Source organism: Phalacrocorax aristotelis, chromosome 8, assembly GCF_949628215.1.
Source record: "Phalacrocorax aristotelis chromosome 8, bGulAri2.1, whole genome shotgun sequence".
Lineage (NCBI taxonomy): Eukaryota > Metazoa > Chordata > Aves > Suliformes > Phalacrocoracidae > Phalacrocorax > Phalacrocorax aristotelis.
In genome coordinates, this window is record NC_134283.1 from 43,946,942 (window position 1) to 44,195,779 (window position 248,838).

At 44.8% G+C, this 248,838-nt stretch overlaps 4 protein-coding genes and 1 long non-coding RNA gene across 18 annotated transcripts; 1 reads left to right on the top strand and 4 right to left on the bottom strand.

Moving 5' to 3' along the window:
* Positions 1–885: 885 nt before the first annotated feature.
* LOC142060776 (uncharacterized) lies at positions 886–6,793 on the bottom strand. Of its 3 annotated transcripts, XR_012661915.1 has the most exons (4): positions 6,628–6,793; positions 6,384–6,532; positions 1,708–1,935; positions 886–1,605 (listed from the first exon to the last, which is right to left on the bottom strand). It is a non-coding gene; the product is annotated as an uncharacterized LOC142060776 (long non-coding RNA). The 3 variants fall into 3 exon arrangements; XR_012661913.1 differs by having other exon boundaries at positions 1,708–1,932; positions 6,384–6,793; XR_012661912.1 differs by having other exon boundaries at positions 6,384–6,793.
* Positions 6,794–9,819: 3,026 nt separating this feature from the next.
* RAPGEF6 (Rap guanine nucleotide exchange factor 6) lies at positions 9,820–144,763 on the bottom strand. Of its 7 annotated transcripts, XM_075102936.1 has the most exons (32): positions 144,558–144,763; positions 144,149–144,277; positions 118,241–118,311; positions 117,579–117,635; positions 116,182–116,265; positions 101,775–101,844; positions 95,987–96,130; positions 63,705–63,836; positions 54,260–54,443; positions 53,279–53,415; positions 52,149–52,307; positions 51,489–51,641; positions 50,800–50,964; positions 49,349–49,456; positions 48,783–48,986; positions 47,954–48,062; positions 43,257–43,500; positions 42,772–42,929; positions 41,730–41,744; positions 39,094–39,334; positions 37,598–37,981; positions 35,347–35,558; positions 34,549–34,672; positions 32,186–32,209; positions 29,301–29,521; positions 26,678–26,869; positions 24,739–24,873; positions 23,224–23,337; positions 19,697–19,922; positions 17,160–17,671; positions 13,452–13,763; positions 9,820–11,811 (listed from the first exon to the last, which is right to left on the bottom strand). In XM_075102936.1, the coding sequence occupies exons 2-32, from the start codon at positions 144,215–144,217 to the stop codon at positions 11,786–11,788; spliced, it is 4,986 nt and encodes a 1,661-aa protein (XP_074959037.1). In that variant the 5' UTR covers positions 144,218–144,277; positions 144,558–144,763; the 3' UTR covers positions 9,820–11,785. The 7 variants fall into 7 exon arrangements, with proteins under 7 accessions (XP_074959037.1, XP_074959038.1, XP_074959039.1 ...); XM_075102937.1 differs by lacking the exon at positions 41,730–41,744; XM_075102938.1 differs by lacking the exon at positions 32,186–32,209.
* A 16,231-nt stretch (positions 144,764–160,994) lies between these two features.
* On the bottom strand, positions 160,995–232,928 carry FNIP1 (folliculin interacting protein 1). 4 transcript variants are annotated; one of them, XM_075102944.1, is made up of 18 exons: positions 232,710–232,928; positions 201,766–201,892; positions 192,561–192,704; positions 188,182–188,282; positions 187,854–187,928; positions 187,225–187,316; positions 184,491–184,574; positions 183,424–183,495; positions 182,542–182,677; positions 181,788–181,989; positions 180,880–180,965; positions 174,328–174,474; positions 172,197–172,366; positions 168,319–169,744; positions 167,785–167,953; positions 165,736–165,933; positions 165,242–165,357; positions 160,995–164,230 (listed from the first exon to the last, which is right to left on the bottom strand). In XM_075102944.1, the coding sequence occupies exons 1-18, from the start codon at positions 232,796–232,798 to the stop codon at positions 164,152–164,154; spliced, it is 3,513 nt and encodes a 1,170-aa protein (XP_074959045.1). In that variant the 5' UTR covers positions 232,799–232,928; the 3' UTR covers positions 160,995–164,151. The 4 variants fall into 4 exon arrangements, with proteins under 4 accessions (XP_074959045.1, XP_074959046.1, XP_074959047.1 ...); XM_075102945.1 differs by having other exon boundaries at positions 192,561–192,701; positions 232,710–232,896; XM_075102946.1 differs by lacking the exon at positions 232,710–232,928 and adding an exon at positions 209,456–209,543.
* Positions 209,550–213,061, top strand: LOC142061109 (uncharacterized). The gene is made up of 4 exons (XM_075101711.1): positions 209,550–209,585; positions 209,752–210,616; positions 211,107–211,378; positions 211,935–213,061. Exons 1-3 carry the CDS (start codon positions 209,550–209,552, stop codon positions 211,241–211,243), a joined length of 1,038 nt encoding a protein of 345 aa, XP_074957812.1. The 3' UTR covers positions 211,244–211,378; positions 211,935–213,061.
* Positions 232,929–236,916: 3,988 nt separating the features above from the next.
* MEIKIN (meiotic kinetochore factor) lies at positions 236,917–247,785 on the bottom strand. Of its 3 annotated transcripts, none has more exons than XM_075102948.1 (13): positions 247,493–247,785; positions 246,068–246,155; positions 245,764–245,890; positions 244,716–244,776; positions 243,904–244,047; positions 243,357–243,476; positions 243,077–243,116; positions 241,770–241,831; positions 240,895–240,989; positions 240,386–240,565; positions 239,936–240,016; positions 238,686–238,809; positions 236,917–237,171 (listed from the first exon to the last, which is right to left on the bottom strand). In XM_075102948.1, exons 1-13 carry the CDS (start codon positions 247,662–247,664, stop codon positions 237,125–237,127), a joined length of 1,341 nt encoding a protein of 446 aa, XP_074959049.1. In that variant the 5' UTR covers positions 247,665–247,785; the 3' UTR covers positions 236,917–237,124. The 3 variants fall into 3 exon arrangements, with proteins under 3 accessions (XP_074959049.1, XP_074959050.1, XP_074959051.1); XM_075102949.1 differs by having other exon boundaries at positions 245,764–245,848; positions 247,493–247,784; XM_075102950.1 differs by having other exon boundaries at positions 243,904–243,993; positions 247,493–247,773.
* Positions 247,786–248,838: the final 1,053 nt, after the last annotated feature.

Consider the following 248,838-nt stretch of genomic DNA (forward strand, 5'->3'; position numbering starts at 1 on the left):
AGAGTTTGGCTTTTCCTCTTTGCTTGTCAAAGGCCACGTACACGTATGGCCTCGTTCTCCCACAGCACTTAATATTCACGCTTACGGTACTGACACGGTGATAGAGCTCAGCAATTCAGGCTCCAGTGTTTCTTCGATCCTTTGCAATAAGCAGAACAACTATGTCGGGCTTAATGTTATTTCCAGGCACTTGAGCTGCCTGTCACTGAATTATCGATCTGAAGAATTCAAGCTGGCCACACATCATTTGCCCATTGAAAAAAATCTAGCGCGTTGCTGACACTCACCACATGCAGCCCTGCCTGCCAGAGGCCTTGGCAGCGACGGAGCGGCCACCCCTGCCCGGTACCCGCTGCCTTACAGAGCAGAGCCAACCCAAAACCAAAGGCAGCAGCAGCACCACAGGTAGACCTGGGTTAACACGCACCGCGGGTCTGCTTCCCAGAGTCACTTTTCTTGCTTGGCAAGACCTGATGCAACGTTAAAAAATGCCTGCAAGTCACTTGCTTTTGCATTACTGACCACACACCCCGTGCAAATACCTGGTTATCGAACACCGGCGCACCGACCGCAGCGCTGAACTTATTGAACTGCCAGGTTACCCATCTGTGGAAAAATACTTCAGATTGAAAAAAAAACTAAACGAGAGTATTTCTCAGTCCTCCCAGCCTTTGCTGCAGCTGGGTAGCAGCAAACCTTCTGCGCCAGCACTGCTGTCCACCGCAGACCTGCACAGTTCCCACGCAATGATAAATACTGCCAATGAAACATGCCCTGCAGCTCCTCGTTTTGAAGGCCGGGGCTGTGCTGCATGTTTAATTCCCCACGAAGGGCCAGCTCACACCTTCCAGGGTGACATTCACGAGTTCAAACAACGAAGGGCATTTGACAGTGAGTGCCAGCACCGTCATCCCCGTCCCTGCTGCCAGGGCTCCCACGGGCACAGGTCGGCTCCCTCCGGCCAGAGGTGGCATTTCCATGTGGCAGGAAAGGGCACGGGTAACGGAAGCAGCAGTTACTGAATTTTTTTGGTGCATACTTTCCCCAGGCTTGAGGAGGAGAGCTTTATTTATGCCATATTGAGTCTTTTTAATTGGCTAATTTCTAATAGACCGGGTTCCTGCACTTCTGAAAAACGTACTGTCACCAAAGGTTGGCTTTTTAGTTTTAAACTGTATAATTGGCTGACAATTATGTTATTTTTAATATGTGCTTCAGTCACTGGGGGCTCTTCAAAGCAGCAAAGGTTTCACAGCAAAGTCAGTCGACGGCATACCTCCCCGCCGGTCCCTCTGCAGGGAGACCCGTGCTGGAACAGCCTCCTCCAGACAAAGGGCAGCAGAAATCCAGGAACTTTCTTAGCTTCTGCTGCTGCTAATATTTCTAAAAACATTGTTTTGCTGATGACACACAAGGTACTGTAGCACCAGCGGGTTTCTCCCGCCCGTTACTGGCCGGTAGCATCATTTAATTAAGCTGGGGCAAGGGCACGCTTCCCCTGCGATGGGCACCACCGACCCAGACAGGGTAAAACAACAGCTTCACTCCGCATGCCGCTCCTGCATGTCCTTGGTTATTTGTTTGTTCTTCCTGATGCCAAACGTACTGTTGGAAAAAACACATGGCCTTGTTTAGAAGTCACATCTCCAATTACATTTAATTACCACTGCTGTAAAATCTAGGGTGACTTCTATTAAATTTAATTACCTCCCTCTGCAGATGGCAAAGGCGGGTGGCCGAGGTGTGTCTCCCAGGCACCGTGGCTACTCGGCGAGAAACACTGGGTCACGGCATCGGCACGGTGCCTCTCGTCGAGCCGGGGCGGGGAGCGATGCTGCAGCCCCACAGGATGAGGGAAAGGACCGTGCCCCGGGTAAAAAGTCCTTGCAGAGAGCATGAAAACCTCTGCGGGTGCTGCTGCCCAGCACAAAGCTGCTGAAGCAAGAAGAGTTTTCAGCATCCCACCACGCGACGGCTGAGAAGTAGCACAGGCAAAACAACCTGCACAGCACACGCAGGGTGCCAGGGACATCTAACCATAGGGTACTGCTGCTCCCCAAAACCTCTGTCGTTTGCAGGAGCAGCCTGGAGAGCCAGCGCTGGGATGGGCACCTGCACGGCACCTCCCAGGCTTGGTGCAGGGTGGAGGCACCAGCAGGCACTAGGTCCTGCTGAAATCCCCACCGCCCCTCCGGTCCTCCAAGCAGGAGCCCAGCACGAGACCGAATCAGAGTCCCAGACTGGTGGGGGCTGGAAGGGACCTCTGGAGCTCACCCCGTCCCACCCCTGCTGGAGCAGGCACCCCCAGAGCAGGGGCACAGGGCCGCGTCCAGGCGGGGTGTGAATGTCTCCAGGGAAGGGACCCCACAGCCCCTCTGGGCAGCCTGTGCCCCTGCTCTGGCACCCGCACAGGGAAGGGGTTTGTCCTCACGTTCAGGGGGAACTTCCCGTGTTCCAGCTTGTGCCCGTTGCCCCTTGGCCTGGCGTTGGGCACCGCTGAAAAGAGCCCGGCCCCATCCTCCTGACACCCGCCCTTCAGATATTTATAAGCACTGATGAGATCCCCCCTCAGCCTTCTCTTCTCCAGGCTGAACAAGCCCAGGTCTCTCAGCCTTTCCTCACACGGGAGATGCTCCAGCCCCTGATCCCCTTGGCAGCTCTGCGCTGGCCTTGCTCCAGCGGTTCCCTCTCCTTGAACTGGGGGGCCCAGAACTGGCCGCAGCCCTGCAGGTGTGGCCTCACTGGGGCAGAGCAGAGGGGCAGGATAACCCCCCTCGCCCTGCTGGCCTCGCTCCTTTCCATGCACCCCAGGACACCGCTGGCCCCCTTGGCCCCAAGGGCCCGGTGCTGGCTCAGGGTCACCTCGCTGCCCCCCAGCACCCCCAGGGCCTCTCAGCAGAGCCGCTCTCCAGCAGGTCCCCCCCAGCCTGTGCTGCTGCGGGGGGTTGTTCCTCCCCAGGGGCAGGAGGCCTTCCACTCCATCAGCTTTATGACTAATACAGAAAATAAAATAAGAGAAAGCAAAGGAGGCGTCGCACTGAGCCATGCGCTAGTGCTGTGTGTTCCCAAATAGACGATACATCGAGGTGGAGACAAGGTATGCTCGCAAGCCTGGGCAAGCAGGTCACAAAGGCCTCCATCAGTCGCTGATATCCCAGAAGAGCTTTTCTCAGGTTTGCAGCAGGCTTTCCCGATGCTCATTAGCCAGAATTCCCAGAGGACGGGTAAAACACCGGCACCTTCTCGGGAGGGTCAGCGCTGCGGCTGCCCTCTCCCTCGGGGGGCCGAGAGTTTTGTCGTGTGGCAGCATCCTGCTAAACAGCGAAGAGGACTCCTGCTGCTCCAAGCACACTTACCGTCCCCAGGACTATTGCACTGTGGCTTTGTTCAACCCAAGTCGTGTTTACTAATAAATGAGTTTGAATTTATTATGAACTTGATAGTGCCTAACTGAGAGGTCTGAAAAAAAAGCCAATTATCTGACACTCTCGGCTATGATCCTAAAACAGATGTTTGAGTATATAAAATTATGTTGTGAGGTTTGAAATTGCAGATACAATTACAACCTTCATCTTTATTGCTGCTCGTAAGTGTTAAATGCAACTACATCTACATTTGAAATTCAGTTATTACCAGTTTTCTTCATCTCTCCCAAGCCAAGACTGACTCGCAGCACTGTCACACTGGTAATTACTCTCCCCCTCGGATGAATACAGGGGAACGAACAGAAATGTTTCTGGAGCCCATTTAACATTTGTCTCGTACAAACAACTTGGTTCTTCCTGCGTTTCTGGGAGCTTTGGCTCACCCAGAAAAACAAATGCCTTTGGGGCCATAGCCCAGGGAAAGACATTGTGTTTTGTGGGGAAGCAGAAAGCCAGCGCCGGGAGCCAGCAGCCAGCCCAGCAATGACAAGAGCTGGGGAGGGGGTTAAATAAATGTGGGTCTTCGTTTCCTTCCCACTGTGTTTTTTTTTAAGAATACTTTTTATAGTTTGCATTTTCAAGGTTTTATTCATAGCAACAAGAGCTGTACCCCCAAAAAAGCCATCATCGGTTCATGTCATCACGTGCCTTCAGGGCCTGGATCTTTAAGAATGCTAAAAATACTGCAAATTCTGGTACAAACCACAAGAGCTGATGCCACAGCCTGAAAGCACACAGTGAAAATAGCACGGGTTCTAAGTGCCTCCTGAACTGAGGTCGGATGAGGAGAAACGCTTCTTCTCCAGCCCCAAAAGTGCAGGAATTTGACACAGACGACGACAGCGCTGCGGAAGCGGGTTTTAGCACTCCTGGTGCCCAAACACCGTCTCTCCCTCTTGATAAATGACTAATGGCTGAAAGCGCCCGGCGGACCCAGCCTGCAGAGCCCCGCTGGCGTGCCACGGCCTCGCCGGGCGGTGGGGACATCTCGGGCTGCCGGCCCCGCCGCCGCCAGCGGCTCTCCTTGCTTCTCCCCTTACGCAAACAGCAAGCAGTTTTCTAGCAGGCAGCATCTGCTAAATGAGCAGCCTTTTGTGCTACAAGAGGGCATTAATCTCTCTTTTCATATTTACTTTGGAGGCACAATTCTCGACTCATCTTCGAGCACATAATACATGGCATTACTGCAAGTCTAACAAGCACTTACTAATTCTTCCCAATAAAATCTTGATTGATACTTGCTTTCCAGCAGAAGATTAGAAAATACATTGGTTGAATGCCCTCGGTGAATGAAACCCAAGTTTAGGTCGGCAGCTATCTGATGCACTGACTGCTCTTTCCGGTGACCCGGAGACCTCGAGCGCGCTGAAAGCGAAGCTCTGTTAATGTAGGCAGCTGCCCGCCGCTCCGACAGCGGCAGGGCTAAGCCAAAGCCTTGGAAATGGAAAGGCGAGGATGGGGAGAGACGCCGTACGTTGTACGGTGGGTCCCCACCCCACGGCAGGGGAAGGAGACTTCCCCAGCGGCTCGCGGCGAACGTCGGGGCTGAAAGACCCCGGACCGCGGGGCCCGGTGCCCGGTTCAGCTGGGTGGTTGCCCACAGCTGCCTCCGCCGCCAGGTCTGGGCTTCCCTCGTGCTGAGCCCAGCACACGCTACCGTGAGTTTTGGACTGAAGCCTGTTGGGACAAGGGATTTGCCACACTCTGCCCGCAGGCTGAGCTTGGTAAATCCTCATTTGCGAGGCGCAGGGGTGAAAGCAGGACGGCGTCAGACCCAGGCAAGGCTGAAGCTGCATCAGGAGCAAGGGTGCCGGCTTCCACCTGTTTAAAGTCATTTTAGATAAACAGCAACAAATTGGGCTGTGCCAAATAGGTTTTAAAGCCACTTAAAAAAGAAAAAAAAAAAAAGGGCAGAAGAAAAGCCTGAAATCCAAATAACCCATTAAGCAGGAATGCTCGCTAATGAAACTGCTTCTTCTTAATTTGGTTTTACACAACAAACTGCTCGCTGCAGTACGGCCGTAACGACACTCCGCCTTCCACTAAAACCCGAGCGCTACCTGCTGCCTTCGCAGATTGTCCTACCAGTTTGCTGATGTTTCTGCCGCGCAGACCCGCAGGAGGAAAAGCTTTACAGCCTCCCACGCCGCACAGCGTGCCGAGCGCCTGGGGGCAGATGGAGACGCGGGGAGAAAATGTACCAGCTCCGACAAGGTGGGATAAATATTATGGATGAAAACGGATTGTCCAGACAAGCGAGGAGGAAATCTGGGACGCGGATCGGCCAGCCTTGGGAAGTCCTAAATGCAATGTGACCCGCGGAGCGCCTGCGGCCTCCCTCACGCCTCCTGCTTCACCAGCCATGGCTTTGGGAGCCGCGTTCGGTGTCACCCCACAGCATGACACCACCGAGGGGCCCCGGGCAGCCCGCGGAGCTGGGCAAACCCCGAAATGTCCCCGCTGCCACCCCCGAGGGTGACGGGTGCTGGCTGAGCCTGGCAGGGACCAACCTGCACCAGCCCAGCATCTGCCAAGGGGATTTCACAAAGGCGCCGATAAAAGCACAGGCAATGCTGTCCTCTTGTGGCAGCTCTTCTCATTTTTAAAGAATGGCAATTTTCAGAAGTTAAAAAAAAATTTAAAAAAACCCTTAACAACCTCCCAGAAACTGCCTGAAATCAGAGAGCCCCGAGAACAAACCTGAAACGCCCCATTGGGGGGAAATAAGAAGGTCAACGAGATGAAGCTCCAACCTCGCCTGAGCCGGCAGCACCTGCGCCCCCCGGCACGAGGCAGGGAAAGGGGCTGCACAGGGGGGAGAAGAAAATGCCATTTGGACTGGGGAAGCAAACACGAAGCCGCGGGCTTTGCTCGCCAGCGTGCATCCCTCACAGACGGGCCACGCTCCCTAAAAGAAACAATAAATGTATTTATCCATAAGGTGTCCATGTAGCTTACCTTCTGGACGATCGGTAAATAAATAGGGGGGAAATGAAGTTACAAGCTGGTTCTGCTGGCAGGGCTGGGGGGTCCCGGCACAGCTCCTGCTCCCCTCGCCCGTCCCACCCCCAGCACCACGCCGGGGGCTGCCGGGGCCACGGGCCGGTCTGCAAAAATGAGGGGAGAAAAAAAAAAAAAAAAAAGTATTTTCAGCTCTGTGGTTCCACCCTCACTCCCTGCAACGCCTTCATTCGTGTTTTACCGGGTGCCACGGTCTGCAGGGCACAGCGCGCTGCCGGAGGGCTTCGCCTCGCTCTGGTTTTAGCGGGTTTGATGGGGAGGCAGCTGAGCCGGGACAGGGCCGCAGGACCCGGGGCAAAGTGGGGAAGACGTGAGCCCCCGTCGCTGGGAGCAGGGCCTCCCGGCAGGCCCACGTGGCCTTGCGGTGACTCCCCGTGTCACATCCCAGTGAGGGCTCCAGCAGAGTGCTGGGAGGGATGGAGCTGCAGACTGGTGGGAGGAGATGGCAGCTGGGAACTGGGAGGGCTTGGTGGGGAGGGAAGGGAGGTAAGGGGCTGCCTGCAGAGCACCCACATGGGTGGGGAGGCTGCGGGGGGAAGGTGGACCAGCTGCTCTGGGAGGATGGGAGAGGCAGGGAGGATGGTGAGGGACCACAGAGGGGAGGTACAAAGCACGGAGCGATGGGTGCTGCCTGGGAGAGCGGTGGGGGCACAGGCTCCCAACGCTGCAGCGGTGGCTCCTTCCTCGCTCCCCTTCTGGTGGCCAGGGGCCATTTCCCTGACCTAGGGAGGCTGCCGTGGCCAGCAGCCCCTCTGGCCCCTGCTGCCCCAGCAGCCCAGGCTGCGGTCCCGGCATCCCCGGCGCCGCACAGCGACGGGGACAGACACCCAACTCCGCTGGACCCTGGGCAGCGCCTGCTCCGACACCCCCCGATTTGGATGGGGAGCCAGGATCACCCTCAGCCACCGCTGCCGCCGTGCCCATCGCCTCCTCCCCGCGTGGCGGGGGGCTCCGACGCTACCGGGGGGGCTCACGCACCCCCGTGGGCGTGCAGGGGATGCTTCCAGCTGCTCCCCCCGCGGTGGAAGCTGGGACGGGGGAGCCAAAGCCAAAAGGTGATGGGGGCCATCGCTCACCGCGAGGACAAAAATCACTTGGTGGCTGCTCCTCGCCGAGCCCGGGGCGAGCAACGCTCCCGCCGGGCTCTCGCTGGCTCCACACCAACTCGGCTCCCGTCCTCGGCCGGCTGCCGGAAAAGATCTGCTGAAAACAATTAATTTATGTAGATTGTTTATTGATTCCAACATATTAATAGATTGGATAATAAACAGTACTTTTCAACATTCTCTTAACCAAAAATATAACAAATATTTACAGTCACTCATTGAAATACAAAAAGCATACAGAGGCACTGTCTTTCTAAAAGACATAAGTGTAAGAGGTATCAAAAAATAGGAGACAAACATTGCTTGTTACAGAATACTTTACAATCACTGACTTGTGCAGTACAATTGCTATTGGAATATCGTTACATCTGTGCAGTTTTGCCAATATACTCACATATTTAGAATTAATACCAAGCTAAACTGCAATTCGGGTCTATCAAAAATAAAGATAAAAACAATAAAAAGCACAACATAAGCAAAAGTGGGTTAGGAATTCAAGGTAGATTACCCTCTATACAAGCATTCTAAAATATAATGTGTAAAGCTTTTCTAAAGAGAGAGTATCCCTTTTTTCTTCTGCTTTTGCAAAGGCAGCGGTAACTTTATCCTTTTTAAAAAAAATTCTAATGTTTCATAAAAACTTCAATGGCAGGTTCTTACTTCCACTGTTGCCTGCAATGAAATGACTTGGGAGATGATGGAAGAGAGGTTTTGCCACACCGCTGATACCAGGCAGGCTCCTTCAGCAAGCGGCATCGCCGCCGCCGGGTTCAGCCCGCGGGGAAGAGGGGCAGCCTCCGGCGGGCGCAGGCAGCCCTCAGTGCCGAGCAACGGGCTCGGACCGTCCCCCAGCGAAGCATCGCTCACCTCTGGGAAACTCCTTACGTGCGTAAAGGCAAAGCAAACGAGCCGGGGAAGCCCCGCGCTGCCCGCTGTTGGCGAACGCCCACCCGCTCCCGCACGCGCGCCTTGCGGAAAGAGCCTGCTGCGAGTATCTGCGGTCGTCGCCTTCCCCTTGCCTTGTGCGTCTGGGGGATGAAACCAGCCCTCAGAGGCTCAGTGATCTCATTTTCCCCCTTTCTGGAGCTGCGGAGAGGCCAATTAAAGTTTACAAAACCACGTGACTTTTTCAGGAATTACTTGGAAGGTTAAGATTTATAATAGCATAATGAAACACTGTGTGGTTAAATCAGGAATAGCTGGAACAACCCGCGAATCAGGAGCGAACAAACAGAAAGCGGGCAAACCGAGGTACGGCAGCGGAAGGAGGTGACGTGAGGCATTTTAACCGTTGGGCAAGATCGGACCCCGAGCCAGAGGAACCCGCTGACGTACCAAGTCAGGAATCTGGGATCCAGAAGACACCGTTTCAGCAAAGCGGTGTACAGCAGGCACTAACCACCAGCTTACTTCCACCTAAACTACGGAAAAAAGGGATAATGTCTCTTCAAATCCATACCAGACACACTACATTTGGCTATCGGCCCCGATCAATGTGATCGGTTGATTTAAAAACAAACAAACAAAAACCCCAGCAAGGACCAGCAGAGGCAAGCCACACTGTGCGAGGCAGGAGAAGCAGAAGTAGTAGCTCATTCGTCCATAGTTTATGCATGACTTATTTACACCAGCTCTATTGGATATTAGGAAAATCTGATCAGCAAGACTTTCACTCGCTTGAGGGAAAAATAAAACCAAACCAAACCAACTTTTCAGTGTCCTGAAAAGCCCTGCAGAACAGACGGAGGCTGTTGATGTGCAAACACCACGTTTCAATGGGTGAGTTATGCAATTGCTCTTTCTGGCTGCCAGAGGAGACCCCAACCCCGCTCCCCAGAGGAGCTTTACCGCCCTCAAAGACAAGCGCTACGGGGTTTTGGGGGGAAAGGAAGTCACTTTAGTAAAGAACCCCTCATCCCTTATACTTTTGTTCAACAGGCTGAAGTAAACTACAGCTCAACACCCGAGGCGACGGGATCCGTAGGATTTAATTTACCTGGCACAGCACAGATGATTTTCTGGAAGGCGAAGCCTGTTGCGCGCTCCGCGCAGAAGTTAACAGGCAAGTACTGTTGACGGTGGGATCTCTAGGGCTTGGATTTATATCCCACAGAAGTATAAATTTAACAGTTATATCAGCATTGCATGTGCTGAAAATAATTGCTCTGCCCTGCATTGCTTTGACACTTACATTAATCTTTATTCATTAAGGCCTGTGCAAGTTCATTATATTCATTAAGGCCTCGAAAAAGCAAAATGCATTTGTTACGATAGACCTCAACTGATTTTTATTATTTTTTTTTTCAACCATTTGCTCCTCAAATACTTGTGCCAAAAATTCACGCAGCCAACCAATTAGTTATGAATGAGGTGTCCCTTCCTCAGCGTCGCTGCTCAGTTACGTCTTCCGAAATCCGATCGATACGGGCCAGTTCCAGCCACCGGGTAACGCTGAACCCGGCACCGCTACGAACGCAGATGCAGGCTGGGTCGTGCACGGTCACCCGGTAGCGTCAGTCCCAGGCTGCGATGGGGAAAGCACATCAAAGGCTTTGGGTTGATTTTTTGCACTTGTGTCATTTTCAGAAAACGTTGCATTCGCCTTGCACCCCCCCCTCCCCCCCCCGCACACATACAGGGGGAAAAAAACCCCAAACTTAAAGCTTTTCACAACTATGGATATAGAAATCATTTTTGAGGCACTGTAAAAATGACAAACATCTTTCTAGCTTAGGCTGTAAACATCACAACGAAGATTTACAATTAAATGTTTAAATACATACTACACATTAATGACCAATTTGAACACTAGAATGGGGCATCATGTGCTAGAAGAAAATAAAAAAGAAAGCGCAGGTATTTCCAGTTTTACCCCTCTGCGCTCTGGCTGGCTAGGCAAAAATCAAACAAATTATTTGACCGGAGTCAAACGAGAAGATCACGTGCTAATACTGGCTGGCTGTAAGTCAAAACTGCCACCGACATCAACACCACCAGGATTTTTATCTAGGATTTAAAAGAAAATGTTGTGAGATCATCTGTGTTTTCCAGATGAACGCAACAGGGTTTTCAACCCATCACAAAACGCAGTACGTTTCACAGATTTTACTGTCAAATGAAAGTGATTTTTTTTTTTTTCTTTTATGATAACCTTTGCACCTAAATCCTGTGCAACTCTGGGAAAAGGCCAGAACGCGTGGGATGATCTTAAAACCCACAACACACGGTTTGGTTTTGGTTTCTAGCAACACGCTTTGCACGCTGGAACTCTGCAGAGCAAAACCTGGGTAAAGCTCTTTTGGGAAAGCTTCAAACTCCCCTAAGAGCTCCCTGTGAGCTCCGGCTTCCACATCTCAGGTGATTTCTTAGTAGGGGAGGAGGGCATCAACTATTGCCTTAGTTGGCTGGCAGCTAAAAAGCTTCCAGAAATACTTCGAGGGCGGTGGGTTTTTGCTGTGTCCCTGTAGGAGGGGAGCGGCAGACGGCAGGGCTGCCTCTGCCTCTGCCTGCCGCCCGCCGCTCTGCAGGGCTTTGTGCTCTATTTAATCTAAACCCACTCTAAAATCCATGTATTTCTGCACCTGATAACGTCCCGTTTCTAGTTTTCTGTGTTTATTTTGAGAGCACAACAGTTTATGTGTAGCTAATATACTATTACATCGACTAAACATTTCTATTAGCCAACCAGAGCACTCCCAACACAAATAAAAGAAATTCCCATTTTAAAAAAATTAAATTAATAAATTATTTTCAGATACTACAGCAATATCCTTCGCTTTTGCTGACATTTTGATATATATATATTTTTTTAAAGTTCATAAAATAACACTCTTAGACTTGTAATGGTCACGTTGAAAATAACAACGATGGAAAGCTACCAAAGGATTATATGGTATCATATAGAAGAATGCTTCCGAGTTTCAAGCGGTGGTGACAACTGGTCCTCCCAGCGCGTGAAGCCTGGTCCTTCTCCAGATACCAACAGCGGTACCCAGGTAGTCAGTATGCTCCTTGAAAACGGTTTTCACAGGCAGAACTAGCTTTCTTAGGCGGTGGTAGACTGAAGTAAGGTAGAGAGACGTGATCCAACCCGTTCCATCTCGTCCATGACAGAGGCAAACACGACGTTTGAGGTTAGTAGCAGCAAGTTGTTAGCGTCGGCTAACAGAATCATGGGTCCTTCTCCCCCACATCCCTTGTGTTGTGAAGCGGTTTACATAAATAACCCAACGGTTAGACTGCTGATACTTGTTCATCTTCTGCAAAACAAAACCAAAAAGAAACAAGAAAAAGAGTAAGTTATTCCGACAGTCGCTGCCCTGGACGCAGAGGGTACAGAAAAGTACCCGCTTATTTGATGACAGTGGTTCTGTGAAGACTTCACTACTTCATGGTGATGTTTTCACTGTCTTAGTGATTGACCACAACAGACTCAGTATCACCATTTAACAAACCCTCAAGTGGTCTGAGGTGTTGCGTCATACAATACAGATGTATCGCAAAACAGAAAACCCCAGATGCTCCAAAAATTATTAGCATGCAGCTCCCCAAATCCCAAAAGCTACTGATTTGGGAGAAAAGCCAGTAAAAATTACTTTCCAACATGCAGTAAGCGTTGTGTCCCAAATAAAGTTAACCAGGCACTTTAAAAAGAGTAGAATAGGTGTATCTAAAAGTGTATGGTTAAATTTAGTTTAGAAAAATTCAGATTAAAATGTTTGAAGCAATTACTTCCTTATTTTTACATCAAAACCATTTAATATCACAACTGAATTACATTTTACCATAAGTTGAAATTGCAGCACTTATATATATATGTTAAATACTGTTTACATATTTTCAAGGGCCAAGATAGGATCATTTTGCATCAGAAATTGTTTTAATCTAAATCCACGCTCGTTTTAAGCCAGACTGAAATTGAAGGAAACGACCACAACGTTCTAATAAAAAAACATGAGTTCACTAGCAAAGGGCACAGAGAGATCACGTCAGTGCACAGGTATTGAGAGCAAATCAGCAGATAAACAATTAAGTAGAAACTCCCCTAACTGGTAGTTTTGACACAATGTAAGAGCAGTCTTTTTCAGAAAAATCTCTTGCCTTTTGGTCACCCGAAACATGCCACGCTCGGCAGCATTGGCTGTTGCTTCAAACAAGATCATGAACAATTTAACTGGAAGAGACACTGTCAGGCCAAGGTGGGCTGAGAAGCCAGGCTTTCTTAAACGCACTTCTCAGAAGAACAGAAATTCACTGTTATTTTGGATCAACATTTTTTAAACCCAATCTCCAGAAATCTCTGTGGAGGACCAAGGCAGCTTCATGCTAGCACATGAGAATACAGACGTGGAACGAGTTAAGAGTTGTACCACACCCCACCATATCCAAATTCAGAATACTCGCTTTAGGTCATCGTCCTGACGCCATCCTAGAACAGCGGGACGTCAGCTAATCAACCCAGACAGGCTGGAGTTTTTCTGCACGTAATTTATAGCCTGACAGTGCCCTTTAAAGTCAGCATCACCACTGAGCGGGGACAGATTTTAAAGAAACAAACAAAAAAAAAAGTATCTACATGCTCTTAAGTGTCTCAGTTGTGCTTTGGGAGATCTCATGTATATATATTTTTATATATATTTATTTAGATATAATTTAAAGTCTGTTCGGTGTCAGCATGCTTTTTCTAAAGGGAAGGCATTCTTTTTTTCAAGGTGTATATACATACATATATGCATGTGTATACAGCCAAGCATATTTGTATATTTAGAGATTAATCAAGTTTTAATCTCCAAGAACGACCAAGAGAAAGCCCAAGAACATCGTTGTGAAGTAAGCACTGCACAGACCAGATTCACACAGCAGTTCACTTAACATCTACCGAGTCAGGTGTTGCACATACCATCCTCTTCACTATCTGCGTCAGTCATATCTGCTAGCTTGGGGTTGGACGGCTGCCGACTATGCCACTGAGGCATCTTCGATGAAATACAGGCCACCGGTTCACTACCGAGAGAAGCTGATGAAAGTCTAGAGAGGTCACTGTGCAGCATCTTTGACCTCTGCACTGCCACACTATAGTCTGGAGGTTTTAGGTGTGGGTGGTGGGGCGATCCTTCCTTTATGTCCGCTAAAGAAATCCCCATATATCCCGGAGGGGTGGGCGGTGGCTCCCTATACCTATCGTCCTTCTTAGGTGAGGTGACACAGTACACTGGCACAAGAAATAAGCAATGGAAATGTTAAAGAAGAAAACAAAAGGAAACAAAACGTTAAAAAATCATGAAATGTTACAATGGCAAAACAGAAACTGATAACAAAATGCAAATGCAGAAACACTGGTTATAACGACAGCAGCAGATATTTATGCTTTCATTTATGCTTTCTACTTATTTTAAGGAGTAGCAACAGAACCCAGGAACTCATTAGGCAAGATGCCGATGGAGTGGAAACAGGACTATGCCCTTCTCTACATTCAGCTTGCAATTGCAGCGCTCATTATACTCCCCGCTTGGACGGCACCGCTCCACCGCGGGATGCCAAGGAGCTCTAAGGTCTGGAGGGAGCGCCGGCACGGCGATGCTGCCGCCTGCGGCTGCTCCCACCCTCTGTTACAGGCTGGGAAATTGAAACAAAAGCAATTCAGGCAACCAGCCCAAAGTTACTGTGCACAGCGTGCTAGGGACCGAGAGCAAGAACTGTTGGTTGACTTCAACAACATCCGCTTCATCACCCATCAGCAGCTTAACAGAAAGTCATTATGATAAAATATCACTGTATCAATTCACGCGTCATAAGACAATAAACCATCCAATCAGCTGTGTTATAGGAAAAAGAAAAACACATCATATGAAATTGTTCCTATCAGGCAAACTGTATATAGAGTCTGCATTCATGATTTGGCTTTTTCTGCCAGTAAAGAATGGCTTATCATGTCCATAGTTTCCTTCCCCGCTCATCGGCAGTTCGGGTCACACAGCCTCTCAAACCAAAGCTTAACTTTCTTTAATTTCCCTCCCCTCCCACCCCCAGGTCTGGGGCTCATGTGCATGTTAAATTGGGCTTTTTCCATGTGCGTGTTGCAACAGGAGAGTTTCAAAGCTAGGGTAATTTTTAAAATCTACTAGTTGAGTGAATTTGCATTCTTCTTGTGGAATCATTTTAAACAGTGCATGTTCATTGCAATTTCATTTATTTCAGCAACTCTAATATTTTCTTATCTTACAAGAAAGTGAAAGGGTGAAAATGAAGGAGTATTTCTTATGTTGTGGACTTGTGAGATCCTGGGTGTTGGCACCAGGAAGGAGAGAGCTGGCTCATACCTGATGGCCTCGGTGCATGCTTGGGCTTATAGAAAAAATAAAGAAAACTGAAATCACATGGCCTGGCTTTTAGCAGATACACGTGGGTACAGGCAGAGATTTATACTGCTGGTTTATAGAAATCATTTTAATTTAACTAGCATTTAACTGGTCTCCTACGAGAAAGCAGGGGAAGCGAGGGAGGCTTTCTTCTCCTTGAAGGGCTGGGGAAGGGCTGGGTCCTCCGAGCAAACCCCCACCTTCTGTCTTCGTTGGTTTTGCAGGAGGGCTGATGAGGGTGGGTATATTCTCCTTTAAAGGAGAAAGCTTCGGGCTTCCTAGAGCTAGTATCTAGCCTACTGAAATAACGAAGCAGGAACAGTGTGCCCTTTTGTAAAGTTCCAGTTCATAATAGTTTACAAATTCTATCAAAACAAAACATTCTAAAGACATTTCATGTCCACAGCATTAAGTGTCCATAATTTCTGTCACCCACCCACAGTCTCAGGAGGTTACAAAACCCTTTCACAAGGAAGCCTCCTTCCCAAGCAGCTGATTACTCAAATGTTCACTTGGTAAAGAAAATGGGGTGAAATTCCACACAGTGGTTAAGGGAAATGTAACTAAAAGGCAGCAATATAAATTTCGATGGCTACTATAGGTTAAAGTAATGGGAAAGCTTTTCCCTTTGGATGTACAGCAATGGCACATCACCATTCTACACCTCTCTGCTGTAAAGCAAAGGTTGCAGCAAGAAGCTTCCGATGTTGCAGAGGGCAGAGATGAGCGTGAAGTCATGAAGCCACCACGCTTATGGATTCTGCCAAGACCACATTCTGCCATTAGTACATGGGCAGTGACTTTCCAGCTCCGTTTTAAAGGTTTCAGGCAAGAAAGCTTGTGCCAACCCTTTTGGAGGACTATTCAACACCAGCACTCTCTAAGAGAACGAACTGAAGATTCTTGTTTTGTTTACAATACCCTGAACTCATGCAGTCATCACAGACTCTGGCAACAAGCTGTTTGTAGAGAATAAGGAAATGGTGAAATAAAGCAAGAATACCTTTGCTATATTGTATGATGGTGAACAGTGAACAGATTTGCATTTGCACGCCAGAAATTAGATCCACCTGTATCAGACCTTTGCTTAAGCAGACATATGCATGCTCTACTATAGCACGTTGCTGAGTGTTTCCTACCACTGTGCCATGACTGCATGAAGGAGGTAAGCGATATGCTGCAGTATGTAAACGGAATTAAAAAGAAGGGGAAGAGCTGTGAGCAAAGATAGCACGTAGGGAATAGCTAACATGCCACCTCCTAAACTGGCTCAGAGGCTCATGAGCAGCTTTGAAAGGCTCCAAGGGCAGAGCCCATGCACAGAAGTGAGCTGTGAGCAAGTAATCTGCAAGGCTCCACTGTGCTGCCTTTTTCCTACAAAGCCGAGGAGGAGGAGGAACGCAATCCAAGACCTCCACCCTACGTGTGATGTTTATTCAGGCAATTACTTTTGATAACATAAACGCCTCTAGCAATCTAGTCAGTAATTAAATTGCGTTTCAGCTGCACCCTTGACTTGCAGTCTAGAAAGCTCTGCACTCCATGTTTTATCTTGTTGCCAACCCAGTTCCTTTAGTTTTGGCTGCTAAACTCACTAGGACAGGGAAAGAACATCTCGCTCGGCAGAACTACACATCTTTGAAAATACATTTTATAGGCTTTTCTCCTTTCATCCGTCGCCAAACTGCTGTTGTATAACCACGTAGATGGCAGTTTAACATTGCCTTTGCAGGAAAGGAGTCTGCTTTGCCTTTGAGCTTCCAGAGACAGAAGCCCCACGGATGAAAGGTGTCCCAGCTCCAGAGAAGTGGGAGAGCTCTGCACCACTCAGCAGTCATGCTTTTCCCTCTCGAGTTCATGGCAAGCCTGTATTACACAGACTTCAAGAAGCTGTGCTCGTTGCTCCTTGCCAGAGGAACGTCTACAGCGATGAGTGTTTCCAAAATTATCCAAAAACAATAAAAGGTCATACTACCGAGAGGAACCGCCTGATGTTTTCGTGAAGACAGTTCTCCTGCAGACCCATAAAGTGACTGGGAAGCGTGCTGGTTTATTGTTTCAATTTTCTTAATGCAAAAGAAGGTGACTTGAAAACACACTGCCTGCGTAGTGTTCTGATTAAAACCACATGTAAAGCTGAATTTAACATGCCTTCCAGCCCCCAGACCTGCTGATGTCACTTCTTAACAACTTAGTACCAAAATGAAAACCAGATGTAGACGCTTCCATAAGCTGTTGGCTTGGCTTACCTATCAGGCCTTTTTCTGTACTCGAAGTAACAGTTTTGTAAGTTGTATCAGCACCTGGTTTAGAGTCCAAAACCTCTGTCTGCTCTGCTGTAGAGTTCTCCAGCCCCCTCCGCTTAATCGTCCCATAGTTTGTTTCGTAGGTGTCTGACAGTGAGCTGGAGGAGGCCCAGCTCTGCCGAGACTGATCGAGCTCCACGCTGGCTTTCGACTGCCTGTTGGTTTTGGAAAAGGCTTCAGAATACAAATAAGCCTCCTCAGAGTAACAGTTTGTGGGATCGACTTCAGCTATAGGTCCATCCAGCTGCGTGTGACGGTAAGAATTGAGGAGATCCCAGCTCTTCTGGTTTGGGATATTCTGGAAGTTGTCATGAGAACTACTTGAGCATGAAGTCCAGCTCCCCCGGCCGCTATCTGCTGCCTCGACCGTGATATGTTCATGGGAGATCTCCTCGTTGCTCATGGAGGACGTGAAAGCCACCCCTCTGATGAGAGCAGGCCTTGTGATTGACCACCTGCATTTGAAAACAACAGAAAGCAGGAAAAAAAAACCTCATGAACTTTTAAAATAAGAATGACATACTCAGAGGCAGTTATCTGGTTTCAAAGGCAACTAAGCTCTGGTTTTACAGCAGGTACACAGCAAGGTCAAGGCACACGGAAGCACTGACAAGAGACACCGTTATTCCCAACTCATGACTGCACATGGCAGCTGGGCAGTTATTCCCAAGGGATAACTGCAGACCAGTCTGCAACAGGCATTTACAGGCTTAACCCCAGATCCATAAAAATGTGGTCCACAGCAGCTTTCCTCCATCAACCCCAGCAAGACAGTGCCTGACAGAGAGCAGGGGAGTAACTGCCTCTTAGTTTCAGGCTACCACCACCTTTTTCTTCACATTTCTAAACTAAAACCAAAATAAAGATTTAGAATAAAACCCAACCCCTTCAGTGGCAGCAACACAGAGTTGTTTGGGCAGAGTGGAGGTAGTTGTATTTCAAGAACATTTGGAAATACTGGGCATAAACAACAATTGTGGAAAGGATCTGGCTCGACAGATTCCGAAACCCAAGCACAAAATTTCGTGTTTAAAGAAATGGCTGCTAAAAGCTCTAATTGCTGCCAATACATAGTCAAGGGGAAAAATAAATACAGCATGAATTTAGAATACATGAAGTTACAATTGCTAGACATTATCCAAGTCTCGCAACTATTTCTGGCTATGTTAACAAATGCATGGACAGCACAACATGAAAATTCAGCACTAACCCTCAGCAGTTTACTGACACGTTGTGCAATCAAGGAACATTTCCTAGATATGTGCAAACAACTTTTTTTTTTCTTGCTTTTCTATTTTACAAGTTCTGCCATTAAAACTGCCTTCTTCCCTCCAAAACCCACTGAAACTAAGGCATAAAGTAACAACCATAAACCATAAACAATCTGCTTTTAATTTGCAGAGAGAAGAGTTGAGTTGAGACAGCAGCGGCGGCGGCGCAATGCGCTGTGCTTCAGCCTCCACTGAGGGTGGCTTTTCACAGCCGGTACCAAAGGTTACCCACAGTAGCCTGGCCCGAGGGGGCGTTTCGCTCAGTACGCTGAGCCTGTTCTGACTAAACACGTTCTCTGCATGGGTTAGGCCTTTTAGAAAAGGGAATTGTTTTGGTTTATGAAGCTCACCTTCGCATTCCCATTTTAGCACAACGAAATAAACTGAATCACTAATTTCTTAAGAGCTGCATCACTTCAGCAAAGCCCACACTAAAAAGCTTTTTTTTTTCTTCGCAGGGAAGAGAATACCACAGAATTAAAATCAATTATACAGAAGCAACATATATCACTTCAGAGAGTTCAATCGTTAAAAAAAATTGTATTGCTTTAGAGACGAGCTGTAACAATTAAAAATGTGAGGAGCGTCTCATTGACTTGAACCAACCCACGTCTGAGGACAGAGGATGCTACCCCAAGAAGATTCCCACATATTAAATCTTACGGATCAAAGCTTAACATCTGGTAAGACAAAACAAAAAACTTCCAGTTCAAAGTGTCATCTCAGGACAAGCCCTCATTGTGCTAAGGTAACAAGACCTCTCGTGCGGAAGCTCTCAGGAAGACAGTGGTAGAAAGCTTCCAGTCCGCCTAGGCAACAAATGATAACAAAAATCCTTAAAAATCACATTAGTGTATGTTAAGTGACTGGCACTTCTGACTCAGAGAGAATTGATAATACTCAGCTCTTGTTCGGCTGTCTCTCACTACTGCACTCATCTGTTAGGCATCATCCCAGCTTTTAACACATTTGCAGCCTACCGCAAGTGATGCCCACCTGAACCCCGCTGATGGGAGCAAGCTGTTGTCCACTCAAGCAATACTTTCAGTTTCTTGGGAAAACAGGGTCTTCCCACACAGAGCAGCCAGTACTCCAGCTTCTAGCAAGAGCTTAATTACCGTAAGAGTTCATAACTGTGTCCTGACCAAAGCTTCGTTACCCCTTTTGACACCAGGACACCAAGCCCAACCAAAACCAGGTACACCTTACCCTGGGCACGGCTGGCCGTAATCAGCCAGCGGCTGAGGATGCTCTTTTCTCTCTGCTCCCGCTGAATCCACCACAATGACAGACTGGGACAAAATCCTCTCATCCTGCAGCGCCGCCGACATCGAGTCCACTGAGCAGTTGCTCACAATGCTGGACCGGGATGATATCTCACTGTGACTGGAGTCTGAGAAGTTATCAGATTTAGTGGAAGGTATGAGGGCGTAGCCTGAAGGAGAAGAGAAGAGAATGTCTTGGCCAAAGAGCAATTTGAGTTTACTGGGTAGGACAACAAAATACTGACACGCACATTTCAGCAAGGATATTTAGAATTAAAAAATCCCCAACCAAACCCCATCTGCACACAATCAGTCCACTGAAGTCTATAGGGTACTAAAGCTCTTAGCACCTATCAACATCTAGCACTGATATATTCCTGCAAGTCCAGTGATACCCATAACCTACCCGCAACTCCACTACTCTCCAGACCAGAAGGGTAAACCTACATAACCAGGATCAATAGCTACTATGTGAACAGCTGGTGGACAGATCGGGTCTTTCAGATTCTGCAAGCCCTGGGTCCTCTAGGATAAATGCAGTGCATTTCCCGCTATCCCTCTGCCCTACTGTAGTGCGAGACTCAAAAGATTTTGGCAGTGGATGAGGAGATGCTGACTAAGGTAAAAGCCAGCTATTAGCACTCAGGGATTAGCCATATGGTCCATTTCAGTTTTATTATCTGTTCCAAAATTAACAGAGGAGGAAGCAAAAGTGGGAAATACAACTTTGGAAGGAGCTGGACCAGATGTCAGCATTGCTCCCGCAGAAGAGCAACAGCTGAAGACCTCACCAGATTCAGAGCAAAATGTATAATGAATTTTTTCTGCTCGGTTTACCCTTACCCTCAACTAACTTCTTTCAAATACAAAAAATATATATAGCCCCATATATCCAACACCTCCTCTTTCTAGTACCTGGAGTGAACGTAAAAGGGACTACTATACTGGCCACTTCCATGGGCTCTGGCTACGTATATCCTGTAGACACTTCTGCTGGTACAGCTACAGGGATTCCAGATGGGACACCTGTCCCCAGGCTACACCAGAAGCCCTCAGTGTGGACAACTTGCCTCAATCAATTATTTTGATGACCTTAAGAATTAGGGAAAGAACTGAAATGAACTGAACTCAGCAAAGTGCACCTGGGCTGGTCTGAGGGAAAACCACACTCTGAGGTCCTTCAGGTTTAGTGACTGGTCTCCCTTCACGCAGGGCAACCTAAAAGTTGAACCATGTATCTAAGGGCGTTGTCTGAACGCTTCTTGAACTCTGACAGGCTTGGGGCCATGACCGCTTCCCTGGGAACCTTGTTCCAGTGCTTGACCAGCCCCTCGGTGAAGAACTTTTTCCCTAACATCCAATCTGAACTTCCAACTTTAAGCCATTCCCAGGCGTCCTATCGCCGCACACCAGAGAAGAGAGATCAGCATCTCCCTGACCCAGCATCTCCCTCCCCCAATGTCTACATCCTTCTGAGCTGAACAGACCAAGTGACCTCAGCCACTCCTCCTGTAAGTCATGCCCTCTGGTCCTTTCACCATCTTTGTTGCCCTCCTTCAGACACATTCAAATATTTTTATATCCTCCTCCTATTGTGGAGCCCAAAACTGCACCCAGCACTCGAGGTGAGGCCACATCAGTCCCCAAAATAGCGTGACAATGTCTTCTTTCAGCTCATTCCCTACCCTGTGTTTAATGCACCCCAGGCGGCCCTTTTAGTTGTCAGGGCACGTTGTTGACCCACACTGAGCTTCCCATCAACCAAAACCCCCAGATTTCCCTCCGCAGGGCTGCACACCAGCCTCTTGCCCCCCCCCGGTCTATTCGCATGTCCGGAAGCGATTCTTCCCCCAGAGGGTGGTGGAGCCCTGGCACAGGCTCCCCAGGGAGAGGCATCACGGCACCAGCCTGGCGATGTTCCAGAAGCACTTGGCCAAGGCCCTCAGAGCCACGGTGTGAATTTGGGGTGTCCTGTGCAGGGACAGGAGTTGGGCTCGGTGAGCCTTGCGGGTCCCTTCCAGCTCAGGACATTCTATGATTCTACAATTCTATATTAATATGCTGTTGACACAGTTCTCAGATAAGCATTTTTTCCCAAATTCCTGCCAATCACTTGATTTCTCACTTCATTTCTACCTACATGTGCCTTTGCGCTGGACTACCATACCTTTACATCAATTGGGTGAAAATGTGAAACGACCAGGCTGTGTAAAAGCCATGCCACTGATACACACAACTTCATACAGAAGATTGATGCCATTAAGTCCATCAAAAAAGTACATTTCACTGGCCATATAATATGGCACCTGGAGCCACTGGCATACATGCCACTGAGCCTACAGCTCGTCGTTTGAGAGATTTCACAGCTTAAGCTTGATGATTGCTGTTAGATTTTAAGAGCAAATAGGAGCATTAAGTATCAATATTATCAAACTAAAGAACCGAACCTCATGAATGAAAAAAAAAAAATGTATTTAAGACCAGCATTTTTAAGATTGAATTTCAGTTTCCTTTCCTTTGCAAATAATTAATACTTCTTATTCTTTACTTTGTCTAATGGACTCCTTAAAATTAACACAACTGTACTGCAGTAAGAAATGTTCTCGCAGCGTGTCTTAATTTTAAAGACCCTCTTCTTCAAGAACTTCAAAGATCTGGAGAACAAAAGGACTCCTTCATTAAAGAGATTAACACTATCTGAAAGCTGAGTCATTAAGTAACAGCACATGTCTATAAATAGATTAAATACAAGTGTTCGCTGGCCTGAAAAGGTTAGCAGAAGATGCAACCAGTGCCAGTATACACCAACGCTGGAAGTGAGCAGTCAGTTTGTATCATACGAGGGACTACCTAGAGTCTAATTAAGAGAACGTTGCAGAACTTACTGTTTCACTGGCATTTGCAAAACACTAAGTAACAGAACTGCTGCGGTACCTGTTCCTCGGTTTGCTAAACTTCACATCATTGTCTTCACTGCTCTGTAAGGGTGATTAGCTAAACATAACTGACACAAACATCTGGAAGGGAAGCACATCAAACAGCTTAAACGTGTAAATGAGTAATGTTAAAATAACTTAGCTAAAACCAGCATATTGTTCACTTTGTGTCAATCAGTCTTTCTGCTAAAAATACATCACACAGTCTTCCTTCTCTTTCTAGACTGCACACAAGATGTCCACAGATTGCTGTTGCTATAGATACTTGCTGTGCTCAGAGCATCACTGTCTTTCTCCTGTCGGTTTTCACTCCCTTCTGAGGCTTCAACGTGCTCTGCTTCCCTTTTTGCAGTAAAAGCTGTCCTTTCCCTGACGAAGCTTCTCTCCCTAAGTCTTCTAAACCAGGGGCTCCTCATTTTCCTGTGCTCAGCTTCTGCCTTTTCTCGCTCATCCTCTCTTTCTGCCTTTTCACTTTTGCCAGAACCGTCTCTTGCTTTGAAAATCATCTGAATTTTCTTCTGTAAGTAAGCCCCACCTATTCCGTAGCTGCGTGGTCCACTGTTCTTGTTGCTGGTTTCGCTGGCGAGCGATGAGGAAGAGCCAGAGAGATTCATCTGACTGCAGTTATCCGACCTTTGGATGTTACCAACTACAATAAAGTACACACAGGCAGATCTTGATAAGCGAAGAGACGGGTAACGGCAAAATAACGTCCTAATTTTAAAACATTTTTTTTTCAATCCTAATTGCGTATCGCTTGCTTATAGCTCAAAAGAAAATGAAATCTACGATTATGTGCAATGTGTTCATGCCTGAAACGAAGTCTTTCAGATGACAGTTCAATGAGCTGTTAGCACTACACATACAACAAGGTATGGATCACCTCAATCGAATTAGATCAGTGCTAAAAATAGGCTGAAAGCAAGTTGAATTAATGAAATAACCCCAAAGAAAGAAAATATTATTTTCAAGGAATCAGAAAGGTAACAAAAATAACATGTTTATAAGCAATGCTCAAAAATCTCAGTGGAGCTAGGTTTGGCACCCAAGTAATTAAGCTTCTTATACATATGCTGTGTTTAAGTAAAACAAGTGACATTCTCCTAAATGAAACAGTATCTTGTGAAGGCAGAAGTGGACGGGCCAGCATGATCTCCCACTGAAAAGGGTGAGAAGATGCAGTAAGTCACCATGCCATGCCATGCTAATCCAGTGGCTTTGGGCTGTCAGTGAGTCAAAAGCAGCACAGAAGGGAGGGAAAAACGCCTTACGCCGTTCAACACTGACCACTCTGGCTGACTACAAAGTGGTGCTAGGAGATTTCAAATGAACTCCCATCCAAAGCTGACTAATGGTGAGGTGAGGCAGGTCTTCTAAGACGAAGACATCAAAAATAAAAGGGATTCTCAGGGCATCATGATAGACAGGGATGTATACAAAGCCCTGTGCACAAGAACAAAAAATATGAACAGCGACTCACGGATTTAGATGGATGCACTACTTTTGCTGCTATCAAAACCACCTGTTCTGGAGAGCTATGTCAGCATTTTCTCTCCAGCTCCACCTAGTCACCCGGTATTCCAGCCATCTTGGGCAAAAACATGTCTCCACAGCCGCAGTTTCTGGGTAACACTGTCATCTTTGAGAAATCCCCAGGTTTGCAAATCCCATTCATCTAACCGGCCACCTAAATCTGAACCGATACGCTGGCGGGCAGCAGCATTTAGGATCTTTGGGTATTCCAAGTCCAATGGAAATTGGGAACTCTGTCAGAAGCACCTGAGAGGTTTTTAAGAAAACAGTCGTTCCCCTTCTTAAACAGTAGGTGATTTTTAAGGCTGAAACATTTCACTACCTTGAGAAACTACACCTATTAATAGAAAGACACGATGCTATTCTGACATTAATATTCTAAACTACTATTTCTCCTACAGGTCATCACCAACACATATTCCTGCCACTGCCCACCCTGGCTTTAGTACAACACGGGCACAAGTTCCCCAGACGGATGCTGACATGTGCACTGTGAACATTCATGCAGCGCACGTACCTTTGCGTGGAGAGCCCTGAGGAGAAGCAGGTGGGCTGGAGTGCAAAGAAGATGCCATGGACATAGTGTCATCTGTTTGTTTCTTACTACTTACTTCCTCCGACAAGCTCAATGACTTCTGTGGGGAGCCTGTACCTATGAAAACAATGGAATCACTTACTGCATGTTATTATTCGTTCACGTTAGTGCTGTCTGGCTGAGCTACAAATAAGCACCATGTTGAGCAACCACTGGAGTATCCAGCAAAGAGAGGAGCGGAAGCTCAGATGACTTCTGCACGTGGAGGTGGTCTCCATTTCAAATCTGGATCAGATCAGCAGCAGCCACTGCTACCGCTGGCTGCTCATCTGAGGTGTGTAGGAACACCCAGGTCATAACCAGAACCACTGCAACAGCTACACTAGTCGTGGTTTTGGCAAAGGACTGAAAACCGTACAGCATGTGAGGCTTGGAGGAAACCCTTGCCCATGACGCTGTTGGGACAGTGTTAAAAACAATTTGCATCACAGCCAACAAATTGGTTCAAGATCTTTAGAATCAGGAGTTCTCAGATCAGCGCTCACGGGCACTATACACAGTTCAGGACGTTTCACAAAACCAGCGTACCACGGCACTTTGCAAACGGACACTTTGGGACTTCTTCACTATTAGACCACCGTGCAGAGGACACAGTGCTGAGGAGGTCATTTAAGTTCTCAACAGTTTGTTAGACCAACACTGAACGCATGGGAGCAAAGAAATACCTCTCAGCAAAACTTCTGGAGCGGATAGATTTGCACAGGCTTGTAAGAGGAGACTTGAAATAAATACTAACTGCAACTGCTATTTTATAATGCTGCAATATACTGTTTTCTGAAGCTATTTTAATGGATATTGACGCTCAATCTATCTTAGAATCATATAATATCATCTACTAACTGCAACTAACTTTATTTAATAACCCACAACTGTAACTTTCAGATGATACAACAGTTATGCAAATAGATCAAAAGCATTTTAATACATAATACTGCTTTGCAACTAGCAAATTTAGAAACAGAAAAAATTGATTCTCACTAGAAGCAACTAATAATATGTTGCTCCATTTGACAATAATGATATTATGATGGTGTTCCAGAGGTTAAACTACTAAATGTCTGTTATTTGTTTCAATGATTTCACCTCAATATATTATACTTTATTTTGTCATGAAAAGGAACAAGCAACGCTGGCCTCAGGCAATGGCCTCAAGCGGCGTCAGGGGAGGTTTAGGTTGGATATTAGGAGAAATTTCTTCCCTGCCAGAGCGGTCAGGCCCTGGCACAGGCTGCCCAGAGAGGTGGGGGAGTCACCATCCCTGGGGGGGTTCAAACACAGTGCAGACGTGGCACTTCACGGCACGGTTTAGGAGGCCTGGGGGTGTTGGGTTGGGGGTTGGATTTGATGGTCCTAGAGGTCTTTTCCAACCTTAATGATTCTGTGATTCTATGATTGTTCTACTCTGTGCAAGATCCCTTTAGAATGCAGAAATCCACAGTAAAAGACTTAACGCTGCATATCTGACTTGTTCAAGACAGAGGTACTAAGATCACTTTAGTTAGAAGGCGTTTAGTTCAAGAGAGAAAAAAAAAAGAAAAAAGATGTCTGTACATGTTTCAGGCATACAGAAAACAAGCACTGTCACAGAAAGTGCTAAGTTACAAGTAATGAAACTAAAGCAAGAGCTTATTTGGAGCCAACACCTCATGATTAGCTCTTTTAAGAAAAGAGATTAGAAATTGTGTAAATGCCCAAGTAAACGCCCTCTTAAAACACAATAATATGCTTCAGCTATTTTCAAGTGAATGGAGTAAATGAAGCGTAACAGCATCTCAAACAATCCACCCAGCTCCAAACAGCTCCTCCCTCTTATTTACTTAATTTATAAAACTCTCCAGACAGGTGAACTGAAGATACGCACTGAATGTGACGTGATCCTTTGTCAGTCCCTTTTTCCTACTGGGGTATAAATTCACAGTTGGAACCTGAAGAACTTGACTCATCCTGTTTTGTTGATGCTGATGGGCTTTAGTGGTTTGGCCAATCGATCTCATGGGTACCGGAGACATCTCTGAGGATTTTGCTCCTCTTCTCTCACTTAAATTCTTTGTCACTGTTATGGAAAAACTGCATATAAATATCTTGCACTTGGAATTGCAGGATTATTACAGTCATTCTGAATATAACCATGCAGACAAAGCAACCACGGTATGAAGCAGAGAAAATGTATTTGAAACCACTTCTACTCCAAACACACCCATCTCATTACAGTGAAGAGGCTGTCACGTGAAATGGCATTTCAAAACCTAAACTCATGGAGGAGCTTGATCAGAAGACAAAAAAATGTGATTTATCTACCACAGTTAAAGCCTGTATTTTAGATGTTTGTACATAAGGTGCAAAAGCATAACAGCCTCCTTCAAAATTACGTAATGCCACCGGCGGGAGAAGGAGCGGGTGCTTTGCAATTGGCATCACACCCTTCTCTAGGTGGCACAATTGATTTACATCCCAGGGCACTGATTCAGTTTCTACATCAATCACGCAGCAATCAACGAACTCCGAAGTTAAGGCCATCTGACTTCTCCTTAAATTCCCTTGGAAAAGTCCGGATTGCGGCATTACAGCTGCTCATCCCTTCTGCAAGCAAGGCCAGGAGACTCTTACTCCCGAGATAGGAGCCAGGGAGCTGCACCTCCTGCTTTTCTGGGTATGTGCAAATAAACCTACCTGCACAAAAACAATCTGCAAAACCGTGTACGAGGCTCCCTGATTCAAAGCCACTTGGCCAAAATTTAAAGGTGGGTAAACGCACCAAGCGCGAGGAGCTCCCCCGGGAGCGGTTCAGTGCTCCCGCTCCGCCGGAGCGGCGATCACCAGGGGGCTGGCAGTTCCCTCGTGCTCCGCATCGCTCCCCCACCCTTTCTGCTAGCCCTGAAACTGGGAGTATAATCTCAACCAGATCAATTACCTGTGGGTTTTTTTAGTTTCAGAGTTTTTTTCCCCCCAGTTTTTAAAAATAGGTACTTTAATAATACGCCACTTTACTAGGTATTTATTTCTATGCCCACTTAACCTTCATTTTCCTTTTCTGAAGTTTAAGAAAAGAAGGACTTGATTTGCTGAACTACATGCAGTAAAACAGTCAGCGCATATTCCCTATTTTTCCTTCCAAATATCTGTGGCTCGCACTGTGCAAACAAGATTTTAAATTATTTATTTTAAACAATTGAAAAACAACCTCGTAAGTGTTACGTTTGTCTCCTGGGCATAGTATGGCCACCTGCTACGTTTGCACATAGATCATCTATCAAGAGTTCATGCTGACGTGCTTTAATTTATTGTTTCAGTGGGGACAGGTTAGTAAAGCATAAAACCCACAATGGTGTTACCTCTAAGTAGAAATAATCCGTGCTATTACGTGCCTGGCTGAACACAGCGCAAGCAGGACTCCCCTACTAGCAATGCACGATGCCGTGCGTGTTTCTGTTGAGAGCCACCTGTCATTTCTGGCGACCTTGGGCACAGGCCGGTGTGAATAGGCAGAATTTAACATTTTTATAAAGGGCGCCAAGTATGGCCAATTCCAGGATTCCTACATCAGTGATATTTAAAAGGAAATGTTAAAAAAAAATTGGCATAGGAAGGTACCTTATGAAATAACAAGGATTTGCGTTCTTAATACTGAATAATGGAAAGGGCTTCACATTTTATCTTCAAGATGCCACCTCTTAGTCGTGCTTTTAGCTTACCTCATCAGAGACAAAATGGTATTTGAGGACAAAAAAAAAAAAAGTCTTAAAAAGCCGCATTTGGACAACAGACAAGCGTGAAACTTTGTTTTGATTAGCAAGGTTGCTACTCTTCCATTTTGAAACAAACTTACCTTTCAAGCAAGTGAAAGTTTCTAAGGATCAAAATAAAATGCAATTACCTTTTCTCATTTTTAATAAGAATTTACTGAGCCGTGGAAGACAGCAGGTCAGATAACAGTTGGTTTAGTTAGACAGGTGCACAGGAGTTGAAATTATGAAAACTGTCCTGCTGTAGCCCTCAATTTTTGACTGCCAAGCCACGTCAATCCCATCAGTCAATACTGACCTAACTTCTCCTTCTCAACAATCTTCATTTATTCTAAGCTGTAATCCATTGCAGCTTCTATATTGATTTTGTCTCTCTTCATTTTCTTGCTGTTCATATGGTAAACGTGACTTTTATCCTTCCTAATTCCGCACAAGGACAGGGGGGCAAGAATAGAGCTAACGTACTATTGACTTTCCTCCCAGGCTGACCAAAAGACGCACAGTTTAAGAACTATAGGTCTAAAGAGAAAACTTCACTGATGTTTTCTGAGCTCAACCAAGATCAGAAGATAAATGCTGGCTTGCTGAAACTGTTAGTATATGAATTGACAAACAAGCTTTTCCTAGAGTGTTTTTTTCTTGAAGGGAGAAGAGAAAGATCTAAATGAGTATTTCTAGGGAAAGAAGAAGATTTTTAGGAATTCTGTACATCCCGCCACCATTCCAGATCGCTGTACTTACGAGTGCTATAGGCAGGCTCACACTGAAGCGACAATATTTGGATCTTTTCTTCATCTGTCTCTACATTCAGGTTAGACAAGTACTGCTTCACCTTCCTCGCCATCTGGGCATCCTCGTACAGCTTCTTGGCGTTCAGAAGCGAGCTGCGGCGGGCACGTTTTTTGTGAGCGCCTCCCTGTACATCCAGCATGTTTGAGTTTGTGCTGCCCTGGCTCAGAGATCTATAAAAGAAAAGAGCAAAGCAGTAAATTTTTAGTTCTCGATAACAACAAGGAGCTACAGTAGCACACGCCAAAGCAGATTAATACCAATAATCTTCAGTTAGGGCTAGTGCATGCTGATGCAAATGAGTTAAAAAGATGAACAGCATTAAAACATCACTTGTCTTAAAATATTTTGGTAAAATGATAGCAGCAATTTCAGTCTAGAAAAGGATTGCATACGAAAACGTGGAACTAGCAAGGAGGAGATGCAATGCTGAGTAAAGTACCCATTTAGCTCTGCTAATGAATCGCGGTCTTGCTCTGCAAAACCCACGCTATTTCAGCTGCAGGCTGTAAGAGCGGACAAACTAGGTAACTTTGTTTGTTTAAGGTATTTGGTACCCCCTGTTTGCATCAGGCTTACAACAGAAACTCCTTGCAATTCAGCTGAGTATGGAAGCGAGTGACTAGTGTAATCCTCTTAGAAAACCAAGCTTCTGACAGTGTTTAAATAAGGGGGGAAATTATGTTAAATATGCAAAGTACATTATATTATGCACTTAATTTCTTTCTCCCAGTAAAACATTCACAGAAGAGCAGCTCATTAAAAAAAAATGGATCCCAACAGAGGTCAGGAAGGCAGTGATAATATACATATGCCCAGGCTTGCATCTATGAAAGCGCTCCTCAGCGCTCCTAATTTTGAGCCGCCAACTCTATCAGCAACTGAAGCAAAAATAAATAGCCCCCAAATGACTCAGGTACATCGGTAACTCTCCCTGACAGTCACTCCTATTCACACCTGATCTTGGTACAGTTCAAATATACACATCACCTCTGCTTCAACCGTCGGAAGTCCTACGGCCACACCAGCCCCAATCCATTTTTTTAATGGACGGAGATCACAGTGTGAGTTACATGTAAATTCTAATGGAAAGCGTCAATAAAGTTGCTTGAAGTTGGTTGTTTGTGAGGTTTTTTTTTTATAATAAAGTTATTCCTCTGAGTGTTTAAGAGGCTAAATTATTTGTAAAGATGTTTATCAAGTTCTTGGGTGCGTTTACAGAACCGCAAGTGGCCGAGTAAACAGCCTCCGGCACAGAAGAGCCGTAACGGCTAAAAGAGTCAGAATGAAACATATTGTTTGGGGAACTCTAAGGAATTGAGCACACTGAGCTTAAAAAAATAAGACATGGTGGGAAACAGCTGACTGCAGTACTTTCAAAGATGTTAAATAAATCAACCTAAGAGAAAATATAACCTTAAAAACGGGCAGAAATTTACAGCTTAATTAAATAAAAAAGTAATGCTACTCTAGACAAAGAGCAGCAAAAGGCACGATGGACTGTTCCCACCTATTCAAACCAAGGGAGCACTCCTGCCGCCTACGGATAAGAACAAAGCTAATATCTGTTATATAACGAAACTGGAAACGACATTGTGTTTGGTTTTAATGACATAAACATTTTATTGCTTGTGTACACACTAAGTCTGGACTCGTCTTTTTAAGGCAATTTAAATCGAATTTCCTTTAAAAATTATTTTTCCTTATTCTCTTGTGTTCAGAGTAATCCCAAGGGTCAGAAATGATGGTGGCTCCAGTTGGGTCCTAGGCATTTCTCCCCGTGAGCTGCACTGAGAGCGGTTGATTATCGACCACCTAACGCTGCCAGCCGAGCTCTCCTGCACCGGGGGCATCCGCACGTTGCTGATTTCACACCAGGGACCAGTATCCCCAGTTTGGCTAGCACGAGCCCTGGCACTGTCCCCGTCACTGCTGGCGGGGGTAGATCTGCTCTCTGCACAAAGCGCCTGGATGCTCTTTGCCGACAGATCGCGTTGCCACACCAGGCTTCCTCTGCGACTTGCAAAGCAATTGGAGGGAGGGCAAAGCACCGTCAGCATTTCTGCCTCCGCACTCTACACGAAATGTCGATGTACTAACACGTAGCTGGCTTTAAACCAGGTGTAAACCACAGTACGAAAGGAAGTAGAGTTTCTCAGTGCAAAGGCACATAGGCTCAAGTACACAGATGGCAGTTTATGGGCAAAAATACACGTAAGAACGTGTAAAATACGGCTGCAACGTCATCTTAAAATCACCGCCATGCGTCAGTCAGGAATTTCACTAGCCCATCTTAGTACTCTCATTTGTAATTGTTTTCTTACTCAGTCCTTACACAATCGAGACGCCCAGTGAAATCAGTGAGGATTTTGGTGTATGCAATGTGAGACCCATTTCAAATATAAACTAAAAAGAAACACCTTGAGGCTTGAACTCAAAACTTCAGGGGGGAAACTACCATATCATTATCACAATTCAGAGCGTCCTTAGAGTTTAAAATGAGGAATGGCTTGAACTTTTCTCTTACATGTTAAAAAGCAACTTATTTCTTTCCCAAAATAGTCTGCCTTCCAAGGTAACTGCACAGCAGGAGGTTTTTTTATGCATAAAGCCCAAACTCAAACAACTTATCTAGTACACAAAAGCAACTCAGAATTTTTATAGCTGCAGTATAACGTTGACTGTAACCCCTTATTCCTGTTTTCCAAAAAAATACGTATTGCAGGGTTAATAAAATGCATGCTGTACCTCAGATGCATGCACTAACGAGGAGGATGCAGTATGTTAAGAGTTGCATAATCCTTATTTATCTTAGTTGCATTCATCTCTACACTTACCCCAAACTTCTCCACCTCTTCTTCCTGTAAGCAAGAGCCATATACATTGAAGCATGTATTTGAACAGAAAAGCACAGGAAAAAAATAAAACAGTTGAGAGTCAGGAAGAAAGATGTAGACAGGAAAGAACAGAAAAGAAAAAACTTCTATACAGCAAAATTCTTCTCAAACAATAACACAATGTTTTAATGGAATGCAAGGGCAGGACTGGCTCGAATACTTTAACACGGAAGACCATCTATCAGTTTTTTGTTCAAGTTTAACCTATGAATTTAAAAGCCAAACTAGCATTAAATTTTCTTGTTAACTATTTCCCATAAGTCAAAATCAATTGTGATGGAGTGAGAGAAAACTGATTAACTTCTTCATCTTGCAGAAAGCGTGATTCAATTGATTTATTCTTTGCATTAGGACTGCAGCAAGCGCACGAGGAATCATCATCAGTATTCAAGTTTATGATGTTGTTTTCTCTTGATTGCTTGCTGGAAAACAAGGTAGTTGCCAAATACATGCTGAAGAACTAGATGCTAGTAATGAACTTGCTAGCAAGTCTCATGTTACCGCTAAAAACTTGTTTATTTTTAATCTTCAAAAGCATTTATTGGTGCTTCATAACACAAACTGATAGATCAAACACCAGAGGCAATGAAAATGAATATAAATGACGTGAGAACACGGAATTATTTTCTTTTAATCTTTGGCACTATCTCTAATATTAGATGCCTAAGCATTTTATGTCGGGGTGCATAATTTAAATTATCGTCATTAAAATGTGTTCTGTAATTCTGAAAAACATACTAAATGCAACTATTTATTATTAAATTCATTTAATGATTAGGCTTCGTTAGGCTTAGAAAGTGCACAAGGCATCAGGGGAAGTTATTTATAGGCTGATTTAATCTGTGAATGCCGAAGTTTCTGAAAAGCAATCACAGCTTATCAGTAAGTAGCTTTATAACTTTATGTTAAAAAGGAAATTTTGCTAATTCAAATCCAACAGTATGAAGGCGAGTCTCCACTTTGAAACGAATCCATCTTTAAACAACATTAACAAGGGGTCTGTTATTTTTGTCGCAAACCTCGACTGGACCAATTTTAAACAAAATACTTCTGGTTCCTGATAGTCAGCCTTGGAAACAAGAAGTAGAACAGGATTCACAATCGTCTCCGAATCCTGACCACAGGGAAGCAAATCCCTGTGCTCTTATATACTCTAGGTATCTTTGCACACGCTATTTCCTTCCAGCGCACAGTCGTAACTGAATTCATAAATCGAAGACAGTTACAACTGCAGAGGTGACCTAACAGCTGGAATTTAGGTCGGGCTTGCACAAAGCACGCTTCACCCCATCAACCGTCCATTAAGCTTCCTCTGTGCTCCGCTCACCCCACGGCGCTCAGAGAGCTCGCCGCTGCTGGGGATACAGACGGAACGGACGACTCAAAGGACGGTTCTGTCATTTTTTCAAAGGAGAAACCGTGCAGTGATTCAGCACAGGACATCATCTTGTCACCAACTCCCCTCCTGACCTGCATCCTGAGGGGTTTTTGTCTGGCCCGTTAGTTTGAGAGGCAAACTAACAGCGCGAGGGAAGGACAACAAAACCCTTCCTGGCAGGGATCTACAGGCATCAGGACCCGGCGTGGACACAACGGAGTCGCTGATGCTTTTAGGTCAGCCAGTGGGAAGCAAACTGGTGCAGGAAATTATTTAGTTCCACTAAATAGAATCTGGAGCTAATCAGCACCAGATTAGAAGTCATGGGGCTTTTACCCTGCAGTTTGTTAACACAGAGCCTGGTGATGTTACGCAGGAGAAAAGGGGAAAAAAAAAAACCCAAAGAAAAAAAAAATCAAACAAGAAAAGAGCCTCCACCCTCTTACAGCCTGACCATATCAAACATTATGTAGGTGGAACAAGCTGTTTTCTGAATGAATAAAAAAAACCTATTTTGTTTTTAATACGTTATCAGTGACGTTTTGGTTCAAAGCAACATTTCAGATTTATACATGGGTGATTTAGGTGCTTTTTTTATATATACCTGATTTCCTCCCTAATATGATACCTCTCCCAAAACTCTACTGACACTAACATTTTATTTAGCAAAAATATGGATCATTAATATTAGAACCTATTCTTGTTTGCTTTTTAAAGACAACAAATTGGTTTAGTAGTCATTAAAAGCAGGTCTTGGAAGCATCAACTGTAGTGCCATGATTTGATAGAGACTGCGGTTCTGATGGTAAATGTCAATGGGAAGTCACACAACGAAATATTAACGGACTGATGCACACGCAGACCCAGATAGATCCCTACCCACCCTGAGACACCTTCAATCCTACTGCCTTTCTAAATTGCACACCTTTGTCTGAACATTACAGCCGGATCCATGTTTGCTGAGGTCATTCTGACAACTTGGCGAATTTCTTTGGCAATCATTCTGAGTTTCTCAAAATTTACCAGGCCATCCACCTTCGAATCGTTTCCTGCATAATTGAAACACACACACACACACACGAAAAAAAGAGAGTAAGAAATACTTTTTAATGGGCAATGTGTTTCTAAGTCCCCCACATTACCCTTCCTCCCTCCCTGCCCCTCCATCAACAAAAGTGCTTTAATTAAAATAGCAAGAGAACAGGAAACTCTGTCAAAACACAAGTGACGAGCGGGCCTGCTCAGGCTAGCTAGCATTGCTCTTGTTAATCTATTTCTGAAGTAACAAGTATTAGGAGGAGGAGAAAGGAGTAAGCGAACTATGCCCAAATTCATTGGCACAGATGTTAAAATAATATAAATATAGAACTGACATCAACAGCGTTCACATTCTGCAACTAGTTCACATAGTTCTGAAACATCACAACCAAGAACTGGGTGCATTTGAAAATGCTTAACCCCCAAACCAATTGCAAAGAGAACTTGTGTAAGAGGGAAAAATGGATATGTTTAAACAAAACCCCTTGAAAATGCGGAAAGCAAGAGTAGGAGGTGTTCTACCATGCATTCAGAGTTCTAGTCTATTTTACTCCTACAACGGATGTACCAAAAGCATCCTACTGGAGGCAGCTTCTTTTAGATACCTGTTGAACCACAGAGCACTGAAGAAAGGGCTAAAGCAGATTCAATACTTAGCTTATTATTTCTCTACGTTTGACATTACCTTCGTGCAGAAACGTGATATCCTTCTTGACAACAGGAAACAGTGGGATAATCGGAGGCTGCATGCTCTGGCTGCTAAGGATGTTGCGGTATTTGGCCATGTTTCGAGATGGATCAAAAAGATCTTGAAGGTCTCTGAGGTGCTTTTCGTACTTGCTTGGTAGCTTTTCCCAAGTGCCTCTGAGACGCGCTACTGGTGCTAGATTTAACCCACTGCAAGGCAGATACATTTCATTATTAGCTGTTAGCGGAATCATTTCCTTTCATATGAAAGTAAACTCTCAGGGGTTTTTGTTTTAACGATTAAAAATAGCTTTCACAAGGTTAACTGTAAAGCTGGGTGAATGCCAGGCTGCAAGTTCACCACGATAATCCTCTGCTGTTCGCTCTTGTGAGCAAGTGAAAGAGAACTGCAAAAAGCATGACTGCTTCCTATTCACAAGGTACAAATTTCGAGTCAGCCTGCCAAAACCACCTCTCTGTAACACAGTACTGGTGCCCATTTAATTTAAGAACCACTTCTCTCCTGTAAAAATGTATACCATATATAATAAGGACATATAATAAGGACAAAAAGGGTGAAAAATTGATGAGGTGAATACACGGCTACAGCAGCCAGAGCGAGCAGCTTATCCCAAGTAAAAGGGGCGAGACTTCAGAGGGGTGTGTTTGGAGCATTTGTGAATGAGCACCAACAGACTGACAGTCAGAAGCAGCTACAACTTGCTACTGGGCCCTCATTCTCATTAAGTAAAAATATATCCAGAATTATCTGGATGCAATTAAAATTGAATTTAAAAAATGAAATATATATCCACCCTCGCTATCGCAACTCGGCACCAGCTTTGCTCAAGAAATTTTACAATGACTGCAAAGCCCTTGTAGCTGCAGAACTGGAAAGCGATATTCTCCAGCATTCATTAGTAAATCCAGAGTCACACAAATGACTGAATTTGCTGTTCTAAGAAGATTTTTTTTCTCATTTTGAAAGCTTCAAAAACATATTTTGTATTTTTTTTAATACAGATTTCTCTATGTGCTATTGTCAAACCACAAACAAAGCCTTCTCTCGCGTGAAAAGCCAAACATACGCCTGACATGCTGCGTTAGGATGGTTACCTTCCTATGTCGTGAAGCGTACGGCGTCGTACTGATATGCAACGCAAGGCAAGAAAAAGAACAAAAACGTATTCCTCTGGACATAAGGGTAAAACAAAAGCCAATTTATTTGTCCCCTTATTTTTTTTTTTTCTTTTTGGACCAAAGACCTCTTTAGTCATGGCCTGATTAGACTTAACTGGGAAGCAGGAAGAGTCATTTCTCCACCTACAACAAATCATGAGACATCAGGGAGCAGAATATAGACACTAGATTCAGTGCCCACATGTCTATTCACCATGTAATGAGTAGCCGCAGCCCCAGTGGTTGCCCAGTACCCTCTAAGGAAATTCATGAATTCTTTAACGTGTGACTAAACGGAAGCCAATACCATTTGATCAACTGGTAAGACATGGAAGGAAATATTTTAAAATGGTATTTTCAAAGATAGTGCCGGTGCTAGGATTCAGCATGAATCTAGATCTTTGTCTAATGAATCACAGTGCCTTTTCTGTTTTGGTTTTAAAGTAAAACTTGGGTATAAGATAACTGCAAATAAAGAAAGTGCTGAACATGTGCTGTTAAAGTAGCAGCAATTAGTATAAATCAGAAGAGAAAGTCTAAATGTGTAAACGAAGACAAAAAAAAAAAAAGAGAAGCAAGCAGATGACAGGAAAGAATGAAAAGGAAAATTAAACTAAAACAAGACTGATTTGAGGAAGTCCTTACAATGAGAGGAAGAAAGAAAGTAATCTCATCACCACAGATATGACTCAGTGCACACTGAAAAAGTAACAATGACTGAAAAAAGAAGGGAAATTGGGTGCCAGAATCACGGAAAATGATAGCAATGTTCAGGCAGGTTTCTGAAGTTCATCAAGCAAACAATCCCTGCCAGGTAGCAGTTAAACAAGAGACAGCCGCATCGACCACCGCAATAAGACTGAACTTCTGAGGCCGGGGAAGGAAAAGGCTGCAGCGACAATGCATCACTTTGTACAGTCTGGCTTTCGAAAAGCTTAGTAATTCCCTTAAAACCACCCGGCACCATCGGCAATCTGTTCAGGATATGCCTATTTCTTTTCTTTCCATTCAGATTAACAGAACTGCCTTTGACAGCGCAAATCAGATCTGACAAATGGGAAGTGTTTTACCTTATAACCGCGAACATGGAATTGAAGTTCTTGCATTCTCGACAGTGGAGGGCAATTTTAATGAAATGCTTAATAATCTTCATTCTTTTGAGTTGGTTGGGCTCTCCCAAGATTTCCATGGCAACCCAGAATGTCTCTTGATTTATGACATCTTCAAACTGTTTCAGGTGAGCATTTCCTGTTTTGGAGTCCAGCTTATAGAGGTCATCGATGTATTCCGTAGGCTCAATATTGCGAAACAATTCAAAGTCTCTCATGGAAAGCTGAGTGGCGACCTCAATGGTGCTCAGCTGTAGGAGGGAAATCTGGCTTTCTCTCAGCAGCTCTTGAGCATCCTCATCTGAGCACAAAGTCTCTGTCTCCATATTGTTTTTTAGATAATACCTGAAGAACAATTGAGTTACAATAAAACATCAGAGATGCTTTTCCAAGGGTTTGTAAACACACAGACATTGATCTATACCCATCAACGTGGGCATTACTGGCACCGCAGGGGAGTTTACGTGAGGGTATTCCCGCATCGCAGTTGACAACCCAAGAAGGGACAGTGTGACCTCGTACTTTAGCTAATATAAAATATCATCATTACTGAAGTAAAAAAAAAAATTCAAAAGCTGTTTTAATCTACCGCTCTGCTAATACTTTCTATGCTGCACGCCGTAATATGCTGCAGCTTTCATCTTCAGAAAAAGGTCAGTTACTTTTCCATTTGTAAATTCAGCAGCGAAATAACATTTTCAATACACATTAGTCCTGCAAAATCGCTTGTTAATGTATTTCTCCATTTCTTACACAAGGTTAGTGGGGTTTCTTACATAAATTTAGTGTGGCATATTAATATTTACATGAAACACGCAGTATTCAGGAAATGAAAATGTATCTGGAAAATTCATTTCCATGGTCCCAAGCAGATCACTTTCAGATATACAAAAGTTTACTCCTCATAAATTCCCTCTGTTGCCTAGCAAAGACGACTAAAGAATTTTTTACTTAATAAACTTTCTTCTGGTATGGATCAGCTCATCAGATAAAACTGAAGCACTTAACATTTCAGGAACATTTATAACAGTTTACACAAAAATGGAAGAATTTATCTCAGGTTAGTATCAGTTCACTGCAACATGCCATCACAGCGAGCGACACGAATCGTATGCTTTAATCCCGAAGCACATGTGGAAAGCGTCAGAACAAATATAACTTCTTAAGTGTAAGCCACTATATACGTTATCCCGATCTGCTAAATTCAGCTGCCATCGAGCAAGCTTGCTGTAGATCTGGGGAGGGGGTTTTCTTGGGTGCAGGCGAGGAAGGTGAAACAAGGAAGAAAAGAGGAGAGGGAAGTGTAAGTTACTGACATCTACTCACTTGTTCTTCCGAGAGACACCTATTTTAGGTGTCTATTTAATTAAAACATCCCTCCCCAGTATTTCTTTTGGATGTTTCGATCGTAACAGGCAAACAAATCCAAACCGAAACCGCAGCAAGGGCCCATTTACCGTCCATTGAGTTGAATCCTGTCGGCCAATTTTGAGAACTGATCTGGGAGTCTCCGTTGTTTGATGACTCCCTCGGGGCTGACAGACACCTCGCAGAGGGAGTAGGTCTCCGGGGCTCCCGTCAAGTTGAATTCGTTGACGGCGTGACTCACCACCTCTTTTGCCGTAGTGTCTTTGCTGATGATAATGTAACAACTCTGCTGATCTGCTTTGAAAACTCGTATTACTTGGTCCGGAATATCTAAAATAACAGAATAGCACCTTTAATGTTTAATGTCCCTTGAAAAGACACGCGGTCATTTACTGTCTCATTTGACAGCCAGAAAACAAAAAGCAGCTAAGCAAGAAAAAAAGCCATGCTGGACTTGATAAATATTCATTAAAATATTCAGTTGTTTGCTTCAACTTTGAGGAGAAAAAGAGGACTCTCCTCTCCACATTTCCACAACTCAATGACTTCATCATCCCATGACCACAATCAAAGTACGAGACACGTCGGTGTACTACTAAGCTGTACGCTGTCCTTCTCAGGGTGTCTCAAAAACTTTGGCAGCATCATTCCTTCTTTGGCTCTTTTGCACAAACTTTGTGAGAGCCAGAATCCACGGGCGTGCCAGGGTACCCTTCCGGGGGACAGGAAGCCATCGACCACGTGGGGATGGGCTGCGGGAGGGAGGACGTGAAGAGGAAAGGAGATTTGGTTGCTCCCATAACTAGCTGCAAATTTTTACACTCACCCTGAAGGAACTAAGCTGCTGCCAGCAGTTAATTCTTTGGCTAGTGTATTTATTCATAGCACATTTTATGTATTATAAATGCATTAAGAGAACAGCTTTATCTCAGGCAGCCTACAGCAGGAAATAAATATCTGAAGAAATGCACGTTTCATCTACAGCTTGATGATTGGAAATAATTTGCTCCATTAGTTTTTACAGAAGGCTTGATTTTCAAAATAAAACTCATTGGGAAAAAAAAAATCACGTCCAGAGTCAGAGTGCACACTGATTTAAATCTCAGGGAAGCACAGTTTTATCCCTTCCTAAACCCTGAAGACTAAAACTTCACAAGTTCTCTGCAAACCTGAGAAGGTGGGAGGCTTCAGAGCCTGCAGCTATTCAAAAACCACATCAGAGGCAGATGTGCCATAACTCCTGCATCAGAGATTCCCGGTGAGAGAAGAAGGGCCGTTATTACAGCAACAGCCTCCAAAACAGCCCTTCACTTCTCTCACTGTGATTTCACCAGCCTCTAGTAACCTCAGCGACCTGTGCCACATCGCGGCCACGACCGGCCGCCCAAGGGGAGCCCCCGGATGGCCGGGCAAGGCAGCGAGTGCCGTGGGAGGTAACGGCCAGGCATCCCTCCGCCCAAGAGGAATCGGCACTTCTGCCAGGCGGATCGTCCTGCCGGGCTGTGCACCAAGGGCTCTTGAGCTCTCTGAGCGCTGAGTTTTACGTGCTGCTTACCCCATCGCCTACACGTTATTTTTTCTCTGTCAAAATCCACTGCTTAAGGAAGAAATTAAGATCTCTTAATGGGACGGTGACCTTGGGGTTGCTTTTTCTTGCCTCAGGATTTTATGGTGTTACGAGGGCAAGTAGCAGGAATTTCAAGGCAAAAAGTAAGCAAGTAATTTATGATCTGGCATCAAAAGTTTCCACCCATTGGAAAAAAGGAAGCCTCAACATCAGCTGGAAATCAACTGGAAGATGAGAGGAAACAAGGTGTAAAAAAAAAAAATCTGATTGAAGACTAGTTCAACTAACGGTTTCATTATTAGGACTTTCAACATTAATAGAATAGTCTTGGTTGGGGACTCGCTGAATTTGAAAAGCTCCTTGCATACATGAATGGGGCAATAAAAGAGAAAAGTAAGCATTATGTGCTTATTTCAGAGTGGAAGTGGTGAAAATGACACACTGAATAATTTGGGAAATGCCTGCACTCATAGAAATCATAATAAATCAATGGAAGAGACATCTATACCTTGCTATCAACGTAGCTAAAAATCAGAACACACTCAAGGTAGAAAATCAGAAGCTGAAATGTAATTTGCGTGGGAAAAAATAGACAAAAAAAATCACCATGCAACCAAGCCTTACTGTAACTTGTGACAGGTGGGGGAAACTTATTACAAACACACGCCTGTCTTCAGGGCCTTTGCTTTTAAGCAGGTAAACATTAATAAAAAATATTTTCTTAGGCATTGTTATTCAGCTTGTGTTGCCATCACAAAACACGTTTTGAGTTTACATGCACATAATTTCAGTTATACGGAAGAACAAACTAGATCTCAAACTACGTTATCATCTAAAGCTTCCGTCTCTATAACAGGGATGTAAGCAACTTCAGTTCTTTAAAGCAAGGTCACAGAGAAGCAAAGTAACCTGCCAAAGGTCATTCGGTGTGTCGGTGGCAGAAACGGGAATAAAACGCAGGTCCCTGCCTCGGTACAGCACTGTTCCCGTACAGGGAACCTACGGATCTGTTTTATTTAAGGGAAGATTACAGGGCACAGGACGCTCTAATGCCCTAACAGTAATAGCTACGTCAATGCAACGTATGAAAGTGTTAAGTTTAACAGGCAAGCCATGCAGTATTAAGGTCCAGAGGATGCTATACATCAGGATACTTACAGTAAAACCCAACAGCTGCGGGCAGGAAAAAAAAAAGAAAAAAGAAACCGTGTCAACACGAAATGAAGATGTAGATGTTTACAAAACTTATCAAGAGTATGTTGCAGACTGTCAGAAATATTTGGTTTTCTCTGCCATTCAAAAATGACAGCATATTTGTTAGGGTACACTTAAAGTAAAGGTAAGAAGGACTAGTCAGCAATATTTCATATTATGTGGTAACTCGCATGGTATTAAATGAAGATTCTTAGAGAACATGTGCGTGGCTCCCATGCAGACAGCAAGAACAGATTTGCAGCAAAAAGGGAACTTATTTGCTATGGATATTTAGGCGCTTGATAGGATATACCTGTGTGCACCCCTTTTAAAAGGCAAATCTACAAGTTTACATAAACACAAGTGTACATAAACACTTCACAGAACATGTAATTGTGCACAGAACTTGAAATAGGGAAGCAAGACTCTGACTTCACACGTTTACAGGCAGCTGCATGTAACAGCAAATGCCTCTTCCAGCCACCCCATAAACTGCACTGCTCCAGTAACAGCAATGAAAGCATAGACCACGCATCTCAAAACATTTTTCAGTTTTTCAGACATACAGTTGAATATACATAACGTTTGCAAAACATTAAACATTAGTATCACTGTGTTGGTACCATGGCAGTCCTAGTCATTCCACAATACTGCCTGAAATATATATTCAAAGACGGACAAATCAAATCACCAGGAGTACTGGTATCGGGAAAAGGTGCAGACAAGGACAATCTGCTTCCACCAGAGCTCTGGTAAACTCCAGTAAATCAAAGACTCTCCAAGGTGGCAAAATACATTTCTTTGTAAAAACAAGCTAAGTGTCAGATTACAAAAAGCAGGCGAGAGAGTTCAGGCAGTTTGGGTTTTCATCGAATCTCCAGTTCGGCCCTGCTGGGGCCACAGGATAAACAGGTAACTGCACTCGGCATGCCTGATGCTGGTAAATTCTCCCCGAACCAGCTGCCTTGTAATCATCCTGTACATCAAGTTAATGCTGCTGTTTTACCTGAAGGATTAGAGAAATCCAGAATGCTAGTTGTAGGCTGCAATAGGTCAGGGCTGCTGGATGAGAGCGTTCCCGGAATAGGCATGATGGCCAGGCTGTGTCTGCACTGCCGAGTCCCAACGATGCTGTCATCCTGCGACTGGCTCACGCTACCATCACTGCAAAACAGTTTTGTTTGTTATGTGCATTAAGCTCCTTATATTCACCTTGGGATGAACGAAGCTATGAAAAATAATGGCATTCAGATGTTTTAATTACACGTTGTAGACAGGCTTTCCAAACAAGGACAGAGGAAAAGCGTACTGGAAAGTGTTCGCTGGGAGACAAAACACACTTTGGTCCTGTTCTGCATTTATGGGTCAGATCTCTGTGGGTTTTTTTAAAAACATAAGCAACATGGACATAATGGCTGACGATACGAAGCAACTAAAATATCACAACCCAATAAGGAACAATTACTTTTTGACCAGAAAAGTCTGACAAACCTGAAGAGTTTTGGAGGCAAGATGCTGAATCGGGTCTTGTCTAAAATTTTCCTGATTCTGTTTCTCCCCCCAGATACAGTGTTTGCTTTCATTTTCTTGTTTCCTTTTTCACGGGGAAACATCTGTTCCACATCTCCAGGCATATCTGGGATGGAATAACGGTTGTTTTTCTTTTCTGCAATTTTTGGAATATGTGGAATTCCATTCTTCTCTTGTCCTATCCTGCAGAGCAGCTCCTTAAACACTGTAACGGAAGATACAATCACTGTGATTTACCTTTGCACACTTAAGACTTCACAGTGAATTCTTCTTTCCCCTCAAACCTTTTGCTTTCCCCATCCCTGCAGAAAAAGCGAACCAAAGAGTTACAAACCAGGCAATACTTTGCTTTTTAATTTTGATTCTAAGGATGTGTGTCTTTTCCCATTTCGGTTTTGCTTTTCATTACCTTGACAAAGAGTAACCCCTGAATGTTCAATAAAAACAATGGCACACTCTGCAGAGCAGAGTTCTCCGAACTACTTTCGAAATTAGCACATATCACAGCAAATTTAATAGACCTAGTCTACTGTCACCAGATAGGTAATAAGGAAACATTGCGTTCATGGCAATCAGCTCTAGGTATTTATGGACTTTTTTGTCTGCATCTTGTAGGTAATGGAGTGCAGATGCTTCCTCAAGAATAACTGCAAGACAGCCTGATCTTTTCCAAAACTGCCTTTGTTTGCTTTTAGTAAGACTACTGAATAGAAGCTGCATCAAATTTCCTATTGCATTCATCAAACTCAGCCAGTCTATTACCAAAACTGACATTTCCGAAGATATAATTCCATGGAAAAGATAGCATTTATGTTTTGTGTGTTTCTTCCCACATAAAAAAGGTGAAAAGAAATGGTTCAAATTGGTTTATCAATTAAAAATATTTTTTCAAAAGATCTTTTAAAATCTTTTAAAATCACTCAAGTCAGAAAATCAGTATTTTCTGTCAAAAACACAGTGATAGTGGGAGAATGCAGAACCGTACAGAGCAAATTTTTTAGGCTGTCCCTACGAGCAAGACAACCAGGACTTTATAAAAAGTTCCAACCGAATTGCCTCTTTCTATTAGGTAACAAAATGTAAGGCTACAAGTCTTCACAGTATAGATTCGAATACAAGAATCGCTCATTGTCAGCACCAGGCACTTAGCACTCAATTAAAAAGACAGGATAATAAGTACCACTGTGGAAAAAATGCTTCAAGACATGAATTCATTAAAATGTATAAGGGACATCACCCTGAAATTATATTAGCTAGCGGGAAGAGAAGAGGTTAAGAATCCACTCGTAAATGTACACTGCTTACATTTATAATACAAATGATCAATCTATCACTGCCTCAGTCTCAGTTATGCTTTATTTTATGTCATTTCATGTTAGTCTGGACCACCGTTACCATGGCTATTTTATGCTTTGTTGGAATTACAGAACCATAGAATGGTTTAGGTTAGAAACAACCTTTAAGATCACCAAGTCCAACCACTAACCCAGCGCTGCCAAGCCCACCACTAAACCGTGTCCCCAAGCGCCACATCTACATGTCTTTTCAACACCTCCAGGGATGGTGACTCCACCACTTCCTTGGGCAGCTGGACAACCCTTTCAGTGAACAAATTGTTCCTAATACCCAATCTAAACCTCCCCTGGTGCAACTTGAGGCCATTTTCTCCCAAGTCACTAGTGACAGGAGAGAGGAGAGACCATCACCCACCTCGCTACAACCTCCTTTCAGGTAGTTGAGTAGAGAGTGATAAGGTCTCCCCTCAGCCTCCTCTTCTCCAGGCCAAACTCCCCCAGCTCCCTCAGCCGCCCCCCAGCACACTTGTGCTCCAGACCCTGCCCCAGCACCGCTGCCCTTCTCTGGACACGCTCCAGCCCCTCCAGGCCCTTCTTGTCCTGAAGGGCCCAAAACTGAACCCAGGATTTGAGATGGGGCCTCACCAGTGCCGGGGCACCATCCCTGCCCTAGCCTTGCTGAACCTCATACAGTTGGCCTCAGCCCATCCATCCCACCTGTCCAGATCCCTCTGTAAAGCCTTCCTACCCTCAAGCAGATCAACGGCCCCACCCAACTTGGTGTCATCTGTGAACTTACTGAAGGTGCGCTCGATCCCCTCATCCTGATCACTGATAAAGACATCAAACAGAACTCTCCCCAAAACTGAGCCCTGGGGAACTTGTGACCAGCCACCAGCTGGATTTAACTCCCTTCACCGGAACTCTTTGGGCTGGCCATCCAGCCAGTTTTTTACCCAGCAAAGAGTACACCCATCCAAGCCCTGAGCAGCCACTTCTCCAGGAGGATGCTGTGCAAAATGGTGTCAAAGGCTTTGCTAACGTCTAGGTAGACAACGTCCACAGCCTTCCCCTCATCCACTAAGCAGGTCACCTTGTCATAGAAGGACATCAGGTTAGTGCAGAAGGGCCTGTCTTTCATAAACCTATGCTGGCTGGGCCTGATCCCCTGGTTGTCCTGTACGTGCCACGTGATGGCACCCAAGATGATCTGCTCCACAACCTTCCCCAGCACTGAGGTCAGGCTGACATCCTTGTAGTTCCCTGGACTGTCTTTCCAGCCAGGAAGGCTGACAAAGGATTGAAAGTGGCTTGGTGAGCACCTCTGCCAGCTCCCTCAGTACCCTTGGGTGGATCCCATCCGGCCCCAGAGACTTGTGTGCGTCTAGGTGGTATCGCAGGTCGCTTACCATTTCATCTTGGATTATGGGGGCTTCATTCTGCTCCCCATCCCTGCCATCCAGCTCAGGGGGCTGGGTACCCCGAGACAACTGGTCATGCTAGTAAAGACTGAGGCTAAGAAGGCATAAAGTACCTCAGCCTTTTACTCATCCTCTGTCACTATGTTTCCCTCCACATCCAATAAAGGATGGAGATTATCCTTAGCCTTCCTTTTGTTGCTGATGTATTTATAGAAACATTTTTTATTGTCTTTTACGGCAGTAGCCAGATTTGGGCTAAATCTAGTTGGCCTTTGGCCCTTTAAATTTTCTCCCTGCATAATCTCATGACATTTTTTTAGTCCTCCCGAGTCGCCTGTTCCTTCTTCCAAAGGCCATAAACTCCCCTTTTCTTCCTCAGTTCCAGCCAAAGCTCTGTTCAGCCAGCCCAGTTGTCTTGCCCGCTGGCTCACCTTTCGGCACATGGGGACAGCCCGCTCCTGCGCCTTTCAGATTTCATTCTTGAAGAATGTCCAGCCTTCCTGGACTCCTTTGCCATTCAGGACTGCCTCCCAAGGCACTGTCAGCCAGTTTCCTGAACAGGCTGAAGTCTGACCTCCAGAAGGCCAAGGGAGCAGTTCGGCTGACCCCCCTCCTTACTTCTCCAGGAATCAAAAACTCTTATTTCGTGATCACTATGCACAAGACGGCCTCCAACCGTCACACCACCCACAAGTCCTTCTCTGTTTGCAAACAACAGGTCCAGTGGGCGCCTCCCCTAGCTGGCTCCCTCACCAGCTGTGTCAGGAAGGTCTCTTCCACACTCTCCAGGAACCTCCAAGACACTTTCCTCTCTGCTGGACTGTATTTCCAGCAGACATCTGGTAAGTTGAAGTCCCTCATGAGAACAAGGGCTAGCAATTGTGAGGCTTCCCCCAGCTGCTTACAGAATATTTCAACTGCCTCTTCATCCTGGTTGGGTAGTCTATAGCAGCCTCCCACTATGGTATGTGCCTTGTTGGCCTTCTCCCAGATCCTTACCCATCAACACTCAACCCTATCGTCACCATCATCAAGCTCCAGACAATCAAAGCACTCCCTAACATACAGGGCTACCCCACTGCCTCTCCTGCCTTGCCTACCCCTTCTGAAGAGTTCACAGCCATCCTTTGCAGCACTCCAGTTGTGCGAGTCACCCCACCATGTTTCCATGGTGGCAATTATATCATAGTTTTCCTATTATGCCAATGAGCAACTGCTAGGATCTTGACATTTTTTACCTGCACAGTGATAAACAGAAAATAATAGTTGAAAAGAAAACCAGCAGCGAACAAAGGCAGCTAACTGGAGAAAAAGTAAGAAAAGGAAACCATCGGGTCTCAAACACAGCTACAGAGGAAGGAGATATGTTGTGCACAGTTTCGTCCTTTCTGTAGCTACAGTTATTCTGTTGCCTGAACAGGATTATGGAAAAAGAACAGATGGCTTGACTGAGATTTTAAAAGGGTATTTATGTGTTTATATTCACATTGACAATTAAAAGCCAACATTTATATGCCATACTGCTTTTTATATCCCCTTTTCAATCTTAGATATAAAGGCAATTTATCCTATCATTCTTACAGCCATTATAAGAAGTTTCACAAAAGCCCAGTTTTACGTTTTCGCTGTTTCTTGGCAAAAATATTTTGGCCCAGATCCCTTGGCTCTGGTTCAGCCATATCGCATGAAGGGACACTAAAGCCGCTTAAACAGTCATTCGAGGATTTCTCAGGGAGTAAAGAGCTGGCTATGCTGGCTTTGAGCCACTCAGTGTGCAGCCCTTGGCACACAGGAACTTATCTGAGCAAACGGAGGCACAAGCAGCGGACTTCTGCACAGCTTTTCACTCCTAGAGCAAGTTGGGTGGGGAGTGGAATCTTATTGCACTTCTAGAAACTGGAGTCACATCCACAAAAATACATCGTATATGAAGTCTACTCACCAAAAATGTTTGTTTTTACAGTAATGGAGAGATGAGTGTTGTTCTTCAAGATTTCCAGAGCTTTTACAAAGGTAATGTTCTCAAAATTCTGTCCATTTACTTCCATTATCTTTAAGAAGAAATAAAAACTGAACTATTAGGAAAACAACTGTTTACAACAGTTACAAATACAAAGGTGATGATATAAGCACAGTAAGAACTTTCCAGAAGTTATATCATCTTTACAGCAGCCGTAGAATTAAAACATTCCTTGTAAAATAACCATTTTCATCACATCAGTGAAGTTATAGCCTGTAAACAAGCCAGGACCTTTCTCCCTGATAAATGCTTTGCCCAAATTTATTTTCTGTGATAAGATGTCATTCTCGCAACTAGGAACCGCACCCAAATCAAAAATAGTGAATCAGGAACTGTAGCACTGATATTACATCGAAGGCCAGATCTTCACTTGGCGTGAACTGTCATTGCTCCACCAGCCTCAGGGAAGAGGGATAATTTGCACTAGGTGGGAGTCAATCCAACAAAACAATCTGATAGCTTCAACTTAACCATATGTCTGATCAGAAAGTTTCCTAAAATAACCACAATTTGGTTTCTTTTCTCATCCTGTTTTTGAAATATTTAAATATTTTGAAAACTATTTAATAGAAACCCATTTAACACATGGAAACTGAAGCTGAACCGTGGCATTCACAATAGAATACCAGCCAGTTGTTTGCTTTTAGTAAACAGCATATTCTTTTTGTTGGAATCACTACAGTTGGCTGAACCAGAATTTTCTTTAATAAAGTAAGAGATGGATATTTTAAATGAACTTTATCTTTTTTACCTGATCACCACGCTTGAGTCCGGCTTCTGCTGCTTTACTGCCCATTTCCACAGTCTCTACAAAAATACCAAACCCCTTGTCACTTCCTCCAAGGAGGCTGAAAAACAGCGGCGAATCTCTAGAAGGTTTTTGCAGGGTGATTTGTCTCCATTTTGCTTTGGCAGCACAGGCAATATTCAGCAATCTCAGATGTCCTTTCATCTTCTGTAACAGAGAAGACACAAAATGGAGCGCAACGTTTCTTTTACTGGAAATGGAAAAACAGTTGTGAAAAAAAAACCCCACGTGCCAGAAAAAGGACTTACGAGGCCACGTATCTAAATCTTACTAAATAAACCTTGTCCTCTTTTGCAGTAATGCCAAAACACATAAATGAGTGCCGTATGTACTATTTTGTATGGGCTTTATATCAAAATATATATTTAAGAACAAATATGCCTATATTAAAAGCCATCTATTGACTGTTAGACTTACAGACTGCGAAGGATTAGTCACTGGTAACATGCTGGAAAATTAAAACATTAGAAACATTAGAAAGTATGACAGTCATTCTTTTTTGCTCCTACCGTATCTTCCAAGTTCTTTTCAAATTCTTCCAGAAATCGAGTCATAGCAGGATCTCCTTCAAAGTCATTAAAATGATTGTTCACCCACAGCAGGACCACTCTGGTAACCTGTGGAAAAAAAAAATTAAAAAAAAATGTATCTGCAAAGGTACTTATGATTCTTCTCCTACAGGCTTTAATCTATATGCAAAGAAGAATACAAGGACGTGGCAAAATAACGTATGGCAGGTTACTGCATCTGTTACCAAGCAGAAGACACTTGCACATTAAATTATCTTCTCTTTTCCTTTCATTTGTGGAAACAAATGAACAATAAAAAAACCAAACGTTTTTGTACCTAACTGGCTATGTCACCCGGTACTTGCTGGTGCACAAATCCATCTTCAGGTAACTCTTCCTTATGCTGTTTAAAAACTTACCTTTTTAAAGCATCCTAATGATCTCCTTAAAGAAAGTTCTAGGAAGTACATTGTGCTAATAAAAAGCTTTCTTTTAAGAACTTTCAGTCAAATCTTCAGGTTGCGTTTCTACGTGCTGCAGAGTTACTACCATACGTGCTAAAGTCAGTCTGACAACTAGTTTTTTTAATAACATGGATGGATAAAGCAATCTATAGCAGTTTCTCTTCTAAAAATAAACAATTTCCTCTTTTATTTGCTGAGACAATTTTCTTTTACTTTCCTTTCCTTAAAAACCAGTAGTTGCCAAAAAGAACAGCATGGAAAAAGGCGAGAAGAGAAGCAGTAACCACAGCAAAGGGCCCCAGACAATTTCCTACACCAAAAAAACCACAGCAATTTGATAGCCTGTTGGGTTTCCTTCAGCTCAAAGCTAGAACACATAAAACTGCTGGCTAAGAATTTTACTGCCATAATTTTCAACAAATTGGACATGGATGCAGGTTCCAGACTATGAACACTTTTACCTAACTGCACGCACGCACACATGGGAGTTGAACCTCGTTCTATTTATGGAAGCATTTTTATCAACTGCACCTGTCTTGAGCAGAGTTTAAGTACAGAGCTTGTAATAAGCTGCTCAAACAAAATGTGCTCGATACACTGAAAAGCTCTACGGTAGAAAACTAGGGAGGACAAGCAGAAAGCTGCTGGGAAAAGAAAGATTGTATGTCCAAGAGATCAGGAACACAATTTCCCTGCGTTTCTGGTGAAAAAGGATTTCAGAGACTGGCATTTATATCTTTAAATTAAATAGGAAGCAGTATTTATCATTCTGCAGAAGAGAAGCAGTGCCATATATAATTTAGGACAGGGCACTACACACACACAACACACTGGAGAATCCATTCTTGATACTAGTGAAAAATAATTTGCTTCAAAATAGTCCATATAAATTAGGATTACGTTCTAGCTATTTTATCAGCAAGACAAGACGGAATCAATTTGGAGACGTTTTCACCAGAAACACTAATCTCTCAGACTCAAACCAACCTTATCCCTGAGGCTGTCCACTGTGAACCATTCCAAGAGTTTATTTCCAACTTCCAGGGGGCTTGTTAGAAATGTTCTGTACGTTAAAAGGAAATCTTCGATGTAGGTTGGATCCACAATAGAATGTTCTTCTATTAAGTGCATGATGAGTCGCTCAGGTGTTGCCTTAAAAATTAAAGGCAAAAATAACTGGTATCTCTCATCACTACCTCTCTCTAGAGAGTACTTTAACATAAAACGATGTGAACAGTACATCCCTTTTCAAGTTTCAGTTACGGCAAACTCAGGAGAAAACACACTAATGTGTTTAAATCAAATCTTCATGCTTCTCTCAGCCCAAATGTTTTTGCATAGGACATACCTGGCTATAACAATCAGTAACTTCCCTGCATTTTATTTTTAATAAACAGTGTAAGTTCCTCTTCCAGATTACAGAGAACAGATGAGTACATAAAGGGGCACAGAGGGTGCTCCCGATACAAAACTCAATATATGTGCTGAAGAGGTCTAACTTTATTAAAAGGGAGATGGAAATAAATTTGTAGAATAATATAAATTCCTTCCCATCAATTTTTTCAATCTGAGACAGACAAAACTGAGTATGTGTTCTAGAATCAAATCCAAGTTTTATTAATCTACTAATAAATAATGGTTTACTAGATTAATAGAAAGCATAGAAAGAAATTCACCTTGATAACTATGTGTCCTTTTCTGGTTCCACTGCGATCCAGCTCCCTGTGCTCCTTTACCATAACAATTTCTCCTTCTTCCTCCACTTTATGAGTGTTTTTTTCCACGTGGTTCAGAATCCTCCAGTAGTCTTGCTGGGCTATACACACAAACTGCCCCCAAACAACACAGGACTGTTAACAAACATCTAACACATGAATGCACCCGCATCTCCGGGCTGCTTCGACACGATCACAACAGCGCAGCATTTGAGACCAACCCCACGAGAGAGAAAGTTAGGAGACACATAGAACCTGTTACCTTCTTATATCTCCAAAAGGCTCTTTGAATGGGTGAAACAGATAGAGGACAAAGCCCGTAAGAAGTGGAAATGGACATTTCCTTTTTATCTGTTCTTACCACGTGTCAATCACGAACACAGCGTGACTGGGGCGGACTAAGCTTAGGTTTCAGCACAAAGCTGAAGTTCCTGTTTCTCACACACCGGCAGCGTGAAATAAATCCCAGCTACTAAAAAGTGTACAATTAACTCAACTTGACCAATAAAATACCAACCTCCTTTTTTCTGCTCCTGCAGTAAGGATCATGCCTTAGGATGAAAGTAGTCTGGTTTTTATTAGATGCTTGTACAAGGTAGTTGTATGGAATTGTAATCTTACCTGGCAATCATCTACTTTGGTTCTGACCACTCCGTGCATGTACTGCTTGTCCAGCGAGGGAGTAATCCCAAAGCTATTTCCCATACAGAGACTCTCACTCTTCCCATCAGGATAGCTGATTTCCACTGTGCCGTTTAAAATAACATACCAAGAATCGAGCTAGAGGAAGTGAAAAACAAACTTAAAAAGTGAAGCTAATTCAACAACTGCTACAAGCTGTTCCAGTGCTCTTATCTCAGAAAGGCTTATTCTTTGGAGTCTCCAGTTTGTTGTCACCACAGCTTTGCAACATTTAATTCGCTAAAAATGCGCGCTGTAAGGCAAGCAATAAAGATGACTGAACAAGAACGCTTTTCAGCATTCTTCTTTCATTTCAGAACTAATTCAGTAGGGAGGAATGTCGATGAATAGATTGTTTTTTTCATCAGTGGGCTAATTGCTACAGTATAGTTATACCGTTCAGTGAGGATCAACGTTCTTCCCCGGGGTGCCCATTTGGTCACTGCCAGGGACAAGAGTCCACCCGGTCCTCTTGGAGGGATGACCTGCTACGGCCATTCCAGATGTGTTGATCCAAGGACAGAGGGAGGTTTCAAAATAGTGCTTCAGAGCACCTCTGTCGGGAGCCTAATCACTGAACGCTTTGAACATCTGCCTCCTCCCACTGAATAGGTCTGGAACTGCTCCTAGCTTGGACATTTATGTTATACCACCTGTGTTGTTGAGCAAGGATACCTCTCCATGTCAGTAGTTAAAAAACCTACATTATAAGAAGAGAGTTATTTTACCCATCGAAATGATGCATTCTTCTCTGCCACAAATAATCTTCGAAATAAACTCCTCCAGACGTTAGCACTTACCTGGTAACAACATATCGAATGCTGGTTTATGTCAGTACTGGGCCACGCTGAAGTCTCGAATGAGATAGTCACACACAACAGAATGTCCCGAAGGGATGAGCTAAGGTTTGGGGATTCTGGGCACTGGCCACAGTAAGAGAAGAATTCTCTGACTTTCAGGTGCGAGCGAGGTGCAGAGATGGGAAACAGATTTCCCAGCCCTTTGCCCCCAGATGCCCTTGCTAACCTGCTGCCGATAGCACGCGAATCGTGTTGTGAGCGGTCACTTACTTCTTGGCCGTCTTCAAGTATGATGGCTCCTGCTTGCTCTACTACTTCAAATATCATCACTGAGCAAAGTTCTCTTCTCACAGACATAGTCATGTTTGCAAAGGCAGGGAGTTGATGCATAAATTCCAATAATTGCTCTGTTAGACAAAGGAAACATTTATATGAAGACTGCAAGGCCCAGGGGTTCCTTAGATACCTTACCCTCCACAGATATATTAAATCTCAGTTAAATTCATGGAAAAATGGCTCAGTGGTGTTACAATCCCCATTAGTGCCTGTGGCTAAATGAGCCCAGTGTGCATTTTGTCATCAACCACCGGAACTCGGCTCTACAGCCTTGATCGTGCTCTGATTGACTCTTATAGCAGCAGGCTGGCTGGAGTGTAAAATCACTTCAGCTTCAAACGGTTAGAAAAAATTAAAAATACCCTTACAGTACAGTAATTATAAGCTTGATAGGATCATGAAATGCCTTTCCAGTGTTTAGAGAAACAATCTGAAGTATATAGCATAACACAAATTTTACTGTTAAACTAATGCCAGTTTCTAGTTAAACACTGCAGCAAGTTGTTTTAATCTTAAATGTTTTCCAGTTTACAATTACATAAATCTGTACTGCAGTAGTATTATATTCTCTTTGACACTTAGTAACTAATTGAACAGTTTCAGGCGGTCAAAGTTACCTTGCTACCTATCCCTCCCTCCTATCAGCACTTACAGTGACTGTAATACTTAACATCTTAAGCATCTCAGATTGCTTTTTAAAATACTTAGTTTCTCAGAACAAATACTCTCAGTTAGAGGAGGAGAAATCGTTCATTAACAGTATCACTAGAGCGAAGTGATCTCTGGAAGAAATAATTTCATAATTATGAGAATATACATTTAACATTAACTCACTGAACAGTTGTCAGATACGCTTCTCTTACAGATATCATACGATATAGTTTCACGTAAAGATTCTTCCCCCCCCCTCCTCACCAATATCATCATCAGTTTTATCTGCAGGCTCTTTCTCAAGGCACTCTCGTACAACGTCTCGCCCTAGAAGCGGATCTGAAGTTCTGTCAATATCTTCATCCTCCTCTTCTTCTTCATCTTCAGAGTCTACAGGTGCTTCTGGAAGACCTGTTAAATCAACGTCTCCCATCTCACTTTCTGTAGCCTATAAAGAAAACATCCATCAGACAAAGAGTTCAGTGTCTTCAGTTTAATGGTCTTATCTTAGGTAGCTAATACAACAAAAGAAATTCCACGACCGATAATTCAAACCAGAAATTGTAAGATCTCCCTTTCCGAACACTGGAAAAAAACACATTACACTGAAATCTACAGTTACAGGATGGTACAAATACATACCACTGGCATAAAGCAACCCCACACTACAGGAATTACAATCACAAGTTCTGAAAACAAAATTAACATACTGCGGCATTTGTTCTGTGTCTTTGCTTACATCCCTGCCCACCCCCGATGAACTACAGGCAATATAAAACCCATCAATATTAACCGTGTGACACAGAAAAAAACGACGCAGACTGAGTGGCTAAAACGAAAGGGATTTAATATCTTTTTTTAATTTTGGTATTATGGATTTTAATCCTGGCAGAGAGCAAGTATGTCAGGTGGAGCATATACATTTGGGGGGAAGATAAGGATGACTATTCTTTCCTCTGTTGGCTGATTCTCATTTTACAGCATTTACTCTTTCTTGTGAATTCATGTAAACTAAATATTTTTTCACAATTAATGAGAGCCTGTATTATTAATGAAATAATAATATAACTCAGTACCACCACTGGTTACCCAACGCCTGTAGATACATTTCCACTGTCATCAATAGATGGCAATATAGACATCACAGAGCAGACGCGTGGAGCGGCGGTGGAAGAGAATGCAATACTGGCAACAAAAAGCAGAATCACATAGGAATCATTTGCAATAATTCCTTATGTAAAGTTTAAATGATGTAATTGCATGAAAATAACTTTCCAAACAGATGGAAGGAAAGAAAAAGAAAAAAGTAGTTTAAAATTTTCAATTTCCAATTGCCACAGAGTAGTTGCTCCATCACTTTTTTTTTTTTTAGCTTAAGCCAGCATGCAAATCGCTTTTCTGTTCAAATTCAAAACTTTGAACAACAAGATGTGTCACTGAGAAGTATAAGGCAATTATACTTGCAGAAGATGAAGTTTGGTGGTTTTTTAAGTGAACACATTTACAATATTCACTTTCACTTCAAAAGAAATCCTTGAGGTTTTACAAAAACTCTGATGACCAACTAACGCATCCAATACTCTGCATGTTCACAAAACCTCCAAAATAAAGGACGGAGTCCTGTCCCACCTCACTTTGAACACTTCCAATGACGGGGCAGCCACACGTCTCTGGGCAAACCATGCCAGTGTGTCACCACCCTCATCGTAACAAATGCCTTCCGTACATCCGAGCTAAATCTATCCTTTTTCAGTTTAAAACCATTGCCCCTTTCTTATAAGCCCCCTTAAAGTACTGCAAGGCTGCAGTAAGGTCTCCCCAGAGCACCACTCCCTGTTCTCCAGTCACCGGGGACTTCACCTGACTGCCGCGAGATTTCAAGGAAGACGGAGGGTGCCTTGCAAGGTCTGCAAGGTGCAGCTGTACCAGCAGCACAGAGCGGATACCGTAAAAAGGAAAGACGAGGGCTCGTAGTGGGTGACTCTGGTAAAAGGCACCAAGGCACCTGTCTGCCGACCTGACAGGGAGTCACGAGAGGTTTGCCCCCTTCCAGGAGCTAAGGTCCGAGACATCGCTGAGAGGGTGCCGCAACTTGTCAGGAGCACAGATTACTATCTGCTGTTACTCTTCCATGGGGGCACAAATGATGCTATAAGCCAGAGTCTGGGCAGAACCAAGGAAGACCAGAAAGCCCCTCGGGGAGCAAGTCAAAAATACCAGTGCACAAGTCACCACCCCCTCCATCTTACCAGTTGGAGAATAGTGGGCAGCCAGTAATAGACAAATAATGAAAATCAACTCTTGGCTACATGGCTGGTGCCATCACGAGGGTTTTGGCTTTTATGACAACGGGACTTTCCCAGGCAATAATAGATGTTAGGGAGGGACGGAATCCACCTGTCTAGAAGGGACAAGGGAATCTTTGGCAGCAGGCTGGCCAACTTGGTGAGGCAGGCTAAAACTGAAGGACCTGGGGGGTGGGGGCCAAAGTGGCATCACATCCAATGGGGGAATCAGCCAGGCCAACCAGAGCAGTGACAAAGGTGCCTTAGCTGCTTCAGGAGATGACAATCAGAAGACCAACCACCTCAAGGGTGTGCATGGCTGCAGTGGGTCTCGTGCACCCCTCCAGGGAAACTCGTGTGCCCAAGTACCTCTGAAATGCCTGTACACCGATGCCCACAGCGTGGGGAATAAACAGGAGGAACTAGAGATCTGCATGCGATCACAGTGTGCTGCTGGAACTTATACTAACAAACGGGAAAGATCTGGCTGAGGATGTGAGGGCTGGAGGCAGCCTTGGCTGCAGTGACCATGATATGATGGATATCATATCCAGCAGTTCAAGACCCTGCGTGGAAGAAGCAGGGTGACAAATAGGATTAAAACCCTGGAGTTCAGCAGAGCTAACTTTGGCCTCTTCGAAGATCTGCTTGGAGGAATCCCATGTGCTAGGGCTCTAGAAGGTGGGGGGCGGGTGGGGGTCCAAGAGAGCTGGTCAATATTCAAGTACCACTTCCTACAAGCTCACGATCAGTGTACCCCTATGAGGAAGAAGCCTAGCAAAGGAGCCAGGAGACCCACACCCATGAGCAAAGAGCTTCTAGAACAACTCAAGTGGAAGAAGGCCATTTACAGAATGTGCAAAAAAGGGACTGGCCACTTGGGAGGAACATAGGAACATTGTCAGGGTATGGAGAGATGTGATGAGGAAGGCCAAGGCCCACTTGGAACTAAATCTGGCAAGGGTGCTAAGCCACTTTCCATCATCTTCGAAATATCATGGAGGGCAGGAGAGGTGCCCAAGGGCTGGAGGGTAGCCAATGTCACCCCAGTCTTCAAAAAGGGCAAGAAGGAGGACCTGGGAAAACATAGGCCTGTCAGTCTCACCTCCATCCCAGAAAGGTGATGGAGGTTCATTCTCGAGGACATCTCCAGGCATGTAGAGGAAAAGGTTATCAAAAGTAGTCAGCATGGATTCACCAAGGGGAGATCTCGCTTGACCAACCTGATAGCTTTCTATGATGGTGTGACTGCCTGGGTAGACGAAGGGAGCGCAGTGGGTGTTGTTTACCTCGACTGCAGCAAGGCTTCTGACACTGTCTCCCATAACGCCCTCATAGGTAGGCTCAGGAAGTGTGGGTTGGATGAGCAGAGAGGTGGGTTGAGAACTGGCTGAACGGCAAAGCTCAGAGGGTCGTGATCAAGAGCACAGGGTCTGGTTGGAGGCCTGTAACTCGCGGTGTTCCCCAGGGGTCTGTGCTGGGTCCAGTCCTGTTCAACATATTCATCAATGACATGGACGAAGGGACAGAGCATCCCCTCAGCCAGTTCGCTGGTGACACCAAGCTGGGAGGAGCAGCTGATACACCAGCAGGCCGTGCTGCCACCCAGCGAGCCCTGGCCAGGCTGGAGAGCTGGGCCCAGGGGAACCTCATGGATTTCAACAAGAACAAGTGCAGGGTCCTGCCCCTGGGGAGGAACAACCCCCCGCAGCAGCACAGGCTGGGGGGGACCTGCTGGAGAGCGGCTCTGCTGAGAGGCCCTGGGGGTGCTGGGGGGCAGCGAGGTGACCCTGAGCCAGCACCGGGCCCTTGGGGCCAAGGGGGCCAGCGGTGTCCTGGGGTGCATGGAAAGGAGCGAGGCCAGCAGGGCGAGGGGGGTTATCCTGCCCCTCTGCTCTGCCCCAGTGAGGCCACACCTGCAGGGCTGCGGCCAGTTCTGGGCCCCCCAGTTCAAGGAGAGGGAACCGCTGGAGCAAGGCCAGCGCAGAGCTGCCAAGGGGATCAGGGGCTGGAGCATCTCCCTTGGGAGGAAAGGCTGAGAGACCTGGGCTTGTTCAGCCTGGAGAAGAGAAGGCTGAGGGGGATCTCATCAGTGCTTATAAATATCTGAAGGGTGGGTGTCAGGGGGATGGGACGGGACTCTTCAGCGGTGCCCAACGACAGGGAAAAGGGATAATGGGGACAAGTTGGAACACAGGAGCTTCTGCCTAAAAATCCCCTTTGCTGTGCGGGTGCCAGAGCAGGGGCACAGGCTGCCCAGAGGGGCTGTGGGGTCCCTTCCCTGGAGACATTCATCCCCCGCCTGGACGCGGCCCTGTGCCCCCGCTCTGGGGGTGCCTGCTCCAGCAGGGGGTGGGACGGGGTGAGCTCCAGAGGGCCCTTCCAACCCTCCACCAGTCTTGGATTCTGTGATTTCCTTCTTGTGCTGAAGTTTGACCAGGAGGTCCTTACTCAGCCATGCTGGTCTCCTGCCCTCCCTGCCTCATAAAAAACACTCAGTTTAAGTGATTTAATCACAGCAGACTGCACTGCCTCCATCTTCCTACGTGCTCCACATTGATCGGCTAATGCGAGCCCAAGCATTTGGACAGATGAGCAGCATTTCCTTCTTGCACTAGATAGAAAAATACTAGAGTTTAGATATAGCCTTGGACCTTTGAGCTTGCCCTCATTTTAATAATTAGCCAGCAAGTCTAGTAAATAAGGCTCAAATGATTTAACATAAATATTTCTTTTGGAGGAGGGTAACTATATATATAGGGTTAAGTCTGTTTTACATTACATCACTTTACTGGCTTATGTAGCTCACATTAACAGTTTTGGAATTAAGCCCAAGTGCAAATTGTGCTTGGAGAGTCTCAGCAGCACACGATCAGCACAGCATTTTATTCAAGGACTTTTCTAGCATTTCTTCATCTAAATAACCACAATATATATCAACTTTTCCAGGCAGAGAAAGACAGACTACAGTACTAATTCCCATTTTGATAACCTCAAGCTAAGATAACAAAACTGAGGCTACAGGACCCACAGAAAAGTGATTCTTTAAAATTTTCACTGTACATCTACAGAGGACAATAAACAAATCTTCTTGACAAATAATTATAATTTGATCAAGCTATGAAATAAGAGATGGTCCTCAAACTGTGTTTCAAAGATTATGTGCAGATGGTTGACAAAACGATGGCAGGTGGGGCAGTGCTGGAAGAACAGGAAGGATTTTGCTCATAAAGCTGTCTGCAGAAGTAGCTGCTCTTCCCAAGCACGATGCCCCAGCTGTTTCCATTATCAAATATCAAAATCATTCTTAACGGAAACATTTATGAACTACTAATTTACAAAATGGAACCAGAAGGAGCAATCCTCAAATCTAACACAAATACGGATTTTCAGGACTGGGTTTATAGGGCAAGAACATCTATTGGGAAGGCAGCAGGAACAGAGTCTAACGGTGTGTATCACTCAGATCATCTGGAAAGTTAACACCAGTTTATTGTCAAAACATTTGTTTGCTATTTTAAAACCATACTATTATTACACTATACCCAGCACTGCAAATTTCGCCAATTAGCACGTTCCATCTGTGTTTGCAAAAGCTGATCACGGTGATGTCCTGTACGCTGACCCACGCTTTGGAAGCCAAAGAGTTAAGAACTAGCCCTTGCAAAATGTTCGTGATAATGATACTTATTCCACTACAGTGTGTATCAGAAGCATTCGCTAAAAAAAAAAAAAAAAAGAAGTATTAAATATGCCTTATGTAGGTTTCCTGTGCCCAAATAACTCAATATGATAATGTATTTTGGTACTCATGACTCCTGGCGCAACCTGCTATTAAGACCGAGGGATTTTTTTTCCCCTCCTCTCACATCAATTCTGTGAGGGAAAAAATGTCCAAGTCTTTTTTCAGAACTGATAGAAAAACCTTCAGTAAGGCCACCTCCAAGATGCATATTTTATAGATAATCCATTTTACTATCAACATTTTAACCACAACTGAAATTACTGCAGGGCAATGATGTTGCTGCCCACAAATAGTATATACTGCCAAAGTGATAAATGGAAGATTTTTAAAAAAACGAGAGAGAAAGAGAGGCACACCACTGACAGAACTGAAGAGATAAGAAAAAATAGATGCAAATTTGTTGGTCATTAAGAGACCAGCACTGCAAGCTATTGACACAGGCAACTAATTCCTTATAGCAGAGGTGAGATGCTACCCACCTACATCTAGAGAGATGATGTGGATTACCTAGGTTACCACGGCTGGCCACCTGAAAGCCTGGCCCGTGAAAGGGCAAAGATAAATGTGAAAACATCTGTAATACCTGTTGAATTAGTTTTCCCTGAGGATACCTATTACAGGCCAAAGCAGCTGTTTGCTGAAGTTATAATCCCTCATTTCAACTTCTGCATGCACAGGCACACAGCTTCCCCTACTTCGGTCTGAACACCGTAGCTCTGAAACTAAGCACACTGTCAGAAATGGGTTGAATGCAAAAAAAAAGATCAGAAAAGTTTTTTTAAAAAGTCACTTTGAGCAAGTTAAAAGAAGTTGTTTTAAAAACTGTAGGGAATAACTTCTTTAAAAAAATATTTTTTTTAAAAGAAGTCTACACTCCAACAGAACAACAACAGCTCAGCAGTATACCAAGCAAGCTGGACTTTGCAATGTACACATTTGGACATTTTACCACATAAAGACTGAAAGCTCCAACAGGGAGCAGTAACGGCACAGGAAAAAGTAGAAGAATATCTTCATATATTCATTTTCATGAGTTTCTGCAATTAACTGAGGGTTTCATACAAACTGTTCGCAGCAGAGCTTACAGGCAGGACGCCTTTTCTGCTGATCTCACCTTCAGCTTTATGTTCATCATTTCCTGCTTAACATCCTGGACCGAGAAGCAGCTGGAACAAGTAAAACCTCTTGTCAACACTACCGATGAATACAGTGTACACAGATGAACGGAAAACCTTTCCAAATCTTAATAAAAATTTGTTTCGTTCTTTGGTTCTACTATTGTAACAATATTTTCCTATTCTGGAATTACGTTTGCATTATTTACTGTAAAAATTCATGTTGAGAAACCATTCATTCAGAAGGTCATTTCAAGGCTACATTAATCAAAATTATTCAAACATGCTCTTCCTCTGCTGACATTAATGATACTCCTCAAGAGTCTGGCATGTAACGGACATGAAGCTGACTGCAAATGCAAAGCCGCGTTTTCCAACTACTTCATGAAAAGCTGCATTTTAATGTACCAAAAAAGCTTTCAGCTACCCAGCTGTTATACTCAAAAAGTGGGTTTGTTGTGTATCAAGGAGATTCTCTACCTTCACACTATCATTACGAATATTGGGGGAAGCACTTTTCAGCATCTGTCTGTATTGATGTGCCACTGCAATACAACGCTGTGTTAAATACTGTGCCATGACATTAACAACAGTATCTGTCCATGTGCTTATGTGACAAACAGTAAGAGACTTCTCCAAAACTGGAGGATTCTCTTCTACCTACTGCAATAAAGCCCATAAAACACCCAGCATCTTTTGACAGGTCACTATTTGCACATAATGCATACGAGAACTAGATAGAAAATAAAAATCACTAAAAAGTAAGAAGGGAAAAAACCCCAGTGGGTTGTTGGGTGTTTTTCCCCCTCACGACATGCCTGTTGCACGTCTTATCTTCACCCACAGTTTATCAAACACTTGATTCTGGAATGCTGCCCTTCAGGATTGATGACACCGTAGCTATGTTTGGATATGGCTGTATTATTATCTCTGAAGATCTCACACGAGTCTAACAGTGGTAACCTGACTCAGACGCCCCCCCGGCTGGCCGGAAATTCTCGGCCAGATTTACAGAGGTACGTGTTCCCTGCAGGATGCACAACCAGATGGGCTAATGCCCCTGAAAGGGAGATTCCTACCTGAGAGGTCCTCACTCCTCAAAATTAATAGAAAATCTGCAGCCATTTTCACATTAATAAATGAATAATTCCTTAGGGTACAAAAATATATTTCAGCCCTGTTTATTTGCTACAGTGCATATAAATATGCTACTCCATTATTTCTTTTATTTATATAATTCTTGTTTGTTTAGCAATTATGGTCTTTTGGCATTTCCTGCAGAGTAGACATAAGGCATTTCAAATGCAATTAACCACACACAATAGAGTATTCACTCATTAGTAGAATGATATTTTCATTGTCAATAATATATTTTAAGTGCTTTTCACTTAGAGCGACCTCTCCAAACTACTCGGGGAGACGGGCAGGCAGACGATGGTCAGGAAAACTGTCCATCAGCAGCCTAAAATATGAGATGTTAAGGTACAATACACAGATTAGGTCTGGTGACACTGACTAATTAAATAAATTCTGTTGACTCAAAATTTAAAAAAATAAAAAAATCAAGAAATCAAGATACAGAACAACATCTTCCAGCACGGCCTCTCAGAAATCAGAGGCTCTGCAGAGCACTTTGAAAAGACTCTCAGGGATGCCAGCTACTCCTGACCTAGCTGGCAGCAAGCAAATCTGAAGATGCAGTAAGGTAATAGATCAAATAGGACAAAAATGCAGAGAGACAATGTTCTAAAAAGAGTTTTGCTTTTAATGCCTTATTTTTAAACTTACATAGCAATGCTTTGCTGTAAATAGATATCACTCTCCTCTGTTTCCAGTAGCAAAAGAGTAACTGGACAGTACCCAAGGAAAGGGAACGGGCATCTAAAATCACGCTACACCTCCATCGTGCTCGGCAGTTGCAATATACTCAGCACTGCAGTCAGATTTCAGCTTAGAAGTGGAAAGTCTGGGACATGACTGATCAAGACAAGCGCGAGATGAGCGCCCTCATCAACCAGCACAAAAAACCCCATGCACTGGCTCTGCAATGTGACACAAGGCAGGTAACTTATTCAGTATATTATCTGTAACCAAATGAAAGCTGTCTCCGGAGTTCAGACAACTTCTGTTCTCAGCAAGCAACGCTAGAATTTCCACAGTCAATTAGTGCAGAGAGTTCGTTTATAACATGCTTTTGTTTGCAGAACAGAACATCTGTAATTAACAATAAATACAAATAATCAAGGAAGGTATCTGAAACACAGGAGTGATTTCCACGAAATTTGTTCCGTTTCAGAAAGAACAACGGTCCCATGAACCTTCAAACGTGACTTCTGAAAGCCACAGCGCACTTGTTGGTATACGGAGATGTGAAAAGGAACAAAAAGAGCTTCACAAGAAGTTTGTTTCACTTCTAGGTGGCCGTGGAGGGGGCAAGTCACACAAGCGACACCAGGGTGTGCCGAGGCATCGAGAGGGCAAGTCTTGGATAAAGGGCCACTGGTTTCGTTTATCGAATGTTTAACATCAAGAAAGAAAAAAATAAGACACAAATGCAATTTTACCTGATAAATATCAGATAGGCTGCTGCTCCCAGAATCACTGGCAATGCTACATCCCGACTGGCTTGAAGGGACGTGAGTCACCTGAGGATGAGGATTGTCGGTAAGATGCATCTTGGTAAGATCAGCTGGAAGCTGTAAAACAAAAGGGATTTGGGGAAAGGCAGGAAAAAGAAAGGAAAACAAGATGGGTAAGTCTGATCTGAGGACAAAGTTATTCACAAAACTTTTGTTACACATTTGAATGTCCACCTGCAATTTGATGTACATTTTGAGAAAGAGCCAATTTGGACCAAGCTTGCCCGATGACCTTCAGATTTTATATCACTGGTAGAAAGCGATGCACCTTTCCATAGAACAAAGGTCTAGCCCCTCTACAGCTAACTGATATCCACCAACAGGATTAAGACCCCACAGACTTCAACATAAGCTTATCTTGCAACCCAGTATGAAGCAGGAGTGTTTATAAATTCAGTTCATGTCTTAGTTCAAGAAAAACCTTTAGAAAACATCAGTACAGAACAAAAAGTAATGTAATCTAAACAAAAGTTTGGGTCCATAAAATGCTTTGAGTAACACAGAAAGAATATTATGCATCCTTGGTACGTGTACATGGTACTTCTGTTCTATAAATCGGTCTGTGAATGAACACACGTACATGGAGATATAAAGTTTAGGTCATGATTGAAGCCCACAAACGTGTTCTTTCTATTGAGAAAAGTGAAAGTCAGTAGCAGGCTTTTGAAGAATTAAAGTCACTTGGAATACCATAAAATAACTGGTCCTTTAATGCAGCTGCTCATTTATTTTCTGCCACATGTATTTCTAGTATTTCTTAAATTTCACTCAACTCTATGGAAAGAACATTGTGTCACAGAATCACAGAACCCAGTTCTATGATAAAATGATAAAGCTTATATACTTTTACTGCTTATAAATGATGAAATTCCTTTAAAAAACACGTTCTGATACAGAAAAAAAAGTCCAAAACTACTCCGACAGCTTCATGTAACAAGATCAAAATGAAAAGATTTATTCTGTAGAATACACAAGATTCCACACAGTCATGTCAGCCACTAGATATTCCATCCCAGGAATTAAAAGCCAGTATTGTACAAATGTCATTGATCCAATATCAACTTCATAAATACTGACTAAACTTATGAGAAATGGAAGCCATCTTCATTTGGAATCACGTTTTTATGTCCATTTTTTGCAGAGCACACAAGAAAAGCACTTTACCAAATACTTGTTCACGTGTTTTCTGAAACCACAAGCAGCGCTGTAGGTCTCGCCAAACCTTCCTCACTCCCAGAAAAAAAAAAAGTTGAGAGCATCCCTGACACTGTAACATAATTTTGATTATCAGAGTTGTTATGAGGAATATGGGGGAGGTTGTGTCAGCTGTACTTCCAGGGACGCTCTCGTTGGCAACGGCTACTCAAACCTGTGGGCTCTAAAATCCAGCACAGATCGTTATTCACAAAATAACTCTGAGAAATGAAAGACTTCAAAACTATTTTTCACTCCCCTAATATTTACATTACTCTAGTTCTGTTTATATTTTACTTACAAAAAGAAAGTCTAAAATATCCAACCTGTAAACTAATATCTGCGTTCACATGTATTTGGAAAAGGGGGAAGTTTGCTAAACTCTCACAAACTCCCATAAAAAAAACCCTCCAGGCAGTAGGTATGAAATAGTGAACTTGATCCAAATACAAAGGAAACACAACACTTTGAAGCCTATGTTTAACCACCAAAAAGTTTTACAGGCTGAAAAAAAATCTATTTTCAGGATTCCAGAACAGCAAAAAGGTCAAACCACTCAGCTGACAAAATTCAATCCAGCGGCCAAAACGTACGCTCGCTGTCTGTCAGCGCACATGGCAGGAGCCGACGTACACTGGGATGTGACCTCTTCAACAACAAAAACAACCAAGTATAAAAGTGAAGCAGCAAAGTTGAGATTTCATTCTGGTCTGGAGCACTAACCGGTTACTTTTAAAATCCAAATGAATACCTCCACAGTACTTGTTTCTGTGCATGTACAGAAAAGCACTATCCATCTACTAACGGGTACGAAGCAGGAAGCGTTACATTATCTTCCTTAAAGCCTGCGGCTATCTGGCCATCAGTTAAGCCACCGATACTTCAGCGCTGCCGACCACGGTGGTGACGGAGGCCGTTTCCCTGGCTTTCCCCATCTGCTGCCTCCCCTACAGCGCCCAGCAGCAGCCGGGGCGGCCGGAGCAGCCTGTGCCGCAGGGTGACACCGCTCGTCTGCCCCCCGGAGTTTCACACGTCAGCCGGCTCCTCTGCAAACACGCCGCAGTGCTATCGTCCACGCAAAAAGATAAAGGCACGTACGGGCAAGGTCAGTGCATCATTTGCCAGGGAGAACGACATCCAGCAGCAGCCCAGTATTTGCTAGAAAATTACTAGGCTGGGCTGCTGGCAGTCCCTGATACGCTGGAGGTCAGTGTAGCTGAAAAATGCAGTAGTTTTAGTAAATTTTGGAACAAATCAACCTGTATAGATTCATTTCCCCTAGCTTAACAAGACCGCAGTTTTGCCGCAAACTCCTCAGCCCCTCCCCATCTTTATAATCTCCCTAACTCCAACAACCGGCTCCGAGTTCAGCTTCAGTCAGATTTCTTTCCATCCATGAGCAAGTCCCACGCTGACTGATAACACAAGCACAAGGAAATTAATTCAAGCTCCCTGTTATCCAGATTCATGGCAATTTTCAAACTTTCAAAATGGCTCCAGGAAGAGAATGAGCAGGACCAAGAGCAGAACTGATTCTGCAGGATTTCCCAGGAGAACGAGGGCAGATACTTGCTCTTAACTAAAAACTGGTGCTACTAAAGCCCATCCTGGCTCAAAGACAGTGACACACACACAGATGCACACTGCCACGTACAGTCTTTCTTCCCTAATTTAGTTTACATTTTGAGATTCTTGTGATAGAGGATGTTCTGTATACTCAGGCTGAGAAGCGCTGCTGAAACAAGACACGGCTCACAAAATAAAAACTTGTGTACGTACTTTGCACACCATTTTCACAAATGCACTTCGAAGACCAACTCAGAACACTGCCAGCCTTCCCACAGGAATATTTCTAATCAACTCATTAATCACAACTGATCTTCATCTCCCCTGCCAGCACTCCCATTCATTTCCATCACCTATACAGCACACGGGCACGTACGATACTCCTGCTGGACTCCACAATATGTTCTTGTAAGAGACATTTAATGCAGGTAGATGCACGGAAACACTGCAATATCTCTTTAAATTTGAGAGAGAGATAAGGTTTATTTGAGACAAGTGACCTTTAAAGTGCTGCTTGCCACTCTACTCAATCTCCCAAAATAAATCACAGCTTCTGCCTTTTGTATGTCGTTTTTATTACCCAAAATGATTGTTCTTTCTTTCAGAGATCACTAGGCAGCGATACATGGATAGGGCGTTTCTGTAAAACACGACAACGGACACGGGAAGGACTCTCTGGATGTGGTTGGGAGGTTGCTGAAAGTGCTGTAACGTTGTCTGAACTATTGGTGAATAACGTTCACTTATTATCTATGATCTTTTGGGGGGAGAAACTTAGAAACTGTTGTTACAATGGCATCAATGTCTTGAAAAATTATCTGTTAGAGAAAGAAGTTCAAAATAGCAACGTTTGCCGATGCCCACCTTAGGGGCTTTTAGGCACAGACACACACACACACCTGCACTATCTGGGGCGCACAACTAGCCAGAAGCAGCCACAGACAGAACACCCCAAACATCTTGAAGTCCTGATAAACACTCAACACAGAAATAGACTGCTTCCTTGCCACTTTAAACCATAACAATTACATTTTTTCACAAGAAGGGCTAATCTGGAATTCGAATACGAGTGCATCCGCCATGCCGGCACAGCCAGTCCCGACATCGGTGCCAGCACATCCTTGTGACTGACCTTTCCCAACAAAGAGATATTTAGCACCAAACCCCACCCCGTGGAAATGCCATACTGTGGTTCAGAGCTGTACGTGAAAGGAAGCTAAGAAAATAGAAGTTATGGTCTGCACAGCCACCTACAGCTCTGCCCTCCCACAGAGTCAGGAAAATACAGTCGGTGATTACACCGAATAAACCTGAATCCACAAGACAATTTTTGAAGTGATATCGCAAATTGCAAGAGGAAAAAAGGAAAGAAAAAACGCTAAATCCTTCAGAAGCTCATCCTAATGGTAGCGTCGGTCTATCTTGCTACACAAACCCAGGAGCAACAGCAGCCTGGACTGCTTTTTGTTAAATGTATGTGAGATTTCTGAAGGTGGTGCACAGGGCGCACCCCGTCCCGCTCGCCGAGGCCGGCTCCCACAGCGGCAATGCTGGGGAGAGGGTAGGGGAGGACAGAGGACATGAGGCCATAAAAGCCGGTTCTGAGTAACAGTTAATAAAAAAATGGCACACGCACAAAATACTAAACTCTACCCACAGCAACCTTGAAAACACCCACGAGGTGGAGACTCCACGAGGTCTACCAGGAACTTGGCTTTTGCTATCGATTTCACGGGTGCAGCCATCCAGCACTGAAACAAGGGGCAGCAGCAGCACTGCAGGTGCTAAACCAGAGAAACCCCCAAACCCCGAAACACAACTAAACCAGAGAAACTCCCAAGACCTCTACAAGCCCCAAACCTGCCCTATTACACAATACAGTGCAGAAACTCCCACATTAAAAAAAAAACACACCAAAACCCCATGAAGAGCAGTACATGTAAGGGCTTTTTGTCCTATCCAGACAGAAAGAACACTCAAGTCTTGCACGCGTTGTAGAAGACTAATCGCATTGAGAGACTGATTTATAGGTTTGAACGGAGAGGCAGAGCCGGAGGGGCAGGGCTGGGAGCAGCGCAGCTGCTCTGAACGGCTGGACGGAGCAGAGGGACATAAAAATGCAGCAATGGGATGCTGTAAAAGCAATGAAGCATGGGAGAGAAGAATCTCTGCTCGTATTTGTCCTCGGGCATCCTTGGAAAAAAGGATGGTCCTTGGGAAGGCTGTGGAAAAAACAGTGGATGTCAGGGGTAACCGGTAAAACCCGGGGAGGTTGTGTGGGGGAGACAAAGGATCAAAATCAGGAGGGGGGCAACGAAGACGAGCACAAGGTCCTGCACCTGGGATGGCATAACCAAAGGGTCCAGCAAAGGCTGGGATCTGTGCGACTGAGGAGCAGCCTTGCCAAAAGGCACCTGGGCATCCCGGCGGACAATAAACCACATACAGTCAGTATGCTGCTGCAGCAAGGGAGGCAAATCAAGACCTTGGGCTGCATCTGCACGGGCGCTACTTGTAGAGATGGAGACACGATCACCCCATTCTACTCCACACTTACCAGGCTGCGGCCAGAGTACTGTGTCCAGTCCTGGTCCCTACCATTCAAAAAGCAGGTGGACTGAAGAGGGTCCAAAGGAGGGCCACAAAGACGATCAAAGGGCCGGAGACCCTGCCCGATGAAGAAAGACTAAAGGAGTCGGGTCTCTTCTCCCTGGAGAAGAGAAGGCTCCGGAGGACATCGCAGTATTCCAGTACTTAAAGGGCAGCTACGAAGGAGGGAGGCTCTTTCTTCACAAGGAGCCACAAGGAGAAGACAAGGGGTAACAGGCACAGGTTTCACCAGGAGAGTTTTTCATCTTGAAATAAATTCTTTCTACTGTGAGAACAATCAATCACTGGAACAACTGGACAATCCATCACCAGAAGTTTTCAAGATGTGACTGGACAGGGTGCTAGAAAATCTCATCTAGGCTCCATTTCCAAGAAGGAACACGTTGGTGCCGACACTGACAGCTGACACTGCTGCCCAGTTACCAAAATCTCCTGGGTTATTCAGAGTTTTCTGCATCTGACAAGTATCGGAAGTGAACCAACCAGCCGACGCACAGCTCATTTCGTCTGAGATAACAGGAAGGTAACAGTCTTCAGTTTTATTACTTCACTACACTCTCATCACCAAAACCACCCCAAATTTACAACGGGGCAGTACTTTCTCCTCCATAGCCACAAAACACTTTGCAACAATTACAATTACTCTCAACATTTACACATTACTTCCAAGCTATCCGGTGCAAGAGACTGAACTGCATTTTATTTCATCTCATTTGAAAGTATCTAATTTTCAAGACATCCAGTTTGAGGCGTCCAACAACCATAGATGCAGGGGAGACAAAAATTGCCATGCTACTGGGACACGTCTCTGAACAGAGATTTCCCAGCTAACACTCACTTTCTAAATTAATTTAGCATTGCAGTAGTATTTCTGCCTACACCTATGGCAACAAATGCTAGACAAGAAGTGATTTGGCAATTTTTTCCAAGTGTTATGTCTGTAACTGGAATTAATTGGAGTAAAAAAGCCGATGCACAGTGTATTTCACACACTATCAGACCATTTCTACAGTCCCAAGTAGAGTGCGCCTGAAGTGACATTTATTTCCTACATAAACACCATTTTCTCTCAGCAGTGAAGTCACACAGAATACTTGGAATTAAATTAAAAGCTAATTTTGGTAGAACAGATATTTAAGACTGCGCATGCCCCGTACAACAGAGCAAATTACACGATCTTTGCCAAGATGGCCACCAACCAACTCTTTGAGAAGCACACAAAAAATGACCGTTAGCCTGAGGACAGCTTTCCTTTATGTGCTCCCCAGGAAGGTTTTGCCAAAAAGTAAGGCTATAGAAAGGTCACTGCAGAGTTTACATAGGGAGAAAAGCAACTACAGAAGTCAAAATTGAAGTTATGTCACAGGAGGCCTAAGCTGAGACTTCTGTCTTTCTGTTCCCCGTTCTTTCCAGGAACCTGAAGAACCGCTTCCGGCACAGGGACCATGCTCTTCATGCTGTATTTGCTGCGTGACTTACTTTTGGATTTGCTGGTATCTTTTCTATGGAAAAGCCATATCTGTGATTCTCTGCCACAAGTTTTGAAAACAACTATGTGTATTCCCTGGTACAGTTTGGATATCTGAAAAAACACACGCTGAAAAGGCATCGACAACACAGATTTACAGAATAGTCTTGACAGATGGACACAAGACCTATGAATTACCTTTTTCTACAAGTCAAAGAAGCTTCACCATTGTGTTTCGACCTGCGGCAAATGGCGTGTTTATTAAACACATTCAGAAACATCCTGCAATGAGGGCACTGACCAAAGGACTCATCATCAGAAACCAAATTACTAAAGGAAGTACTGTCCGCATAATTCTCCTGGTGTACAGTGTCCATTGCAAATTCAAATTAATGGAAAGAAAATGGGCACTGAGGAAGCAAAAGTTTCGCCTCAGTCTTTATTTGATACTCCTTGATAGCAAAGTTTTTCATCAGTTTTCCTAGGTCCCTGTATGGATGTTTACCACCGATCGATCTCGTCTGGACACAGCGAAGCATCAGCCTCTGAGGGAACAGTCTGTCCTTTCACAGGCTGCGTAAGCACATTTTCTGTCCTTGGTTTTACAGATTGTCAGTAACCTTATACCTTATCTATTTTTCTGAAGTTCCCTGAAGTGTTGCCAGCAGGGGTAAGATTCAGAAACAACATGGGGTTTATTTCCATGAAACACCCGAGGACAAGCGCGGCGCAGCCCCGCAGCGTCGGCACACACGTACGGCTGCTGCGTCACTGCAAAAACCACCGCGTGCTGCTACACCGACCCAGCCACCTCACCGCTAGAGCCAGCTCTCAAACTCCAAGCCTAACAATCCCAATTTTAAGGCACACACATTTATGATTTCATTTATTGCTTGAGGTTTTCCATTAAGAGGTTTTCACTGTTTTAAGCTGGAACCCATTAACACCCTTGGAGGGTTAACTGTGACTACACTTGGTAACCTCTGAGCTTTAGGAAATGCTCCTGCTCAGCCTCCATCACACCCAAGTGGTTTAAGGGTAGCAATTTTCCTTTCTCAGCTGATGCAGAAAGTTTAGACTGTTATGAACAGCCAGTTTAAAAAAAAAAAAAAAGAAAAGAAGAAAAACAACAACAAAAAACCCCCATGTTTGCCTTCAGTTTTAAGAAATTAAAAGGAAGACTGTCCGTCTAAAACCACTGGCTCATCACACAGCTGAACAGAACCACAGCCCTGTGAACCCTCTGCCAGCTCCCACCTCTCCTTTTCGGTCACTACGCCCTTCCATTCCCTTCAGATGCCTCCTTCTCTTTGATGCCTTGGATTCAAAATCCTTCATACAGTTAATATTAGAATGAAATAGTTCTGCCCAAACTTCTTCCTTTTAATTCCTGTTTGCACTTCCAGTCTGTGGATCCCCCCATTTTTTGGCAGCCCCGTTGGAAGCGTTCCTCTTTGCAAGCCCACGTACACCTCGGATACCTTTGCCATTTCCTATAAACCAAACCCCTGCCTCAGCGGAGGAAAGCTTGCTCCAAGGAGATGGAGGGTGGGATGGGGCTCCTACATGGCTCATTCAAGAACCACTTAACTCCAGACACCACCAAGTGCCCTAATGCATTATATACCCTTAGTGGTCCTGGCCCCTCTCCTTCCTCTGGCATTACAGCCACTGCAATCCATAGCTGATTATCCTAAATACTCTACTTGGAGACACTGCTAGGTTAAAAAGGCTCCATGTAGAAAAAAAACCAAAATTCCTCCAAATGAGCACTTAACTTTCCTTGACCTGTATGAACTTCCGCGACGCCGCGGACCCCACTCCGCTCGGCACCGCAGCACTGCTTTGGATTTCCGTTTAGCAGCGGTACTCCGGGCGTTTCCCTGCCAGACCCCTCGCTACCTCTGCAGTCGGTGCTGTTCCACTCTGCCTCAACTCAAGCAAACTCTGCGTTCCAGCACCTGATTTGCCAGCTGTTTGGATGGCCTGCGATTCCATCGTCAGTTTGCTCATTTTCACAGGTTAGAACTAGATAATGAAAGTAGTTATTTTTTCTTTCTACAACCTACTGAAACAAGAGGAGCGATGCTTACTCCCACTGACACGCAGTCAGTCTGTCACCAAGCAAACCTTTCTGTATCCCACTTCTTGCTCTCATCCATCCCATTCATTCCACCCAAGGAAAAAAAAAAAAAGAAAAAAAAACCCCTCTCATACTTCTTCCCTTAGCATCAGTGAGTTATTTTAATCATCTCATATATCTGCCAGTAAAATAATGAGAAACCATCAACAACAACTGGAGTTCTCTGAAGTTATTTTGCAGAATTTTCATTAGCCTTTTTCCCACAGATTTATATAAATTAACTCTGGTTTGTGTTCACCTTTTATGTACCAGCTACAATTCTGCTCCAGTTTGAAAGATGTTATAAAATACACTTAGAGCTGGGTTTAATGGGAGAGGAGAAAGTTGCTCCTCTGAGATACACCGAGAGGCCACTTCGGTATCCACAGGGAGGGGAAGATGAGCCCCGCCGAATTACCTAGGCTGACATCAGCCCTCGACTAACTTAATGTAAACAGACACATTTCCTCCTTAAAGACCACAGACATTCTGCCAGCAGCACAAACGATTTCTTCAGATTGTTAAAGAGCGGCAATGATGTCTCTTTTTTGTTTGGTTGGTTTTAAAGCCAACTGATGGATCAAATATTTTCCTAACAGGTTCAGATAAAATCCTGTAACCTTCAATAACAGGATGCAAAGAAAAATGGTGCTTATCCAACTACACAAGCTTTCGATTTTTCTCTTTTTTAAAACTTACAAAAGATGGGCTCGCTGACAATATTTCTTCAAAACTTGTTTCAGTTCATTAGCTACACTACAGACTTACTCCAGTTATTGTTAGTACTACGGACATGAATCTCGAAGAAATAAGGACCAAATTGATACCACTCACGACACCTTGCAGTGCCCTGAAAACTACCCTCGTAGCATTCCTAAAATAACCCCAAGCTTACAAACACAACATAAAACAAAAAGAAAACCAACAAAAAAACCCCCCACATCTAAAAGAACTAAAAATCCCGAGAGGCTATTCTATGCCTCTGGCAGCCAAGGGCTTCTTGGTCTTCATGGCTCTTACAGTGCACAGCAAATAAAATCCTCTGAAGTATTACGTTTCCTTAGTTACAATAAGTTGACACGAGGACAGAATTCCAACCTAAATTCTAGTGTTGCCTTAAACCACACATGTAATGCAATTTTAATTTGGTTTTCATATGTCTAAATTATAGATTACTGCTATGCCTTAAGTCATGATAATGCTAAGCATCTGACACGCAAGTCTCTGCTTTGGAGAGGAAATGGGGACTTCAGCTGTGAAAATTCACCTGTGAAAAAATGTGCTGGTCTTGAGAAGAGCTCCATAATATCAGCAGTATTCGACATGAAAACATAAGCTGTATTTATTGGGGTTTTTTTAACAGCCATCAATTAATACAGATCAACGCTTCTCTGGTCTATTCGCAGCATAACATTTTTTAAATGTCACGAATTGTGTTTTGTTATTATGAAAACGTAACAGGTACGTTCAAAGACTTATTTCAGTGCCAGAGTTCAAATTTTACTGTTTGATCTCGCCGCTGAAAACTAATACATTACAAGACTAAAAAGAGCCTTGTCTAAATAATTACAGTAGAAGACAAACTGTGACAGGGGCTAGTGATGCTGGGAGTTCTGCAAGGAGATGAAGTTTCACAAGTCATTAAAACCCCGGCGGCCTCGCAGGCGGCGGCAGCCCGACGTTTGGGGAGCTCTCATGCCGAGACCATACCGCGGGGCCCATGAAATTCCAAATCTACATCGAGTTTCACCTCAGCTGAATAATTTATAAACTCTTATACACACACTGACTGGTAAAATACCGTGGTGATGATGGTCCCTCTTCACACATCCTCAGGCTGCTACAGCCTCACTTCGCTGTAATGACGTGCAAGCGACGACCGGCGCCGGGGACGCACCTTGCAGGGCTACGAGGGTGCACGGAGCGCAGCGCGAGCACGCCGATGCTGCCAGCAACGCATCACCTCAGCTGAGGGCTGCTTAATGAGGCCCTCAGAGCCTGTATATGTAAAAAAAACACCAAAGGAGCACCAATCTTCCAGCTGCATTTTCTTTCTGTATTCAAAAAGAAATGCATTCGTGGAAGCGAAAGGAGCAAAACAGGGTGGTCCCGAACGGGGCTGTAGCTGTAAGCAGAATTGTAACAAAGCAGGTTTAACACAAACGAAGTCTAGAAGGAAATAAGTGAACAGATAGGTGTTTATTTGCATATTAAAAGCCAATTTCCGATAAAAACAATACTCCAGGAAAAGGTTTTTCCTGTTGAAAAGTTGTACGATGTGTCCTTGCATTAACCTCAATGGGCTGTGTACTTGAGTATAAGAACACCCAAGCTTTCTAGAGTAAATGGCCACACAGCTCATATTAGACAAAAAAAACGCAAGCAAAAAGTACATTTTAAAACTTGTACTGAAAGTATCCTGCAAGTTGTTATAAAGAAGAGAGCTAAACGTTTAACTAAGCGTAAGGAAAATCATCCTTCATCGGTCCGAGCACTCACTCTCCCAGGACTCAGGGATCAGCGTACTTGAATAACCAAGAGGCTGCGCTCCTACAAATCAATTAATATGGAGAAACAAGGCAGTCGTCCTGTTGCAGGGGCTGGAGGGGAAAAAGAACAGAAAATATGGAATAGGAGAGACCGTAAGTACTCTTGAGTTGCTGGCTGAAACTCCGGACGCCCAAAAGAGAGCTAAACCATACAAACCAAAGCTTGCAGGAGGGAAGAGAACTGCCAGGAACCAGGAGAGGAGCTCGCCAGGCAGCCAGCCACTGGCTGTGCCTGCACACAAACCCGCACGCTTGGGTGGCAGGGCACCCGCAGGTCCCGCTCTCCGTGCCAACGGGGTGCTCCATGCCGCAGAAAGTTGGGCTGGAAGCTACAGGCATGGACAGAGAAAGACTGGAGGGAGAGGCGAGGCCAAGCAGGAGAGAAAGACGCTGTCAAAATTGACTGAAAAAAGAAAGCGAAGGATCAGTTACTCCATCTGCACCAAAAACGTTTAGAATTCATACTACCAGGGCTATGTTCCATATAAGTGCATTAGCAAAGACAAGGATGACATCGAATCAAATCAAGGACACGCTAGCCAAGGTCTGTTTTTCTTCTGAGGAGCTGAAAATAATCTTTAATTGCATGAAGGTTTCCAACTCAAGATCTGAGAGATCAAACTGATGCCCCTTGGAATCAGAAGATGGTGTTACACTGATTTTAGATACAGATAACTAAAACTTGCATCATGTCCCTGTGAGACAGCAGCAAAAATAGGAATGGGACTGAAAAACACACCCGCCAAGTCTGCTATTCCAGCCCAAACACAAACTTTTACAGAGCCAATGTATCTTGTTATTACGCTTAGCGCTATTAGATTTTTATCTAAAGAGCAGAAAGAAAAGAAGAACACAGAAGCCTACAGAAAACAAATTACTGTCTACTGGCATAAGAAGTTTAACATGCACCTGGGATCTTAAATGAAACTGTTTTCCTTCAGGAACAAACATTTGAGAAGCTTAGATGTTAATTCAAAAGCCCTTATTTTCTATAAAAAGCACATTATCTCAAAAAGCATCCCTTTTTAAATATCCTCTATAGATACATTAGCCAACCACTCCGTATTCTCCCCATCAGACCCTCCTGCTACACAAATGGGGTAACGGCGTACGCGTTCCAGGCTTGGGAAATAGTTAGAATGCGCATAAAATTTCTATTACAGGAGAACCGTATACATCTAAATCGTTAAGTTTAGAGCTCTCTTTCATAGTGACTTCATAATGCATCTATGTTTAAGAGCCTAATCCCACGAAGTGCGTTACAGACAGTTTAACAGACACTGAGAAAGTTATGATCAGAATTAAAAAGGCGATCAGAATCTTGCTGAGCTGCATTTGAAGGATTTATTTTTTCCTTTAAAATACTGCATTAGTATCAGAGGAAGTCAGATTATTTTAAGTTGAATGCCTCTTGCCCTCGCAAATACGTCGTCTGTGGCAGCAGATCTCCATGAGACCGATGCAAAGTCCTCTACCCTCCTTCATCTTCCTCCAGAGTGGCAGTGGCTTGACAGCTGGGACTGCTTTGATCGCCGTTTTCCACACTCCTCGCTGCTTATCATATTCACCATGTTTGCTTAAGGATGCCTGCATCTATTTATCTCATCTTCTACAGTGAATCACTGCAGAAAGCGTACGGTCCCCAGGGCAGAGACCATTTCTTATGATGTGCTTCCGACGCAGGGTTCTGCCCCTGTGCTGGTACCTCCAACACGGCTGACGGAGGAACAGCTACCACCTTCCTGCAAAGGAAATGGTGATCCCTCCTGGACACGCTTCCAGATATCAGTGTAGTCGAGAAATACCGTTGACCTCTACAAGAGCCTGCATGGGAGGGCTGGAAGGCTCGTACAGCTCATCATCACGTGCACTGCAGAAATTCACAACACTCGGGGTTCCCTCTCTCAGCTGATCCTCCTTTTAGCAGCTCTTTATGCAGGAAAATAGATTGCACTGATTACTTTACAGATGTCTACTCCATCCCTTCTACTTTCGGAAGCCAACAGCAACGGAGTTTCTGGGAGACAAGGGGTGCGTGCGACGCTAACCCGAGTGTGCAATGCACCCCCATGCGGACACCCCCGTACTCCGAGAACATCTTCCAGGAGGTGACTGAGCTCCTGAAGCTGGCTCGTCCTGTGGGTCACTCCACAGGCAGGCGAATTAATCTCCTTCGGTTAACGGTAACCTTCAGATGCGTTCTCCTTTACGCACCTTCAAAGCTCACCTTTCTGATTAGTCATACGAAATATGACTTCATTTTGCTCCGCTTAGATGGATGGATCATTACACGGTCACATTCAGAACAGCTATGATTAGAACCGAGTCAACAGCCCGTTTTCAGACTATTGTCCTATACCAGATTAAAAGCAACTAATTAAAAAAAAAATTCTGGGACAGATATTTACCTAAATCTAAGAAATTTTTAATTTAATCCTTGAGAAAGCAAATGAGAAATCAAATGTTAGCTGCTCTATGGCAGGAAGTGGTTCTAGTTTTAAAATACTTAACATTTTCAAGTTAAAAGTTATAACCTGCATATTTAAAATTTTGACATCCATTATTTTGCTGTAATATGTATTATTATAAAACACCTGTCATAGAAACAGATTTGTGGTACAAAGCTCAGATAAAACCAAACTGGAATGAGCTCAGGTATAATTCAGATGATCAGTGGGTGTGACCAGCCTAGAAGTTTGGGGGGGGTTTGCAGGAGCTTTGGGGGGCTTTGTGGGGTTTTGCAGGCAGAGCCTATAGGTGCTTACTCTATTGTAGCTTTAAAGATAAAAAACTTTTAGCTACGGATTAGAATGCAAAGCCAGTCAATAGGTTTGCATCAGCCATTAAAAAAAAAATAAAGAAAAAACAAACCTCCCCCTCCCCAACACTTTACACTACTTCATTTATGAATAGTAAATGAGTGAATAAATAGTTTGACTGGTATGGCAGCGATCTGCTGGCCGTCATCCACAGGGCTGACACAGGGGGCCAAAAGCCTTTACAATATTTTTTTTCCCCCATTTCCACCACCCACCCCCCCATCCTTTCTTTGAGCACAAGATTTCTTTTTTGTGGTTTCTCACTTCGGCCCAAACTCTACGGAAAGAGCAATCTCAGCTGAAGTACCAACGTGACTAAGCATTTCCATTTTTTAAGCAACATTACACGTTCAGACCTCCTTAATAAAGGTGGTACAGGTAAGCCGAGCTTAAGTAAACTGATCCTTTCATATTTAATGCCTACGGAGTAGGAAGGGAAGAAAGCAGAAGCGTCGACACGTATGCTCGGGACACGGATGATGATACAAACAGGCCAACGTTTGCCAGCAGGAACTCTAAGGTGAGGAGCCGCAATTACCTGGCTGAGCGCACGGAGCCCCTCTGCCCTTCAAGGCAAGGAGTACCCGCGGCTCTGCTTCGGCTGGCGACGGGGTGGACTCGGCGCACGCGAAACAGCCCGAATTCGGCCACGCGTACACCCGTGTATTTACACACCGATTCTGGCAACTGAATACAGAAACCCTGAAGCCCGGCATTTTCACCCCCGTACACTGTGAGCTTCCACCTGCATTTTATCAGACGTAGAAACCAAACAGGGAGAACCATCCCGCCCAGGGGCTCCGCACACCCAGCTGTGTTTCTCCCTTCTGCCTCTCCACATCCGCCACGTCACTTAAGACCGAACTTCTTGGGACCAAAGTCAAGAGCAAATTTCTTGCTCCAAAGCCGATGCCGTATCTCGTGTCAAGAGCACAAGGGTTTTGCCCGCTGCCTTCAAACCCTGCCGGCTTTCACATGCAAGAAAGTTGCACAGTCTTTATTCTAGCCTGTATGAGCTGTGATGTAAATACAAAATTGCAATAAATCATAATGAATATATGCCTGGCCTCAGGTTTATGAGGCAATTCCCGTGTCTTGGGCGACTAATTCTTCCAGCAGCATTAATGAAATACCAGCAACTCAGCTAATTTTCTGACCGAGCATACCAAATAGAGTCTGACAAGTATTTTTAAAATTTCTTTAAAGGCTTTTATCTCAATAGGTCGGTTTGCTCGAATGTTCTAGATTTCATTACCTCCTTTAAAAGAAACACCCTTCCCTCCCCAGTTTCACAAAAACACTGCACCTTCAGACACACAAAATAACTGGTGTCCTTTAAAGCTAATTGTAATTACACAGTTCAGCTAAATAATTAACCAATTCCACAAGGCTGCACAAAGGAAACAAGCAGTACGGCTTCACACAGCTTCAAAATGAGAACGTCAGTGGGATCGTATAGCAGTATTTTCAAGTTAGCAGTGTATGCATGCAGTCATAAAAGTGTTACACTTCAATACTACCTGCTTCATACACCAATAGGCTAAAAAGCCAGCTTTACACACTTCATAAGCAAATGGCCTTTTTTTTTTATACTTTCTGTTAATTTGTAAGCTACCCGTATATAAAACAAATTCCAATATTTCAAGGTCCCCCCTTCCCGTTCAGAAACGATTCCACAGGAACAGTCCATGCACAGCCAGGAGTCCGGCATCCCACCCGAGCAGCACTCAGGGTCTGAGAAGTGAACATTCAGAGCATCACGGCTGTCGATACATGTCAGAGAAATGCAGCACAGACAAAATCTTACTTACTTTGGAGGCCCACGGTTGCAGGCAGTTGGCGTAACATCGAACAAGAAAAGCCATTTCTTAGGCTGGGGTGGGGGGGAAGTTTCCTTTCTCAAATAAAAGCCACAGAACTAAAATACAGAGTAAAATCCCTTCTGGATTCTCTTTAAAAATCATAAACCAAAGTAGCAAATGTACGGGTATGCAACTTCTCAGGCTTGAATTTCACACTGAATTCGATTACAGCTTCCACTATATCAGAGTAGTTTTCAGCATTGCAGTGAGTTAGCAGCAGCAATTCCTATAAAAATGTTCCAGTTTTAACAAGCACATAAATTGAAATCAAAATGTTTCCTAGCTTTTCAAATACAAATATCCATACGTTCCCCCAGGCAAGAGGCATGTACCCAAAAAGTGCTGCTAAAATTGAATTAATTCTGAAATGGATTAGAACTGCAGGTTAAAGCAAAAATACATTAAAAGGTGAGATACAAATTTCTTCAAATTCCTTTTTTCCTCTTCACTAAAATGCATTTACGAGTGGCTTATCTTCGGGTCCACTTTTCCGAAACTTCACATTCATATTGTAGAGGGAATTTTGCAAAGCTTCTTCAGCCTCTTGGGCGATTCAGGAATCCCACACCCTGGATATTAAAGTTTCTTCTTTATAGTCTTGTCCATCATAACTAAAAAAATTGAATTCGCGTCCAAGATTGTAGCTCCAGGATATATGCTCTAACAGGTTTGCACCGTGGAATGTATTAAAAGCCTCCGCAATACAAACCCTTTTCTCTTTTGCCCCCCCCCCTCCTTTTTTTTAATGCAGTTTACAACTCTGCAGTGTTGCTCAGTATTCTAATGCATCAGTCAGATGCCACGGTTAATCCACGCCTAGCTTTTCCAATTAAAACATTTCTGTAATGCACAACAAAACAGTACGTCCATGGCTACAGCGAGACTGACTGCTGGAGTCCTAATTCCCACTATCTTTGCTTGCTTCTCAGCAGCTCCCTCAGGAGAAGCTCCCATCGATTGGATGCTCCGCAGCAAGATGAAATATCTAATAAGGAGGAAAGAGAGTGGGAGGGGAACTGAGCTAAAAGGATGACATCACCTGTATAGAAAGCCTTCAGAAACTGCATTAGATCAATTGGCTACTGTATCTGCAGATGCAGCCAACAGAGCATCTTTATTGACCTAATATAAACACACATATCGGTACAACAACTGCTCAGCAAAACACCCCTGCTCCACGTTACATTTTAGATCATTTTATGATCTATTAATGCAGATACTGTAACTTTGAGTATTTTTTTCCTAAATAATTTTTTTTAATGAATCTCACTTATCTAATAACACTTTCAATGGCATTTAGGTGGATTATTTCTCACCTTTGCATCCAAATTTAAAAGTAAAATAAATACCTGCAGACATCCACATGCACGCACCCAGAAGTACACCCACAATCGGTTCACAATCAAATCATTTCTGCTTTTACATATGTCTGTCACACAAGAGCCTCAGCATTTTTATCTCATCCTATGCACTCCTTAGGAGATTTCTGTCTAGAATGAGAGGTGGATTTCTCATTGAAAGGCGATGTTTATAATTCTCCTAATTTTCATGGTTGTGAAACCATGTTAAAAGTTTCAGTGGGTAGGGGTGTCGCCCGCCCCCCCAGTTAAGACCAATTCTGTTTCTAGCCAAAATTGCCTTCATTCTGCAGTAGTCAATTTAGTTTTGTAGTTTCTTTTTGCAACTAAAAACTGAAATATTTGCAAGCAGCTCAGCATCTTGGATGGCATCCCAGCCTGCTGGAGAGTCGCTCTGAGGAAGCACCTACAAGATCCCACACCTTTGAGCTGGGACTGCCACGATGCTTTCAATTCCTAGAAGGCGAATGACTTCTGCTGCTGTGCAAGAAGAGAGGAAAGCACGGCAGAGAACGGGAGGGGGACAGAGGGTGCTGGCTCTGTTAAAGCCATTATTTAGTACTCCGGATCATTTACTTCATCTGCAAGAAGGGGCACTCACTGTTTCCGTTCTCCTCTCTTTGGAAAGAATTTTCATTGCCATGTACCTCATTATTCCCAGTTTGCATCAGACTCGAGGGTAATTCTCCAAAACAAAACCAGCCCTTGATGGACATACCTCGTGTACAGAAGAAGCGCTTCCAAGAGTGGCCTGGTGGCAGCGAGGGCCAAAAATCCTTTTTTGTTTGTTTGTTTGCTTATTCTTGAATACGGCATCAGGCGGTTTGAGGCGATCTACAGAAAGCTCTTTTGCATCCACTGTGCCAAGGGGCGTGTGGAAGAAGATTCTCACATATTGGAAGCCAAGTTACACCAACGGGACACCCCACCCCATCTCAAACCAACGGCTCCTCGCCGCAGCTGTCCAGAAGCCGAATTCTTCCCGGCATATAGCCCAAGTTACGATGGAAGTTGCGCCTTAACTAAGAAAAAGCCTACCCCTAGCACCTTCCAAAACTGTCTTAAAAAGACAAAAGAATTGGCATTGATACCCAAATTTACTTAACCTCTGTCCGACAATGAAAATAATAATAGATGCAACTAGGCTTCAAGAATATTACAGGGTTTAATTTGCATTTAAACATAAAGGAAACACTGAACTTCATTCCTGCACTTGCAAAATTTGCAAACCCAAAGTCTATTTGATTTTTAAAAGCTGAAAGCATTTCAGATAATTACTTCAGATTTTTAAAATGCATTACACCAGCTATATAAATAGCTGTTTCTTTTACTGTTCCTTCAATATTGAACAATAGGCTTCACCTTACATATAACTGCGATGCATCTTTTCTAATAATTCACAAAATTGGATTCAGAAGCACCTTAAACATCAAATACAGTGCCCCACTGACAGATCTTCAGCAGCAACGAACACCCAAATACTTTCAGGCGGTGTTACCTGTATTATAATTATCGCCATCACAATTTATATCAAGGAGAAAAGAAAACCCACCCAGCTAAAGGAAACCTCTCCCTGCCTGCACGCACACCGATAGCGCACAAACTCCATCCCCCGGCTACGCGGGCAGATATTCATCTCCCAACCGCATTTTAAACCCGCTGCATTGTGCATGAAATCCAATCCACTAAAGGTTTTGGCGCGGATGCCATATTTTACAACTACTGTAAACACCAGCTCAATAATGGGAACAAAATTCTATTTCCTTCTAGTTTTGCCTTTAAGTGAAGATGACATCATCCCTCTGCCCGTCCCGCCAATGAGCGCGGCGGCGGTGGTCCCAGGGGGCTGCAGCCAGCTCGGCACAGCCCTGCCTGCCCGCGCAGCCCCGAGCAGGGGGAAAACCTGACCTACTTCCACACCCCAGCTTTTCAGGCATCCCCCCACTCAGCTCTGCCTTGGCTTTGGGGGGTGGGGGGGGCAGTGTTGTTTTGTTTGGGGTTTTTTTTTTTAAACAGCATGCATTTCTGCAGCCCCAGCTGCCTGCTGCACAACGCTGTAAGTTTTTATAAATCGTCTGTTTAACGACAAATCTCAAAACTAAAGCAACTCGGAGATGAACAAAACAATCCGATACACAGGCTGCTCTACAGTGGTCAGGATCAAAATACTTGTGAAGACCTGCAGCATCGGGCAGAATCACAAGCAGTAAATGGCTCATCTTAAGCCAGATTCTAAGTTTTCAGAGAATCTTAAGGAAAAAACCCTTCAGTCTACAATCTCTGAATTAAAGGTGGTCTTTGTTTCTTAACACTGATTTCTTCCCACGACAGAAATATTACTCTGTCTGTTTCTATGCATCATACTCCCTTTATCCTCCCATAAAGCTACCTGAATCCTCCCTACTGTTAAATGAATCTGTGTGTTCTAAATGTCTAACAAGACAAAGTCACTGAAAAATGGGATGTTTTTAAAAGGATAGTAAGGCCTTTCATAATTTAAATGCACGCTCAGTTAAGCAGGATTACAGACCTCTCCTATTTAAGGCCACCGCAAATGGAAGTTCTGCAAAAGCAGAGAGCACTCGCAGCCGACAGCAGAAGGAACCCGTCAAGCAGCACTACTTTTTCCTGATCAATCAGAGAAAGCCAAGCCCATTGTGCCGCGCCGGCGGGGAGGACGAGTGCTGATCTCAGAGCAATCATGGCACTGGCTGAAAAGGCAGAAGCCGCCGGCGTGCCAGCGAGCCGAGGGGCCTGGGTCCGAGGGCTGGGCTTGTGGACTTCTGTCCTTTTGTCCTCCGAGCCAGCCGACCGCTGGCACGCTGTCCCCTGCCGCGTCCCCCTGCAGCAGCGCTCCGCTATGAGCCGGTACCTTAATTTGCTCCCCCCCCTTTTGAGCAGAGCACCTAAGGTAGCATCCTGACTCCAAGCTCACGGTGGGGGCTGGGGAAGGAGACCAGCTGCTTGGAAAGCAATCTGTCATTTCACACACTCGGGCAAAGATGTTTCAGGCTAAAATAATTCATCTTAATACAGTTTTGCGAGCAGGAATTGCCAAATGCAGCCGCATAACGCAGAAATATTTTAACATTAAAGGCACCTGCATCAAGAGGTTATTTCACTGTATTTGAGTACTTTAAAGCTTTTTGGAAAGGCAGGCGATGGGGAGCGTGGGGTGCAGTACACAGAGCCAGCTGCAGCGCGAGCTGGATGCAGCCCCTGCTACGCTGGCACAGCTTGCTCGATTCAGTGTCACTGGCATGCTCCTCCGGTTTCTCCCTGCCATTTAACTTAAGCATCTTAAATGAATCATTGTACTTTCGTGGCAAGGTTAGACCCTCATTAGGGCTTCTCACGAACTCCTGATTAAAGGAAAAAAAAAAATACAACAACTCTCCACCCTGTTCCTGACCCTTTTAGGAAGCGGAGGCAGGGAAAGCAGCACCGCGAGCTCCTGTTCCCCTTCAGGGTGACATTACATGGTGCAACCGCGTCCTTAAATACGTCGCTTTCCATGGTAGCACTTACTAACAGGCTGTAGAAAAATCCTACCGAAAGATCTGTAGGACTCCTAAGTAGTATGAAAACATGATCCATCCTAAGGGAAGGAGCGAGGGAGAGCGGGAGGGAGCGGGAGAGGGAGGGCAGAGACTGTCATCATCCCTGAAGTGATGTAAGCTTCTAAATATAGCACCAGCAATACAGAAGGAACAATAAAAAGGCACCATGGATTCAATTTCTCCATTGCTTTCGCACTACCCCAACCATCTTTTTTCAGCTGTTGTGTTAAGCACGGAAAGGTCATCTATTTGCAGCGATTCAGATTTACATGGTTTATTATACTTTCTTAAATATGTTTATAAATCACAGCTCTCTCCGGCAGATCTCTGGCTGCCAGCACACACGCTCCCTGCAGCGTCGGGCAGCGGCATGATCAGCATCGCAAACAGGGACAACGCCAGCATGGGGGGAAAGGGGAAGCCCCCTCGGCTACAGACTCAAACAAAAAGTTCATTTCTACGGTTCGAACCAAGATGATTCATATGACGCTCCTCCCTTCCTTCCTGACATCTCATTTCAGCATGGGGCGGGGAAGTTTGGGAAGGTACACAACCCAAAAATCCCTGGTGATGAGAAGGAGAAGATACCAACCCCAGAAGGGTCAGTCTGTGGGACTGAATCCACCCAGAGATACTGAAAGGATGAAATCTCTAATATCCCACAGCAAAATTTCCCAAACACATTCAGAATTTTGATCACTAAAACGTTACCTTGATCTTGGCTTAAAACTGAGATCACAGCCCAAACCTAACATGGACCTGGCCATAATTCCCTCAGCTGCCACCTACATGCGAAGCCAGTCGGAGTTTCACGTTAAGCCCACCAATGTATATGTTCGTTATCATCGCCCAAAGGTTGATATGAAAGCCAATACAAAATACAGTTTTTATAAATGAGGGAAGAAAAAGTGCTATCTCAGGTTAAAATGAGCAGATTAAGGCTATTTAGAACATAAGGTACCAGGACACCTCTCACAAGCAAAAGGCCTCTGATTAAATGACCTTGAGAATAATACATTAAGTCCACAGATTAGGTTAAAAATCATTACAATGCCACTTCCAATATTTCTTCTGTCATTGCTCTTGAGGATTAACACCAAACTGGAAGTCTGGAAGCAGGACGGGGGGAGAGATCTAACTCCTTCTACCAGATTTCAAAGTTCCTCTCTAAGCAAGGTTGATTTTGAACAGTCAACTTTCATTTACTAGTGGCCAGGGCACCCAGCTTGAGGAGCATGTGCGACATGAGTATCATCTTGGGCATAAATAACATCTCATGTGTGTTTTTTTTTTGCCAGAACATAGACCCATGTCTGGAAACACCACACTGCTTTTCTATGGGCAGAGCCTATACCAACAGACTTGCTTGGGCTCAGGCCTAACTCCACGCGCAGGCACCTCAGCTGGCCCTGGACCCAGGCTGGGACCAGCCAGGCGTAGCTCAGCCATAAGCTGAGCTCAGTACCAGCATCAACATGGGAGAGAGGGGTGGGTAAGGCACCGGCAGAACTGCTCCCGAGGGGTTTACTAGGAGAGTGACCACAGCATCATGTACAGACCCCCAAATCTGCCGTGCTGGGGAGGCGCAGCACAGACCCTAGGGCAGCTCTGCAGGGCTTCCCTCATCAGATGAAGCATCGTAGCGTAGGGATTTCCAAACTCTCATTTTCTTGTATGATCCAGCCCTTATTGCCTTTAAAAATGGAAGGCTGTGTATGCTCTTGGAAATTTTCCCCCAGCATCATTTGGGGTCCTTGCCTCCACTGTGAGCAAAACAGCAGCAAAAGCCCAGTTATCCTCACCCAATCTGAAAAACTGATCTTAACAGACAAAGCACAGGCTGGGCCAGATGCCATACCTACACTCAAGGTTTACAAACCACAACCGTTAACCAAACTTTAAAGCAAACAAAATCAAAATCACACAGGCAAAACAAGCATCTAGTTTATTGCGGCTACATTACCTCAAACTAAAACTTAATCCTAGAAGAACAAAAAAAAAACTTTAATTCCCAGCAATAGAAAGCAACTCTGACTTGCAAGAACAAATTAAGTATCAACAAGGAATTAAGCTAAAATAATGGTCCCATTTAGCCAGAGACTTCATTTTATCCACCATTTCAAGTATTTCATCTGTCAAATATATCCCCCATTAAGAAGTTTCCACATATCAAATGTAAAATTACAAATGCTGTTAAATGCCATTAGATAGCAATCAGTTCTATGCCAAAACCAAAGATATTCTTCTAGCTATTCTCTCGTACAGATAGTGCTTCTCATGCCAAGTTTTTCAAGGAAAACAGGGCATCCAAATGCTTGCGTTATGCACTGACATTTTCTGATGGTGATTTTAACTGAAAAGTGCTCAGGATATTCTCAGTCCCTGACTTGGTCCAGAAGGCTTCTGAACAACATGACTGAGTTGATGCAGATTTCCATATTCTAAATTAGAAAACCCTTTTAACTTGAATACAAAAGTTGAAGACAACACCGTCACAGTCCTTTGAAGAAGTCCTTCAGTGTTACGTGCCATTCAACCCAACAACTCCAACTTACAACTCTTCCGGCTAAACCACAAAGTGACCTTTCACACGACTGCTTCTCTCTGAGGCACGATGAACCTAAACCTAAGTGAAAGGTTGAGTTGGCTACAAATGAGAATACAACCAGGCTGCTACATTTCAGTACAGCATATTGAACAGAAACAGCCCAGATGGAAGACAGGAAATAAAAAACAGATCCACGCACGCTCCCGTCTCCCTGCATGCGGGCGGCCAGCTTGCTGGCTACTACCCTGTCGGTTTTCTACAAGAAGCCACTCAATATGTCATTTCAAAAGACTGAAACAATAATGTTAAAAAGAAGGATCTGACAAAGAACTGCAACTCATACACAAAAGGTTTTTAGGTCCCCCAAAAGACTGAAATGCCTTTCTCGGGTGCAGAACACTGTTTTTTGCCATCAACCACCCGAGTGACCTGATACAATTGAGCAGTGGGCACAACCCTCACACATCATTCTCATTCTCATTTGCATAAGAAGCTGCTTATAAAGAATTCATGACTTTGGAACTGCCACCCAACCCCTTAGGGTCCATCAAAACAAAGATTAACTCTCTGAACATGCTACATAAAATATTTTCTCAGGCATTTTCCAAGGAACTGAGTTAATTTCTACCATGGTGTAAATTTGTCTACGCAGTGAAAGGAGGTGGAAGAAACAGATAACCAATTATTTTGTGCAGAGCACATTAATAGCGACCCGAATTTTACTTCTTGTCCATGTTACTTTGTGAAATATCTAAAATTTTTGAAAGGTTGTTGCTCCGCGACAGCATGTGGCAGAAAAATCCCAGGATGGTGGGGGCTGGCAGGGACCTCTGGAGCTCATCCCGTCCCACCCCTGCATGAGCAGGCACACCCAGAGCAGGGGACACAGGGCCGCGTCCAGGCGGGGGGTGAATGTCTCCAGGGAAGGGACCCCACAGCCCCTCCGGGCAGCCTGTGCCCCTGCTCTGGCACCCTCAAGAACAGGCACAGCAGTACGTCCCTCCCACAGCACTGCCAAAACCAGCTTAGGTCAAGGTCTGCGCAACTCCCCAGTTCAATCCCAGTTAACAGTATGAGGAGGTTTCCCTGCAAAGGGCAGACTGTGCTCAGGTTCTGTTTCCAAACAGTTCCAGGCTTCCTGGTGAAAGTGCTCTGTTGTAAAAACACCGATGTGTTTGGACTGCAAGTAAGAAACCACAAGTTTTTCTTGAATTATCACACAGAGAGGTGCAGCTCTGCTCAGCAAGGGGAGGGGGGGCAACACACAAACCTGCTGCAGGGATGACACTGGGGTCACAGGGCCCAACATCACCCAAGCTTTCACCAAACAGCTTGTACGTGTCCATGTGGCAAAAAAATAGCTGCTTCTTCAGCTGTATGAAAGGTGAAAGATAAAGCCCTGAAGAAAGGTAGGTGAGTCACCCCTGGTTAGCAACCTCGAAGTGTAGCTCCCCCTAACAGCAACTCCATGCCTTGTTCTGGGACCAAAGCTTGAAGAGCAGGAAGGCGTCTGTCTGTCCTGCTGCGGAACGATGCCACATCCCACCGCCACGGGCTCCCCCACGGGCAACGACGTGGGCTGTACGCTACCGCCAGCAGCCAGAGTTGAGTAAATACAGGTGCTCACTTAAAATAAATCCTCCCTAGTTTCAGTTCGATGTAGTATCATCTGTGCATTGTCCTTAAACGCTGCTAAACAGCTGCACGCGACACCTCCAAATTGAGGTGATTTCTGTAACTCGTAGTTTAGGTATAAACTGCTTGTCAAGTCTGTAAAATCGTCGGGGAAACTCCTGAATATAAGCTTTGAGTAATGACAACAACTTTCATTATGGATAAATTGGGGTTTACATGTTGCATATGTATTTTAATCTGAAACACCAGGATTTTCGGTGAGGCAGTATTTCCACTAAGTATTTTCTTATTTGGTGCTCAGCCTATCCAATTCACTACTCTCTGGAAACTGCAGACGCTCATTCATTGGTTTGGGAAGCACCAGTAGCCTATGGAAATTCCTAGGAAGGTCTTTAACGCACAGCACACTTTGAGGATTGGTGTTTTGTTAACGACCATCATAACCAGCGACAGAATTTCAAGGAGTCCTTGACAGTAACACTGCTGACGAAACGAGCAGACAAAAAAAATCAATATGTAAAATAAAAATATGCGCAAACATCATTTGGCAATTTTGCCCTTGCTTACAGAAGCGAAGGGAAGCGGCCCAGGGCAGCCGCCTCAGCAGACCAGGGCGAGCTTGCGATGCCGAGCAGGGGTTCCCACGCTGGACACCAGCAGGACCCGGAGGTTGTTCCCACCTCCACCAGTGAAGAGGCATTTGGCCAGGGAAGCCAACACTTCTGAGCTGCTTAACTACTATGTCATTCACAGCCTCTTCCCCAAACCCTAAAGACCAGTCTGGCAGTCCGACAGGAATTTTTGTTTCCAGAAGGCCGGGGGGGCTCTGGCCACATGCGCTGCCCCTCTCTCCTCCGCCTGTCGGCGCCGGGAGCTGCGGCTGCACCTAGGCGCGGAGCGGCCAGCTTCCCTTAGGTGCGGGCCACAACAAACCTGGAGTCGTCTGCTCAGGAAGTGAACGCACTGCAGACGCAGCTTCTTTTTGATCACAGAAGCAAGAAAAACACTTGAAATGGCAGGAGTTCAGCAGAGCTCTGCAAACAAGTGACTGCATACGTGGGCTTTCACAGAGGTCCCGTCCTGCCCAGGCAGCCCGGCTAATGGAGGTTCCTGAATGTGCTGCTGCTCCTGAGCACGTACGACCTGCAAGCTGGGATCCGACCTAGGCCACACGAGGTTTAAAATGGAGATTAGAACTGAGAAAATCCTCATGCTATAAAACACAGCATTAGGAAAAAGGAACTCGCATCATCTCTTTGCATCACATGACACCTCCAGAAAGCTACCGACGACATTAACTTCTGTCCCCACCAAGTACACAAGACTCATGGATTTCAGCAAGAGCCAAATTTTCTTCTGATCCGTTAGTTAATGATGCTAAAATTCTGTCAAGCATTTTTTAAAAGTGTCAAAAAGAGGAAGTGTGGACATAAATACATTAAAAATCAATGAGCTGCAAAGAGAATCATGCCCCCACTCAAGTGATTTTAGCCACTCACACTCAGCCACAGCCTCATCAAAATTAACCGACATTCCAAATAAACAGATGCCAGCTGATGCTGCATCCAAGTTTAACAAAAGGCAGCTGGAAGCATGCTGTAAGTCGGTCTTAGTTCTTTTAGATCAATAAAAGGTACCATTTTAGCAAATTTACCTGGTAGTTAAAAATAGATTATAAAAGACCCATCGTGTTTTATAGCATTTAAAAGGAAAATGATTAGTGATGGTAAAGAACCTAATGGGCTTGATCCAGTATACTGAAATGTGACTTCACTTCCTAAATTGTGAGATACCCTAAGCTAACTCCAGCCTCTGACAGGATTACATTAAGTAATGATCAAAGAACAAGAAACTTGCCAATCAAGCAGTCTTCAGTGACAGACTTCTCTGAAGATAAATGCTTCTACATGGCTCCAGGAAAATTTTTACATGATGCAAGTATTAAAATACTGTCCGTAAAACTTAGTATTATAATAAATCTTTTAAACCTCATCATCCTCTTACAAGAGTTTTTTAAAAAAAAGTAAATTTGCATCTCTGAGAAAGGGGATTACTGCTAAATGGTTGGTACCAATTCCTTTATTCTGTTCTACAATGAACTAACAACTAAAATGAATTCAAAATATTGTCACAACTCCATGGAAATATGCATTACATGCACTACTTTTAGACATACAAATAGTCGTCTTTTCAAAAAAAAAAATCAGAGAGAACCATCAAAAAATGTATGTAGGTAATAAATTAATTTTAATTTATTGAAACGAAAAAAGATTTGAGCTTACAGGTATGATGATCATGTAGAGCTTTGTATCAAATTGTTAAACCCCATTTGGTTTTGATCACTGCAAGAAATATACATGCAAAACTTACTATGTAAGGTTTTATTTTTTAATTGTGAAGACAAATACTTGAAAAATGTATTTTCCAATTGCTTGATCCGAGATCAAAACAGCAATTTAACTTTTAGAAAGCACCAGAACTACCATTAAGCATTTTTTCCCACGTCTGTCTAGTCTAGTTCTGTAAGCACCTGCTGTGTGGTCGCAAAAGTTTGGGACGCAGATGAACAGAGATCACCATGATTACTTTTTTCTTTTGTAATTAAAAAAAAAAATACAGTTGCATTACTCATTGGTCTGAGAACTAGACTAAGAACTAAAAATGACTCAGTATTTATCTCAGCTGTGAAAGCTGCTGCATGACCCTGGTTCCTGTCTGGATTCTTATCTATGCTACAGACAGTAACATGCACAGAGTGCACATCTCCAAAAAGATATGCAATCATGCTAACACATAAGATTTGAAGCAAGAGCAGGCATAATTAATGCCAATGGCACATCTCTTTCTAATGAATTAAGTCTGAGCAAGAGCTTTCTCCACGCGACTCCAGCCTCACCCTTCCCTCTCAGTCAGGATGTCACTCTGGTGCTGACGCGCAAGCTGCAAAGACTTAAGTGACAAAACCGAACAAGGCCAAGGCCAGAAATGCCCAGGGATAAAGAGATCACGCAATTATGGGGATGCTCAGACCCGCCCCAGGCAGGCAGCCAGCCACACGTGCTCGGGCTGTCACCGTGGCCTTAGCCTTGCACGTGACCCACTGCGACGGAGCCGCCACCTCCATCACGGTGGGAGGCCGTGCTATTTTGCACCCTGGGGAAGGGGGGGAACCCCCCCACCAAAACCCCAAACCGTTTGAGAAGTGTTTCACCAAGCACGCTTTCATCCCCAGCACCCCGCTGGCTAGCTGCGCTGTAGGTGGGAAAAAGCCACCGCCAGCAGAACCTCGAGAGGGCTGCTGGGCAGCCGGCAAGTGGAGCCAGACCCGAGGCAGTTCACCTACCTAACGAGAGCGAGGCTAACGTCGTTTCTTGCATATGTATGGCGAGAACAAATTCATGTCATTTTGCACTTTGATGGTATAAGCAGAAATACAAACCTGTACAGTTTGAGTGAGAAGAAATAACGCTGTCGGCATACGTTCACCCCCAAAATCACCAAACAAAAAAAAAAACAAACGAGCAAATAAAAAAACAAACAAAAAACAAACAAAAAAACCCACAAAAAAAAAAAACGACAAAAAAACACAAACAACAAGAAGAAAAGAGGCCAACACAAAACCAAACAAACCAACCACCACACCCAACTTTAAGTACTTATTCTGCAGGAGACCAGTGCTCTTGTGAAACAATATTGCTCTATGAACCACAAAAACATAGTAAAGGAATCTAATGTTAACTCCTTCAAAGGAACCCACCCAGATGAACCACTTTTAACGTTAGTTCATTGGGGGGGGGGGGGGAGGAATTCAGATACAGTAATTTGTCAACTATCCCAAAGTTATGCAGTTCAATGAAGTGCTAGGGATCTTTTACTTAAGGAAGAGGCATCAGGGAAAGGAATAGCTTCAAAGACGGTAACATTCATTTAAAATATTACACTTAAAGTATCTGCATACAAATCTCTTCTGTGGCCAGTCACAGGTACTTCTACAGAATGAGTTCAGCAATAAGAAGCAGGGAGCTCCAAGTAAGAAGTAGATGCAAGCTCATGTCACAACCTAATGGGTAATGTCTTATAAAAACAAAGATTAACCTTAATCGTAAATACTAATCACAGTATATTTAATGCACAGAGATTTACATTTTAAGGAGTTCATAGAGACTGCAACACTAATTCCCCTGAAAAGCAAACGCAAGAGAGCTTCTGTTTAATCATGAAAGGAAAAATTCTGAGCTGGGATAAAGCAACACCAAGTTTCAATACCTAGAGGCTCTAAATTTCCTTTAGAAAGCAGAAAACAACTTGTGCTTAAGAGATTAATCATTTAAAAACTTCAGCAGTGTCAAGTTGAGTGCTGCAGCATCATACCGCTGGAGCCTGCCGAAGTCCTAGCAGGCTGGCTGGAAAGCGCCGAGCCCTCCCGAGCAAGCATGGCTCACAAAAGGTCCATCAGGCCACATTCAGCATCTGTCAAAGAGCATTTAGCAACAGGCTGGAGAGTGAAATACAACACTGCGTTTATTCATTCGCATTATGCCAGAGAGGAAATCTGCCGGCGAGTTTGTAAACAGTTTTCCCACTTTGGCAGTAAACCTCATTGCAAGTTCTTGTCAAATAAAAGTTTCATTGAAAAACCCTCCTCCTTATCCTGCCTGTTCTCACATGGCCCGACACAAAGGGTTACATTATAAAGCCTGTTTTTCAAGACGGTTGTGAACCAATGGCCATGTATGAGCAGACTCACGCAGGTAAGAGTCAAACCTAGGCACAGAACAAACCATACCTCAGAAAAAAACTCATTATTTTACCAGATTAGAGTGGAATACAGAAAAATAAGCACCCAATTTTCATTTACTTGTCAAAGAGGCAGCTGGTTATCGTCTTTTGATTTCTTAGTCATCTGTTGAGTTACAAATTACTTTTTGCTACACCGAGTACTGCGAGTGTGACACTTCCCAATTAGGAGCTTACAGTCTACAAAGCAAAGCAAGGACTGGTATTTCAATTCAGGCTGCTGAAAACCCAACAGCTTGCAGGTTTTCTGTCAGAGAGGTGGTTGTTTACTCCTTGCCACTTAGCACTCACTCATCCAGGAAAACACCTAGCAGTGTTAACAGGACTCTCTTTCTATATTCCTAATTAACTGTCATAAAAGCAGATTTAGGAATGTGCTGTTGATTGATGAAGTTTATACCATTTCCCATCAAATGCTGATCAAAATATATATATTCATAAATCTGAGGAAGCCACCAGGTTTGCAACAAGAAACTCTACGTGCAGAGACACGCGTGCGCTCCATGTGGTTGGCAACATAACAAAATAGAGCAACATGAAGAAAAATCCTAATGAGGACATAATTCGTTGACTAACCACAATCCTGCGAGGGCAGCACACTGACTCCTGACACCAGTAACTGACCATCTCTGACACCGTTCAAGAGGCCACCGCGTAACTTGGTCTTTCTTAGACCAAAGATGCCGAGTCCCTTCCCACACGCCCCTCCGGGCAAGCTGCATGGGTAGCATCAGCATCGCCTGTTCCTGGGATTCTCTTCTTATCACTGAAGTCTGAAAATTATTTTCCGTGTGCTTATTCATGGTCACAAACACCAAAGAGACAGATTTGGTCTTACACAGATTGGAATTTAATTCCTAAACAAAGCCTTAATCACGACTGCCCAGAGCACGAGGATCCAACATCTCATTTCATCAATAACTAATTGAGATGACTTACTAACAATGAAATCCAGCACATGTGACAGCTCTTGAAATGAGATGGCAGAGGACGTTAAACTTCAAGAAGCAGATTCTCTTCCTGTCACAGCAACAAGAGCTTTTCTGCTTATAAGACAAATGCCAAAGTAACCTCTACTCACAGACATGCTAATGCTGCGGAAAGCCTAAAATCACCACCTGCGATACAACAGCTACCAACACGCAAAAAACCCCAGCAGTTTATTCTGCAACAGAGGAAATATTAAGTTTTTATCTAACTGCACACATCAGATATTTTGAAGTGTATCAACTAAGAGAGGCTTTGTTCCTTTTGGGGAGATGAAAAGGAAGATGGGGAAAAAGGGAACAACTTAAATACTTGAATTTGGTTTTTTTCTTCTTTTCTGTGCATGAAGACTACTCGAGGTTTGTATACTTCAATGCTAGTACTGTTTCTTAACCTTTGATTTTCAAAGCAAATCAAAGTATCCAGAGCAATTATTTTCAATGAAATAGTTTGCCTAGATCGCATGTATATCCTGCTACCAAGCAGGAAGTTTGTATGTGAAAAATAATGGTAAAGAGAAACCTTTATAAAAGCATTGTGGCCTTGAAACCACAGCTGTACATGCCTTCACACAGCACAGATTATATAGTCTGTGATGTTCTTTAAGACTAGCAAATGAGTTGCCGTTACTCTTTTTGATGCTTGAATTACCACCATGCTATTTTTAAGCAAGTAAACATGACCAAGTACAAGGGCAGTGTTGATACTGTATTGAACTGCATTCGTGATCGACTCAATTCCAAACCATAGCTCAAATTTATTAAGGGAAAAAAGAAAAAAAATCACCAATTCCTACATCTTGCCAGAAGGGCTCCAAGTAAAACCAACAAAACCCAAGAATGAGCACTTCTCCATCCAGCAAACATGTTAAGATTTATTTGTAGTGCTCAGCTGAAACCCCCTAACCCAAAAATACTCTTTTCTAACTCGTGCCTGAATCTTCCTCCTATCCTGTTCAAATCCAAAGCACCCTTGCGCTCCCCAACAAGAAAAAAGCGTTCTCAAAAGTGACACACATGGACTGTTTCATCTCACCTTCTCAACATCAATTATATTCTCAATAAAACGGAACGCCAGCCGCCGCGCACATGGCGCGATGCAAAGGGGACCCGACCGCGGAGAGCAGACTCACCGACAGGTAACTGCTGGAATCCACGTTGTCAGTGATGGTCTGACGCTCGCCCCTCTGGTTGATCTTCCTAAACCTCCGACGGGACTGCCTGAGCGGGACTTCTCTTTGCAAGATGTTTTCCTCATTGTCCTTAGAGTTCTCCACCTGAAACACATGTTCAGGCTCCTGGTTAAACATCCAGTTCTTCCATATCACCGAAAGTCGATGGAGCCGTATGAAGCTCATGAGGAAGGAACAGACATAAGTTCAGAGCAGTTAAATTTTTCTTGAGAAAACGACTGCGGACATTTTGGAGAACCACGGCTGCGTGTCTCAGAACTACGTTATTACAATGAGCCGGAGGCCGCAGTTTCCTTCCAGGAAACAGATTTAAAAAAAAAAAGGTTTAAAAAAAAAAAAAGGCGCACGTATCCTCTAAACAATGTCACTCACTAGCAGAAACCCTTTGCACCCACACATACCAGATACAACATGAGTTACAGACGCTGCTCGTTTCTCATGTATTTTGCCACAGAAGTTACCATTTCTTTGACTATTTAAAAATCTGGTAAAGGCGCTGAATTATATCCTATTTTACCGGTGTAATTTTTAAAAACATAACTTACTTGTAGTACCACTCACAGCTAAACAACTTTAAATATTCCAGCTTCTTATAAATAGCTGCTTCACCTATGTCATACTAGCTTCTAATCGCTTCCAGCAGATTACATAGAAAGAACTGAAACTTGATGTTAAATATTATTTGCAAGTGAACATTAAAAATTAGGGAAATTTATCTTGTTAGTAAAAGCCAACATGAAACCTTTTTATCTCACTAGTTACAATTCCTTTTTTCTATAAAAAGCAGTCCCATCCTTTCCCATTTCCTTTTGATGTTTTGGAAAAATATCTCCTAGCAGGAAGCAGAGCAGACATGCAAACAGGCTGCAGCCGGGCAAGAAGCTCCTCTACATTTACTGTATAGGAGTTTCTGCTGTCCTCAATGATTCTCCCTGCTCAGATTTCACTTGAAAATCCTAAACATAAGACTTTAGTGCCAGAACAGGCGAAGAACCTCTGTGTGGTCTCACGCAGCCCTCACTTCACCTACTGGAGTAAATTATCTCAAAATCACGATTCAAAAGGAATAAAGAAATGAAACCCAGAAAGAGTTAACAGACAGGAACAAGAAAATAACCAGAACATCTGAACCATCACAAAAGCAAGGTCACATCTACTTTCCATATCGCTCTTTCCAAGCGGCGAAGTCTACCTCAGGTCAGAGGAAGGTGCAAGCACCTGGGCTCGCCTTCTGCCTTAATTTTGATTTCCTAAAGAATAATATACATTGGCAACATAGGTTAAAGACAGCGTAGTTAAAAGAGAAGAGTGAACCTTGCACCAGGGTGCTACCGATAAAGAAAGCAGAAGAGCAGAGTTCTCCCAGCACTGGACAACCACACTTTTCACTAGAATTTGACTCCCTGTCTGCAAAGGCACGGGACAACGAGCAAAGAGGTCTTGTGGCAGCGTTGCTGTATGCACAGCGGTGTAAGGATGTAAAAAAAATACAAGACACGCAGGCAGACAAAAAAATCCCTTTAAACAGGCCATTTGTTATCACCAGAAGTGTAGTAAGTAGTAAGTCACTGGATAGAGAAGCCCTTCTTGACCTAGCATGAAATATGGAATTCCAGCTAGCAGTAATGTTGCTCAAGTGTTACAGAGGCTTCCAGAAGTAAGGAAGTTTAGTTTCATACAGAGTTACTCTATTCAATAACCAAAATTGCGTTGATTTCATTCTTGATTTTTTTTTTTTGTACGTGTGCTGCAGTACATGAGCTCCTTCAGTAAATGCATTATTTCCTTTTTTCTCTGTGTTCAATCTTACAGGCTGATAGAAACCAAAACAAGTGGAGAGCTGCTCCAGTATAACAGGCTGACCTGGATGCCGAGGGCCCGCTGAAGTGGCCTGACAATGACCCTTATTAAGCAGCCCCGAACTGAATAGGTTTAATTAACTTACTTTTTAAGACTAAAGTAAAACAAACATCACGAAGGTAGAATTGTGGAAGAAAAAGAATTTCAACTGAAAACTAAGTCAGCGTAAATGTATTATTTGGTAGCACAAAGGCAAAACAACCAACTGCTAGTGGAAACTCAGAAACTGAGACCACCTGCTTCCTTCAGTTAATGCCACTGCTGCTGACAAAAACAAAACAAAAGTCAGAAACCCAGGGAAGACCGCCACCCCACACAGCTTCCAGTTTAGTACCACCAGCACAAATCAGTATTTTGAGTCCAGCTGGCCATCAGACGATGATGTACAAGAACGTATATGAATGGTTCTTGATACGCTGCACGTTATCAGGAGAGGCAGGTCAGGGCTCCCTCGTGCTGCTCATCACTCAGACGAGCTTTCACCTGGTTAAAACTAAAAATTTCTGTTGGCAGAGGGCATATTCAACCTCCCCACGACCCCCCGAGCAGGATGAACGCTCCATAGGAGGAATCCAGCATCTCTGCGGATGCTGTGCGCCAGGCCCTGGAGCGGGAGCGGAGGGAGGACCGCGTCCCTGTCCATCGCCGGGCAGGGGGGACCAGGCTGACCAACACGCCACGGGGTCAGATGGAGACTGCTGCTCCGTACACTTCTTCGTATTATTTCATTTTCGATATGGCGCAAGAAGACCGGAATAGTGTTGTTAACTGGCTAGTTCGTAATCAAGGGTGTTGTTTTTATTAACCTTGAATACTGGCAGCAGCAGAATGCTTCCATACAACCAGCTTCACCCGCGGCACTTGCTGCCACGTAAAAATCGAGGAGGATCATAGGACTCTCCTCACTCTCACTCTGCAGTCTGTGCCAGCAGTGAAATATTTTCCACCTCTAAATATCATGCTGCTCTTCTGAAATCTCACACTTAGATCTGAAGAAGAAAATTAAAGCACCGAGGAACAACAGAAAGAACTCTTCAGTTCACTGAGATATGCTGCAATTCTGGGCCATTTTCTTAAGTGATAAATGGAGCTATTATAAATTCAATAGATTGCTCAGCCTCCAAAAATATAAGCTACGATGCCCATTCACACACTGTTATCCTCATTAACTTAAGCTGACCACATTTTATGGCCTTTAAAGTGGGTCAGTTCCCAGAGGATTCCCGCTACAACACTGATTTACATCCTAAAAAGAAGGGGGTGGGGAAGCAGACTCTGTCAGCAGCGGAAAAAGATGGTGTTCTTTAACTACATTAAAGTAGCTAATTCTTTTGCTTGAAGATAAATATTCATTATGTATTAAACCTCATTAGAATGTTGCAAATTAAAAAAAAGTGAGAGAAAATAAAAGAATTAGGATAAATTAATCAAGGAAATGAAACTCAAGTGCACCTTGTGTCGGTGTAGATCATTAGCAAGGTGCATGCCACCACACTGATGCTTTTCTCTCACCGCACTTCAAGTCCTACCCAGAAGACTGACAGTTAATAGTATCTTTAGCTACATTTATCTGTAAAAAATGAACATAGAAATAATGAACAACTTTCCACTTTTAGTTCTCTGATTTTCCTACAGAAAAATACAGTGAAGTTCCAACACAGGATTTAAGGTACTTTCAGGTATCCCTATAATCTCTATATTCTCAGTGGGATTTAACTACAATTACAGAAAGTTCGTGAGGTTTGAAATAGAGAGGACAGTTGTCCAGGGCACGCATTTGGCTGCAGGAGCAACCAGCAGCATTTGACGTTGCTGACGCGGCCAACGCTGGCTTCTCCAAAGACTGTGCCAGTGCGCTCCTCTGAAAAAACACTCCCCAGTTTTAGCTACTCAAGCTATCCACACACAAAACACTCCAGTTTCTTCACAAAATATTTTAATAAGGTCATTTTCCCCCCTGCGTAGCACACACTGCACAGAAGCTACTCTTTTGTTTGCATCATCTTGTATTTTCTTTTTTTCTTTTTTTTTAACAACAAAGGTGATAAGGCCAAACAAGGATGTTGGTATTGCCTAAGAATATTGTATTATCACATATTTTGCCCGTGGCATGTATTTCCTATAAACTCGCAGCTGCACTTGCCGTGACTAACCAGCCAGCCCTGGAAGGAAAGTCGCACGCTTCCCACGCACGCTGCAGGCCGCTCCCGCTGCAAACGGCAGCTGCATCGCCGTCTATTAGGGTTTTGTAGGAAGCAGCACACCAAGTCTGGTAATGTCTGTGGCACCAGTTACAGAAGCTGAGAGTTGTGTAACTGGTTTGTTAGTGAAAGTGGTCCAAACAGACCAAATTCTTCTCTCCGGTACATCAGCTTGAAGGATAACAGAGATACAAGAAGTCTATATACGATCGGATACGTGAGTGTTTGTCATTCCATGCTACAAGATGCTGGGAGCGTTGAGGTGCAAGGTTCAGCTCACCCCAGGCAGTATAGGGGTACTCAACTCAGAGACATAGGCGTACTCAACTCAGCACACCAAATCTTCAGCAGCAGCAGTTAACAGGCAAAAACGAGAAGCAGAAGTGGCAAACCAGACTGCCTGGGGCATTCACGTGACACGGCTTGCATGTGTCCTCACCCAAGCAGTCCTGTGGCATCCCTCAAAGGCATAAATCTCTACTCCAAAGCTCCAGCTTTGAGAAGAGACTGGATAACTGGGAATACACAAGTGAACTATTTCACTCCAGAGGACTGTCAGGCTTCCTGCGCTCCTACCTGCACTTACTTCAGGACATGGCAGACTGTAGCTTAACACACCTGCTGCAGCGAAGAGCGTATTAGTGATGCTATCAAAGCCCACGAGCAGAATCAAGACTGAGGCTGCACAAAGACTGGCACAAAGGACAGCAGGTGTGCTCAGCACGGGACATCTCTGACATCCAGGGCTGTCAGTGTACTGTGAGAACCAAATTTCTCATAGAAGCTGAATATTCACATACTCAAGGAGTAAGAGACATCAGTGTTACTGTATCTAGATAGAAGGAAGCCAAATCAATCGCAGCTTGGAGATCTAAGCCCGCTTAACTGACATGTCTTCTCAGAACAACAAACATTTTTGTTCCAGCTCCATTAGCAGCATCTCGTAAGATCAAAGTTGAGAGAGCTCCTCCTGAGTCCCCAGCCACACTACTAGGGTACATCGTCGGTCTGCACTATGGAAAAGCCATCGTAATATTCCAGCTGCTGACAGAATGCGTGCACCAACCTGGGAGGGACCGAGTTACAACCTGCGAGTACACAAGAACTCGGTAATAGCAGTAAGTGTTCTGAAGAAGCAGAAGGAAAGCTGGACAAGGAAAAGGTCAGTGACAACTAAGCTGAAAGCCTTTTCCTTCAAGCTTAGCTAAGCACTCTCATGTTCCTTCTCCTCTTACCTAAAAGCCTTCACTCTGTGGAACTGCGGAGGCTAGGGGTAGGAGGGCCTTTTGTGCCAGACCCAGCACGGCTGGCGTGTGGTAAGAAGCAATTGAAATGGGGGGTAAGGAGGTAAATCAAATATTCCAGAGAGCAGTCCATCGTTGCCTGACTCAGGAATGCTCAACTCAGCCGTTAACTGGTAGGCTTTTGAAACTCAAGTAAGCATAATTTTAGAAAGAATGACCTAATCATCATCATCATTTACCCATCTAGATTAAATTTACATAGCTATTGCCATTACGATAGCAGCCATAGGTATAATTGAAATCAAGGCAATTTTGCTGCAATTTTATAGAATACTTTACAATAAGCTTTCTGCTATAAAACAGAAAGAATTTGCTGAAACCAGCAATAGATTTAAATGCATTTGAGAAAAAAATCTGTCTTACCACAATCATTTCTGAAGGCTCCAATATGATACATTCGCATCCTCGTTTCCCTCCAGACTGCTTGCCAAAACTAGAGTGGGATGGAAAAAAAAGCAAACAAAAAAGTATGAGATGAACAGCCTATTTTACCTTTTCAGTAATAAAAATAATTGGCAATAGTGCATGTTACAATATCCTTAATAACAACAAAGGACAAAGAAAAATTGCGTGAAAAATTCTAATCAGATGGTACTCTTATAATTTTTTCAATTTACTCAGCACCTCCCATCACGGCCCGCTATGTAAAGCCTAAATATCAAGAAGAGTCTTTTGTAAAATAGTTATTACTTGCAGATACCCAAAAGCACTCACAATGCATTTCAGTGTTGACAAGAAAACATTAGTAGACGTTAATTAAACATTAAACAGGCTTTGTAAAAACAGACATAAATTCCAAAAACTCAGAAGTACTCTGTGCAGACAGCGGTTTCAGTGAGAGTTCCCTCAACTCCACGTCACCCCTTCATCCTCCCAGCAAACAGGACAGAGAACCTCTTCTCTAAAACTGAGCCTTAACTTGCGACCTCTGTCTTTACGTTGCTTCTTGTACCATCACAAGGAGCATATCATCTTAATGGGCGCTCTTTGAGAGAGATGAAAAACACAGCTGCAACAAAATATGATGAGCAGCGTAACGCAGCGGCTAAGGAAAGAGGCTTAAGGCAATCCAATGCGATTCAGCTGATCGACTCTAAAAGGCGGCTACCTTCAGGACACCTAAGAACAGAGGCGACTTCAGGGCAAGCAGCTCTGGAGAAGGAACCACGCAAGCAGAGCCGAGGGTGCTGGAACTACCAGCAAAAAAGAGCTGAGCTAGATACTCCTGGGGCAGGAGGGGGCGTGGGGGGTGTTACAGGTCACTGACTCCTAAGTCACTTCATTTGTGACCGTAGTAGTACATGGAATTGAAAATATCTGGCTTCACATATGAAGTAAATTTGTCTTCACTACAGACCTGGTAGCTTGAGTTAGGTATGCCCGACCTACCCCACTCGACCGAGCTCAAGCGAAAGCGACCCCATACAGACATTGAATTAGAGAAAAACCCTACTCGATTAAGAGCATCGTGGCAGATTAGCAGTTCAGTAGTTGGAGCTGCTGCGTTGCAAACTCAGACTGTCAACAGCCATCACGTTTAAACACGTATTAGCAGGTGAAATAACTTAAGAGCCGGTTAACGCAAAGAGGAGACTAACGTGTGAATTAAAAGGAGGCTAAGACAAGTGAGGAGACGAATCCTAAAAAAGTGGGTCAGCTCCATCTGTTTTCACTGAAGTTATGGTTGGAAAGTACGTCTGAAACTTCAGCTACGTGGAACACTGGAGTTACATACACGGTGATCCCTACAGCAAATACCCACTGAGGCACGGCCACGGTATAGAAAACGTTTAAAAGGTTCGTGCTTATAAGCTACCTCTTAGGGGAGAATACAAAACCTTTGTAGGGCACGTGCAGTTTTCAGGAAAGGAACTTAACTAAGCCGTGAAGTTATTCAAGCGAAGCTTCAGATTATTCCAACAAAGAAGTTAGCAGCGTGATCTGATAAGGCTAAAATATTACAATTAACAGGAGCACCGCAGTTTAAAGTGTCAAGTTCTGATTTTGCTAATGGTCTACTGGAAAAGCAACCAAAAAAAACCCCACTTTTAATTACAGGATTATCATGGAGTCATAAACGACAACTGAAATTTTCTCACCCCATGCTATAGCAGGCCAGAGAAGCACAAGTTTCACACAGAAAACTGGCATTTTCACACATCTATAGTAAGCAAGTGATAGCTGAGATTTTCATGCCTTCTCTCATGCTTCTTCCACACAGCATGTGATCCAGGCATGGCAGTCTTGTGTATTTGCAGTACATCAGAAAGAATGGCCAAACTGCTCCCACTGTTACAACAAAGTTAATTTACTTCAGAAAACACAGAAATGTCCTTTTTCGTGTAAGCTCAACGTAAGCTTTAACTTCGAGGCCAAATGAAATTCCAAGTTATGATTTCTCCACAAACCAAAAACCAGCTTTAATTCCATTCCATACAATGGAAGACTAAAGAGGATAGATTTATTTTTCCCCAAACAAAATTCTAAAGGAATTACGTGCAACTGGAAGTTTCGGGGGTTTGCACCTTTTTAAAAAGAGATGATCATTATCGGTTTTATCACAAAATATTGCTATATCCCCAGCAGTTAGGAAAAAGCTGCAGAAAGCAGCACAGTGGTTTTATTGTATAACAACAATTTATCAAGCTACCGGAGGTTAAGGGAGGGCTGTTTTGTTTCACGTAAACACATCCATGAAATTCAGCTACTGTCAAGCTTCCCTCTGCTTATGTTGCAACTTTTGCTAATTAAGTAATGGCAGTAAACAGCAACGCCAGGAAAAAGAGCACCGCTTCTAACAAAGGTCAAGCTCTTGGTGCTATCATTTCTGGTCCATCGAGCACTTTACAACAACCAAACACTCGGAAAAGGATTATGTTCCAAAGACAAAACCCACCCTTCTAATCCTAAAGAATAAACTACTCATATTTACAAGGCAATAGGTCAAGTTTAATTATTGCCTGGGGTGCATCATGGGATGTTTCATCGATTATACCACAACAGGGCTCCTTCAAAAAAGAGGTGTCATATGATTTTCCCAGCCAGAGCTGTTTGAAAAATACTGATTTTTAACATTCTTCCTAATTAACATACTCAACATCTTTTTGAAACATGCATTTTAACTTTCTTATTGACTTATTCCGTATTTTTCTCTAGAATACCAACGCGTAGCTTCTCCAGCATTTAAGAGGTTTGCTGACACCAGTATATTTCATTAACCTGCCAATTTTAATCTCAGCTTCCGAACGACATTCATTCCTAATTGTCTTGTAAAATTACACAGTGGATTGTTTAGAACAAACAAAAAGACTCAGCCCTGAAAGCACTCACCAGGGAAGACTTTCTCCAGCAGTAACATCCACTAACATTATTAGCAGGCAACAAGGAAATACCATTAGCAAACATGTAAGCAAAGATGCACACGTATTTGTCTGACTGATGGAAGGTGGTGACGGACCACGCGTGTCACGATTTTTTTTTGTTTGTTTTTAAAGACCATTAATCAACGTTGAAGTCCAACTATTTGCTTTATTGGTTTATTGTCACAGAATTAAGAGTCTGAACTAGTTCAGGCAAATACATTAGGAAAAATTTGAAATAGCCGAAGCAGAGGGCGCACACATCCAAGGGAAGGGGAGAGAGAGAGGAGGCATGGGGAGGAGCAAGCTGCAGCGCAACAGTCCCAGAGTCACCTAGATCTGCTTTGAAGTGATGGCTAGAGTCTTTGTGGGAATTTTAGGTAATCGGTAGTTATTCACTGTTCTTTTTTAAGAAATTCTTTCAAGCATTAAATTCATTAGCAACAAGCATTGTGGCAGTAAAAGAACAGAATTACTACGTTTTGGAGTCACCTAGCCACATCTAGTATTAAACCGGCCATCTTCTAGTTAATAAGTATTTACAATAGAAAAATTAACAGTACAGGTGTTTTCATACCTTTGTAAGTACTAAGAGATTATTTTTTCCGTATCAAAATGGAAGAGGACAGGAAAGGTTGAGCAAAGCTTTGGCAATGGAGGAGACAAAATCCTGCTTGGCAAGACAAGGGCAAGCTTTTGTGCAGAGTGTTCTTCCAAAGGAGAAGGAACATTTCTGTGACAACAAATTACTTTGAGAACTCTTCAGCTGGCTGTTAAGCCCCCACCCAAACCTAAAGCACGCTGCTTCTCAAAGAGAGCTCTGAGAAGGTGTACATCTAGTTCTGGAAGAAATAGGGCAACCTTTTCTTTCGGCACTAACTCATCCTTTGCTGTGGTGCCAAGAACACGCGGCGCTGCCTGCAAGACCTGTCGTTCCTTCACCTTTCAGCACGGGTCACCCAACTCAGCGCTTCAGACCACCTCACCCCCACGAGACCATGGCCGTGGAAGTCCCATCCCGGGGCCAGGTTCGCTCCCTGGGGAGGCCCGCTCCGATAAGCCATCGGCACCTCCGCTTACAGACCATCGCAGCAGCTCCTCCAAGCCGCAACGCGCCCCTGAACGCCGAGTCCTCTTGGTGTCATGCGCGGTGAGATACGGAAGACAAGCAGGAAAGCCTCAGTAAGGTACAGCAAGTTACCTGCGCTTTAGTGCTTTCAAGCCAAGAGTGCAAAAAATAATCCTATTAATCATTTAAACTAATATAAACACTGAAAGTCTGAGAAAACATGAACCTAATGTAAATTAAGGTCTACTTACAATACAGTAAAAACTATGTCAAAGGACATACTACCAAAGATAGCCATTAAATTTAAACGATTCAACAATTTAAATCTTTCTTGATCTGCATATTTAATCACACATATTTTAACAGGGTCTTAAATTTAACATCATTATTCTATAGCTTCCCACTGTTGGAAGCCCAAGAAAGTCAGTACTATAAACTACATCACGTTTTTTTTATTTATAATTTTATTGTACACTCCTGTCACTTGAATATTCATCTTTTACATCTGCACCATTCATTTTCAGACACTCACTGGCTTGCGACACCGTCATGGGAAAAAGATGTCTTCCACATACCAAAGGCAGCTTTGTTTATCCTTAATTTATGGATGCCTCATTTGCAAGAAACCTTGCTTTCCTCCTGATTCACTGCTATTCATAATTAAAAATGCTTAAGCAATTGCATCATGTGAGAAAGGAATGTAAGTTAAACTGTCACGGTATCATATACCAACCACTAATGGGTGCTCACAGGCCACGGATCAGACTACAGATACAGACATAAAAAAATCCCAGAACTGCAAATAACAGGGTTCTCAGTATCGGCCGTTTCACTCTTTTCATCCGTCCCTTTTCCACGGCATGATTCGCTTATACAGAGAAAACCCTCCAACTGCAGAGCCAACTCTAAAACCTTAACCATGAGAGCACCGGAGCATATCCTTGACTTCACTGACACAGGGGACGGATCAAAACCGTGCACTGGAGAGAGCCTTTGACGTTTGAGAATACTGCAGTTTTCAAACTCATGCCCGCGCCCAAAATACCAGCATTTTAACACAACTTAACAATATATAAGAAGCAAAGGCTTCAAAACTTCTTTAAGGTGCTGGAGCTGTTATACCAAAGCCTGCTTTAACAAGGCAAACTACCTACAAGAGACCCCCAACATATTTTGAGCATAATAAAGTAGTTATTTAAATAGGATCTACACAAACACATAAAGCTTTCTAAACACAAATGTTTTTAAATGCTTAATATCCAGCTGTAAAGCGACCTGAGTATTTGGTGTCGAAGTACATCTGGAATGTCAAGACCGACAAATTTCAAGGAATGGCCGTTGCATTTAAATTGAGAATTTCTTGTTATCAATAAGCTGAAGTTATTCATTACTGATGGTTTCTCATTATGCAATACTCAAAAAACAGTCCATAAAGGTAAAACCGCAGCCTGTCCTGAAGAGCTTTCAGCCAACAAACAGATCGAGATGCCTTATTATTTGTTTGAACATGAATTAGCAGGCATCTTCAAATTTACAGTACGCTGCTACATCCTGAAACAGCATTTTTGGATACTTCACACACCAAAGCCTTCAATGGCGAGACGACAGGCACTTTAAGATTTGTTCTGTGTTTTCCAGGACCTACAAGATCGTAAAATTATGCTGGCTGTATAAATTGGTATCAATAATGCGCACAGTTATCTGATTGTCGATAAGGCTATCTGCAGCAATACTTGGTACTGTATGACATGTAGGACTGGGCTAGGACACTGATGCACCAGTTTCACAGTAGAATAAACAAAGGCTTTGCAATTTTTTGCAGGTATCTTGTTCTTATTAATATACTTGTCTCTCAAACTGTCTGTCAGGCTGCTTTTAGGAACATAAAGATGAAAACAAATGGTACTTTTTGTCACTGCAAAGAGAACCCCGTGACCCCGCGCATCCAGTAACCTGGCTGGATTTCTCTGATGCAAAAAGATTTTACATGCAAGTGCACAGCTTGGCCTGGAAGAGTCAAGTTGCATAAGAAATGGACATGTGGTTTGGTCGGTTGGTTTAACAGATGAAAATTTGTTTGTTTTGGGGTGTTTTTTTGTTGTGTGTTTTTTTTTCCCCCACAAGTCAGGGCTTACCCTTCATGTGAAAAGCATTTCATTTCTCCTCTCCTCAAAGAGGAGCCCCTTGTGCAAAATGGTCACTCCAGCAAATACCCGGGACATCGACGGCGACGTAGCTACTGCTCAGATCCGAGATAAAACCCATTCAGTTACCACCAGCTGTACTGTACAAGTATATTATGAATGGCTTAGAACAGCCATTAGTAGCATTAAACCCCAATCTAAACACTCCAAAAATGTAATTTTACACTTAAATTCCTTATCATTGGCTGGGAAGTAACAAAGAGGGGAAAACCTGCATAGCCACATAACGGGCCGTAACACTGCCCGCGCTGACCGCGGAGAGCAACAGCAGGATCTGCCCTTCTTTCACTGCAGTCGTGGCAGATGAGTGTAATTGACACTGAAATCCTCACGGGAATAACTCATTTTTCTGGCCATCTGCATAGAGGTCTTAATTTCTCTAGATTTCTCTCATATCGACCATCATCTAAAAAAATCTGGGCCACTGGGGCGTCTCTGGGCCCCCCTCCCGGAGTGCACAGAGGGACAGCCAGCACGGACTGGCCGGAGCCCTTGCAGCAGTTTGCGGCGTTTCCCACGGCCGAGCAGCCCCAGATGCGCTCTGTTTGCAAAACAGAGTAAGGAGATGGGGAAAAAACGTTATGTTACGTGAGCGCAGACCAAATGTTTCAGCAAATGCAGGTGGCGGGGTTTTCAAGACACTACGTGGTGTGCAAGTCCTGAGCGTTTCAAAGTAACTTAACTATAAAGATATTCAAACACATAACTTCAGCAGAAAATGGTTGAAAGGAAACCTGAAACCACAAGATACACAGCTGAATGCAAAATACCAATTTCAATTAATGCTCAGTCATCAAAAAACACTTTTGTGTTAGCGCTCGACACCACCACCAACATTCAGCAGGTTTATCTTTTAAGCTTGCTGGAAGTTTTAATTGGGAATGACTTTGGAGGGTGCATAACATGCTACATGAATTGCAGGCTGCAAGCTCGAGATGTCTATCCTCATTACTTCATTCCCTGACCATGATGATGCCTTGAGGCAGCCTGTATCTGACCTACCACTTTCTGTGAAGCTCTGCAGCTATTCCAGGCTATGTGACTACATAGTCTTAATAATTTTGTAGTTTAGATATAAAACCACACATTATCCTTCGTGTCCGATTTCACATCTCTTGGACTTTTAGTTTAGCCAATAAATGCCTATTTCTGTGGGGCGATCAGCATCCCTCACGCTCTCTAAAACCTCTGTAGGGCAGCTGTTGTAAGAAACGATGAACAGACCAAAAGGAATTTACTGGGGAAGAGCGAACTGTGGACAAGGTTATTTGGTCGCTTTATTGTGGCAGATCTGAATACAGTCTTTCTTCATTATGTACTCTTTTGGCTTTCTTAGAAGATTGTTCCCTGTCAAAAAGGATGCACCATGTGCTCTTAGTTTGCAAGACCTTCCCAAGCCCTCACTCAACAACAGCACGTCCACGACGAGGAACTGCACTCTGGGAGCCCAGGACACGCTGCCTCTTATCACACACACTCCCTTCTTCCTCAGAGTACTTTCATCGCAGCACGAGCGCTGCCAGAAGAATTTCAATACAAACAACCATATCTGAATTCATTAGCTTTACAAAATTCATTTATTGGTAGCATTCCCATTGTATTACAGTGCCAGTTTACTTAGTGGCTGTCAGGCAATGCTACAAGTTACAGCCGACGCGTGCAGAAACACCCTGGGAAAAGAGCACCTCACCTACAGCCCAGGCGCACTGAATAACCACTGCTTTTTATCCAGTGGCAAGGATAAAATCTATCTGGTCTTGATAAGCACAGGGACACAAGCTTGAAGCTGTCGTCTTGACAGCAGAAAACCAGTCTGCAACAGTTAGTTGCAAAGAGCTTTGAAGTCTGAAGCAAACACATTGACCGAGTACCATCCTAAAACCTCTGCAACTTCTACAGTCACGCAAACAGTAAGAGATTTACATTATAATTGTTTCAACGAGCATCACAATTCAGAGCCTTCCTGGCGACCGCGAGTTTACCAGAAATTCTATTTGCCGCATGCCAGCAGCGACCGGCACACGGATGTATCTAGACCTTGGCAGCCGACGGAGGAAAAGCCGCACGCCACACTACGGCCATCGGGACTCAAATGGCAGAGAGCGGGATGGAGGCGAGGAAGAAGAGGAAGAACAGAGGCTAAGGGGCACTGGGACACAGCTCGGATACAGCAGGTACGCTCTAAGCGGAAAGCGGTATTTAAGAAAGTTAAAGCTGGAAGGGAGGATCAGTGGAAAGAAAATGCCAGTCTACCTTGTACTGGCAGGAGCTGGGAATGCGAGAGCTGAGCCGCTCATTTACTCTTCCAGTGAATGGCACAAATTCACGAGAGTTTGAAGAAACAGTGCTACAGGTTTTCAAAGTAAAATTCATCTGGTTTTAGATGATGCATTCGAGGTATAAATATATTTGAAAACAAAGTTACATACATCAAAATCTAAAGATTTCTAAAATACAAGAAATTTAAGTTGTGCAAATTGCAAGCCTTTAATCCTGCATTCTTATTTACCAACGCTGTCGCTCCTGTAACAGCACAGAATCTTCTGTGCTTCTGGTACTTCACAGAGAATAGACTGAAACACCATTAACAGTCACAGAAAGTTTCAAAATATATTAAAACATTATTAATCATAAATATTAACTAAAAACAAAACAAGCTAAACTAATTTCAACCCAAGCCACCGTTCATAATGCAGAACTGGAGTTTCTCTTTCAGTATGACAATTTTTCTTGATCCAAGCGTTTGTGTCTTCCCCTTTTACTCAGCAAGAGAAAGAAAAATGGCTTGTTGAGTCATGGACATGTCTACAACTCTTGTGAAAAGATACCACAATATGACCATGAGCCCATTTTGTGTTTTTAGCCGGGAAACACCCTACCTGAAGAGGATAATGATTCCAGTTTTCTCCACTTGTGAGATTTTGGAAGGGCTGTTCATGAATTTCTTGGAAGGGCTCAGAAAGAGAAGTGTTGGTTTTAAAAAGACTACATCTTGAATGTTTCAAGACTTTGTGTTTTTCCCTTCGAGGTTCAATTCTCACAGCTGTAGGAGGCTGTCATCCACGTAATTGGCTTCAAAAGTTCCTCCAGACCCTTGATGTATTTCCTATGGCTAATCTTGCTGTGAGTAATCTCCTTCAAATATCCTGTTCACATGAATTATCTTGATTAACAAGCGAGGTTAACACAGAAACTCTAAGTTGCTGACATGATTTTCCTTCCACAAAATCCGTCAATCCTGTTCTTTTGTTCCAGCCATCACTTTCATGTCAGATGCAAATTCTTTCCCTACTCTGCCACATCTATTGACAAACCCATTCCCCAGGCAATAGGGTAATCAAGGTTATGCCATCTTTGTACCCGATATTACTGACTGACCTGCTTCTTCCCTTAAAAAAATCTTACAGGGCTTTTCTCATTGTGATCATCAGTGTCAGAACATTGACTAGATTTACCGTACCTGCATGCAAGTTTTACTCCTCCAATTTTTAAGCCACTTTCTGAAGTACAGCCTGTGTGCAAATTCATCCAAGTTGAACAAAAAGCCCTTCTCAAGCAGAGTGAGCCACCGCTTACACCATTACTCATTCGAATACTTACAGAAAGTCAGTAAAGCAGTGACTGCCCACCTTCTTATGCTTCTGTAGGGCTATGCCTCTTTCAGGTTTGAATCTACAGAATATTTTATTTCAAAAAAATCCACAGAAAAAAAATTAAGGTTTCCCTGAAGCTCTGTTGACTCTGAAATTACCCAATGGTAGACAGTGGATGAAACAAGGCATGCAAAAGGAGGAGAGCTTAACCAACATCTTAAGCAGGCTAAGTTTACAGCTGTCTACTAAAGTATCCTGCTATCTGCCAAGGGAATCACGGGGCAGATGAGAGAAAAAGGACAAGTATTGTTAGCAGTAAATATCATCAACTTCCAGTCTTACTTTATGGAGACTGGAAGTATCTCACTAACAATCAACTCAGTTATTAAAAAAAAGTTGCTAGGTGGTTAGCTTATAATACAATCCTGAATATGAAGAAGGATTGCCAAATGTAATGCATTAAAGCCCAACAAACTTACAAGGAAAGGGGGCCTTAAAACCCCCTATTGCCCAGGAAACCAGCTTCCTCTAACTGAAAAACACCGATCACAGACTCCCAGACTGGTGGGGGTTGGCAGGGACCTCTGGAGACCATCCTGTCCCACCCCTGCTGGAGCAGGCACCCCCAGAGCAGGGGCACAGGGCCGCGTCCAGGCGGGGGGTGAATGTCCCCAGGGAAGGGACCCCACAGCCTCTCTGGGCAGCCTGTGACACTGCTCTGGCACCCGCACAGGGAAGGGGTTTGTCCTCATGTTCAGGTGGAACCTCCCGTGTCCCAGCTTGTGCCCGTTGCCCCTTGGCCTGGCGTTGGGCACCGCTGAAAAGAGCCCGGCCCCATCCTCCTGACACCCGCCCTTCAGATATTTATAAGCACTGATGAGATCCCCCCTCAGCCTTCTCTTCTCCAGGCTGAACAAGCCCAGGTCTCTCAGCCTTTCCTCACAAGGGAGGTGCTCCAGCCTCTGATCACCCTGGCAGCTCTCCACTGGACTGGCTTCTCACATTTTATAAAAAACAGTTCCAGTATTCCCAGCAAAAGAACCCTAAAAAGTACACACATTTTTAAAATATGAAGTGTTTGTCAAATGCTCCAATATAAAATTGAAATTACCATGTCAACATTACAAAGGGATAACTGGGGAGTGGGGGGGATGTTACAAGGGATACACAAGGATTGAGTTTCAAACTGGAATCCACTTGCTATTATCTGTTTTACAGAATGCCGCTGTCTACACAGTTCTTCCAGAACGACTATTATTCAAACCTGGCTCTTGACCTTTTCAAAGCACTAGGAGGTCTCCAGATTAAAGCCTAAATTCTCATCCTTGGTAGTAATGGCCTTTCTCACATTAAGGCTTCTATTTTGGTCCTCATCCATTTTCCCTCAGGACATCTCAAAGCCGTCATCAGTCTCCTGCATCATTTTTGTGCAGATGACACCTGTCTCTAACCCCGCTCACCTCTGCTTATGTGTTGACACATTTATACCTTATCCAGCAAATCAAACAGCTAGGCTTTATCTGATGGCGTCCCTGAGCAGCAGTAAGCCTACCAAAAACCTAACCGACTGGAATGATGCCTCCGTTTCCTTCAGCAATCTCAGAACACTTCAGGTGTGGTTTTCTTTTAATTCCCTACACTTGCCCACCATTTTCCTGTTGTAGAAATACAAAAAGCACAGATAAATCGGTATCTCGAGCAATGTATTCTTCCATAAAGTTTATTTCACTAATATCTTACAGGTATAGGAAAATACGCTCATTAGGCACAGAGAGCATGGCATCAAGTTCTTCATCACACAAAGATGAATTCTTTGCATGGTCAGATGTCCTTCATACCCTCTTTTAACCTCATACGATTTTTTTCTTACTAGAGTAAATAATATTGCCAAAGGTGGTCAGGCATTATTTTCTAAAAATCAAAGCCCAGAGCACCACCAAACTCCAGCAAGACATTTTAAAAACACCAAAAAAAACCTCCACAAAACACCACATCAATTCAGGTAATTATTTTTACTACATTATCATCGTTGAATAGAAAATTTTCAAAAATAAAACCCTTGTACTTCAAAGATGATTTACACCTAATGGTACTGTGGGTCATGTCCACCGTTACAGCTCAAGCTAAAGTTAAAAACCAGAAACGAACAACTTATTTTTGTCTCCTATCAAAAAGCAGAGCTCTGGAATACCTGAGGCAATGGGAATGAAGGCAATGTTGTGTTTCCTTACAGACATGTATTTAAGCCTCCTTTCAGAATGACTCACAGAATCGGGAACTTGGTTGGGGACAAGGAATAATGCATAACATTAAATATTACTTTAAATGCAATTAAAGTGGTGCTAATTACAATTAGAAAATACTACTACTAAATTATCCGAGGCACTGTTCCATATGAAAATAATCTGTGAACGATTGGCGACTGTGCAGCTCCCTCAACTAGAAATGTTTCATGAGGTATTCAGACTAGCAAAAGTAGCTTAAGTTTATCCCACTGTTAGAGGGCACTTTAGAAAAAGTAAATTAAAAAATCTCAAGAAAGCATTATATTTTAAATTAGAAATTGAGGCTGGACAACGCGTGTGTTTAATCTGAATGAAACAGAAAGCAAACTGTGTTCTTCCTCCCCGTTCCCATGTCCCAGCGGTGACTCTCCTTCCCCACCCACGCGTGGCCCCAGAGTCCCAGGGGAGAGAAGGAGTTTACAGGCTGCCCCAGAGTCAAAAGCATTGGGGGGAAAAAAAAAAAAAAAGAGGTTCAAAGATTTTCAGCATCCTTTTGCCTTCCTTAACTCCTTAACTAATTAACAATAATTATAATTTATCTAATTGCACGTGTGCGCGTTTCTCCTCCAAACCTTTAGCGCATCAGAGCTCCTCTGGCATCTCAACTCTTCACTACTTTCCCCCAGTGCGATGAAGACGTGGACAGGGAACAACCTGGTGACCCAGCAGAGGAGTGTGTTCTCTTCCTTTGCGGGTGATCTCACTACGTCAGAGAACAACACGCCCCAGGAACCACACCACGGATACTGTAACCTGCCAGCAGTTTCATCTAACAGAACTCTGGGACCCTTTCACCATCTAGTAGCTATTTTTCTTCATGATCCATAATAAAACTGGCTGTAATCTTGTGAACTAGAAACAATCTGGTTTGCCTTTTTTTTAAAAAAAAAAAAAAAACAAAAACAGCACAAAAAAATTTAAGTGACTTATCCCTCAAGTTTAGCAAAACAATTTCATCTAGATTTTATGCAAATATCAACTTGCCATGTCCTCACTTCTGGCACTGTTGAATTTCAATCACTCAAGGAGCATTAGAAGTTTAACAGCCAGCCTATAGCTTAGCTAACCACGAACAGGGTTGGAAAATTCAGTCCTATATGTTCTTACTAGTACTTACCATGAAATTCTAGTATACGGAAATGTATTTGAGCTAGAGTTGACATTTTTAATTCTACCAACTCATGGTCAACTCACGCCGAGTAAAGCGCCACTGATTAACCCGAGTTTCATGAACACCTCGATATAGGTGCATTTGCAAAGAGAGACATTTACATTAAGTTGGTATCCACTCCTTATTAACCCCACCGCGCAAGGGAAGGAGTCTTACTCCAGGCCAGCAGCGACAGCGCACCGCAGGAGTGGGAGAGGAGACCGCGCCGGCGAGCACAAAGGCAGCAGTCGCTGCAGGGGAGAGCCAGAGCCCCCCTGCCCGCGGGAGACAGAACCACCAAGCAGGGGAAAGCCTTTATTTCATCTGATGAGGGGCAGCAGCACTTTTGTTAACCTCACCAAAACCTATCCAAACTGGGTACCAAGGCAGGTGTACCTTTGGGTTTGGTTTTGTTCTGTTTTCTTAAAACCACTCCTGCCTAGCCTAGAAGTGCAACTGGAATACAAATAAGTAACAAGCAGCTTCAAGACAGTGAAGTCAAATTTCTGAGTGACGTACAAGGTCAGAGTATTACAGCGCAGCCAGGTCCAACTCAAGTCAAACAGAACGCCCTGCTGAAAGCATGTCACGATGTTCACTGTGCTCCGACTACGAGATGCAGTCGGACTCCTCTCATACGCTCTCTGAAATTGATGCTGCTGGGCTCAATTCTCTTGCTTCGCATAAAAATCATATATGCCATATTAAAGACAGCCTCCAACCAAATGGTAGAAGCTGTGTGATCTACAGTCATAGTTTTTTGAGACAGGGAACTCCACACAAAACGGTTACACAACAGGAATTATTCAAAGGGCCCTCAGGTTCACAAGTCAACTATAAATTCTCTTATAGAGTTAAAAATCCAGCCAAATGAGATTTAAAAATTATCAAATGCAGTATTTCAGAAATTTCAACACATAGGAGAAGTGAAAGGAAATTTAAGCAAAATTAGCAGAACATTTCTTCCACTATCCAACTTCAGAACAACAAAATAATGAAATTATTTTGAAATTGGGAAAAATTTACAGTAACATCAACATATAAGAAAGCATTTATTTAAAAAAAAAAATCTTGCCTTACCTTAAATAACACAACAACAACTTTACCTACCTGCAAGGTGGTAAAAACATGGAATCCTTCATGAGCACAGATCCAGAAAGCAGTATATACCAGCATCTTGCAATTGTTTCTGAGCTGTAAGAAAAGAAAAAACATCGATATCCACTTTCTTCTTTCAGCAACCGAAAATTATACTACCCAAAATGCTACTGTAGTAAAATAATGATCTACCACCCTACCAATTTGATATGTGGGCAAGAAACCTGAGCATCTTATCAAGAATTAACTTTTTTTAAAAAGTCTACATGCAGAGTGTATCTTGTACCTTACAATTTCACTTTTAATTCAACTTCAAAATGTCTTTTGTTAATATGAAATGATTAATTTTCAGTAAAAACACCTCATTTCCAATGAAAGTGTACATAAAACTACAAATACAGGAAAGTTTTTAGGCCGTGCTAAAGTTGATTAGCATTTCAACACAGACAGTAATATTACACGGACCTGTCAAGCCTTACAGATAAAAACGAGACTCAAACATTAGAGTCCTGCTTTGCATTCCTCCACCTCTGCGCCTGCACCACATCAACACGCGGCATCGTCTCCCATCGCGCCACCGCCCCCCAGACAGACCAACAGGGGATGCGCCAACCTACAGCCCGTAGGTCTGCACGGCAGTTACCCCGTTTTACTGCAGCAGGCTTTGCCTCTTCCTAGAGCGCTGCAGTGACACTTCCCAGCTGCAGCCTGACACCCCTTCCCCTTCCAGCACGGACATCAGCCTGGTACTGGGACAGGTCCGAGGCGCGCACACCCACCACGCGAACTCACCGGTGGCACCTCACTGATTTAGACTCACATGTACTAGAAGGTGTGCCTAGTATTAGCTGTGAGAGGATAAACACACCATAACCAATGCTAAATTATGAGGAGGGAAAAAAATTATATTCCCCTCCTAGCAGGAGCCTAAAAAAAGCCTAAAAAAGCAGGACCTCTATGCTAAAATACTAATTGTGGTAATTTAAAAGAAAAGAGAGCGTTTGAGCTCCATCCCTCCTCAGAATACTCCTACAAAGCAGTGAGGCTCCTGCCAGTGCAGCCAGTGCCAGCTCCAGGGGAAGAGTGCCACCTACCGAGGCGTCACCACGGCTCCCACGAACCGCTGAGGTGACACTACCTGCTTTTCGAGTGATCTTGCGTGTGCACAGACACACCTCTGCTGTCCGTGGGAGCCGTGCTGGTAATTCACGGGCACCTCACAAATGTCAACACTGTGCTACTGTCACAGCCACCTCCTGTCAACACTTTTAACCAGCCTGGCCAAGCTTAGATGTCGTAAAGCCTTCTATTTACAATGCCTGCCACAGCAAGCGATATATTACGACATGCGGAACAGTGGTTTTGTTTACACTTCTGCTGAAGAAGTCCAAGAAGTGATATGTACTTACCAAAAGAGAACTTGGTTGCCCTTGTACCTCTCATAACGGGCACTTGATGACATTATTCTGAGGGAGGAGGAGAAGTTTAATTTCAATTTAATCCCCAAAGATCATAAGCCATTAATCACTACATTTCAGCAGAATTGCTTTAAGGCTTTAAGACCTCAAATTCAACTCTTTTTTTGTTCTAAACAAAGGATGTGCTTAACCATAAAATTCCAGTTATTACGGTGTTCTTCATTATCCAAACAGATAATATACAGCATGTTCTCTAAGTGTTTAAATCCCTCCCACACACTGGAATTACCCATAGCAACAGAACTGAAGGAACTAAAATACTTCCAACGCGCTTTTTGTGCCTTCCATTTTATGTATTCTGAGATCATCCGAATGTCTGAAGCATTAAAAAGCTTTTGTAATCTCAAATTAACACAGGGCATTGTCTACACAGTCCTTTGTAGACAAATAGGAGTAAGCTCTGCCTTCATTCTTAGCAGAGCTAATTAGTTGAGATTCCATGCCGCGTTATTGCGGTGACTTAACTCGGCAATGGACTTGGCCAACGCTCTGCCACCTAAGCGCAGGCAGACAAAAGCTTTGCTCATCTCCACAAAAATAGCCATAAATACCAGTTGTGCTAAGCAACGCTAACTAGCTCCGAAGTACTTTACCTTAGCTGGTGTTCCCTGAAATGTGAGAGTATGTCCAGTCCATGAAGGAAAGAATAGATAGTATTTAAGTCCTAAAAAGAAAAAGAAAGAAAAACCAGACATGAGCAACTTGATTCACAGCATCGCATCACTTCAGCATTACCTTCTCAGAGTCTGCAATAAGTTACCCAGACTTACAAGGCGTAATTCTAGAGACAAAGCCCAAATTAGCAGATGGTCAGGACACAGGCAGAACCTTGCCCACACTTAAGCTGTGGAAGTGAAGAGAGTGGAGTCCAACTGATGCATAAACACTTACCTGAAAAAGATCTATTAGACATATCTCTGAAAGTATTATTTACATAAATGGATACAGCAAAAGGCAGCTTGTGGAATAAGCCAAATAGGACCGTCCTAGTCATCCAAGGTCAAAATTTGTTGAAATCTTGTAATGCCTCTTCCAAGAGGGAATTTTGCAAAATTAGTTTGTTAAGAGCAAAGAATCCTAGCAAAAACCTAAACAAGGTAGTCGAGCCGCTATATATGGTGCGGAGAACCACAGTAAAAGTGTTATGTTTAGAGTGAAAAAGTTCTTTCACATCCACCTCGGATCTAGCTGGCAGCCCTACTACACACTCCAACCTACTGCCTCTCTAACTCAGTCCAGTCCTTGACTGGAGGGGAACATTAGAACTTAGTCCAAAACACTCTTTGGCAAAGATGAAGACAATGAAGTTTTAGATTCATCCCCCACCTCCTGCTACCAAGACTCATCAGCATCACATTAGCAACCGCAGAAGCAAACAACTTTTTTGATGCAACAATATTAGAACATGATTATTATTTCACTTCAAAAATTGGACTTTACATGGAAGCTGTAATTAGGAAATACAGCTGTTCAAACTTCTCACTACACAGAATCCTCTTCAGTCACAAAAATATCTGTGCTGATGGTGCAGACCACATGCTGGGGAAAAGCTCACTAGGGCTATTCATCATTTAATTTACTATCCTGAACAGGTGGGCTGATAGCATTGAGTACACGCACAACAAAATCATTATCTACCACACAGTCTCTCCAGCTTGGCCTTGGAAACTGTGTTCTGAATTTTCAAGTGCTGCATTTATTCAGTGTTGACAAAAGATGAATCAATATGAAAGCCAGCCTGAGAGTTTACAATGGATTTACTCTAGAAAAGTTCTTTGGCTTAATAGTCCATGTTTAGAAATAACGGATATAGACTTATATCAAAGGAAAGGTCATACGTAATTGCAGGCCATGTAAAACCAATAAAACTGATTCTTTTTTTAAAAATGTTATTAATAAAATCCATGAAAATTAAACAGAAGGCCTGAATGCTTATTTATAAAGCACCCATTTCACACAGTCCAATCTTATTTTAATCCTCTGGCTCTGAATTGCCACAAACTCGACATTCTCAGTGAAACACCCAAGAGCACTCGCTACGAATCAGGCTCCAAACACACCGCTTGCTTGGGGTGATCAAGGTCAAACACCAAAGCCTGCAAGAGATGGCTCCCTGGCAGCCAAAGGGTCGCTCGAGGTATCGCACCGGCTGTTCCTGAGCTCTCCTCCTTTCTGAGCAGGGAACTGCCTCGACTTCACCCCCAGAAAACGTTAGGCACAGGAACGCGGCAACAACATCCCACGACCGTATAGTGTCTCAGCAGTTAATAGTTTCTTGGTAGTTACCGAATTTACAGAACAACTGAAATAAAACCCCTCTTCCTCCTCCACCTGGAGGTCACCTCTCCCAGTCCAAAAGAGCGCTTGGGCAGGCAGGTAAAGCACGGGTGAGTAGTGGATGCTCTTGACTCCTATTGAAGCCACGCTATCAGGCACCCAGGGGGAAGTCAGTATTTGGTGTTACAATTAAAGCTAAAATCTTTCAGTCTTCATACCTCATTGCGTCTATATATGCTTTCCTACATTTTTCAATATTTTTTCTCATAATTGAGACTAAGATGTAACAGAGTATCTTCAAAATACGTTTTAGAGTAGCAGTTCTACTGTCACGAGTGACAGAAAATTGTAAGCAGAACAAAAGCCTATGGTCATGTTTAATCACAAAGCTTTTAAGTTGTACATATGAAAAATGACCACATCCTTACTTGAGAATTATCCTCTACAACTCCAGAGCGCACAGCCCCTTAGCAGGTTAACTCAGCGTGGGCCGTCTCCCACGCTCCACCTGCAGCCAGATTGACCAAACAGGACTCCTGCACCGACCCGCCGTGCTTATTTAGGAGCTCAATGAATAAGCAGTTGGTAAACTAAAGAGGTAAACATTTGATTAAAAGAATTCACTCCTGGAAAGCCTCCCTCAGCTCAGAGTTCGGCTGTTGAGATGCACGGCAGCAGAGAGAACGGCTGAGGCAGGGCACAGCGCAGGGAAGGCAAAGCTTCCCGTTCCCCTGTCGCAGCAGAAGGCATTTCACTTAAAGCCGGACAGTATTACTGCTTTAACGCTGATAAATGAAATAAGAATCATCGTATTGGTCACTGCCCAGACGGGGGACTTTTCAACAAGCTATACGTATCAGCTACCCGTGCATCGGCTCCTACAGGCATTTTTAAATCTGTAACACTCTCCCTAAAAATAGCTGACTTTTAAAGCAATCACCTCTCCCAGTTAAGCAGAGAGGGTGATTTTTTCAGGTGCTACCAAGCACAAGAGCTAACTCAGAGATCATGTCTCCCGGGAAGGCCTGCGGGCTGCCTTTTTCCTCTGGTGCCCTGATTCAATGGATTTTACATGTCTTGTTGAAATAATGCTTTTTCTGTGTTGTTTAAATAGGTTGTTTAAAGGCAGCTAGGTGAAATTCCTCCTCTCCCTCACGTGATACTCCAAAGTCTACCAAGGAGGTTATGTGCAGCTGATCCAGCCGGGCTTTTCCTGATAACATGAAAATTTCTTATCTGTCGTAATTTGCAAAGTTTTCTCCATTACTCCCATCTCATTTAAGTATAAGTGCTTAAAATAACACTAGAATTATATTTGAAAGACTACATTTAAGGGCTTGTTTTGCATTTTTTTGCAAGCGAGGACCATGGTATTAATCCCACCGCAGCTGGAGGCGGTGGGTGGGCGGTGACCGGCGGATGCTGTGGCCACCTCGTGGAGAGACGCTGCCAGCCCAGCTCCCCCGCGCACCCAAAGCATCCTCCATCAGAGACGAAAGCCTTCACTTCTCTAGCGCGAGGTTTATAAAACCGAAAACAGGATTAGAAGGTGTTATTTTTAAAAGCAGATTTCTGTTGCTGCACCGGTTATAAACAGACAAATACAAAGTACAAAGGGCAGAGATTATTTCTACCATGAAAAGAAAGGGCTATAAAAGGATGATGCCAAAGGGCAGCAACCAGCGCTACAACAGCGGTACACTAAGTATTTGCTCAAAAGTTACAGACCTTTTCCATAACCTTCCCTAAAACCCCTTTACATACTTCTTCCTGCCAAAACCCAACTGAAACACGATTATTGGTGAAAAACAATTTCTCCATGTGCTCTAAACTAGGGGGCAAGGCCAAAATTATTTTATTTTGTAATGTTTATCTTCAAAGCTTTTCATCAGCTGATTATAATAGCTGACATTACAGCACAGTATCTACCTTCAAACAGTACAGCCACACATATTTTTCAATCTTAGATGAAGAACTACTTTGCCTAGAAGAAATTAACTCACATTTTCTATCCAACTAGCAAAAAACACAGCTCTAGTGAGCCAAGGGAAGGAGGGGAACCGGGCAAAGAGCGGAGGGAAGCAGGCAGGAGTTGTTAATCATGCTAGGAAGCAGGTTTTCTAAACTACAGAGAGCCAAAACACGAACACTGACTACGGTGATCCTGCACAAAGCTGCCCGGGATGGCTTATTTTCTTAGCCTCCAGCTCTCACAGCACCAAGTTCACAAGCAGAAGTCTTCTCAGCTGCCACCTCTGCTTAAAAAGGAGAGGACATATCTGTTTCTTCATATTCTTCCCATGGAATAACATGCTGTATACTGAGGCATGCGTTTAAGCAGAAGGGCAGAAATCAAGGGATTGCTCTGCGGATGGCACCGTTATCGCCAACCCAGCCGCAAGGGAGCCGCAGCAGCACCGGTCCACCGGCAGCCCTCAGCTCCATTCAGCAGCAGCTTTTATCACCCCTGACACACCTTCCAACAAAAATCTTAACCAGATGCTAAAGGCAGCATTAAAATATGGAGATTTTAATAACAATGTTATATAAATCAGCTTTCTTTTATAAGAACATCCTCAACCCAATGCACTATGAAGTGAGCCGCTTCAATAACTAGCCCAATTCTCATTTTCCCTGCCAGATGCTAGCTCAGGTAGTTACCACAAGATGCCACAATTGTAGAATAAGGGGAAACAAAAGAAGCACCAGTAGCATCAACTGAAAACTCATCACATGAAAGCAAACCAGGTAACTACCACCATCACCCATTTACCCCAAAACACTTTTACTTGGAAGTAATTTGCTACTTGTTTTTACAAGGATGGTGAAACATTAAATCTCCGAGTTCCTAAGATGTAATTTCTAAAAATAAAGAAATAAAGCCAGCCAAACAGTTCACCATGAGAATATAATCAAACCTCAAAACTGCTGAGGAAGTAGTGATCATCCTTAGTTTCATTGTCAGCACCTTTTTTAAAACACGACCAAGACCTGGATGCTTCCAAAGGAGCACAGCAGCATGGAAGCGGCAAGCGCTGCCAGAAGCGATCCTCTCCCCTACGGCCACCTCTCCTTCAGCAGCACGCCGAGCAAAACAACAGCCTGCATACCCTTGTGTTAATCCAGGTAACTTGTGGAAGCACAGATTACTAGTGTCCTAAGGCTAAAGTGATTTACGGAGCCACCTTTGAAGTTTGAGTTAACTTTCAACAATTTCCACCATCAAGATGGGGTTTATCCCTGCCTCTCTGTCACCTGAGCTGATAAGCAAAGCTTCTGAGTTTCTTTCATTTCCTCCTGCTTCACTCTTTTCTCTACCCATCTTTTTGCCTTTAATCCAGGAAGCTACTTTACAAAGCTTGGAATTAAGGATTCAACAGAACAACGGGGGTCTCGAGTATGGAGTTCTGAACACAAAGTTTTCCAACCAACAACAGCAAATCCAGCCAGTACAGCTGTAATTCACATGTAAAGCTGCAATAAGGTCCAAGACAAATTCCCCAGCAGTGTTAAAAGCGGGGAAAAAAACAGTGTGATGCTCTGGAATGTGGATTAAATGATTGCATCAAGAGCAACTTTGCTCTTGGTAAACACAAAATGAAGACCTAATGCTTTATTTGACATGACTCCAGCCAGGTGTTCGAGCAACACAGGATTATTTTAGGACACTAAGCAGGAAATCTCTCCTATTTCTAAGGAAAAGGGTAAATTGTTCTGAAATAACCTCATCGTTGCAAATTCTGATAAATCTCAAAGAGCTGCAGTGGCGCTGGGACTCAGTCCAGTAGACTCCTTCCAGCTCCAGGATCTCGATGGGCTTGGACTTCATAAATGCCCATAGATCCACACTGAACAGTAAGTGAGGGGTCTCAAAGAACACAGACTAGCAGGTATTACACTGGCAGTCCAGGGCTTTGCACAGGGAACGAGAAAAGAACAGAAACTTGCACAGCGGTACCAGCACTTCAAAGACGCTCATAAGAAACAGCTGTGTCAGCAAGTTCCAGACAGATTGCTCTCACATGCAAACCTGTCCCAAGGAGCTGCGCAAAACCTGTCTCTCAATTCCACCCCAAACACATTAAATTCCTGCTGCAAGAACATACGCTTGGCTCACTCGAGGCTCCCCACACCCAACCCACGTGGGCTGCCAAGCCACCCAGGATTCCCTGGTTCGCACACAAGAACCGGCTTCTTACGGAAGCACGCAGGATAGCCGACGGGATTCTGCATTCATGCTTTTTCCAAGGTAAGAGAAGACAGCTGCCAGGATGCGTATTTTATGTGCTTCAGAGCTAACAAAACTGCTAATATCTTCTAAAGATCTGTTACAGATTCAGCTGTATTACAGATAATATACTTGAGAAGAAACAGACACACATTTCTGCCTTTGAAGCAACAGTTAAGCCATATGGTTACAGCTTCCCAAGCTCCACTGACGTTCAGAAAGACCAACCATCAGGTGCAAAATCTTCCAGGGAAGGACCCTGCGTGGTTGAAAGCTGTCGCAGCCTCCCTGTTTATTTGTTACAGAGAGCTGCTTCCTTCTCTTCAGTCCTCTGACCAGAAAGCACCAAGCAGGAAACAAGGCTGGAAACAAACTTCAGCAAAATCAAGCACTCACTTGGTATCAGGACAAAGATTTTAACACGCTCTTGAACAGTGGCTGAATTTCTCTGTATTAAATTTGTTATTTCAAGTACCTAGATTTCAGTACAGCAAACAGTAGTTCTTGGAGCACGGAAAGCAGGTTGTGTAAGCTGTAAATAGGCAGCTTTCCTCCAGCCCGCTGCCATTTACTTGCTTCACGGTGATTCAGCAGGCTCCTAATACAGATTGAATGCATCTTTTATTAGGAATCCTGTCAGGCTCGATGAAGACTTTGTCACCCTTAGGAGGGTGTAGCTGAAGAGAGGAAATGTTACTCAGCACCGTTTAGTTTTCATTGCTTCCCTTCCTGTTACTTCATCGAAGGCTGGAATCCACGCTGGTTCCTTTATGCCCTGTTTAAGGCCAATTGTAAAAATAGTACTCCCAAATTCTTTCCTGATAACGTAATACCAGAAATAAAAATACAGAAACATGCTTCAGCTCTCTGATCCACGCTGCGCATATTCAGCTATCCATACAGCAAATTCACCAGCCTCAGCAATGCTGGTTCAAGGAGCCCAACCTACGCACCCCGACCAGATGGATGCACACCTGAAGTTTGCGGGACGAGCAGTCGACGACGTTTAAATGTGCGTAGCAGAGAACACAGTCCCTTGACTAAAAGGAAGCTGACGAGATGAACCAGAAAGCAACTCCTCCACCTTAATAATTTACACTCTCCGTTCAGTGGCATAAACATTTGACTTCAAGTTCAAGCGGCTCAAAAGAACATCAGCTCAGGACTCATCACTTAGAGTAATGATTCCCTTTCAAACGTCCTCCTATTTAGCTGGGGGCCATTTAAAATTAAAAAAAAAAAAGAAAAGAAAAGATCAACATACAAGCACTGAGGCACTATTAGGGAGGAGAATGGATGGATTAGTCAGATGAATGAAAATGTTCTCAAAAAACTTAAACCATGTCATTCTCTGCCAGATATTTTGTTAAAGTAGTACTCGTAAGGAATGAAGCATCACCGTGCCGTGTGAGAAATGCCACCAATGCAAAAAGCCCAATTAAAAGCCCTCCTCATAAAACACACTAGCTGCAAACTCCCGCATGACCTTAAATCACTGCCTGAGACTGCACCAAGTAACATTTGTATAAAATAAACTGGTTCAGCTGCTTCAGAGCCGTATTCTATTATTCAGAAAAAATACCATATATTCCATAAAGAAGTTCCCCATCCATGGTAACAGGTGACTGTTTTCTGGCCTCAATTACCAGTCTACTCACTACAGGCATTTTGAGCCATGCTGGGTGTTCCTAGGACCTTGCTAAAGTCATTTATTATGATTTTATAACACAGGATTGCTACACTTGATCCACTGAACAGCTTCAAATGACCAAGAGCTTAATTTGTTAGAACTCTAGTCTTTCATACGTCCACGACCCCCTGGTGCACAGGGCCATCAGGCAGCTGGGGACCGTACTATGACCATGACAAGACTCCTGCCTAAACTCTAACTTTACGTTTACCCATACGGACGACAGATACCAGTTTTTCCAAATTAAGAAATGTCAGTCTCGTTATTATAGTGTCTTTATACAGGAGAAAAGACATTAAGGGGGACTTCATTTCACTCTTTTGTAAATCCAGGAATCAATTACGATTTACACCATCAGTTAATAACAGTATACCCACAAACAGACAGCTAAAATCTGCGTTTTGGTTTTGCAGGCTGTCAGAAGTAACATTTGCACACTTTGATTTTTATCCTTTTTTTTTTCCCCCTGCAGAAGTAGCAAGTCTCTCAATGAAGCTAATACAATTTCCGTACATATTATTTCCTTATAACGTGCACACAGGGCTACAGGCACGACTTAAAATATTACATTCCATTCCTAGCAATAAAAGTATCCTCAATAAAATTTGAAAAAGCCGGATTTTGCTTAAGAACAGAGGCCCTAGAACCACTATTACAGTTTATTTATGGAGTGAAAGTACCTCCATTCAACAGAATACTTCTGAAATTAAAAAAAAAGCAAAGCATTTCTACATAAAATAAAAAGTTTCTCTACTCATCAATAGCTCCCCACACCCAATACAGATAAACACCTTCCACCTAAGAACCCTGGACCACGTTGATATAAGGCTTTGGTAGAAAGAAAAACATTTAAAGGAATGAGGGAGGGGAAATTTTTCACTATTATTTTTACTGCTGTCTCATCACACTGAGTCAGCGTTTCTGGAACCCTGACTTCGCCAGAGAAAAAAAACTTATTTTGGAAATGCTGATTTTGCAGAGTGAAATACTAAGGGCCCTGAACTAAAGAGATGGGAACATCAAATGTCATTGCTTCAAAGTGAGCAACTTATGGAGAGTTTTGAATGTCTGAAGCACAGTTCAGAACAAAAGTACAGCTATGAAAAAGTATCTTCAAGTAAAACATTACCATAAAGTTCCCAGACGCTCATTACTTAGTTTTAAAATACCTTTCAGACTTATATGCTGATAATAGAAAACCAAAAGCAAGCTGCCTTGAAAACGCTGGGCTCTTAGAGTGCAACAGGATGGAAAGCTCAGAGTAGCCAAAATTAATCTCAACGCTTACATCTATCAAAGAGCTGGATTTTATACCAAACATTTGTTAATAAGAAATCAAAGACCGTAAACCAGCCTCCTTACGCAGGCTCTTGAGCAGTCACCCAAAATCAACAAGCAAAACAAGCAATTTCAGGTTTCCAGTCCAATTAACACTTTTCTAGTTGAGCAGCTGACTACTTGTCGAGATTAACAATCACCCTTCCAGAGGGCAAGCATCCATCAAATAGCAATATTTCAGTTAAATCTTTTTTGTCATAAATCCAAAAACGCCAGCTTGCCAGATTCTCAAAGAAACTCCCTGCTCTATAAGAGAGGCAGGCAAGAAAGTACCGACACCTGAAATTCCCTTTTAAGGAAAGAAAAGAAAAGAAAAAGGAACAGTGGTAGGAAAGTTCAGAACACTGCAACGTTAAGAAAAAAAAGGTAGATTCTTATCTAATAAGGAATTTGGTGCAGAAACCCAGGGATGAGGAGGAAGGAGGTGGAGGATGAAATCCAAAGGTCAATTCTGTGCTTATCAGTAATGACAACCTGGAGTATGTCTGTATACATCTTAGTCCTGTTGAATGTCCGAGTTCGTTACCTATTTATGACTTTCCTTTTATCGCAGGGAATGCTGTAGTTTTTGTTCTCTTTCCTCTCCCTTAGACTAGAGCTCCACACTACTAATGGAGATGCAAAGTACTTTTACCAAAACATAACCCCGTTAACTCTAACCGAGCCCCTATTCTAGATCAGCTCCAGGAGAGGCGCTGCAGGAAGGCACAGAGGCAACGCTGCCTACCCAAACGCAAACTCATCCCACCGACACGGCAAGGAAGAACAAGCTGTGTACGACGATGAAACAGGTAGACAGATAAGCAGGCAGACAGACAGCTAATAATACAAAGGCAGGAAGGTGTGCTATTCTGAAAGCCATTGCTGCCTGCTTCCCGTCTCAAAGCACTAAGCCGCCACTGCTTTCTTTTAACACACACACACACACACACACTACATCATAAGGATTTTCCTCGCTCATTTTCATCTTGCTTTGCCCAATGTTACTTTGCAGCCAGCAAACGTTACCACCAAGGTCCCATAACTACAGCTCCTTTTCAACAGGTATCTCAAGCAGAGAAAGACTAACAGGCAGAACACTTTACTGCCATTTGTTTCCACTGTATTAATAGTCAGATTTTTACACAAATGGATAAGAATATTGTTATTTTTATAATGGCACATTTATGATTTTGCAGTATACAATTTCATATTTCTTTGTGAATCCAAGCAAGCAAAGGTCATGCCTGTCAGGAAATTAAGTCCTGCTTAATAAATAACAGTGAGGGCAAAATGAGGTCTCTTATCAATGTTGTAACTTAAGTCACCCACTCAGTAGCTAGGTAATGGAGACGAATACAGCTCTACAAACTCTCTCAAAACATATTGCTGCATCAGTAAAATATTACAGTCACCACGCTGCTTCCAACTAAAATATTCTGTCTTGATTCAACATTGATGACGATGCACCAGTACATTATAATATTTTCATTCTCCTGTTTTTTCTAATTGGAGCACAAAATATCACACAGAAGTAAAGCTCTCCTACAACCTTTTTCAGTAAAACCACTGGAGGAAATAAGAAAGCTCCAGCTATTTTATTCCCATAATAATGCAGTTACAGACTACAAAGGAATTCCCGACGAGGACACAATAGTAATACGGTTACCAGTAATTCCTCCTGCAGCCTGGTATTAGGGTACCCAAGCACTACCAAACAGAGCAATCCAGGAAAGTTGCTGTCATTAATGTAGGCTGTATCCCTGGAGAAGTTGTAAGTTAGCTCAAGGCAGATTCCCACAATTAAATTCTACTACTGCCACAACTACTACAATATCCTCTCACGTGCAGAGGACTGCTAATGTGCCTGTGTACGTGTGTATCCATATATTGGCAAACACACCTATACCCCTCACCAGAGAAGTGTAATCAGTAGCTCTTAGTACTTTCACTTACAGTAAAAAAATGAGCCAGACTTACCCTACTGCTATATTTGAATGCAAACCACCACAGCATAACTGTAAAAACTGACGCTCTGCCACCGCTTTAAAAATCAACTTTAGTATTTCTCAACAAAACCTGTGCCATAAACCATAAAGAAGCTTACGGATCCAGACTGAGGAGTTACAGCCTCTGTATACATATTCATATATCTAACAGATTTCAAGTTGGAAATCAGATCAACGTAAATATCAGAGGTACAGATACCTGTGTACTTCCCTAGTAATTACAAGTGATCATTGATGCATAATGTTACAAAGGAAATAATTGTAATTAAGAAAATTAACAGCTTCAACATTAGGAGAAACAACAAACAAGTGTTCTGTCAGGGACTGAATCAGCCACGAGATAATAGTGTTACTCAGGAATTTCTAGCTCCCAATCCTGCAGCCTACCCACCAGGCACCCAGCTTCCCAAAGCACAACAAACTCCATGACTAACGTGCCCAGAACTACAGGCACGGTGCAGAGGCACTGCCTTCTCCACCTCCATACTAAATCAAACGGGCACTAATTGATTACACATGAGACGGGCTACTTCGGTTGGGTTGTAGTCTGCGAGATAACATGGAAACCTCTTCTCCTCCAACCAGCCATTCCATCTTTAAGGGAGACCAAAAGCTTCTGAAGCTACAATTACCTTTGAATACAAACCCAAAACAAGCCAATCTCAACTTTCTCATTCCTGTAAAACCATGGTCAACACTAACTTGTAATGCTGCACACCAGACTCCTCCAACAGCTCGCTCTTCCAGTGTCATTCAACCACAGCCTCTCTGGAGTTATAATAAACCCGCTTTTAAACAAATCAGTGTTTCATCTAAAAAGAGGACTTCTGCATTCAGAGAACCAGACTACAATTATTCATTAAAGACTGAAAAAAAACAACCCAAAACAAATACTAAACTTAATCTGAGTATCAAACTCAGGTTTATAAGCAGCAATGCCAAGCATTAATTCAAGACTCAGACTTTTGACTCGTCAGCTCCCAGTAAAGGAGAAGATTCGTACAGGATGATGAAAGGCAGAGTCTGGACACAGCAGCAGAATGCCGCAATCAACGATTACACCACCACGATCTCTGGTCAGTCATGCACGTGACTACAGACATGGAGGACGTTCACTCCACGTCCCAGCCCGCCCCCCCCCCAGGAGAAACCGAAGGATCCGGTATTGCAATTCAGACATTTTACACAATAACTGTGAGAATTAAGACACCTCCGCCGTATGTTTTCTTGAAAAGCGGTGCAATTAGAGTGTATTAGCCTCTCATTCAAGCAGCTAGTCCATTGCAGTCCTCACTAGGTGCATCCTGTACGAGTATCAGGACGGGAAGACCTGTTAGCTAAAGCTTCTCACTTTATTGCATCAGCATTCAAGCCTATGAGCGCTATTTGAGTATTTCAGATAAAAATACTTGAAATAAATGTTCGATTGGACCTTGGGAAAAACCAAAGCAACATTACTGTTTGCAATATTAAACACTAAACTCCATGACCTCCCAAATACTACGTAGCCAGATTTACTGGATTTGAGAGACCTAAACTAAGCACAATGGAAATTCTCAGATTTTCTTAAAAACATGGCTGTGATCAACTCTGACTGGTTACGCAGCATCTGCTAACTAACTATAGGTCTGCTATACTCCATAATCCCCTTCTTTTAGCTAATGTGTACAGGTGGGGAACAAAACAAAGCACAGCTCCTTTCTTGAGCTGTCAGCTCCACCCAACGGCACAGGAGTCAGGCTGACATGGGAGGCTAGCACAGACACGCAAGCGAAGAGATCTTTCCTAACAGTCACACCAGCCAGATTATGCCCCTTAACTTCTGTACTAAGACTGCCCATCAGTTAGGGGGTACCGGCACATTTTGAAGACTCCACCAAGCATCTTCTAAGTCACAAACAACAGCATCTATGGGAGAGTTTGCTGGAGAAAGCATTACCACCTCACACAAATGGAAGCGACAAATGTATTTGACAGGAGGTCAGCAGTCCAACACAGGACTGCCAGTTTCCTTCCTACTTCAAATGGGAAACAGGAACAGAAACTCCTTCTGCAACAGTTGGAAAGACCACTTCTACTTAGCCAAACCAACGCAGCCTACTGTAAGCTGGGTGTTACACAGAACCCTGAGAACACAGGGTGAAGTAAATCAGCTTTAAGTAGAATGTCCTCCCCACATAACCCACAACATCTAGTGGCCATTGGCAAGCACGACCCTTCGGGACAAGAGCATAAAAACACCTCCCAGAATCACCCTTCAACAGCAGAAGCTATCCCATTACCTTTTAATGCTCAATCCACAACACGGTTTACAAAGGCAGACCTCACTCTCCAACTCTTTCAAATGCAAATTGTCAAGGTGAAAAACATTACAACAGCTCTGGAACCCTTTGTAGGAATTCGTATTTGGCCAAAAGGCCAAACTGGGTTGGTTGCAGGCAAGTACAACATAACACCATACCACAAGAATTCTTTCCCTCCAGACCAAGAGGGCCAACATTTGAGGCTCATTTTTAATCAGTCTATGGGGGACGGAGGGCTTAAATGTCTTTGCTTTAATCAGGCACAAAAAGATTACAAAGAAAGAATCCCTTAAGGCAGTTATTTCTGTTCTATTCGGCAAGAATTTGCTAGACTCCCTCAGCAAACTAAAAGATAACCAATAATTAGCAGAGCTAAGGAACCTAGAGAAACCAGATGCAGAATGCTAAATAATCTGCGCGTGCTTCCCTGAACAAAGGGTATTTCCAAAATACTGCACTGAAATCATCAAAAGAGGAAGAAGGGTGTATCACAGTTTCATCGAACAAAGGAAAATCCTCTATATTTTAAGCCTGAGGTCATTGGAACAAGATCTCCTAGTTTTAGAAGTAGCTTCTCTGGCAATATTAGCATGAGCAAAAACTATTTTATGGCAACAGCAGGCCTCTTACAAGAAAGGACATCAGAGCTCCGGGCATCCTTTATAGACCTGTTCTCCAATACACTTCTCAATGAAAACTAATTTTTGCACGTGCTTGGGGGAGGGGGCAGAAACCCTGCAAACTGGAAGTTTACGCAGGATGGACACACAGCTTCTTTGCCATGGGCAAGACCACCACAAGCCACCTTTTAACGCCCGCAGACTCATTTCCACCTGAAGACTGCCAGCTCTCTGCACTCTTGCAATGGGTGTATAAGCACAACCATGGGGCAAACACCGCCAGCGTGTCATCTGTGCTTGAAACAGCAGCATGTCCGGGATGCTCAGACAACTGCTTAAAGGTACCTGGCTTCCTTCCTTCCCTCCCCACCTCAGAAGCCGGGCCTGGGCACAAATGAGCAATACCTGGGCACTTTTGCCCCAATTTCTCCCCCAACACCATACACGCAAGTTTGTTAAGGCTGAGTATTATTTTCTTATTCTTATCTGCGCTGTAACTGATACCCAGTTCTCCTTACACAAAGTGGCGCAAGAATCGCTTTTGACAAACATTACAAGAAAACTCCTCCGTAGAGCTTAAACAAAGTGAGTTTTGGCATACTACTAAGATGTTTTCTTTTAAAAATTATTAAATGTTGTATGACTGCTTCTATTCTGTATGGTATTTTGGGGCTTTAATACTGCTTCTGTGAGGAATTTAACACCTACGTATCTTGACTGCTTGCCCTCTACCCTTTGCCGTTTTGGAGAACAAAAGCAGAAAAGAAATGTATTTTTCTTCCATTTGTCAACTTTTCTGAATGCCAAGTGTGCTCGCAGTTCTCTCCCACCTCCTTCCACACCCCTTTCTCGCCCTTCTTCGCTATTCTAGTACCTCCAAGGAGTTCTTATTGTAAGGTCAGTAACAAGGCACTGGGCTTGCCTTTTAGCTCAGATTAAGAGTTTTGTAAAACACACCCTTACTACCTAAAAAGTCCCTGAAATTCACTGTTTAAATTCAGACAGTAAAACAGAAAATAGGTTTTTTTAAAAAAATGTTACACTACATACTTGAATTTAATTAATCAGCGAAAACTTTTAGTTAAATCATCACTCGGCAAATGAAACTCTGCATGACCCCACTGCATGAGGAAAGGTATATACTGCAGGAAATAAGTTCCAGTAAAGAATTCCAGGACTCCATCGTAATTTCTGGTTTCACTCTCAGAGCTGTCACAGCTGCCATTAACCAGTTTTTCAGGAAGAGTGATTGGAAGCAAGGACGGGAAAAGTAATCTTCAAGCAACAACACTTCACACGCTGCCTGGAAGATCACTGGGAAACAGCCACCCTGATCTCCAACTTCATTTGCTCCTTTAACAAGGTTTAAGGTTCATATGAAGCAGAGGTCTGAAAAGAACCAAACAGAGCTTGATACTGCAAAGTTAGAGGTACTAAATCGCCTGGTCACCAGCTTGACCTTAGCAGACGAGAGTACAAATGAGGAGACACTGCAGCCACTATCTGCTTGCTGACGACCCCTGCGGCACGCTCACCGGCATGCAAGATCTCCACAGCTGTTCTGCAGCATTAAGAGTCTTCCATGACAGCAATGTTCACAAAATAGGAGTAATTTTTCAACCTCCTACAAGCTAAATCTACCACCACCCTATCACAGTTTAGAGAACGAGGCCTTACAATATTTGATCAATAATAACGTATTACCTAGTCTGCAAAACACATCTGTTGAGCCCTAAATCCTGCATTTACTGTGAAGTTTATCAGGAAGCAAACTGCTGTGATCTCTGTTCTTTAGTTACAGTTACTTTGGCCAACAGCTTGAAAAAGATCTGTAAATACTATCTGTGTAAGCTTCTAGCATGCTCTGAGAGCCACGTAGTGAAAACAGCGAGTTTCTGTTTTACAGTAACCTCCCAGATACAAAAGCCCTGTTGACAACTATATCATCAGGCCAGAAACCCCTAGAACCACTGAGTGCATCTTCTAAAGCCAGCTTCTTGGAACAAAAAATAAATAAAAAGAATGGGGAGGATGTGCATCCCTTTCAGGACATCCTGATACCCCCTGAAAGCTTGCTGCTACATAGAGAGGGACTGCACACCGAGGCATCCGGAGACAGATACACGACAGCGCTGCCACTGCCCAAGTCATAGCAGAGGCCACCAGAAAGACCAGCCTGAGACAAGAGGTCCCCCGCTGACCTGCAGAACCCCCTGCCGAGGCGTGCCATGGCGTGGGAGCTCCTCCTGGACAGATCGCGGCGGTGTGAGCTGTCCGCACGCCGTGCCTCGTGGGCAGCAGCACCAGAATCCTTCTCCAAATACAATCAGCCCTTGTCAGAGATCAGAGTGCAACACCAAACCTCCCGGTTGCGCTTTCTGAACAGAGGTGAAGGGAAGAGGAGCAAAGAGTGAGAGATTTAGAGATGACTTTGTGCTCTGAGAATAATTTCACAGGAAGACCAGGAACTCAATATATTCCAGAGATGTTTGTTTGAATATTCTTACCTATATCCATACCAGATCCTCAAGTTCCTTTAACCAACAACCAGCACTGAACCAACAGGCACAATGCTAATGAAATCTGATCTAGAGTATCTCTCTGTACTGGTATGTAACAGAATCAGAACCTTAAAAACCAAACCAAAGGAAAAAGCAATACAAAGAGATCAAACCACACCTGGTACCAAGGGGTTCAGACAAAGCTATTCCTACACATACCAGACTCTGGACACATGAAAGCACAAAATACTCAAGGGCATTACTTTTAGGCGAGCACAGCTCTTCCAGAGGGAAGGCGAGTGACCGCATCGCCGCCTGCCATCACTGACCCAGGGAGGTTCCTGCCCCAGACCTGGGGGCAGAGGTCCCGCCAGCACCCTGCTCTAGCGAGCTCCACAGCAGAACCAGCAACACGGGCAGACCACGATCATCCTCCTTCCTCCCATACAAGATTCATACATATAAGAGTGTGTCAGAATATAATTTCCTTTAAAATCCTTATTTTGTACATACCTTCCAGAAAAGATACCTAAAAACCACACACATCAGGTGTGCAGTGGACACTCACACATACGCACATGCAGGCAGAGAACACAAGCAACACTGACACGCCAATTAAAAGCCAAAACGTTTTGTTACCGCTTTTGTCGTGGCCCTACTTCCTTCAAACGAATCCCAACAAGCAGGAGCAAGTAAGATTAGGCAATAGCCTCTGACTTTTTTGTGTAACTACACACAAGAGAGACACTATATGTTCATTACGCTTGATTAGGATGTTCAGATTCAACAGTTCCACCAGGTTTTAGACAGAAGAAGTGCTCAAAGCCACAGGACGAGGCAGCACGCAACTGTGCTCGCCAGCTTCATTAATACCATTCCTCAAGCTCCCTGAGGCTCAGACTTGTAGCTCTGTCTCAGCTAGACCTAACTGCACGCCCTTTTCTCCAGGTAAGCTGGACCAGCACTTTGAGATAGGAGCACTACACGTTTCAAAAGGCCAAGACAACGCTGGAAGATACCCACTCGCTTGCATCCCATCACAGAACCACATTCCTACTCACCGCTTCATTTTCATGAATGAGAATTAGAAATTACATCCAGTAGACAAACAGGGATGGTGGAACGGCTTTTCACCTTGTCATGTGTAACTTAGTGACTCACTAAGCACAAACCCTGAACTTTCTGCAAACAATGCCAATACACATGAGCCATTGTCCACAGAGTTATTAGCGCACTGTAATTTGACCTCCTCTTTAATACATCCATGCTCTGTATAGCAGACTTTACACTACACGAAGGAATTTGCATTAGTCATGACCCAAGAGCAGCAGTTGGGAATAGAAAATTAAGCATCACACGCAGCTGGTTCTGGCTGGCTCCTAAGCAGAGCAAAACAGGTCGGAGGAAAGCACTAGGGCAGCTAATTTATAATAATCCTTCCAATTCTGTACACAAAAACAAAAAGCATCACTTGTCACAGAAGCAACATCTGTACGGTTCCACTCTTACAAGGCCAAAGAGGCAAAGATCAGCATCAGGACAGGTGAAGGTTAAAGTCTGCCGAGATTCATGCCAGCAGGGACAGAGATGTTTAGGTCAGAAGCAGGTCCGCGTGGCCACTGCGGACGAAAACCCCAGGCTCTGTCCAGGCCGGGGAAAGCAGCAGCAGCAGCACGGTCCCAACCACCCTTCGCAGACCTGTATTTGAATGAGATGCTTTAGAAACCAGTGTGAGCTTAATCAGTTTTAACACATCGCACAAAGCCCCTCACCGGGACGCTTCCAGGAGTAATGCTGATGACTTCACACCGTAAGGACGTAATCATCAGGTGTCTATTTAAGCAACGAAGAAGCCTTGACTGGAGCTCAGCTGCCAGGGAGATCAGAAACCATAAAGTCACAGCCATCAGAGGGAAGACCTGCAAGCGTTTTCCCAGGCTACCAGCACTGCCTGAGGTGACAAATAACAAACGTTCAGTCTAACTTACTTCCCTGAGTTTTTATTACAAGTTTACTTTCTTTGGTATTTCAGCCAACCTGAAAGGCGAAAGAGAAAATGGTTTGGGGGAGGGGTTTTTTGTGCATTTGGTTTTGACTTTTTTTTGTTTGTTTTCATTTTTCAGCTTTGGTTCATAATGTTCTTGCAAAAATAATTCACCAGGAGAATTCATACACCTACTTCAGGGCACCTTAAGGCCACAATGTTTCCCTGTTTCCATCTGAGGTTTTTAACTCCTTTCACTCCTGCCTGAATTTTCCTTTCCAGGACAGCCTTCAACATCCTTACCCACGACACGGGTTAATATGGACACAGCCAAACCTGTCCAGCGACATTCATGCTATTTTCTCTACTTGTTTAATATTAAATTTTTTTAACAAGGAAACTTTGTTAAACAGACTCTACATTTGAAAAAAAAAAATCTATTTGCCAATGACACTTCAGTAAAGCCAGTATATGTACTTGGAGCTAAAACAGTGCCCTGAAGCCTGCTTTATTTGGTTGGAACCATGAATCTATATTTGACTGAACTCAACAGGCCTTAACTGTTAAGAAAGCTGGAAAAAATATTTATTTATTTCTGCGAACCACTAGCAAAGTTTCCTTGCAGGTATTCCAGACAGACAACAGCTGCAGAACAGCCAAACCAGAAGCCCTCCTCTGTGAACACAGTACCTTGTCCAAGGCTCAACATAACGTTGTGTCTCTGAGACATAAATAATCAAAAGACTAATATGAGCAACACATTCAGCCTTGCTGCTGAAAGCACAACAGAAACAAGCTCACAAAGCTGGTCAAAAAAAAACCAATCAAAAACCACCCTCTTAAGACAGACATTGACACTCTTATAGCTGAATATTTACATGTATTAACATTTGGTTAAAAACTGGTAAACGCTCCAATATTGTACTTTGGTTCATTTGAAACAACAGATGGATTTTATTTTTTTAAGTGCAACTAATTTAGGACTGATTTCAGCTTCAGAAAGTGTGTTGCACTTAAGGTTCCAACTAGCGATCATCTGAATTATCTGGGTACTGAAACGTGCACCAGGTTGTCGAGTACTTCTGCCCAAGAAACAGGCAACCCGACCGCGCGCACAAGCGCGGAGCTGTGACCACATGGCAATGGAAACAACTGTAGGAAAATAACCAAATATCACTGATTTTAAGTAAGGCCTTGTGAATTTAAAGTCGATCCTACGATTGGCCACAGATTAATTATGCAAAAGGAAGTTCATTTTAATTATTCACAAGAGAGATTTGACCCCGTCCCCCTCGGGGAGGGGGACACCACATTTTACCTGCACTGGTTTCCCAGGGATGCTCAGTAAGACCGATCCAAGTACCAGCAAACATGCATCGATTGGTCTCTCTTTGAATTTTTTTTTACAAAGTGATCGAGGCGTCAAAGAACATAATTCTTGATCATCTCAGAAAACCAGGCGCAAATACAGAGTTTATGAAAACGAATTATTAAGAAGCATTTTAGTGAAGTAGTACAGCAGTTTGCATGCTTGGCTTTTTTTATTACAGGAAAACCACAGGTCTAATTGAGGTAAAGACTCACGATACTACACTCTAAGAACCAGAATAATGAGAGACAACTACGCACCCAAAGCACTCTTACAGGACAAAATAGGGGAAAATATAAGCACTAAAAACTCCCTAACTCATCAAGCTGGCAGCTGAAGAGACGCAGCTCTCCCAAAGCTCCGAGGCTTGTCGGACAATCCTGGAGGATTGTCAACGCTGTATTTATCATGAGCTTAAATACACTAATGAGCAGCTTGGGGGAAAAAAACGTGGTTTTGTTTTACCTTCATCTGAAAGCTACGTGGCAGGGAAGCACAGGAGGAGGACAGAAAGTTTATTACTGTTTCATTAAAGTAATAAAGAATTTCAGGACCTGCTTCATTAACAAAGAAACTATATTCTGCTTGTGAATAAGACTCAATCAATCTCAAGAGCAGTCAGCCACCAGAACGACATCCACTCCTCAGGTACTACTGTTCCAAACTTTAATTTCGCTAGATGGCTATAAAAAGAGGAAAAAGAGGGCTTTACAACACAATTTAAGGAGACTAAGCTAATATTTAAGGTAACCTTACAATTCTAGGTCTTTCCTAGCCTTAGAAAGATGCTGATAGAGTACAGCGTCAACGAGGCAGCGCGCAGGACCGGAGCGCATGCACTCTCAAGCCTTTCTCTAAAGCTGCAGTTACTCAACATTTTTGCTAATAAAACAACTGCTTCTTTCTGCATTTGATTTTTCAGTTATACAGAACAAAAATAAAACTCTGTCTCCTTCACCGGACTGTTTATAAAGTATTCATAATTATATTATAAGGTTTTATGTTCTTCTAACTGTATACGATAATTGTTGCCATGTGAGTACAGAAAGGCAATCGCATAAGGAACAACGATCCAGCCAGGAATTTATTAGTAGTAAGTGGCAGGCACGTCAGTACGTGTCCACGACCACTTTGGTTATCACTCAGTGATAACCAATACATCAACTTTAAAGGTCTCTTCCAACTTCCAAGCACAGTCACGTGCAAAGACGGAACCCCTGCAGCGGAAGGGACAGGAGTTAGGTAGCACCGGTCAGCTCACCTCTGGTGCACAGTCTGTGGAGGCCCTTTGGCAGCAACACTGAAGCACAGAACAATCTCGAGTATTTTACACCCGGTGACTGCTGGTCGGCGTCAGTTTGAGCTCCAGAACTGTTACTCACATGACAAAGTCTTAGGAAGCATCAGCTATAAACGAATATATCGCCAACAAAAAAATGGGAATGAAAACGTAAGACAGAGGTTAGGTAGCAGAAAATTATGGCAGGGATCAGTTTTCCATCACTCCTCTCTCCCTCTTTTGGAGGCCAACATACTAACAGTAAGGAATTTTTATTAAATACAAACCAGCATCCACAGCTTCATTTAATACAAATATCCTTTCGGCTTCAAGATAACTGCAAGCATCTAGGTTTTTGTAGTGATTCTACAATTCTGATTACATTAAATGGCTGTCCAAAAACAACACCATTGTTACATTACCGCTGCTAAAAGCTCACTGCGAACTACCGAAACAATGGATTTTAACAAAGGCTAATCCCCTGTTTCACCTACTGAGTTTACAGAAAATTACTAAAAGCATGAAAAAAAAACCCACTTCAAAATACCAGTTATTTCTGGAAACAAGAAGCAGATGTTCTCCTCTGTTTGGCTCAGCTGTGCTACAGTACAAGACTGCCTTTGTTATGCTGTCAGCAATAATTTATTTTATTTATTACAGCCATTTTATAATGCCCATCAATGTACTATTTGTGCATGATTTGGATTCATGCAGATCTATATATATAAGCCATCAAGAAGCATCACACTCACACTCCAGACAGCAGACACTGTTATGACACAATTGTGCAAATTAGGTTTTTTTCTCTTTCTACTGTATTCATAAAAAGGGAACAGGAAGAGAAGAAGGACTTAGGGTTGCCAAATAAAGTTGAATTAACATTAATCAAAGAATTACTGAAACAAGATGAAGTTAGGAAAATACAAGAGCTTAAAGTATAAAAATAAACTCTAACTCTTCGAAGACCAATAAAGGCAGAGCTTTCTGAACCATGCAAAGGTAACACTGTCCAGAACAAAGTAATGAAGAATTAAAAGGAGACTATGTTGGGAAAAGGATCCATCAAAAATGGAAGAGAGCACTCTCACAGTAGGCAGTGGGGGAGAAGGAAAAAAAGAAAATGAGCGTAATCATTTGCTATTCTGCCCTATCAGCCACCAAGACCTTATCTGGGGTAGACATTAAACCACTCCCCAAAAGACTAACATCACCACCTTTGTATGGATCTGATAAGGAATTCTGGGCCTCAAAAAATTAAACCTTTAACGAGAAAGCATACACAGTGGCATAAACATTGGTCTTTCCCTCCTACAAACTATTTCCTTCTATTAAAATATTCCCAAATTACTAATTTAATATCCCCGTCTGTGACACAAGAAACAGGCAGGATGATGAGCAAGACAAAGCTAAAACGCTGCACGGAAGTACGTAAATCCCACATTCCCAACCTGCAGGAACTGGACGATCTGCATGTATGAACACTCACACATTAAACACCACACAGACACCAACATAACCCTGGAAGACAAATGCAGATATTAAAATACTAAACCAGTGTATGAAAACCTACAGTTTACACATGGGTATGCTTTGGGATTATTTTTTGTTTTAAAGTAATTAAGTGCCCAATTTCTGCAAAGGTTTCCTCAATCTGACAAGGCAGCGCGCACAGAAAAGATGATTTGTTGGGATAATCTGTTACCGAAACTAACATCTGACAAAACCCTCGCAAATTCTGCACTTTCGGGCTGAGCCCGAGACACACAGACTGCAGAGGGAAGAAAGAAAATAGAAGGAAAAAAAAAAATTCAAAAGATTTCCCAGACTTGGGTAGTACGAAAGAAAGTTTCTAAGTGGAGTAACAGAACAGCAATTACATAAAAATGTATACATAAATTAGACGTTAGCTACAATCTCCAAGAGTTCATCAAAATAATTCCCCCGCCGAATAAATTAAAGATTATAACACATGAAATATCTGAGCAACAACCACCAAAAAAAAAATCAAGTGTGTACATGTCTAATATGCATAACTTGTACACTTTAACAATTAGCAAACATTGGAATGTTACCACAACACTGAAAACTTGCCCTAACATAGATTTTTCCAAACAAAAATATTTGTAGCATCAAGAATTAAAATATTTTTATAATTTACTTATTTTGGGGAATTATCTCCATGGCTTGCTCAAGTAAAAATTGTAATATCTCCCCGCTTAGTTCCTTAGATCTTTCCAACAGAAACATTTTTGTCAAGAAGTCATCCTAAAAATCAAAATCCTACGGATAATCAATCGTACCACTCATAAGCAAGATTTCACCTGTGGATTATTTATCTGTATTTTTCCAGAGACAGCTGTACAGATGATAGTTATGAAGCACCAGACCACGCTACTAATCAGCGCAGCCCCAACCCTGTAATTTGTAATGCCCAGGTAAACTCCTCACATAAACTGCAGCACCAGAGAGGGGGGCAGAAAAGGACTGAAAGCAACTGAAACTCATGTGGTCAAACAGCTTTGGCTCACCATCAAATACCAACCACGGTTTGGGGAATTTGGGGGGTTGGGGGGGGTGCGGTTCCTGTATAAAAAGGCACTCAAAGTGCACAGGCAGCCCCATGCAGCTGATTTCATGTGGGAGGAGCTGATGATACCTTCCTAGGAGAGTAGGAGGGGAGAAACGAAGCCACACTTTGTCTGAACAACTGGATACCTTAAGACAGGAGTCGCCAGCTGGTACACCCTGTGCAGGGACACCCAGAACTGGGGTCCGACCCCAACGGCTGCTCCAAGCAGGTTTCGACTCCCCTGACCGAAGTCTTGCTGCCGATAGAAAGCTGACAAGTCAGGGTGCCTAGTACGACTTTAAAAAGAGAATTGAAATTACAATTGTTTCCTCCAGTCCCTTTATCTATATCCTTCTGTTTCACATCTCAGATCGTATGCTTGGGAAATCTGGCAGAGCGCGGCCGCGCCGTGACGGTTCAGTTTTTCACAGGTAGCACAGATCCAGTGAGGGCACCCCCAGGTCCACCGTGCTACTGGAGTAGGGAAGTGCTTTTCTTGAAATCAGGTTAGTTTCTAAATGTACATAAACAAAAGTACCCCCAGAAAACAAAAGTGATTTGACTGTAATTATCCACTCAGCAACAGGCAACAAGAACAGAGGCCCCAATCCTGCCAAGTTTTAAGTACGTGTTTAACTTTAATCACGAGTAGTCTCACTGCGCACTGTCTAAATGCCTGCCAAAAAAGGGCCAGATTAACAAGGGAATTAAGCCTTTTTTCTTTTTTTTTTTAATAATTTTAGAGGTGCTATTAGTTAGATTAACAAAGATTAGGGTTTGGTGTCTCCCCCCCAATTGAGATACCTTGGCAAATTCAAACCTGCACACAACCCTGTCGGTCTCAATGGGAATCTACATAGATCCACAGGAACTCACAAGCACAGTCCAGTGCAGTTGGAAATCTCGATATCTGACAATTTAACATTACAAGGTTAAGTGAAATATTTATTTTAAGGCAGTTTTAGCCAAAATAAGGTGACAGTTACTGGAGGCAGGGAAATTGGGGATGCCTTAAAAAAAAAGGGAACAAAAAGCCCTACACAGCTGCGAGACGTCGGTATTGCAAGAAGCGGCAGCGGGCAGATGTTTCGGGCCAGGCCAGATTACCTGTTCCCCAAAGTCAAACCCATGACGAGCCAGCACGGCATGCCAGCTCATGAATGACACTTGTGTGATGAACCCAGCTGCCCAGCACTGCAAACCACATTAGCAAAGGAATTTTCCTAACTGAAGACTCCAGCTGAGGAGAAAGAAAGGTCTGAAGTGAGAGGGGAGTGATAAAAATAAGAAAATAGAAAGACCCGAGAGACTGCCTCATTGTTAATTTAGGGAGGAGAGACACAAGGAGGAATGTTTCAGGTATCTTAAGGTCAGTAAACGCTGGGCTGAACACAGGTATTCCACTCTCAAGTCCAACTCGAAGGGGAACTGGGTTCTGTGCCCTGCTGGGAGGTACTCGGAAGCAGTCTCTGCAGCAGCTCTCTCTGAGAAGCCTTTAGATAATTAACTTATAAGGAAGACCAGGCAGGACATTCTGCTCTCCGTGAAGTATCAAGGGAGAACAGATGTTTCCCAGTCTCAAAGGGACAAACTCAAGAGCGTATCATTTCATACCACTGATTCTCAAGCACATTAGAACAACAAAAAAATCGTAGTAAGGGAAACAAAAAAAAAAAAAGCTGGGGTGAGCAAACAAACTCCAATCAGCCTTTCAGTGAAATGCAAACGGCTATCAAACACACTTCGTTACTGAATTAATACTCCATGACATTGCCATTCCCAAAAATACATGGCTGATGACAGACTAGCTTGTGGGGAAGGGACGGAGCAGGCAGTTAATTGGAAAACGCGTTTTATTGCAGCTAACCAGCCTCGCACATTTCTACACTCCCACTCACCGGAGAAACATCCCTTTATGAAGTCTGTGGAGCATAATTAGTTTGATTTTGTTTAAATCTGCATCACCATACAGGTAAGCAAAGCCTTTCAGCTCACTAACTCTTCCCAGAAGTTTTGCATCGCTGAAGCATGCAAAATTGTGCTTTTCAGTGATCTATCTCTTCTTCTTCTTCCTCCAGCTTACCCGAAGCAGTTAATAAAGTGCCTTATGCCTATACCCGGCGCCCTACTGGATGTTTAAAACACTGTTGGTCTCGAGAGGTCCAACTTTAGAAAGGAGAAATGAATAAATAACCAATCTCTACCAAGAAGTTTACGAGTGCCAGTCTGGTCATGAGCAAACACCCCACACCGAGCAGGAAGCCTGTCGGAACACAGATTTAGGCAAAGGAAAAATAATAATAATAAAAAAATAAAGCCGAAGACCCAGCGGGGAAGGAGCTGGGGTTCCCTTACCTCCGGGGTCCTTTCCGATGGTTTCTTTCGCAAAGCCTGTTTAATCTTGGGGTCCACAGGAGAGGTCATTCTATTACTCTGCTCCTCCGGCTCCGTAACTCCGCGGGAACAGCTGCCGGGGGGCGATGCCTCCAGCCGGGCAGGGAACACAACAACACAGCGCGATCAGCCGCGGCTCCCGCCCGGGGCCCCGCCGCCGCCGCCCTCCCGCTCGGCCCCGCTGCCCCGTGGCGGGGCGGGGACGCGCCCCGAAACTTCCCGGGCGCCGGGGGAGGCCGCGCCGCGGCGGGGCGGGCGGCGGGCCGGGGAGCGGAGGAGGCCGAGGGGGACCGGGGTGGGGGGTAGCTGCGGGGAGCGCAGGCCCCGGGCCCGGCCGGGCGCGGTGCCCGCCGCCGGGCTGGCTGCTCACCAGGCGGGCGGCTCCTCCGCGGCGCTCGGTTCAGCAGCGAGGCGCGGTGCAGGTGGCGCCGGCTCCCGCCGCCGCGTTTCCCCGGCGGCCGGCGCCGCTCCCCATCGCGCGGGCCCAGGCGGCGGCGGCGGCGGCGGCGGCCCCGCCGTGAGGAGAAGTTACCAGCCGGAGCGGGACTCCTCCGCGCCCGCCCGCTCGGCCCCCGCGCCGAGCGGCTCCGCCCTCCGCAACCACGCAAAACAGCGCGGGCGGGTGAGGAGTTTCGCGACGCGGCTCCACAGGCTCCTCCGCCACTCCCCGCGCCCGGAGCCCGGCCCGCTCCTCCCCTCAGGCCGCCGGCAGCCGCCGGCCCGGCCCCCGGCCCCCCTCACCGGCCGCACACCCCCCCGCCGACCCCAAGCAGAAAACCACGAGAACGGGCTCTTTAACCCAGAGAATCAGCAAGACGGGCGAGAGGCGGGGCGGAGGGGAGGGCGGGGCGAGGGAGAGCACCGCCTCCCGCCTGAGTAGGGCGGGGAGAGGGCGGGGCCAAAGAAGGCTCGCGAGGGTTGGGAGGGGCCCGGCGCACGCGCGCTGAGGGGCGGCAGCTGGCGGGTCCCGGGGCGGGCGGCCATGGCGCGGGGCGGGGAGGGCACGGCGGCGGGGCAGCTGCTTGTCCCGGCGGGGCCGCTCTACCGTTGCCCCCGGCGCCTCCCGCCCCCTCCGGGGGCCGGGGCGCGGGCTGCCGCCCGGCGAGAACGCACCACCACTGCCAGCCGTCCTGGAGCGCCGCCCGGCCAGCGCCGGGCGGGTGTCCCCGCGGCCGCCTCCCCCTCACCAGTTGCTGCCCCGGGGCCCCCCCGAGTTCCTTCTAAAAACACCTTCTGTGCCACCTTTACACCCGAAATAACTCATTTTCTGTGCTAGTTGCATTTTGCTATCAGATGGGACACACTTCAATTAGCGTTACCATGGGCAGGGATAACTTTCCTGTCACGATACCATATATCGCCGTGTCGTTTCCTCACTGTTACTCCCATGTCTTGTGCACATTCCCACCTTTTCTTCAAAATTCTGGTTATTCACCTTGATTCTGAAAGCCTTTGGCCTCAGGCCCAGAGCTGCGGGGTCCAGATTCCCCAGACGGCACCCCTTTGTCCACTGAGGCCGGGTCTTTTTCCTGAGTCTTTTCACACAAAGGCAAAACGACAGCCCTACCGAATTTGGGTCTCGGCCTTCATAGCAGTTGCCCGGCTCTGAAGCCTGGAGGGGTTTTCACCTGGGCTGGTCCCCGAGTCCTCCCGGGACCTGCATTTGCAGTGGCGGCGGCCCCTCGGGGACCGCAGGAAGGAGCCGTGCATCCAACGTGCCTCGGAAGGTTTCCTTCCTTACGCCAAGTCCGACTTTATGAATGTATGAGATCAAGGCTATGCAGGCACACAACTTGTGTTTGTCCTTTTTCTTGCTTCTCTTCCTAATAAACAAGAGTGGTTTTGTTTCTTCCCTCTCTCCAGCTATTCCTTCCCTTTACCACTTGCCCTTTATGGCACAATTGCCTTTGTTGCACTGGAGGATGTTATTGGCCATTCCAAGCTGTTTTATAATATATCTAGTGTTTCCTTCAAAATAAAATCTGAGGAAATTTGACATTTCCTCAACTGTAGATTTTTTTGATGCTGCGCCTAGTATCATTGCAGCCACAACAACAGTGCAATGGGCAGCCCAGATCCTAAAAGCAACTATTCTCACCATCACAACGTCATTACGCTGCTACAAAAGACGACAGAAGATGCTCTCAAAAATGACAACCAGGTAGAGACACCGTTTCAGTCCCATAAAGTCTATCAAGACTAATTTCTGGGTTTTTTTTTTTTCATTTCATTCTGAACTCCCGTGGTAAAATTAACATTTCCAAATATCATGTCTATTATTGTTCCAAAGGTCAGAAGTTTGTACTAGTTATTTGGCAGAACATCTTATCCTTTTTCAACTTTAGTACATAAAATATTATTTCCAGTAGTGTGGGAATCTTCGGAGGTTCCCTGCCAGGAACGCAAATGAAAAAGCTGGGGATAAAAAGTTCTCCTGAATAAGTGAGGAGAAAAAGTAGGAAAGAACTGAAGCATGAATCCTTCTTTATTAAGAGATATGTTTTTCTTATTTTTTCCTTCATGTTTTCTTTTTTCTTTACCAGAGATGTAATAGCAAATCAAGTAATTTTTCTTTATCTGCTCAGTTTATAGCTAAAGATCATGTAAATGATCGGTCGATACTCCCCAAGTGTGGGTGGCTGGGAAAAAAACTAATGGAAGACTAAAATTTAAAAAATGTTACTGAAACCTGCGCCATGACAGTTCTCATGTAGAAGGTAACTCATTCTACCACCTATTCCAGCTGTTCAGCATTCCTGCAATCAAAATAACGCCAGAGTGGGCTCCCAACATGGGAATAAAATTAGTAGCCTGAGAATTCCTTTTTCTTCTGCACACAGATTATCTTTCTTACTGTACATCAGCCGAGAGACAGGCATCGCGCAGTAAGGTGGACAGAGGTGCTCGGTGGGAACAAAAGCTGCTATTCCAATTGAATTGCTTGGCTCAACTGACCCGTGAAACAAGACTTACCTCACTCCAAAAATACCTGAATTTGGGTAGGTGGTGGCTCTAATAGCGGCAGTTATTCCAGGGGCTATTTTAGCTGTCAGGTTTATTTTCCCAAGTATCTGGAGAACAATGGAAGCGAGTGTCATGATCCTAACTGCTTACTGGTGTTACAGCCTATGTCTCCACACGGTAAAGCCTACGTAGTTAAACGCAATTAAGACGCTTTCACAAGGGAGTAATTTCAGGGCTGGGATTAAAGGATGTGGCCGAGCAGGATGCCTATTGTCTCTGTGGAGGGGAAAATTTGCTTCCCTTTTGTCTGGACTCTATCACTCTGCCCGAATAAAGCATCATCACTTACCGCATAGGTTTTCATTTATTGCAAAATAAGAATGTCTGTAGTCTTACATGTAAGCATCGAAGGTGTCTTGCTATTTATACAGATTAGTTGCAATCTCAGGAGATTCAATGTTTCTGCTTCAAACATCCGTGAATTTGAGAAGACCAGCTAAATTACGAAGTACATCTCCTGGTATGTTCCTTCAATTGTTTGGGTCCACCGACACTCCCAAAGATGTCTTTTAATCTCACGCCTTTCACCGCCATGAGCACATCCCAGATTCTTCAGGGTAAAACGCAACTTCCTCACCTCTCCCAGTGGGAAAGATACATAATTGTCATACACCGTAATATTTCTTAATTATATTTTTATATATTCTATATACTTCTTGTTCCCGTGAGTTTTATTACAGGCTGGCAATTTCCTTCCTCTCATTCTCCAGTACGGCTGTTAGGCTATTGTTTTTGATTTCGTAGCTTTGGAGAAAAATTCCCTTTCAGAGATTCATCCCATCATTGGCAACGACTACTAGAGAAGTATGTGGTTAACCCGCCACAAGGAAGACGTACAAACTAATTCTCTGCCTGACCAGAGGAAAACAAAATGTTCTGGGAGTCCCCAGTGGGAAGAATCTCTTCGGGCTGTTTTACCTTATATGCTTATTCTGATGCTTAACTTCCCGACTAGAACATGTTTGCAACGGTTCAGTAAAAGTATGTGAAATTGGGGAGGCAAAGGGATAATTAGTAATTTTGTGCAAGTGCACCTTTTGCAGGAAAGTTCCATTTTTGCAAATGGTACAATGCTGGTCAGGTACCCAGATACGAACATTGATGTCCTGTCTAAAACAGCATTTGGCAGCTCAAAATATCAATTTCTGAAATTATGGCCCAGAAAATGTGAAATACCAAATTATTTTTGGAAAATCAAAAGCGAGAATGAAATGGTCATTTCGTATTGCACCACTAATTTTGCTCCTTCTGAGGTAAAGTTCCCCACTGCGCGTATTCCTAGAGCTTCAGTGCAAAGGGGAACGGTGAAACGTCGAAATGAAGCATGAGAATTGTCAGATCTTCATCTTTCTGCTGTATCATAACAACATTTTTAAGACTAAAAAGCCATCTTTGTTCTATTTAACTCAAGACTAGCGCGGCTTTCCTTCCCCCTACAGATTTTTCCTGAAGGGTAAGACTAGAAAGCCGTGTACACATAAGCAATTACGGAGGTCATTGTGACAGTCAAACCCCTATTTTTCAGCCTTAATCAAGGAGACTGAAACAAATGGGATGCCTAACAACTCTTAAATGCGGGGATACAACCGCTTTCTCTACTTACGCTTTACCTTCAGCGGCAATTTTCCTTGCTTTACTGTTCCCTGTCACGCATCTTTGATGGTCTCTAATGTGCTGAGTGCTGGTGTGAAAGTACTGTGAATACAGTGAGCCTCGAGATTGAAAGGTCTTAAGACTATATTAACATGCAAAGGGAGGGGGATGACAAGCCCCAGCTGCTCCCTGGAGCGGACTGAGCCACAGCTCCAGCGTGGTGGAGAGATTAACCATTTCCTACACCTTAGCTCCTGACTGAAGGGAACACCTCCTCTCGACTGAGGCCGCTTTATGGGATGCCCACGGGAAGGGCTTCACGGAGGACAGGTGGAAATTCTGAAATAACAGATTATTTCACGCTCGAGGATGCATAGCGGGTTAGGAACATCGTACCCTGGCCATCATGTCCGGTAATGCCCAGCCAGTCGCACACCGGACCGCTTCTGGAGTCCCAGTTCCCAAGTGAGGAGCAATCTGCTAAAGCGCACAGTGAATTAGGTTATTTGACATTCATTTACAAAGGTTTCTCTGAAAACAAAGACGTGCATTGATACCGAGTCTCTGAAAGTTGCCAGTGAGGACAGTGAAAGCTATTTATTTTGAAACAGCACTGGCTGTCCCGTGATGCTTACATGTATGTTCTCGTCTACCTCATTTCCCCTCCACATCCAAATGTGAAGAGACACGTATCCAGAAGGGCATTCCTCGCCCTTGCCGGCTGCTGAGTGACTTGAAAGGTGCAACTGAAGAGAGGAATGGCTGCCTGCCCGCCCTGTGCCTGCCGCCACCCCGCCGCTGAATTACCAAGCTCTGCTGAACGTGAGTGAGCGGGATCGGGAGTGAAAGGACTCCTGCCAAGTCACCGGGGCATCCAGCCTGCCCCAGGCATAGTATAGTGCACCACGTTATCAAAAGTGTCCGATAAAGCAGAAGAACAACTGACAAAAACATTCCAAATTGTTCTAAAATGCCACCTGAAATAAAACCAGCTGGTTTGGTTAAAGCCAGTTCTTGCCCCAAACAGACATATGCTCCGCAACAGAACAGCTCTGTCCTGTCTGAACCACGATCTTTTATCAAACGGTTTGTCTGTCTTCTGCCATTTACTCTTTCTACGCACAACCTACAGATATTTGATTCCAGCCCCAGCGCTTTGTTGGCAAAAGCTAAAAGAGCATATGGACCTGTCTAGATATCGGAGGTACCCAGCAACAGTATACAGATGTCCAAGCCCTAGCCTGAAAAAATTAAAGAAGGGGGCGGCGGGGGGGGGAAACCTGCCCTGCCAGGAGGCAATCTGGAGTCTAGTGGCTGCCCCATTTGCATTTGCTTTGTTGTTATAATCAGGTTAAAACTTCAGCTGAAGGATTTTCTTCATCTGTCTGTAGGAAACCTCGTGCCAAAAACCATTAGAAAGGAGAGGGTGGGTAAGAGAATGGGCTGGGCACAGATAAAGATGAAGGCTTCCAAAAAAAACCCCCAAAACCAAAAGAAAGAACACTCCTGCCATGGTAAACTCCCCACCAGTTATCTGGCATGGGTAGCCAATTGAACATATCTTATTCCAAAAATTTAATGCCTCTCATTAATTCTTGGGGGCCGCTTAAAGCTGTACAACTGTAAGTTGCAAGAAGATTTCACAAACAGTGGGGATTTTGCGACGCTGACCTGTTATAACCCAGAGAGAGCATGTAATACATGTAATGGTATTTGTATTTTTCTACTGAGTAGTTATTTTCAGAGGCAAAAAGCCAAACACTTGCATAATTCAGTGTTACCATTCTGTGTATCCATGACATTTGGAAGTGGACAACACTTTGGCTGATGATGTTGAGCTAGTAAAAGAACAGGGCATGTCTACGGAGAAGAGCCAGTTTAAATATGATAAAGAGTAGAGTAAATAGGATTTCAGTCCTCCCCCCTTTTTAAGTAAATGGAGTAATTCCCTGAGCATGTGGAAAAATAATAAACAACCTCTCTGCTGCCAAATAACAGGCCAACAGTCTAGACTTTTTCTTAACTGGCAATCAACTAGATTAAGAAATAGTGAATAAACGCCTGACATTTCTATTTCTCTGCTTTATGCAATCGAATACGTGCTACTTATTTGTGAAATCCTGCGAGGACTATTACAGCATTCGACTCAAGACCAAGGCTTGGGAAGACTTGCAGTTCTTACCATTTTCTTGCTGCTGGTGTCAGTGTCGGGGGACTTTGCAACCATGGGCGTTGCTATCGTAGCTGAGACCGGTGCAGCGATTCAGCCAGCATCACATCAGCTTTCCACTGTGTGCGGATATTTCATATGTTTGTAGGAGGATAAGTGTCCGTGTGTTTGTGTTTCTCCGTGTGTGTATAAACTATAATTTAATTACGAAGAAATGTTGCACAGTTTAGTGGAATCAGTTCAGGCCTGAGAGCCAGGAATGTTCGGTGAACTCACTGCAAAGTTATGTAGGCCAAAATTCCTTGTATCATCCTCTGGTTTTAGTCACATTTCGGTGCTGCCGGTCTGATTTTTCTGATGAAGAGAGTATAAACAGCTCGCGCTGACGCTGGTGCGTTAGCAAGCGCTCAGCTCCTCCACGCTGGTAGATTGGGTCCCCTCGCATCACAGCACCGTGGCAGAGGCGGTTGCTTTTATCATCTGTCTTCGCACGATGACATACATCCTTGTTATTCCTTATGATCTGTTCTCCGGCTTTTAATGACCCTACAGAGCTAATGAGATGTTTAGATCCCCCACCCAAGCACAAGCATATGGATGAGATGATATCAGGCGGCTCGCTGAAGCCATTCAATCTCAGGCATGCAGAATATCCAGAAAGTTCCTTTTTCAGCGTGTCAGTTTTAGTCCTCAAATGCAGAAGCGTACGGCATGCTTACATGATGTCAGCAGCATAACAGAACAAACTGTCTTCTGCAGACAAAACCCTGTCTATTTTTAACTTTAAAAAAGATCTGCAGATGACTCTTCTTCCACTCGGTGTGGTTTTCCTCCCTTCCTCCCCTACTTCCAGAGGCCCCGGCCTTGGTAAAGTCACACAGTAATCGTGTCTCGTGGCGGGCGTGATGATGTGACGGCAGGGGATATCGATCCGCAGTGTCCCAGAGCCTGCGGTGGCCTCTTCCCACAGCCCAGCAGCTCTCCCGCAGCAGGCAGCTGAGCTGCTCCTGCTGAGAGACCACCAGACTCGCTTTTACCTTCACGCATCAAAAAGCCAAGACATCCAGGGATGCCGTCCGTCCCTCCTCAGCTGGAGGGGAGGCACACAAGTGCAGACCCAGGAGGAAACAGCCTCGCTAGGCACAGAGCGGGGGCTGAAGGTACAGCGCCAGCAAGAGCCACGGTGTAGAGTTAGTCTCCTCCAGGAAGACCTGCTCGTTTCTCCTTCGGGGACAGGAGTGGGGAGGGACCCTCGCTGCAAACCCTGTCATCCCACCCCAGGGGTCCGCAGCGTCTCCTAGCAGGGATTTTGCCCGGGAGGGGAGGCTGTGACTAACCTACAGCAACTCCTGGAGTGCATCTGGTGTGTGTGTGTGGGGCTAATGCGAGGGGAGAGGGAAGCGTTACTCTGTCCTGTGCTTTTCAAGTAGATGACCCTACTGGTTGGGTTTTTAAATGCTAAAAGTGCAAGCATTCGCCATCTTCCTTGAATGAAAGGAAGCATTGTGCATGAAACACAGGAAGAGTTTCCTTTACTGTAACTTGTAGGGAGCAAAGGAAATAAAAGCAGAACAGCAGCGAGGTGAAGGTCAGATGATCGTATGAATCATACGGTGATGCAAGTTATCAAGTGCGCCGCTCAGTGCACCGCCCAATGAAACCCGCTGCCACCTAAGCACACAAATATCACTTACCTACAATCACTTACCCCACATGGAAGTAATTTCTCTTGCTCAGAGCGGAATGGGCTGCTATTTTTTTGGTTTCTTACTATGAGACTGTGAATTTTAAAAATCAGGAAAAGATCGATCAGGTAGGACAACAGCGCTGATAGCGAGGCAGAAGCAATTTCTGTAGGTTTTTAGGCATGTCATTGCACCTAGGTGAAAGCTGAGCTGCAAGCATTCCCCAGTCTGAAATACTGCGGAGGCGATGGAGGCTGCTGCCGGAGTATCGGCAGAGCTGTGTCTGGAAATCCGTTTGCATCAGAAGGGGGAACACACGAAGTCATGCAGAGAGCACGCCGACTTCCAGAAGCACCGTGACACCAAGAACAATCTCGTCAAGATTAATCAATAATTTTTAATAACTGCGCATGAAATGACCGCGCAACTTTGACTCTTCTGGAAAGCTGAATGGGGCTCGCTGTATTTTGACACGTCGCAGATAAGCTGCCCTCCAAGTGCCCTTGCTCCCCTCGACGCCGTTAGGAACACGCTGAGCGCCGCACCAGCACGCTAAAAGCCATGGATGGTACCAGCAGATATCTCAGCATCGGAATTTTTCAAACTGTTTTAGTGACTAATATTTTTCTCAGAGCTTTGGCCAGTGGGCAGGTTCTTTCCAGAGACGTCTGCGTTGCATTTGAGCAGTCGGGTTTCATTGCTGTCTTTACCTAAGGCAAAGCTGTCTTTGCAGTAGGAGGGTTTTCTTTTATATAAACAATCGCTGCAGCAGTTGCTCTTTTGTGAACTACTAATTGAGCCTGTCTCCAGGAGGGCATTACAAATGTGCTGCACTTTTTAAAGAAGGTACCAAGAGAAAGGGAAACAGTTTGTGGACTCACAGTTAAGGAGACCTTGAGGTAGCAGGAGCCACCCCAGAGTCATGCTCTAAAAGAAGGATGCGCACACAAATGCTAAAGAATCTGCAACCAGAAATGGCAGTAAGGGTGTTACAAGAAGAAACTACAAGAGCAGAGCTCAGAAGCCCGCGACCAGGAAGGGGATCACCAGCAGCTGCAGGTATCTCCACGGATCTGGCCCGTAGCTGGCCCTGGTTGACTGTACGTGAAGACCAGAGACACCCCAAACGTGGCGGCGTGGTGACTGTTGCGCATCCCACCAGCGACCGTGGTCCCGCAGATGGAACTGTTGGCAACGCCATGGGCAAGGAGGGGGTTACAGTTCTGGTGGTAAAAGTATTTTCCTCGCTGAGGTAGCGAGACCGCCACATGCTCCAGTAACGATGCTCAGCTGCCTCTTCAGTTGACAGTCTGAACAGGAAATAGCCGACTCACAAATTAATTAGGACTGCTTAATGAGCTCTCATGCTTTGACTGTAAGAGGCGAAGGCGGAGGACAGACACTGCTGATGGAAGATGCTTCCTCTAAAACTGCCTCTGTTGGAGGCGTTCTGAAAAAGAGGGAATTCACCCCGTGTTTCTGAGACTGATGGCTTGCCCTGGACAAATCCCGCCTGGGCTCCGGCCGAGCGCTGCCCGAGCCGATCCTTCCGCGGACCAAAGGGTGACCTGCCGCAGGCACCCGCGATCCAACGGGGTCACAGCAGCGTGCGAGCCTGGGAAACCACGATGAGGATGTGACAGTGAACTACAACATATTTGAGAAGTTGTATTTAGGTTAAGGATTACTTTCCCCCTAAAAACAGGAGCCTGAATTTGTAGCTGTGAAGAGCTGCAACTGCCAGGAGGAGCGGGACTTCTTACTAGCCCAGGACAGGGCCCTCGATTTTAATACGAAATCAGTTCAAGCCTCTGCTTCTTAAAAAACTGTATCTGTTTCCATGGGGAGAGCCTGCTTTTCACTAACCTATAATTTAAGAAATGGTTTGCAGATTTAAACTGTATTTTGAAAAATAAATTTGCCTCCAGGCTGATGGCTTTTACAGCCTAACCAGCCTCAGAACAATGTCATGTGAAATGACAGAGATCAAGACCTTTAGTTAAACTGTTGGAGCTGTATAAGAAAAACAAGCCTGGAGAATAAAGCACACTATCATTAATTATTCTGGCACAAGCAGCACAGCTGCAATTATCTTGTTCGCCGAGAATGTCTCCTGCAAATTTTATCAGTCATATTGTTAATACATGGAAACAGGAGCCCTTATTCTTTCTGCTCTTTCGGTAGTGATCAAAATTAGACAAGATTTCTAGTTACAGCTGCTATTAATAAATCCACTCCTTGAAAATTTGGTAGTTCATTTCTGAGGATTCAGCGCGCTCAATAAGCTATTGAAAAATATAATTGCTCGTGGCTGTAATTTTGAAGTAATTATAGAAGAATTGCTGAACGTAGTCTTTTCGAATGCATCAAAGTTCTCCAAAGTGAAAAGCATCTCTGGCAGGAAAAACCAAGCGCACAAACCCATTGGTACCCTCTTCCCAAAAGTCACTGTTTATAAACGCCTTTGTAGCGCAATGACCTTCCGCAATCCCCACGCCAGGGCTTCAAACGAGGGTGTTCGCTCAGGAGACGTCCCGTGCCTTCGAAGCACCGGTTCCAGCGGTCCAGTATCAGTGCCGGGAGCCACTGAGCGACTCACCGTGATCGCCCCTGTACGGCATCAGGCTTCGCCTCCGTGCGCTCTCACCGCTGCTTTCTGCGCTGGCTCTGGGCCGTTTATAAACCGCTTTTCTTTTGGTGACAGTGGATCAGTGGAAACATTCAAGAAAATTCCATTGGCCAAGAAAAGTAAAATAATTTGCCTTTAGGCAGTAGAGATGCTCATGTCTCAAGGAGACACTCTCGCCCATCTTTTCCAGCCTGACTACAGGCACTTCCATAAGAAACGTCGGTTTCATTCTCTATGCCACTCAAGGAAAACATTTGTTTTCCATTAACAGGCTGGGACAAACTCCACCTTCAGCTCTCCCGCCCGGCCCCAGCGACGCCACAAGCGACGCCACAAGCGACGCACACGTGTCTCTCAGAGCTGCGACTTCAGCCCATCCCACTCGAGAAGGAAATAACGGCAGGAGCAGCCCCGCAGCTCGCGTACCGCAACTGCTCCAACGCAGCAGAGCTGCGTGGGACGTCGCTGCAGCGTCCCGCACCTCCTCAGTGGTTTTCCTTAAGAAAAAAAGCTGAGTCTGTCCAACCAGCGGCACAAAAGCTCAGGCTAAGGAGTTAATGAAGAAGAAAAAGCAAGTTCCAGATTAAATAGACCGTCTAGTTACGGCGGTTAGAAACTGAATAACGGGAGCAGCCAAAGGCATGGCGGTCGGAGAAAGTTCCTCTCAGCAATTTAGAAAACACAGGAGATGAAATCTTGAAATAGTAAAATACCAGCACTGAACAATGTCTCTACAGAACCCGTTGGGCTCAGGCACAGCCCCGACCTGCGCCAGGCAGCGCTCTCCAGGGCCTGAGCCGTGACCTGTGTCGGAGGAAGCGGCTCCCTCTTGTTCACAGAGGGTTCTGATTTTGTAATGAGGAAAAGATGAGCGAGGGCAGGATGTTTCCCTCCTGCCACCCCTACCCTGAGATAATAAATGCCAAAGAATTTTCATGGTCTATAACTTCATCTCTGAGAAGACAGATCTACATAAAAAGCGTTACCAACAGAGCCAGGTCCCTAAGGAAAACACCAGCAAGCAGAAAGCCTGAAGGCATTTGGGGAGCGAGGGGTGGATCACCCCAGGACCCCACACCAGCACTCGGACTGAGGCTCTTCTCCCTGCCCAGGGCCTGGCTGGAGATGGGGCGGAGGCAGAACGGCCGAGTCACAAGGAATGGGCACCTCCTTTTCTCCTGCGCTGCTTTTGGAATCCGGGACAAACCTACAGCCCAAATACTTCCCTTGGGATGATGCAGGAAGGACATGCCGGCTGGCCCAGGGTGCCTCATCAGTGCTGACCGGCAGCGGAGCTCCACCGTGCTTCCCAGCTCTGCCCAGGCGTCGCAGAGTCCCAGACTGGTGGGGGTTGGAAGGGCCCTCTGGAGCTCACCCCACCCACCCCGTGCGTGAGCAGGCACCCCCAGAGCAGGGGCACAGGGCCGCATCCAGGCGGGGGGTGAATGTCCCCAGGGAAGGGACCCCACAGCCCCTCTGGGCAGCCTGTGCCCCTGCTCTGGCACCCGCACAGGGAAGGGGTTTGTCCTCATGTTCGGGTGGAACTTCCCGTGTTCCAGATGGTGCCCTCAGTGCACAAATTTGGCATTTGTGCCGTTGCTCTCCCTCGGTGGTGTTTGAGCCCCCAAAGAGCTGGCTAGAGCGCACTGCGAGGCTCCAGTACAGAGCTTTGGTGGAAACTTGGCCTTGAAACAACGACGAGTGTCTGCGGCGGGACTGGAGCACCCAAGCCCCAGCGGGAGGAACCCGCATGGCCGGGCTCACCCCGCAAACCACCGGGGCCCGTTGTTCAGCCCCGTGCCCGCCACGGCCCAGCTCGGGGCTCCTGCGGTGCCGATGGGACGGACCTGTGCGCGCCAGCTGCCCTGCCCACGGACCGGCCACGACAGGCATTGCTCAATCCCACAGGGACTTTGAGCAACAGGTACCCGGCAGAGGAAGCCACCCCGTGCTGGCGTTGAGCTGACGGGCGTTAACGTCACAGCTTGGGGAAGGGGCCCGTGTTGCCGTATCTTGTTCCGGAGATCAGATCTTGTGGCAGAGTCAGCCGCACAGGGCCCCCCTCCGCCAGCAGCGCAGGAGGTGCTGCCGGGTGCCTCACCGCAGAACGCTTCTGATGTTTTTCAGGTAGCCTTTCCTTCACCAGTAACGCCTCAAACCACAGGACCAGCTTCTTACTGTCATCTGCCTTACTTTACACCTTATTTCTTCCGTGCAGTGGTGTCCGGTGCTTGGCAGTAAGCGCTCTCCGTGCCCTGTTGTGGCTGCTTCGTGAAGGCAGGAGCTCAGGCGGTGACTCCCCACCCTCCGAGCAGATGTCTTCAGCTCCAGCTGGGAACAAACAGCTGGAACAGGCAGACATTTAGAAATCAAATTCTGCCGCTGCACAAATAGTTTCAGTAATGAAAATAAACAGAGAAAGGGGAGTAGCATGCTTCCTCCTGCTACTATGCTTCCTAGGAGGAGACGGGCTGTAAGAGAGCAGGGGACCTGCACAAGACCGAAGCAGATGACAGCTCACACGAAACCGTTTATTTCCAGAGGCCACGCAACGTGTCCAGCCTTGCGGGGTGGCCAGCAGACATGGCCCTGGCCAAAAACGCTGCCCAGCAGTGGTCCCTTGGGAGAAAGGAGGGCCACGGCACCTCTCCGACTCACACCCCCCCCGCCGGCTCCTCAGCTGATTCCCATGGGGATCCACGGCTCCGTGGGAAGCTCCACATTGGCACATTGGGTGCCGGTCAGGGCAGGACCTCACTCTGCCATACCTCGGGAGCTGAGCGAGCCCCGTGTCCTGCGACCACGCTGGCAGAGCTGGCACAGCACAGCCGAAACCTGGAGAAAATATATTTAAAATGATGCTTTTTCTGTTAGGGACGGTAGAAAAGGGCAGGCTCTGGGTCAGCGGTTAACCCCTGCGCTGCTGGTTGGGAACTGTGCCGTGCCTCTGGCGTTACCGCATCCAGAGGCTTCTCGTGTTTCTCCTCTTTTTCGCCCCGCAAGGCATCTGGACTCGCAGCACCAGCCCTGCGGTTTTGCTGCCTGGCGCCCTGCTCCTTCCCTCTCACCCCCAGGGAGGGGGAGAATTGTCGCTGCAGCGGGGGAGGCGCTGGGCACACCAGGCACGGCCAATTTACCTTCTAGCTCCGCTGCCAGGAGAGGTCTGGAAGCAAAGCCCACGTTACCGGGGAACCAGGTTCTGCCCTAAAAGCCGGGATAGAACCCGCCAGGATTTGAACTTGCAGTTCTTTGACTGCCAGACCTGAAAAGCACCGATTCCAGTAAAGCAGCGTCTCTGGTGAGCACCGGCAACAGTTTTCAAAAACCCCAAGAACCGGTGTATTCAGGTTTGCCTGTAGCAGTAGCAGAGGTGGTGTTATTGCACACAGGGGAGCCAGGAAGGCCGTACAGCCGGCGTGTGAAGCCTGTAACTGCTCCTGCAGCCCATGAAAAAAAAAAAAACAAGGGGTGGCTGGAAGGGAACGCGCTCGCTGCAGCGCATAAACAGAGGCGTTACTTTCAGCACAGACACAGGCTCGGAAGACGTGTGTGTCTCCAGGGCGTATGCTCGCTTTTAACTCCAGCTACAAGGCCGCTATTTTTGTAATGATAAATGCTTTAAGTCACATCTGCAGAGAGAGAAGAAAGCAACCGCGGTTCAGCAGCGGAGCTGTTTAGGGGCTCCGTGCGTTTGTGCAGCCGACAGCGACACAGCGAGCTGCCTCCCGCCCCGCGGGTCCAGAAACCGTCCTGCGGTTGCTCTGCGCTAAGCCGCACAGAAAACACTCCTCTCCTCTTCTGCAGCCCCCCTGCTAATCACGCGAGGGATGAGAGACGCTGTGGTGCTCGGATGCCCGTGGCTTGCTCCCCTGCCTTTGCCTAGGCAAAAGTGAATTAGCTTTCCCCTTTGTTCCAGGAAAATTAAGGGAGTTACAGAAAAGGAGTAACAACACATTAAAAATACCGGCTAGCAAGTGCTGTATCCCAGTCTAGCTGGAGAGTTAAAAAGGAAATCCATTCTGGGCGTTAACATCAGCGTTTTCTGGGTGCTGCGGTGATTATACTGCTGAATTTACCGCGAACATCATCGCTTGCCAAACACCCGCACAGGCACAGGATCACCGGCTCCCCTCGCACATCCCGTTGGGGGGACACCTCGTCACCAGCCGCTCTGAGTGGGGTGCGCTCAGCCAGCCCAGCCCCGGCCCGAGGCACGCTGCCAGACGTCTGATGGTCTGCTCGAAGCAGCGGGGCACAGTGTGCATCACCGGTCCCCGCAGCGGAGCCTGCTGCCTCTCCCCCGGCCGCAGACGCCGCTGGAGCCAGACTGGGTGCTGCCCGCCGCACCCCTCCAGCGCTGCTGTTGGCATCGCAGGCTCGGCCGTGTGAATCCATCACGGCACAGGACCACTAGGCCAAGCAATAAACCCTTATGTCACAGTTATTAAGAGGCATTCGAACCTCTATGGATTGTTTTTACATCGCCCCACCCGCACGGAGCATTTAAGGCAGTTGATACCACACTCCTCGGGACGGGGATGGAGAATTCATCCGTTCCCTGCTCATAAGGAAAGCCCACGGTGGTGCCACAGGACCAGTTTAAATGCCCACGAGCCTGTTGTCCCAGCTTTCCTTCCTCCTGGAGATGAAAAAAAGTCCGGTAACAGGTATATTTTTACAAGACAGGACTCGGCAGCTGCAAGTGGGAATCGCAGGCAGCTCCAGTCGGGTAAGCCTCCCCGTGCTGCGTCGGCTCCGCGGAGCCTCCTGCCCAGCAGCCGGTCCCTGCAGGACGGGGCCGGGGCACCTACCTCTGCTCATGCCCTGGCTCGTCCTGTCCCAGTCCCACACCTCGCGTGCAGCGAGGGCTCCGGGGGAAGGCAGGTACCAGGAACGGAAACCACGAGGAAGCTTATCGAATCATAGAATCACAGAATGATTCTAAAAGTAGCGGGTGCAGCTACTTCAAGCAAAGTCTGCGTCTTCTGCTGATAATTCATTCCCTCTTCACGAACACAGGAGCTGCGTTAACCCGAATGCTCCAAAAGCCATCGTGTGCGCGCTCTGCTACATCTTCCCGAGTTTTTTCCTGTTGTATGATTATCACTTCACTTTTCTTGACAGCACTGTATCAAGATTTGAACGTATAGTTAATAAAACCTTACGAAGACTTCTCGATAACCTTTATCCCCGTGCAGCAGCCCCGAGAGATGGAAAAGGGATTGTGACCGGGCAGGTGGGCACGAACACGGTAACTTGCAGGGGAGGAATCACAAACACTCGACGAGTGTGACGAACAGCTTTGCAGGTAACTTTAGGGGCACACGGACGGACCGGCACGAAGACCACGGCTCTAGGGCTACGTCTGCTCTCCTCAGGCAAAGCCAAGCATCAGGGCAGAGGGCCGGGACCACCTCCCCGACTTCCTGTCGCCTTCTGGGCCTGCCACATTCACAGTTCACCTTCGCAACCGAAGGGGCAGCAAGTTCAGCTACAGATTCCTACTGGAAATGATGAATTCCTTAAGAGACCCCCAAATGAAACGGCTGCAGCACGCCCGAAGTGCTCCGAGTGCTCGAAGCACGCCCCGAAAGGACATGTGATGGGAGATGGACAGGCGTCAAAAGCTTGAGATGGTGATGGTTTACCCACTCGCCAACTCTTGTAGAACAAGTATAAAAAACGGACAGAAAAATGTACGGGGAGTAAATCGACATACTGTATTTATTGCACAAATTTCCCCTAAAATTGGGAATGGTTATTATAATACAAGTGCACATCTTGGGAAATATATACAAAACCAGAAGAGATAACAAGTATGTACATTTTACCCAGCATTTTACAAGTACCACCATCTAAATAATTTAGAGAAAGCAAAAAAATTGTCATAAAACATCTATAATAACTAATAGGGAAAACATACGCAAGGTGTAAAATCCTTTCTTTTAAATAGTTTTTTGTTCTTAGCAGCCCAGTGTTCGCCAATTGCAACAAAACCAGATTTGCTCGTTTGTGTGCTTAGTACGCGTAGCTTTCAGCCAGAAAATTAAGACACGTCAATGGAGATTGGTAATAGTGGCAAAAAGAAATCAAACGTTAGTTTTCTAGTCCCGTAAAACCAAGCGCGATTTACCGTTTAAAAACCGATGCCATAGTCCTGTAAAGATCCCTTCTCGTATTATTTGACAAGCACACACACGTACCGCATTGTTCACGTACCCTAGGCGTTACCTTACAGACTCACTCCCCGTCACGCGAGGGCTTTGGCCGCGCTGTGACCACAGCGGCGCGCGGGGACCCGCTCGGCGGGCGGAGGGCGAGGACACCGCATCCGCGGCCGCCTCGTCTGGGACTAAACACATCATTACGACGGCATTAACGGGTTGCGTTAGGCAGAAGACAGGGGAGAAGGACGCCACCGAACAACCTCCTTTTTCTCCTTCTCAGGTTAACGCTGATTTTAAGCTGTGCAAGGGCCTTTCCTGAGAGTCAAACCCCTTCCAAAGCAACACCCACAATTCGCCTAGTAATGGTTAAATGGAGGAGAAGATAATATTTCTGGGTAAGGATGCGTTCGAAGCCCAGTCCTGGGAGGTGCCAGGGTCGGGGAGCGGCGCGCCCCAGCTATTCGGGCACGTCCTGGGGCTGAACCCCCCGACGGAACCTCCGCAGGGGCGGAGGCGCATCCTCGGGACCCTCAGCCAGGACCACAACGCCGGCGGCGCCGACATCGTCAGGTTACAACTGCAAATCTATGTACAACGTTCAGAATCGTAACTATTGGCTACACGACGCGTTACAGCAAAGAGTTAAAAACCCACGTTCTGAGCTCAATTCCTAGATTTCATTAAAGACGTGGTTACACAACCGGGCCCCTACGTTTTGTGCTCATTCCAGAAGCCAGATGTAAAATAACTGTGTGGTGCAGAAAGGACGTTTGAAGAACAGGGGAGAAACAGATCCTTAGGTCACATATTGAACCCAAGTTTCTTCCCTGCAGCAGTCAGCGTCAGGTTTTATATACAAAAGTTTCAGATGACGCCGCCTGTATTAACGTTTGGTTTACTTACTAGCGAAGACTCAGTCCCACATGGAAAGACATGTGGGTTTGCCATGTAGGTCTTCCCTGGAACAGAGCCTTAGCTTACAGATTTTAAATATTACTGAAAAACAACCACTCCGGGTGAAATCCTGGCCCCGGCCAAGGCAGGGAGGAGAGTTTTGTGGTTGGCAGCGGTGGGGCAGGGATCTCTCCTATTGTTTTCAAGTTTATCAAATGGTTAAAATAGATTCGTATTTAAAATAACTCTGCGAACAACAATAGCAGGCGTGCGAGACTATTGAAAAGATGATTACAGAATGACGTCTTTATAGAACTGTATCTCCTACTTCTGCGGATAATCCACGAACTCCAACGTACTGAACGTAATCGGTGAAAACAGAACCTAAAAATCAGCAACGTTAATTGGCTGCTAGGACAAACACGCAAAGAGAAGCCTATAACGAAGTGTCCAGTTAAACTGAGGTAGTAGAGCCTTTGAAAACATCATCCACCTACCACTGTGTATTTACATTACTTACACCGGGTTGGGTCCATCAGCTATTCGCACAACTATCGTATATACAAGGAGAAAACAGCGATGGCTGAGACGAGGAGAGATGCTGAGAATAAAATAAGCAAGAGTTCCTGCTGGTAATTACCCAAGCGAGTAGAAAAGGGATTCGAGTCATCCGCATCAAGGGCGTGTTTGTCAAAAAATCATTTTGGTATCGCTACACTTCGGTGTAATCCGCCTTCGTCTTTTGTAGGGTGGTTTTAAAAAGTACATCAGTTAAGTTACCTGAGCAATTAAGGGTAATAGTCTATCCGTTTGTTTTTTTTTTCCCCAATGCTTTGGTACAATTATTTCTAGTTCCTTCCTTCGATAGCTGACTGACTGCTGTAAAAAGAATGCGATGTTGCAAGAACATTATAGACCCTAAAAGAGTCAGAGGTAAGAGTCATGTCATTCTGGGGAGCCCACGGGGAAACTAAACCAGCGCTCTCGTCAGATTTCTGTTTTAACGTTTTGATTATGTCGTGGAAGAAAAGCATCACTTAGTATAAAGCAACATTTAAACATTATAAACATTTAATACTGGTTACAACGTCCGGCCAAGAAGGAAAATCTCCATCGCTAGTTTGTCTGTTGGCCTCTTCCTCCCTCCTCCCCCCCCGCTACTCCCTCTCCCCAGGAGAAAGATCATAAATAAATTTTGGAGCTGAGTGTCATTAATAAGCTTTTTACAAAACAAACCAGCCACCCCCCCACCCCCCCGCCAGCCCTGTTCTTCCTCTGGGAAGCATCCAGAATTTGACTAGGACGTGAAAAAGTAGAAGTCGTTTACAAATGGTTGCAGCTCGAGAATTACACATCTTAACGAGATCCTTATCAGTGGAAGCCGGCCTGAAGACAGCTGCTGCGTTCTCTTGTGAAGTTTATAACTGGCGGTAGCATCATATGTTTCTCAAAGCAGTTCTTCCTCGCGTTCCCCAGTATAAATTACAGTTAGCCACTGTGGCAGAAACTGATTAAAAAAACCCCCGATCTTCAGCTTTTGCTGAAATCTTTGTGTTTCTGTGTTTGAAATCGCGGGCTTACTCGTTTTTCTTTCTTCCTTTCTTTATCCTTTTTTACAAATGACCAAGCGGGAGAGGAGAAGTCTCCGACCGCTTGCATAACGTGCAGTCACACACGGAGGTGCTGCAGCTCAACGAGCAGTTTGGTTTAGCTCCTTCAAAGAGAAAGGAGCCAGAACAAGTTGTCTTCCACTTTGTTTCCAGAGAGGGGGGGGGAAGTCAACGTCTGTGGCCTCTGGCATTTTAAAGCAGTATCTGGGCAACATACGGAGAGTGAGTGCTTGCTACAGCTGCCAGTAACGGGAGGTCGCTGGATTCGATCCTAAAAGGAAACAGAAGAGTCGCATTTAACCTAAGCCGACACGTAGCTGGGCTGAACGCGTGCGTTAGTAACCACAGAGCCTGCGCAAGCGCTGGCGCTCGGGCCGTGAGCGTACGCAGCCCCGAGGGGCAGGACATTCGTCAAGGAGAACTGAAGCCAACGGCGCTTCTCTCCCAGCGCGGCGCTGCCAGCTGGCTCCCGCGCTCCGGCCACCAGGCTGTTTCTAACATCCCCTCCAGACGCGCCTGCTCCCGCCGACGAGCGGCGGCGGGGTGCTGTCAGCGCTGCCGTACCTCCTACCTGCCCGGCTCGGCATGCTTTTGGTTTTCACAGAGTCAACAAACTGGTGAGGAAGCAGGTGGAGGGAGGAAAACCAGCAGATTCCTTCCTGCCCTCAAAGCAAAGGGAGCAATAGTTGGGGGACAAAGCGCGGGGGCAGAAGACCAGGCTAAACTACTTCTGCAGCTACCAAGGAAGCCCTGGCACCATCCTGCAGCTCCCCCCGCTGCAGCTGCTCCCCCATCTCCAGCTCCACACATGCTCCATGTGCCTTCCTGCTCACCCTGTACTCCTCCCGCATAAAAAGATATTCAGAGCCTTCCTATAAACACCCCTTAAATAGCTTCTCTGCCTGTGCCCCACACCCACAGAGAGGTATTATGTGCCTTACATGACACAGAGGGTGTTTTCTGCCATGTAGGGAAAGTCAACCTGGAGGAATCAGGTGCCCCACGTTGTTCAGTGATGACTGACCAGCTAAGGAAGGAGTCTGATAAGCTCTGGAGTGCTGAGCCCATCTTCCTGCCCGGAGGGAAGAGAGAAAGGCTGGGGGATCCTCAGGATCAAGCAATGGCTAAGGAGAAGCCTGCGGCCATGGGTGATTTATGCCACGCTATGGTTCCAGTCCCACATTTAGGAATCCATTTCACTGTGCTTAAAACAAGCCTAGGCGGAGGATTTGGCACCAGGAAACCCAGGGCAGCACCGCTCGGAGGAAGTTTGTGATCGTACCCCAGCACCATGCCCAGCTCCTTGACGTGAACTCTCATCTGGCCCTTGAGATACTCGGACAGCATCTTGCTTTTGAAATAGAGCTCCTGCAGCCGATCTTCCAGGTGCATAACACACTAGAAAGCAAAGGGAGTTGTGTCAGGGAGAAGACAGCGCTATACCCAAGCCGTGGCCAGCCTCAGAGCAAAACAGCACAGACCCCATACGTCTATTGGCCGTGTCTAGGTGAATAATTACTAAGATATTCACTGGCACGGCTCTTGCTTTTGAGCAGAAGCCTTTGACTGCACGTTAAATCAGAATTAATGAGACGGTTGTCTCGATTACAGAGCAGCGTTTAAATGGACAGCTCAAACAGCTGCACCAGGGGGTGCTCTGGCTACTAAAATGTGGCTACGGATAAATAACCCAGGCAGAGCCTGGCAACCTCTTTAACCTACGAAGTGAAAGGAGGCTTTGAAAACATCGCCCTCTCGATTGTCATTCATACTTACGAAGTTTGGAGATAAATTATGCTTGTAAAGCTGAAGAGTGGAATGAAGCAGGTTGGAGACAAGACTCGAGACTAACACTTCTTTTCCCAGCTTATTATCAATCATTCGTCTCTGGCTACTGGCCACTTGCACTGTCCATTTGTCCGTGTCTGCAATAATGCAGACGGCTTCTGCAATGGGTTCATCCAGAACAGGATGCTAGAAACAAAGAACGAATAGCACAACCCTGAGAATGACCGACGACAACGGTCTCTTCACGAGACGCCGCCGCCCTGGGCAGCGGGGATGGCAGCCCAGACACTGCTCCATCTATAATACAGTAACGTGTGCTAACGTTGCGTTCCATCGATTAAAACCAGAGCTTTACTGTAAGCAAGGCACAGCCTTAGGGTAGTCGCTATTTTACATTTCCTTCCAGGCTTGGAAGCCTGTCACTGGCTGACAAATCTTTTGATACTTGATCTAAAGAGTTCTGACGTATCTAAAGTATCTTTCAAATGCCTAAAACTGAAAGTACCCAAACCCCAACTTGCTGTTCAACATGGCTGTGTTAACGAGGTCGGGTTTATTCCCAGTTTCACGGGTTTCCCTGTACGGGAGGGCCAGCAGAGGGAGTCAGGAACCAAGCCTGCGCCCAGCTCCTCTGTTCCCTTCCTTCCAAGCAGCGTTTCACCTCTCTAAAGCCATGGAGGTTTCAAAAAGGCAGTATTTGGAAGGCCACTGCCCTCCCCAGTGCATTCTTTGGGCTGGACTGTTAGGAAGCGGCCCTTTCCAGAGAGTCCCGGCAGGGACTTCACACAGGGCTAGGAAGCAGTTGTTATTTTACTTGAGGATAAGCATATACAATCTTGCTCAGTCATTTCGTATCCTCTCCGTCTTTAACTTTTGCAATTGAAGTTTAAGTCTGCTGATGGACGTGCACCGCTATTAGGCTGTATTCCAGATAAGTCTCTTTCGTAGCAGCTACCTCACACTGCCGCCTCTGTAGCCTGAAGTTCAATTACACTTCACAAATGGTTTAAACATTTGGCCTAAAACACGCTGGCTTAAAACGGCGCCTAGAACAGCCGCGCAGGGAGCGAAACTGCCCCCCACAGGGCCGGGCACGAGGAAAGGGGGGGAATGGCCGCAGGAAGGGTAGCCGTGCCTGCGTAAGGGGCGATGCGCGTCGCTAATCGAGAGGTGTGGAAGAGGGGGAGGTTTCAGAGGCTCCCAGGCGAGCGCTCAGAGAAGCAGACTGCCTGCTCACCAGTCCGTGTGCGGGTCTTTCCCCATTTCCTTGGGAATAAGCTAGAGGGGAGCAGAATCACGCTGTTCAGTGACAGCCTGCTTTCCACTCCTCTCCTGGGGACCATAAAAGGCGTAGGAAATACCCAGCCATGCCCCAGTTCATCTAGGGAAAAGCTTCTGTGGAGAAGAGATGGTTTCGGGCACACAGAAGTATGAGGTCCCTCGGGACAATTATCTTTCTATTGGTTTCTCCTTTTCCAATGAAGCCGGCACTATCGGACGCTTTGACTATAGTCTTAAAGAAAGAGTAACGTCCCCAAAACACTGAGCATTCCTGATGGCTTCCCCGCAGAGAGCCCGTTCTGCCCCACGAGCAGCAGCACCTCGGTTAGCCGTGCGCGGAAAGAGGCGGGAGCAAAGGCAGCTTCTGCACACCCACTGCAGCAAGGCTGCGTGCCCGGGAAGAGACGCGCAGCAACCTGGGCGTTTGGTCTCGTTCGCCTTCGGTCCATCCTGTGGGCACGGAACCGTCAGCAGGCTGCCCTGCCTACAGACCATGATTTCTCTACGGCTTAGCACAGAGACCCCGCTTCCCAAGGGCACGAGCCTCTCAGCCAGCTTCAGTGGGAGTCTAGCTTTTTGTGCTCCAGATTTGCAGTGAAAACCCCACGTTTTTCAGATACATTAACGGAGAGAGGAGAAAAAATTGGTGACTTGGGACTGTAGAAGCCTGAGACAGTAAATATTTCCACTTCCAGCTTCAAAACATTTGCCTTTCCCTACTGCGACAAATACATTTACCAAATATAGCTTAATTACCTGCACAGCATGAGATAAATCTGACACCAAACAGTGCCTCAGCTTTTCATCACTTCCTATTCCTTGCAAAACAAAGTCAGGGACGTAAGAGGAACAGTAGCCACCTAGCAAGGATCGTCCAAAATTGGCGATACTGGGCTGGACAGAGTTCACTTCAACTAATTTTGACCTGCAAGAAAGGCATATCAAAGAGATGCACAGTTATAACCAACAAATTCAGCGTTACAGAGAGCTGGCATTTTCGTATCTATCGTATCTCTTCTAACTTCCCTTCGAGCACTTTGTAAAAAGAAAGGGTTTCGAGTCAGTTTTGCAGTCAGCGCGTTGTGGAAGAAAAGGATACGAGCCACGATCGCAAAGCACAATTAGTATTTTTTTCCAGACCACTGATCTCTCTAGATTCTTTTACAACCAGCAAGCTCAAGAGACGCTTTTCCACCCGCTGATGCCAAGTTGGGCTACGTTCCTCCAAACACATGACACAAGAAGAGGCTCTATCTTTTTTAGGCTCTATTACTGCTGAACAGCACTTACCCAGGGAAGGGAATCTCATATTCTTCTGCCCAGTCTTCTTGCTCTCCTCCATAATAGTTACCGCTTGGTCTAGTTAGATCGTGACCTGTATCCTCACTTTCGCTGTCACCCAGGGCACTATCTGAACTCTCATTTCTTGGAATGTCCCAATCAATTCCCGGGCCGACTTTTTTCTCTACGTTTTGTCTGTCCCCATGGGGGACGCAAATAGAGATTTTCTCTCTTTGGTCCTGCTCATTAAAGCAGTTTTTGTAGGTCTCTTGTCGAACAGAGTCCATAAATTTACAAAACTCACTAGGCGGTTTGCTAGTCTTTGTACAGAGCTTTTTAGAAAACTCTAAACTACTGTTGTGAGCAAGAAGGTCTGGAGCTGCTTGCCCTGGAATATCATCAATAGTCCGGGTTTCAACTGAACTGTCGTCAGTAAAATATTCGTCAAACAGACTCATGCTCTCGGGGTTGTATGGATTGGGATTCCAGCTCTGATGCTCGCTAGCGACTTGAGGAAAGGGTTCAGCTGTCCCACAGTCTCTATTTTGGTCCTCGACAGTTTGTTTAGCTTCACAGTTCTGATCAGCAGACACTCCTTCCTCCGTTGCGGGCGGGCTGTGATGCCTAGCAATTTGTTCCACTACTGCCTGACTTCTGAGTTCGATGTCTGAATCTGGTGACATGGAATCTCCGATGAGGAAAGTCACCTTTGTCTGAGCTTCGGCAGCACTGCAAGGAAACGCGTCGCAGAAGAGCTTATCCGGCGGCTTCTTCTCCACAGCAATACCAGGTGATCTTGTCACGCCGACCGCCTGGTTGCCCGATTCCAGCGAGTCTTCGTTCCTCCACACGTTTGCTGCTGGCTCCAAACCAGCCTCGGTCACTACACGTTTTTCGGGTGAAGCTGACCCTGCGCACACCACGGTCTCTAGTTTTGTGTCCAGGCAGGGTCTCAATTGCTTAACATCCACAGCATCTTCCTGGCAATCGTCAGGAACAATAGTTCTGTTCTCATCCGAGGACGTTTCCAGCTCTACCTTAGGAGTGTTTTCCGCGTCTTCTCTCTCTTGCTGTGAAACACCTTCTATGTTTTGTGCAAGGGAAATCGGACATTTGCAATATTTGCAGCTACAGTTAGAAGTTCTCGTTTCTTCAGACTCCGTCGGTAGCAAGTTGCCCCTGTTCTTGTGCATTGTGACAAGCACATACTCCGATTCTTCTACTTCTCCTTTCTCCAGCGTGGTGGTTATAACAGTTCCAGGCATGACAATGGCTTCATCTTCCCCATTTTCTAGAAGATGCGTCTCTTGAAGTTCAGAGCATCTGATGAAGTAAGTAAGGAAATAAAGCAACCTCTGTACCAGGTCATGCCTTTTGCCAACCACAACTGTTTTTGCTAATCTCACAGGTGATCCGATAGCCCCATACAGGTCACCTAGAACAGGAAATAAGACAGACCATTATTTTGCATCTTTAAAATAAATTATTCTTCTAACAGGCAATTGTCGCGGCCGGTTTTCAAAGGCCAGGTCTACAAGAAAAATACTGAAGCAGAAGAGCGAGGACAGCTATGTTAGTATTTTGTTTTCTATACAGAGAATCCCAAAGATGCTGTTGGCATCGTATGTAAGGTGACACGCTGGTCAGGGAGACATCTGATCTCACATATTAGGGAGTATTCGCATCACCTAACCTCAGTGCCTAGCTCTGGAGGCTCATCTCCTGGGTTCCTTATATAGCCATGGGAGAGAGGAGTCATCTGCTCTGAATTACCCTGGACAGTCTGCAAACTGGGCTGAACTTTTACCCACCGAGAGAAGGCTGTGAGGAGACACAAACCTATGCCAAGAACGGGGGCAAAAGACGACAGTGGCGGGTGCACAGCTGGAGCCAACCTTCTTCTCTTCCCTCTCCTTGGAGCTCTACTACAGGTTGGATGGGTTGTTTTGACCGTACTCCAGACTCACCTGGGAAAGTGCCTGTGCATGGGTTGTTCTGGAGGTATTAGGGCACTGCATGAATGCAGGGATGGATGGACAAGGAACCCAAGAGGTCTCCAAGGCCAACCTAACCACAGTGGATCCCTTGAGTCCAGTGAGCTCTGAAATCAAGTCTTCTTGCCAAGTCCCTGGCCATTCCTGCCTATACGAGAACAGGGCAACCTCGCAAACCTTCCCCTTCCCTAACCAAATTCCATGAGAGTTTGTGTGCAAAGCAGGACAATCCAACTGGAGTAGGAAGCTCGTCTCTTCTTCTCTGCTGAGCAATTAGAAGACAGTACGACTAGCTACTCGATCGACTGGGCTTTGAGACCTTACCCCAGGGGGTTGCCTAGTCATAATCTCCTGTACTGTGTCGCTCCTTTGCCTCTTGTGTTGAGAGTACATTCATTTCTTACCAAAAGATGGATTTCCTTGATTTGCTCTTTCCAGAACCAGGCTTATTGACAGCAGCATCCCAAAAAGTAAAAATTGATTTTGCTTATAGAGGGAGGACCAGATGAATTGTAGAATCCCAGAATGGTTTGGGTTGGAAGGGACCTGAAAGATCACCTAGTTCCAACCCCCTGCCATGGGCAGGAACACTTTCCATTAGACCAGGTTGCTCAAAGCCCCATCCAGCCTGGCCTTGAACACCGCCAGGGATGGGGCATCCACAGCTTCTCTGGGCAGTTTAAAGCCATTACCCCTCGTCCTATAACTACATACCCTTGTAAAAAGTCCCTCTCCAGCTTTCCTGTAGGCCCCCTTCAGGTACTGGAATGCTGCTATAAGGTGTTCCCGCAGCCTTCTCTTCTCCAGGCTGAACAACCCCAACTCTCTCAGCCTGTCCGCGTAGGAGAGGTGCTCCAGTCCCCTGGTCATCTTCATGGCCCTCCTCTGGACTCGGTCTTACAGGTCCATGTCCGTCTTATGTTGGGAGCCCCAGAGCTGAACGCAGCACTGCAGGTGGGGTCTCACAAGAACAAAGCAGAGGGGAAGAATCACCTCCCTCACCCTGCTGGCCACGCTGCTTTTGATGCAGCCCAGGGTACGGTTGGCCTCTGGGTTGTGAGTGCATGTTGCCAGGTTACGTTGGGCTTCTCATCAGCCAACACCCCCAAGTCCTTCTCCTCAGGGCTGCTCTCAATCCATTCTCCACCCAGCCTGTATTTGTGCTTGGGATTGCCACGACCCACGTGCACGACCTTGCACTTGGCCTTGTTGAACTTCATGACGTTGGCACGGGCCCACCTCTCAAGCCTGTCAAGGTCCCTCTAGACAGCATCCCTTCCCTCCAGCATCTCAACTGCACCACACAGCTTGGTGTCACCGGCAAGCTTGCTGAGGGTGTGCTCGATCCCACTGTCCGTGGCACTGGCAAAGGTATTAAACAGCACCGGTCCCAATACCAGCCCCTGAGTAACGCCCCTCGTCACTGGTCTCCACTTGGACATCGAGCTGTTGACCGCAGCTCTTTGAGTGCGACCATCCAGCCAACTCCTTACCCACTGAGTGCTCCATCCAGCTAATCCATGTCTCTTCAATTTAGAGACAAGGATGTCGTGCAGGATGGTGCCAAATGCTTTGCACAAGGCCAGGTAGATGACGTCAGTTGCTCTTCCCTTGTTCTTCACCATCACCAGGGCAGGTGACCATAAGAGACCTGCCATAGATGACTGAAGAGGGCTTTACTTTTTGGCTGCCATTTTCTAACTGATCACATCTTAAGAAATTACAGCATATATAAAAAAGTACAGCGACCACCTCTATGCTTGAAATACGCACTTTTGTCTCATTTTGAATAAGAAAAAATTAACTCAGGGGGAAGTAACAAGCACACACAAAAACCACCGCGCGCGCACCCGTTGATGTAAAGCTGTTGGCTTAGAGATGTTTGCCACATACCGAGCTGTGCCCACAGTGGGTTGTACGGATGAGTTTTGGCCAGCATGTCCACGCTCTGGGAAGAATGCTTTTCCAGGAAGATTCTTATAGGCGGCTGGCCATTCGGCATGACGGTAGGGACCCAGGCCAAGTGGTTAGTCAGGACTGCGGTCAGTAAAGCTGGTAAAAACCTGAAAGCAAAATGTTCAACACCGTTTTTTTCCAGGTGCACACCAGGATGTTCAACTGACAGCAATTCTACAGTCTATATGGATCAAGGACTGCAGAAATAACCTAACAAAGTCAGCAGAGATCATCCCTTCCGTCTTGGTTCTTTGGGGAGAGAAGAGAGGGCTGTACCTTCCCTCCCACCCCTGCAAAGCTCTTTTATTAGAACACACATTTAAAGTGAGATGAAATATTTTAAACTTGTGGCGTCTCAGTTCCTCTGTTCGGCAATAATTATGAGACTTCCTATTTCGCAAGCTTTATGTTGTAAAATATCTCAAACCAACTTACATTGTTCGCTGTAAGAAAACGGTGGCACTGTGTGGCCTCCACACTCCAAGAAGGAGACCCCAAACCCTTAAGATCTCTGACTACTGATGAGAAGGAAGGCTATTGTTACCAAACCTGTAAAATAACTAGGTGCTGTAGTCTTTCATCTAACTGTTAGGCAATTTCAGCACATACAGCCGCTCCTTTTCAAAAATAACCCCCCCCAAAGTTCTGTAGCTGAGCCAGAAAGGCTGTGTCCTTACACTGGCAAAACAGTTTTCACTAACTAAGGAAGTCAGGTAAAAAAATGTGCTGAAAAGCATTAAATATCTGATTTATTGTAATGATAGAGCACGGTTTCTGCTCCGTGGAGGGAAGACTTTCCTTCCCAGTCCCCTTTCCCGGCAGGAGGAGCGTGCAGAAGCACAGCCCAAGAGCCTCCCGCACGCCGACAGATGGTGCTGGCGGCTGCCGCAGCAGCTCAGGTGCCCAGGGAGGAAAACAGTCAAACGCTACTGAGCCTCAAAATAATGCTATCTGAGTAGTTCACATGCATCAGGAACCCTGCAGTTTAAATTTAGCCCCATTTCCTCACTGGAGACAGCCAAAGGAGGAAAGGAGACTTAAAACTGGATTGAAAAGGATATGGGGCTTGATTTTCCTCTTGCTTCCATCAGTGTACGTGTGACTATATTTAAAATAAGGCAAGCAAACAAACCATAATAAATGACGATTTAAATGTAGCCAAGATGTACAGGGCTCAGAACGGTGGGGACCACAGGGGCTAATCCCAGGAAAAAGCTTCCACTGCCGTGGGAACTGGTCGTAAGAAAATACATCTGAACCCCTCACAACTCCCTGTGGTCTCTCCCATCGTGCTGAGGCAGGAGAAGGTGGACCACGCTGACCGCTAACTGTCACCCTCCCATCTGGGGGAGAGAAAAGATGACAAAGTTGGTGGCAAAGCTGGAAGATGGCGAGCAGCAGCCCCTTCCCCTGCGACCGCCCCTTCCCCGGAGCTAACAGCTGGTCTTTCAGTGCCATTCCCACTCAAACTTCACATGTTTGTGCTCGTTTTAGGACTTAAATGGAGCCAAACGCTTTAAAAACTTCCCCTATTTATGCCCTGGGGAAAGAGGATGAAGTGTTGACAAAAGAGTAAATTTATCAGATTCTCCTGAGTTTATCAAGAACATTCTCTTTCTCAATTTCTAACAACCGCTCACGGCTTTGCCCTGAGGGCAGAAAGGTGAGTACTAATGAAGCACACAGCTTCTTTAGTGGCATTTCACAGAAGTCAGGTTTAAGAGTAATTTGTGGTCAGACAGTATTACAGACACGGCTCTTACTGAATGTCTAACCTCGCTCATCATATGATAACTGATTTTGAAAGGTAGATTAATGCATTTCATAAGGTATGTTCACCCCCTTCCAGACGTACACACCCATCACGTGCTTCCCATGGACAGGTTTCAAATGTTTAGCCTCTACCAAGATTTAGAGGATTGTGGGGAAGCAGCATTTCATGAGATACTTTCTTTTTTGGTTTAGAAATAAGATATTTACGGATGGTCTTTCGATTCTTCGATTACCCAGAGATTGAAGTGCAAAGGCATAAACACAGATGTAATTTAAAAACTTAAATCCACCATACTGGTTTTTAGAAGCATTTTCCATCAAGAAAGTGAATTCCTTCATGAAGCGATGGCAAAGCTGGTTCTTTTCTGGTGTCCCCGACATCATAGTAAGCCAGACAGGCTCCCCAATCCGCGGCATCGTGTAGAGGTTGCAAATAGTCGTTCTAGAAAACAAAAAATCCGCACGATTAAATAACATAACGAAAGGCAGAGATCCCTGTTCGAAGACTTCACTGCAACGGTTAGTTCCAGCTGTCATTTCTATCAGAAACAAAGTTTCTCTCATCAGCCATTACCCAAACCATGTTGTTCATTAAATAGTATGAATTCACCCTTCCACCTCGGAGCGTTAAGGCCCTTCATGCATGTGCCTGAACTGATCCCGAGCACAGTAACCTTCGCTGTCAGAAGTCAAGAGCTGCCCCGTTCCCAATGGAGAAGAAATGACATTTTTTTTTCTAGTTATCATCTCCCTGCTTTCTATTTCATTCAAAACATGTAAATCCTCCATAGTTCTGCTTGATTTATGACTAGGGCAAGTTAATGTGACTTGTAAAAATACCTTAACGTCCTCCTTGCTTTAAAAAATATCGGTATATCTCCAGGCCAAACCCACCAAGGTGCAGATTTGTAGAGAAGGGGGCCAGGTTACTTCTTTAGCTTTAAATAAAGTATATGAGGGTCAAAGTTGCCCCACGCTTTCAAGGACTATGCAGCTACCCACATCCTTTTTGACTCTACAGAGGACAGTAAATGTATAAATGAAACTTTGGCTCTGCAGTAAACCACCAGATTAAAACCCCTCGGATTACTGTTAAACTCCTCTAAAATCTAAACCAGAATATAGTTTTGTTTTAAGTGCAATGCCTATGTTATGACACTATGGGAACCTGTATTTTCAGCACAGTAAAAACGTAAGCCTGAAAAAAACCCAAAACAACAAAGGAAATGACCGATCAATTCAGGTTTCTCCCCACCAAATGCACTACTTTTTCTATACGAGACCTTTTTGTTTTACAAGATGAAGATTTACATTATCCCATTATCCCTAGTGCCACCCTTGATTTAATAAAGATCATCTCTGGATATGTTGGGCTAAAAACGTATAGACACTTCCAGAAGTAAAGCAGTGGCTGTGCACGTCGGGCAGGCAAACCCACTCGGGCAGCAGCTGCCAAATCTTCCGTGGTTTAATGTTTAAAGTGAAACTCCCTAGGAAGCGAGAGCCCGGCACGTCAGCAGCGGAGCAGCACGCAACGGCGCCGGTACGAGGGGCGCTCGGGGGAGGGAGGAGTTACTCCCCGGTTGTTCCGCAGAGAAGAAAGCAGCTGTGCGGTGACAAGACCCCCAGCGCAGCTCCCCAGAGGGCGGCAAAGGTGACGGTGCACCGTGCCGAAGTCACCGGGACTGCTCACGAAGAGAGGGGGCGAGGGGGGCAATGGCTTCTTCTGCCTTATTTTTAATACCAGTTTTCATTAAACACAAAATCCATCCTGTGTGTTCAATAAGAGTCAAAATCAACCCTGTCCTCCTCAAAGGTTTGATCGTCACACTCCACCGCCACAGGCATGACCAGAAAGCCAAAAAACAGTCAGTGGGCTGGAGAGGGGGAAACTCAAGTTCCCAGACCCACCAGTGCTCAGAGGGCTTGCTGGTCGCTGGGTCAGTGTAGAGCAGTCTCGGAGCTGCTCTAGGTTAATCCTCTGCTGCTGGTCCTCCCTTGGGAGGAAAGCACAGCCGGGTTACAGACCTGGGCACAACAGTCCGGCCAGGCTAGGCACGAGTGGGGCATGCAGCTGGGGGACGCCGGTGCTGCGGGGGGGACCGGGGGGGCTCCGGCAGCACAGCACCCCTGGGGCACCGGGATTTCATGCCTCGGCAGTAGCAAGCTGGGACTCGAGGTGGGATTATTAAGGGAAAGCTTTCTGTTCACAGCCCATTAACTGGAGTGGATGTTAAAGAGGCCCAAGGAAAGGGAGCAACCCCAAGTCCAGGGACTTCAAAGCTCAAAACAAGTATTGAAACTTACACTCCCCAGACACAGCTGACCTTAGAAGCTGAAGATAAATCGCAAAACTTAACATAAAATGCAGCTTATTTCTCGTTTGTATGCAAACTAACCCAAGCCTCTTGCAGCTCAGCTGTTTTGAAAAAAGAAACTACTTCTATACTGAAACCAACATATTAAAATACTTGTTTTCGCTGAAAAGATAGACCGAGTCTTGTGATACGTTATTTACTATTCTGGTAACCCTGGCTGCATCTGCAACTGATAGTGTTTCCTCAGAGAGAGATCAGATTGCCCTGGCCGGCGGCCAGCAGGCATGTGACTGCAGTGCAGGGAACCCTCCATGCCAGCGCAGGCAGCAATGGCACAGAAACCAAGGGCAAGGATTAACTGCTTTCCAGCTCTGCAAACACAGAGGGAAACACTCTCCTTCCATTTATTAAAGAACAAAACAAAACAAAACCCAAACAAACAAACAAAAAAACAACCTAAAAAAGCCAAACCCAAAACACTACAGAGGGAAGTTAACCAGATTTAAAAATAAGAAGTGTTAAAAATCAAACTGACCCCTCTTGGCCATCTGCAGCAAGCAGCCCCCTCCCCTCCGCCCGCCGCCCCCCACGCACACCAGCACGCAAGGGAAAGTTCAGTTAAAGAGAGACTCTTTTCTTTCGAGTGTTCCAGTACATTTAAAATGGTTTATATCTGGAAATGCTTCTGGGAGGCTGAACTCCAGCCTGGAGCTCACAGGCACCAGCGATGGGCGCAGCAGGGGCTGGGGGGGAGCTCCTCAGGAAACACCTTTGCATCTAACAGCGGCGTGAAACCAAAGCACGGCCCAGCCACACGAAAATGCAGACCTGAGCAAACCCCCTCCTGCAAACCCCGTGGGGTTTGGCTGCTCGGCAGGCGCAGATGGCACGGAGGCAGACAGGACGGCGCTTGCGGGGCCGCGGCAGCCGCCCTCCGCACGGTCAGGTGTTGTGCTGCTCTCTGCTTCCTGCTTCACCCTCACCCAAACACACCCGCAAACCTCCCCGGCCTTTGTCCTGCATTTTAGTACCAGCCCAAGACATCTTTCCCCTGCTGCTGTACAAACCGAACGAGCCAGATGGCTCCTCGTGGATGAGCGCATCCCCCTGCAGCCCCCTTCCTCCCTAAGGGAAACGCTTCTGACCCTTGGCACTGCGCTGCGAGAGCTCCTCGGCTATTTAAGAGTTGCAATATAATAGCAAAGCTTAGCATCTCTTTAGGGATTGTTTCAAAAAAGAAACCATCGGTGGTTTATAAAACTTAATTCCCATGCATTTGCTCCCTACCCTCATTCCTTGCTTCCAAAGGTGATTTTTCCTTAAAAAGGAAAAAGGGAGCGAAGGCAATAATTGCTGCAACGCGTGCAGGAGCGGGGCTCGCCCGCGCAGGGAGCCCATGCGACCCCTGTGCCCATGCACGGGGGCCAGCAAGCACCGCCAAGCAAAATGCACCACTCGGGTTGCAGCAGCATAAGCTGCTTAAAAATTACTGGCAAAAAATAGGATCAAATTTGGCTGCCAGAAAGCAGAGAGGGGTGTTTCCCTACGCCTTGTGCCCGGTGTTTCCTTGCTAGCCTGTGTATCTGCCACACAGGTATTAGTCAGATGCATAATCTGTATTATCAATGTGCTGCACTGGCCTCGGGGACTGGGGGAGTTGAAATGTTTATGCAAGTACAGTAGCTTACTTCATAAGTCATGTGTCTGCACAGCTGACATCCAAAGAGAGTTTTAAGCCTCTAAATCAAGCTAAATCCATCAGTGCTTTAGAAAATTAAAAATTGCTGTAAACTGAATAATGATGCAAGGGTAGGCCTGGAGCTGGGCACCAAATTGATGGCAAATTTATCAATGGCATCAACATGCAGAAGCAGCCTAGGCCTTTCAGAGAGGGCAACTTTGCTTTTCCTTGGATGAGACTGCAAGAGCAAAGGAAGGAGCCTGTTTTTCTGTCTTCTTTTCTCCCCCTCCATCCTCTAGTACGAGCAGGTAAATGCCTGTGAATGCCTGGCTGACCCTGCCGCCAGCTCCTTACAGCGACCCTGCTTGCAGGCTGACCTACAGCCACAGCACCTTCCCTGCAGAGGGGGACTTTTGGGTGGCAGGAGGCTACGGTAACAACCGTCACACTCCTTCCTCCCTCCTCTGATCGGCACGGCAGCGTGCAGTCGGTCCCCCAAGCCCCAGTGATTTGAGGTTGTTCTCATCACCATAGGTGTGCGTATCGGCTACACTTGAGAACCTCTGAAAGTCCGGGTTTTTTAAAAACAAAACAAAACAACAAAAAACCTCCTTAAAAAAAAAAACAAAAACAAAAAGATGACTGCAATGAGTTAAACCAACACAGGATTACGTTTTAGAAACACCAACCCACTGAAGTCAGCACCCTTCTTCCCTCCAGCACAATTTGCTAAGAGGGCAGGAATCAACGCAAGTCTCAGGTTCACCAAAGGACTCGGGCTCCTGACTTCCCCGTGACTTCAGTGGGAAAGCAGACGCCTAAAGAGATAACAGTGGCCTAAATGGGTTTGCTGAACCTGTGCCAAAGAATCTCTGCATCCAGCCTTCAGTATTTAAATATGCCTGTTTTTTTTTTTTTCCTTCTTACCAGACGCATATTGCGTTGCTTTGAAAAGCCAGTGGCTCTCGCATGTTAGAGAAGCGCTTTTCCTGACGGCAGCACACACTGCCAGCCCGAGACACTGCGGAGGCACGAGGACCTTGCCCGCCCGCAGGACCGGCCCGGGCTGGGGGCACCGGCTGGTCTGCGCCTCTGAATGCACTTGCTTTTTTAAAACAACAGAACAAAACTAAAAAACCAAAAAACCCAGAACTGCCGAAGTCTGCTGCCCCAGGAAATTCATTTATATGAAATTAAACTGGATTTAATTTACCTCGTTACACTATTAAAGAGTAATATTTATATCGCCATGGAAACCTCTGCATAAAACTGGTAGTTAGACACATGCTTCCAGTGCTGGTTACGCAACGGCCGTGTCATGTGAATGATCGCGCCTTACAGCGGCTCAGCAGAGTGCCAATCCTCCGATGTCCGGCGGGACATTGTTTTCCTCCTCAGCCCAACACGCGCGGCTTTTCTCGTCCCGTCCCAGCTCCGCGCCGCCGAGCTTCCCTCCAAGGAGGGGAAAGCTAGCAAGGGGGATTTGGCTTGTGTTTTCAGAGTTATTTTTCCTGTGTGTGACTCGGGATACGCGCCCCTCCCCACCGCGCTGGAACTGTTTAACTTGGAAGGACAAAGGAGAACAGGCAAAGTCCGCTGGATGTATCTTGAGGGGGGATGTTTTGGGGGAAGTTTTGGGAAAACAGCTGGGGAGGTGGTGTTATCAGGGGGTGGGAATGCAGAGGAATGGCTCTGGGAGAGGACGGGGAGGAGAGGCAGAGCGCAGCTGGGGGGAGCGGAGGAACCACCGTGGCTGCTCAGAGTTGCCGAACTTGTCTCGGGCCCCTGGGCAGGATCGGCTGCTCCCAGCAGTCACGAGCTCCCTCTGCTCCTTCTCTTGGCACTGCTTATCCCATCCACCTCTCACCGCAGGCCCACGTGCTCGCTCTTCCCTGCCTCCTGTCCCTACCGAACGTAACCTCTGCCCTCCCTCGCAGCCACACAGAGGTGAGGTTCTCAGAAATAAAAGATCTTAAAGAATATCCTGTGCCTTCATGCTGCAACACGACCTAATCCATGGCATTCAGGTAGTAAGTGGAATTGTAGAAAAATGAGTGAGCCCTCACGGTCCTTCACTGTTTGGTAAAATACATCCCGATGTCAGGACTTTCTTTTTACAACATCAGAGCGCTGCCTTCTATAACGTCTTTAAAAAGTTGCCCTACACTGGTTGTAAAAGGAAGCACCCTGCCACTCCCATCTGAGAGATGAATCACTTGAAACAGATGGATTTCATCTTAATTCCCTCCCCATGACTTAAACTCCGGAAAGAAAATACACTTAAATGCCAGGGATGTGCTTATCTGCGTTACTTTGTATATTAACTGTTGAATAGAGATGCTCTGCAGGTACTGATAGCAAGAGATTACAGTGCTGCATTTCACTGTGTGAAAAAGACAGTCGTCCTCCGTAGCTGGTTGCCTGAAACCCCTTTAGAGCAGAATTTAGAGCAGGCTAAAGGCCTTGCTTTGCTCACACGTCAGGAAAACGTACACTAGAGGAGGATTTCCCTAACACGGCTCTGCAATTCTTTTCCTCCCTCTCAACGGGCCATAAAAGATAATTTAAGAGGCTGCTGGGAGCTTCATTCCTCCTTAAAGCACAGAAAACCTCGATCACCTTCGTCCTGTTCACACGGAGCCGTGATGGATACACACACCTGGCAAAGCCTAAAACCACAAACAGATTATAAAGGCTTGCTACCACCAGTACCTTTGCTGTACTTACTTTTGCAGAAGACTTTAGACATTTTAAGTTACTCATCCTGCGCTAAGGAGAAGATCCTTCTAAAACGGACTTGAGTGCTTTTGAAGAAACAGACACAAAAGGCAGGAGACAAACTGCTCACCTGAATTCATTAAGGGCATCAACGATTCTGTTATATGCCAAACTCCGCTGACTGGCATCAGCTGATCTACGACTCATTTTCATAGCCTTGAAAACAATCATTAAACAGATAAGTAACACATAGCTATGGAAGCACAGAAAATGGAAAACAAAGTCATGTGTTTGACTTTATCTTTCACGCAACTAGTCATGCAAATAATTTTTTTTTAAGCGATAAAACGATGGTACAAGTGCCAACTTTCATATCTGAGGAAAGATAGGTGAGGCACATGCATCTGCAGCCTCTGCTGCTGCTCTGTGTTTCGTCATTCAAGGCATAAAAGGGGCCAAAGTTTTCACTGCAGTGGCAAAGTAACCACTAAGTATTTCCTAGAAGAGAGATTTGAAGTAAATCTAACCGCACATTTGAAACTTCAATCTGTGAAATTTTCCTATGCATCAGAATCAGGGGGTTTAAAAAAAAAAAAAAAGAGAGAAAGAAAAAAAGCTCGATATTTATTTACAGCCTCAAATAGCCTAAAGACAGGTTCTGACCCTGCGATCCACTAGACTCAGCTAGAGCTGAAGCAGGGAGGCAGAGGTGGCCTTAAAAGCACCTTTCCCCGGTGGCTGATCCAGGGCTTGCTGGGAGCGCACACAGCCTAGTGACTGTTCTGGCTCTCAGCACGCCCTGTAGCGTGATGCAGCATGCTCTGTCCTCACCCTGTGCCGTGCTTTTGCTAGCAATAAGAAACATCATCAAAGATGCTGTGGAGCAAAGCTCTTCTCTGGTGCAATTCCAATACCCAGCGGCAAGTTGATCCCACTTTTGTAAACTAGTAACAAGAGTTAGGAATTAAATCTGACAGGGCTGGCGGGGGGGGAACACAGAGAAAAACAAGTGTGAGAATTGGAAGAGACTGTGTTTACCTGTTCTATTGCACTCTTCAGTTTGTTCATGTGACTCTCAAAAAGAGGAAAGTGTGAGAAGAAGAACTCGTTAAATTTGTTGTTTTCATCCTCATCTCTTGAGAGTGAAAAAATAACTCCAATCGCTATCTTTTTCTTCCTAACAATTCCTGGGCTAGGACCAGAGCTGTCATCTGACAAGTTAAAGCTTTCATCCATGGACCTTGAAGCATGAAAAAAAATAGGAAGTTGATGTAATCCACTGCTTAAAGTTACACTTTGGTTTCCTGCGTAGTTCAGTTCTTGAACATTTACCTTCAATAAACACCTTTGGTTTGCGTGTATTGTCAAATCATCACCTTTGAGAACATCGACTTTGCAATTTTTTACAAGCAACCATTAATTGATCCTGCAGCCACAAAAGCTGGAACCAGACTCAACGTGTTTGCGGGATCAGAATACGATATTCTAGTTCTTTCTCATCTCTGCCAAGAATTTGTGTTTTGAGTAGGATTTTAGAGCTTCTTATCCTCAAAAGTGCAGCCTACAGGTTTTCGTTTTGCTGAAGGCTCCCTAGTCAGTGCAAAACAATGAATGCCATGAAGAAAACGGATACTAAAAAGGATCAGGCGTTGAAGTGCAGCCTGACTTACACCTCTGTAAATACCCCACAAAAAGCAACAGCAAGAGCAGATGTACGTATGCAAGAGCAGAATCAAGCTGACAACGGTGGAACATTTATGGGCAGCAACCAGCATTTTCGTTCCCAGCTCACCATCGAGGGAAGACCCCGTTCTCCAAGCTGGTAGTCTGACTGCGACGCCAACGCCGCTGGTAACTGCTAGCACAGCTTTTGTTAAACGAAGAGCCCGGAGATGGAAACGGAGTGATGAGCAGACTGCTGAGAGATGCTGCAATACGAAGAGGAATAAATAAAAATCTCTCCAGAAGATAGAGCATTTGGAAAAATAACACCAGCAACTAAACGAAGCCCCTCGAGATAAACTGGGGTTGCTGCCCAAGTGCCTTCTCTTTTGAATATCTATGTTTCTCATCCAAAAATAACCAGTTTGTAATAACATTAACAAGATCTACAAGCACTACAGGGGTGGGACAGTCCTGCAGCTTTACGTAACAGGCAACATACACGCTGCACCTTGCTTGTCAGCCCTGAGTATCGGGAAAAAATCCTCTGTGGGAAGGAGCAATGCTCATCGCATCCTTTAATAGCCTTTCCAGTTCTAACCTTAAGTGCCCAATACCCTGAATTTGGGGGGAGGAGAGGGGTGCTGTGGGGGAGAATTATCGTTTTAACGTTACCGTCCTCCTCAGATTGGAAAGGAGATGACAACAAGTATCGTTTAGAAATGCTGCAAACTCATTTCAATATTTAATTTGGCTTGCTTAGTTGCAGCACGCTTTAATGAAGTGCGTTGCTGTTCAGATTACCTCTGCGAGGCTCCTAATGCAACACCCTTGACGCCTACAACGTTTCTACATATACGTATAGGTGTGCATTAACGCTTAATACATAGCACAACAGAACAATCACATTTCAGCCCAGGAAAAACTATTTGCTGATGTCTAGACACCTCAGTGACAAATATTACTGAATATTTGTGGAGTCTACGGGGTTAATGCGTGGAACCGACATTACCAGATCTTGCTATACCGCTGTCTCTGTCCTCATTCTGCTCCCTCCCAGGCATATCCATAGGGTTGCTATGAACTGTAAAACAAGGAATACCAATGAGCAGGGGAATATACAGTTCCTTTCTTGTTTGCAGATCTCCATGTAATTAATGAAACAAAAACATGCTCATTAATTCAGATCAACAGCACTGCACAAGGCCATCACCAAGAAAGGCTGCTTAGCTGAACAAGCCAAAACACTCATCTGAAAAGCTTGTATGTATTTTTCTGAAGTCCATATATCTATTTTAGTACAAACTACAACTAGTGGGCTTTGTTTCTTTACAGATATTTTTCAATGAAATTTTAATGTACCAAAAGGACGTTGGTCACATTGGTAGTGCTCAGTCTATAGACAAAAAAAACCCCACCAAAAACCAATACACACACAACTTTGTTCATATACCAGCTTTCTCAGGTATTATAATTTTAAAAGGATTTTACAATGCTGTCTTGAAGAAAATAAATGCTTTTAAATTGTGAGCAGTGCATTGGTTGTTCAACTAAGTCGTAAGCTGTCCAGATTCACGGTCTGCATATGCACAAGATCAGAAGTGTCTCAGGCTCAATAGTCTTTAAATGTGATATATTTTACAAATACGTGGGTGAAGTAAAAGCTACTCAGCCATGGAAATAAGACCCAGCCACTACAAGCAAGAAATGTCCATTTTACATGAACCTAGGTTAGCTTTGGTTTTTACAGTTTGGTTGAAACAAGTCCAGATCAAAATAGCTTGACACTATGGTGAAATATTATTTCCAGAAATATCAAATCCACCATTAAATATATAAGTTGCCAAAACAAGAAAACACAACCAAGCAACCCCAAAGAGGACTACTATAGTGCCTGCTGTCCTCTGGGGATTTAAAGCATGTATCCAAAAAGTTAAGAGAGCAGACACCACTGTCCATTTTGTATTTTAATTTAAAAAAAAAAATAAATCTTATTTCCAGGGCCAAACTACAAATCCACAGAGTTCCGTCACACCAGCTAGACTAGCCACACCGCACAGCACACAGCACACAGCAAACCTGCAAAGAAAGAGGCGCTCCGGATCAGGCGGAGCGGACCTTGCTCTGAGAATGCCCGCCTAGGGCTGCAAAGCTGTGAAAGACCTACATGGCAAAACGTAAAATACACATGAAAGAATGAGGTTAGTAAAGCAGAACAGTCTGTAGGGAGGGGGCCAGGGCAGGGAGAAGATATAAGCCAAGGTAAGATATCTAAGATGTACGCAGGCTAACAGCACGCAGGAGAACAGCTCTTACGCTTAACAAGAACGTTGATTCAAGGATACGGCTTACGGTTAAACTATGTAGTACTTATAAAATTAAGATAATAGACCCAGCTTTACACTGTCTCCCATACACGGATGGGGTTTCTCTCCAAGGGCTGGTTTGTTGGTTTTTTTTTTAAGTTGAAAAATGATTAATTTATGCAGGCTCAAAGCCTAACTTGATCACAAACAGGAGATTCATCACGGAGTACAATGTTTGTTTTAACATCCACGCTGGTGGGATGGCTGAGGAACACTGTTGCTGAAGACGATGGGGAGGAAGGGGGAGAAGGCAGGCAGAAATTCATCTTAGTAGGACCAAAATTACAGGCTGAAGTAGTTGTTCTGAGAACAGTCAGTACATCAGTTTAGTGAAATGATCATATAGAAAATAAATGTTAGCAATCTCTAGTCCATTTTAAAAGTGATACTGGATTGTAGATACACCAGGGAAAGAGCGTTCTTACTGCACACAGAGCCAGGAAAAACGCATGGGTATTTTTAAAGAGTTAATTGCTAGTTCCTCTCCTAAATTTGAAGCTACTGCTCACTCAAAAGTTTTCCGATTGTCCAAAACATGACGGCTGCACCTCAACAAAGCTCCCTTCCATTCTCTTAGGTCTCTACTTATTAAAGGAAACGACATGACCAGTGCTGCCTTTCTTTTTTTTTTTTTTTTAACCAGCATGTCTAAAAAAAGCAGCTTGTAAATAGTTCCCAACCAAAACACATAGACCTTTCTCCTACCCCAGGCTGGCAAGAGCCAGCAAGTCAGGAAGAGTCTTTGCTATTGAACCCAGTTGTTAGAAGTGCTGCAGTTACAGATTAACTTCTTCACCTCCTTTACCCATGGTTCCCCCTGCGCTGAAACGGGAACCGCAAACAAACGCTGTCAACCAAAACCTTGCGCAGCTCAGTTGCAAAGAAAGTTTCAGCATCCTCTTCTAGAAGACGATCTCGTCACTTCTTGTTGCACGCCCTTGCCCCGAGGTGCCCACACCTCCAGGCCTGCTCTCGGGGCGGTTAGCCTTTCTGCTCGGCGAGGAAGAGTCACCCTCACCGCAGAGCCGGGCACAGGTGAACATGTGGCACCGGCTACAGCTAAATCATATTGAGTCCACACCTAATAGTTGCATTATCTGAATTTGAACTGGCAGTTTAGATCACACTGGTATTACAGCAAACTTTTTGCCATGCACAAAGCACAACAAAACCCTAAAAGTAGATGAAGCGAGTTCCCGTCTCTCAGATCAGGCACCTCATTCACTCACGCACTGTGAAAAATCACAACTGAAGCCTGAAAGGAATGGTGACTATTAAGAAGAATGCATCTTTTTAACTTCCTTGACTTAGTAAATTCAGGAAGCATTAATAGGTAATAGGTTCTTACAGCTTTAATTGGCTTCCCTTACAAATGGACTATTGGGAATGATTTTAATGAGGTATTCAGCTTTTGAGTCTGAAAAGCATTTAAGCCCGTGCTTAGTCTTGTAAGTTGTCCTCTCGAAGCTGGTGTAGTCTTATCAAAGTCAGTGTGAAGGAGAGAAGTAAAGACACCCAACAAGAATTAGGACCATGTCAAAGCCAGAAATCCAGTTACAGTAACAAAGTCATCAAATTCACTCCTTACTTCCAAACCTTAGAAAAGTGTATTCGATACACAGCAGTACTCTGGAAAGCAAATGTAAAATGAAGCCCCTTATTCCACCTACCACAACAAGACATTTGCTTGGAAAGTCAGCAATCTAAACCAAGGCTAAAGCGAGCATGTGCTGAAGAGCTCATCAGGCTGTTACACTGGACAGCCAAGCCCTAAAGCACAGTATCTTTACTATCAGCTCTACCATTCCCACAGGGAAAAGCCAAGACTTCCCCTCTTTCCGTGATCTGATGTTCACGGCTCCTTCACCCACAGCACTTCCACAAAGGCTGAGAACCAAAGATGCCAGGGGGTTTTTCAAGACTGCTTAGCTGCCATGGTCAGACAGAGAGAGAAAGAGGAGAGAACAAAAAGATATTCTGTCTAATCTGCTCAAAAATTCCAGCGCAACTGTGCAAGGTGAACTTAGACTTGTACGAAACACGCGGCCACGTGTGCTCAGGTGGCCCGGGTACAGAACAGAATGAAAATTATTAATGAAAATAAAACTGGAAACTGAGCCAGGCAGAATCAATCCTGCCTGATCTGAGATATGCTGCTTAGAAGGTTCTACAGACTGTTATTTTCCAACAATTGCTGTATTTGAACTTAAGTATATCTAAATATTTCTATTACGTATCTTGTTTACGCATATACAGCTGTATATATTGAACCACTGTTAATTCCTTGAACTGTCCGATTTATTCTCCTACGAACCCCACCAACATTAATTTTCTGTTGTCTTTAGCTTCTTTTTTTTAAATTTGATTCTATTTAGATGACTTTCATATTCTAGAATCTATGATTACTCAGTTAAAGATACAAGGAAATAGAATCTCTTTGTAGTTACCTATATTCCCGAGAAGTCCATTCATAATTGTACTGTGGTCAGGCTTTAACGTATTGCTGTCTTGATTAATGAACTCAAGACTGTCCTGCAACCTATAACAAACACAAAACATACAACAAACCCAGTGATTTGCATTTCAGTAGAATATAGTTACTTCATCATAGCCCGAATGGAACGGGCAAGATAAGAACACAGGCTTCCGCTAGACAAAGCTTTCATAGCCTAAGCCACGTTCTCAGGTGGGTCAATTAATACACAGAAAACTGAACGTTGAACCCTCTCAAGCTAGATGTTTTTGTAACACATTTTTCTTCATCTCGGCCTGAATCCCCCAACTCCAGCGTTCTGTCCTCATCCCTTCTCCTTCGGTGGTCGCAGGTACTTTTGTACCTTACAATATCAAGCTTCACCATATCAGCATTAAAGGAACGGTTTTTTCATTCACTTAAGGCAAACTGATGTAAAGACAACCGCAAGGGAAAGGTGAGGACACTAGTGACAGGATGTAGCAGATGAGGGAACAAGAAGTTATTTTTCTAGAGAAAGAATCTGGAGGGTCCAGAAAAAGTCTTCTGTGTTCTCACTCTCATCTGCTTATGTTCAACAGATACACTTTGTAATGGACTCACGTATTCAGACTTCCGTAAATGCTGCTCCCAGTGCGAGCTGTGAAAACCTTGCTGAGCATGAGCTGAGGAGGTGAGCTACAGGACAAAAAGGAAGATGTCAGTCAGAAACACGGTGCCAAGACAAGCTTTGCTTTCCATTTCACAACCCTCCAGATTTTACAGACCTGAACACAACAAAACAGCCTTTTGTGTCAAAAGTGACATCAGAATAACTTTAAAGTAAACCCACGAATTCTTTCTACTCTGCACTTGCAGCTTTCAATTCATTACTAGTTAGCACTAAGGAGAGTGTCTTCTGAAAAGACCAACAGTAAAAAATGAATCTTACCGGATCTGGTGAATTTTCAATGTGGAGCCCTTGTAGCTCATGGCCACAGAGCCAAACATCATCTCTCCAAGCATGTTAGCATCTGAGGAGCACCGAGAACCCTGCAAAAAACCCCCACCAACGTTTGTTTTCAAGCATCTTAGAAGCACACTTCTATTAAGGCAACATACAACTGAGGAAAATATTCTTTATTTAAAAGATAAACGTGCAAAATATCTTGCTATAACACTGCCGAACACGCTAAGTTGAGCAGTTCAATAATTATAATGCCAGCATCGAAAGTGATCTCCACATTGGCTGTGAGCTAAAGCACTAAAATCATCACACAAACCTAACCCATTTTTGGGGGGTGAGCGGAAGCAGATTCAAACTCTGCTGAATCAGGGGACTAAAAAGTCTTAAGAGTGTGATAACATTTTACTGAATAAGAACCATTAAGCCTAAACCTTGTGTCTGCTTGACAAGAAGGACCTTAAGTTCACTGGAGATCTAATACAGACTGTGCACTGGAGCCAAGTTGGACCAGCGCTTGCTTGACAGACTGATTAATAACTTATCAATGGATGGTATTTTATATTCAATGCATCTGTCCCTGGTGCTCCTGTGATGGTACCAGCAAAGAGCTGCAGCATCATGATGCCAGGCTTAAGCTGTGCAATTGCTGCTTCTCGGTTGGTGCGAGCTTGCTGTAAGGCATACTGGCTAAATACCGAGGAGGAACGTCACTATGCTGCAGCACAGGCCAGATGAAATACCACAAAGAAAAACCTAAAATTAAGAAGTTACTCAGGGCAATCAACTGGAGACAACTGCTCAGCTGACAGTCATTTTACACTTTCAATGACTGAGATTACTGTCCCTTTATCCAGGGCTGCTTCATCTCTAGGCTAGCAGAATATTTGTGCTGGCTCTCCATTTGTGCCTTGCCCTGAATAATTTAAAATATGGTGATCACTCACTCACAGAGCTCAGGCAGTTCATAGGTGAGGACTTTGGTACTGTGGAAGAGAGCCCTACATTTCCTTTGAGATATGTGCTAACTTCCTTGGAGTTCCAAAAGGTCCCTAAAACCAGCCACAGAAATAACCTTGCTTTTGGAAATGCCACGTGCCATATCTCCGTATCCCTTAGCTGAGCTCTGAACCAGGATCCTCACCCGGATTCCTACACGGGCTTGAAATATATCTAAATATCTTGCCCAGCATCAGGCAGTGAGCTCAGAGCACAACCAAGGACAGGGTGTCCACACCACGGACTGCTACCAGCAGTAAGGAGTGATGGGGAAATGACCACGCGATGCTTCTGCTCAGGCTAGCCCGCAGAGCAAGGGCAGCGCAAGGAAATGCTAATCAGCCAAAAGGCAACACACTCGTAACGCTTTTCAATTTTTAGCTCTTCTCAAGCACTCTCAATTAAGACGATGGTACTTTAACAGACATACTGTTAACCTCTGAAATCTGCTATCAGCGCAAGAAAGATAGGGGATGACTAAAAGTAGCAACCACAGTTATAAAAATCAGGATACAATTGCAAGGTTTGTTAGCGTTCCTATGACAGGGCAAAAATCTGATCATGAGCTGGGTCTCAGAGAAACTTCCATCCTTACCTCCCAGGTTATCACACTGCCTAGGTGCACTGTAGGCAGCACTGGAAAAACTAGACTTTAAAACCAGTCAGCATGACCCAGCAGCCCCGAGGAAATATAAGCAGAGATGTTAATGGCTCTAGGAAATGATAGGTCTGCCAGCATCATGAAATCTTGAAGTAAGAACGCTGCAAATTACTACAGCCAAATGTTATGATTGGTATTTTTAAATCTGTTGCAGATCTCCAGCTGAAGGACTCATTCTGAATAAATGTCAAGCCCTTGGCGGTTTTGGTTTCAACTTTCTGCTGTTGTGAAAAATCTAATTCTAAAGCTGAGGAAAAATACTTTATGTTGAAGTATTGATTTTCTTTGTCAAGCAACCAAATTAAAAAAAAAAAACAAGTGAAAATCATCTGCTTTCAAATTTAATTACAGGGGTTTCCCTTTCCTCTGAAAGACAGAGACAAGCAATGCTGAAGGCAAAGAGCGTGATAAGATGCACCCATGGCCTGTTTCAGTCTGGCATTTCATCTACCCTTAATAACAATAATTTTACCATGCATAACAGAAGATGCACATATTTAATGCATTTAATATGGAAACACTGCTACAGCTCAACTCTTTGGGCCTTTAATGCTGCAAAATAAAGGTCACTCAAGACCAAAGTAGAGTGCAATCAACTGAGGAAAGGGGTTAAATATTAAAAACTCAAACAAAAAATAGCCAAGGAGCATCTGGCAAAAAAGGGCACAACCTCCGGCACTGACAGCTTGGACGCAAACCAATTCCCTAGGTCATATTTACAAGCTCACATAAAAACTGATCATAAAATACCCACAAGTGTTTGTTATTTCACATTAGCATATTCGAGGTAGTAAAATTTGCATGATTTGGAAATTACATTTCTGAATATATTTACAGCATTTACTATTCCACTTACTGCACATATTGTCCGATATATAACTAAGCACGCATGTAAATCAAAAACGCAGTACAGAAATAAATGTCAGATGTCACGATCAACAAATCAGAAAGACGCTCGGTCCCGACTGCACTGACAAGCAGGTACGGAGGTAACGCTAGCGTCAGGGTGTGCAAATAATTGGGGGCAAGCTTAGAACCATATTCAGCTTCATCTTAATGGATTCTAATCACATTTGTGAGGGATCTGGATAGGACGTAATTAAAAATATGGAAGCCTGGAACAAAACCCTGTATTTCAGCTTGCAATTAAAGTTGCTCATATATAGTCAAAGTGTATTTAAACAAGGAAACATAAAGAGCTATTTTAGAAGCCCTACAGCATTGTGTTATTTGGACATCCGTTTTTTAGCTTTAAAAAGCAAAACAAACCGAACAAAAGAACTCATAAATACTGCAAATACATTAAGTAACTTGTGAGGTTACCAGACGCAGCAGTTAGGACAGGAAATGCCAGGCTGACTGATGTCTGGACAAACTTACTCTGGTCCTTCTGCATACATGACACAAAATTTTATCGTGCAGTAAAGAACTCTTGTATTTATGGCTCTCCGCTCACTTGCTGAGGAAGCCTAGGAGGAGTACGGGGAACACAGCGCATAGTTTACAACAAATACGCTGTGGAAGACCAACTTTTAAAGTTCCTCACACCCCTTCTGAGGCGGTCACAGAGCCACACATCATTTCAGTTCGACTCAGTAAGATTTTGACTAAATGATACACATGAGGAAACGGGGACTTAAAAGGGAAAACTTTCCACAGCTTTAAAATACACTGTCATGCCAACCAGTAAAATTAATTTCCTTTAATAATGTTGACCATTGTTTGCACAGAGCCTGCCCAGTAGGAGAGACAATTTCTGGATAGTGGGGGGCATCATTTTTCTTGGTCACACAATGCACGAAGGAGGTTATTTTGTGCTGGAAGGAAGCTGCTGACAGAAAGGTCTCTTCCTTTCATAACCACAGCTAAATGCCCTTCCAGGAAGGGAGGAATGGAAAACAGATCTTCAGCCACCTTACTAAAGCTGTGGAAAAGAGTGTGATGAGAAAGAGAAAACAAGAATATGCAGCTCACCAAATATAGCAAGAGCTAACATGACAGTGGGAAAGTCAGCACTGAAAGGTTCTTCATTTACATCTACGGTAGATTAAGACTTCAGTAGTACTGTACTTCAGAACAGGTTGTGGAGATAGCAGCTTCCCTCAAACACACAATTACTTTATTACAAAGAGTGGAAGGGCTTAGTTCTATTTTAGGGTGGCTTAATATAAAACACTTGTGATCCATGGAAGGAGAGATGACAGAAATATATCCGTGTCAGATGACTCTAGCTACTCTCATGGCCAAAATCTCTTATGTAAAACGTAACTCAAGTGCACTGAATCCCTTGTTATAAAGCCGTTAAACAGACTATCCCTCCTGATAGCGCGTTTCTCTGTTATTTCCCTGGCATTTAGCAATGAAGTAAAATAAACTACCTCATCTGTATATACCAACATAAGATTTCTGTGCCAAGTCTGATGGTACCGAATGAGTGTAACCACCCAGGTCATGAGACAGAACAAATGCCCTGAAGAAATCGCTGCCATTCAAGACACATCCCGAGAGAACCAGCTGGTTGGTTTTAGACTTGTTCAAACCCAAAGCTACAGAATAAAACATGACTGAGTCAGAACCAAAGTCCGATTTTGACTGAGAACTGTTCCCCACCACCAGCCTTCAATTTCAAGCATTTTAAAACATTCAGCACCTCACCTGCCGTTAGTATTCGACATGGGTTGTGCACAAAAAAGGAAAAGTGACTCACCTGGTATTTTGGGCACTGTTCTTTTGGATCAGAGAACGAGGAGGATGAATTGATTGAACTATCCAGGGAAGAAGAGCTGTCTCCTCCAGGCTTCAGTTGGCAACATTTCCCAAAAACTCTCACCTGAGCATCGCTGCAGAGCTTCTGAAATACAGACAACATATGTGACACACTAAGACCCACGACCTGAAATCTCTGTTTAGCAGCCTTACACTTACCTGTCTGGGTAAGATATTTAACAGCTGAAAGGCTTACACCCCAGGAAAACAGTTAACAGAATATTTATTATTGTCTTTTGCAGCCTGGCTGTACAAAAGAAAGCAGAGCTGTTCTACTTCCAATTAGCCAGGAGCTAATAGATCGCTCCAACTCCATTTTCCTAAGTAGCCATCTGTCTCTGAAGCTTCACAAATGACTTTTTTAGACCCAGGATTAGGAGAAGGGATGGTACCAAAGTGTTTAAAGGCAGGATGGCAACAATAGGCTCCAGCTGACTTCATCTTGCTCCCTGTGCCCACTGGGGCGGAGGTGACACAGCAGTGCGATGGGCACAGCCCTCCAGAGTGACGATGCCGTCCAGATCATGACAAGGAGCAGTTCACAATGTACAGGAAAACACACTGATTAGGAATAATCAAGCAAGAACACCACAGAGTTCAAGAGAGATTCATGTTACAAGGATAAGTGGAGAGAAAAGATACTATTTTTATAGGTCTCTCCTTAGCTTTGCCTAAGTCCCTAGTCTTTTTAAAGGGTGGCGCCGAGGAGACACGTTCCTCTTGTTTTCAGTACAAGGGAATTGTGAGGCTGAAATAAAGGTGAATTACACAGTTCATGTTACAGAGAAGCCAGAAAAATTTCACAAAATGATGGAGAAATGGTCCAAGGGGTGATTTCTGAGCGAGGTTTAGGCAGAAAGCCTAGCAAAAAAGGGGGTTAGGAGGGCTCATGTGGAGCTGGAACTGACATACAGGATGGGTAGGACCTGTGTCCATTCAACACACACAGTATTATCAATCACTGGCACGGGTGATGCTCCGCTACTGTTTTGTTCACAATTTAAAAACATCTGTGATTTCCCCAGCAAATCTCATCATCCCAAGGAGAATCAGCATCCATGTTAGTTAATGCCATTTACACTAGCATTAAGCAACCTCCTTCACCTAAAGGTCTCAACCTATTTTTCAGATACTCATTACGCTTCAACACACCCACGTAAGGTTGGCATTTGCTAGTGGGCAGCGCTAGGAGACAGAAATAGCCTACAGTGCTCAAAATTACATACTAACTCTGCCCTAAGACTGTCTTAATTAACATTTCCTATACAATCACCAAACCAGTAGGAGCAAGCTGGAAGCAAACCCTACTCAAAGTTCAAGGGCCAGATGGAAATACAGCAGTGCTGTTTTATGGAATCACAGAATCATTAAGGTTGGAAAAGACCTCTGGGATCATCAAGGCCAACCATCAACCCAACACCCCCAGGCCTCCTAAACCATGCCCTGAAGGGCCACGTCTACATGTTGTTTGAACCCCCCCGCCAGGGACGGTGACTCCCCCACCTCTCTGGGCAGCCTGTGCCAGGGCCTGACCGCTCTGGCAGTAAACACGTTTTTCCCAATATCCAACCCAAACCTCCCCTGACGCCGCTTGAAGCCATTTCCTCGTCATCTCTGGACTCACTGGTCCACATCACAGGCTCCCCCTTCATTCAAAAACATAAGTATGTCTCAGTCTTCAGTAGCTAGGAAAAAAAAGGGAAAGGCATAAAGAAAAGTGGGAATTACCCAAGGCACAGGGTGGTGACTTCATGACCCTGCTCAATGATCAGCAACAACTGTACAAAAAGACGACTGCCCTTGCTGCTGTGGAGGGATTTTGATGAGGGACAAGATGGGAATCCCATGCCTCTGTCCTAGGTTGTGCAGGTTTGTTTAATTTTTTTTTTTTTTTGGTGGCTAAATCTCACCCACAGTTAGGGCCAGGTGGCTTTTATTTGGCCCTAAACGTGGGTGAGCTTTAGCAAAACAGCAGAAAATGTCGGGGATTATCGAGCTCCATGCGGCAGCCTGCAGTGCTGCTCTCATTAGAGAGCTGCTGCCACAGAAAGCCTTGAGGAAAAATGTGCAGACAAATCAGTAATTCTGTGGCAGAGGGGAAGAAGCGTTCACCAGCCGCTGAGTCCTGTGCTTTATTGACATATACAGCCTCCCATAGTAGTATCCTCTCGTTACGACATCGTGGTGAGTACGTTAAACTCATGCAATATGTAGATTTGCTAATGGCTAGTATCTGTGGCTTGAGCACAGTACACAATGGCTGGAACATGTGAATGATCATCATATGACTTCAGTAGGAACTCGTGAACTAGAATTGCATTTTATCTCTGACACAAACAACAATGTCCTAGGCTAGGCAAGCATCATGTGATAAAACCACATAAAATCCACAGAGTTACAGAAGCTTTTGCAGGCAAACCACATTTCAGCTTGCATTTTCCATCAGATGTTGAAAGTTCCTTCTAAAAAGTTACAATTATAACTAAGCTTCCTTGAGACTGTAAAGCCAGTAAATGCATTTCTACAGGTGAAAAATATTTCTGTGCATTAAAAAAAAAAAACACAAACAAAAAACCCAAAACAAAACACAACACAAAAACTGGCTAAGTTTGCAAATGACTGACTTTTAAATAATTTCTTCTCCTTAGCACTGCATTTTTCTGCACAGCAGCTTTCCCCAGATCCATTGGGGAGTCTGCTATCTTGAAGTAATAGTGGCCTAATTTAAATGGCAAACCAGGAAAAAGCCTGTTTGCTCTTTGCAGTGGAGTTTAATGAACCAAGACTCCTGCAAGGAGTCTGTAAAGGAGGTCAGGATCTTTCAGATACCATTTTTCAGGCACCTGTGAACAGTAAACCCCTCCTAAAATGCAGATCACTGATGAATTTTGGTGCTTGCTCTTTTACAAACTTAGCATGTGCTTAAGAATAACCTGTTGGCCACTGAGGTCAAGCACCTGCAATGCCCCTCTCCTCGGCAGTTTCTGACCCCAAATGCCAACAAAATTTTAGATGCTACAAATCTCAAGATACTATGCATCGAAGGAGTGGGATTACTTGCATTCCAGTATAATATTTGGAAGATATTCAAGCCAGGTTTCCAAAATAAAAAGCCAACCTAATTATATAAGAACTGTACAAGGGAAAGTTGCAAAGTTGTGGATTTTTTTTTTTCCCAAATAGACATAGTTGCAACAAATCAGATCCCTAGGCAAAGAGCTGCTGGAGTCCTCCGAAATGCTCGCGTTTGCTGGAGAGCAGAACATCTGCTGGAAGGATGCCGCGGGCAGCTGCCGCTCCTGGCTGCCACACTGCTCTCCCCGCTGTGGTCACACTCGTTATTCTTTCTCTGCCAACTTGCTGCAGATACCGCCCAGCTCCAAAGACTTGCTGGCACTCACAGTCCTTACATTAGAGGTCATCATTTGCTGAAAGTCTTGGAGACCTTTCAGGTAGCACTGAAGATAGCTTAAAACGTCGTTATAGTACAACAGGGTACAAAGTAGTTCTCTTCTCCAGTTCTGCTTCTGGAATCTCTTTTCTCCACCTCTATCGGCAAAGACCTTTAACTCTTTGCCACAAGGTCTATTAATTCCTCAGTAAGTGGAAAGAAGATGCCCAGTGCTGTGCACTGGAAGAGGAATTTCTGCTGGGCGAGTTTGGGTTTGGGGATAATAAGGAAGTTGAAAGAAGCCTGGTGTGTTGAACTAAATCCACACTGTGTGCATTTGTGTTAGGGCTGTGAGTGACAGAAGGAAACACAAATGTCATCATATGGTTTACTCTTTCCTACCTCTCTGCAACAGCAGGTGCTCAAATACCACTAGGGTGGTAGTGGTAGAGAAATCTCTATTTCCAAGCAAAATTGCCACTCTTCAAGAGCTCTGTACCTCATTTCCAGAACAGGTTTTTCAGCAAAGCTGAAAAATTATTCCAAAATAGGGAAATTAACTCTTTGGCTTTATTAATATGCGTTGGTCTGAATGTGTAATTAAATGTATGCATCCGCCTAGGACATGGGAGTAACCTGAACAGACGTTCATTCCCTCCCTTCACATGCTGCTGTAAAAATTCAGGTATCTTTCTTAAAATGCAGCTGTCAAGTGCTACATTCTCCCTTTATTTCTAGAGTTGCCAAGTTCCTCAGAGGTCAGTGAAAGAAGTAAAGACAACCCTTTGCTCCCCCGCCCTGCTAGTATTCTTTCATTTCTGTTTAGAGAGAATAAGCAGAGCTAAGAAGGCGGGACTCTGGGCTTGCAGCCGTGTCTGTATGTCTCTGCTCAGCCTGGCTCACTGGAAACCTGTCCACCGAGAGCCAGATACAGACCAGAGTCTCCGTTTCACACAACTCACCTAAAAGCAAAAGGCTCACTATCCAATTACTAATTCCTCAAAGCAATTTGCTGCTCAACATTTATCCAGTGCTGAAGTATATTAGAACACGTGGCTAATCCTGGCTTGTTTAAAACAGCATGCCATTTTTCTACTTTGGGATAAATATAACATTTGGAGTGAAAGAAATTGCCGCAGCAGGAGATCAAATATCATATGACCTTTCACTTAAATTACCCCAAAGATAAAGACAACTAAGTTACATGGCAAAAGTGAACTTTCAACTCCAGGAACCCAAGCCCACTGTTTCGCCTCTAGATCTCCAGTACCGCACCCCGGGCCACTCTTCCAGATCTTCAAAAAACCGAAAGAAACCCTGCTTCTGAAAATCCTCTTCTGACTCTGGGTCCTGGGAACAAGCCACTGCCCTTGTCTAATTCCTTGTCCTTCCCAGCCAAACCACCCAAACTCCGGATCCCTGCTCAGCACAGTGCACAGCTTGCTTGCTTTCCTCCCTCCTCTTCCTCATGGTCCTTGACACCCCGTCTTCTTCCCTAGACTCCACACCTTCCCCTAGGCTGATCTTTAGACTTAAGAAATCTTTTAGCTTGTTACATCTCCATCAGCACCTCTCTTCAGTCAAGTCCCAAATGGTAACCACCGTCTTGTCGTAAGTCACCAGTGGACAACACAAAAAGAGAAACGAGCAGTTAAAAGAGACAGCTAACCCCTGTCCCTGAACTCACTCAGCCTGCTCTGAGGAAAGCCCTGATGCAAGGCTTCCCGTCCCCACTTCTCCCTCGTGGCACCATTTCTGTGGCATCCTTATCCCAGTCAATTGCCGGCCCTTGGAGGAAAACCCCTCATACTCCAGCTGGCCTTTGCACACTGATGTTTATGGTGACATAGCTCATGTGCCGCGCAACAGCAGCAGCGGCACAGTAAAATACAACACAGCCTTCGCGTAAGGTTAGCGTGAGTGCAGTGTCAAGGTTGAGAAGCCAAGCACACAGGGGTCAGGAAAGGCAGAGCCAAGGCTGAAAGCTCAGCACTGGCTTCTGCACCTTAAAAAGGAAAAGGAGCTGCTTGTTATGCTTGATTTGAAATTCAAAGCAGGCCCAGTATCACAGCTCTCGGAGGAGTATACCTGTGTTCACACACGGCTCGGACACTCAGTACAACCCAACGGCGTGGATGCGCAGGGCCTGGCACAGCCAAGGCTCCACGCAGGGAGGCGAGCGGGGCCGGCGGTACGCGCGAGCAGGCAGCGAGGTGTTAGAGGAAAAGGAGCAGACAAGCACAGAAATGAGTCTGCTAGTAGAAATCAGTCGTAGGTAGTAACAGGATCACCTGCAAACGAAGTAATACAGTCTCATTAGAAACGAGACACTTCTTAGTATGAGGAACAAACTCTAAAGTAACTCTCTAGAGCAGACAGTGGCTCAAACCCACGAGCTTGCCCGCAGAAGTACTTTGACACCCAAAAATCCAAAGGATGTAGATGTTTGGGTGTGGACCAAGGCTGTTCAGTAAAGGCATCAGTAACGTCTACTTCTCCCATCGCACGCTGCCCTGGTATACTCAATATGCAAACGCCTGTTCTGATGCATTTGCTCATGACCTAGTGTCACAGGGCTGGAAGGGGCAGCCACTCCCTTCTGAGATGCCCTGGCAGAACTCAAGCAGGGGAGTTACCCAATTTTCTGAGACTGGTGAGGCAGCAGTCTTTCAGCTCTGCTTACACAGCCTGGCTGATCGATAGCCCACCCCCTAGAAAGCCAGGGAAGAACCTCTCCTGCTTAGCACCAAAAAAGGTATAGGACTCACAAAGGGGATCTCTCTGCCTCCCCGCCATGCCAAGTGCCCACAGCTGCCTAAAGCGGATCTCTGCCTGGCCTCGGTGGAAACGCCTGGCACAGCCGCCAGCCAACATTCCCGGTGCGGCAGCCGCCAGCCCTCCAAGTCACCAGACTGCTGCTCGGCTTTGCTCGCCAAGTTTAACTCTAGCGAGACCTGGGGAAAACATCACTTCTCCTGCGGAATTAAAATATTTTAATGGCCATACTGCAAACTCTCAGCTGCCTTCTGTCTGTCTCCGTGCAATACCCTCCCAAAAGCCTTGTTTGCCTAATATTTAGCTTTACTGAAGATATGAAGAGGCTGACTTAATACGCAATGAAAACACAAAATCCATATTTGTGTGTAGTCACGTTTCCCTCACGGATATTACGAACCTAGTATTCTCTCATAATTAGAGCCCAGCTTGGCGTGAGCACAGACTCTGCAGTTTTCACTCATCAAAAAGTCAGAGCCTACTGTTTTATTTCTTGAAACATATGTGTCTGGAAAAGTTTGCTCTGATGCTCCTTGAATTTTATAATCATACCCTCCCTTACAGAATTCAAATGACTGAGCCATGTTCAACCTCAGTCCACCACACACAAATCTCAACATATGTAGAGATTAGATATCTAAAATAGAGCAAAGTATATCTCACCTTGCTGCAGGCATACAGCTCTTACATTATAATTGCTTTCACATCTTATAAGCAACAGAAAATGGGAACTGAAGAGCACAGCAACATAAAGCAAACTGAAACCCTCTCCGTTCTCCGCATTAGACTGATTAGACTCTTCAACCAGAACAGTCTGGCCACGGCTAGGCACTCTTGCAAATCTCCCCCCCGGTGTTATTTGTAAATCCAGAGGTATAAATCGCGTTAGGAAATGGGGGAGGGGGCGGCGGGAAGATGCAGAAAGCGTTGGCTTTTGTGGGGTGGTGAACAGATACCCTTTCAGAAGGGAGAGTGCCCAGCCCACACACATCTTGCTGCAAAAGGGCAAGAGTGCCTTGGAATGTGCTTAGAGCCAAGATCTGGCTTTGTATAGGCAGGGTGTGTCTTTGTTAATGAAAATCATGATAAAGAGTGAGAAAAATAAACAATGCAATTCCTTGAAAATGGCCAGTACTTAACTGCTAACTGTACAAGCCTGTACTAAGCTCGCAGCGAGCCAAGCCGAGGACTCTTCTGCACGTTTTTACCTGCAGAATGTTTCTGCTATTGCAAACTTTCGTTTTACGAGGAAAGTTTTGCCTGACGTGACATTATCCGAGCCCTGCAGAAGTCAGATATCATGGCAAGCAATTATTTCAATATATTCTCCTTCAAAGTCTCCAAATACTACAAAAAAAAGAAGAAATATATCAAGTTACTAGAGACGAGTACTGGGCATTTCAAACACGCTGGGAACAGCCTTCCTCCACCAGTCTCACACACACAGAGACGGTGAATACAGCTATTTCCCTCCCCTTAGCAAAGAAAAATAAAGGAGAGATTAATATGGACTGGTATTAGCTTCATTATCAGCAGTTTATTGTGTTGCTGTTGAGCTGCCACAGTCAACGATCTTTCTGAAATAAACCAAAACAGTGAAGTCTGCAAGTTCACTGTGCAAGTACAGATCTATCTTAAAGAGGCTTTACGCTTTCAAGAAATCAACTGAAATATGGCAAGAGGATTTATAGTGTCCAATGTCTTTTTTTTATTAATGAAGTAATATTTTAAAATTAACGAACTAATAGTAATAAGCATAGCCAGCAATTCGTACCAATAAACCACTTCTAAAGATCTCTTGTCTTTAAAAACCTGTTTTCCTGGCAAGAACACCTAGAAAAACAGGAACTTATAAAGTCATTCTAAGAAGTTAAAATTAAAAAGAAAGATGCATTTTATTCGACATTTGTGAAACTTGCTTTACTTTGCAAATTCTCAAGAACTAGGAAGTTGGGATCTTGATTCACGGCTATGAAAGCACTAGAGTAAGTGATGGGGAAGCCTGGAAATCGGTGCCTGACAAGACACAAACTGACCCCCAAAGGTTAGGATACGCGGCCATAGACTCAGGACCAGGATGAGAAGCATCAGGCTGGCAGCATTCAGCAACAGGCCGGAAGATTTCACAAAGCTGGATGAAGAATCCTCTGGCTGTACTCCAAAACCCAACGTGAAAACCAGGGCTTGGGGATAACATGTTATTTTGCGTACTCCTGATTACAGAACTTAGTAGGTTCTACGGGTAGAAGCAACCGGGATCATAAATTTCAGTTCACACAGTGCTTTCTGCTTGCAGAGCTTGCAATGGTTTGCAAATGTTTTCAGAGATGGTGAAAAGGAACTTCAAAGCAGCGAAATAAGTTGTCCAACCTCACACAACCACTTACAATAGCACTGTGGCTAGAAATTAATCTTCTGGCCAGAGCCCTTAGAAGGAAGTATCCTCATCTGACTGCATCCATTACAGTTTCAATTAATAAATTACCACGCGGACCATGCCAAAAGGAAGAACAGAGTAAAGTTTTCAAGTAACTGTGTGCGAAAAAACTGTCAGCAAAGCATACAAACAACGACTGGCAAAAGCTAACCAAACAGGACACAAGAGGACACAGGGCTGGGAGGACCGTCCGATTAAGAATGCGGGCCCCACCGTGCCATAAAAGCACACCCATAAATATCAGTTTATGCCCCACCTCAGCCCCCCAGCATTGCCTGCTGCAGCCCCAGGAAGGAATCCTCCTCTCTGAAAGAGCAGAAAGTAGACGAGCCTAGGAATAAAGAGATCACCGTAGTATTTAAAGCTGTTATCAGTGAAATCACTGAAGCCTGAATAATTTGCAATTTAACCGGCATTTAAATATAGCCCTGCATATAACCAACATTTAAATGTTAATGTGAATACAACAGAACATTTGTGATTTATCAATCTCGCCATTTAAAAAAAATACAGACTATAGCCACACATTAGTAAAATACTCACCGACACCGAAACATCCTCTATTTTTCTTTTAGCACTGGAGTCAAATAAGACATTCCGTCCTCTTCTTTCGCAGTCCTGATACACAATCAGCCGGATCTGACTTGGGTCAAACTCCGGCAAAGGCCAGCTGTAATTAAAAAATAGAAGAGCAGAAGGATCAATTACCACAACTCTTTATTATGCTGTTCTTTCTACATTATCCATATATACAACTTTATTAAAACACGAAGTCGAGCAAATGCAATGCCATTTCATCAAATGCTTTGATCCTGCAGCCAGAACTACGCCTTTTGTTTCTTCTTTCCCTTACACTTGCCAAATTACACTGGCACAAACAGCACCAATCCACTACAACCATATACAATGATGTGCACAGCATTACTAGCTCTTGTGCTCCGTCTTGTGATATTTAATGTTTTCTTCAAGATCCAGCTTTTTGAAATCAAAGTTATAGAAGAACTCAGCTTTTGTGTTTAAAGAGAAGAAAAAAAAAAGTCCCTCGTCATTGCAAGCACTAGCTTGAAAGCAGTCATAATTCAAAAGCAAAAAGAAAAAAGTTTATATCCACACTGGCCTCTCCCTTAAGTAATAAACCTCTGCATTTGCAGTCATGGGTTTTCAGCCTCATGGGTTGGCAAAGCACTGAACTCCGCAGCTGAAAAAATGCAAAGTACCGGTGTCCTACCTGTTTCACGAACACCGTAGTAACATACGCGTCTAGAATTAGCGGCAGTATTATAAACTACAATATTCACACTACTATATATGCTTTGAGGCTGGGGAACAGGGAGCCACGTGTAGCCGGGTCCTGACTATGTACTCAGGTCCTCGCTACATTCAGACTTGGAAATAATCTCCACTTAGGCCACTGTGATTCAAGGCCGTGCTGCTGCGTGGGTCAGCAAAACTCACACAGCAGTCCTCTTCTAACACAGCTGTTCCCATTGCATTGACTGGTTTTGCAGTCAATAACAAGGAAAGGAGCTTTCCTGAGCCTCGGTCTTCCCTAGTGCCACTGGCTTCAGAGGAGTTCTGCAAGTTGCACCGCTCAGGCTTCAATACCATTGCACAATCTTGCCTTTAAGGGTGCTTTGTAGCCATCATCATAAATTTCCATTTTCAAAAAGTCAGCCATCACTTTAAAGCCCAGCAAGCATCGTTGCCCATGGGCTCGGGATAACCTCACTGATACCTTCTCAGTTCTTGGAAGACAGGAAACAAGACACCTGCTCTATCCATGAAACCAACAGAAACCATCTTTCAGCTAGTTACGAGCCATCTCCTAGATCAAGTGAAATTCTGTCTTCCTTATCCTTGGCTTTTAGGCAAGCAGCATTGGCATGAAACCCCAAGAAGTAAGAAATGAGGTCCTGGAACTTTCCGGCCATTAATGAAGGCTACAGGCTCCCAGTTTACAAGAAGGAGCTGTACATTTGCTTCAGCAGAAAGACACCCGTAAGTGATAATATGGATTAAAGTAAACCTGGCATGCTAGACGCCAAGACTGGTGAATTTTCCTCTCCTCTCTGTCTCTCTAATTCACCAACCAAAAGGCTTCCTTCTCTAAGCCCATGCTTTATGTGATCAGTACGCTAATGACAATTTGTAACCCACAACTTCTGTAACAGGTCACAGCAGAGGATCAATTTGATCACCAAAGCCGTGGTTGCCTATCAGAAGTTTTTAAGACGGTCCAATACAGATTCACAGGCTTTACAACTAGCGTAGTGACAGCCAGGTGAAACTAAGCACCAAGACATACAGTTACTCAGTCTCTTGAGAGAGGAAATGGATTTCCTAATCTGCTCAGCCCCACCATTTAGCAACAGGAGAGAAAAACAAGAAGCTGCAGAGAAGACAGTGTGCAACAAATGTCAAAAGCAACTTATTACAAGAAAAAAGCTTGAGCAACCTGAAACTGAAATAACTTGATGCCTAGATTTGGGGGCAAAGAGCCGCACACCCTCTGTCTGGGCACCTATAGCCAAGCATCGTCCACAGAGGGACGTGCCCACAGGAGAAGCAGACTGCAAACTGAGCAAATTCTATACCGAAACCCAATCACAGTGACAAACCCAGAGCACAGCTTACATTTACTGGGGGCTCTGCTGAGCCCCACCTTGCATTTCAGAAAATGTAAGAAAACAAAATCCATATTGTTTCATGCATATTTGGAGTGTCATCAACTGAAAGGCTACGGACGGCTACGGATGGCTACTTCCAAGAGCCTGACTTCAGCTACAGGCAAGTGAGACCGCTGGATAAACTGGCTTCCTGGAGGAACCATCTCCTTACATTTCAGTGAAATCAGTGGAAGTCTGGAAACTCATTTTTCCAGATAGGCCACGGTGAGTTCTATAAAGAAACAGTATGTGACAACAGCAACAAATGGCTTGCCAAAAAGGTGCTATCACTTGCCCCACCCTTCCAACACATTTGAATTTCCTTCACACTCAGACAAAAGCATGTCTTCCATTACCTAGTACTTTTGATATTTGACTTTGAAATTACTGGCAAAGAAGGGCAGTAGCTGTTCCAGATCTTAGGAAAGTCTACTTATAAAAAGCTCCAAGAGCAGATTACACACTAAGAGGAGAGAAAGCTAAATATAAAACTCTTGCTGTATTCGGAAACATATTTGATCAAGGAAACAAGAGCTTGTTTACTTCTCAGCTTCTTCGCATGACATTTTAACTTTCTCTAGACAAGCATTTAGTAGATATTATCCATCACCATTTGTGATAATTCCAAATAAGCGTTATCTCTGTTACATAAGAGAGTCCTTAAGCACATTTCAGCCTTGCAAAAACATTCCCTGGCAATAGCGGGCCACTTCCCAAACCAGAAGAAACTTTAAGAGCGCTGGGGTAAAGTTCATTTAGACAGACAGTAAACAGAGGCAGACTGGCACCTCCGGCTCACCCCCACCACCTCGCAACCGGGAGGAAGCAGGACGCGTTGTAGCCTTGCTGCTGCTGTTAGCAGCTTTAAAATACCGTTAAGCTCGATCGCTGGATAGATTATCCCCAGAAACACACAAATTCCTGTGTGCGATGTGCAGGGCACATTCTCAAAACAAATATAACAGGGCAATACTCCAGCACTGCTCTTCAGGCAGATGAAAACTGACCTAGATCTTCTGAATATAATAGTTCTGTTTATAAATGGAAACTAACTTTGACATTTAACTGATGTTTTCTTGAGATTCTGATAGGAAAACCAGGAGATGTAAAATCAAATGTTCTAGTAACGTTCATGAAAGGTGAGGCTCCATCTCCCACGCTGTTCTGGAAATGACAGCCCTCTTAATGAGGACTTTTTCCTGCGTGACCCATCTACCACTCTTTGATCTTGCCTATAAACTGGTTATATTTAAAGAAAAAAACCAAACCCACAACCACCAAACAAACATCAAAACCACCACCCAGAAAACCCCAACAATCTTTTCACCAGTGGAAGTGTCCGTGCCTTTGCCACCACAGTTAGTGCTGTGAGTTCACATGGAGAGCAAGAGAAGAAATAGTGATAAACAAAATACTTCTGAGCCAGACATCAGTCCTGTGGAGATCTCCACTACACAAACAGTGATTCTTCTTGAATGAGATGTTCAGAACTCTGTTCAGTTTTGGGCTCCTCGGGACAAGAAAGACCTTGAGAGGCTGGAGCGTGTCCAGAGAAGGGCAGCGGGGCTGGGGCAGGGTCTGGAGCACAAGTGTGCTGGGGGGCGGCTGAGGGGGCTGGGGGGGTTTAGCCTGGAGAAGGGGAGGCTGAGGGGAGCCCTTCTCGCTCTCTGCAGCTGCCTGAAAGGAGGCTGTAGCAAGGTGGGTGATGGTCTCTTCTCCCAAGTCACTAGTGATAGGAGAGAGGAAATGGCCTCAAATTGCACCAGGGAACGTTTAGACTGGGTATTAGGAATAATTTGTTCACCTAAAGGGCTGTCTAGCACTGGAACAGGCTGCCCAAGGAAGTGGTGGAGCCACCATCCCTGGAGGTGTTGAAAAGACGTGTAGATGTGGCGCTTGGGGACACGGTTTAGTGGTGGGCTTGGCAGCGCTGGGTTAGTGGTTGGACTTGGTGACCTTAAAGGTCTTTTCCAACATAAATGATACTATGATTCTATGACTCAGAGAAATACCTATATGAATAGACTGGCGTAGAAATCCATTGCTGCATACACGCTGCGTGGGGTATTTCAGAAACAAATCACATAAAACCCAATCTCACACAGACTGGTTGAGGTCGGAAGGGACCTCTGGAGGTCACCTGGTCCACTCCCCCTGCGCAGATCCTAACACAAGTATAAAACATAAAGGGAATTATTTGAGTCAGAAAGGCAAATTTCCACACCAATAATGCCAAAACTATTCGAAACTAATAATGAGATCAAGGCCTGAAAAATGATATTTTAATGCATGTTCACACTTAAGCCCTACTATTGTTCAGTCCTTCTTGCTCTTTCACCTATTTTGTTTTCCTGCCTCTTTTACATTCAACCATCAGGAGTATTATTTGTAGTTTACATTTACAGATCCATTACACACTTCCTGACGTCTCTACTGTGAGTTGTGTGGCAATCCAGAACTCCAAATTCTCTGCAAGGATGGATTTTCTCATGGATCTAATTCCTGGAGTTTATTACTGCCATAGACATTTCTCAGGAAGAGGCAACTCAGTGGCTTTAAGCTGGTATTACTACACTGTGCACAAGTTTTATCAGATGAAATGACAGACTTAGAAATCCTTCGTTACCACTCCACCAATCAAAATACAAGATTTCCCCTCTAATTGAAAGCAAGTACATTCCTTCCTCCTTGTTTCCACTATAACACAAACAGCACTTCCTTATTACATTCAGGGTTTAGTTTAGTACTATTTTTCCTCCTGCCTGAGACTTTAGTTTTAAAACAATTTCACACTAACACAGCTTAAGCAGTACCCAATAACTTTTTAATAATTAACACAGATACTTCAGAAGTCTTCAAGAAAACCAACTGATGCAAACTGAACGAGATATTAAGCAGGCAGGAATTGTAGAAGAGTTTGCTAAGAGTAAAGCTGCTCAAAACCAGAATATGATGAATCATTGAAAAAGTTAAGTTGAAACCATCAGTCAAACTATTGTTTTCCTACATCATGTTACCCATAGTTATAAAAATTGCCTGGTGATGAATCACTTCCAACTATTTTTAAACGCATCTACGCAAATGATATTTATAGTTTATGCTAGCTTATCTGTTCTGCGTGTTTTTCATGTTAGCACCTTTTAAAAGGCTGATAGGAACAGCCAGGGCAGAGCAGTCGGCAGGTCCACCTTGCCCCATGCCCTCCTCACGGGGCTCCGCATGGAAGGAAACACCTTACTTTACTCCTCTTAAGATCAGCATCGGAACAGAGGCACGGGGATCCCCAGGGCTGATCTCCAGCTCCTGCAGATGATCCTCGTCATGCCCTATTGTTGTTACGGGCATGCTCAGACCCAGCCAACTTCTACCCAAGCGTTGGACAGAGATTGTCCCTGTCTTGAAGAGCTTACATTGTAAGTACAAGACCATTCCACTGGGGTATTTCAGATGCATATTATCTCCACGTTCCACAGAGATGTACATTCACATCAAAGCACGCTCACCTGTACATACATATACAGCCCAGTAGTATTTAGGATCCTGCGGTTGCTTTGTTATGGGGAAGGGTGATCAGAAGCAGAAGGCAAATGGTCCTTGCCTAGGCCAACCATCATGTCATACACCTCTCACCCCTGACTGACATGTTTTTTCCAACAAGGGATTCCCTTCTCCTGCCCAAATTCCTCTGCACATTTGTTATCTGTGACTGGATTTTCCTCTCTTAGCTTTGAGAGGACACAAAAGTTGAGTGTATAGGACACAAGGGGAGGGTATTCTATGTATTTTAATACCTTCTTAGTGGAATTCAATAATTTGCTTATTATTTGGCACTTACTGTGCAAAGACAGCTGTGTAGGCCTTTCTGAAAGAGCACAACTGATTTGGAAGCAATGCAAACAGCCACGTATGGCATGTTAATGATGCTTCCAGCTTTGGAAGACCATCCATTTGGGTTTTTTTAGAGAGACATGGGCAGGTTATTTCTTTTGTTAGTAATAACACCTGAAACACAAAAGAACTTCATTGGGATTCACATGATAAGGACGATCCAGGCTGCATTGCCAATTTGCAAAGTTGGCATTTTCAGCGAGAGATTCCATTTAAATGATGGTGACATAACATGACCATAAGGCCATGAGGAGGAAGAAGATCCCTAAACTGGAAACCACGGGGCCTATACTTAGAAAAAATTTTGCAAGATAATTGTCTTCACAAGAGTTGAGGTCACTGCAGGGCTATCTGACTGTTGCGGTGAACGCGTGCTGATTCTGCAGAGAAAAACGGCATTTGTGACTTGACGAAGGCCACGGAGGGAGCCTGTGACAATCGACTGCAAAGGAGTTTACCCATCACTTTGGGCGACGCTGCTCTCCATCACTTTGACCTCAGTTGGGGTTTTGCAAAAGTCAGAGGACCTGTACTCTGGGTAGCTTGGAAGAACTGATAGGTGGTGGATCATCTCAGGGGCAGCCACTCGTGATGGGTGACTGCCTGTAACAGCTACGTTTTAAAAGTTTACCACAAGGAAATAAGGTTTCTTAAAAAAAAAAAAAATAATCCAAGCCCTCCCCTTTTCATTTCTTGAAGGAGTCCACAGGCACTGCAGCACCATGGAGGTCAGCCCCATCCTACATCTATAAATCTGTCTCGTTCATTTACCAGCTTAGCGATCCTCACCTTGAATAGCTGCACTGCTTGAGCTCCAGGAAACTTCTGCTGCTTATGCTAAGCACATATTGTACACTAGGCACATATTCAGCCAGGCAGATATTTCACACTCAGTATAATAAACTTGGACCTAAACTTCAATTGGCTTCCAAGGTCCTTGGCTCTGTCCAATTCTTCAACTGTATATGTTTGTTTTCATTTTTTTCCTCCCTTCTACCAAGTCACCTGGCTCTCATTAAGGTACCTAATTTATACTCTGAAGTCCAATACATGAGTCAGATGCCTTTCCACAAGCAAAAAGACATAACATATACAGGTTAGGAGCAGTCTAGTCAACACATTAATCATAATCTGGAGTGTGATATTGAAAATAAGTAGGTTGGAAGGTTTTGTTAAAGACGTCTGGCACGTTGAGTAACTTTAAAATTTACACAGCTTCAGAATTTACAATTAGTATTAATAATGACATAGAGTATTTTTGGGACTACTTCATCTATGTCCTTTCAAAAAGTACCTGTTCAGCTTTTAGCTGATTTAAGCACATATAGGCATGCAAACATATGCACATACACGCACACACAAGCTCTGTGCTCTTTTGAAATATCTCTTTTAATAAAAACCACACACAAACAGGACAGTTCCTTTCAGTTCAGCTCACTAGCATTGAACACAATGTTTTACATTATTCAAGTAGACTGCACTTCCCTTTGCAAAATTACAACAAACAGAACCAATTTAGGGGAAAAAAATATTTGTGCTATTTAGCATATAATTAAATCATTTAAAAAATTAAATCTCTAAAAGCTTCACATCTCTGGAAAAGAAATACTTTCATCACAGTGAAAATATTAAGCTTTCAAATAATTTAAATAATCTCAAGAACTGTGCGGTGACCGTACCTGGGAAGCATCTTTGTCCCCCGAGCAGTTCCACTTTTCAGAATCCCTGTAAACTCCTGTTGTGCCCGGCTGCCAACTCAGGTTAATAATAGCAATGAGCCATATTCATCCAAAACCACAAGACTGTCAGGTGACATATCAAGAGGTCTGAATTTAACTCAAACAAAAGACTCTCCATGCTGCAATGCAAAAGGCTTCATCCTAGCAACAGGATCACAAAAACCACCTTAAAGAAAGCAGTTCGCTGAAGCGCAATATAGGCGTTTGCACCAGGCTGCCTTTGCACTGCCCTGGAGTTTCATAACCCAAATCCTGCCCCTCCATTCTGTTGCACAGCCCGGGATTTCTGCTCAAGTAAATATCGCCCGTCTTCCCCGCTTCTTTGTCTCTTCCAGTGTATTGCTGCAGAGAAGATCAATCTAATTCATCGGAAAGCTAAGTGCTGCTTTGGCAGCTGCCGGAGCGTACATGTCAGTCCCATCTATCATCCTCCTCCTCCTCCTCTAGCGAACGCGATCGGAGTTGAGTCTCATGACCCAAGTCCCCTGGCAACTGTGGCTGCCGTCCTGCACCTCCACGAGCCGCGGCCGTCGGGAATTCAGCCTGCTCGGACCAGGAGGAGGGGGTGGGGGGGGCAAAGCAACGCGGCCTCCTTCCAGACTGCACCCCCAGCCTTTACATTCCTGGAAGCGACGGGATGCTTGTGCGGGAGCCCAGGAGCGCGGAGGCAGAGGGTTGGAAAAGCGAGCGCTGACAGCCATCATGTGACCCAGCTGTCAGTGTGTGCCACCTGGAGCCGCCATCCGCCGCCACCAATCCCAGCGCCGCCGCCGACCCCTGCGCACCATTTCGCCACTGAAAGAAAGGCCTTTAAATGTTTAACTACACGGGGTCTCGTTTGCATGCGTGCTGGGAAGGGGGAAGAGGTGCCTACAGCTACCGATGCCTGCTGCCTGCCTTTGCATCGCTGGATCTCAGCTCTGCAGCGTGTTTGCAGGCTAAGTAAAACCAGCTCCGTTCCGTGTATCACAGCAGCACCCACTCCCCCCTCCCCATCGGCTCCTATAAGAACAAAGAAAGCACTGTATGCCCTGCAAGGCCTCATTAGTATTACAAGTGAAGCATCAGGAACATGCACGACAACTGGATGGCAATATATAGGTTTGGTTTTGGGGTGTTTGGGGGGGGCGGGGTGGGGGGTGGGGGGTGGAGATGTGCAATAATGCCTACAAAGAAATCCTGACCAACCTGATAGCTGTAAACAAGGTTTCATGACTGCTCTGTGGTAACGCCAGCCATCCCAGGAAGGCTGCCCGTACATCACAAAAGCAAAGGGCTTGCTATTTAAAGAACTTTTTTTCTCTAAATTGTGGGGGAGGAGAGAGAGAGAGATGGACAGGGAAGTGAAGAAGGAACCAGGCATCCAAAAAAGCAATGCACATTAAAAGCCATCAAGTCTGTCACAGGCATATGTGGGGCTAATCATTCATACTATTAATTTTGCATTATCTTTGGACAAAGATCAAGGAATACATAAAGGCAGGAGAGTGTAGCATCATAGCTCCTACTTCAGCTTGTTCCAGTGTCTGAAAACCTACAGGTTTTGCCAATATTTCAAATACAAAGGCAGCAAAAATCTGTTTATCATCAGGATTGCCCGTTCCACTGCGCCCTGCAACACAACGCTTCGGGCTATCGATGACTCCCCGGTATCACGGAGCGGGTGAGCTGACACGCTTGGTCATGGCCTCTGGTCCCGGGACCCAACAACCCCAACAGCCCAGATGATGTTTTGCCACCCAGGATGGATTCCACCGGGGAACTCCGAGCTTCCTCTTCGGCTACACATCTGCTGGATTGCGTTCAGGGAGAAATCCTTAATCTATTGACACAACAGTAGTTTTGCTGCTGACTGACAAGAAGGTAATATTTTTGTTTGGTGCTGAGGAAGTGTTTTGACACAAACGCAGTAAAACAAAGAGAGAGATACTTACTCGGTTCCAAATACAAAACCACTACCTTTCGTGACCATGAATGTTTTACAGGAAATTTCTCATTTACAAATGAAGAGTTGAGGTCCTGACCCCACGCAGACATACGTTATAGACTTACCTCTTCCTATGTGACTAGTGCCAGGGAATTCAATGGAGTTACTCACATGAGCAAAATTGGGCCTGTGCTGTCTACAGGACCCAAGCCTTAAAACCAAATCTTGCCTTTAAAGCTCAAAATGCCAAGCCTTGGGAGTTGTAAGCAATAAAATTTGACCCCTCCTACCTTCTCGATCTAGTGAAAGGAATGTGCTGTGCACAGTAACTTTCTTTACCTGTGTGGCAAACGCATCTCTCTCTAAAGGTTACTGATGTCAAAAGTGACCTTTTTTTTTGTCTCAGACATGCAATGGTGAGAAGTTCAGTGCAATGTATTATGTAAACATTTATTTACAGGAGTAACATCTAAGGTTTCCATTTTACCTCAGGGTAACCTGATGCGTATTAAAGACAAGTGCTTTGAAAGCAGACCCAGCCTCCATCCAACAACTGACCAGGAAAAATACTGGAAGGAACTTCTCTTCAAATAGAGACAGACTCAGAGCGTATGGAGAGTAAGTAGCGTTTTAGCCAGATCAGTGAATATTTACTGCTTGAGGAAGGACTTCAGATACTCAACGTTGGTTCAAACACACTGTCACCATTCCCACATCCAAGAAAATACTCAGGCCTCTAAGATTAAGCACCAACAGTCCTCTTCTCTAGGCGTATATCCAGGCACAGTGAACATCCTATATACTGATCTGGAACTGCGGAGGTAGGGTTTTAAAAACAACATCTGATTCTAAATTTCTGAGGACAGTGGGATATTCTGGTGACACCAGTATGTACCTATGGTGTTTCACCTATGCCGTGAAAGCTTTATGGGGTTTGCAACAAGCCTACAGCATCTATCGTTGAAAGGTATCTCCAGAAAAACAGCTTCCCCCCCCCAGTTCCAAAAGAAGTCCCTCATTTACCACCTCAGCGGTATTTGGCTTTGGCAGAGAACATGATACTCTCCACCTCTTTGAAAGGGTGCAGGCTCTTCTTGTGCGCGTGCATGTGTGTAAATTTGAACTTGGAAAACAAAGCTGATATAATACTCTCTAGCTTCAGAAAAATACTTTAGAAGTTCAATAAACAAAGGGATCACAGTCTCCTGCCTTAGCCCATCACCTTCCAGAGAGATCTGGGGAGGGCACTTCAGTACCCACACACATCCACGCGACCGCAGGTGGGAAAGATGCAGGTGATGGTGTCCAGCCGCACGGACAGCCGATGGACACCCCAGCCAAGGGGTTCTGTGCAGACCCCGATGCCAGACTGGGGCTGTGGCTCGGTCTTAAACATATATAAGCCACAAAAAAAAAAAAAATCATCAAAACAAGAGAGCACTGAAAAAAAGCTACTTTCTTCGTTTTAACCAACGGCATGTCTGAAAACCTTTATAATTACTGGAAAGGCTCATATGTACCTTTTGGGTATAAATTATCTGATTTTAAACTGAGGAGACAACAGTTGGCTCCAACCACAAACTAAAAAAGTAATGAAATGATTCATTTTTGTTCTCCACTGCCTTAACGAGTTTTTTTTAGTCTTTCTCTTGAAAGAAGGCTTCCCTCACCCATGTTGTGAACACATACAACAAAGAGCCAGTAAGCAAGCCAAGAAATGTTTATTGCTTAAGTAATGCACGAAGGTAGGAGCTGGAAGCCACACTACACAAAAAAAGAGAAAAACAATTAGGATTTTATTTGAAATCTGACTGGGAATACTTGGATACCATTTCCCTACAAAATACTCACCTTAGTAGGTTTACCACTGAGCTAGACTTTTTAAAAAAAGTGCTTTTGTGCATTTTTGTATCCCTGTAAAAAAAATTCCACTGAATTCCTCACTGCTGGCGAGGAAGAGCAGACAGTATCGAAACATAAACCTTCCGTATACAACTGGAGCACACACACATACCTGCGCGCACAAACATCAGCCCAGCCAGAGGTCAGCAACAGCCAAAACGATGAGAAAGATCCCTGCAAGGAAGCTGCAGGATTTCCAAAACCTAGGCCCCATCTTCTTTAAAGAAAACCAGATTTTTAAACACTGAAACAAGTGCTTTTCATATGCTATACAAGAACAACAAAAGACAACAGAGAAGCAAAGTTTATAAACTCTCCAAACACAGGATTCTCACTAGCAGCGAGAGGTCTCAGGACTGGAACGAACCGTCTCTATGGGGGGGTGTAAAAGAGCGTCACCGTAAACACGGATCTGCCTAGGAGCATGCCTGGAGGGTGCGACACGGAACGTTATCTTTCAAGAACGGGGATGCTGAGACCTCAGCAGATGGACTGTCCCTTCCCTGTTGTAATTTCTCAAGTCATGATAAAAGATGCTTAAAATAAAAATAACTACCGAAGTAAAAATCTGATGCATGGTTAAGCCACTGGAACATTAGTGTTTGTTTTGTATCGCATTCCCAATTGCAATCTACTATAAATAAGACACCGAACAAACCTCCATAATACCAACTGGTACTGCAAGACAACAGGGCATTTTCCCCCTGCCAAACAGTTATTTTATTGTGCGCTCTCGGGTGTGCAGAGCAGAATGATCTTTTGCTGTAGCTATTAAAAATAAAGTGTAAGTAGTTCAGTATTGTGCGTGTTTAATGAAAAGTTGGGGGGGCAAAACGTTCCAATAGAAATTGCTTTTGCCGCATATAAACAGTTGGTGGAAATAAAGAATTTTCTGAAGTCACACAGATTTATCTAGTGTGGCAGAGAAGGGTTATGGGGGGAAGTATCTTTTCTTCCCCCCCTTTATGTTGAGTAATTCTGGAGATGTCTAGATAGATTCTTCAGTCCTTAAGTCCACACATAAAGCTAACTTCTGTTTTCCATCCCCTCTTCAAAACGGGAATGACAATATGACACTCAGTAACATGCAGTATCTATCTTTGCCTGATACGTGAGAGTTTCCAGCAGACAATAAAGCGAACTTGGCCTGTGAAAACCAGCATCTATGTTGCATCTGAGCTACCACTGTTGTGAATTACTAATATGATAAAAAAGCGACTGTTTCCCAGTGCTAGACAGAACAAAAACAAGCTCACAGGCGTAGATGTATCAACTGTAAAGTTTATTGCTTAGGTAACTTCACAGTGAATCACTGCTTTTTATTTTGGAGATCATGGCTATTAATAGATGATACCATGAAGAGAAAAGAAGATATATTAGAGTCAAGGTTGGCTGCAAGAACTCTGTTGCTATGAAAATGAAGACGTCTTAGAGGGATCGCTATAGGTCCACTATTGCTATCGAATCTAATATTAGTAATAACCCCTTCAACAGGTCCTGATGTAACAAGAGACATTGGTTGAGGAATCCTGACATTTTCATTTTTAATAGGCAAACATTGAATTCCCTGTATTTATCTTCAGCTTAAAGAGTCTCTAAGGCTTTTATTTTCATGCTCTTCCCAGCAACTGTAAGGACTGACTATGCCAGTTTTGTTTTCTTCTTACACAAGTGAAAACTGAGATTCTCAATACATTACTTCAGGAGATAGAAAAAAAAAGCGGCAAGGCACATAAACAAATTGCCAGTGTACCCTAGCTATGCCTGGCATGCCATGTGATTTCTGCACCAATGCCGAGTAAACACATCAAAATAAGCTTTTTTTTTAATCAGATATCAAGAAATAAACATCTTTTTAAAGGCTGAAAGACTAGAATGTAAACAGCTGCATTTTGTTTTTTTAATGCCATGCTTTTTAACCCTGTGGGCTGTGCCGGCGTAGGCGATGCCAGGGTCCCAGGAGGCAGCAGGTCCCCGCTGGGCTGCAGCCCAGACCCTGCTTTCTCTTGGGCCGAGCACAGCCCCGAATCCCCCCGGCCTTGCAGCGGGCAGGCCAGGATGACCCCTGGTGGATGTCTTCAGCCTGGAAATACCATGCCATGGAGCACCCAAACCTCCGGTGCCGGGGCACCACGGCAATAACACGGCCCGCCTTACACCCAGGCACCTGCTGCACAGCCCAGCACGTCCCATGCACTACCTGGGAGCCCACCGCCATGCCAGGGTGGAGGGAGCCATCTGCTTACGCTGATGAAAACATCCTGTAAAACTTGTTTCCTGAGTTTTATAAGGGGGGAAAAATACTGCCTTGGTGGTAAAAGTTGTACAGCGCGAGCAGGCGGCGTGGGGATTTGAGCTCTCCTTGGCTGTAGGCCACGTCCATGTAATTGATTAAGGTGCGCTTGTGACAGTGATAATTGGGAGCCCAATAAATCTCCACACAAGTATTTGCCACTCAGAGATGGAAAGCGGTTGTTATGGACCCTTCATAACGCACTGCGAGTAAAAGAATTAAAGAGATCAAGAAACCCCCCCAGACGACTCAGAAGAGCTTACTGTACTTCCTTGCCCAACATTCACATTTTCAGTTAAATTACCAGGAGCATCAAATGCACAAGGACTACAGCTTCAAGCTTTCGGCTAAGTCATCCCCAGCACAAACTCAAATCATTCCAATTTCTCAAGATTTTGTCCAGTACTTCAAAGTCTTCCCTTCCCCCTACCCCATGTCTCATCTGCCTGTCCAGACAGCATTGCTTTAGCCGAGGTTTACGTGATCTTTTTTCCCTTGGAAAAAACAAAAACAAAAAAAAGAGCAAAGCTGCAGCTGTTCAGGGTTGCTTGGAGAAGGAGGAAGACAGATGTAAGTAGTTATTCTCCAAAGATTCACAATGATCAGTGCCTGAGCAGCATTTTACTCTGTCCCTCATGTGACTGTTTAATTAGGTGTTGATTCACTCAGTCATGAGACACAAGGAAACAGGGCTGCAAGCCCTAACGTCAAAGAAAAAGTAATGCCTGTTCTGCCAGTTTCTGTATTAGCAAAGCACAAAGGGGACATCCAGTTCTGAGAAGCAAAACTCATGTTTCCTTGCCCAGAAGCCAAACCATCAAATCACTTCAACCTTTCCGTATGGGGATAGGAAAAAATAAAACACAACAAAAACCAACCAAGAAAAAAAACCAGCCCATCTCAATGATTTCAGAGCAAAAATGCTTGTGAACTCCCTGATGATTCTCCACCACAAGAGCCGACACCAGCTCAAGCATTCGCAGTGCGAGCTCCCGGCTGAGCTCCACAAGCCCTGCGAGCTGGGTGTGCCCTTCCATCTGGTAATCCAGGTCCAAGCTGCTTTGGGATATCAGGCTTTCTTCTGGGGTTGGTTTGTTTGCTTTTGAAAAAAAAGAAGACAAGCTATTTTGCTATGGCTTTATTCCTGAATGTTAACAGAATTTTGTAGCCGCCTTATTACCAAAAAGCTTTTCTGTTATGGGGTCCGGTTGCTATAGCAACAGGCTTTAAAAATATCAAAGAAATTTTCAGCACATGGTAAACCAATTTCACAAACTGTGTATATTTGTAATAGGAAAAGCTGGCGGACGATTATTTATATGAATTCAGTTCAACTGAGGTTTGACTTGGGGATAATCCCAAAATGCCACTTTCAGTCTAAAGCCCGGTGTTGTAGAGAACGTGAGTGAACTCCAGCTTGCTTGTTCATTTATCAAGACAGTCACACAAAATTAACAGATGATGACCAATTTTCCAACAAAGGTGATGTTTAAGCTCAGCGTGTCACTAAAATGCATAAAAATGCCAACAGCTTTTTTCCTCAAACACTACCACCTTAACTCTTTGATTTGTAAGATTTTAAACATTGGGTGTTTGTAGTCTTACCCTCCTCATTTGTATAGATTTTACTCCGAAAAAAAACCCAAAACCTTAGACTCCAGATCAGCAACTTATTTAAAACACATGCCTAATGCTAAGCACATGAGCGGTTTTGTTGGGAGCAATGAAACTACTTACATACTTAAAGTAAAGCACATGGCTTAAGCAGAGTGCTGACTCAGTCTTATTCCCCCCTCAGATTTCACCAAAAACCCATCTCAGTTACACAGGAACAACTGCAAACTAAAGACAGGGGATGACTGTATAAACAAATATAACAAATTAATATCTATGGAATGAAATCCCAGTCTGGCCTATCTGTACATGATGCTCATTTACACCGATATCCCATGAGTGCTAATGACAGATCCTCCCCGTGAATCAACAACTGCCTGACACACCACTGCTTGTCACTTGCCATCTAAGCATCCTCCAACGTCTTCAAACGTCTGATGCGATGCCTGGCCCAATTCTGCAGCCTTTCTGCACCCAGAGTGGTTACTTGCTTCCGTGACAGCGACAGCTCTGTGCCTGGGAGCCTTTAACCAACCCCCTTAGTTAACCCTCAACACTACTAACCAGGAAGTTCACTGCGTTTCAAGCCTCCTGCCAGGCTCTGAACCAGAAACAATGAGGCACACTTCCACAGGTCTGCCAAATAACATCAGTGAATATCTAGGCGGACTGGAGCTATCCTACAGCTGCTTTTCAGGAGGGAAGGCTTTCCTAACTTGGCTCCAACCCGTGGAGCGAACATCCCTCCCTTACTGGCTCTACAAGTTGAACGGGCCCCTACTTAATTTGCAAAAGGGAAGAGATCTTGATTTGCGTAGATATTGCAAGAGCCCCAAGACTACTGTGAAGAGCCAAGACTGCTCAATTCTCCAAGGCAAGAGTCATGCTGCTCAATTGTTTTCCAAATTAAGCATGCAAAGGTGACCTGAAACTATTTCAGGTAGATCTATATAGAGCAGACACTAAAGGCATTGCTTGACTTCACTTTTATGTAACTCATAAGGACATGAGGACAAAGAAAAAAATCAGATGCTTGAACAAGCCGCACGGCCTTACAACTTCATTTAATATCTGCAAAAAAAATACAGACTGCCAGAATAACAACAAATGAATGCACTAAAACTGTGAGATCCTGAATACTTTGGTTCCCCCAAGGCAGCAGAGGACTTCAGCACGCTCCTGTCAGCCAGCTAGCGGTCCTTTTGATTGCAAAGGAGCTGCTCAATCTTTAAACCAAGCTTGACCAAGTTCCCTGCTGGGTTTGCAATAGAGTGCTTTGCTCACTGCCATACTGAACCCTGTACCCTCACATTTTCTGCTGTCCCCTTCAGTTTGCAAGGTCTCACTGCATGCTCACCAACTTGGGTTTCTAAGAATGGTAAGAACTGAAAATACAGTGTAGGACTGCCCATTGCCCTGTGATAATTAAATAAAATAAGCTTTTCAGCACAATTATCCATCTAGAGGGATTTTCCACCGCGAAACAGCTGAACTGGTCAAGTCTTACTGAAACCTCCACAAGACAGAGAGGTGCAAGCTCTGAGCATGTGCTGAAAGCAGCCCCTGTGTGTCCACCTAGCTTTTCCTACTGCTAAAATCTTAGTCTGTGATAAAGAAACAGCAGGTTCAGCTCAGCGTGCCCTCTCTGGATATCAGCACTGCAACTCACTCCAAACACACACCTTCCTTATCACGGGACTGAGCTGCAGCACACACTCCAAACTAGCTCTGCCTCACAGCTCATAGAATCAACACAAACGCTTGATAAAACCTACATTGTTCTACTGGGAGAGGTTATACTCATTCAAGATATATATAGATATATATATATATATATTTGGTGTATGTTCAGTAAACCCCTTTTTGCCGGTGGTAATGGATTTGATGAGAACATAGTTCCAGACGCTCCCAGCCAACACAGCTTGTCAACAGATGTGGCTGGGGCAACTCCTGCCTGACTCCTAGAGGGACTTGCCTGGGGCTGCAGCAGGACGAGCCATTTCCCAGCTAGCTCCAATCAGCTCAGCATCAGCCCTTGCATCTTCTGTAATTCACCTACCGCTGTCTAACAAGAACAAAAAAAACCCCAAAACATTTATTCTCTCCTCTCATTCCTATGGAGGGTCAGACTCAGCCTTGCTTTCTTGTTCAAAAGCATTTTCTTGCCTCACCTTATTTTCCCCTACTCAGTCTGTCCACACGAAGAAGGTGTGGGAACTCAAAGAAGCCTCATGCTCCGGGTGTCCTGCTGTGAACCAGTAACAGCACCACACGAAGCTATTTATTCCGCTGCATCAACAGGAAAGAAAGGCTCACGTGCTGGACAGCAAGAGCTGTCAATGCCACCAGGACATTTTGGACTGGGTTGTTTTGTTGGATTTTTTTTTTTTTTTTTTTGAGAGGAGCTGTTGGCAAAGTAATCGCTCGCTTGGCTCTTCCTTTCCCTTTCCCCTTCTCATGCTAGCGCATGTCATTTTGAGCGACACAGCACTAACCCCAAACAGGATGCACCCTACTGCTTGTGACAGGAGGAGGAGGGGATGGTACAGCACCCAGGGGAAACCTTCAGAAAGGAGAGGCAGCACTGCAGGCCTCCAACGGGACAAAACCAAGAAGAGAACAGAAAAATGGAAGGGAAAGCGAGCCGAGCTTTAACGCTTTTCTGCCTCTCTGTGTGTGGGCGTGTGTGTGTGTGTAAATACTAGTTTCCAAAGCACGGCACCAAATAACAGGGACAGTGATGATGCGGGAGAACATTATGAGGCTCTGGGAATATGAAGCAGAAAGAATCCTGTAAAATGCACGCATTAAATCACGGCAGCACCCGCCAACTGCTTGCAACTACACTTGCACACGTTATCTTTGTATCTTTATGAACGCAGAGCAACTCCAAAACACTACCACTTTACACTCATTACACTCACTTGACATTTCCAAGCATTTCCCAGCATTTCCAGCCTGACTTTTATTTTTCATACTTAGCAGCTATCGTTGTTCACGTAATACCTTGCAAACCCCTCTCCCCTCTGCAGAAGGTGGAGCTTCCACCTACCAGCCCTGGCCCCTTCTCTCCATCAAGGTACTTCAGTGGTGGCCTCCAGCTGCTCCTAGGGCCGCAAGCACTGCACTGATAAATGCCGGGAACAATCTTTTCTTGTCTTGTGGACAAGAAAAAGTGAAAGAAAATAGAGAGTATCGTGTTCAAAAGTCTCTCCATCTCTTCTGTTGCTGATAGCTTTTATTTATATAGTGCCTATGTCCTCCCTAAATCCTGGCACAAAAATCTTAGAACTATGGCTCTGATCTGAGAAGCAAACGAGCCTGTCCAGCATCCTGTTAAAACAATTGAGGCCTGTCTACACAGTGTATACGGGTACTGGATTTATCTGTCTCACTGCTGGGGGAAACACAAAAGACCTTACTACAGGAGACCAGTCAAGCACTCTCTGAAGGAGGTAGGTGGGCTTTTGCTTTCTGGTCTCCTGTTTAGGTTTATACAGGTGCACACGCACTCAGAGCCATGACAGCACATGAAGGCACTTGGGTATATTTCGAAATGTGCATATATACGTACACACACACACAGATATACACATATAGGAGATAGACGTGAGAGTAGGGTCTTTCCTGCTCTTCAGATCTCTTCCAGCATAAATACCCTTTAGCAACGCTCAAGGCCGTGGCTCTGGGAGCCTTCAAACCCCACTGAGTTATGCTGAGGATGCTCAACACTTTACAGGACTTCACCATTTTTTATTTGCCTTCATTTCTACATTTCTTATATAAAAACAATCTTTTGCCAAACTCTCTCTTCCCTGTACATTTTATTTTCCTGTTTTCTCTCTCCATACAGATGAGAACAGGTGTCATTAGTGAATTTATCTGGCATGGGTTTTTTTTCTCCAGTGTTGGTGTGGACTAACGTCATCTCCTGAGTGTAATTTAGCTGATTTGTCCTGCTTAGTTACTAATAGGAAAGGCCAGTCGTTAAATGAATAAATACCAAATCCAGGTGGGAGGGGGGAACTCCAAAACCAAACCCTGAGCAAACAATAAATGTAATACCTGGTGTCTTACCTTCTGACCCCAGTGTGAAAATGTCTTACACAATACACGAACACAAGCAATATAGCAGTTCTGTGAGCATTCTTCGAGTGAAAATCTGATGACACATTTTAAAATAGATACATTTTCAGACTAACCAAAGTAATTCCTTTGAAGACAACGCCATGTATGATACTATATAAAAAAAAAAGCAAGTACATTAAATTGGTCTTACACCAAAGTGGTATTTTTGCTTATCTGAAAAAAAGTTTTATAAACATTTCTGTTTATATAAAGATGTAATTCTGTTACAGTCTCGTAAGAATTTATTTTAAGTTGCTTTGATTTTTTTTTTAATTCTATACTTTTGAATTATCTCTGTTTTGGAAAAAAGAGGTCATGAGTTCATGATTAGCATCTCTTGTAGGACTAGAAAATACACGTAGTTAAGAAACCAACATGCTAGTTTTCACAGCTTCTTAGCCCTCCATGCTGTCAGTAGAACAATTTCCTTTTCTACTAAGAAAGTAATTTCCAGTAACTCACAGCAGCTGAAATATGTTTAAGTTAAGTACTGAAAAAAAACCAACCACCTTTTTCTGTCCGACTATTTAAGTTATATGTCAGAGTTTGGGCTGTCTTTAAATAGAAACAAAGCACTGTTAGCCAATTCACTGTCCTAACATTTGAGGCATTTCTTTAACTCTGTCTTTGGGGGTAATACTGTTATTTTTCCTGTAGAAACAAGAAAATTCTGGCAGACTTCTCCCTTAGCTTCTCAGATGTTCAGATAATGTCATTCAAATAAAACGAGCTTCTGAGAAGGAGAGCGCGCTCACCCCATATTTTGCAGCCTCCCTTCCCTGCACACGCAACCACACAGCTTATCATCTGCACCTAATTTTCATTAGCACCTGAACCAACACCATTTTTCTACCAATTTCTGGTTTCAAGTTTCTTGAAAAGGAGTAAACAAATGTTTCAGCCAACTCTCCAAATGGCAGGAACATTTTCTAGGTAGGTAGGTCGGGGTGGGGGACAAAAAACCCAACAAGAATTTCATTCCTGTTTGATAGTTCGTTTCTCAGCTAGCTGCTCACATGTGCTTCCTTCTGACTTACTGTCCTCTTTCATAATTACTCCCAAACATGGCAAACTAACTGCTGAGTCCACAGTCTTTGGGAGCCAGTTTCTTCCTTGGGACAAAGCTGTGCAACGAATGCACACGAGGCAACAGAAACGTGGGTCCGTAGCAGATGGTGTGTATTTTAGTACTGGCTAGAAAGCAGAATAATTCAGCAAACAGAGATTTTGATATTCTGGTATTCACAGTAGTCCAGGACTGGCCTTTCTTGTGGTCACACTAAGCTGTTCCCTGAACAATCTATGAAGCCACACATCTATCATCTTCTTCCAAGGTGCCCATACTCTGGCTGTCCCCAGGTCTTTCCTGGCATGCCCAACACGACGGGGTGCAGCCACCTCAGAGCTTCTCGGGTACTAACGGGCAGGAGGCACCCAACAGCACGTGCAGGATTTTCACTAAAGTTACAGAAACTCAGCTGACTTGGACTTCTGTTCTCACATTCTCCACGGCACACAACTGAAGTCAACCTAAAGGTTTAGAAATTACTAAGAGGGGAGTGCGAGACTGAGCGCAGCGCTGTGTGAGCCACCATTTCCATAGGTACCGAGGCTAAAATAGAAACCAAAGCAAGCATATAGCGAAGCAACTGCTCCTGTGGGACATGCTCAAACAATGTAACTTCTCTCTCTTAAAGTGGAAAATGACACAGGAATTGGGGTGAAGATACTGCTCTGGCTTAAACAGGCACAATGCCAAGACCTTAAGTCAGGGCTGAACTGAGCTCAAAGTTTCTTCATTTATCAACTAAAACAGATGGCAGAGAACTGTAATTTGGCTCCTGTTTCTTTCCACAGTTTATATGTCACACAAACTGAAAGGGTAGAGGGTTTGTGGAATTATTAGAAGTTTTATGTTTTGCTGACATTTTGGCTGGAGCAAGGGAAAGACATTTGAAGACACTCGTAATGTGGCACACACAGATCTGGAGGAGTAACAAATACCATGAATGCGCAGGGCACGAACAGTGCCTTTATTAAAGGAAACACCGATTGTTTCCGTGAGGTATTTGACTCGTTTTAGACCAAAATCACTGCTGACAATATTGTGGGAACATCCTGGAGAAACAGAGCAGGATCGGTGGTGTGCGATGGATCACTTCCACACTTTGAGATTGCTGCTCTCAGCAAAGGCTGCCTCCCAGGTCCGCACTCATGCTACAACCGATCACCGAGTATCGTTGGGTTGTTCACTCGTTCAGGCTGAAGCGGACCGGGGTGTCTGCAGCCGAGCTTGTCGGTACCTAGTGACACCAGCATCACTGCAAAGAGTCCTTCGCCTGTCCAAACCGGGGGTTCCTTCCAAGGCCATAGTTTCAAAGATAGATAATACAAAAAAACTGGAGGATACCCAGATTATCACCCCAAAAGCTTCAGGCAAGACTATTTAAAATAAAGAGCTTTTACATATAGTTAAACTGCTTAAGTCTAAAAGTTTAACCTCTTGATAGGGCCATGAAATTACTTTTTCTGAAAAGACAGAAGACTGTACAAACACGTTGTGCTCGTGGATGCATGATATATGCATCCACTGTTAATATTCTATATGTAGTTTGTGTAGTATTTTGTGCCGCAATTCACATGTTTGAACAAGTTTCTCTGTAGCGTATTGAATTCTGAATAATAGTATCTACAGAAGCTATCGGTTTCAGAAAAGAAAAAGGTCGTAATTTTTACACAAATCGGCAGAATTACCCCAATTAAAAGCTTCAGTTGAGCACTAAGAAACAGCACAACGCATTGTTGTAAAAATGAATAAATCCTTTTTGACACGAAGGCTACATAATAACTGTTCACACTTCTACAGAGCAGACCACATTTGGGCATGTATTTTTAGAAATAAGTGATTAATCCTGGAGAGAAAACTGCCCCTTTTGAATCGTTACGGTCACATTCCTTAGGCGCAGCAGAATCACATGTGTATTTTGTGCAAATGAGTTTTTTCAAAGGAAAATTTCTCTCATATGAATTCTGTTACTACTCAGTGTAAGGTGGAGTAGCTGGCGCATTAGCAAGTTATTTACAGATGACTAAAATTACTTCCTGGTTTTGATGGGCATAACTTTTTTTCCCTCCAGCAGATATTTTATAGAATAAGGTTCTCTATCCATACCACAAACTCAATTTTTTTTTTTTTTCCAACTCCTCAGAGACAAATTTTGCTCTCGGCCGATTCTAGAAGCCCAGCACAACCACGCTGTGGATTCGCTGCTGCAACTGAGCTCTGCATTTTTCCTAACGTTACTCACAAACATGTGATCTTGCAGACATTCTGCTCCAGATGTAGCAATAGGAGGGAACACAACTTCTGAGCCTGAAACCACCGTGTGCGTTACTTTCCGCTCATAAAACACACTTCTAAAGTGGTCACCTCCAGCATTCAGCCAAAATTACAACACAAGTTTCAGGCTCCAAGTCATACTGGACCAGTTTATTCCAGAACAGAAGCCTGAATTCATCCAAGCTGTCACCATGAGCATACACTAACTCAGCATACGCACAGCAAAGGACAAGCCCCTTTGAAAACACAAAGGCAATCCATCGGTCGCCCAGAGGCACTGATCATCCCGTGAAAGCAAGGTTCACAACCCGAGCCAGGTAAACACACCTTCAGTCACCAGAACATGAACGGTGGAATCGTTTCAGAAAAGGAGAGGACCTCACAGTGGACAAACAGGTACATACACCTCATGCTCTTGGCACGTCTTCATGCCCCTACGACCTCACCCGGAGTAGGAGGGAAAAAACAGCACTCCTAAGTTTGCAGAAACACCTTCTTACAACACTTTCCAGCGTAACCCAAGTATAAAGAAGCATTTTTACTCTGGTGTACCTACACACACGTTTTCAGACACACAGAAACCATGGCAAGAAGTCAAGGTACTCTTTTTCTCTCACAGTGGAGATGATGGGCCAGCTCACCCTGTCTCCACAGAACAAGCACAGGAGCAGGGTCTGTCTCAGGCCTGTTGGGTCAAACCCACAGGGAAGAGGACAGCAGACATCTGTGTCTTCCAGAGGGAAAACTGCCACACTCGCTTGTCTGGCACATACCATTGAAAAGCCAAGAAAAACTTGAAGTAAAATCAAAGGATTCACCTGATCAGCGGGCAAGATCCAAACCAGTACCATGGCCCGAAGGCCTAACCAGCAGAGATCCCAGCGGTAAGAAGGCACCACGATTCACTCACTACAGCCTCTCCTCAAAAAGGTTTCTAGAGGAAGGAGTTGTAAAGCTGGAAGGGGAACCAAGAAAGCGACTGTTCCAAGGGCAGCTTAGCGAGGCAAGAGACCTCAGACGACCCGTGCCATCCCAGGGGGAGGAAGCAATGTTGCAGGCCAGGAGGAAGCCGAGCACGCGCTGACAGCACCGACCTCGTGATGTCCACCAAGGGCAGTGCGACCTCGTGATGCCAAGTTCTCAAGACACCGCAAGATCCCAACCACCACGGGAGATATCAGTGCAAAAGGCAATAAGGGTGACCTCCTTCTAAAAAAAAAATTAAAACAAAATAGAGGAAATACTGAGCAGAGGGGTTTTTCTGTTCCACTGTTCGTGTTTCCTCTTCCACAGGTGACGGGAAGAAGCTGAAGCGAAGCCCTCACCTGAGGGCTAGGCAGGGTGTGCTCCTACCAGGGCAGAGGAAAATTTTCCAAGGTACAAAGTCAGGCAGACACAAGCAGCCCAACAATTTGCAAAGTATTTGGGTCATTCTCCACGTTTGCATGCACTGAGCACGATGGGGGTACTGATCCAAGTTAATTCCCCTGGATGTGACGCTAATACGAGTCAATAACTATCACCAGCTGGACCACCGACCCTCTGATTTGCAGCTCCTTCACGCACTGTGCAGACCCAGCCTGTGGCACTGCCTTTTTCAGAGCTGGCATTTAACTCTCAAGGACCACATTGGGTCTTTCAGCAGCAACAGTCATGCGTACCTGGAGAAGCACTTGGAGACCTACAGGGTGGTGTCAAGGAGGGCTGGGGGAGTGGCCCCTTCAGCAGAAATGATCAAAACTTTCTCCAGCTCCAGAGGTGCTTACTGGAACCTATTAATTTGTATGTCTCTGCTTCCAAGATGAAAGTTGACTTAAAGCACTGGACGGTACATAAAAGTCCAGATGACAGGAAATGCAAAACAGAATTTGGCAAAAAGAAGTGCTTTAGAAAACAGCAATATATTTCAAAATACAGGCCAATGTCGTTATAGCGATAGCGAAAACTGTGCAAAAATCGAAGTGAAATATTTATTAAAACTTGCCACACTGAAGCTAATGAATACAACCACTCTTCCAGAGATATTACAGAAGAGATGGATTTTTTTATAAAGAACAAAACTTAAGAGACATTACAGGGCAGAAATGAGCTTAATAAAAACACATGAACATTTTGGATGTTTCAGAATTTGAATAGTCTTTAAAACTTACGGGACAAAAGCTTTTTGAATTCATCAGATAACTGGAAATAATGAAAAGCTGGAGCTATTACAAGATGAAGTCCAGCTAAAGCTTTTTTTGAAGATAGACTCCGAGGTGCTGAAATTCCAGGAATTTTACCACTATTGGTGAAAGAATTCTTCAGAATGCCAGAAGCGAACAAATACCAAAACACACTATTTCATTAATAGCAGGTTTTGGTCAGACTGGCTTGACGCATTGACAGCGCTGCTGAGGAGCAACTTTAATAAGCCTTGTTAGGATCACGAATTCACTAGCTGTATTGCTCACGAGGAGTGACCCGGCTTGGCAAAAGATTTGCTTCCCTGGGCTCAGGCAGGCTGTACACAAAGCTACCGGCTGTTGATAGAAAAGGCTTTGAGTGGGTGGAGTGAGATACCTCGTTTGCTGTGGAAGGTAAATTCAGTAAGAATTTTGGCAGCGGTTTTGTCTGTTTGATTGTTTGATGATACTACAGTGTCCAGACACCGCTGGCTCTGAACTCCTTCAGCATCTCATGAAGCCATACTTCAAAAATGGAAAGCAACGAGGCAGTCTGTGGTGGTTATCCCTGCTCTGAGCACAGGAGGAACAAACACAAGACAGTCCCTGTAACAAGTACCACATAATTTACGTCACCAGTGCTAGCCACCTTCAGAAATAATGCAAAAACTTACCAAGAAGTTTTGTGGGTAAAACTTTGACTGGAAAATCAATGTAGAGACAACTTTCATGTTCCTCCTTCACCTTACTCCAGCCTCCACTTTAAAAAGTCCCCAGCTACACATTGTTAGATGTGTCTGAGTCTCATCGCAGTTTATTTCAAGAAATTAACTCCTGGTTCAAGATGCAATTATGGCTTTGTAAGAAAGCGTTATCGCATTTTTGCTGTGCAAGAACAATAGCTCTGCAGAGGAACTGGCTCGTGAAGCACCTTTGTAACACGCATTTCCAACTCTAGGTTTACTGCAATTCCCTTGATGAAACCCGCTGCCAAAAATTATGAGAAAGGAAACAAATCTCAGGATACCATTTAAAGTACTGCCACAGAGAATAGAAAGAGTCTGGGCTGATGGGGGATACTTGCCTAGACAGATTTCAGGAAGTACTACTCTGCAGCCTGCCTCAGGCCTTTAGTATCTCAGGAACCTGGCAAACCGTTCGCTCAATAAAGGAGCGGCACATGTTACCGAAGGGACCAAAGAAAGCACGTTTCCAGGATGTCCAAAAAGGGCCTTCTCTATAAATCAAGAAAAGAACATTTGAAAGTTATTTATTTCTGTTTCTTTCCACTTGGAAAACTGCACTCGTCCTCAGAAATACCCAGATAACCAAAGCAAACTCCTAAGGGAAGAATGTGCCCAAAGATACTCCACATTGTTGGTAAGACTCAAAACTGGAAGGGGTTCTTTCAAGCTTGAACAATTACCGCACAGCTGTACCTCTACAACAGGTGCTTTAACAAGAGCAAAACCAGAGTTTGCAAACATCAGTGGAATGCCCCTCAGGGTGAGACGGTTCTTTCGAGCTCCCTAGATTTTCAAAAAAAAAAAAAGAAAAGAGAGAGAGACAGACCGAAACTTTTATCAAGCTGTAGTGTAAAGAGAACTCCTAATTAATAATCTATCTATCCTCCAGCTAGATGGGAAGGATGTCTAGAGATAGGAGGGAACAAGTATTTGAACTTTATACATGAGATGGAAAGAAACACTGAGTTTCCCCCCCTACATACAACCCCAAAATGTACCAGTCCCATTCCTCTCCCTCTGCAATAGGTTAATAGTGCTCCAAGCCCATCTACTATCTCAAGGGACGCCCTCTCATGCAGCCCTTACAGCTGTATTTACCATTGGAAATCCTGCCCACGGATCTGAACAACAAAGCCTGAGACCTCTGGGTAATCCACTGAGCTTTGGGCTCGTTCTACTGAGCCGCTTTGGAAGAACAACAAGCTGGTTATCAGTAGTTCAGCAGCTCCCTCACTCTCCAAAGCACTGAAGCAGACCCCTAGAAAGCTGGAAAAGAAATAGTAGCTTGAAATCAGTATCTGTGCCGGTCAGTAATGTAAATGTGCAGTGGAATACTCTGTGCACCCATTTAATATTTAGCAGAAACGTGTGGCAGCTTCTGCTTAGTTTAACCAAGTTTTTTGCAAGATTGTTTCCATTTTACTGGGGAAATTTATCAGAAAACTCTGGAAGAGGGCTCATTCCATTGCTATTTAAAAGGGTATATACATTTTAGACAAGTACAGCACACAGCTCATGTGACCAGCTTTATGTATTTTTACAACAGGAATACTTTGATTCTAAAATCCTAGAGAACAACATACCTGAAATCTCATATTCCTAATAACTGTAACAGCCCAAGCCTGGGCTGAGTAATCCTGTCACCAGCAGCCGCCAGTGCCAGATGCTACAATATGGCCAAGAGCTCCTATTTATAGTAAAAGTTACCCCCCGGGGAAATCCACTCACGAGAGCATTATTTGCAGTAGACAGTGGGTACTCTACATGTTGGAACTTAAGGGTTTGTCTCACCTCTTCTCTAGAATACCTGCAGGTGTTTCTGAGTCTCTTGTAAACAAATTTCACCACTAAAATTTTGAATATTCTTGTTCACCATGTGAATGTCGAGCTCTACCAAGAGGTTTCAGCCTAAGGGCCAAACCTGCCAATTGCCCTCGTTTAAACTGAAGAGCTAAAATACTAACATGTGGTGGACCTACTGTGATATCCTAAGCCACCTTCTGTAAAATAAACTACTTTTAGATGTATATATAAAAAAGGCAAACTGGTACATCAGCAAATACTTCACAGTTGCTAACCTTCTGGTCACATCACTAGAACTGCTAACCTCTCCAGCACCTAATTCTGAAGGGTTTTACCCAGTTTGACTAGACCCGGACTCAAAATGTCACACACCCACAGCACTGGAGGAGACTCTGGGCAGGAAAAACCAAAACAAGCAAACAAACAAAATATATTTCCCTTGGAAAGTATTAATAAATTTCTTTCTGAAACAGTGTAAGCTCAGATTAAGTAGAATTTATGTCCTGGTAAATTTTCACAATAAGCCTGACGGAAATGCAAAATAAATTCGTAGTCAAAAAAAGAGCACGCATCATTCTTAAATGTTCTGATGTAATGATGTCACTGCCAGAGTAGTTGGGCTCTTCTAAGTACAAACTATTCACAAAACATATTAAGAGAATTTATGGGGATTTTTATGGGTTTGCTCTACACAGTTGCCTCAGTAAGAGGGCCAAGCTTTCAAAGCAAAGACAGTCAGAAAAAACAGCATTCAGAATATTTGAAAAGCGTTGTTATTTAGAATATAAACAGATAGTAATATATCAATCCATAAATTTAACCTTGCCCCAATTAAATTGGTGAGGCTGTTGCCTTCAGGTTTACTGGAACCAGGAAGTCTACAAATCCAGAGTGCTTGTTTCCAGCCTCTAAAGACCCAAGCTGTAATAACTAACGGTCTTTATTTTGTTTATTATCCAAAAGTTTCACCAGTAGCTGATAAGACCATACATAGTGAGGATTAACTAAAGACTTATCCCCATTTGGAAAATGAAAGCAGCCATTAGGCAACATGCCTAGAGGGCATCTGTATTAGTCTTCAAAAAATAATACCTGGCTCTCCTAAGTCAGAGACGACTCTCCCACCGCCCCCAGAGCCTCAGTCAGAAGAGCCATCAGTCTCTTCCTGGGATTTTAAACCTGTGGGTCCGCCAAAAACTAAAATAAATGCAAATTCACTAGTTACCAGTTGACGGTTCGCATCACAGAGTGAAACAGCACTACATAAACGGAGGAGGGTAAGAGCAGATAGCGTGACATATCTTTTTTAAAGCTCGCATCCAGTTTGGCACAGAACGATGTAGGTGAAGAGGGAAGAGGCCTTGCCAAGTACTCACTCTTGCTCCTTTCAACACAGGCGTGATCCCCACACTTCTGCCCCAGGGTCTGCACTGCAGCTGTTGAATTAACCACCAGCCTCTACACAAATCCATCACTAACAAATGTCTTCACAGGGGGGAAAAGGCAAGGCATTTATACAGAGCAGTCCTAGTGCCCCTTCTCCACCAAGGGGTCTGATCCCAGGATTAAGCTGATTTAGAAAACAAGATGACACAGACGTCATTAAAAGGTTTTGTCTCTTAAAAAAGACCATAAAAAAAGCAACCACCTTCCCAGTAAATAGCAGAGAGGTGAGTGAGCAGCTGTGATCAGTGTCTTTAATAGGTGTGTGCTGGCAGTGAAAGCACTGGACTTCAGGTAGTGTCCAGGACTGTGTCCTGACTCTATAGGGACACAGAAAGACCCATCAATATTCTGTGGAAACCATGATGCTTAAATTACTGCAGATAAACCATTAGCCACCTAAATTACTAAACTGCATCACTGCAGTTAAAAGGAATGTCCCACCACTTAAAATTAAGCCCAACAGTCAGAGATCTCCCTTTACAGAGCAACCCAAGGGCCAGTCATTTGTAGGTCATAAATTTAAAGACAGCAGGTGGGAGGAGAGCTTTACCACAATGTTAGAAGCGTTTCAAGAAGAGCATAACTCTTACTAATGAAGGATATTGCGTTTGCATCCAAGTCGCAAACTCTGCACTTTAAAATGATTTTGCACGTTACCTCTTTGCTACGCCAGCCAGGACTGGGACTGTATCACTTTCGAGCGTAATCGTTACCCCGTCGTGGAGCGGCACTTATTTTACAATCACAAAACGTACCCGTTTCCAAGCTCACCAACCCCTGAGGAGGCCCTGGATAGTTTCTAGGCCCCGGCACAGAAGCCCGAGCGAAGCCTCTCCTCGCACCGAGTCCCCACGCGGGACTGCAAACCCGAGCCGCCACCGAGACCCCACCGAGGGGGTTCGTGACCCCAGAGCAGCCCACGCGACTCGAGGGGACAGGGAAAGGTCTCCTGGAGAAGGGCTGCCTTTCCTGCCTTCCCCGTGTTGTGCTTGGCACCTCTCGGCAGATCCAGTTTTGTTGCGGTTAGAGCATGACAAATTTCACGAGAAAGCCTACACCTCTCTTGGCAGCGACCAAAACTTCACGTTTTCTCTCCCCCTTCCTCCGCGTTTTTGAGGTTGCTCCCTGGGGATCGCCCGCCTCAAGCGGAATGGCGCCTTTCCCCCCTCCCCGGCCTGCAGCATCCCCGGGGGGCCGGCGCCCCCCACCCGCCCCGGGGCGTGGATCGCCATCGGGTGAAAGCCACAAGAAAGAGGCGCCGACGGGCCAAGCTGGGGCTGAGCCCCGCTCCGCTGCGGGCTGCCCGGCGCAGGGGGCCGCCCTGAGGGGAGGCGGGCGCCGAGGGAGGCACGACCCAGCCCTGACGGGAGGCGGCCACCTCTAGGGAGGCAGCGTTGAGGGGAGACGTCCAGCCCTGAGGGAGGGGAGGCAGCCGGGAGGGGACGCAGCCCTGAGGGGAGACGGCCAGCGCTGAGGGGAGGCAGAACTGAGGGGGAGACAAGCATCCCTGAGGGGAGGGGAGGCAGCGCGGCGTCCCCGACGTGGCGGCCCCAGGGGGGCTCCCGCCCAGCGCCCGCCCGAGGGGCCCGCTCCGTGGCACCTCAGCGCCCCCGGGGGCTCCCGCGCCAGGCGCGAAGCTGAGGAGCGGAGCAGGGGAAGCCGCGCCGAGCGGCCCCGCTGCAGCAGGGGCGGCTGCCGAGCGGGAAGGGGGGAGGGCTGGAGCCGGGAAGGAAGGGGGTGCCGCCCGCCCTCCTCCGCGGCAGGGCAGGCGGCGGAGGGGAACTCGGCGGAGAAGTTTGGGGCAGGGAAGGAGAGCGGCCCCGTCGCGGTTACCTGAAGACACAGTCGTCCCTGGCGTCCCTGGCCGGGGAGATCAACCCGTGCTTTTTGTTGAAGAGCTTCTGGAAGAGGGTGGGCGGCATCTTGGGGAGCCGCCGCTGGCCCCCGCCGCCGAGGCGCTGGGCTCCGCGCAGCGCCGTCCCCTCGCCGCGGCTAGTTCCGCCCGCCCGACTCCATTCGGTGTCACAGTCATATGACAGACATTAGTCACTCGGCGCTGCCAGAAGGGGCCGGGCCGGGCCGGCGGGGCGGGACGGGGCCGGCCGGGGCTGCGCGGGCCGCTGAGTGGCTGCGGCGGCGGCCCCACGTGGGGAGCGGAGCCGGGCCGGGGGGAGCCGCCGCCGGAGCCCCGCTTCCCCCGGTGGCTCCCGCTCATAAACGCCCCTGGGGCAGCGCCCGCAGGCCGAGCTGCGGTGTGTGTGTGGGGGGAAAGGACGGACGGCCCGACCGCCGCGGGTCTCCGCCCGGCCCGAGGTGTTCCCCCCACCTCAGGGCTGGGCAGCGAGGGGCGCTGATAACGCGCCGCTGGTGTGTTTCCCCTTCTCCCGAGGAGAGATAAAGACGGAGGCACCAGAAAGGCTAAAAGAGGTCAAGATTTAGGCGTCGAATCCCCTCCCGCACGCGGCGCTTTAGGGACTTTCCAGGCAGGGGGGCAGCAGCGACGGGTGACTCCTTTTACCCCTAAACGCAGAAAATGCAGCTGCTGCCCGTTTTCTTCCTCCCGAGCAGAGGAAGCGATCGTCCCACGGCAGTAACAAGTAGCGCAGCTCACATGCGCTCAGTTCGGAACACGGGGCAGGTGGACCGCGTGTATTTGCCTGCAGACGAAGCCATCGTTACAACTGAAACATCCCTCTACAAAACAGTATTTAGGGCGTAATACCCAGCAGGTGAATCCAGAACAAATAGATGAGCGAAACAACAACAACAAACCGCTTTATAAAATCAAAAGGATCTGCGGATTTTTGCAAAACTCGTTATTAGTGTTTAAGTGAAACACTGCTTACAGTTAACAGCCTCCTTCAACATCTCACCGCTCAGATACAACCACTACTATAAGTTTAATTAAGAACTGACAAAACTGACTCATCTGCTTTCCCTGGAAAATGGAATTAAACTAAAACAGTGTATGATGTAAGATTAAATTAAGCAGATTATTTTTAAAAGGCGCAATTTAGTGCATGTGTAACTTATCTATATAATGATTCCTGGCAATCAGCCATCTGTAGGAACTTTGTTTTTCATCTACTAGGAGTTGAAATAATTCTAATAGAAAATAGGAATTAATGTTTAGATGTACCTTCCCCCCCCCTCTTCTGTATGGAAGATACACCTGCCTGCACAGATTTACAGATGACCAATCTTTACGTCCTTCCACCACATGAAAACCTCCTAGCTTCAAGATGGGCATGTAAATACAGCCTCAAATATAGAAAGTCCTCGGGGAACGCTACGAAACAATAGAGTTTTGGACAGGATATACAAGTCAGCTTTCAGGAGTTTCACAATTTGCAGCGCTGCAGATTTAGCTAATCTCAAGTGCATGACAATTCAAGCTCATAGAGTCCCTTTAAAAGTAAAAATTAAGCTGTTCCGAAAATCCTGAATTAATAGTAAGGGATGCTGATAGGTTTGATTGACATGCCTGAATCGAGGGAGCGGAGGACAGAGTGTAAGAGAAAAAGGGATGAACACCGGTTTCATCACCCACTTTCCCATAAAAACCTCCCTGTAGGCAAATCTTCGTAACTGCACAGAGAATATAAATGTCAGCTTCGTTCTTTGTTCAGCACGGGCTGCTGTGGGCCCCAAACCTGTCTCTTCTGTCTTTAGAGATTACGAACCAAGACGGAACCATTTGCAGGCGAGGTCTTTGCCCTCCAGCAGCTAGTACGCGTACCCCTACGGCACTCACTCCAGTGCAAGAGGCAAACATCTCTCTTTGACGCCGAGCACTTTAAACCAAAGTCTCCTAGAAGACCACTTCAGATAACAAAAATAACCAAACAGCATTAATGAGAAACCTCTTTCAGATTTAGGTATAATACATGACTAAAGATGCATCTACAACGTCCAATTCCTAGTGATAAAGTGTTATCACAGCTCTTGCGTGGACTGACTCACTGCAAGCGGTTCCATTCAAGCCATTACGGCTTCATCGTGTCTAGGACGTGACAGAGCAGCCCTGACACTGCGCAGATTCCTCTCCCGAACCACTGCACAAATAAGCTCTTCTGTGCTACCCGTTAACTGGCTGTGACCCGTAACCTTTCTCCACTAATATGGAAAAGCCAGTTTCCACTTTGAATGAAATTTTATGTAGTCATTCTTCAGTTTAAAACCAAAACATGGGAAAATGCCTTCCCTTTGAGAAAAGCAGAACAAGAGTAGATATTGTTGCAGCCTCAAAATGAATAAAATTTCCTTCCCTGGGGCAGAGAGCTAGCCCGGTAATTAATTATACTTTCTCCAAGAGCCAGCCAAAAGCTGAAAATAAGCAGCAATGCTTTTGCAACTGAAGGGAAGGACAAGAGAGACTGTGGTTCATGACATTTGCGCCCTGCTGTACAGCCTCATCACATCAAGGACGACAAACCTCAGCAATTTTCAGGCTGCTACAGCCAACTCCACAGTTACAGGCCATGTTTTCCTCACTTGTTCTCTCCAATGAGTTTGTCAGTATTAGTCTGTTTCTTGTATAGGAACTACAAAATGGTTTGGGGCAAAGTGCTTTTTCCTAGGACTCCTAGAATACCCTTAGGATAAACACCTCTTGTTCTAGACCATCCTTTACTTGAACGACCATCATAACCGCAATTTACTACACACGCAACTTTCAATTTTGCTTAACCCTACATCAAGGAGCTCACCTCTATCTCCTAGGGGCTCGAGATTCTTGCATAATTACCAATGGCTTACTATTTGCAAGAATGAGGATATTGATAATTAGAAGCACACCTGAGAGGATTGCCAACGAGTTTTTGGCAGAACTCATTCTACTAATGCTCAAAGGAAACATAACTTATAGCATAATTTTTAACCTTGAGCCATACAGTATGTTTATACAATACTTGTTCATAGACTGATCTAGCAGCATTTATTTGCACTTCCTTCTACCCCAGAGCAACAGGAAAAGGCGCAGGGTCTGAACTTTAACAGATATTTTCAAATGTAGACAAACTAATTGACGTAGTGGATTTTATACATCTTCTTGACTTGCTTTTTTTGGAAACACAGACCTATTTTATAGGGCATGAATATTCTGGGTAATAATACTGAGAAACAAACTCCGACTTCAAGAGGTTTGGAAAGCCATACTATCATTCTAAAACATTGAAAAACTTCCTTATGACTACAAAAGGGTCAAGGTAAGGGGTGTTGTAGTGAGAACACTGTAGGGATCCAAATTACTTTAGCGTACAATGAATGCAACTGCTCTTCTCCGTGTTTTCTGAGGCATTTAGCACGCTGCTGAACAACATTTCATAGAATCATACATCATTTATGGATTAACAATCCACAGGCTGTACTGGAAGCACTGGGAATCTAGCCTAAGTGCCAGCTAGCGTGAGCAGTAAGCTAAATATCCAGAGTGCCAATAGCATGAGACAGTTCAGCTATAAAAGGTTTTTCCATCCTTGTATTCATGTAGGGCACCTACTTCCACTGTGCACAAGTCTGAAGCCACTAGAAGAAACAGCGGCTGAGATAGGTGATCTAATGCAACAACGGAGGTGAAATGGGAAGGACTCCGAGATGGCTGTGGATGTGCCTCGAATGGCAGCAGTGCTGATCGTAAACAGCCAGCCGTGCTGCAGCGAGGGTAGGGCGAAGGCCACTTCCAGTCACGTTTAGAGATCAATAGCCCTGTACCTCCAAAGTTCTGCAGACCGAAGTGTTCGCGTAGTTTAACGGTAGCACGCTGTTGACTCCTGAGAGTACACGAATGCTTCACGTACCCATTTTCAGGACACGCAGTTACCTTTATAAAGAGTGTTAACGCTTCTTAACTCAAGCAGAGGTCACATCTTTAGATGCTAATGCTGCTAGAGAAATCCAGAAATCTTGGCACAGCAAGAGGCAAAAATAATTCCATTAATACAACTTGGTCTGCTGTTCTGGAGTCATGCTTTTCAAAAATCTAAACTAACCTAAGAATCATCTTTATGAAGTCTTACAGAACAACACCCAGAATACGATCTAGTTGCTCGTACAAAATAATTTAATATTAAGTATTTGAGTAAAGTATTTACAAGCTTACTACAAAGCATTATACAAAATTTCAAACAATGTATATGCCAAAAAAAAAATACGGCCATTAATTACTGGTTAGTAGTTCTGTTTCACCTCCCTGCCGCAGCAGCAAGACCGTTATTTCTTCTGCTGAGTCCTGCTGAAACCCAGAAATCTCATCTGTGTTTACAGTAGATCCAGTTTTTGGTACTCGTAATAATATCTGGGGAAAAAGTGAGAAGTTAAATACTGTCAATAAGTGCCCATTCTCAAGTGTAAGAGAAAGCTCATTGGTCTGACAAGCTGTTCAGATGCTCAGCATCTATGCTAGAATTTGTTTTGGAGGAATCCGAATCCTGTAGGTCAACTGCCAGCGAGAAGAGAACGATAGTTTTGAGCGTATGTGCATGCCTAGTGAAAAAGAGCATCCCTGAAAGACTCCTTGAGCAGAGACTAAAACATCCAGCATAACCCCCCACCACCACCTCTAGGCAGTCTAATTCCTGATTCCCAGGTTCCTCTAGAAACACAGCAACAAAAGCAAACTTTCGTTCTGACACCACCGCCTGCTGACTGCAGGAATCCACTCGCCCAGCAAGCACAGCCTATGTTCTGTGGTACCACAATTCGCTTGGGCACGTGACTTAACATCCTTGTCGTCCTTGTTCTTTGGTCTGTACAGAGCATCAGATGGTTGTCATTAATTAACACAAACACTTAGAAGCACTTCCCTGCGTTCTCAGACACTGAATGTACTCAAGCTGTAATAAAGTAGGAGAGTATTTGGACCTAGGAAACCACAATTCCATTATAAATTTGTGTATATTCAGTATTTTTGAAAGCCAGTATGATTATGAAGTGTCTCTGTATTAAATTAAAACAGTATAAATGACAAATATAACTTGCAGAAAACTTGCAGGCATCGTCTGTCTGTAGAGAACGACTTTAAACTTAGGAAGACGTATGCCATCCAGTGGCACACTGAGAAACTTCAAGAGAGACTGGACCAGAAGGGGATTTTACTCCTATGGTAGCGATGAGACCATTTGGTACCCGTTTCTTGTTTTTATTTAATAAAAATCTAGGAAGTGAAGAAAGGAGCTTCTCCTATGTTGAGCATCTCGGGAGAAAAGAACAGGAACCTTTAGAGAAAAACTGACAATTTTTAAAGAAAAACATACCCTCTTACATGAACTACTTTCAGGGGGGAAAAAATACTGGATGCTGAAGAGCTCAGTTTAGCTGAGAAAGACACAAAACACACAAATGGCTGAAAGCTGAAGTCAGATATATTCACCCTAGAAATAAGGCACAGGACAATAATTGACTAAACAAGCTGGTATCTTTTCTAGGGAGTCTCCATAATGGCAGCGAAGCTCAAAGTTCTGTTTAGGAGTAACTTGAAGAGCTGCAGATATTCACAGAGTTACCTAGGAGCACCTTCTGGCCTGAATGGTCTAGCCTGTGAAACGGCTAGGTTGTATTAATCGCTATGCTAAAGATCCTTGGAGGAGAAAACGTTAGTGTAGTTTGTCAGTGAAGTACTGCTGCGCGGGAACACTGTTAAGTCAGAAATCTGAAGTTTTCAGTTTCTTTTACTCTTTAGCCTTGTGACTTTTCCAAATATTCAGACTTAAAACCAAACAAAAAAAAAAAACCAAACCAAACCCAAACACCTTTAAACACTCAAATAGCCAGTTACAATCTGCACAGTGAACCAACTCTATATTCTGTTACCTTCAGGCACTCCTTCGGGCAGGCGGAACGCTTCTGTGTTAACTGGAATTTGGTGAAGTCTGGAAGGCCTCCGGCACGGTGAGGTTCTGACAATAGAACAGATTTCTTGTCTGCCACACAGAGGCTGAAAAGATTAATGACATTCTGTTCACATAACTATTTCCATTGAAGAAAGAGTCTTCTAGCTTTCTTCTAGGGAAATTAGAGCTGACATGCAGACTTCGAGGGATGTCATTAGGAAAGATTTAAGACTACTTCCATACACTTAATATGCTATCGGAAAGGGTGATGGAAAGCTTCAAAGCTTAAATGTTTTCTTCAGCTCTTTGTAATACTCTAAGGCTCTAAAATATAGTACATTACAAACTAGCATGCCAAAATTGGATGTGAAGAGTGCAGTAAAATAAGAACTGAAAAATATCCTTTTCTTCTGGACTTTTGAGGAATAATTTCTTTTTCCGACTCAGAGATGCAGGAAGGATTTCTTCTGAATTTACATATGGACCTGTGGTATTCGGGACTAGGTCTTCCCCAGGTGAGGCTTTGCACACTGATGACAAGCTAAGCTACAGCTCCACCAAAATAAAAACCATAGAGCAATAACTACCCAATTAAATGATAGACAATTCAAATTGGCCAACGCTTGCTGGGTCATGCTTCAAAAATACGATTTAGGACTCCAGTGATTCCTGTCTTCAGCCTCCAACAAGACCCTGACGTTCTCTATTTGTTAATCTGGTATCCATGAACCCGCGTGTGCTCGCAACAACACTAGGAAAGCCCAGGATGTTTTCCTGCCCAATAATCTGGTGCAAAATTAAGCAGTCTTTCTATTGTAACTGTTTCCCTTTTTCTGAACAATTTATAGTTTGCTGATTTGGTTGGGACCTATGGCATGAAAGTGACAGAGACGTCACCTCCCTTCCTGCCGAGAGAAGCAGTAGTGCAACACTACCTGTACTGACAAAGAACTCAGACTGGCACTGAAATAGCAAGTTTGTTCGTATCAAAGGGGTAACGCAAGGAAGGTTACCAGGTGCTGGTTTTACATTAGATGTGGCAAAAATACAAAGCAGACGCCGTAGGGTTTTGTTGTAGTTTTAAAACTGTTCAACTGATTGAATTCAACGTGCAGTTTGTTGCGCAATTTGTATTGTCGCACAAGTACAGCCAGAATTGGACTGTGCCGTGAAGAACGATTTGCTTGGTTTTAATGGTCAAAAATAAAAAGTATAAGGATAGACACTCACATCTAGCTCCGCAGGCTGAGCATATCCGGGATTTTTTAGGGCTTTATTTTCCTCCATGATCAGCATGGTGGAACTCATTTTCTAAACAAAGCCAGAGAAGAATGCAGTATCAGTTTCCAATTCTTTGCTGTTTATTAGTAGTCCTTGGTCTTTACAGCATTCCCTAGTACACAATACTATAACAACTCCATTTAGAATTACTAATAGTTCTTAGGCTTTAACTACTGAATTCCTGTCATTCACTTTTTTTGGTCTTCAGCTCTCCAAAATTAAGACAAAGGATTGTTTTACTGCAGCAGAGAACACGCACATTTCAGGTCCCCATCACAACTAGGGCATAAAGCACTTCCCACCACTTCTCATACTTAATTTTAACTTTTTTCACGATTCAAAACTTTCACTTCGACGTTATGCCTTTACTAACCAGCGGGGCGCGATGGGAACACTCACCACCAGAACATCTGTCCGTGCGGGTGGCAGTACTTCTGCTGTCAAGCCCACCGATGTGGCTGAAGCGTCTCCTGGGGCACCAAGCTGACCCAAGGACAACGTACCTTCTTCCAATGCATCAGAATTTTCTTTTTTTTTCTTACACTCCAGCCTTTTGGGTTTAGCAGTTTGATTGTCAGGCTGAAGGGTGAAACAATTACACTGTGCATTACAAAGTGAATCTCCCTAGCGCAGTAAGCACTAACTGGGTCCCACTGTCACAGCGAGGTCTACGCAACTGATTCGGTATCACTGACACAGTCAGTCGGAAAAGCAGTGAGCTGAGGGGGCGCCCATGACAGTTACTGCTCCCCAGAGGCAGAGGCAAGCTACACCTTCACTCTCCGCCGCCCTCTGCAGGCTCCCCTTTCAAGGGAACTACTACCTGCCTAGGTGGAGTCTTCCACCTGCACAAGGAAGGAGCAAGTCATCCATGTTACAACCTGGCTGATTTATTAAGCATCTTTCACCTTTTTTTCCGGTCCTAACGGTGAAGAACAGCGCATACCAGTTTTTAGGTTTGGAGTTCTCTCTCTTGCAGCTGTAATTTTACAGACTTTTTTTCCTGTGATAAATTTCCAACAAATTAATTAATTTTGAGGCAAAGACCACATCTAATCTCCAACCCATGTCTTACAGGATGGTTTTCAAAGAGGGATCATTCCAAAGCCACCCATGGAAACACACTTCCTCCTTTCAATATAATCCTCATCTCCCTCTCCCCACCAACAGGGCTGCTTGACTCCTCTCCCTTTCCTTGAGGAAACAAGGTTGCTTATTAATCTTACGTTCACCTGGCTATTTACTGCTAGACACACATACTGTGGGAGCGGAGGAATTGCATAATCACAGCAGCCTTTGCCAGTGGCAATTTCTGCTGCTATTACAGTCCAAATTAAGCAGGGGAAAATTATGTGGTACCTGGGCTGTAGCCAGAACTGCATCAGTCACAGAACTGTAGTTACATGAGGGACTCCTAATACTATTTGTGAAGCTGATATGAATTAAGTTGAAGTAAGAAGCACAACACAAACACTTCTGTTCCTGGATAAGTTAAATAAGAAATGCTAATTTTCATTGCACAGGTGATTAAGTGGAAAAACGCAGGGTTTGGGGTTTTGAGGTTTTTTTGTTCTTCTCCCAACACATTAATTAGGACCAAGTCTTATTTAAAGGGAAGATTTTTAATTCACACCTTCCCTTCTAGACACAACCGAGCTTAGCCTGTGCCAGCGGGACAAATGACCCAGTGGGAGCCTGGTTCTGATATTTTGCCATCAGTTAACTTTGGGTAGAATATTCTGTTGTCTCACAGCTAGTACAACTGCTTCAGGTCATATTTTACCTGCCAGAGTAGTTGAAACACTTAATGCTGAAGAACTGCAATTGCAGTTTGATGGTCTCTTTCTAGGAGAGGGGAAAAAAAAAAAAAGTAAGTAACTAGAATGAATGAATGTGAACGTTAAAAAAAACAATGTATAAAAAGATCATAGGAAAATACAGACTGAGTGAAAATGGATAAAGCTTATTTTTAAAAATATTATCACTGAGTTACTTGGTCACCTTTACAGTTATTTAACAGTTTATCATGAAGTCACCCAGCTTATTCTGAAGGTACTTGCAATTTAAGACCCACAGAAGACATTCACCGAAGCATACTAGGACAGAACACGTTTAAGGAGGATACAGGGGAAAATTAGGTTCACAAGAAAATTCAGCTTGAATTTTGTAAAGATCTGTAACACTAAGATTAGTATGAGTTATGAACAGAAATATCGACACATAAACCTGGAAACAGCAGCACAAGGGTTAAAAGAAAGGATACTGTTCCTAGAAAAACACTCATGTTACTCAGATTTTTATGTCAGGACCTGAAGGCGGCACTGTGACAAGGCCAAGCATAGCAGATGCAGTGAAAACCCCGCATTGTGATAAAACCACAACACAGATGACCTGTCAACAGAAAACCTGGCATCCTAACAGCAGGAGGGTGGCCACAGGGTTCCAGCATATCACATACACCATTCCACTTCCTGGCAGATGTGTATTCCAAAGGAAAAACTGACGGCAGCAACCTGACCTGAGATCTATGAAGGCTAAAATCAGCAAGATTCTGGAGCAAAGGAGTGCCCCAGATAAGCTGATGATTCCTAAAGAACATAAAAGATCTGTGCAAAATCTAAGTGTGTCTTGGGCAAGCCCAGAACACCAGAGACTTAACAAGGTGACACTCGTACTCGGTGCTGCACAGGCAACGCTGGCCTGTGCACCTGGGCACACACACCTCACTGCCTGGGCCCGAAGGAAATCTGACAGAGTAAGTGCAACCAGATAAAAGCAATTTCCTTCGGGTTTTTGTAAATAAAGATCACCTTCCCATAAAATAAAATAACATAAAATCCTTCACTGAGTTTTCTTACATTGATTTCCCTAAAGCTGGCAAGACCGAAACAAAAGTCTGTAAGGCAAACTCTTACCTGACTTAATGCACCAGTTTCAAAGTTACTGAGGACACAGGCAGCTGAAACTCAACAGAAGTGTTTGCAGGATCAGAGGCTTATTCACACTAGCCTTTCTTTCAAATATCATTCAAAAAAAAAAGAGAAAAACCTGAACATTTAGGTATATCGAAGAGTCTGCTTTGCAGATTACCTTCTAGTGCATTGGTCTTGAAAATCCTCCAGCACAGGTTCTAAAAAATATAAAAGCTAAACTTAAAAAAAAAAAACCAAACCTAAGCAGACCGGATAATTTTTAGTGCACACTAAATTAGAGAGCAAAATATTAGAAGCAAGCACAGACCACTAACGGAGCTGTTCCCAATTACACATACAGGCCTTAAATGAAATTATTACATATTTTATACAGGTTCCTCACACTAGAGTGAAGTTTGCTTATGTAGACATTCTCAAGTATTGTAGAAAATAATTACCTAATATTGCTGAAAAATTTGAGATCTGTGGTATCTTATCTATGGTCACTGCTTTGCTGGAGTCCAGGAGGGTAGAGTTCTTGTATTTGCCAGAGTTCTCAGAGTAAAAATTACTTCTTTCTGGACATAAAAGATGTAAGTGCAAGTTTCTTATGCTGAAATTCACTGGGTTTTGTGCCCAAACTGAAAGCAACCACATTTACAGGACAGGAACTTGAAAGCAGAGTGAAAGCACTTGCTTGACTCAAACGGCCACAGAAAAGTTTGAGAGGAATTTCACTCAAAGCAGATTTGTTAGTCATCCCCAATAAAAAGCTTGTGTCAACAGTGACTACTTTGCGTTTACAGTACGATTCAAATTACACCAGGGCCTGATTCACTCTGGACTGGAGGACCAGATATACAAATCCCATGTCAAGCAAAGCCTGGCTGGTAGCAAACATCCGACCTGGTGAGTCACACCAAGGAAGGCCACTAGCCTTTCTGTTGTAGCTAGTCCCCCCGCATTTTCTACATAAAATAAAGCTCAAAAAAGCAGAAGTCTCACCTGAAGCATCATCTCTGAATGTTTCAGGGGATGGGCAACTGTTCAGGCTGTCACTAGCACCTGTGTTATAATCTGCAGTTGAATCCACATCTAAACAGTGTAGGAGAAAGGTTGAAACACCTGTGGGAAGAGTCATTCCCGTACCTAGAGAAAGAGGCAAAAGAGGCAGCTACCAAAAAAAAGAACAAAGCAGCATCATCTTGTACAAACCATCCGGGATTTCCTTATCTAACTTTCATTCCTGCGATGAGCTAAATATTGTCAAGTCAGTATCTTGCACTGATTCATAACACACTTAAATAAATAAAAGGTGTCCTGAAGCCCAGTTTACACCACCATAATCTAACGGACGACTCCTTCCTTGCCCAAGGCTCACTAGAAATACTTGAAGAATTTAGCCTCTGATAAGGTAATCTTTAGCCAGGTTTGTTTTCAGAAGGACAAACTATTTAGGCACAAGCTTTTAAAAATGCAGGTTTGAATAAACAGAAGAACTCATGTCAATGATAAAACCAAGATCATGTGCTTTTCAGCAGGCTGGGCTCGGGACTGTCTCAGATCCTGCAGGGCTCCTATCCCGCTTGTGCTGCCTGCAGTCAACTCATGTGACCCAAGCTGTGTGCTGGAAGACGAGGCAGAAGTCCAGTGGCCTCCAAACCTCCACTTTCTAACATCACGCAGTCAGAACCACGACAAGAAGAGCAAACCAGTACTTTTACAGAACTATAATTAAAATTATAAAATTAATTTTGTATTTAGTTTTACAGATATAAAATATATTTAGTAACATAATGCATTGCCATTATACTCACTTGAAGTCCCTTCAGCATTTTCCAAACTTTCTTTACTGTCAGAGTTGATTATCAAGGATTCCTAAAATTAAATGCCCAGTACAAACAATCTGAGAAGACTGGAGGTAGACAAGGAAATGCAATTAAATGTATTCCTACACTAGTAGATGCTCAGAAATTTATTGCCTGGTACTTCAGCACTTACACCTGCTATTCACAGTGTAATTTGTATCAGGGTTTTTCACACAGCATTAACAAGTCTGCAGTCTGACTTACAGCTCTAAAATTCATAATGAATACCCAGTAACATGATCCTACAACCTCTGCTGGATGAGACTTCTAGTAGGCATACTGACATCAACTGACAGTATGCATAAGGCAGCAGTGGAGTAATGAATTTCCCTGTCTTTTATATTTTTAGAGGTACTATTCATGCCGCTCACTTTCAGATTCCCAGATTGCTCCCAAAAATTCAAACTGTGTGGTTTGAATAGTAAATTCTATGAAACTAAGCATTTGCAGGAGATGTAAATGATCGGTGGACTCCAAAGAAGAGCCAACATTTTAAAGAAAAATAGTTTTACACCAATATCACTCAAGCCCTTTGCTATATCAGCTTCCAGTCTGAGCACACCTGATGAACTATTTTCCCACCACGGCAGTATTAACTCTCCTATAACGCTTCTGCTCAGCCATCACAAAATACTTTGTTCCACTTGTACTAACACGAGGAAGAGCACAATAGTGACTTGCCAAAGGTCTGTGTCTGAACTGGAAGCGAGCAATTCGCTGGAATCGCTCTCTAATGAGCTTGCTATGGCCATTCCTCATTAAGGATAATTAGCGTGGATGTTTTTCCATGCTACCAATAGCTCCAACAGCTTTTATTCTGGCCAAAGACCCAGGAAAACATCACCAAAATACAGGACCAAGTTCAGCCTGAAAAATGTACACACACATAACTCACAGGAAATTCTACTTGCTTAAAAAAAAGAATTTACCATGTCACAGTTCTTTCATTTAGCCTCCATAAATTACTAGCGGATAAAGAACAAGACAGCAATCCCACCTTCAGCGGTTCAGTGCTTTCTTCTATTTTCTCTTCATTTTTTTCCAAGTCTGTGGCTGCTTGGACGCTCGCTCGCTTGCTGCGGCTGAAGAGCAGACCCAAGCTCAGTACACTGAGCCACACTGTTCTACAGGAAGGTGACAAAAACTACAAAATATCTTTATGACGTGCCAACAAATAGTCTGACAAACATCAGTTTACCGAGAATTCAGACTGCTTGCCTCCAAGAGACATCTCATGCAGGCAAAACAATCTGAACCATTAGCTAGCGCTAGTAACGGTGTATCTGAATGCATTAACAGACCTTTGGTTGGATGAATGGTCCACTCCAGTGACTTCAAGATTTTCTTTAATTTTTGATAGGCCTTTCACACTGAACTTGCCCTTCAGGCCTAGGAAAGAACAAGTATTTAGTTCAGTGATTTTAGTTTTAGTATTAGAATGTAGATTATTTCTAATGGCGCACCTTTAGCTGTTCCCCCTCTTCCCTGCCCATAACAATTTTTGACACTATTATCACAAACACTGTAAAGTCTGAATTTGCTTTATTATTTTTACCCAAGCTCTCTTTTTATCAGTACAAGACCAAACAAAAAAAAAAAAAAAGCAGACTTCAAGAAATACTTCATGTCGTTTAGAAACATCTTGATTAAAAAAAAGAAACAGCCACTTTGGAAGTGACCTTTACCTAGGTTCAAAGTAGTTTGAGTCTAAATCAGTTTTAAATGGATTTTACTAAGAGCACTGTAAAAATTTCTACATAAACTGGTCCTCCATGTATATAATCCCAAAGGCCACAATGACACAATTACTTAGGAACCAGCAAATTTCAGAGAAAGATTTTCTTCTCCTAAAACCACTTTATAAGTTGTTTAGCTTTGTGTTTTATTTTCCGTATCCAGGAGCTAGAAACAGCCGAACTTTCTGGAGTTACACTGCAGCTGTAGCCATTAGGTACAGAACAATACTGAACACCTACGACAGCACGAACCAGCAGAGCAGGATCAAGACAGAAACTAACATTCATTGTAGCCCGTAACAGTAATTTAAACTTTAAATTATCAAGATCAGCGTGGGACCAAGACATCCCACACTGCTCGTCCCCATTCACTTGATCAAGTTACGCTATTACTGTCAGCCTTTACTTGAATCCCACACCTTCCCCTCACACCGCAATTTAAAACTTAACTCGAGATCGGCTGAACTGTATTCCACCTTTTGTGGAACAACTTTCAGCATTTTTTTGAAAGTATCCTCTCAAAGGTGTCTTCCCATTTCTAAAGGAAGTTATGGGGGGGGGGGGGGAGATACCCTACACAAGGAAAATCCCTTTTATTACTAGCAGCTAAAGCAGAGGAAGCAGTCCTGTTTCCAGCTCAGCTGCCTGCTTTTCCACGCCCTCAGGGACACGGATAAGCACAAACCTCCTCACAGAGGAGTTTGGCTGGACGCGAAGGGCGAGGAACCCAGGGCTGGGGGGGGGGAGGCACAGCATTCACTGTTCTAAGCGCCTTCCCCGGAGGGTGACTTAACCCGCCCCGCAGCCCAATCCGCGCCTCACACTGCCACGACCACACAAGTACTGGAGAAAGCACAGCACAGGGCTGGCCCCCCACCTCCCGCTCCCACCCCCGGCAGCCGCTGCCCGGCTGCCGCGGCGCTTCCCCCGGCACCCCGGGGCTCGGGAAGGCCGGCGGCGGGAGGGGGGGGACGGAGGGAGAGCGCTTACTGCCGGGCTGCGGCCCGCAGAGGCCCGCGCTCCCGAAGAGGCGCCGCCGGCACGGCTCGGAGGCGCCGGCCCTGCCCGGGAAAGCGGCCGCCCCCGGCAGCGGGGACGAGCGACGCTTCTTCCGCGGTGCCTTTCCGCCGCGGGCCGCGCTCGGCCGGCGGCACCGCTCCATGGCGGACCGCGCCTCCGCAGCAGCCCCGGAGAGACGCGGCGGGGAGGCGGGCGCCGGCTGCCCTCAGGAAACAACCGCCCCCGGCCCGGAGCCCTCCGGAGGCACCGGGCCTCCCCGCCCCAGAGCCAACCTCCCCCTCCCGCCGTTGGGCCGGCGAGGGAGGACCCCCCCGCCCCTCCAGCCCGCATGCGCGGCGCGGCCGCCCCGCCACGGCCGGCAGCAGGCGGCGCTCTCGGCCCTGAGGCGGCTGGAGCGGCTGCGGGCGCCGCGGCGTTCGCACAACCGTACGGTGTCCTGGGTGTGAAGGGACCCGCAAGGCTCACCGAGCCCAGCTCCCGTCCCTGCACAGGACACCCCAAATTCACACAGTGTCCCTGAGGGCCTTGGCCAAGTGCTGCTTGAATATCGCCAGGCTGGTGCCGTGATGCCTCCCTGGGGAGCCTGTGCCAGGGCTCCACCACCCTCTGGGGGAAGAACCTTCTCCTAACGCCCAGCCTCACCCTCCCCTGGCACATCTTCCTGCCATTCCCTCGGGCCCTGGCGTTGGTCACCAGAGAGCAGAGACCAGCCCTGCCCCTCCTCCTCCCCTTGGGAGGGAGCTGCACAGCGCCATGAGGGCTGCCCTCGGCCTCCTCCAGGCTGAACACACCAAGGGACTTCAGCCGCCACTCGTACCGTTTCCCCTCTAAACCCTTCACCAACTTAGTGGTCCTTTTCTGGACACTCTCCAGTAGCTTTATACCCTAATGTCCTGTGCCGCCCAACACTGCCCGCAGCCCTCTAGGTGAGGCCGCCCCAGCGCAGAGCAGAGCAGGACAGTCCGCTCCCTCACCTGGCTGCAATGCGGGGCTCGATGCACCCCGGACATGGCCCGGCATCCTCCAGCCCTGCCCGAGGGGACCAATGTGTCCCCGCAGGGTTGGGAAGGTGGTGAGCATCACCCCACAGGGGGGGCTGGCACCATGGCTGGGGGAAGCCAGGTTGTGGTCGAGCCCCGGGCAAGGAAACCTGGAGGAAGATGGTGGCAGGAGGCGTCAGGGACGGTTAGTGTCCTTGAACCAAACACCAGCCACCAGTTTCTGATGCAGAAATTGAAGTGCATCATTGCCCACGAATAACCCTGCCTGGTCCTGCTCCTGTTCCTCTGCTACTGGCATTTACAGGGGTGTACTGG

Excerpts from the sequence above, each read along its gene's own strand:
- LOC142061109 (XM_075101711.1), top strand. The coding sequence starts at position 209,550 with ATGAGCCATATTCATCCAAAACCACAAGACTGTCAG. Across the intron at positions 209,586-209,751 it reads CAAAACCACAAGACTGTCAG|TTTCATAACCCAAATCCTGC; the intron begins GTGACATATCAA and ends ACTGCCCTGGAG. Across the intron at positions 210,617-211,106 it reads AACTGGATGGCAATATATAG|GATTGCCCGTTCCACTGCGC; the intron begins GTTTGGTTTTGG and ends GTTTATCATCAG.
- FNIP1 (XM_075102944.1), bottom strand. The coding sequence starts at position 232,798 with ATGCCGCCCACCCTCTTCCAGAAGCTCTTCAACAAAAAGCACGGGTTG. Across the intron at positions 184,575-187,224 it reads TGGACTTCTCGGGAATATAG|GTCTTTCACAGCTTTGCAGC; the intron begins GTAACTACAAAG and ends TTTGCCATGTAG. Across the intron at positions 165,358-165,735 it reads ATAATTTATCTCCAAACTTC|TGTGTTATGCACCTGGAAGA; the intron begins GTAAGTATGAAT and ends TTTGCTTTCTAG.
- RAPGEF6 (XM_075102936.1), bottom strand. The coding sequence starts at position 144,217 with ATGACCTCTCCTGTGGACCCCAAGATTAAACAGGCTTTGCGAAAGAAA. Across the intron at positions 54,444-63,704 it reads GCCTATCTGATATTTATCAG|GCTACAGAAAGTGAGATGGG; the intron begins GTAAAATTGCAT and ends TTTTCTTTATAG. Across the intron at positions 13,764-17,159 it reads TACAGAAAAAGGCCTGATAG|TGTACTGTGTCACCTCACCT; the intron begins GTAAGCCAAGCC and ends TTCTTGTGCCAG.
- MEIKIN (XM_075102948.1), bottom strand. The coding sequence starts at position 247,664 with ATGGAGCGGTGCCGCCGGCCGAGCGCGGCCCGCGGCGGAAAGGCACCG. Across the intron at positions 240,566-240,894 it reads CGTTAGGACCGGAAAAAAAG|CCTGACAATCAAACTGCTAA; the intron begins GTGAAAGATGCT and ends TTCACCCTTCAG. Across the intron at positions 238,810-239,935 it reads CTCAGCCTGCGGAGCTAGAT|CCTCTGTGTGGCAGACAAGA; the intron begins GTGAGTGTCTAT and ends TAATCTTTTCAG.